The sequence below is a fragment of the Pristiophorus japonicus genome, chromosome 7, assembly GCF_044704955.1.
Source record: "Pristiophorus japonicus isolate sPriJap1 chromosome 7, sPriJap1.hap1, whole genome shotgun sequence".
Classification (NCBI taxonomy): Eukaryota; Metazoa; Chordata; class Chondrichthyes; family Pristiophoridae; genus Pristiophorus; species Pristiophorus japonicus.
Genome location: NC_091983.1, coordinates 102,303,199 through 102,525,661, shown reverse-complemented (window position 1 = coordinate 102,525,661; position 222,463 = coordinate 102,303,199). Strand labels below are relative to the sequence as shown.

The following is a 222,463-nucleotide window of genomic DNA, read 5'->3' as shown; positions in this document are numbered from 1 at the left end:
CGGTCCTAAATGGCTTACCCCTTATCCTTAGACTGTGACCCCTGGTTCTGGACTTCCCCAATATTGGGAACATTCTTCCTGCATCTAACCTGTCTAAACCCGTCAGAATTTTAAACGTTTCTATGAGGTCCCCTCTCATTCTTCTGAACTCCAGTGAATACAAGCCCAGTTGATCCAGTCTTTCTTGATAGGTCAGTCCCACCATCCCGGGAATCAGTCTGGTGAATCTTCGCTGCACTCCCTCAATAGCAAGCATGTCCTTCCTCAAGTTAAGAGACCAAAACTGTACACAATACTCCAGGTGTGGCCTCACCAAGGCCTTGTACAACTGTAGCAACACCTCCCTGCCCCTGTACTCAAATCCCCTCGCTATGAAGGCCAACATGCCATTTGCTTTCTTAACCGCCTGCTGTACCTGCATGCCAACCTTCAATGACTGATGTACCATGACACCCAGGTCTCGTTGCACCTTCCCTTTTCCTAATCTGTCACCATTCAGATAATAGTCTGTCTCTCTGTTTTTACCACCAAAGTGGATAACCTCACATTTATCCACATGATACTTCATCTGCCATGCATTTGCCCACTCACCTAACCTATCCAAGTCACTCTGCAGCCTCATAGCATCCTCCTCGCAGCTCACACTGCCACCCAACTTAGTGTCATCCACAAATTTGGAGATACTACATTTAATCCCCTCGTCTAAATCATTAATGTACAATGTAAACAGCTGGGGCCCCAGCATAGAAACTTGCGGTACCCCACTAGTCACTGACTGCCATTCTGAAAAGTACCCATTTACTCCTACTCTTTGCTTCCTGTCTGACAACCAGTTCTCAATCCACGTCAGCACACTACCCCCAATCCCATGTGCTTTAACTTTGCACATTAATCTCTTGTGTGGGACCTTGTCGAAAGCCTTCTGAAAGTCCAAATATACCACATCAACTGGTTCTCCTTTGTCTACTTTACTGGAAACATGCTCAAAAAATTCCAGAAGATTTGTCAAGCATGATTTCCCTTTCACAAATCCATGCTGATTTGGACCTATCATGTCACCATTTTCCAAATGCGCTGCTATGACATCCTTAATAATTGATTCCATCATTTTACCCACTACTGAGGTCAGGCTGACCGGTCTATAATTCCGTGTTTTCTCTCTCCCTCCTTTTTTAAAAAGTGGGGTTACATTGGCTACCCTCCACTCGATAGGAACGGATCCAGATTCAATGGAATGTTGGAAAATGACTGTCAATGCATCCGCTATTTCCAAGGCCACCTCCTTAAGTACTCTGGGATGCAGTCCATCAGGCCCTGGGGATTTATCGGCCTTCAATCCCATCAATTTCCCCAACACAATTTCCCGACTAATAAAGATTTCCCTCAGTTCCTCCTCCTTACTAGACCCGCTGACCCCTCTTATATCCGGAAGGTTGTTTGTGTCCTCCTTAGTGAATACCGAACCAAAGTACTTGTTCAATTGGTCTGCCATTTCCTTGTTCCCCGTTATGACTTCCCCTGATTCTGACTACAGGGGACCTACGTTTGTCTTTACTAACCTTTTTCTCTTTACATACCTATAGAAACTTTTGCAATCCGCCTTAATGTTCCCTGCAAGCTTCTTCTCGTACTCCATTTTCCCTGCCCTAATCAAACCCTTTGTCCTCCTCTGCTGAGTTCTAAATTTCTCCCAGTCCCCGGGTTCGCTGCTATTTCTGGCCAATTTGTATGCCACTTCCTTGGCTTTAATACTATCCCTGATTTCCCTAGATAGCCACGGTTGAGCCACCTTCCCTTTTTTATTTTTACGCCAGACAGGAATGTACAATTGTTGTAATTCATCCATGCGGTCTCTAAATGTCTGCCATTGCCCATCCACAGTCAACCCCTTAAGTATCATTCACCAATCTATCCTAGCCAATTCACACCTCATACCTTCAAAGTTACCCTTCTTTAAGTTCTGGACCATGGTCTCTGAATTAACTGTTTCATTCTCCATCCTAATGCAGAATTCCACCATATTATGGTCACTCTTCCCCAAGGGGCCTCGCACAATGAGATTGCTAATTAATCCTCTCTCATTACACAACACCCAGTCTAAGATGGCCTCCCCCCTAGTTGGTTCCTCAACATATTGGTCGAGAAAACCATCCTTATGCAATCCAGGAAATCCTCCTCCTCTGTATTGCTTCCAGTTTGGCTAGCCCAATCTATGTGCATATTAAAGTCACCCATTATAACTGCTGCACCTTTATTGCATGCACCCCTAATTTCCTGTTTGATGCCCTCCCCAACATCACTACTACTGTTTGGAGGTCTGTACACAACTCCCACTAACGTTTTTTGCTCTTTGGTGTCCTGCAGCTCTACCCATATAGATTCCACATCATCCAAGCAAATGTCTTTCCTAACTATTGCATTAATCTCCTCTTTAACCAGCAATGCTACCCCACCTCCTTTTCCTTTTATTCTATCCTTCCTGAATGTTGAATACCCCTGGATGTTGAGTTCCCAGCCCTGATCATCCTGGAGCCACGTCTCCGTAATCCCAATCACATCATATTTGTTAACATCTATTTGCACAGTTAATTCATCCACCTTATTGCGGATACTCCTTGCATTAAGACACAAAGCCTTCAGGCTTGTTTTTTTAACACCCTTTGTCCTTTTATAATTTTGCTGTACAGTGGCCCTTTTTGTTCTTTGCCTTGGATTTCTCTGCCCTCCACTTTTCCTCATCTCCTTTCGGTCTTTTGCTTTTGCCTCCTTTTTGTTTGCCTCTGTCTCCCTGCATTGGTTCCCATCCCCCTGCCATATTAGTTTAACTCCTCCCCAACAGCACTAGCAAACACTCCCCCTAGGACATTGGTTCCGGTCCTGCCCAGGTGCAGACGGTCCGGTTTGTACTGGTCCCACCTCCCCCAGAACCGGTTCCAATGCCCCAGGAATTTGAATCCCTCCCTGCTGCACCACTGCTCAAGCCACGTATTCATCTGCGCTCTCCTGCGATTCCTACTCTGACTAGCACGTCACCTCCACATTGATGAGGAGATTCAACACCGCCTCCAGTGCGCCAGCGCAGCCTTCGGCCGCCTGAGGAAAAGAGCTACCACCAACCCCATGGTCTACAGGTATGCAGTATGCAGGTAACCCTTAAGTCTCCAGCAGCAGCACCCTTTGGTGTACAGGTAAGGTGTGTACAGTATAAGGGTATATTCAGTGTGGCATAACAGTGTTACAGACATCACACAGTAAACAGGCATGCATACACAACACCCTTGTCCTCACCTTTCACCCCAACAGCCTCCACACTCAACGGCTCATTCTCCGTCATTTCCGTCACCTCCAAAGTGATGCCACCACCAAACATATCTTCCCTCCCCTCCCCTTTCAGCATTCCGAAGGGACCGTTCGCTATGTAACACCCTGGACCACTCCTCATCCACCCCAACACCCCCTCCCCTTCCCACGGCACCTTCCTGTGCAAACGCGGGAGATGCCCTTTTACCTCCTGCCATCCCACAGTCCAGGGCTCCAAACATGCCTTCCAGATGAAACAGCGATTTACTTGTACTTCTTTCAATTGAGTATACTGTATTCGCTGCTCACAATGTGGACTCCTCTACATTGGGAAGACCAAATGTAGATTGGATGATGGCTTTGCGCAAGCGTGACGCTGAGCTTCCGGCCACTTAAACTCTCTGCTCCATTCCCACTTTGACCTCTCTGTCCTCGGCCTCCTACACTGTTACAATTAAGCTTGAGGAACTGCACTTCATCTTTTGAATAGGCACTTTACAGCTTTGAATTTAACAATTTCAGATGGCAACCTTTGCCCCCATTTTTTCCAGACAGCAGCAGTTGATAATTCTGCTATTCCCATTTACACATTTTCCAGACCCATCTTTTGTTTCTTTACTTGTCCCATTACCACCCCTTTTGCCTTGCACCATCATCCTTTTGTCATTCAATCTCTCATGCCTTCCACCCTAGTACAGACATTCGCATTTTGTTCTTTCCTCCCATCCCCCCTTTCCCTGCTCTACTTGCTTAAAACTTGTAACCTCTCTAACATTTTCCAGGTCTGATGTGTTACGTTTAGAATAACTCCACAAGACTGTATATCTTAAGTTTAAACTGTTGTGACCTTGGTCTCTGTATTGTAACTCCAGAGTGAGGTGAAAGCATGGTCGACTGCCTTTTATACCTGCTTGCCCAGTGTGTACAGGTGATCATTGGTGCGCCCCCTGGTGGCAAGTCTTACACATTGGTGATGTTTACATACATAACATCTTCCCCCCCCCCCCCCCCCAAAGTCTTATGTACAAGTTATTTACAAGTTGAGGCGATCCGGGGCTCTGCATTCCCGGGTTGATCGCCTGAGTTGAAGCCCTGGCATGGGTGAGTCGGTTGGATCATTGCTGCACTGCGGTGCGGCTGGTCTGATCGGACTGTCGGGCATGATGGGTTCATCCTCGTGGTTGACTTCGAGGTCGATTGCTGGTTGGGTGTGTGTGGGTGGATCAATGATGGTAATGTCCTCTTAACACTGTTCTTAGTTCTCAGTGAACCACAGTTTGGTCTGATCCAAGTGCTTTCTGCACATTTGTCCGTTCAAAAGTTTGACCACAACACTGTATTCCCCTCCTTGGCTAACACAGTGCCAGCAACCCATTTGGGATCATGACTGTAATTAAGAACAAACACAGGGTCATTAACCTCAATGTCACGTGATACAGCCGCGCGATCATGGTACATGTTATGCCGGTGATGCCGGGTTTCTACATGATCATTGAGATCCGGGTGGATGAAGGAGAGCCTGGTTTTGAGTGCTCTCTTTATTAGCAATTCTGCAGGGGGAACCCCGGTGAGTGAGTGGGATCGCATGCGGTAGCTGAGCAGAATCCAAGACAGCCGGGTCTGCAGGAAACTGTCCGTCACGTGTTTCAAGCTCTGCTTGATGGTTTGGACTGCCCGTTCCGCTTGACCATTGGATGGGGGCATAAACGGCGCAGACCTGACATGCTTGATGCCACTGCGGGTCATGAACTCGTTGAATTCCGAGCCGGTGAAGCATGGTCCATGGTCACTAACAAGGACGTTGAGCAAACCATGGGTGGCAAACATAGCCCGGAAGCTTTCAATGGTTGCAGTGGACGTACATGATGACATTATTATACATTCAATCCATTTAGAGCAAGCGTCCACTGCTACTAGGAACATCTTTCCTCGAAAGGGGCCAGCGAAATCTACGTGGACCCTTGACCACGGTTTGGAGAGTCATCACCACAGACTCAGTGAGGCCTCCCTAGATGCATTGCTCAACTGTGAGCAATGGTTGCATTGATGTATGCATGACTTCAATTCCGAGTCAATGCTGGGCCACAAAATGTGCGACCTGGCGATAGCCTTCATCATGACTATGCCTGGGTGAGTACTGTGAAGGTCGCATATAAACGGCAAAATTACACAATTCCCCCATAGGAGGCAGTCCGAATGGATAGATATTTCGTCCTTGCGTTGGTGGAATGGCTTAATTTCGTCTTGCATTTCCCCTGGGACCGCCGACCAGCTCCCATTGAGGACACAGTTTTTTATTCGTGATAGCACCGGGTCCTGGCTAGTCCGGGTGACCCCTCGCTCTCAAAAGCATCCATTACGAGGAGCAAGTCTGCGGGTTGCGTCATTTCCACCCCGGTGGTGGACAATGGTAGCCGACTGAGGGCATCCGCACAGTTCTCCGTGCCTGTTCTGTGGCGGATTACATGGTCATACGCAGATAACGTTAGTGCCCATCTTTGGATGCGGGGCGAAGCATTGGTGTTGATGCCTTTGCTTTCTGAAAACAACAAAATGAGCGGCTTGTGGTCGGTTTCGAGCTCAAACCGAACCCCAAATAGGTATCGGTGCATTTTCTTAACCTCATATACGCATGCTAATGCTTCTTTTTTAACCATACTGTAGGCTCTTTCAGCCTTAGATAAGCTTCTGGACACATATGCAACTGGTTGCAGTTTGCCTGACACATTGGCTTGCTGTAGCACACAACCGACCCTGTACGAAGATGCATCACAAGCTAGTACTAAATGTTTACACGGGTCATACAATACAAGTAACTCCTTAGGATTTCTGGCCTTGTTAAAGGCTGTCTCTTGAGCTTTACCACAAACCCAGTCGTCATCCTTGCGTAGCAATAAATGCAATGGTTCCAGCAAAGTGCTCAACCCCGGTAGAAAGTTACCAAAATAGTTGAGGAGTCCCAGGAACGAACGCAGCTCTGTCACATTCTGTGGTCTGGGTGCATTCTTGATGGCCTCTGTCTTCGAGTCCGTGGGTCTGATGCCATCCGCCGCAATCTTTCTCCCCAGAAATTCGATCTCTGGCACCAGGAAAACACACTTGGAACGTTTCAACCTGGATCCCACTCTGTTCAGTTGTTTGAGAACCTCTTTCAGGTTGTGCAAGTGTTCAGTGGTGTTGCAGCCAGTGATCAAGGTGTCGTCTTGGAACACCACGGTACGCGGGACCGATTTCAGCAGACTCTCCATGTTCCTCTGGAAGATGGCCGCTACCGAACGAATCCCAAAGGGGTATCTGTGGTATATGAACAGTCCCCTGTGCGTGTTGATGCACGTCAATTTTTTCGAAGGTTCAGCCAGCTGCTGTGTCATGTAAGCAGAGGTTAGATCCAGCTTGGTGAACGACTTCCCCCCTGCTAGCATTGCAAACAGGTCATCCACTTTGCGTAGTGGGTACTGGTCCTGTAATGAAACTCAGTTGATCGTTACCTTGTAGTCCCCACAGATTCTGACCGTTCCATTGCTCTTCAACACCGGAACAATTGGACTGGCCCACTCGATGAACTCAACTGGCGATATGATCACCTCTAGTTGAAGCTTGTCCAGCTCGATCTTGACTTTCTCTCACATCATGTATGGAACCGCTCGGGCCTTGTGATGAACGGGTCGTGCATCAGGGACTCGATGGATCTGCATTTTGGTGCCTGTGAAGTTGCTGATGCCTGGCTCGAATAACGTTGGGAATTTGTTTAGCACTTGGACGCACGAGGTGTCATCCTCCGATGACAGTGCTTTGATATCGTTCCAGTTCCATCGGATCTTTCGCAGCCAGCTTCTGCTGACCAGCGTTGGGCCATCGCCTGGTACAATCCATAGTGGTAAATCATGCACGGCTCCATCGTATGATACCTTCACTGCTGCACTGCCAATGACTGATATGAGCTCTTTGGTGTAAGTGCGCAGCTTGGTGTGGATCGGACTTAGTTTTGGCCTTTGTGCCTTGTTGCCCCACAGTTTCTCAAATGTCTTTTGGCTCATAATTGACTGACTCACCCCCGAATTCCCTGGAAACTGGAATGCCGTTTAATTTGACTTTTAACATTATCGAAGGACTTTTGGTGGTGAAGGTGTGTACCCCATACACTTCCTCTTCAGTCTCGGGTTGAGTTGCCTCTCTTACTCGTTCAGCGTGATCCGCGCCAGATCGGTCATCTTCTGCCGACTCTGCCACGTGGTGATTTGCAGCAAGTCTGCACATTCGCTGGAGGTGCCCCATTGTTCCACAGCCCTTGCACTAGTAGTGCTTGAATCGACATTGATGGGCTCGATGATTAATACCGCAGCGCCAACATGGTGCTAATGGATTCGCATTCATGCCCCACGGCGGACTCTGAGTCATCCTAGGTCTGGCCACTGCGGGCGTGGAGCCCCTGCCATGTACAGTTCTGCCTGCTGAAGGCGTTATTTTATGCACAGTATTTGCCGATGAGTTCCGATGCTGCAATGATATTTGTTTAGCGTTATCATTTGTGGACATAAAAGCCTGGGCTATCGTGATGACCTTGCCCAGATCTAGGGATTCGGCAGACAGCAGTTTGCGAAGAATGACCTCGTGGCCGATTCAAAGCACGAAAAATTCCCACAACACTTCCCCCAAAAATCCAGCAGATATGCACGGTCCCGCAAGGTGTCTTAGGTCAGCAACATAGCTCGCCACGTCTTGGCCCTCGGAGCGGTGGTGCGTATAAAAGTGATAACTGGCCATCAAGATGCTCTCCTTTGGCTTGAGGTGTTCCCGATCCAGTGTGCACAACTCTTCAGATGTCTTGTCCATTGGTTTTGTTGGTGCCAGCAGATTTTTAATGAGGCCATATATCGTGGATCCACAAACGGTGAGATCGCGGTTTCTTCCTTTTCCAGCTCGTTGGCCACAAAGTATTGGCCAAGACGCTCAACGAAGGCTTCCCAATCATCACCCTCAACAAATCTCTCAAGAATACCAACGGCGGTCATAACTGCGTGAAAGTTCGTGATCTGTTACTCGTCGCCAATTGTTACGTTTAGAATAACTCCACAAGACTATATCTTAAGCTCAAACTGTTGTGACCTTGGTCTCTTTATTGTAACTCCAGAGTGAGGAGGCAGCATGGTAGACTGCCTTTTATATCTTCTTGCCCAGAGTGTGCAGGTGACCCTTGGGTCTCCCACAGGTGTGCCCCCTGGTGGCAAGTCTTACACATTGGTAATGTTTTCATACATAACATGATGAAAGGTCATTGACCTGAAACATTAACTCTGTTTCTCCCTCCATAGCTGTTGTCTAACCTGCAGAGTATTTCCAGCATGTCCAGAGAGTGGTGAACCTGTGTAATTCTCTACCACAGAAAGTTGTTGAGGCCAATTCACTAAATATATTCAAAAAGGAGTTAGATGTAGTCCTTACTACTAGGGGGATCAAGGGGTATGGCGAGAAAGCAGGAATGGGGTACTGAAGTTGCATTTTCAGCCATGAACTCATTGAATGGCGGTTCAGGCTCAAAGGGCCGAATGGCCTACTCCTGCACCTATTTTCTATGTTTCTATGTTTTTATTTCAGATTTCCAGCATCCGCAGTATTTTGCTTTTGAAGAAAAGAAAGAACTTGCTTTTATATAGTATCTTTCACATCCTCAGAAAATCCCAATGGGCTTCAAAGCCAATAAATTACTTTTGAAGTGTCGTCACCAACGTATCATGTAGCTTAAAGCAGTCGTAGACTCATCATTTATTTCAGGCAATGCCACGGAAGAAACATAGAAACAGAGAAAATAGATGCAGGAGTAGGTCATTCGGCCCTTCGAGCCTGCCCCACCATTCTATAAAATCATGGCTGATCATTCCCTCAGAACCCCTTTCCTGCTTTCTCTCCATAACCCTTGATCCCTTTAGCCGTAAGGGCCATATCTAACTCCCTCTTGAATATATCCAATGAACTGGCATCAACAACTCTCTGCGGCAGGGAATTCCACAGGTTAACAACTCTCTGACTGAAGAAGTTTCTCCTCATCTCAGTCCTAAATGGCTTACCCCTTATCCTAAGACTGTGTCCCCTGGTTCTGGACTTCCCCCACATCGGGAACATTCTTCCCGCATCTAACCTGTCCCATCCCGTCAGAATCTTATATGTTTCTATGAGATCCCCTCTCATCCTTCTAAACTCCAATGTATAAAGACCCAGTTGATCCAGTCTCTCCTCAAGATATGCGAATATAATTAAAAATTAATGCATTTTAAAAATCTACCAACAATGAATCCTCCTAATCCAATAGAAATCAAGCACAAGAATGAATACTGCTGACATGCTTTATTAATTCAAATCGTTCCACTGCTGTACTGATTCTGTACAGTTAAGGAAATCTCAGCAAAATATGCCAGACTAACTTTAAGTTTGCAGGATATAAGGCACATGCATTACTTAACACGAACAAGTAGATTAAATATTGTATGACATGTGTTTTCAGAACATAATTAAAGATACACCTTCCTTAATTTTGCAATGGATATTTTATTTATTACCATAAACATTTTGCAGTTATTGCTGAGTGTCTTGCAATATTTATTAGCATGCTATCATATTCACTTCTGAGTATCAGTAAGGACGATGGTGCCTCTGGGGAGTGCAGCCAGAGCCAATTCCAAGGCACCACGAGTGGCTCAGCTGCACAGGGGGGAGGGACAAAGAATAAAATAGCCCTAGCGATAGGGGATTCTATAGTTAGGGGAACAGACAGGCGTTTCTGCGGCTGTAGACGCGACTCCCGAATGGTTTCGTGCCTCCCTGGTGCCAGGGTCAAGGATATCACAGAGCGGACACAGGGCATTCAGGGGGCGGGGTGGGGGAGGGTAAACAGCTGGAGGTCATGGTCCATATCGGGACCAACGACATAGATAAAAACAGGGATGAGGTCCTACAGGAAGAAGTCAGGGAGCTAGGAAGAAAATTAAAGGGTAGGACCTCAAAGGTAGTAATCTCCGGGTTATTACCGGTGCCACGTGCTAATGAGTATAATGAGAAGGATAGAGAGGATGAACACGTGGCTGGAAAGTTGGTGTAGGAGGGAGGGCTTTAAATTCTTCAGGCATTGGGACCACTCCTGTACAAACCGGACGGATTGCACCTCAACAGCGCCGGGACTAATATCCTTGCGGGGAGTTTTGGTAGTGCTGTTGGGGAGAGTTTAAACTAGCTTGGCAGGGGGATGGGAACCTGAGAACAAATTCAATAGGGAAAGAAGTAAAGCAGAAAGTGGATAGCAAGAATTTAGAAAGCGAATCTGTAAGACAGAGGAAACAAGGTTAGTAAGTAGTAATCAAGGAGGTTTTCCTGTGCTAAATGATATATACTTTAATGCAAGGAGTATAGCGAATAAGGTGGATGAGCTAAGAGCACAGGTAGATACTTGGGAGTATGATATTATAGCTATTACAGAAACATGGCTGAAAGAGGGACAGGTTTGGCAGATCAATATTCCTGGTTACAAGATTTTTAGACAAGACAGAGAGGGGGGTAAAAAGGGTGTTGAGGTGGGGGCGGGTGACGGTACTGATTAAAGAAACTATTGCAGCGGTGAGGAGGGATGATATGTTAGAGGGATCAACAAATGAGGCCATATGGGTCGAATTGAAAAATAAAAAAGGGGCGATCACACTGCTGGGCGTATATTATAGACCCCCAAACAGTGGGAGGGAGATAGAGGAGCAAATATGTAGGCAAATTGCTGTGAAGTCCAAAAACCATAGGGTAGTAATAGTAGGGCATTTTAACTATCCAAATATTGATTGTGACAAATTTAGTGTGAAGGGTATAGAGGGTGCAGAATTTTTGAAATGCATTCAAGAGAAATTTTTAGTCAGTATGTGGCAAGCCCAACACAAGAGGGGGAGGTCTTGGATGTAGTTTTGTGGAATGAAGTTGGGCAGGTTGCAGGGGTATTTACAATATACATCAAGGATTTAGATGAAGGAATTGAATGTAATATCTCCAAGTTTGCAGATGACACTAAGCTGGGTGGTGGTGTGAGCTGTGAGGAGGATGCTAAGAGACTGCAGGATGACTTGGACAGGTTAGGTGAGGGGGCAAATGCATGGCAGATGCAGTATAATGTGGATAAATGTGAGGTTATCCACTTTGGTGGCAAAAACAGAAGACAGAATATTATCTGAATGGTGACAGATCAGTAAAAGGGGAGGTGCAACAAGACCTGGGTGTCCTGGTACATCAGTCATTTAAGTTTGGCATGCAGGTACAGCAGGCGGTGAAGAAGGTAAATGGCATGTTGGCCTTCATAGTTAGAGGATTTGAGTATAGGTGCAGGGAGGTCTTACTGCAGTTGTACAGAGCCTTGGTGAGGCCACACCTGGAATATTGTGTTCAGTTTTGGTCCCCTAATCTGAGGAAGGACATTCTTGCTATTGAGGGAGTACAGCGAAGGTTCACCAGATTGATTCTCGGGATGGCAGGACTGACATATGAGGAGAGACTGAATCAAATGGGCTTGTATCCACTGGAATTTAGAAGAATGAGAGGGAATCTCATAGAAACATATAAAATTCTGACGGGATTGTACAGGTTAGGTGCAGGAAGAATGTTCATGTTGCTGGGGAGTTCCAGAACCAGGGATCACAGTCTAAGAATAAGGGGAAAGCCATTTAGGATCGAGATGAGGAGAAACTTCTTCACTCAGAGAGTAGTTATCCTGTGGAATTCTCTACCGCAGAAAGTTGTTGAGGCCAGTTCGTTAGATATATTGAAAAGGGAGTTAGATATGGCCCTTATGGCCAAAGGGATCAAGGGGTATGGAGAGAAAGCAGGAAAGGGGTACTGAGGTTGAATGAGCAGCCATGATCTTATTGAATGGCGGTGCAGGCTCGAAGGGCCGAATGGCCTGCTCCTACACCTAATTTCTATGTTTCTATGTTTCTAGTGGGAGAGCACTTGGGTGCCAGTGACCATAATTCAGTCAGATTCAAGTTGGCTATGGATAAGGACAAGGATAGGCCTGGAATAAAAGTTCCGAATTGGGAACAAGCTAATTTTGTTAAGTTAAGGAGTGATTTGGCCACAGTGGACTGGAAACAGCTACTTGTGGGTAAATCAGTGTCGGAACAGTGGGAGGCATTTAAGGAGGAGATCCAGAAGGCTCAGGCCCTTAAAGAAAAAGGCTGGGAAAAATTATTCTAGAGCCCCCTAGATGTCTAGGGTCTTACAGGGGAAGATTAAGAAAAAAAGGGATGCTTATGTCATATACCAACGGCTAAATACTATAGAATCTTTAGAGGAATATAGTAAGTTAAGAGGCAAAATTAAAAAGGATATTAGGAATGCTAAGCGAGAGCACGAAAAATTCTTGGCCAATAAAATTAAGGAAAACCCTAAGATGTTCTATAAATATATTAAGAGTAAGAGGGTAACTAAAGAAAGGGTCGGACCTATTAGAGAACATGAGGGTAATCTTTGTGTGGAGGTGGAAGATGTTGGTAAGATTCTTAACGAATACTTTGCATCTGTTTTCACAAAGGAAAGGGGCAATGCAGATACTGCTATCGAGGAGGAGTATGATATAGTGAGAGAGGAAATATTAAGGGGTTTAGCAGCTTTGAAAGTAGATAAGTCCCCAGGCCCGGATGAAATACATCCCAGGCTGTTGAGCGAAGTAAAAGAGGAAATAGCAGAGGACTTGACCATCATTTTCCAGTCCTCTTTGGATCTGAGCATGGTGCCGGAGGATTGGAGGACTGCTAATGTAGTACCCTTGTTTAAGAAGGGAGAAAGGAATAGGCTGAGTAATTACAGGCCTGTCTGCCTAACTTCAGTGGTGGGAAAATTATTGGAAAAAGTCCTGAAAGACAGGATAAATCTACATTTGGAAAGGCAAGGTTTAATTAGGGACAGTCAGCACAGATTTGTTAAGGGAAGATCGTGTTTGACTAACCGGATTGAATTTTTTGAGGAGGTAACCAAGAGGGTCGATGAGGGTAGTGCGTACGATGTAGTATATATGGACTTCAGCAAGGCATTTGATAAGGTCCCACATGGTAGACTGATCATGAAGGTTAAAGCCCATGGGATCCAGGGCAAAGTGGCAAGTTGGATCCAAAATTGGCTTGGAGGTAGGAAGCAAAGGGTGGAGATTGATGGATGTTTTTCTGACTGGAAGGATGTTTCCAGTGGAGTTCTGCAGGCCTCAGTACTGGGTCCTTTGCTTTTTGTGGTATATATCAACGATTTAGATTTGAATATAGGGCATATGATTAAGAAGTTTGCAGACGACACTAAAATTGGCTGTGTGGTTGATAATGAAGAGGAAAGTCATGGGATGCAGGAGGATATCAATCTACTGGTCAGGTGGGCAGAGCAGTGGCAAATGGAATTTAATTCAGAGAAGTATGAGGTGATACACTTTGGGAGGGCTAATAAGGAAAGGGTATACACATTAAGTGAACAAAGGGACCTTGGAGTGCTCGTTCACAGATCCCTGAAAGTAGCAGGCCAGGAGGGTATGGAGGTTAAGAAGGCATATGGAATGCATGCCTTTATTGGCCGAGGTATAGAATATAAGAGCAGGGAGGTTATGCTTAAATTTTATAATACTTTGGTTAGGCCACAGCTGGAGTACTGCGTGCAGTTCTGGTTGCCGTATTATAGGAAGGACATGATTGCACTCGAGAGGGTGCAGAGGAGATTTACTAGGATGCAGCCTGGAATGGAGAATCTTAGTTATGAGGACAGATTGGATAGGCTGGGTTTGTTCTCATTGGAACAGAGGAGGTTGAGAGGATACTTCATTGAGGTGTACAAAATATTGAGGGGCCTGAACGTAATGGATAGTAAGGACCTATTTCCATTGGTGGAAGGGTCTATTACAAGGCGGCATCATTTTAAAGTGTTTGGTGGAAGGATTAGAGGGGATTTGAGCGGGTGGGGGCTTCTTTACGCAGAGGGTTGTGGGGATCTGGAACTCACTGCCTGGAAGAGTGGTAGATGTAGAAACCCTCACCACTTTTAAGAGATGGTTGGATGGGAACAAAGTGCCGTAACCTGCAGGATTACGGACCCAGAGCTGGTAATTGGGATTAGACAGAATGACTTTTTGTTGGACGCCGCAAATATAATGGTAAGTACTGCAGGGAATCGAATACGGCCAGGGTGATCTCCTGGACTAGTTTCAATTGCCTGAATGGGTCGGAGAGGAATTTTCCCAGATTTTTCCTCCGAAAATTGGCCTGGGTTTTTATCTGGTTTTTGCCTCTCCCAGGAGATCACATGGCTCCAGTTGGGGTGAAGTGTAGAATGTTTCAGTATAAGAGGTGTCACAGTTGAGTGAGGCAGACTGGTTGGGCTGGGTGCTCTTTGCCTTTCTGTAATTATTCATAGGTTTATATGTAACCTTTAGGGCTGCTGACCAAGGGCCGTGCGGCTCTTTGTCGGCCGGTGTGGACACGATGGGCCGAAATGGCCTCCTTCTGCGCTGTAAATTTCTATGTTTCTATCCTCCTTTATCATATCTTGGGCTCAGCCATTATTGAGAGGTTCCTAACCTTCAATCTGTTTTTGGGACCAAGAAATCAGCGAGGTCCTTTCAAAATGTGCTCTGAATCCAAACATCAGTGCATGGCAATTATCTATTTTTACAACAATGCAGATTCACCAGTATTATACCAGAGCTTAAAGGGTTAAATAATGAGGATAGGCTGTATAAACTGGATTTGCATTCCTTGAGTTTAGAACGTTGAGAGATGATCTAATCTAGATCTTTAAAATGATAAAAGGATTGGATGGAGCAGATACAGAGAACCTATTTCCTCTAGTGGGGAATCCAGAACAAGGGGCCATTGACAAATGAAATCAGGAAGCATCATTTCATGCAAAGGTGGAGTGGAAACCTAATACTGTCTCCCCAAAAGGCTGTGAATGCTAGGGCAAATGATATTTACAAGACTGAGAGCGACTGGTTTTTATTAGGTAAGGGTATCACTGGATCTGGATCAAAGGCGGGTAAATGGAGTTACGTTCCAGATCAGCCATGATCTAATTGAATGACGGAACAGGCCATGGGGCTGAATGGCCTATTCCAGCTCTTGATATTTCCTTATTTTCTCTTTCATTTTCCTCAGTGAGCAGTAGGCCTACCATTAATGGAGCTTTTGTTTTTAAAATTGTGGGGATTTTGAATGCATGACTTTTAATAACTTTGTAAACCCACTATCTATAATTTTGCTGGTTATTAGGCTTCATTGTACAAAATTCTAACGTGCCGAAAGGTGCCGGTGCCACTGTGGGCCGCAGTTAACAGCTATCAGAGTTAATGGTGTAGGTAGCACGGGTATTTTGGTGCTGCCTGCTGTTTAACATTAGCACAGTGCTAAACTTACTGTGTAAGACTGGTTTTCGGGTGCTACTTACAGCGGGAGACCCAATGTAGCATGGCTGTAGAGTCCCTGAAGCGAGGCAGCATTCTCAAAGCAAGGCTGTCATTTCAGGAATCAGTGTTGGTCCCTTAAATGGAAACTGCCTTCTAAAAAGAAAAAAAATTAAATAATTTCAAAATAGCCCCCGATGTCCTGGCTCCTATATCCAAAGAAGCTTCATGACCTCAGATTAGTGGTCAAGGTCAGTGAATGCATTTTCAAAAGCCGTCTCCTCCCAACTGTACCATCAGCCTCACACACTTCTCAATGCACGACTCCATCAGCTTCTCAAGGTCGACCAGCAAGGCCATTGCAGTGTCCCCCACTGAAAGCCAGCAGCCTTCCATCAGCCATGTTGCAGTCGCTGAGGTAACACTACATGACATCAGTAGGATATGAAAAGGTACACACAAGACAGTCACTAAGGGAATGCATATGGGTGATGAGTTGATTTCTTGATATAAAAACTGACTGCAAAAGCTTCTATAGATACGTGAAGAGAAAAAGATTAGCGAAGACAAATGTAGGTCCCTTGCAGTCAGAATCAGGTGAATTTATAATGGGGAACAAAGAAATGGCAGACCAATTGAACAAATACTTTGGTTCTGTTTTGACGAAGGAAGACACAAATAACCTTCCGGAAATACTAGCGAGAAGGAGGAACTGAAGGAAATCCTTATTAGTCAGGAAATTGTGTTCGGGAAATTGATGGGATTGAAGGCCGATAAATCCCCGGGACTCGATAGTCTGCATCTCAGAGTACTTAAGGAATTGGACCTAGAAATAGTAGATGTATTGGTGATCATTTTCCAACAGTCTATTGACCCTGGATCGGTTCCTATGGACTGGAGGGTAGCTAATGTAACACCACTTTTTAAAAAAGGAGGGAGAGAGAAAACAGGGAATTATAGACCGGTTCGCCTGACATCAGTAGTGGGGAAAATGTTGGAATCAATTATTAAAGATGAAATAGCAGCACATTTAGAAAGCAGTGACAGGATCGGTCCAAGTCAGCATGGATTTATGAAAGGGAAATCATGCTTGACAAATCTTTTGGATTTTTGGAAGCTGTAACTAGTAGAGTGGACAAGGGAGAACCAGTGAATGTGGTGTATTTGGACTTTCAAAAGGCTTTTGACAAGGTCTCACACAAGAGATTGGTGTGCAACATTAAAGCACATGGTATTGGAGATAATGTATTGACGTGGATAGAGAACTGGTTGGCAGACAGGAAGCAGAGAGTCGGGATAAACGGGTCCTTTACAGAATGGCAGGCAGTGACTAGTGTGATGCCACAGGGCTCAGTGCTGGGACCCCAGCTATTTATAATATACATCAATGATTTAAATGAAGGAATTGAGAGTAATATCGCCAAGTTTGCAGATGACACTAAGCTGAGTGGCGGTGTGAGCTGTGAGGAGGATGCTAAGAGACTGCAGGGTGACTTGGACAGGTTAGGTGAGTGGGCAAATGCATGGCGGATGCAGTATAATGTGGATAAGTGTGAGGTTATCCACTTTAGTGGCAAAAACATGAAGGCAGAATATTATCTAAATGGCGGCAGATTAGGAAAAGGGGAGGTGCAACAAGACCTGGGTGTCATGGTGCATCAGTCATTGAAGGTTGGCATGCAGGTGCAGCAGGTGGTGAAGGCGGCAAATGGCATGTTGGCCTTCATAGCTAGGGGATTTGAGTATAGGAGTAGGGAGGTCTTACTGCAGTTGTACAGGTCCTTGGTGAGGCCTCACCTGGAATATTGTGTTCAGTTTTGGTCTCCTAATCTGAGGAAGGACGTTCTTGCTATTGAGGGAGTGCAGCAAAGGTTCACCAGACTGATTCCCAGGATGGCAGGACTGACAAATGAGGAGAGACATGATCGACTGGGCCTGTATTCACTGGAGTTTAGAAGAATGAGAGGGGATCTCATAGAAACATATAAAATTCTGACGGGACTGGACAGGTTAGATGCAGGAAGAATGTTCCCGATGTTAGGGGAGTCCAGGACCAAGGGACACAGTGTAAGGATAAGGGGTAAGCCATTTAGGACTGAGATGAGGAGAAACTTCTTCACTCAGAGAATTGTTAACCTGTGGAATTCTCTACCGCAGGGAGTTGTTGATGCCAGTTCGTTAGGTATATTCAAGAGTGAGTTAGATATGGCCCTTACGGCTAAAGGGATCAAGGGGTATAGAGAGAAAGCAGGAAAGGGGTACTGAGGTGAATGATCAGCCATGATCTTATTGAATGGTGGTGCAGGCTCAAAGGGCTGAATGGCCTATTCCTGCACCTGTTTTCTATGTTTCTATGTTTGATGACATATTGGATGCATATATGGATAACGTTGGGTTGGAAAGTTTTCTTATATCAGCATCATGGCCAAGAGGACGCTGTGATGGTCAGTTACAGAGTGAAGGTAAGGTGTGGGACAAGTGTTGAAAGGGGAATTGGGGTTGTGGTCACTGGTACTGCAGACGGATGATTCCATCTGGATATCCCGGCCAGAAAGGGGCTGTCTGGGTTACATCCTTCGTTCTGCTTCCTCCTCTTCCACATCCTCTTCTGCACCTTCCTCTTCCCACTGTGAGCGGATGCTGGAAATCTGAAAATAAATGCAAAAAATGCTGGAAATACTCAGCAGATCAGATAGCGTCTCGATTCGAGGCGTGAACTCTGTTTCGCTCTCCATGGATGCTGCCTGATCTACTGAATATTTGCTGAATTTTCTGTCTTCTCAGAGGCATTCCTTTACAATCCAAGGCCTTGCAAGCATCCAGCTGCACTCCTTGCACACTGATTTTATTTTTTAACATCTATTGCACCGCCACTAATTCAATAAAATATTAAAAATCCTGTCCAAAAGCTTAAATGCAAACTTACCTGAAAGATGTGTGTGTTCTTTTCAGGAGCGCTAACAGTGCCTTTGCATGCTCGCTTTTTTGAGTGAGCTTAGGCCCAACAGTAAACTCAGCGTAAAGGTTCAAGTTCGCAGAGCGTGGTGTCAAGTCGGCATTGCACGATAACTGATGTCAAGCTCTGCAGATTTGCATGTCTAGGGTCAGCTATGGCCCTCACCAAAATGGTGGCCGCCGTGTCTCGCACCAGTTACGGGTAGAAGTGAGGCCGCCGCCATTTTTTTTTCATAAAACGAGCCTTACTGGGTGACGGCAAGCAGCCAAATATCTAGCCCATAGAATTCTAATAAATGCTGAATGCTGCCTCCCCACTTCTCTGCAGGAGTTAGAATCATATATATTTACAGCACAGCAGGAGGTATCTGTCCCGGCTGAAAAAGCTGTCCCAGCTGAAAAAGCTATCCAGCCTATTCCCACTTTCCAGCTCTTGGTCCGTAGCCTTGTAGGTTACAGTACATCAAGCAAATATCCAAGTACTTTTTAAATGTGACGAGTGTTTCTGCCTTTACCACCCTTTCAGGCAGTGAGTTCCTAACACCCCACTGCCTTCTGGGTGATAAAGCTTCTCCTCACCTCCCCTCTAAACCTTCTACCTATTACTTTAAATCTATGTCCCCTGGTTATTGAACTCTCTGCTAGGGAAAATAGGTCCTTCTTATCCACTCTATCTAGGCCCCTCATACTGTTACACACCTCAATCAAGTCTCCCCATCAGCCTCCTATGTTTCAAAGAAAACAACCCAGCCTATCCAATCTTTCCTCATAGCTAAAATTGTCCAGTCCTGGCAACATCCCGTAAATCTCCTCTGCACTCTCTCCAGTGTAATCATATCTTTCCTGCAATGTTGTGACCAGAACTGTACACAGTACTTTCGTGGTGGCCTAACTAGTTCTTTGTACAGTACAAGTATAACCTCCTTGCTCTTATATTCTATGCCTTGGCTAATAAAAGAAAGTATCCTGTATGCCTTCTTAACCACCTTATCTACCTGTCCTGCTACCTTCAAGGATCTGTGGACATGCATTCCAAAGTCCCTTTGTTCCTCTACACTTCTCAGTGTCCTACCATTTAATGTGTATTCCCTTGTCTTGTTAGCCCTCCCCAAATGCATTATTTCACACTTCTCTGGACTGAATTCCATTTGCCACTGTTCTGCCCACCTGACCAGCTCATTGATATCTTCCTGCAGTCTACAGCTTTCTTCCTCACTTTCAACCACACGGACAATTTTTGTATAAAAGTTTACACACTTCTTAATCATGCCCCTACATTGAAGTCTAAATCATTGATGTATACCACAAAAAGCAAGGTGTAAGAAATCATGAATTAGAAGAAATAACTTGAGACCAAAGTCTCTTCAGACTGGTGTTAGAATTGAAGGATTCATTCCATGGTACAATAGCTAAAGCGACTTGAACAGCATGAACATAAATAAAGACTTGGATTTATGTAACGCCTTTCACGACCACCAGATGTCTCATAGTGCTTTACAGTCAATGAAGTACTTTTGGAGCGTAGTCACTGTTGTAATTTGGGCAACAACTGATAACAGGCAACTCCAAACATCTGAAGGCCAAGAATGGCATGTCTAACTCCAAACTTGGGGCGATGTGAAGAGAGGGTTTCACCTGAGAGTTGATACAAAGAACTTGACATATCATGGTCCTGTCCGTATCCACCCAGGCCCACCCCTAATAAGAGAATAACAGAAAGACCTAGAAGGCATTTCAAGGCAGACGGTGAAGATAAGAATTGTTCATGCCACCAGCCGTCTGTCCGATCGTGACCAATAATAGCTACTTGTCACGGTCGTATATCTACTATGTCCATCCTGATTGTGTGTTGTTTGACTATATTTGAATTACCGCTCCCTTAATAAAATGTCATAACTCCTAAGACCCTTTGGGTATCTGTGTGTGACCTGTGATCCGAATCTTACAAAGGGACTTGGAACTGAGCCCTTAGGAACCACATTAGAAACAGCTTTCCAGTCACAAAAACATTACCCTTTGCTTCCTGCCACAGAGCCAATTTTGGATCCAACTTGTCATGTTCCCTTGGATGCCCTGGGCTTTTACTTGGTTGACCAAGCCTAGCTAAAATCCATGTAGACTGCATCAAATGCACTGCCCTCATCAATCCTCCTTATTACCTCCTCAAAAAATTCAATCAAGTTATTCAGGTCTCTACCTCCTTCCCAAGATCCACAAACATGACTGCCCAGTAGACCCATCGTTTCAGCCTGTTCTTGCCCCACAGAACTTATTTCTTCCTATCTCGACTCTATTTTTTCTCCTTGTCCACTCTCTTCCCACCGACATCCATGCCCACCGTCACTTTAACAGTTTCCAGTTTCCTGGCCCCAACCATCTCCTTTTCATCCTCGACATCCAATCACTCTACACTTCCATCCCCCAACAGGATGGTCTGAGGGCGCTCTGCTTCTTCCTCAAGCAGAGGCCCTACCAGTCCCCATCCACCACCACTCTCCGCCGCCTGGCTGAACTTGTTCTCACGTTGAACAACTTCTCCTTCAACTCCACTCACTTCCTCCAAATTAAAGATGTTGCTATGGGAACCCGCATGGATCCGAGCTATGCCTGCCTTCTCATGGGATATGTGGAACATTCTTTGTTCCAGTCCTACTCGGATCCTCTCCCTCACCTCTTTTTCTGGTACATTGATGACTGTATCAGTGCCATTTCCTGCTCTCACTCTGAACTTGAAACTTTCATTCACTTTGCATTGAATTTCCACCCTTCCCTCACCTTCACATGGTCCATCTCCGATTCTTCCCTTCCCTTCCTCGACTTCTCCATCTCCATCTCTGGGATAGACTTTCGACCAGTATCCACTATAAGCCCACTGACTCCCACAGCTACCTGGACTACACTTCCTCCCACCCCGCATCCTGTAAAGACTCCATTCCATTCTCCCAGTTTCTCCATCTCCGTTGCATCTGCTCTGACAATGCCACCTTTCACAGTAGAGCCTCTGACATGTCTTCCTTTTTCCTCAACAGAGGATTTCCCTCCGCCGTGGCTAATATGGCTCTCGACCGTGTCCGTTCTATTTCCCGCACCTCTGCTCCCACCCCTCCCCTCCCTTTCAGAACCATGACAGGATTCCTCTTGTCCTCACCTTTAACCCCACCAACCTCCACGTTCAACGGATCATCCTCCGCCATTTCCGCCACCTCCAGTGTGATCCCACGACCAATCACATCTTCCCCTCCCCTCCCCTCTCAGCATTCTGAAGGGACCGCTCCCTCCGTGACACCCTGGGCAATTTCGCAGTCACCTCCAGCACCCCCTCCCCTTTCCACAGCACCTTTCCATGCAAGGCCCTTTTACCTCCCCTTCCCACTATCCAGGTGAAACAGCGATTTACTTATACTTCTTTCAATTGAGTATACTGTATTCGCTGCTCACGATGTGGTCTCCTCTACTTTGGGGAGACCAAGCGTAGATTGGGTGACCGCATTGTGGAGCACCTCCGTTCAGTCTGCAAGTGTGATCCCGAGTTTGTGGTCGCCTGTCACTTTAATTCTCCACTCCATTCCCGCCCTGACCTATCCGTCTTCAGTCTCCTACACTGTTCCAACAAAGCTCAATGCAAGCTTTAGGAACAGCATCTCATCTTTCGTTTAGGCACTTTACAGCGGGACTCAACATGGAGTTCAACAATTTCAGAGCGTAGCCGCTGCCAATCTTTGGTGTCCTCCCCACCCAGAGCCTGTTTCTTTCTTTTTTTCTCCTTGTCTCTAATGGCAGTTGATCATTATCCCACCATTCACACCCTATCTTGACTAATGTTTTTCTAACTCCTGGCATTACCATTTGAATTTGGTCCATCATCCCTTTTGTCTCTCCAATCTCTCCTGTCTTCCACCCTATCACAGACCTTCCCTTTTGTGCTTTCTTCCCCTCCCCCTTTCAGTACTTGTTAAGAATCCATTCTTTCCGAACACTCTCTAGTTCTGACGAAGGGTTATCGACCCGAAACATTAACTCTGCTACCTCTCCACAGATGCTGCCCCTGACCTGCTGAGATTTCCAGCATTTTCTGTTTTTATTCCTGATTCCAGTATCCACAGTATTTTGCTTTTGTATTAGTCAGACGCGATCTTTTCTTATCAAATCCATGCTGACTGTTCTTGATTAATCCATGCCTTTCTAAATGATGATTAATACTGTTCCTCAGAATTTTTTCCAACAATCAACGAGGTTAGGCTAATGGGCCTGTAATTACTCGGTCTATTCCTGAAAAACTGGTCTGCAGGGCACTTTTCACAAGGTGTCTAACTGTGTAGAAAATTTAATAGTTGCAATGCCAACATCTGAGCTTATGGAGCTGAAATAATTGTATGTTGTAAGTCATTTCCCTTAGGTGTTTTTGACACACCCCCATGTTACAATAGTTCTAGACCTGGGAGTGATTACTGTACTGAACAGATGAATGAGTCATGGACAAATATCTTGGTCTCAACCAGCAATGCTTTATTACAGCTATCTCAACACAGCAAAACTACAAGTAAACACAGTGATGATGTAGTACAATCCAATACCCTGGCGAGTCTAAACCGCCCCGATCGCAAAATATCCAACGTCTAAACCCTCTGCTCGGATCCGCAGTGTACCCCCGAATCTGTACCGACCGGCTGGGTGTACTCCTATGGTCCTTGCAACAAAACCTCCCCACTAAAACCCTTTCTAAGGCTTGGTTGGGAGAACACACACCTTCTCACACAGTGGCTGTGATCTTAAAGATGCGTGGGCAGGGATGATGCTCACCAATTCGTTGGCTTACTCGCTGCTTCTCCTGGTGAAAACGTGTCTCTTCTGGTTCCGTACTGGTTTCTTTTCTCCATCCAGACAGGGTGCCCGGTTCTTGTACGGGTGAAGCGAGAGCAAGAGAGCGAGATGTGGCCACATGGTCCCCTTTTACATCCCCAAACTGTTTGCCATTTCAGGCCGAATAAAGTTTGTCCTTGTTTCGAGGCTTCCTGTTTGTGTGGCTTCTGGGTATTCCATTGATGGCTGGTTGATGGGGTTTTGCTTCCAACCGGTCTGGGGCTTCATGGCTTTCTATTGTTCTGGTTTCCTGTCTCTCGGGGTTATCTCATCCAGGTAATGGCTCGATCACTGATCAGTTCATCTGATCTAACTCTGACGAGTTCACATTGCTTAACAATGGACTCTCCATGCCCATTACCTGTGATGAGTTGCCTTATCCTGGCCATTGTAACTTCCCAGACCACCCTCGCCCATCAAGTGTGGATTTCAAGTACAACATGGAAAAGTACCTGGGCCCCTCCCACAAACAGGCTTCCAGTTTTTTTCTGCAGTGAGAAATATTAAAACGCAATGTCCAGATAATGTCCAACAATCCTTGGCGAGCCGATGCCTACAATGTCCATTTATTGAAGATCTGGGGCTGCCACGAGAGTTGCTGGTGTCACAGCGGCCTCGGGTTAAACGGCCACTTAAAATGGACAAAGCGGTACAAGAGAAAATTTCGCGCTGGGGGCTAAAGATTTTAGCCCAGCGCAATCTTACCATGTAACGCCCTCCTGGTGGCATTAGTGCAGGCATGGGAAGTGAACTTGCCATCCAGAAGTGCCATTCCATCTTCCAACAGCCTCTGGAAGCAAGACAACTTAGTTGACCTTCTAAACTAATAAAAAAATAAAAATGAAGTGAAAAATGCAATTTTCAGCCCTCGCTGCCTTTTATTAGTCCCAAATGAGAGTCTTCAGCTCTTTAAGCTGATTTCCTTTCCGCACGTAGAAACATGTTAAAAGTACTTCAGCACTAATGCTAACTCAGGGTTTCGAACGCAGCACTCCAGCTTTGTGCAGGGGGTCAACACTGCAAGATAGATCATCTACCCACAGAGGCCAGGAGGCCCTCCAGAAAGAACGATATAGGACCACATCACCGAGGCCGGCACTGCCAGCAGTGTCGCTCCCACCACCTGGCTTTAGTGCCCAAAGAAGTTTCATGACCTCAGACCAGTGGTCAAGGTCAGTGAATGCATCTTCAAAAGCCGTCTCCTACCAACTGCACCACAAGTCTCACACACTGCTCAATGCACAATTACTCACCTACCAACAATCTGTACCAAACGCAAGGCACACCTCCCATTCCTAGCTTCACCTCACCCACTTTTGAAGTGACGATGCTGGCCATTCTTGGCAGGGGCATGGCTGAGCCTTTGGCCAGCGGTGGGGCTGAAAGGATACAAGATGCTGTTATCCTCCTTCTGGCATGCACCTCTTGCTCTCCTGCCTGCCGCTCACCACAACTCCACTCTTGTGCCTTCCTCATTTCACACACCCAAGAAATACAGCCTGCCCAGCCAGTGGTTCACCAAGAAGAGGGAGAGGAGACTGAAGAAGAAGAAACACCATCACTCAATTTAACAGTCCCAGCTCCGCAAGGTCAACCACCAAGGCAATTTGCAGTGTTCCCAACTAAAAGTCAGCAGCCTCCCATCAGCCATGCTGCAGCCACTGGGGTTGCATTGTGTGGCATTAGGATAGGCAAAGGCTAGCAAAGACCTAGCTCTGTCAAGCCCGTTTGATGGCTGGTGGGCAACAGCCACCACACGTTAAAAAAATCCATGCACAGGCATCTTCCACTCTTCAAGATTTAGTTCGGGACCTGGAATATTAGGTCCTTCATTGAAACACCTGTGAACGTTTTGGCGTGGAAGCAAGTCACCCTCGATTTGAGGGACTGCCTATGATGACGATGAGGCAAAGGCACATACAAGACAATCACTAAGGGAATGCATAAAGGTGACGAGTTAATTTCTTTATGTCAAATTGAATGGATAGATTTATAAAGTTGGATTGGAAAGTTTGCTTTGTGGTGGCTTTTATTTCAGCATCACAGCCAAGAGGATGTTGTGATGGTCAGTAACATAGGGAAGGTAAGGCGTGAAACTAATATTAAAAGGGGAATTGGGATTGTGGTCTTCCTCTTCTGCGTCTTCCTCTTTCCTCTGTGAGTGGATGCTGTAAATCTGAAATGACTGCATAGAATGCTAGAAATACTCAGGTCAGGCAGCATCTTGACCCGAGATGTGAACTCTGTTTCTCTCTGCACAGACGTTGCCTGACCTGTTGAGTATTTGCAGCAGCTTGTCTTCTCAACGACCTTCCTTTACCATCCGAGGTCTTGCATGCGTCCAGCAGCAATCCCTACACACTTAAAGAACTTTTAGCATGTATTGCAGCAAGCCACTACTTCAATAAAATAATTTAAAAGTCCAAAACCTTAAATGCAAACTTAACTGAATGATGTCTGTGTCCCTTTAAGAGGTGCTGACAGCATCCCAGTCAGTTTGCTGCATGCTAGATTTGCATGGTGAGCTTAGGACCCAGCGCTGAACTCAGCACAAAGGTCCAAGGTCACCGAGGTGACGTTAATTCACGGTGCACACCAACTGACTTCATCTCTCCCTCATTTCAATCTGATGGAAATGATGGGCAACTGCATTAGACTTGTGGACTCAAGCATGATGAGCATCATGATGGGTGATGTCGCAGCTTCCATTACAGCACAAGCGGAATCAACCCAACAGCGGAGCGCTGCAGTGGAAGCTCAGACTGCTCTCATGCAGGCTCAGTTTGCTGCCACGCAAGCTTAGACTGTTGCCATCGTGGCTGGGTTTATGAATGTGGAAAGGGGCTTGCAGGGTGTCGCAGTACTCCAACAATCTGTGCTCCAACAGATGGCTAGGAATGCTGAGGCGCGGTGCCGAAGGAGTGGCAGTGGCTCCATGGAGCAAATACCTGCTGTCCTCTCACAGGATGACATCATTCCTATTCCCACCACTGCCACTCCACCAGTGCCTTTGCTGCTGCCCATCGGCCATCCAACGCAGACTGTTGCGGGCCATGCTGAGGTGGTGCAATCTACAGCCGGGCCTTCTAAGCCCAGAGCTGCCTGAGGTCATCCTGCAAGGCCATCTGCAGTCTCCCCCACAGAATGTCAGCAGCCTTCCTCCAGCCATACTGCAGCCCTGAGGTAGCAGTGCTTAGGAGCATTAGAGTAGACAAAGGAATATGAAAGACACACTAAGGGAATGCAAATAGGTGATTAGTTGATGTTGTTATGTAATATGTTTGGAATGTTTGTTTTCTGATGGCTCTTGTCATGTATTTAACTGTCATTGTAACCCATGTATAAACTGACTAGTTGTACACTGAGAGAACATTGACCACTAGGTGGTGAACTTGTGGGAGACACTCTTAACCTGGTATTTCAGGTATAAAAGGGGAAGTTCCACCCACCTTCATCACTTCAGTGCTGAAATAAAAGTTGCTGGTCACAGAGTGACCAACTCTCAAGCATGGGCCTCATGTGCATTTGTACTGTATAGTAAGGACATATCAGCTCTCATTTCAGCTTTATGCCCAAAAGGATGCTGTGATGTTCGATGACAGAGGGATGGTAAGGTGGGGAAGTCTTGAGTAATGGGGATCTGGGGTTTCATTCAGGGAAAACGGATTTGGATGAGGCACTCACGGACAGCCCACCTGGAATGGGGAGCTGCTGCCTGCCTCCTCCCTCCCTCTTCCTCAGGTGTTCGTGGAACTCGTGGTGGCAAGTGCCCTCATGATGGCCAAGTTGTGGAGGATGTAGTAGACCACCACAAAATGGGACAACTGCTCCGGCGTTTACTGGAGAACTCCTCCCAAGCAGTTAAGGCAGCAGAACCGTTGCTTTAGCACCCCGCTGGTCTGCTCGACAAGGTTCCTCGTGGCAGCATGGTACATCTTGGGGTTGATATGCGGTAGCCGCAAATTCACATGTGTGCAGTTGATGGCACCTGTGCGCTCCTCCTGCTTCTCTGTTTGGAGAGAAGATAATTAAGTCCCTTCTCCTGGAGTATAGAGCTGGTGACCTCCCAGATGCAGTGATTGACAGAAAACTGGGAGATGTTAGCTATGTCTCCTGCTTCAGACTGGAAGGATCCGGTGGTGAAAACCTTGAGGGCCACTGGCAATGCCCTTATCACCCTGCTCTGAGACTGTAGGTCTCGTTATAGAAGATGGCGGAATTCTGTGACCATCTCCTGCCTCTGCTCCATCTCCCTGTCACACTCAAGTGCGAGGGGGACTGCAAGTACAGTCCCCATGACTGGGAGAACATGGTCTAAGCAGAATCCTTTAAAATCATAAGCAAGCCAATCTCCACTTGCAGCATAACTCCCTGTCACCTCACCAACTTTAAATAACGGCAGAAATCTCCAATCAGTTGCACAAACTGGTGGTGGAGGTGGGGGGCAGTCCTTCGTGAAGCTGAACACTGTTCGTATTTTGGAGAGGATGTTGAATGGAACTGCGATGCCCAAATCAGCATTGCACAGATTGACATCACAATCTGCTTCATTACCATCTTTCTAGCGAGCGCAGGCAACGGCCGCGCTGCGACCTGCCCAAAATGGCAGCTGCTGCAGGATACTCTGGAAGTGGGTGTAAGCGAGGCAGCCTCCAATTTTTTGCCCAAACCGTCCTCAACAGCTGAAGCTAATGTGTCGAATTTCACATCCATGGTTTCTTAACCATGCAATGAGTACATATGCACACACAACTATGCATTGCCACTAGTGTAGCCAGCCAAGACATCATTGGTTGTAATTACTAGTAGAATGAGTGCTAGGTAGTACACCATAATGGTCTCTGCTGGGTATTATAGTGAAATGCATGCTTTTTGAACAGGGTGTGCTAGAGGGGCAAATTACCTATTATTTTCAAAAGATTGCAGGAATACTATACAGTATACAGCAATGTTGAAGACAGTGGAAATTCAATGTACAGTAGGTGGTGAAAAAATGCATCTGCAACAGATGGATTTATTATTCAAATGAACAATAAGTAAAATAAAGTTTGTTAAACAGCTAGAAACATTAGTGGACTATGAACAATTTTAGAGCAGTTATATAAAATCTGAAGAATTGAGATCATCTATGGTTTTACATTAGTTTCCAAATATAAATCCATATAAAGATTTAGTTGCCTTAATATGCCAAAGTAATTCAATTTCATTCAGTGCAGGGTAATGCAGCAGCTACAAACACAAAGCACTTTTCCAAATGAGTACTGCGATATTAATGTAAATAACACAAGGTACACCCAAAAATCTTAACCAAAGAGAGATATATATATTCATTAAAATAGAGGTGGCCCAATAAAGAGCTAATCGATTGATACTCAAAAGCAAAATGATAAAGGCAGAATCAAAAATAAGTGCTACTCTCTACTCTGGCAATGATATTAAAAGGTCCATTCTTTTTAATATAAACTGATTAGCTAATTTTGGCTTGACTTATGAGTTTAAGGATATTTGTCACTAATGTACTATTGAATTTTCGGACCTAGTGACCGTGAAACATTTTCCTTGCATGATGTCCATATGAGGAATTAAGATAATTAGGAGATTTACATTAAAACATCTGAATCAGAAAAGATTTCATTGAAATTAAAATAACATGCCAACATCTGTTATTAAATAATTAATTATTTTACATGTTTCTCATGAAATTGTGATCCTGTTAATCACTCCTTGAAGCACTTTGGTGCAATTTGCTATGTTAAAGGTGCTATATAAATGCAAGCTCTTGTTATTGTTGATAGTATTATGTACTTTTTTCTGATAAAGTACTCCGTTTTCTACTTTGCTCTGTCATGTTGAAAACAATCTGGCTGGAAATTAATTTGTCCTCAGCCTCCTTAAATTATCGAAATGAGGTCAAAGCTGACAGCAGAATCCACTGGCTTGCACTGCTGCAGGACAGACAGGAATAAACTCCTAATAAAAACACTTGCACTGTCTGTTCCATACTTTGTGACCTCAATCCATTTTGGAAAGACATATTTTCGGCTGTTTTCCTGCCGATGGGTAAAGGTAAAATTCAGCACATTAAGCACAAATCGCACTGATATTGTGCCTTTATGCAGATCTGCATTTTTCCTCCTTGTTCAATGCAAAGAAAATGCATATTTCAGAGTGCTATACATGTAGCACTGTCAACATTGGGACACATTATATGATCTGTAACAGTGGCACAGCTTCCAATCCAATTAAAAGATATTTAAGAGTGACATACATTGAAGTAGGTCATGTTTCTGAAGTAAAATGAGTGATTGTCACTGCTAGTTAATGATACTTGACAGTTCTGTTAAATATCCTGATTTCCTTTAAGTGGCTGTTTGTTCTATTGTACATAACAAGAATGGGTGAAAGCAGACAACCTTAAGGCAATACATTAGTTTCATAGATACTTGTTTTTAAAAGCTGCCAGCTTATAGGTATCTGTTATTATAGTTTATTTTCTTGTATGAGGGTTGTTCTGATCTAGGTGTAGGATATGCTGAGGACTGTTAAATCACATACTGTAGTGTATAGGCTTCTCCATTCTTCAAATGTGATGCTGTCTTCTCACAAAAGTAGGGAGAATTTACAATATTCAGAGAAAAATCTTCCCAAGAACAATTCTGCTTTGTTGCAGAGCAATTTCTGCAAAAATGAGGGCATAACTTTAGGGTCCTTACATGGCTCCACAGAGAAGTGTTTCGATACTGCTCCGTCCAAGAGGAGGTAGTCTCACATCACTTGGGTTTGACACCTCGTGCAAATCCAGTATGGTGTCAAATTTGGTTTTGAAAGTGTTCAGAAGGTGCCTTGGGTTAATCGTAACCCGAACAGAAGCAGAGCAGCTTTAAGTGTTTTGAGAATGTGATTGCTCTCACCTGTGCTCTTAATGCATTTTAAATTTAACAGCTGGGAGCACAGCTCTAAACATCCATATAAGCACAAGAGGTGGGCACCGGAGGGACTGGAGTGCATCATCACGCCCGGCAACCAAATTTTAATTTGATTTTACGTTTTAAAGTTAATTTGTTTTAATTGCCGGTGCTTTTAGTGTCCCCTTCCCTTTTATAGGGGGCACTGGGGAAAAATTGTGATTTTAGTGCCCAAAAAAAAAAACCAAAAAAAGAAAAACACAAAAAAAAAGGGGGGAAAAAAAAAAAAGGGCCTTGTAAATGTCTGGAGTGTCACCCAGGTCGGGTGGCACTCTTTAATGTTTTATGTTTTCGCAGATAAACTCAAAAGAGTTTCCATATAAGCACAAAAAAAAAGGGCCTTGTAAATGTCTGGAGTGTCACCCAGGTCGGGTGGCACCGTTTAATGTTTTTATGTTTTGCAGGTAAACTCAAAAGAGTTTCCATATAAGCACAGGCAGCATAAACAAAGTGCTGTCAGGTGAAACAGATTCTGTAGCTAGTGGCCTTAGACCATTACACCATAAATGCAGCCTTCAAGAATTCTTGAGAGTTAATATTTCAGGTGTAAATCCTTTCAGACTCAGAAGAAATTTAAGAACAGCATTTTAAAAGGAACAGCACAATGAAAAGAAGGAAAGAAATGCACACACATACTCACATACACGAGAGAAGCAACAGAATGAGCTTTAAAGTGCTCACAGTGCTGTCTCCTCGACATTGGGGAGACCAAACGTAGATCAGCTTACTGCTTTGCTGAACACGTCCTTTCTGTCTGCAAGTGCACCATCAATTTTCTTGTTTGGCACTTCTCACCCTGATCTCGATATCCTTGTCCTTCTACAATGTTCCAATGTATCTCAGTGAAAGCTCAAGGAACAGCATCTTTGTTGAGAATTTCCTCGAGGCTTTTCTTGCTCTGCCCTCGTAACAGAATCATAGAAATTTACAACACCGAAGGCGACCATTCGGCCAATCGTGTCCTTGCCAGCCGACAAAGAGCTATCCAGCCTAATCTCACTTTCCAGCTCTTGGTTCGTAGCCCTGTAGGTTACGGCACTTCAAGTGCACATCCAAGTAATTTTTAAATGCAATGAGGGTTTCTGCCTCTACCACCCTTTCAAACAGTGAGTTCCAGACCCCTACCACCCTCTGGATGAAAATAGTTCTCCTCATAAACCTCCTTTGTACCCTCTTTAGTGCAATATCACATCTTTCCTGTAATATGATGACTAGAACTTCACGCAGTACTTTAGCTGTGGCATAACTAGTGTTTTATACAGTTCAAGCATAACCCCTCCCCCCCTGCTCTTATATTCTATGCCTTGGTTAATAGAGGCACATATCCCAAATGCCTTTGTAACACTTTATCTACCTGTCCTGCTACTTTCAGGGATCTGTGGACATGCACTCCAAGGTCTCTCTGTTCCTCTACACTTCTCAGTGACCTACCATTTATTGTGTATTCCCTTGCCTTGTTAGCCCTCCCCAAACACATTACCTCTTCTTCATTATCAACCACACGGCCAATTTTTGTATCATCTGCAAACTTCAAGTCCAAGTCATTGATATATACCACAAAAAGTAAGGGACTGAGTACTGAGCCCTGTAGAACCCCATTGGAAACAGCCTTCCAGTCACAAACAGACCCATTAACCATTACCCCTTGCTTCCTGCCCCTGAGCCAATTTTGGATCCAGCTTGCCACTTTGTCTTGAATCCCATGGGCTTTTACTTTTGTGACCAAACTGCCATGTGGGACCTTATCAAAAGCCTTGCTAAAATCCATATACACTACATCAAATGCTCTCATCGATCCTCCTTGTCACCTCCTCAACAAATTAAATCAAGTTAAGTCAGACACAACCTTCCCTTAACAAATCCATGCTGACTGTCCTTGATTAATCCGTGTCTTTCTAAATGAAAATTATACTGTCCCTCAGAACCTTGCAGAAACCTCATTTATACCAAAGTTACTACAGCAGCAGAACATGAGAAACCCAAAGGAAATTCTTGGCATTTATCTTTCTATGAGGGACTTTGCAGCTCTCTGGCCTTAATAACTTCAGACTTTAACTAAAGCTCCCATATTCTCTTCAGCATGAGGTGAAGGTGGTGTGGAGAGGTGTGTTGGTATTTTGGAGCAATTGAGGGACAGGTTGGTGTATGGGTTTGCAACCCTCCATAAGAGCACTGCATTGGTGGGGCGATCTGCACCATTGGTGTCAATCTTCTAAGCTTTTGGGCCATTAGAACCTGCTCAATTGCACACATTTTTCCTGCTTCCATTGCTATGTGCTTTATCCGCCACCTTCTCATTGCTCAGTGTCTTGTAAATGTCTTCATTATGCTTCTGTTGAATCATGTTAATATCACTTCAGCCATTTAACCTTCTATTTTCATTGTAAGAACCACAGGTTATGTTATTGCTTCATAGAATCCACTCTTGTCCTTGCTGACCCCGATTGGCTCCTTGTTCTTCATCACATTAACTTGCAAATACTCATTTCATCTACAAATCACTTCATGGCCTTTCTCCTCTTTAGCTCTGCAACCTCCTCCTGTCCTGTGCCCCTGCTCGCAACCTATCCTCTTCCAATTCTGGTCTAGTTGTTTTCCCACTCCCTTCACTGCATCATTAATGGCAAAGCCTTCTGCCAACTTGACCCCATGTTCTGGACTCTCTCCTTGCTATGTCTCCCCTTACTTTCAAAAGCCTTCTTACCTCTTTGACTGCACCTGGAGCCACCTCCTCTAACCCCTTCCTACTCCTGCTCAGGTCTGGCTCCCAACTGTGAGATGCTTTGGGATGTTTTACTCGAATAGATAAATGTAAGTTCAGTTTTGTGCACAATATCTCAGGAAGGTTATATTGGAAGGGTACAGAGTAGATTCACCAAAATCATATCAGGGGTTAAAGGGTTAAATTATGAGGAGAAGTTGCATAAACTTGGCTTGTATTCCCTGGAGTTTAGAAGATTGAGTGGTGTTCTATTTGAAGTGTTTAAAATGATAAAAGATTCAGCCGGGTAGTCACAGAGAAGCTATTTCCTCTGGTGGAAGAATCCAGAACAATGGGGCACAATCTTAAAATTAGAGCTTGGCCATTTAGGAGTGAAACTGGGAAGAACTTTTTCACACAAAGGGTAGTGGAAATCTGGAATTCTTTCTCCCAAAAGGCTGTGGATGTTAGGTCAATTAAAATGTTCAGGGCTGAGATCCACAGGTTTTTATTAGGTAATGGTATCAAGGGGTAGGGATCAAAGGCAGGCAATGGAATTGAGGTACAGAGCAGCCATGAAATGACGGAACAGGCTCAAGGGGCTGAATGCCCTTCTCTGTTCCTAAGTTGTTACAGAAAAGTCCAAAATAATCAGAAAAGTTCCTGGGAATTTTTTCCAAAAGTAAAATCTTAAAGCTCTAGGAATAATCTACCAAGCAAAATAACAGCGGCAAAAAACATACAATATATAATTAGATGCAATGGCGGGAAAGACTGAAGGGAGGAGCTTTGATGGGATGAATGCCCTTTCCTTATTACTGGCTCTTAAATTAAAATACATTTTGAAAAGTATTCCAAACACTGCACCACCAATCATATTAAGTCACAGAATTGATTTACATTTTTAGCTGTTATTCATATATATTTGGATTATTAAAATATATTGTATTTGAACCAAAGTTAAAAGGAATCTACGATCTGTTTCATCTCTTATTCACTACCTTTACTTGACCTGCTGATTCCAGAAAGGAAATGTTCATCTTTGTGAGCAGCATTTTTAGTAAAGTCACAATGTCAAAACTAATTTATATTCACATTTTTACACTCAATTTTAATCCATCTCTGTGACAAGAAAGCAAACTTGGCAAAACAATTGTTTACTGTCTTCCCCTGACTTGAACCCAAAACCTTCTAACTCAGAGGCAAGATTACGGCCAACTGAGGAAAGCTGACATTTTAAATAAATCATCATCATCATAGGCAGTCCCTCGGAATCGAGGAGGACTTGCTTCCACTCCCTAAGTGAGTTCTTTGATGGCTGAACACTCCGATACGAGAGCCACAGACTCTGTCACAGGTGGGACAGACATTCGTCGAGGAAAGGGATCGGTGGGGCTGGTTTGCCGCGCGCTCCTTCCACTGCCTGCGCTTGGCCTCTTCACGCTCTTTGCGTAAATAAAAGAACACTGGAGAGTGCTTTAAGGATGCAAAACAAAGGGGTTTGAATTCTCCTCTTGTCCTTTAGGACAGGGTTATACAAACTATGGCCTATCGGCCATTTCCAACCCTTGAGCCCTGGCAATCTGGTCACAAAGATCAGGTGATAAACTAAAGTTTTGTTGGTTTAATACTCTATTTAAAACATCTGATAGTTAGCATCAGCAATTCTAGGTGTGCAATTGTAATGCTGACTGTAAGCTAAATTCTTAATCTCAAACTTGCTGTAAACTAAATAGTCAATGAAATTCTTGTTGTAGACGGTAGGCCTAACTAAATGCCTGTGGCAATATCAATTTATCATATGGCAAATAAGTATGTTAACTTAGATGTTTAGTTAAAAAGCACAGTTACATGTGTGTCTTGTTTTTGATGACTTTGGCAGGAGGGAATTAACTTGTTTTCATGCAGGTTGTATTGTAGTTCTACATTAATTGGCTTGAGTGCAACTATTAAATTATTCTGGACTTTATCATAAGGTAGTTCAGAACAAGCTTAAGTGGCAACTCATAAACCTTGGTAGAAATCTGATTTAGGCTACAAATATGTGGGAGGAAAGAGACAAAAAATTGGTGTAATACCTTTGACGTTCCATCAGATATTTGCATTTACATTACTACCTTATAATACATATTGGCTATGCTGTTGCTCTGTCATAGTAAACTCAACCCTAATATGACTGCATTACATAGAAACTTAGAAAATAGGTGCAGGAGTAGGCCATTTGGCTCTTTGAGCCTGCACCACCATTCAATGAGTTCATGGCTAAACATGTAACTTCAGTACCCCATTCCTGCTTTCTCGCCATATCCCTTGATCCCCCTAGTAGTAAGGACTACATCTAATTCCTTTTTGAAAATATTTAGTGAATTGTCCTCAACAACTTCCTGTGGTAGAGAATTCCATAGGTTCACCACTCTCTGGGTAAAGAAGTTTCTCCTCATCTCGGTCCTAAATGGCTTACCCCTTATCCTTAGACTGTGACCCCTGGTTCTGGACTTCCCCAACATTGGGAACATTCTTCCTGCATCTAACCTGTCTAAACCCGTCAGAATTTTAAACGTTTCTATGAGATCCCCTCTCATTCATCTGAACTCCAGTGAATACAAGCCCAGTTGATCCAGTCTTTCTTGATATGTCAGTCCCGCCATCCCAGGAATCAGTCTGGTGAACCTTCGCTGCACTTCCTCAATAGCAATAATGTCCTTCCTCAAGTCAGGAGACCAAAACTGTACACAATACTCCAGGTGTGGCCTCACCAAGGCCTTGTACAACTGTAGTAACACCTCTCTGGCCCTGTACTCAAATCCCCTCGCTAATGAAGGCCAACATGCCATTTGCTTTCTTAACCGCCTGCTGTACCTGCATGCCAACCTTCAATGACTGATGTACCATGACACCCAGGTCTCGTTGTACCTCCCCTTTTCCTAATTGTCACCTTTCAGATAATAGTCTATCTTTCTGTTTTTACCACCAAAGTGGATAACCTCACATTTATCCACATTATACTTCATCTGTCATGCATTTGCCCACTTTCCTAACCTATCCAAGTCACTCTGCAGCCTCATAGCATCCTCCTCGCAGCTCACACTGCCACCCAACTTAGTGTCATCCGCAAATTTGAGATACTACATTTAATCCCCTCATCTAAATCATTAATGTACAATGTAAACAGCTGGGGCCCCAGCACAGAACCTTGCGGTACCCCACTAGTCACTGCCTGCCATTCTGAAAAGTACCCATTTACTCCTACTCTTTGCTTCCTGTCTGCCAACCAGTTCTCAATCCACGTCAGCACACTACCCCCCAATCCCATGTGCTTTAACTTTGCAAATTACATGGTAGAGTAACACTGCCTGTCCACATGAAACCATTTGATTGCACATAAAATTACAAAACATGGAATAAAACTGCCTCCACTACCCCATCTAAACAGCACCTTTATATGTACGCTACACAATTCAGGCTGCAATATTTCAAGGGCTTAATGAGAGTAATATTCACAATCACTACTTGGACTCATTCATTCTTTTCTTAAGTTTAGCCATACTATTCCAATGCTCTCCTGGCCGGCCTCCCATCTTCTACCCTCCAAAACCCAAACCACTGCTGCCAGTATCCTAACTCACACCAAATCACTTCACTCCTGTGCTTGCTAACCTACGTTGGCTCCCAGCCATCCAATATCTTGATTTTAAAATTCTCATCTTTGTTTTCAAATCCCTCCATGACCTCATCTCTCTCTATCTCTGTAACCTTCTCCAGCCCTACAACTATTTTAGTTGCACCTGTAAAACAATAAATTAAATCAAGTGCCCCCTGAATAAAGTGGGGAGGGGTACCAAAACCAATAAACTTAAACAAATTAAACTTTAGACATTACGTGGTTCAAATTAAAATTTGGTTCCTCCAGCCCTACAACCCTCTTCCAACTCTAGTCTCTCCTGCATCTCCCACTTCCTTTGCTCCATCATTGGCATCCGTGCCTGTCTAGCCCCTCCTCCTAAATCTCTCCTCCTTAAAATCTATCTCTTTGACCAAACTTTTAATCATCTGTCCCAATATCACCTTCTTTGGCTCGGTGTCAAATTTTTATGCTCCTATGAAGTGCCCTGGGATGTTTTACTACATTAAAAGTGCAATATAAATGCAAGTTGTTATTGTTGGGCGGTAAACTGGTGGAGTGGATAACCTGCCCATAGAACCTGTCAAATTTAATTTCCTTTGATTACCAGATAATATTTTAATTTCCAGCATCTGAAATTCCTCAGATGAGAGTGATTGCCAATTAGCGCTAAATTATGCTGCGGATTTATGCTCAATAAGGATTGGCTTGAGATTGGTCAAACTCCATTCACATACAATCCTTATATCGAGCAGAGTGAAGAAACGTCAGTGTTGGTTAAGTCCAAACATGGACCAAGTGGTTAAATGTCAATTTGTTCTCTTGCAGGCCCCTATAAGCTACAGCTCTTCTGTTGTAGGACAACGTGCCTTAACTCCAGCTAAAAACACTGGCAGAGCATAAAGCAATGGGATTTAAAGGATATGAATTGAGCTTCTCAACAGAGACAATCATGATCGATTAAAACCCAGGCCAGGCGGCAGATCTAAAGGTAATCTCAAGCAAAAGTGTGACACCAAACTGATCCTTCGTGGTCACACCACGCCAAACCAGCGCAGCAGATCCCAGGATGGAAAACCAAAAGGAATTAAATGCGCAAAAAGGCTGTCCTGAGGCGAGTCGGGACGCGCCCTGCCAGTGTGAGCCGGGCCGGACCCTGCCGGTGTGAGCCGAACCGGGACGCGCCCTGCCGGTCTGAGCCGAACCGGGACGCGCCCTGCCGGTCTGAGCCGAGCCGGTGTGAGCCGAGCTCGGGTGCCGCGCCGCACTTGCTGTGATCCGAGAGAGGCTCCGATCCGTCGCTCGGTGGAGTGCGAGCCGCTGCCGGCTGTCCGTCAAACACCCACCCACTCACTCCCTCCCTTACTCACACTCCCTCCTTCCCTCTCTCACTCAGTCAGGGGAGCCGAGCCGCTCCACGCCCTCTGCACCCAAAACTACTTTGCACTTACCAACTATGGACGCTTTAAAATCGGCAGGACGGGCACTGATTCGGAGCCCGAGCATCAGCAGGCAGAGCTGGGGGATGGCCAGACATCAGAGTAAGTTTTTGTGGCTGTAATTACGGAACCATACAATGGCAATAAAAGTGTCAGGTGGCCGGCAGTTTTCTCGCTGGGAATCCTCTCCGGCTACCCGCTCCAAAAAAAACAGCTTCATTTGGAGACTTGGAGGTTTCACGCTACAATGTTAATTCATGCCTATAAAATGCAACATAAAGTCGCTGATGTGTATCATTCGGGCCTTTGTCCCATACCATTAAAGCAGAGCAGGTTACGCTGGGTCCTTGTGCCCGCCGCCTTCAGAGGCAGACTTCTACCTTTTTAATGATTGTGTTTGGTAGAAGTAATAATTTTAATATCGCAGTGGTCATCAATGTTGTGTCTTAACCCATTCATAAAATTATTTGTGTTTGGACACAACTCGTTGTTTGTTTTAATAAATGTAAACAGTAACAAGTGCAATCGAATACCCGTGGTTCAACTGGTTTTTATTGAATGATCTCGATTGTAATTCTAGATTGAAATGGGCTGGAGTTTTTTTTCCACGCAGTTGCATTTGTAGAAATGCCAGTTTCGTTTGGCCGTTGGTCTTTCTTGCATACAAGTTAGGGAGAATCTGTGACAACAAACTGCTCAGTTTGATGATTTTGTGTGATTTACATTTTTCAAACCGCTACCATCAATATTTAAATACAAATGTATAAAAGGACGGTTTGTACATGTGAATAGTAAATATAACAACTCTTGTTAAGATGACACATGTAGGAATTAAACATAACCCGATAGTGTAAAAAGAGCATGGGGTCGAAATTTCCCTTTTTTGCGCCCCGTTAGTGCCTCTGGGAGGTGCTAATGGGGCGCAATGGCCTTTTCGCCTGGAGTAGTGGGCGATAGCGCCTCAGGCAAAATTGCCCCATAGATTTTGGGGGTAATTTGCCGTGCGCGCTGACCCTTTTGCGCCTCACACCCACCCCTTTGCGGCCCGCAGGGGAAATTGCCCCACAGGCCATGAGGCTGGCGCGAGCCAATGTCTGCGCTAGCTTTGCAGGGAGCTGACATCCGCCTGGGGCGCCCCTTAAAGATGATGCCACGTGTGCCCTGGGCCACCATTTTATTTTGTTGGCTGACTGGTCAGCCCAACAGTGGTGCCCATCATGCAGCCTGGCACTCCCTTTTGGGTGCCGGGCCACTGGCCCGGTACAGCGCATCCCTGGTGACCCAGTGGGGGGCCACCAAAGGGCCTGCAGAGTGCGCAATGGCCCTCCCCTTTAACCGAAGGGGAGGGGTGTGTAGTGCATCCGCATAGCACTGACTTAAGCACAGTGCTGATGCCCCGGGAGCGCCCCTCCAACGAGGTGGAGTGCCTGAGACAGTATGCCGCCTCGTTTCAGCGGCGCAAAGCCCTATTCCACGCCAGGGGTGGGACTTTTGGCCCAGGTGATAAACGTCCAGGGCCCAGAAGGTTACCGTCCCCAAATGGGGCGCGGGGCAATTTTGGTCCCTATGTACTCCCTTGGTAGTCTGTCGTATCCAACAAAGACGTTGATGTGCTAATCATCAATGGCATGTGTCTTCAAGTGGCTGTATAGGCCAATTCTGGATGCACATAGTCTCTTGCACGTCGGACAAGGGAAGTTCGATGTGCCTGATGCTGACAGCACTGCCACCTGATGTCGTCTATCTCTAGTGTCCCGCAGGCGTTGACATTGGCTTTCTTCGAAGGTCTGGCAGGCAGTCCTCGTGAGGGTTCGCCACTGGATTTCATTAGCTGCTGTATTCTCGAGGTGCTTTGGTCGAATGCCACAGTACTGGAGGTTAACCTTGATGCAATCTTTGTAGCGCTTGTGGGGGCGCCCCTAGTGTCTTCGACCTTCACAGAGCTCGCTGTGAAGAAGCTGACTAGGGATCCTTGACTCATCCATGCGGATGACCTGTCCAGCCCACTGGAACTGGGCTCGCATGATCATCTTCTCGATGCTAGGTGATTGTGCTCTCTCCAGAACCTCAAAGTTTGACACCCGGTCTTGCCAGCATATGTGGAGTATAGATCTGAGACTGCGCATATGGAAAGCTTCCAACTTCCTGTGTATTTAGAGATCAAACATAACCAGATATTGTCAAAAACAAAACTGTGAAAAGCACAGTAACATTTTTATATCAAATGGAAAGTATAATTTATGCCTTTATTACAAAGTTTCTGTATTCTTTAGGTTCGATAATTTTCAAGAAATACATAACATGTAATGTTTTAAAAAAAAATTCGGAGCACTTCAAATACTAAGAGGGCTTTTAGATTCATGTTGATGTTTGGAGACCACCTGAAATAAATACCCAGGATGATTTATTTTAAATAAAATCTTCTAATCAACTTCAAAGCCACTCTTGGTCAATGTAGTGTTATGATTAACAGTGTGAATGTATGTTGTTTCCCTCACTATTTTACTGTTCTTGTTCACAAACACTGAAGGTGTGTTCATGTTTATCTGTGGGTTAAAATGCTTTCTTTGTGATATAGGGGAGTATTATCAGGGTGTATAGTAAAATTGCAATCCTAAAATAGGAGAATGAATTTAATTTTGATTTTCATAGATATAGAACTTGATTTATTTAATATCTTTACAAAACAAAGTACTTTTGTGTTAGTTTTGTCATTAAAAATTGTGCTTGCAGGCATTCTAAAATATTTCCAGTAAATGATGAGGTTTAGTACCTGGAAAAATGCCTCTTGGCATTATTTCATCATTCTGACAGATTCACAATGAATGTACATTTAATGCAGGATATTGTGATGTGTTTTTTCATTGATCTGCCTGATATGTTCTGAAATTTGTTTTAGAAACATTTTTGGGGAATACCCTCCTGGCTCAGCAGGTTTTTGCAATCTGAATTGAGCCAATACAAACCAGGAAGGTTCCAAGCTCAATCTCTAGTCTGTGCTGTTAAGCTATTTTCAATGAGGACAGCGGTAAAGGCCTCATTGGTCTCGGTGCCCTGGGTTAGAGAAGGGAAAATTGCCCAAGGTTTCTGTTCCTGATTGATAACTAGCAGCTCCTTTTGGAAGCGGATGCTAAATGAGGACAGGATCGGTGTCAGTTGTAATGCCCCCATGAATATCCATTTACACCCATGCTGTAAATATGCATCAGCTGTGTACTATACATCAGGTAGAGCTTGCTAAAGAAGGTAATGATTTATGGCTACTCATTTACAGTTCAAACCATAGTTTAAGCAACATTTAGGCAAGTGAAGAAAAAAGTTAATCGATGCTAGTTAATTTTAATCCAATTACATTGTTTTGTTAGGAAAAGAGTGCAATGCAAAATCATTCTTGATAAACGTAAAGGGAAGTAAATTTGTGAGTCGATCTGTTTCTATTCTATTGCACTTTATTTACATTTCATTGTCTGAAACTACTTTGCATGGCTTGGGCTTGTACTCTCATCAGTATCAATGTCAGCTGTGACTCAGTGGTAGCATTCTTGCCTCAGTCAGAAGGTTGTGGGTTCAAGTCCCACTTCAGCGACATGAACACACAATTTTGGCTGAGTGTTGCACTGTCGGAGGTGCCGGCTTTCGGATGAGACATTAAACCCCGCCTGCCCTCTCGGGTGGACGTAAAAGATTCCATGGGACTATTTCAAGCAAGAGCAGAGGAGTTCACCCGGTGTCCTGGCTAATATTTATCCCTCAACCAACATCACTGCACCTCCTGAGAGTATGTTCACAGGTTTGTTGAGTTGGGAGTGGCTTAGCCAGTCACATGATGTTCACAAGACTCAATAAAACCCCAGCCAGTTGGGTTTGTGGGATCCACGATGAGTCAGGTGGTTGTGAGCCTGCTGGATGAACATGTAGTGTGATTGTTAAACCCTTTGCTAATAAACCAATTAGTTCTTAATAGCAAAGAGCCCATGAAGCAAATACATTACACCTAAATTATCTGGTCATTTATCAGATGTTCGTGAAACCTTGCTGTGCACATTGGCTGCCATTTTTCCTACATTACAACGGTGACTACACTCAAAGTGCTTCATTAGCTGTGAAGCGATTTGAGACATCCTGAGGTCTTGGAAGGTGCTATATAAATGCAAGTCTTTGATTTACTGACAGTTTGTCTTCAAGATTTTTAGCTTTGGGCAAGTTATACAAATTTCCTTAGAAAATGCTGGAAATACGCAGCAGTTCCTTCAGCATCAGCAAAAAAAAAAAACAGGTAAATATTTTGGGTATGAACAAAGGCTTTTCATGGGAAATATTTTATACGAACAGTGACGGACAGGTAAAGATCCTCTGGTCCATCCAGCCGGTTCTACACAATTGTGATACTCTATACACGCTCCACCCCACCCGAAACCATGTGATCTTCTGGGAGAGACACAATCAGATGACAACCCAGTCCATATTTGGGGTTGAGGGGGAGAGAAATCGGGAAATTCCTCTCTGACTCATCTAGGTAATCAAAACTAGTCCAGGAAATTCCCTGCAGTACCTATCTTTTGTCAGAAATGATATTCACCCCAGCCAGACAGGGGTCCAGCTCTCGCTTGAAGCAAATTGGCATCCATGGCACAAGACGGCAACCTGTTTCAGAGGTCAACTGTTCGGTGGGAAAATAACTTTCTTATAACATCAATTTTCTTTACAGATGCTGATGGAACTGCTGTGCATTTCCAACCTTATCTGATTTTATTCCAGATTTCCAGGTTTTGTTTTTTAAAAAAAAAATTATCTCCCAATTTGGGTTGGTTAATTTTAAGATTTTTTTCAATATTAACTGCATCTGTGTAGCAGTTCATCACGAATGACGTGCTATATAAATGAAAATTGTTGAAGCCATGAAAGAACATTTATAGCATGTCATAAGTTTGCAGTAGCTTAAATGTGAAAGTGATAGGTGTTAACATAAAATAATAATTATTACTTGGTTTCTTCATGTAATGTGAGAATATTGGTTAATAAACAAAAAATGTTTTAAATTTAAGACTGGTACCATTGTCATAAAACTGGGACTGTTGTGGATCTCTTAACCTTCCCCGAGTTAGGTTCCAAAGGAATAAATGTAAACTTGTCATCAGTCTTAGAATACAAAGGAAATAGTGCAATATTTAGTTCATGTGTAATGTAACATGATAGTTTGATTCTTGCTCATCAAATCCTGGATTAATATCGGATACTGCCTGTCATGCTGTTGGGTTTAAGTTGTATTTGGATAAATGTAGATGTTTGAGTGCGAATAAACACATTTCAAAGCACAAATTAGGGGTTCTTTTGAAGATAAAACTAGAATCGGAGATGCCATTAAATATTTGAAAAATATTATTGATTCCATTTTAATGGGCGGTATTCTAAAAGTTTGAGTATTTTTAATGATTCCTCTGAAGTGGTAGCTTTCACCTCTTTTGTTTCTATATTGAGGATCTAGGCTAAAATTAAATTAGGTTGCTGTGTCCTCAAACAGAACAAATTTGATAGATGGTCACCAGATCCCTGTTTAAAAGGTTTAGCTTTGAAATTCAGTAGTAGCTTATTTTAATTGACTAGTACAAGTTTTGGAAAATGCTTCTTTAGTAACCCTTAATTACACTCTTCTGTCACACTTTCCATCATGTATACCTGTCTTGTATAAACTATCTATACTTTTGATTGTGTCTCCCCAGCTCCCAACTGGCGTCTTCAAAGAACTTGGCACAATAAAGTGATTAATTTTATCCATTGCATTGTCAGGTGTAGTTTTATGCCTTCGTTAAAGTTTTCACTTGAAGCTTTCAGCCTTTCCCAAAAGCCTGTGCTTAGAATTCACATGTTTGCCCAGAACTGTGATTGTGAGGTGAAGTTGGATTGTGCAGACTGAGGATGTGCAATGTAGCTAATTTCCCAGGACACATCAATACCGTTCAGTCTGCTAACGGTTCTATCCCTGATTAGTACCTGCTATGGGCCCAAGTTTCGGGCCACGCCTAGTATGGCGCAGCCCTGACCTGGACGCCTGTTTTTCGCGCCAGAAAGTGCGCCTAAAAAATACTTAGATTCTCCGGCTCCCTGCAGGTCCTCTGGAGCTGGGCGCGGCGCAGCACAAGCTGTGGGAGGTGGAGCCAGGTCCCTGCGCTGAAATCAGTGCTGGGACCTCTGCACAGGCGTGCTACAGTGGGCGCGCATGTGCAATAGCTCCAGGCGCCCAAAACTGTGTGGGAGCAGCCCGAGCACGCAGCCCCTAGCCCTGGCCGAATGGACTCACTGGGGTGGCGTGGCTCAGGCTGCACCTCCCTCGCCAGCTCCTGCTTCCTCCCTTAAGCTGGGTCTCTCAAACCTCCCCTCCCCTCTCCCCAGCTCATGCTCCAACTCGACCCCCCCTGCCCCGGATCCGACTTGACCGCTGCCCCCCCCCCCCCTCCTCTTTCCCCGACACTGACAGAGACACACTTGGGGGGGGGGGGGGGCTCCCGGTGCTGCAGTCGGTAGGTAGAAAATGTTTTATAGAACGTAGGACCTCAAAAGTAGTAATCTCAGGATTGCTACCAGTGCCACATGCTGGTCAGAGTAGGAATCGCAGGATAGCTCAGATGAATACGTGGCTTGAGTAGTGGTGCAGCAGGGAGGGATTCAAATTCCTGGGGCATTGGAACCGGTTCTGGGGGAGGTGGGACCAGTACAAACTGGACGGTCTGCACCTGGGCAGGACCGGAACCAATGTCCTAGGGGGAGCGTTTGCTAGTGCTGTAGGGGAGGAGTTAAACTAATATGGCAGGGGATGGGAACCAATGTAGGGAGACCGAGGGAAACAAAATGGAGACAAAAGCAAAAGCCAGAAAGGAGATGAGTAACCATGGAGGGCAGAGAAACCCAAGGCAAAAAACAAAAAGGGCCACTGTACAGCAAAATTCTGAAGGGTCGAAGTGTAATAAAAAGGCAAGCCTGACAGCTCGGTGCCTCAATGCAAGGAGTATTCGGAACCCAGGAGAGGGCTCTGAGAGCTCAGATGAACTGGACCCCAAGAAAGAAGGCAGGAGGCAATAGAGCAGAGTAGCACTGGGGTAAGTGTAAACCACAAGGTGATAGGAAGGGACAATATGTATGAATATAAAGGGGCTGCAGGAGGGGTAAAAACTAAAAATCATGGTTTTAAAAACTAGTATTAAAACACTCTACCTAAACGCACGCAGCATTCGAAATAAAGTAAATGAGTTGATGGCACAAATCATTACAAATGGGTATGATTTGGTGGCCATTACAGAAATGTGGTTGCAGGGTGGCCAAGACTGGGAAGTAAACATACAGGAATCTGACAATTCGGAAAGATAGACAAGAAGGGAAAGGAGGTGGGGTAGCTCTTTTAATAAAGGATGATATCAGGGCAGTTGTGCGAGATGATATTGGCTCTAATGAACAAAATGTTGAATCATTGTGGGTGGAGATTAGAGATAGTAATGGGGAAAAAGTCACTGGTTGGTGTAGTTTATAGGCCCCCAAATAATAACTACATGGTGGGGCGGGCAATAATCAAGGGAATAATGGAGGCATGTGAAAAAGCAATGGCAGTAATCATGTTGGATTTTAATCTACATATCGATTGGCCAAATCAAATCGCATGGGATAGCCTGGAGGAGGAATTAATAGAATGCATACGGGATTGTTTCTTAGAACAGTATGTTACAGAACCTACAAGGGAGCAAGCTATCTTGGATCTGGTCCTGTGTAATGAGACAGGAATAATAAATGATCTCCTTGTAAAAGATCCTCCTAGGAATGAGTGATCACAGTATGGTTGAATTTGTAATACAGATTGAGGGTGAGGAAGTAGTGTCTCAAACGAGCGTACTATGCTTAAACAAAGGGGACTACAGTGGGATGAGGGCAGAGTTGGCTAAAGTAGACTGGAAACACAGACTAAACGGTGGCACAATTGAGGAACAGTGAAGGACTTTTAAGGAGCTGTTTCATAGTGCTCAACAAAAATATATTCCAGTGAAAAAGAAGGGTGGTAAGAGAAGGGATAACCAGCTGTGGATAACCAAGGAAATAAGGGAGAGTATCAAATTAAAAACCAATGCATATAAGGTGGCCAAAGTTAGTGGGAAACTAGCAGATTGGGAAAATTTTAAACGACAGCAAAGAATGACGAAGAAAGCAATAAAGAAAGGAAAGATAGATTACGAAAGTAAACTTGCGCAAAACAGAAAAACAGATAGTAAAAGCTTTTACCGATATATAAAACGGAAAGGAGTGACTGATTCCCGGGATGGCGGGACTGACCTATCAAGAAAGACTGGATCAACTGGGCTTGTATTCACTGGAGTTCAGAAGAATGAGAGGGGACCTCATAGAAACATATAAAATTCTGACGGGGTTAGACAGGTTAGATGCAGGAAGAATGTTCCCAATGTTGGGGAAGTCCAGAACCAGGGGTCACAGTCCAAGGATAAGGGGTAAGCCATTTAGGACCGAGATGCGGAGGAACTTCTTCACCCAGAGAGTGGTGAACCTGTGGAATTCTCAACCACAGAAAGTTGTTGAGGCCAATTCACTAAATATATTCAAAAAGGAGTTAGATGAGGTCCTTACTGCTAGGGGGATCAAGGGGTATGGCGAGAAAGCAGGAATGGGGTACTGAAGTTGAATGTTCAGCCATGAACTCATTGAATGGCGGTGCAGGCTAGAAGGGCCGAATGGCCTACTCCTGCACCTATTTTCTATGTTTTCTATGTCTATGTAAAGTAAATGTTGGTCCCTTAGAAGATGAGAAGGGGGATTTAATAATGGGAAATGTGGAAATGGCTGAGACCTTAAACAATTATTTTGCTTCAGTCTTCACAGTGGAAGATACAAAAACCATGCCAAAAATTGCTGGTCACGGGAATGTGGGAAGGGAGGACCTTGAGATAATCACTATCACAAGGGGGGGGTAGTGCTGGACAGGCTAATGGGACTCAAGGTAGACAAGTCCACTGGTCCTGATGAAATGCATCCCAGGGTATTAAGAGATGGCAGAAGTTATAGCAGATGCATTTGTTATAATCTACCCAAATTCTCTGGACTCTGGGGAGGTACCAGCGGATTGGAAAGCAGCTAATGTAACGCCTCTGTTTTTTTTTTTAAAAAAAGGGGGCAGACAAAAGGCAGGTAACTATAGGCCGGTTAGTTTAACATCTGTAGTGGGGAAAATGCTTGAAGCTATCATTAAGGAAGAAATAGCGGGACATCTAGATAGGAATAGTGCAATCAAGCAGACGCAACATGGATTCATGAAGGGGAAATCATGTTTAACTAATTCACTGGAATTCTTTGAGGATATAACGAGCATGGTGGATAGAGGTGTACCGATGGATGTGGTGTATTTAGATTTCCAAAAGGCATTCAATAAAGTGCCACACAAAAGGTTACTGCAGAAGATAAAGGTACGCGTAGTCAGAGGAAATGTATTAGCCAGCCAATTCTCTATCCATGCTGACAGAAAGCAGAGCATCGGGATAAATGGGTCCTTTTCGGGTTGGAAATCGGTGGTTAGTGGTGTGCCACAGGGATCGGTGCTGGGACCACAACTGTTTACAATATACATAGATGACCTGGAAGAGGGGACAGAGTGTCGTGTAACAAAATTTGCAGATGACACAACGATTAGTGGGAAAGCGGGTTGTGTAGAGGACACAGAGAGGCTGCAAAGAGATTTAGATAGGTTAAGCGAATGGGCTAAGGTTTGGCAGATGGAATACAATGTCGGAAAGTGTGAGGTCATCCACCTTGGAGGGGGGGGAAAAAAAACAGTAAAAGGGAATATTATTTGAATGGGGAGAAATTACAACAAAATGCGGTGCAGAGGGACCTGGGGGTCTTTGTGCATGAAACTCTGTGCATGAATCCCAAAAAGTTAGTTTGCAGGTGCAGCAGGTAATCAGGAAGGCGAATGGAATGTTGACCTTCATTGCGAGAGGGATAGAGTACAAAAGCTGGGAGGTCCTGCTGCAACTGTACAGGGTATTGGTGAGGCCGCACCTGGAGTACCTTTCTTTAGGAAGGATATACTAGTTTTGGAGGGGGAACAGAGACGATTCACTAGGCTGATTCTGGAGATGAGGGGTTTACCTTATGATGATTGATTGAGTAGACTGGGTCTTTACTCTGAGTTCAGAAGGATGAGGGGTGATCTTATAGAAACATTTAAAATCATGAAAGGGATAGACAAGATCGAGGCAGAGAGGTTGATTCCACTGGTCGGGGAGACTAGAACTAGGGCACAGCCTCAAAATACGGGGAACCAATTTAAAACCGAGTTGAGAAGGAATTTCTTCTCCCAGAGGGTTGTGAATCTGGAATTCTCTGCCCAAGGAAGCAGTTGAGGCTAGCTCATTGAATGTATTCAAATCACAGATAGATTTTTAACCAATAAGGGAATTAAGGGTTATGGGGATCGGGCGGGTAAGTGGAGCTGAGTCCACGGCCAGATCAGCCATGATCTTGTTGAATAGCAGAGCAGGCTCGCGGGGCTAGATGGCCTACTCCTGTTCCTAATTCTTGTTATGTTCTTCTTGATTTAAAAAAAAAATTTAAATTTTTTTTTGATTTATTGATGTATTTATCATTTATTATTGATGATGGCTCTTTATTTGTAAAACTGAACTGTTTAATGTTTGTAAACGTCCCTTTAAACCCCCGATCCCAATCCCTACGCCTGATTTGTAACCTACGCCTGATTTTCTAAGTGTCGGCAAGGTTTTTCTGAGCGTTCAAAAATCTACACTTACTCCAAACTAACTGAGAATGGAGTAAGTTTTCACTGCCTAAACTTTCAAAATGGGTGTAAGTGGCTGGACACGACCCCTTTGGGGAAAAAAATATCTGTTCCAAACTGAAACTGTTCTAACTGACGAGAACTGAAGCAAACTAAATGCTGAGAATTGCAATTTCTAAGATGCTCCATTCTAAACTTGTTGCTCCAAAAAAAACAGGAGTAACTCAGGCCGAAACTGGGCCCTATATTTTCAGTTTAAAAATGCAAACCATTTTAATGAGTAAGAGCTGTCACCTTCCTGAGGGAAGGCAGGGGAGAGAAAGAGATCCACATAGATGGACCATAATCCTGATTTAACCACTAGCATTCGCCTTATAGTGCCCTCCAGTGCTTGCCCCATCGTATTTTGCGAGGTCAGTGGGAGGGCACTAATTTGCATGAGGCAGATGGATGCCTGTGCCACTGCTGCCTCATCTCTGGTGCCTCCCTGACTCTTTCCCCCACCCCTTTGCAGTTGTTGAATAGTAATTGGGAGCAGGAACCCTGACTAATTTGTTTTCTCACTCCTTAGCTTAGTGGTGCTAAGGCCAATTCTAATACTCCAACTGCTTCCCTGGCTGACATCAGCCAACTCAACACTGACCAGAAATTAAACTTGTAAACTTCTGGTCTGTATGGCTTTGTACTGCAACAAAAGAAAAGCACTCGCATTTAAATGTAGTGACATGCAGAAATGCCTCAATGTTTTATATAAAATAAATTAGGTTATTGGCATAGATATGTGCTTGAAGGAAAGTGAAATAAAGGTGTATTGAAAAGGCAGGCATGTGGGATTAGAACTGCTGTTTGTGTGGAGGATAAGCACCAAACTGGAATGGTGGGGCTGAATGGCCTGTTTCCATTTTGTAAGTTCAATCTAATTTTATGTAAATTACTTTAACACACTGCCTATTGTTATGCAGGCAAATGTGGCAGCCATTTTGTGCGTCGCAAACTTCCCTAAACAACAATGAGATGAATGTCTGTCTAATTAACCTGATTTTGGTGATATTTGCTGAAAGAGGGCCATTGGCAAATAGTGCCATGGGGTCTCTTACCATCTATCTGCACAGACAGATAGCACCTCAGTTTAATGTCTTCCCCCAGAGACAACACACCTGCCTCTCTGTACAACATTGGAGTGTCATCCCAACAGTCTGGATTGAAATTGAACCCACATCCCAGTTGTTAAGATTACATTCTAAATTAATTATTTTATGTACTTCCCTTATGAAGGAGATCTTTTATATCTCATTTCCCGATTGTTCCCATTTCCCTGTCTTAGCTTTGCTGTAAGTGCGGCGTAGTCCCTGTTTACACGTGTAAACCAGGTTTCCACCACACTTCTGGAAAACCTGTGTAAGAGGAAAATTCGGCATTATGGGTACCAGCGGGACAAAGGTTAAAGTGCTGGTTCCTGCACTGGCCCATAAGGAGGTAAAGACCTTTCTTCTCACGCCTTGTACATTCCAGCACCAAGGCTCCAAAAGGTACTGTTATGGGTTGGCATACCAGATAGTATTCCAACATGGAATGTCAATAGGAGAGAACCTAAACAGACCGCTGATAAGGACATGAGAAGAGACCCGAGATAGACTTCATGGCACCAAAGGAAATGTATAACAAATTCCACCCTAGAGATACCATTCTGGGAATGGTCTAAGATGTTCACGAGATCATGGCCTGTCAGTCAGAGCTCATGACCTGTCAATCCGGAGTAGTACTGATAAGGTAGTCCAATTGGAGATCTAGGAAGGTCTTACCAGGGAACGGAGGGGTTTTTGAAATGTATAGAAGTTGTATGATTGTGCTGTTCGGAGAGCATCTCCACTCACAGGCGGCTGTGATGAGGGATGTTCCCGGACGTTCGTAATAAAGATCATTCTACTTTGCCATCCGTCTCTGTCTGCTAACTTTGAGAATTGCTATGTGGGCTGGGGCGAGCGTCGACTTTCTATATCGTGGGAAAAGAAGCCTCCCCCCCCCCCCCCCACCCCCCCCCCCCCCTCTCCCCTCAACACTATGGCAGTGGAATGTGAGCAGCTCCACGGAAATTCCCAGCATATGCATTCCACGAGTGAAGGTGACTACGTTCTGGTAATTCAGGAGCAACAAAATAAGAAATGAAGATATACTTCACAAGTGAAGCGCATAAAATAATTTAATAGCCACTATTGTGTGCAAGTACAGAGTGTCAAGGTTGTCAAAATGTCATGAATAAGATTTTTAATTGAGAGTGATCCATTAACTTTTTTTTAAAAACTTTCAATTTGAGTGGCGTTTTGATCTAATTTTGCAATGTTGAATCTTCAGACTGCCTCGAGACAACCATGTTAACTGATAGAGTTGCCATGGTTACATCAATTGCTAGCTGAAGACCGGCCTCGACACTGCTATTTGATACAGATTATTTTAAACTGCCTGTGCTCCATTCTGCTTGTTGCTTCATGTAGATGGGATAAGCCTGGATTTCATGGGGCTACAACCATGTGTCTCGTGCTGTTCTCAGTCACATGAATTGTATAAATCACATTAAAGCACTGCTTGCTAGTCTCTAACCATGCGGATGGAGGAGGCCTCATGTAATCCAAATTCTTCATACAAGTCACTTGAAGTACCATCATTGCTGGGCTCAAAATAGCACTACTTTTAACCAGAAATGAGGACTACAAGTTGGAGAAAAGTACCACAAAGTCTGGAAAGTTGCACTTTCATATTTTTCTTTTCCTCCTGATTAGAACGTAACCCTTGTGAATTGAGCATTTTAATTTATAATCCATTGCATGACATGCAAGGACTGAATAGCCTACTTTTGCTCTTATTTCTTATGGTCTTATTTCTTATGCATGATTAACAGCACATGAGTTACACAATGGAGCCAAGAGCCAAGGCCTCTTGATCGGTATAATAGTTTAGTAAGAATAGATGTGCATCTAAATCCTAAAAGATTATATGAAAAGGAGTCTGTTTTTTACCTGATCTATAATAAGTTTTACGTGTAGCTCATATTTCTTGTCTACTTCACACTTTAGATCTATTGTCAATTTAGATCTATTGCCTCTATCTGTCACACACTTTGGTGTCATGTCTTGCTTTTACTTAAACATTTCCCTTGTACTTACCTTTTCCTGACAATAGGTAGCATTGTGACTTGTACAAATTCCATCTCCTAGCTTTGTTTTACCGAACACCTGGTTGTGTTGCTGCTCCTTTCTCAGGTCTTTGGATCACCTATCTGCATCTCCTCCCTACTTTATTTCCTGTGACAGACCTTGGACTGTTGCTTGCTCCTGCTCCGACTTCTGCTTCTGCACAGCTTTCTGCTCCTGCTCCCCGTGTCAGTGACTGGCATCTGGTTGCTTGTCAACACTCCTTAATGTCCCATTTCTAATACATCATGGGCTATCTCTTCACCACATTGCCCATGGCCCCTGAACATCAAACAGGTCTTGGAGTTCGACCCCATGATGGGCCTGGATTTTTGACCACGGTTCTGGCTTTTACCTCTGCTTCTTAAGTCAAAGTACTTTCTTAATCATGCTTCTTAATATAGATTTCTTCTGCAACTTGTTTCTGTAAGCTAAGGCTCTATTTCTGTGTTGATTTGTTTGTGCATATTCGGTACCACTTGAACCTTTCTGTCGATAGTCTCCTGTCTCCATTCTGTTCCATTTTCATCTTGTCCACCACTGTATGAATTCAAAATCCTTGTCCTTGTTTCACTTCTGTGAAGTGCCTTGGGAGTGTTGCTATATTAAATGAAAGTTGTTGAATATTGTTGCTTGTTTGGGACATTGAGAGAAGGAAAATAAGTTGAAGTTGAATTGCAGAAGCTCCAATTTGCTTGGTTGATCAACTGACATCTTTCTCCCTTCCAAAAAAGCTCAAGATTTTCAGATAAGTTAATTGTTCTAGTTGTCCTTGTATCAATAAATGTTTGTTATATATGTGGACTTGTATTTATGTGGACTAGAGGGCTCATCCCCTGGAGTCCCAAGGGATCCCATAATCCCTTGGGAGCACAGGTATTTAAGGAGGCTTCACAGGTTGGAGAAGCACTCTGGAGACCTGCAATAAAAGACTAAGGTTACACTTTACTTTGAGCTCAGTGTTCAGTCTGGCTCTTTCTCTATACACAGTTTTATAAACTGCTGTACTTCCGATTTGGTATCTTTTTATGTTTAGTGTGGCCTACTTTTTGAAGTGTAGTCACAGTTGTAGGAAATGCAGCAGCCAATTTGCGTACAGCAAGCTCCCACAAACAGCAAGAGATAATGGCCAAATCTTTTTAGATGTTGACTGAAGGATAAATATTGGCTAGGACACCACGGATAACTCCTGCTCTTCTTCAAAATAGTGCCATGGCATCTTTCACGTCCACCTGAGCTGATGAGGCCTCGGTTTAACATCTCATCCAAAAGGCGGCACCTCTGACAGTGCAGTGCTGCACTGGAGTGTCAGCCTAGATTTATGTGCTTGGATCTCTGGAATGGGACTTGAACCCATAACCTTCTGACTTGGAGGCGAGAGTGGTACAAACTGAGCTACAGCTGATACTTTTAAGTGTATTGACTGCTAAACAAAGGGTATGGGCCTGAAAAACGAATTTTAATTTTGTGCTGTTTCAAATTTATCCATTTTAATAAAAAATAAAATTAAGAAACTTTAAAAAAAAAATGTTCATTATTTATTTCAGATTTGCCGTTTTCCCATGAGAGCCCCAATCTTTGTTCTGCGCTCTCTCTCATTTTTAAAAAGTTAGAATTTTAAGAGCTTATCCACTTCCTTATTCACTGTCTGAGAGAATTCTGCGTTTTGATTGGCTGCATAGATGTTTGTTTCACCACTGACTGAAAATTCCGGGCTATGATTTATATTCAGTTATGTTGCTGCAGATCTACTAGTACCGAAGGAACAATATTCTGGTGGATACTATGGCCATATATTAATGAATATGGTTTTGTGTAATATCTCCAAGTTTGCAGATGACGCTAAGCTGGGTGGCGGTGAGCGCTGTGAGGAGGTCACTAAGAGGCTGCAGGGTGACTTGGACAGGTTAGGTGAGTGGGCAAACGAATGGCAGATGCAGTGTAATGTGGATAAATGTGAGGTTATCCACTTTGGCAAAAATACGAAGGCAGAATATTATCTGAATGGTGGTAGATTAAGAAAAGGGGAGGTGCAACGAGACCTGGGTGTCATGGTCCATCAATCATTGAAAGTTAGCATGCAGGTACAGCAGAGTATAGGAGCAGGGAAGTCTTACTGCAGTTGTACAGGGCCTTAGTGAGGCCTCACCTGGAATATTGTGTACAGTTTTGGTCTCCTAATCTGAGGAAGGATGTTCTTGCTATTGAGTGCAGTGAAGGTTCACCAGACTGATTTTCCAGGATGGCAGGACTGACATATGAGGAGAGACTGGATCGACTGGGTCTGTATTCACTGGAGTTCAGAAGGATGAGCGGGGATCTCATAGAAACATAAAATTCTGATGGGACTGGACAGGTGAGATGCAGGAAGAATGTTCCTGATGTTGGGCAAGTCCAGAACCAGGGGACATAGTTTAAGGATAAGGGGTAAGCCATTTAGAACTGAGATGTGAAGAAACTTCTTCACTGAGTTGTTAACCTGTGGAATTCTCTACCGCAGAGAGTTGTTGATGCCAGTTCATTGGATATATTCAAGAGGGAGTTAGATATGGCCCTTTACGGCTAAAGTGATCAAGGGGTATGGAGAGAAAGCAGGAAAAGGGGTACTGAGGTGAATGATCAGCCATGATCTTATTGAATGGTGGTGCAGGCTCGAAGGGCCGAATGGCCTACTCCTGCACCTATTTTCTATGTTTCTATGTTTACCGAACTTTGATCCATTTAGAGTACTGCATTCAGTTTTGGACACCCCACATCAGGAAGGATATATTATCCTTGGAGGGGGTACAGCGTAGATTTACCAGAATTATACCATGGGTTGCATAAATTTGACTGAGTTTAGAAGGTTGAGGGGTGATCTAATTGAGGTTCTTAAAACTATAAAAGGATTCAATAGAGGAGCTATTTTCTCTAGTGGGGGAATCTGGAACAAGGGGGCTCAAAATTAGAGATGGTCAATCAGGAGTGAAATCAGGAAGTACTTTTCCACACAAAGGGTAGTAGAAATTTGGAATTCTTTCCCCCAAAAGGCTGTGAATGTTGGATCAGTTGAAATTTTCTAGACTGAAATCCACAGATTTTTATTAAGGGTAACGAGGGATATTGATCTCGGGCAGGTAAATGGAGTTGAGGTGCAGATTAGTCATGATTTAATTGAATTGTGGATCAGGCTTGAGGGATTGAATGGCCAATTCCTGATACCAAGTTCCTATACTTAGTGTCTGCACTATTCAATGTCATAGCCTGAGAGTTTTTCACAGTCTGAGCAATAACATTATGAGCTGTAAACCACACAGAATTTTCTTTCAAGCATTTTAATGAAGATTGCAACCTTTAACCCCTCAAATATTTCTCCTGAAAAGAATAATTGATTTCCAACTTTGGATACTACCAAGTAGGTGGGTGGTTCATATCAGAAATCTCTGGCATGCATACTAAAATTCCTGACAACAATATAATGTTTGACTGCCTACAAAATGTGTTTGCAATGGCTTTTTAAACTTAAAGGGGGTTTTTTGTTGATAGTGAAAACAAGCGCATAATGGGTGCTGTGCTATTAAGACGTGTCTGTATGAAAGTCTGGTTTTAGCGCACAATTTTGGTCCTAATTGCTGATTACCATAATTTGAACTTGCCTGGCGGTGCTAAAACAGACACCTGCAGGTTTAGCGCTCAGGTGCTGATCAGATGCAATTTTTGTGAAGCAGTATATGTGGGCTCCATGCAGCTACTTCCATTGAAGGTGTGGAGCATGCTGGCTGACAGGGACCAAGGGACAGGGCGCACAGGTTCTCAGATGTGGGACTGGAGGTCCTGCTGGAGCAGGTCCCGGTGGAGGAGGGATGTCCTGTACCCGCGGGGGGGAGAAAGGAGTCCACTTTGCTCTCCTGTCGCTCACTCCTGCAGCTGGTGCTGCTCTGCCTGGCCTCATGGGCTCCTCCCATTCTTCCTGAAGACCAAGGAGAACCCCTAGCACACTGCTCATGACCAAGCACGCCTTTTCTCCTGGTGACTCCTATAAGGTAGAATAGCACAGCATTCACTTTTTTTTTAGGTGAAGTCCTTCGAGAATTTCCAGCGTAAATGTTGGAGTTTTGCTGACGTTTTGACTGAGTGTCCCAGAAAGTCACCTGATGTGTTTTAAACATCCTCTTCAAACCTCCAGTGGCAAGTGAACAGTAAAAGGTGCTATACCTTTTTAAGTAGCACTCAAAATCCTCCTTTATTCCCAATCAGCTGGTCGCTGTTCGGAGAGAGCATTAAGTCAGGGGCTAGCCACCAAAATGCCGTGCAGCCTCCATAATGAGCGCTAGCAGGCAATTTAAGTGGTAATCAGCTGCTTAATGATCCTCCGGGTGGCCATTCTGAGGCAATACGGCCACACTAGTCTGAAAATGCCCGATCTCCTCTGATCTCAGAAGCTAAGGAGAGTCAGGCCTGGTTAGTACTTGGATGGGAGACTGCCTGGGAATACCAGGTGCAGTAGGCTCCAAAAGAGTTTCAGCTCTGTAAACAAGATGGCATTGTGTGCTAAACACAGGCTAAACTGGCTTTTCAGCTTAAGACACCATCTTTGGCACCCGAAGGAGCCATCGACCCCCCCCCCACATATTATCCTCCTCCAACATTGCAGTTTATGTGCATCCAATCTTGTAACAGTTGTGATGTAAATACAAATTCAATCCTACTGCCTACTAGTTCCATCTTCCCACAGTAGTGCTCCTTTTTTTTTCCTGATTTATGATGGCCTACTTTGTGGTTTTCTTTTCATGATCATCCCCTTTCGGTGCTGGGTGTGTAGCACGCTCGCCTCTGAGTCAGAAGGTTGTGGGTTCGAGTCCAACTCAAGGGACTTGAGCACAAATCTAGCCTGACACTCCAGTGCAGTACTGAGGGAGTGCAGCACTGTTGGAGGTGCCGTCTTTCGAATGAGACGTTAAACCAAGGCCCCGTCTGCCCACTCAGGTGGATGATATTTATCCCTCAATCAACACTTAAACAGATTATCTGGTCATTATCACATTGCTGTTTGTGGCAGCTTGCTTTGTGCAAATTGGCTGCTGCATTTCCTATATTATAACAGTAACTACACTTCTTCAAAAAGTACTTAATTGGCTGTAAAGCGCTTTGGGATGTCGGTAGTCGTGAAAAGCGTTATATAAATACAAGTCTATCTCGTTTTTTTTACTTTCCTTTTTCTTTCTGATGCATTAAGTTTCAGCAACATACTATAATTGCAAAGTCACAATTATCAGTGGATTTATTTTAACAGTAAAGGTTTTGTATGAATTTAATTTTTTCTTGCAGTACCATGTAACAATTACATAATGCTGCAATGAAAAGCTTTGCTGCCTTTCTGCTGGATGTGTCTTTTCCCCCCTCCTTTTTTAATATTGTATACCCCACGAAGAAGTCTAAATTAAATTGGTTAGCTTGGAAAGTACTATGCTTAAAGCGTCATTCCAATGTCTGTAGTTCTTTGAGTTATTTAACTGATAACTTGCATTTATATAGCACTGTTAATCTATGGAAACTTCCCAAGCCATTTCATAAGAGCATAATCAGACAAAAATTGACAGTCAAAGAAGGAGATATTGGGAGTGATTAAAAGCCTGATCAAAGAGTTGGGTTTTAAGGAGGGTCTTAAAGGAAGAGGGAGGTGGAAATGCAGAGATTTAGAGGGGGAATTCCAGAGCTTTCAGGCTTGGACGACTGAAAGCACAGTTGATAAAATGGTGGGGTGAAGGGGGTAATGCTACATTTTAGTATTGCTGTCTCAGAATTCAAACTGAATGACACTACCTACCTTTGATTTCATTTCCTGGACTATCTGGATGAAGTGATTATAGCTGTTATACATAGGAATGTCTTGTCAGGTTTTCCTCAACTTTTGCTAAACTTTTGTATTTGCACAAACTTCAAAGATGACATTTTTATGGAAATCTCCTGGTTGTGGGAAATGGTTGACATTTAACCAGTGGGTCATAGTGCAGTTTTTTTTTTGTGAAAACTTTGAAATATTCTGTTGTGTTTTTTGTAGTGCTAACCTCTGCGATTGTGTTTCACAAAAGTGTCAGCATATAGGGCCCAAGTTTCCACATGATTTGCGCCTGATTTTTAGGAGCAACTGGTGGAGAACGGACTATCTTAGAAATCACAATTCTCCACTTTTTTTTTCTGCAGTTCTAGTCGGGTAGAACAGTTCTACTTTGGAACAGAATTTTTTCTTCAAAAGGGGGCATGTCCGGCCACTGACGCCTGATTTGAAAGTTTCCACAGTGAAAACGTACTCCAAACTAAAGTAGAATGGAGCAAGTGAAGATTTTTGTAGAACTGAAAAAAACCTGTTCTACACATTAAAAAATCAGGTGCAGGTTACAAATTAGGCGTCCGGAATGAGGTGGGGGGGGGGAGGGGAACTCATTAAATTCTATAATAAATCCTTATTTATACTTGTACAAATAAATCCAACCTGAATAAACATTTATAAGCAAAGAAAAGATTAAATAAACCATCTTCCTACCTGTGTGAAAGTGCTTCAGGCAGGCCTTTCGGGACCGAAGGCTGAACGGGCCGGCCCGAGACTTCGGGCAGGGCCCATCCCCAGCACCAGATTTACAGGTAGGTGGCATTGGAGAGGAGAGTCCCGGGGGGGGGGGGGGAGAACGGAGCAGGAACAGGAGGGGGGGCGGGAAGCGGGAACATGAGCGGGGGTCTGGTCGGGGGGGGGGGGGTGGGGAAGCGGGTGTCGGATCTGGTCCGGAGGCAGGGTGGGGAGGGGCGCTGGGAAGAGCGGGTGTCGGGTCTGGCCCGGAGGCGGGGGGGGGGAGCGGGTGTTGGGTCTGGTGCGGGGTGGGGGGGGGGGGGGAAGCAGGAGCTGGCCGTGGGAGGAGCCTTATTCACACAGCCCCAGTAAGGCCATTCAGCCAGGGCTAGGGGCTGCGTGCTTCGGGCCCCTCCCACACAGTTCGGCGCCTGGAGCTACTGCACTTGCGTGCCCACTGTAGCGCGCATGTGCAGAGGTCCCGGCACTGTTTTCAGTGCAGGGACCTGGCTCCGCCCCCCCACAGCTCGTGCTGGCTGCACCGAGGGCCAGAGGACCTGTAGGTAGGTGGAGAATACCGAGGATTTTTTTAGGCGCACTTTGTGGCGCGAAAAACGGGCGTCCAGGTCGGGACTGCGCCGTTCAAGGCGCGTGTGGAAACTTGGGTCCATACTGTGTAATTTGGCAGGTACAATGCATGTCTGCATGATTACTTCCAAACCACCAGGCAGACTGCTTTGGTACCTGGGGTGGGAAATACAAAAAATATCAAACCCTTAACTTGTTTTTGCAGAAGCTCCAATTTAAATTATCACTTGACAAGGCAATGCAAAATGGGCTAGATGGGCATAATGTCCCCTTTGTCTTACACAACCAAAGGGATTATAGTTTGTAGTTTACTTTATCCTGCAGATGTCCATGCTATACGTTTGACACCAGTAATTGTGATTAAGCTTACTTTTTGTCCCTGCTGTGTTTCTATTTTCTTGTTGGCATAGTATCTGTTGCTGCATGAAGCAAGGTTGTTATAGTTTTACAAAGCAGTTATGCACATTTTGTGTTGTAGCAAGCTGATTTCAGCTTCATCGAGTTGTAAAATATGCAGTGCAGCTGAACTGAATTGAGTTTGAGGGAACAACTGCAAATGATGGAATGTGAACTTTTTAGACTTCATAGAATCATAGAAGTTTACAGCACGGAAAGAGGCCATTTCAGCCCATTATGTCCATGCCGGGACTTTGGGGTCGAAATTCAGTATCTCCCTGTTTGGGGGCGGTAATCAAGGCGAGGCAGGCCTTCCTGCACCCGGTGTGGAAGTCCCACCCTGGTCGCGAAATTTGGGTGCTCCACTTCCCCTCGGGGGTGGGTCTGGGGCAGTAAGCGCGCAAAATTTTCAGCACTACGCGGCCTGTCCACGTTGCTCCTCTCCACCGGGGATGCAGGGTGCCATGGCCACGGCTGACATCGCCTGCGGTGGCCTTACTGGGTGCTACTCCATTTCCGCTGCGGGGCAAAAATGGGTCGCTGCGTACGTTGGCAACATTGCTGGCACAGCGGACCGGGGCGCTACTGGCGGGAGCGGGACGCTGCCAGTTTGTGCCTCCGCTAACTCCCGCGCAATTTCACGGGAGGTGGTAGCGCCGCCCCCTCCCGCCGGGCAAGTGATCATTTGCACCTCGTTAGCACCAGCGCCACCCAGAGGCACTAGCTGGAGGTGCAAACAATGCAAATTGCTCCCTCTTTATTTTTAAAATGTAGAAAGTTTGGACCAACTTTACATTTTTAATGTTTAATGAAGAGTTGATGGGAATTAGCTCTTTGCTAATTAAAAATATCACTAGCATTTGGAGGGAGGTTGGTAGAGCTCTGTGCACATTATTAAGTACACGTGCAGAACTCTGCTTTCTCCACAGTGCAGTCATTAGTAAAACCGATTGCTTTCCGCTCCCGCCTTTGGCATTAGATAATGCTCTCAAATAGCACTTTCAGTGCCACTAACATTAGACACCAAAAAACTTGAGCCCAAGTTTAACATCGTATTTTAGTTATGAGGACAGATTGGATAGGCTCGGTTTGTTCTCATTGGAACAGAGGAGGTTGAGAAGAGACCTCATTGAGGTGTACAAAATATTGAGGGGCCTGGACATAGTGGATAGTAAGGGTCTATTTCCATTAGTGGAGGGTCTATTACGAGGGGGCATAGTTTTAAGGTAGTTGGTGGAAGGTTTAGAGGGGATTTGAGGGGGGGGCTTCTTTACGCAGAGTTGTGGGGATCTGGAACTCGTTGCCTGGAAGAGTGGTGGATGCAGAAACCCTCACCACTTTTAAGAGATGGTTGGATGGGCACTTGAGGTGCAGTAACCTGCAGGGTTACGGACCTAGAGCTGGTAATTGGGATTAGACTGGATGACCTTTTTGTTGGACGGAGCAGATATAATAAGTACTGTAGGGAATCGAATATGGCCAGGGTGATCATCTGGACTAGTTTTGATCACCTGGATGGGTCAGAGAGGAATTTTCCCAGATTTTTTTCTCTCTAAATTGGCCTGGGTTTTTATCTGGTTTTTGCGCCTCTGGTTGGGGTGGAGTGTAGAATGTTTCAGGACAAGGGGTGTCACAGTTGCGGTAAGGCGGATTGGTTGGGCTGGGTGCCCTTTGCCTTTGTTGTTGTTCATAAGTTTATATGTAACCGTGCGGCTCTTTGTCGGCTGGCGCGGACACGATGGGCTGGAATGGCCTCCTTCTGTGCTGTAAATTTCTATGTTTCTTAATAGTGAGTGATGTGGGGAAAGAAATGGTTCAGTTGTTGAATCTAATTAATATTCCTGTAGATCACAACACTCATGAGAAAAGTGTGCTTGGCAATGTTTTGAAACAAAGGTAATGGAAATTTTTATCAGAGCTACACATGGTGGCGTTCAAAGGGAACTGAGTGGTTTAGAGAATTAAATTGTATGATTACCTGACATTTATCTAAAGAGAAATTAAAGGTTGCAGGTTACTAATAATAAAAGAATATTCCAGGATAAGGTTTTATAATTGAGACTAATCTCAAGTTTCCTTCTTGCTCCATAATAACAGTTTCTCCATTGGTGGTAGGCTTCCTGATCAAAGCCACAATTTTCTACTTGCAGAAGTGCACTGTGCCTAGCTGTGATATAGGATAAATACCCAATTACACTCAACCAGCCCCACTGCTCAAAACATATATACCTGTAATATGTAAAGTCTTGCATATGGCATGTGCTTCCTGGCTATATTAAACTTGCTCCCCGTGGGATAATTTTTGCATTATTTGTATGTCAACGTCTATAATAGTAAAACATTACATCAACAGAGAGTCAGTCAGTGGCTCCGTGGATAGCACCCTCGCCTCTTGAGTCACAAGGTTGTGGATTCAAGTCTCACTCCAGGAACTTGAGCACATAAATTTAGGCTGACACTCAGTGCAGCACTCCCTCAGCACTGCACTGGTCAGAGCTGCCATCTTTCAGATGAGATATTAAACCGAGGCCTGCCTGCTCTCTCGTGTGTGTTATGTATGGAGAAAGAGTCAGACTGAACACTGAGCTGTAAAATGTGATCTTTAGTCTTTTATTGCAGGTCTCCAGAGTGCCTCTCCAACCTGTGAGGCCTCCTTAAATATCTGTGCACCCAAGTGATTATGGGATCCCTTGGGACTCCAGGGGATGAGCCCTCTGGTGGCTGTACAGAGTAAATACAAGTTTACATATATAACAAGATGGACGTAAAAGATCTCATGGCACTATCTTGAAGAGCAAGGAAATTATCCCAGGTGTCTTGGGCATTATTTATCCCTCAAATCACCAAAAACAGATTATCTGGTCTTAGCACATTTTGTGGGAACTTGCTGTGTACAAATTGGCTGCTGCGTTTCCTACATTACAACAGTGACTACACTCCAAAAGTACTTCATTGGCTGTAAAGTGCTTTGAGACATCCGGTGGTCATGAAAGGTGCTATAAATCAAAGTCTTTCTTTCATTTTTCACACTAATTGTAGACCTTCTGGCGCTAGGTTGCTCGTGGTATTCGTCACCAAGTCTGCCCAACATTTTAGTTTTTCTTCTCTCCCTTATCTACATCTACAATTTAAAAAGTTTAGTTTTTACTGTTGTATTTTATTTCCTCACGCAGGTCCACTTACTGTCTGTCTCTGGTTCCTGTGCCTGTTTCTAGGTTTCCCACTTGTACTGGGTGCCAGGCTGTTGCCGAGCTGTGTATATTTGCAGGACTGCCTATGATGATTTGCAGGTATTCTGCTCCTGTACCAGGCTAGGCCACTTCCTTTTCTCTATCCTGTATTCTTTTGCCCCATCCCCCCCACCCCGTACAAGCATGCAGTAATTCTGGCCATTGCCCTTTTCCTGGTCTCTTACTTTGAACATCTCACCTTATTCCTCTCGCCTCTCATTTAAAGTTCTCGTTCTCTACCGCCCACTCAAGTACCATTAAAATGTTATAACTGATATTTCTTCACTGCTTTCCTCCCTCAGCCTCTGCACTGAGTGACTTCTCATCCTCTGTGATTTCAACTTCCATCTCAGTTCATCATGCTCTCTCTCCTGAGTTCACTACCCTTCTATCCTCCCTTAATCTCTCCCTCAATGTGAACGCCCCAACCCATATTCACGGCTACCTGCTTGACCTTGCCATCTCACGTGGCCTTGCTATTCCCTCTGTGCCAATTGCAGATAAGGCCATTGCTCTCCACCCACATCCCCTGTCCTCATCCCAATCCCGCTTCCTTCTGCATCTGCCTCTGGGAGGAAAAAAACTCTCTCCAAACTTTTTTTACAACTGCACTTATGAAATTTGAACTGTCCAGCCTTTGGCCTTCCATTCACCATGACATTTCTGCAGCCACCAATCTGCTCACCCCTATCTTTGATGCCCTAGTCCATATTAAAACCATTACTCGCTCTCGCCGTTCCACCTGGCACGGCCCTCATCTGCGCTCCCTCAAGTCCAAGGGCCGCAGACTTGAACGGATATGGTGAACAACTAGTTTAGCCATTCACTGCCAGATCTGGCTGGACCACAAAACATTATCAGATCCTACTCTTGTCTACCAAAACTGCTCCCTATATTCCATGATCATTCTGAATGCAATAATAAATCCCGGCTACTATTCTCTACTGCTAACCGTTTTCTTTAAACCCCTCTCCCCTGTCTCCACCACACTCGCCTCCAGCAACAAGTGCGAGGAGGTCATGGACTTCCCCATGCACACCAGGTCAAACCTGAGGTTCCCCCCCCTGGCCCTGAACTCTCATCTTTCTCCAGTTTCCCCCTGATCTCCCCTCTTGACCGCTCCACGCTCACTTTGTCCATGAGACCCACTTCCTGCTCCCTTGACCCTATTCCCACTAAATTGCAGACCACTTGACGTCCTTTTTCTGGCTCCCATGTTAGCTGACATTGTTAACGGTTCCCTCTTCTCTGTTACTGTCCTCCTCTCCTTCAAATCTGCCGTTATTTCTCAACAAACCAAACCTTGACCCCAATGTGCTTGCAAGCTACTGCCCCATCTCCAACATCCCTTTCCTCTCAAGTCCTTGAACATGTTGTCGCCCCCCCCCCCCCCCCCCCTCAAATCCGTGCTCACCTTTCCCGGAACTCCATGTTTGAATCCGGTTTCTGCCAAATTACCGAAACGGCTCTCATCAAAGTCACAAATGACATTTACTGTGACTGTGACAAAGGTAAACTATCCCTCCTCCTTCTCGACCTGTCTGCAGCCTTTGACACGGTTGACCACTGCTGCATCCTCCAATGCCTTTTCACCATCATTCAGCTGGGTGAGACTGCACTCGTCTAGTTCCATTCTTATCCATCTAATTGTAGTCAGAAGATCTCCTGCAATGGCTTCTCATCCTGACCTCTCATTGTTGCCTCTGGTGTCTCCCAAGGATCTATCCTTGACCCCCTCCTATTTCTAATCTATATGCTGCCCCTTGGCGACATCATCCGAAAACACGGCGGGGCCGAAATTGGCCCTTTTTTTTAAGGCCTCTAAGAGGTGGTAATCGGGTGGTAAGGCCTTTCTGACTGGGGGCAGGCGGATGGTGCGACCCATCCAGAATTACCCCCGGGCTAGGGGCGCCGCACCTTGTGTTTCCACCCCTCTCGGCGCACTGACCCGTGCACCTGACAGCTTCGAGTCGGGAAGCTGCCAGTGGCTGGACGGTGCATCTACCCTTAAAGGGGAGGGCGCACCATCACAGCCACCATTTTGTGTTAATTATCGTCTGACTCTGCAGTCGGCCAGACAATGGCAGTCGCTGGGTCACCGGCACGTCTGCGTTGGCTGACATCATCATCGCTGTGCAGACGTGGTGATGGACGCTGCCTCACTCCCGACGCACACCTGCACCTACACCGCCTCGAACAGTGCTTCAAAGTGCTGGGCGGTAGTGAAAAAGTTAGAGCCGAATTTTCCGTGTCCTCCTTTCGACTACCGTTGGGCGGTCATAATTTGAATTGTGCGTCCTAAACGGGCAGGAAGACAATTTAACCCCCTGCGTCAGTTTCCACATGTACCCTGATGACGCCCAGCTTTGCCTCATCACCACTTCTCTCGACCCCTCCACGGTCTCTAAATTGTCAGACAGCTTGTCCGACATCCAGTACTGGATGAGCAGAAATTATCTCCAATTAAATATTGGGAAGACTGAAGCCATTGTCTTTGGTCCCTGCCACAACTTGTGTTCCCGAGCCACTGACTCCACCCCTCTCATTAGCATCTATCAGGCTGAACCACACTGTTCGCAACCTTGGTGTCATATTTGACACTGAAATAAGCTTCCGACCACACATCCGCAGCAGAACTAATACCCCTATTTCTCACTCCACAACATTGCCCGTCTCTGTCCTTGCCTCAGCTCATCTGCTGCTGAAACCCTCATCCATGCCTTTGTTACTTCTAGACTTGACTACTTCAACGCACTCCTGGCTGGCCGCCCACATTCTACCCTACGTAAACTTGAGGTCATCCAAACTTGGCAGCCCGTGTCCTAACTCGCACAAAGTCCCATTCACCCATCACCCCTGTGCTTGCTGGCTCCCAGGTATGCAACACCTCAATTTCAAAATTCTCATCCTTGTTTACAAATCCCTCCATGGTCTTGCTTCTCCCATCTCTGTAATCTTCTTCAGCCTCACAACCCCACGAGATATCTGCACTCCTGAAATTCTGCCCTCTTGAGCATCCCTGATTGATTATAATCACTCAACCATCGGTGGCTGTGCCTTCAGCTGCCTGGGCCCCAAGCTCTGGAACTCCCTTCCTAAACCTCTCCGCTTCTCTAGCTCGCTTTCTTCCTTCAAGACGCTCCTTAAAACCTACCTCTTTGACCAAGCTGTTGATTATCTGCCAAAATTTCTTGTGTGGCTTGGTGTCAAATTTTTGCCTTTAACACACGTGTGAAGTGCCTTGGGACATTTAACTACGTTAAAGCCACTATATAAATACAAGTTGTTATCTCATGCCTCCTGTTCCTCCTGCTTCTCTCCCTCTCCTGGAGCTGCCGATACTAATTATAAATTGGTGGTTTCCCTGTAGCTCAAGGTAAACATGGTCAGTGTGGGCAGGCTCTGGGCAGGTGAAGGTGGTAGGCTGCCAGGAGCAGGATGAGAACTGGCAATAGGTAGACCAGCCAGCAAGACGATAGACCTGAGCAGGAGTGGGCCAGTGGTAGAGAGGGAGTGGGCAAACAGACATCAGGTCAGAGAGAGAGATTGGGCGATGAAGAGAAATTTGAAGGGGCTGGTGAAAGAGAATCGGGGGAATGAGAGAGAGATAGAGATAGAGAAAGATCTTCTATCACATTTTACCTTGCCATCCTGAACGTCTATCCTTCCCCACCACAGTACTGCCAAGTTCCAGTATTCCCAAACTCAGCAACACCTCCCAATGCTATTAAAACCAGCACCACCACCCTAGTTTTACCAACACGAGGGAAAAACCTACTTGACCTCGTCCTCACCAATCTACCCATCGCAAATGCATCTCTCCAGGACAGTGTTGGTAGGAGTGATTGTGGAGATGAAGTCCAGTCTTCACATTGAGGGGACACTCCATCCATGCGTGATGCGACCACCGTGCTAAATGGGATTGATTCAGATCAGATTTAGCAGCTCAAAACTGGGCATCCATGGGGCACTGTGGGCCATCAGCAGCAGTAGAATTGTATTGCACCATAATCTGTAACCTCATGATCCAGCATATCCCTCACTCTACCATTACCATCCAGCCAGGGGATCAAACCTGGTTCAATGAGGAATGCAGAAGAGCCATCATTATGTATGTATGTATGTATGTTGACCTTGCCCAAATGTAAGACTTGCCACTAGGGGCACACCTATGGGAGACTTGAGGGTCAGCTGTGCACCCTGGGGCAAGCCGATATAACAGGTTCCTCACTCTAGTCTGAATAAAGAGACCAAAGTCACAACAGTTTTAGCTTGTGATAGTCCTGTGAATTTATTCTGAACATAATCATCATAGAGGAGGACTTGGAATCGAGTAGGACTTGCTTCCACTCTTAACATGAGTTCTTAAGAGGCTGAACAGTCCAATACGAAAACCACAGACTCTGTCACAGGTGGGGCAGTTAGTCATTGAGGGAAGGGGTGGGTAGGACTAGTTTGCCGCACGCTCTATCCGCTGCCTGCGCTTGATTTCTGCATGCTCTTGGCGATGAGACTCTGTGCTCAGCGCCCTCCCAGATGCACTTCCTCCATTTCGGGTGGTCTCTGGCCAAGGACTCCCAGATTTCAGTGGGGATGTTGCACTTTATCAGGGAGGCTTTGAAGATATCCTTGTAATGTTTCCTCTGCCCATCTTTGGTTCGTTTGCCGTGAAGGAGTTCCGAGTGGAGTACTTGTTTTGGGAGTCTTGTCTTTCATGCGAACAATGTGACCTGCCCAGTGTGGTCAGTGCTTCAATGCTGGGGATGTTGGCCTGGCCGAGGACGCTGATGTTGGTGCGTCTGTCCTCCCAGGAGATTTGTAGGATCTGCAGAAGAGCATGCCAGGAACAGCGCCAGGCATACCCAAAAAATGAGGTTCCAACCTGGTGAAGCTACAATAGAAACAGCATGCTAAGTGATCCCACAACCAATGGATCAGATCAAAGCTCTGAAGTCCTGCCACATCCAGTCATAATTGGTGGCGGACAATTAAACAGCTAATGGGAGGTGAAAGCTCCCTGAATATCCTCATCCTCAATGATGCACACGAATGCAAAAGGCAAGGCCAAAGCGTTTTCTACTATCTTCAGCCAGAAGTGCTGAGTGAATGATCTCTCTTGGCCTCCTTCTGAGATCCCCACCATCACAGAAGCCAGTCTTCAGCCAATTCGACTCACACCACTTGATACCGAGAAGCAGCTGAGCGCACTGGATACAGCAAAGGCTATGGGCCCTGACAACATCCCGACTGCCGTGTTGAAGATTTGTGCTCCAGCACTAGCCACGCCTCTAGACAAGATGTTCCAGGACAGCTATGACACTGGCATCTATCCGACAATGTGGAAAACTGCTGTTGTGGTTTTAAAAAAAATAAACCACACTCAAATCTGCTGAGTCCAGCAAGTAAAGAATTTTATTCGAGTACATGCAAGGGAGTGATCCTCAGTTGCCGGAGATACCACACTCAACAAGAGAGTTTGTAGCATACTTTTATAATGCAGAAGTTACTGTACTTTGGGTTGTTTTGCGACGGTCAAATCAGTACACACTGTTTCAACACATCAGATGAGGTTCACAACCCAGTTAATCAATGGAGTTTATTCCAGTGCAGCAGGTGTCTCTCATCTTAACTCCTTCTCGCCTGGGCCTCCCATTCCCATCGCACCCTGCCTGGCCTTCATTTTCCTTAACTTCTTGTTTTGAACATAACGATGAGTAATTTTCTCAAGCTTCTGACTGGCACTTTATTTTCCCAAGCTTTTAAATTAAGCTAGCTGTTTGTGCTTAAGAAACCCAGCATGTCTTGGTTAAGAACCATTACTATCTACAGCGCTTATTTCAAAGATACACTTTACTAACAATTCAAGTATTGCTATTATAATAGTCTAGCTGTTGTAATGTTAGCCTAGCCCCACTTGTCCCACTTCACTGCCCAGGTAAGTCCTATCCACAAAAACTGGATTTGTCGGATTGGATTTGTCCCATCAGTCTACCCTCAATTATCAGCAAAGTGATGGGAGGTGTCGTCGACAGTGCTATCAAGCGGCACTTGCTCACCAATAACCTGCTCACCGATGGTTCCACTCGAACCACTCGACTGCAGAACTCATTACAGCCTTGGCCCAAACATGGACAAAAGAGCTGAATTCCAGAGGAAGTGAGTGACTTCCCTTGACATCAAGGCAGCATTTGACTGTGTGTGGCATCAAGGAGCCCGAGTAAAACTAAAGTCAATGGGAATCAGGGGGAAAACTCTCCACTGGATGGAGTCATACCTAACACAAAGGAAGATGGTTGTGGTTATTGGAGGTCAATCAACTCTGCCCTAGGATAGCGCTGCAGGAGTTCCTCAGGACAGTGTCCTAGCCCCAATCATCTCCAACTGCTTCATCAATGACCTTCCCACTAAGGTCAGAAGTGGGGACGATTACTGATGATTGCATAGTGTTTAGTGCCATTCGCAACTCCTCAGATAATGAAGCGGTCCATGACCACATACAATAAAACCTGGACATCATTCGGGCTTGGGGCAATAAGTGGCTAGTAACATTCGTGACTATCTTCAAGCGAGAGTCAAACCACCTCCCAGTGACGCGCTCTCGCTCCTCCTGCGCACCATGCACTGCGGCAACTTGCCAAGACTTATTTGATAGCACCTCACTAACCCACGATCTCTACCACCTAGAAGAACAAGGGCAGCAGGCACATGGGAACACCATCACCTCCAAGTTACACACCATCCTGACTTGGAAATATATCGCCGTTTCTTCGTCATCGCTGGGTCGATATTCTGGAACTCCCTCCGTAACAGCACTATTGGAGTACCTTCACCACACTGACTGCAGGGGGGTGTCTGCAGTGGGTCAAGAAGGCGGCTCGCCACCACCTTCTCGAGGGCAATTGGGGATAGAAATTGAATGCTGGCCTTGCCAGTGATGTCCACATCGCAGGAACTAATATTTTACAAATGGGCACGTAGCCAGATACTCCGCTCCTGCAATTTCTGTGCCAATATATGCCCTGACTTATTGTGAGAAATGCTATGGAGATCTACTAATGTAATATTCATTTGATGGTTACTCAAAATAGTTTTTAAATGGATGTAAGAGATTATTCCCATCTAGAAAACCCTTAAATATTATTGCGATTTTGTATTCATTTGTGTAAGTTGTTTCCCTTGGTGGTTTTCGATGCAGCCCCACATTACAATAGTTCTAGACCTGGGAGTGATTACTGTACTGAACAGATGACTGTCACAAACAAATACCTTGGTCTCAACCGTCAGTGCTTTATTAAAGCTACCTCAACACAGCAAAACTACAAGTAAACACAGTGACGATGTAGTACAATCCAATACCTTGGTGTGTCTAAACCGCCCCTATTGCGAAGTACCCAACATCTAAACCCTCTGCTCTGGTCCACAGTGTACCCCTGAATCTGTACCAACTGGCTGGGTGTACCCCTATGGTCCTCGCAGCAAAACCTCCCCACTAAAACCCTTCTAAGGCTTGGTTGGGAGAACACACGACACTTCACACACTGGCTGTGATCTTAAAGATGCGTGGACAGGGATGATGCTTACTCGCTGCTTCTGGTGAAAATGTGTCTTTTCTGGTTCTGTACTGTTTGGTTTCTTCTCTCGGTCCCAGACATAGTGCTCAGTCCTTGTAGAGGTGAAGCAAGTGAGAGAACCATGCCATGCGGCCACCTTTTTTATATCTAAAGTCTGTTTGCTTCTTCTGGCCCAATAAAGTTTTTTTGTTTCGAGGCTTCTGTCTGAGTGGCCCACATGTATTCCACTGATGGCTGGTTGATGGGGTTTTGTTTCCAACTGGTCTGGGGCCTAATGGTTTTCTATTCTGGCTTCTCTCCTCTCGGTTATCTCATTCCAGGTAATGGCTTGATCTTGGACAGTTCACATTGCTTCACAATGGACCCTCCATCTTTGCCCATTACCTGTGATGAGTTGCCTTCTCCTGGCCATTGTAACTTCCCAGACCACCCACGCCTGTCAGATGTGGATTTCGAGTACAACATGGAAAAGTACCTGGGCCCCTCCCACAGCAGGCTGCAGTGAGAAATATTAAAATGCAATGTCCAGATATCCAACAATCCTTGGAGTGCCAATGCTACATTTGCATGTGATTTCAATCTATCCATTGTTAAATTGATATAATGCATTTGAATAATTTCATTTTAACAAATCCTATTGGTCAGCTTTCAATGCTAACAGCATGGTTAGACACTGTAGGGGCAATTTTAACCCTACTTGCTCAGCAGAACCCTGGAAGATGGGCAATTAAAATCACCCTGGCTCTTACCTGTCCAAAATCCACCATGATCGCATCATCTGCAATTTTAAACTCTCCTGAGCAGGCAGCAAGGATGCGCGCCCGGAGCCAACAAGCTCCTTCTTTACGTATACATTTTGCGACCGGATGACATCATTGAGACCCAACACTAATTTAATTACAGGCCTGAGCGGGAAAGTCACCTGGAGTTAAAATCGGGGCCACTATCTCCAACCTTCACTCCAGCTACATTAAAGTACGTGAAAGTGATATGTATTTCTCAGTAATTTAGCACTGCAGGAAATTATTGCAATAGTATCCTGTACAGCAATCAATTCCTTTCCCCTGTTTTATATCTCTGGGTTATATATCAGAAAATCTCTTTGTTCCCCTTCTTCGCCCCTGGCTTACAGGACTGTACCTTTTTAACATGTTTCCCAGACCCAACAGATTGGTGGCATCAGATTTTAATTTGCTTAAAACCATGCTTTTGGATCAAAACAGAGGAACCATTATTACCTTAAGAATGATGCAATTTACTGGTAATATCATTTCAGCCTTCTCGTTACATTCGAACACCCAAAGAGAATAATGTTACAGTATAAGCAGGAAAGGAGTATGCATTTTTGTCTTGAGCCTGTTATAGATTTTACAGATCTGTTGTTTTAACTAAAAGAATATAAATTATGTACCAGATGTGAGGAACATTGTTTGCCATTTTTAACCATGTTTGTTCTAGAGATACAAATGTAGACTGAAAATGTCACTTTTTGGAGTTGTCTGATCTTGACAGCTCCTCGTAAAATCAGAGTTTAAGTTTTATTCTCTACCACAAGGAGTTTTGGGTGATGGATTTTCCTCTGTTTAGCTTGCACTGTCTTAAATCACTATCTTTGTCCCTTAAGGTTTGAAGAACACTCCTTACCTGTGCCAATATGAGATTTTAAATTGCTGTTGGTTATGATTTTGGCCTCTTGAATGTGGTTTTTAATTCGTTGTCTGCTAGGAACAGGATTGACATTGTCCAGCCTTATTAAGCTATCTTGGAGAAGAAAGCTTTCATCCTGTTCGTGTTGGCTGGTTTGTTTTGAATGTAAGTCGATGAAAGACCCTAATTAGGCTTTATTCTAGTCATGGTACCAGGAGATTGCTGGTGCAATGATTATTTCACATAGCCTCTATTGAATCCAAACGTTTAGGAATTTATATTATTTTCAGTGGGATTATGGCAGTTTTGTGTTGCTGTGTGGGAAGTTTTAGAAACAACTTTATTGTAAGCTATTTTAGTGTTTGCTTTTTAAGTGCTTTTTTAAAAAAAACCATAAACTTAGTTCCATGAGCAGAAACTGAGTTTATAAAATGTTTAAAATCTAGTGCTTTCCTGTATTTGGCTACGATTAATCTATTCATAACAAAATATAATTGCTTGCAGTGGAAACATATTTCACATTGAAAAAGGTTCAATGTCACAATTTATTTATCATGTGACTAAATAGAATAATGGTGTTTCAGCCAGGGCGGGCCAATGCAATGTGGTGGGAGGAATGCTGGGTGAAGTCTCTGCCGAAATTATGTGCTCAAGTTCTGGAGTGGAGCTTTCGTGGTACATGCATTGTATTGACAGCACAGAAACAGGTCATTTGATCCACCAGGTCTATGTCAATGTTTATGCTCCAAATGTGCCTCCTCCAATTTTTATTTTCCACCTAACCCCATCAACATATCCTTCTATTCCTTTCTCCTCACGTGTTTATTTAGTTTCCCCTTAAATGCATCTATGCTAGTCACATCAACTACTCCTTGTGGTAACGAGGTCTCCTGCAATAGTTTCTCTTGCTCCAGCATCGTTGCCTCTGGTGTCCACTAAAGATCTATCCTTGGCCCCCTCCTATTTCTCATCTGTAGGCTGCCCCTTGGCGACATCATCTGAAAACACGGAGTCAGTTTCCACATGTACACTGTTGACACTCGGCTCTACCTCTCCACCATTTCTCTCAACCCCTCCATGGTCTCTAAATTATCAGACTGTTTATCTGACATCCAGTACTGGATGAGCAGCAATTTTCTCCAATTAAATATTGGGACGACCAAAGCCGTTGTCTTTGGTCCCTGCCACAAACTGCGTTCCCTAACCACTGACTCCATCCCTCTCCCTAGCATCTATCTGAGGCTAAACCAGACTGTTTGCAAAGTAGGCGTCATATTTGACCCTGAAATGAGCTTCCGGGCACATATCCGCGGCATAACTAAAACGGTCTATTTCCACCTTCATAACATTGCCCGCCTCTGCTCTGCTGCTGCTGAAACCCTCATCCATGCCTTTGTTACCTCTAGACTTGACTACACCAATGCACTCCTGACTGGCCCCCAACATTCTACACTACGTAAACTTGAGATCATCCAAAACTCAGAAGTCCGTGTCCTAACTCGCACCAAGTCACGATCACCCATTACCCCTGTACTCACTGACCTACATTAGCTCCCAGTTAAGCAACGCTTCGATTTTCAAGATTCTCATTCCAGCCCTAGCAGGGTAAAGTGTACATTGGTCTGTCGAAAGGCTGGGATGTCTGCCAAATAGCTTTTACCCATTTCATGCTTTCTCCATGTTTATTGAAAATGTTAAAGCCACTGTGTCTTTAAAAAAAAAGAAAAAATAGTGAAGACAATTCAAAGGACAGACTACTGAAAGAGAAGAGACAACAAATAAGCACCTGCCTCCTAAACCAGCTGTTTATAGGTTACAGTAGGTGCTATTGAAGCTCTTCATTACAGTGGGGGCAAGAATCAAACCAAACACAGTTGACTCACCCCACTGTAAGCTCACATTCTATTGGCCCTTTACATATCCTACCCATCCATTATTCTGTTCATAACAAATACAGCTGGCTAATATCCCTGGATTCTCTCGGGTGAGGTGTTGGAAAGAATCGGATATTATAATTTATTGGAAGGAATTGAAGACGTGCACAGCCGAACAACAAATTATACCTTCTTTTGGCAATTTAAAAGCTTAAATCATTATTTCTACTTGTGTACCATTCATATTCCACAATAGACTGTTCTTTGATCTGAATTGTAACATTTTTACAATTGTAACAATTTATAACCATTATTGTCTCCTTTAGAGAAGATTATTATTGATTATCTTGTGGTTTCAATGTGTGTACTGGTGAAATACTGAACATTGTCTGCGAAATTTGGGGGTTTATCGCTGACCGCTCAGGCTGGTTTGGATAAAATGATGGCCGACTCGCTTCTGCTTTTGGTAGGTCCAGTGGCAGCTGCCATTTTAAGCAGGTTGGTAAGGCTGCCGTTGTCAGCCCTTGCTCCACATATTTAGATAAGGCAGATTGTGACGACAATGAGTGTGTAAACAGTTATTTGATGTGCGATCTGCCATTTTGGTCATCACACACCTTTTAACGCCATCTCCTAATCACGACCAGCTGACCAAGTATTCAGCAGCAAGAAGGAGCCCCCAGCAGTGCTATTTAAAGGTATCAATAACTTGCAGCTGACTTGATTTTTCAGTTCCACTGTCTAAAAATGTGCAACTCTTTGGAGCTTTCTAGTTATTTAAAGTCACTAAGGCCAATGCCTTTTATTATTGGTTTAAATTCATATGGAGTGTTTATATGTAAACCTGTAAATACCTTGTGTAACCACCAGAGGACTCATCCCCTGGAGTCCCAAGAGATCCCACAATCCCTTGGGCGCACCTGTACTTAAGGAGGCCTCACAGGCTGGAGAGGCACTCTGGAGACCTGTAATAAAAGATTAAGGTTATACTTTAATTTGAGCTCACAGTATCTGGTCAGACTCTTTATTCATAAGCGAGCACAAAACTGATAATTTTAAGAGAGAATTAGTAGAACTTGTGGAAAGACTATTTTCCCCTACAGCTTTGAAATTACAAGCACAATATATATCTAAGTTTTTAATTACATTGAGTTTTTTGCCACATTTGCTCACATCTGCCATAAGTCTCATGTGGAGCATAATCACCGGCATGGACCAGTTGGGCCAAATGACCTCTTCTGTGCTATATATTCTCTATACATTTCTGAAGGTGAGATTTTCAGATTCTAAGACTACTAATTTCAAAATTTTGAGGTCCCGTTCACCCATCACCCCTGTACTTGCTGACTTCCGTTGGCTCCTGGTTAAGCAACACCTAGATTTCAAAATTCACATCCTTGTTTTCAAATCCCTCCTTGGCATTGCCCCTCCCTATCTCTGTAACCTTCTGAGATATCTGTGCTCCTCTAATTCTGCCTCTTGAGCATTCCTTATTACAATCGCTCAACCATTTGTGGCCATGCCTTCAGCTGCCTTGGCCCTAAGCTTTAGAACTCCTATCCTATACCTCTCCATCTCTGCACCCCTCTTGCCCCCTTTAAGATGCTCCTTAAAACCTACCTCTCACCTAATTTCCCCTTATCTGGCTCGGTGTCAAATGTTTTCTTATAATATTCCTGTGACATTTTACTATGTTAAAGGCGCTATATAAATACAAGTTATTGTTGCATAGCACTGTCCAAAAATTAAATGGCTAAGTCGTCGGGCTGCGTAGTCCCCTTTTTACAGGTGCTACGTGGCTTGTTTATACATATTAATTACAACATTCATGCTAATAAACCAACTGCTCTCCTTCCCATGGTCTTTAAAGATAGCTTTCAAAACTTGAAGACTCAAGTATTAGCATTGGACAGTTGCAGATGATGCAAAGTTGGTTTTAAACTAAAAAAAATTAAATTGTCGCATCATTTGAGTTAAGCATTATAAATAACAAGGAATTTGGTTCTTTCTTCAAGTTATGCAATAATTATATATTTTTTAAAGCAACTTTGACTTAAGAGGAATAGATTGTACATACTAGGTAGGAGTACGTACATCTTAATTCTTCTTTTGGAAAAGTATTTGTAAATATTTTTCCATGTAATACTATTAGTTGAAGGATGGCATCAATAAAAATGCAGTGCAATTGTTTTGATCTTTATTTTTGTTGCGATCACCTTCTTTGTTGGCAGAGATGCTTTGAATTTTATTCAGTGCAAAGAAAAGTTCCACCGGGATAGCTAGCCTAGTTGCCAGCCACTTCCTCAGCAACAGCACAGAACTGGATGCCATGGCCATGGTAGGAGCTGGAACCTGCGTGCTGGATACACTTCCTTTGGTGTCTTGCTCACTCTCAGCCCCATCACCAACAGCACCCCATGCAATCAGTATGGTAAAGACATTTCAAAGCAACAATTTAAACCATATTGGTTAAGAAGCTAATGTTTGTTTGTATGACATCTGTCTAATTGTTAACCAATTTAAAAAAGGACTGAGGAATATTATACAAGCATGCTAAATGTTCATCCTGTGATATCCAAACGTAATTTCTGGATAGGAAATGATCCAGTGGGTGGTGATTATCACAGCCCATTCCAAAATTTACACACAAGATATGTGATGGAAAGACTTAGCTTGTCTGTCCTAAAATCGGGTAGTAATCATATCGCCCCTTTTTTTTAAAAAAAGGCCAGATTAAGGTGAGCGAGCATTGGCCACATATGAAATAGATTTGGACTTTAATCCTTTTTAATAACTCCAAGCTCTTTTACAAAGATATCGGATGATTCTTCCATTTGTTTGTGCTGGATTTGATCCAAGGTCACTGTTTCATTGGCAGATATCCAGAAAACCTAGCACTTGATCAGTCTCTCATTAAATGTTTCTTGAGTCTTTTTAAAAAAAAAAAAATGACCCCTAATTTTGTCTGTTGTTGTTGTCAACGTGCTAGGCTATGGTTTCTTGGGTGCTGGTTACCATTTGGTACACCACCTTAGGGCCCATTATTCATGTGTGTATCAGGAGGTTAGTTGATCATGTATTTGGGGTGGGGAGGGAAGAACATGCTCGCACATGCAATTCCAGCAAACCGAAGTGGGTACTCTAGCCAATATTTTTCAATGTCTTCCCATCGTTATTGCACCATGCTAACTTGGCATAAGCCAGGGCCTTTTCTGGTCTAACTGGCTCAGCTACTGACTTTTGAAACTTTCTTCTTGGAATTCAAGGTAGCATTTGTTTCCCATTCTTAGCTAACCATGGGTGTTAAGACCACCATACAATGTGGGACAGGAGTCACATATAGGCCAGACTGTATAAGGTTGGCATGCTCAGAAGCATTAGTGAACAAATTGGACTTCAACAATTGAGCAGCTTTTGTGGTCATTTTTTCTATTGCCAGCCCATGGATTACTAGATTTACTGAATTTAATTTCACAACTTGCCATGATGGGGTTTGAACTCAAAACCTCTAGCTTGCTCGACTGGGGCCATAACCACGAGTCTACTGTATCCATGTTCAGTGCTAAATGCCAGCAGGGAAGCCTTCTGGGAAGCTTTCAATATTTTCCTGTACACTGTCAAAATATCAGAAGGGGTAAGGGACAATGTTCCCTTTAATTCTTTTTTGACTGTGCGACCCATTCAAATTCCTGCGCATGCACGGCTTTTCCCTATTGTAAAGCCAGCAAGTGGCCTGCGTGGAAGCTCCAGATAGCTGTGCGAAGCTTAAAGGGATTATTGGTGAAGGGTGACCCTTCAATGAGGCCTTTTTGCCTTTTGATCTGCCCAGCCTTTCACAATCCCGAATTCACTAACTTGATTTAATCTAAAATTTCAATCCTGCTTTACTTTGGAGCAGCATTTCCTGAATTTTGAAATGTTCCTTGGACTAATAGCTTTTAAAACTTCTCCATAGTTTATTTTCCATCTTCCGCACCCTCTCTCAGCTCATCTTGTCCATGAGACCCACCTTCTGCTCTCGACCCCATTCCAACTAAACTGCTGGTAACCTAACTTCCCTCACTAGCCCCCATGCTAGCTGACATTGCATAGATTCCCACTCCTTGGGTGCTGTCCTTCACTCTCAAAATCACTGTCATCACCACACTCCTCAAATACCCACCCATGACCCCTCAGTTCATGTAAACTAATGCAATTTCCTCTCGTGTCTTTGAATGTGTTGTTTCCACATAGATCCCTGCCACTCTCTCCTACAGTTCCCTATTTGGATCCCTCCAATCAGGTTTCTGTCCCTGCCAAAATGATTCAAGCTAAAATCACATGACTATGACTTGTACCTGTAATATATTCTTTACGACATCACAAACACACTACACACAAGATGGCTCTGCAGGAACTTGTCATGTGACCTAGTCACATGATGCTTTTTATTATATACATTAGTTGCATTACGACAGTAGTCCACTAGGGGGAGCTCTATATTACACTTCTCCCTTCTTAATGAAGTAATCATAATACTCATTATACATAACTTGGTTATACACAACAAAAGATATGGACTTAACCACTGGTTTTCTATTTTGAAGAGGATACCTTCGCGCTTGAACAGAACTTTCCAAACTTGGTGTGGAACTTACTCATTCTAGGTTGAGCCTGAGAGTTTTTCCTCCAAGGGGTGACCCTTGATTTACATTTGGACTCTCTACAACTTCAGACTGTTTGTCTGCCTGACTCGAACTAAATTCTGACTTTCTCTTGGACTTATTTCCAGCACATCTGATGTAAGATTTGCTACGGGTACTCTACTTGTAACAAGACTATCTGACTCATCAGAAATAATCGAATCATTCCAACTTTCAACTCCTTCCACATCTGTAGGTAAAAGATGATCAATGGGAATAAACCTAACCTTCCCATAATCAAATATGTGTGAGGACCAAATATCTTCACTACTCTCCCTGGTAACCACTTTAACTATTTATGGTGATGGTTCTTCACTCACCTGATTCAATTTCACTCTTCTCTCCCTTACTCTACCTCTACAAAGATTCTGTTCCTGTCTTAATTGTTTCTCTTCCACCTACTGTGCCAGGTTTGGCTTTAACAATGAAGACCTGGTTCGTGGCTGTCGTTTGAGAAACAACTCTGCTGGTGTTCTACCAGTAGTTGAGGAGTATTACAATAAGAAATTAGAACATTTGTGGTCCAACGACAGCTGTCGTTTCTTTGAATTTGGATCCAGCATTTGCTTGATGAGAGCACATTTAACAATTTGTACTGTGGACTCTGCTGCACCATTTGAAGCAGCATGTTATGGTGGAACTTTGGTATGTTTCACACCATTCCTGCTCATGAACTGTACAAAATCTTCTGAACAAAATTGTGGCCCATTATCAGACACACTTTCTTCTGGGAGGTCATATGAAGAAAACAATCTTCGCAAATTGTCTAGTGTTTTATTTGTCATTTTCTGCATCGGAAACACCTCTATCCACTTCGACTGGCTATCAATCACAATGAATAATTGTCCTTCTAGCTCAGCAAAATCTACATGTAACATTTACCACACCCTGGGAGGATAGAAAATAGGTGCAGGAGTAGGCCATTCGGCCCTTCGAGCCTGCACCGCCATTCAATGAGTTCATGGCTGGACATGCAACTTCAGTACCCCATTTCTGCTTTCTTGCCATACCCCTTGATCCCCCTAGTAGTAAGGACTACATCTAACTCCTTTTTGAATATATTTAATGAATTGGCCTCAACAACCTTCTGTGGTAGAGAATTCCACAGGTTCACCACTCTCTGGATGAAGTTTCTCCTGATCTAGGTCCTAAATGGCTTACCCCTTATCCTTAGACTGTGACCCCTGGTTCTGGACTTCCCCAACATTGGGAACATTCTTCCTGCATCTAACCTGTCTAAACCCGTCAGAATTTTAAACATTTCTGAGATCTCCTCTCATTCTTCTGAACTCCAGTGATTACAAGCCCAGTTGATCCAGTATTTCTTGATATGTCAGTCCCCCCATCCCGGGTATCAGTCTGGTGAACCTTCGCTGCACTCCCTCAATAGCAAGAACGTCCTTCCTCAAGTTAGGAGACCAAAACTGTACACAATACTCCAGGTGTGGCCTCACCAAGGCCCTGTACAACTGTAGCAACACCTCCCTGGTCCTGTACTCAAATCCCCTCGCTATGAAGGCCAACATGCCATTTGCTTTCTTAACCGCCTGCTGTACCTGCATGCCAACCTTCAATGACTGATGTACCATGACACCCAGGTCTCGTTGCACCTCCCCTTTTCCTAATCTGTCACCATTCAGATAATAGTCTGTCTCTCTGTTTTTACCACCAGAGTGGATAACCTCACATTTATCCACATTATACTTCATCTGCCATGCATTTGCCCACTCACCTAACCTATCCAAGTCACTCTGCAGCCTCATAGCATCCTCCTCGCAGCTCACACTGCCACCCAACTTGGTGTCATCTGCAAATTTGGGGATACTACATTTAATCCTCTTGTCTGAATCATTAATGTACAATTTAAACAGCTGGGGCCCCAGCACAGAACATTGCAGCACCCAACTAGTCACTGCCTGCCATTCTGAAAAGTACCCATTTACTCCTACTCTGTGCTTCCTGTCTGCCAACCAGTTCTCAATCCACGTCAGCACACTACCCCCAATCCCATGTGCTTTAACTTTGTGCATTAATCTCTTGTGTGGGACCTTGTCGAAAGCCTTCTGAAAGTCCAAATATACCACATCAACTGGTTCTCCCTTGTCCACTCTACTGGAAACATCCTCACAAAATTCCAGAAGATTTGTCCAGCATGATTTCCCTTTCACAAATCCATGCTGACTTGGACCCATCATGTCTTCTCTTTCCAAATGCGCTGCTATGACATCCTTAATAATTGATTCCATCATTTTACCCACTACCGATGTCAGGCTGGACCGGTCTATAGTTCCCTGTTTTCTCCCTCCTTTTCTAAAAAGTGGGGTTACATTGGCTACCCTCCACTCCATAGGAACTGGTCCAGAGTCTATGGAATGTTGGAAAATGACTGTCAATGCATCTGCTATTTCCAAGGCCACCTCCTTAAGTACTCTGGGATGTAGACCATCAGGCCCTGGGGATTTATCGGCCTTCAATCCCATCAATTTCCCCAACACAATTTCCCGACTAATAAGGATTTCCCTCAGTTCCTCCTCCTTACTAGACCCTCTGACCCCTTTTATATCCAGAAGGTTGTTTGTGTCCTCCTTAGTGAAGACCAAACCAAAGTACTTGTTCAATTGGTCTGCCATTTCTTTGTTCCCCGTTATGACTTCCCCTGATTTTGACTGCAGGGGACCTACGTTTGTCTTTACTAACCTTTTTCTCTTTACATATCTATAGAAGCTTTTGCAGTCCATTTTAATGTTCTCTGCAAGCTTCCTCTTGTACTCTATTTTCCCTTCCCTAATCAAACCCTTTGTCCTCCTCTGCTGAGTTCTGAATTTCTCACAGTCCCCGGGTTCGCTGCTATTTCTGGCCAATTTGTATGCCACTTCCTTGGCTTTAATACTATCCCTGATTTCTCTTGATAGCCACGGTTGAGCCACCTTCCCTTTTTTATTTTTACGCCAGATAGGGATGTACAATTGTCTTGTACATCCTTGGCTGTAATGGTACTGATGGTGATTTTTTGCTTACCGATTGACATATTGTACACTGACTAATGATGCACTCTATATCTTTATCTTTATATCTTTATCTAGACCTGGCCACCATAAGTAACTGCATGCAAAACTCTTGGTCAAGCACCTTCCCAGGCACTGGTCGTGAAGATCTCCTAACAATTTGGACCTGAACTTACTTGGGATTACCACTCTTGCACCCCACATGATGCAATCTTTCTCCACTGACAGTTGATTCCTACAAATGAAGTATGGCTGAATATCTTTCTCTGACACCTGGTTTGGCCAGCCATTTGCAATGTAATTATACACCTTTGATATAACTGGGTCAAGTTTGGTTGCTCTGCCAATCTCTTCAGCTGTGACTGGCAGTTCATCAGTGTATGAAAAGTAGAACACTTCTTCCCTATTGGGTGTAACTTGTGATGGGGTTGGCAACCGGGACATAGCATCAGCATTACTGTGATCAGCTGATCATCTATACTCAATGTCATATGTATATGCTGACAAAATCAAAGCCCATCTTTGCATTTGGGCTGCAGCTAAGGTTGGAATTGGGGACTTTGGATGGAGGATTGCTGTGAGGGGCTTATCGTCAGTAACGATGGTAAACTTACGATCATACAAGTATTTGTGGAACTTCTTGACCCTATAATTTAATGCCAAAGCTTCTCTTTGGATCTGTGCATAATTACGCTCACTGGCACCAAGTGCGTGAAGCAAAAACAATTGGTCTTTCCTCCCCACTATGTAATACATGAGAGATCACTGCCTAACTGCATACGGAGAGGTGTCACATGCTAGCTTGATCTCCTTCGATACGTCATGGTGAACTAACATGGTGCTCTCTACCAACTGGCTTTTACACTCCTTGAATGCTGTGTTGCATTCTTCTGACCACTTCCAATGCACCTGTTTTTTTTCAAGAGCTCATTCAGTGGCTGTAACACTAACCAAATTTGGTAGGAACTTCCCATAATAGTTAAAAAGACCCAAAAATGATCGAACTTCAGTGACATTCTTGGGAGTGGGTGCATTTCTGATTGCATCCAGATTTCCTTTGGTTGGATGTAAACCATCTTTGTCTACTCTCTGCTGATTCGCTGCATCTCTGCCATGATCACTCGCCGAATCTCAGCCACGATCTCTCATTGCTCCTCTCGCAGGTTGGGGGGCCCGCCGCTCCAGCTCTTTTATTGCCCGACCTGCGGAGGTGTTCTCTCCCCATCAAAAGCCAGCTCGCAGTTTGGAGCGTGTGTAGTGTCTCTGCACCTCGTTACAAACTCACACGAGGCATGTATATATCAGACATGGTCATTCTGTGACCTTCACTTTATTCCCAGGACCAAGGAGTGCTGACCCTGGGTGGGACCTCCCCTTTTATACCTGGAAACCCAGGTGAGGAGTGTCTCCCGCAAGCTCACCCGCTGTGGTCAGGGTGTGCATTTCAAGGGTACAGGTACAATGTGCATGAGTTACAGTTACATAACTTGTCATTGCAAGATGGTGAAATACATGACAGCGTGGGCAGGAACATCGGCGGGACCCAGGTACAGCAGAGGAGCCATAAGGTCGGGGCGGATGAGTGGCGAGAGATTGTGGCGGAAGTGCAGCGAAGGATTGAGATGGAGGAGCGATGAGATCTGTTACTATAGTGACTGACACACAGCGAATGTTTGTGGTGGAGGAGCGGTGGGAGATGTGGCGAATGTTTGTGGCGGAGGGGCGGCGAGAGATCATGGCGGAGGTGTGGCAAATGAGGGTACACGGCCCAGAAGAGCCAAGTGCCCAGGGGCAGCTTGGACCAGCCTACACTGCGATACGTGTGCGCACTAGGTCCATGCAGCAGAGCAGGTCTCCAGTCATCCTGGTTAACCCTTGGCACTGGATAAAGGCCTAGCTCTGTCAAGCCCGTGTGGTGGCTGATGTGCAATGGCCACCATACGTTTTTTTTTAAATCCATGCACCGGCATCTTCCATTCCTTTCAATTGGAGTTTAGTACTAGAATATCTGGTCCTTCATTGAAACATCTGTGAACTCATCCCTTTTTCATGTGGAAGCAAGTCATCCTCGTTCGAGGGACCGCCAATGATGACTCTGCCCCAAGTATTCCACTGAGTTTTGAAATAACTTGCTTGTGAGCAGTCACTTGTACTCTGTGCTTCTCTAACCATTTGAGCATTTCATTCACTGTTTTATTATGGATTTGCATGTTTGATGCTGAAATGAGTATGTCATCTAAATAACATACTACCCATTCAAGGCCTTGCAAAATCTGGTTCATCACCTCTTGGAATATGGCAGGGGTGGAAGACACTCCAAATGGTAGCCTATTAAATTGATATAGGCCTAGATGAGTATTTCTAGTCAAGTATAACTTGGACTCCATCTAGTTCACGTTGTAAGTAGGCATTTGTCAGATCTAACTTTGTGAAGCTCTGATCATCTGTCAGCATTGTGAACAAATCTTCTACATTTGACAATGTATTGGGTAGATTATCCTTTAGAACCTGGTTTAGGGTTACTTTTTATAATCACCACACAATCTTGCCTTACCATCTGACTTGGGTACAACAACAATTGGTGTAGCCCAATTATTAGATTTATCTCTGAGATAATGTTCAGTCTCTAGTCTTTTGAGTTCTTGCTCAACTTTCTCCTTGGTATGGGACATGGCTTGCAGTAAACTGGTCTAGCGTCCTTCTGCACTCTGACACTGGCTTTGAAAACTTGGATTGGACTGCCTGTTTTGCGGAACACCTTCGGATATTGCTTGATGACATCATCATTTGATGCAAATTTCGTTTCCACACAATCTCATTCCAATCCAGCTTCAGTGATCCCAACCAATTTCTACCTAATCAAGGCAAGCTGGTCTCTTGCCACTACTAAGAGAGGCATGCTCTGAAATTGATCCTTGTATTTCACCGGTATGGTGATATGTCCTACCACAGGGATTTGCTCTCCTGAGTAGCCTCGCAGCTCTATCTTTGACTTCTCCAGTGGAAAATCATGCAAGTTGTTGACCTATAGTGATTCCGGTACTATGGTCACTGATGCACCAGTGTCAATTTCCATTGGTATCCTGGTTCCTGCATCGTCTACTTGGATGACGATACTTCACGAATCATTGTTGGGTACCCTTGTGGCTCCTGATGACTTGTATCTCCAGAACATCCTCGTCCTGTTGCTTCTCTTCAATGCTATGTAATCTCTGGCAATTTCTACTTGTAGCATTAAACATCGGTTTACATTTCAGTCGGTATTCCTTCACAAGATGCCCTGTTTTCTTGCAGAAAAAACAATTTGCCTTCACATAAGAACAGCTTTGAGCAATGTGTTGTCCCAGACACTGATAGCATGACTTCAATGCGCTGTTGCCTTGGCCAGTTGCTGATGCCTGGAGGCTCAAATGTCTTTTACTTCTAACCTGCAGGCAATTCACCTCGGTTGGCTGACGACTGGATATGGTGTGAAATTCAGTATTGGTTGGCCATATCCATTAACATAACTGTCTGACAAGCTAAATCAAAAGTCAAGTCAGGGGTTGTCAACAATTTTCTTATTACTTCATTTTTCATCCCACAAATAAAGCGGTCATGCAAAGCTCAGTCCTGAGAGTTTCCAAAATGACAGGTTGTTTTTTTTTTAATTGATCTCTTATTTCAAAACGATAACTTTCAGCAATTTCCAGGGGCTCAGGACTGTAGTGCTGGAATCTCTGTCAGTGGCGTGTCCTTTGGCTTGACGATAACGAGCACATTTTTCAGGGTTTCGTACACCTTGGGGCATGCTTCAGTCAAGAAAATAGCCCATTTTCTTCTCAAAACCACCCAGTTACGGTGTTCTTCGGGGACTTCGATACTATTTGTGGTGAAAAACATTTCTAGCCACTCCACCTGTGTTCCGGAAGAGTCTCGGTCATGATGGAACTCACCCATAGGCATGGCCGTCTGGACTCTTCAGTTCAGCCAAGTGTGCTTGTAATTTACCTTAGATTTTTAACTGCTGCAAAACAAAGAACCCCTCAAAGTCTCTGTTCCTTTGCTGGAACATCCACCAACAAAAATTTCAGTGAGGGAATCCAATTATCCTATTCTCGTTCGTCAATGTGATATTTTTAAACCAAAATCACAAACACACTACACTCAAGATGGCCCTACAGGAACTTGTCATGTGACCTTGTCACATGATGCTTTTTATTATATACATTAGTTGCATTACCACAGTAGACTACTAGATGGAGCAGTAAACTAGGGAGAGCTCTATAATTACAGTACCATGGTACATTATCCCTTCTTGACCTCTCTAACCTTTGACATAGTCGACCATACCAAATTCCTTCAATGTGTCTCCTCCGATGTCCAATTTGGCTGGACTGCACTTGCTTGGTTCCACTCTTACCCATCTGATTGTAGCCAGAGCATCTCTACCAATTGGTTTCTCTTCTCAACCTCGCAACGTCACCACCAGAATCCCTTAAGGATTCATCTTTGGCCCTGACCTTTCATCAATGAGCTCTACTTCAAGATTACCTCTTGACTACTTCACTCTCTGTTATTGGATTTCTTGTCTGACATTGTGGGGAAATTTCACTTTTTTAAAAAAAAAAAGTGGGCTTGGAGTGTGTGGGTAGTTAAATTGTTAAAAAAGGGATTCCAGACCTGAACCCACCTCCAATCAGCCCACTTCCAGTTTTAACACAGGCTGGGGGTGGGCAGCCAACCCACTCCCAAGGGGTGGAACGTCAATTTAAATATAACGAGGCTGGAAGCCACTTTTCTAATCTCCATTTTGTTTTTAACTGAATGTGGATGTGTTTCACACACTTTGTGAAATCTGGGAGTAAAAGCAAGACTGGGACTGCTGCATCCAGGAGGTAAGTGACTTTATCCTTGGCCCGTTCCTATTTCTCATCTATATGCTGCCCCTTGGTGACATCATCCAAAAATACAGCGTCAATTTCCACATGTACGCTGATGACATCCAGCTCTACCTCACCACCACTTCTCTCAACCCCTCCACTGTCTCTAAATTGTCAGACTGCTTGATCAACATCCAGTTCTGGATGAGCAGAAATTTTCTTCAATTAAATCTTGAAGAACACAGCCATTGTCTTTGGTCTCCGCCACAAACTGCGTTCCCTAGCCACCGACTCCATCCCTCTCCCTAACATCTGTCTGAGGCTGAACCAGACTGTTCGCAACCCAAGTGTCATATTTGACCCTGAAATGAAATACCGGCCACATCAGCAGCATAACTAAGACCACCTATTTCCACCTCCGTAACATTGCCCGTCTCTGCCATTGCCACAGCTCTTCTGCTGAAACCCTTATTCATGCCTTTTGTTCCCTCTACACTTGACCACTCCAATGCACTCCTGGCTAGCCTCCCACATTGTACACTACGTAAACTTGAGGTCATCCAAATTTTGGCAGCCTGTGTCCTAACTCGCACCAAGTCCCGTTCACCCATCACCTCTGCTCGTGTTAAGCAACATGTCGATTTCAAAATTCTCATCCTTGTTTACAAATTCCTCCATGGTCTCATCCCTCCCTATCTTTGTACTTTCCATCAGTCTCACAACCCCTGAGATATCTGCGCGCCTCAAATTCTGCCCTCCTTGAGCATCCCTGAGTATAACTGCTCATCCTTCGGTGGCCGTGCCTTCAGCTGCCTGGGCCCTAAGCTCTGGAACTCCCTCCCTAAACCTCTCCCCCTCTGTCTTTTTCCTCCTTTTTAAGACTCTCCTTAAAACCTACCTCTTTGACCAAGCTTTTGATCATTGTAATTTTTTCTTGTGTGAATTGATGTCAAATGTCTTTAATTTTTTGTCTTACACCACTCCTGTGACACGCCTTGGGATGTTTTACGATATTAAAGGATCTAATATAAATGCAAGTTGTTGTTGGTTCCAGGGTCGCTACCTAATCCGCCCCTGTAATCAGCGAGTTTTTCCCCAACCCTGGACATCATCATCATAGGTAGTCCCTTGGAATCGAGGAAGACTTGCTTCCAGTCTCAAAATGAGTTCTTGGGTGACTGAACAGTCCAATACGAGAATTACAGCCTCTGTCTGTCCCATCTGTGACAGCCATTGAGGGAAAGGTGGGTGGGATTGGTTTGCCAAACGCTCTTTCCGCTGTATGCGCTTTGTTTCTGCATGCTCTCGGCGATGAGACTCTAGGTGCTCAGCGCCCTCCCGGATGCACTTCCTCCACTTAGGACGGTCTTTGGCCAGGGACTCCCAGGTGTCGGTGGGGATGTTGCATTTTATCAAGGAGGCTTTGAGGGTGTCCTTGAAACGTTTGCTCTGCCCATCTTGGGCTCGTTTGCTGTGAAGGAGTTCCGAGTAGAGCGCTTGCTTTGGGAGTCTTGTGTCAGGCATGCGAACAATGTGGCCCGTCCAGCAGAGCTGATCGAGTGTGGTCAGTGCTTCAATGCTGGGGATGTTGGCCTGGTCGAGGATGCTAACAGTGCATCTGTCCTCCCAGGGGATTTGCAGGATCTTGCGGAGACATCGTTGGTGGTATTTCTCCAGCAATTTGAGGTGTCTACTGTATGTGGTCTCTGAGTCATACAAGAGGGTGGGTATCCCTACAGCCCTGTAGACCATGAGCTTGGCAGCAGATTTGAGGGTCTGATCTTCGAACGCTCTTTTCCTCAGGTGGCCGAAGGCTGCACTGACGCACTGGAGGCAGTGTTGAATCTCGTCGTCAATATCTGCCCTTGTTGATCAGAGGCTCCTGAGGTATGAGAAATGGCCCATATTGTTCAGGGCCACGCCGTGGATCTTGATGACTGGGGGACAGTGCTGTGCGGCAGAGACAGGCTGGTGGAGGACCTTTGTCTAACAGATGTATAATGTAAGGCCCATGCTTTCGTACGCCTCAGTGACGATGTTGACTATGACTTGAAGTTCAGCCTCTGTGCGCAGATGCAAGCGTCGTCCATGTACTGTAGCTCGACGACAGAAGTTGGGACGGTCTTGGATTTGCCCTGGAAACCAGAGGTTGAACAGGTTCCCACTGGTTCTGTAGTTTAGTTCCACTCCAGCGGGGAGCTTGTTGAGTGTGAGGTGGAGCAAGACGTTGAAGATTGAGAAGAGGGTTGGCGAGATGACGCAGCCTTGTTTGACCCCGGTCCAGACGTGGATTGGGTCTGTAATGGAACCGCTGGTAAGGATCACTGCCTACATGTCGTCGTGGAGCAGGCGGAAGATAGTGACAAACTTCTGGGGGTATCCAAAACGGAGGTGGATGCTCCATAGACCCTCACGGTTGACCGTGTCAAAGACCTTTGTAAGGTGAAAGAAGGCCATGTGCAAGGATTGGTGGTGGTCCCTGCATTTTTCTTGCAGCTGTAAAAATCATGTCCGTTGTACCCTGTAGGGGATGAAATCCGCACTGTGACTCCAGGTTGAGCTCCTCAGCCACAGGGAGAAGACGGTTGAGGAGGACTCTAGCGACGACTTTCCCAGTGGCTGATAACACGGAGATTCCTCTGTAGTTGCTGCAGTCGGATTTGTCTCCTTTTTTAAAGATGGTCACGATTACTGCAGCTCTGATCTCCAGGCATGCTTTCCTCCCTCCATATGAGAGAGATGAGGTCATGCATTCATGCCAATCGTACCTCTCCGCCATACTTCATTGCTTCAGCGGGGATTCCATCCGCTCCGATAACCTTGTTCTTAAGCTGAAGGATGTTGGCATATGTACCTCCTGGATCCAGGATCCCTACCTAATCCGCCGCCTGTAATCAACGACCGCGCCCCCCGCCTCCCACCCCCAATAGTGACGATGAGGCTGGTTACGATCCTCCGGTGGCCAGCCCTGATCTTCTTCTTCAACCCCCCACTCCATCCTTTTAATGGCATGGCCGCCCCTCCCGCTCCCCCAGTCTGATCCCTGACCACTTATTTCCTCCCCTCCGATCCTTTGCCCAAGTCGGGGGGGGGGGGGGAGTGCACTCGCACTCAAATTGGCTGGGCTGAACAGTTCCGAGCCCCTCCAGCCTTGCTCCCAACCTGCCTTTCTCAAAATTCCGGCACTAGTTTTGAATGAGCCACAATTTCCTCCAGTTAAACATTGGGAAGACCAAAGCCATCACCTTTTGGCCCCTGCAAACTCTGTGCTCTGGCCAACAACTTAATTCCCCTTTCCAGCCACTGCTTCTGACCGAAATACACTGTTCACACCATGGCTTCCTATTTAACCTGGGTTTCTGACTCCATATCGTTCCTGACACACAATCTGCATACTTTCTCTTCCATAATGTTGCCTACATCTGCCTCTACCTCAGCCCACCTACTACTGAAACACTCATCCATGCCTTTGTCACTTCAAGATTAGACTATTCCAATGCTCTCCTGGCCAACTTCCCATTCTCTGCCCTCCATAAACTTCACCTCATTCAACACTCTGCTGCCTGCATCCTTTCATGCACCAAGTTCAGGACATCCATAATCCTATCCTGACCTACATTGGCACCCTTTCCACCAAAAGCCTGTCGTAAAATTCTCATCTTTGTGTTTAAAACCTTCCATGCCCTCACCTCCTTCCTATCTCTATAACCTTCTCCAGCATTAAACTCTGCCACAAATTCTCCGTTGCTCTGACTCTGGCCTTGTTGGCAGCCATACTTTCAGCTGACCACATCCTGCACTGTGGAATTCCTCCTCTCTACCTCGGTCATCAAGACGGTTGTTAAAGATCACCGCTCCTCATATCTCCTCCTTTTGGCTTTGTATCAATTTTTTTCTTATTCATCTGTGAAACACTTTGGATGTTCAACATTAAAAGGGTTATATAAATGCAAGCTGTTGTATTTATTCTGTTTTGCGTTCTATGACTCCAATGCGCCAGTGCAGCAGCCTTCGGCCACTTGAAGAGTGTTTGAAGACCAGTCCTTCAAAACTGTCACCAAGCTCGTGGTCTTGTAGGGCCGTAGTAATGCCTTCCTGTATGGCTAAGAGACGTGGACCATATACAATAGACACCAAGTCGCTGGAGAAACACCACCAGCGATTTCTCCAAGATCCTGCAAATGTCCTGAGAGGACAGATGCACAAACATTAGAATGCTCGTCCAGGCCAACATCCCCAGCATTGACCACATTTGATCAGCTCCACTGGGCAGGCCACATAGTCCGCATGCCAGACACGAGACTCCCAAAGCAAGCGCTCTACTTGGAACTCGTCCACGGCAAACGAGCCAAAGGCGGGCAGAGGAAACGTTACAAGGACGCCCTCAAAGCCTCCCTGATAAAGTGCGACATCCCCACTGACACCTGGGAGTCACTGGCCATAGACTGCCCTTAGTGGAGGAAGTGCATTCGGGAGGGCGCTGAGCTCCTCGAGTATCGTCGCTGATAGCATGCAGAAACAAAGCGCAGGAAGCGGAAGGAGCGTACAGCAAACCAGGCTCCCTGCCCACCCTTTCCCTCAACAACTATCTGCCCCACCTGTGACCGAGACTGTGGTTCTCGTATTGGACTGTTCAGCCACCTAAGAACTCATGCTAAGAGTGGAAGCAAGTCTTCCTCAATCCTGAGGGACTGCCTCATGATATATGATATGAGATGAAAGAAATGTGTTTTGTGCTTAATTTGTTTTTCCACATTGCTCCGTGAGAATGATTTAAGACCTTGTTGCAGAATTGTCCAAGCTTTTTTCTTTATGGCCTACTTTGGGGCCACATATAAGGTTTAAATCAATGTTTCAGTGAATTTGCATAGATCTTTCGTTGATCTTTGCGTTCTGATTTAGCAAATATCCACCAATGAGGCAAAAATACTAAACAACCCTTTCTGAACCGTAAGGTCCACAAAATTGAAATGGGATAAACCAGAAAATAAGGAATATCAACAGACACAAGACTGAGCTACCTGGGCTTTGAGAGCTTGATTGCCAGTGCTCGGGTACTGAATGTGGCCTTGAGGCTAGAAGTTGGATACCCTGGCAACATTTATTTTGGTGTGCATAGTTTAAGCCTTGACCATGGAGTCAGAAGGTTGTGTGTTCACATCCCATTCCAGAGACTTGAGCACAAAAATCCAGGTTGCCACTCGTGCAGTGCTGAGGGAGTGCTGCACTGACAGAGGTGCTACGTTTCCTACATTACAACTGTGCCTACCCTTCAAAAGTACTTCATTGGCTTCAAAGCACTTTGGGACGTCCTAAGATTATGAAAGGCGCTTTATGAATGCAAATCTTTTTTTCCCTTTTGTCTTATTAAAATACACTAAGGTGTTGATCATCTGATTGAGGAATGTGGGGAATAAATAAATCACATATTTACAGAGAAAGTACATTGTAGACTAAAACTTCCTTTATTTGTGGGAGCAGTAACTTTGCATTATACTCATTGGGCCCAAATTTGCCCAGGAGTTGCTCTTTTTTTTTTTTGGACCAACTTGATTTTTCTGGAGTATCTAAAAAATCCCCATTCTCCACATTTAATTTGCGCCAGTGTAAGTTAGTTAGTTAGGATTTTTTAAAGTTTTGTTCAAAAGGGGGCGTTACCAGCCACCTGCGCCTGTTTTGGCCACTTAAGCAAGTTTGGACAGCTAATAGTTGCTCCAAACTAACTTAGGCCACTTATGGCCGCACAGAAAACCCTTGCGGAGAGTTAAGAAATCAGCGCAGGTAGCCAGAGGTAGTTGGGGGGGGGGGGGGAAGGGAAGCACAGAGGACCTTGCAAAGCACTAAACACCTTCGCACAACATTCATGAAGCATAAAAACCATCAATAATAAATGTTTAAAAATAAATTTAAAAAAAAACTTGAGTCCTACTTTCATACTCGGCCTGGGAGGTCAGTGGGCCGGCCGGTGCGAAAGGTCACTCTGCCGGGGATAAGTGCGGTGGGTGGGAAGCCCGGGCGGGAGAGCAGCGAACTGGCCACACACGCAAGAAGCAGCAGGCTGGGCTCGCAGATGGAGGCTGCAGGAGGAGAGAACTTAGAGAGGCTGGGAACACACAGGCTGCAGGAGCTAGCTAGCCGGCCGGCCGGTGCGAAAAGCCACTCAGCCGGGGATAGGTGCAGTGGGTGGGACGCCTGGGCGCATGCGCGAACGCTCCAATGCGCATGCGCCCCTCCCCCGCTGACACTCTTTCAGCCGCATGGCCCTAGCTCCACCCCCCACTGATTGCCATGCCAAGCACTCGGACGGTCCGCAGAGCGGGGAGAATACGGCAGTATAGTTTCGGCGCTGTTTTGAGAGCAGAAAGTTGGCGCACCTCAAGTAAGTGCGCTGAAAAAAAACGGAGGGCCAAATTTGGGCCCAATAGTAGCAACCAAACAATACATTCGAGTTCATGAATCCTGCTTATAAATTAGTAAGTTGTGAATTTTACTATTGTGACTCTTTTCTTGCTTTAGGATTTTCTGCTAAATGGTCTGTTTATAGTGTTTCAAAGATTAGCCGGGGGGGGGCGGGGGGGAGAAATTTACCTGGTTTGTGCTTCCAGTTAGCGCCTGCGGAGGGCGGTAACCGTGCTAAGGGGTTATCGACTGGGCGTGCGAATTCACCAATGCCCGCGAACTTCCCTGGTGGTTTTGCACTGGTGTAAACACTGCCTCCCTTCCTTGCGCCCCATAGATCCTGATGTCATCTGGTGCACAGCACCCCGGATGTGATACTCACTCCCGCCCCCTGCTGCATCGCCGGGTGTCAACAACGGCATCTGCAGGAGGTGTTGTCGCTTCGCCTGGCCGTTTGGGGAGCGATATTTAAAGGCAGTGGTGGTCGGGTAGGGCAAAAAAAATGTTCTCTCCCCAGTCTGGTGCCTCCTGTTTTATGTTGACGCCATGATTCCTCAGCCCTCCACTCTCAGAATGCTTGGGGCTGCAATGCACATAGCACAGATCACGTGGCCCAACAGAAAGCATGAGTGATTGAATCCACCATTGGCAAGGGAAGGAGCCTCTAAAAATAGCAGCGCTGCACTGAACATTATTCAGCACTTTGCCACTGCTGCCCCTCTTGCTCACTTTAGCGCTCTAAGGGAAGTGATCACACTTGATTTAGCGCTCCATTTCCCTCTTGGAGCGCTAAAGCGGAAGTTCCCAGGAACAAAAATCTTTTTCGCATGGCGATGCACTTGCGCTCCTTCAAAAGTTATTGCCCCAAATGGGGTAATACGCAATTTCTAGCCCTAGATGTATCACATGAGAACTGTTAGATCTCTTAATTTTCAATGAAATGCGAACTCCGGTTGTAGTTTTAATGTAACTTTATTCTGGCAGCAGCAACAAGCTTCTGGCTTTAAGCCAGGCCTTTGTCCTTCTGAGACCACATGGCCAAAATGGCTGTACTTATACCTGGTTCAATTTACAGAAAAGAACTCTCCTCCTTTGACCTTATTGGCTCAATTGCTAGTCTTTTAACCTTTAATTGTCTCACTACCCAAGGTCCTAAAATGTCAAGTTGATTGATGACTTAATGCAATGTGGTCTGTGTTTTTTCAAAACTGCAGCCAGGCTGCAGAGCTTGAATTCTCTATCAGAACTAATAATCTTATGTGAAACTATGGTTTTATGCTCATTAAAAATTAACCTGTTCTCTTGTTAAATTTTTTTACTAGAATGTAAATTGAAACCATGCCAACCTTGTAAATTGTGAATGTTGGGGTTTCCTGCTGGGACCGTGACTGCACATTATTTCATGAATATATCTACTTTAGGTCTGAAGCACAATGAAAGTTTTATATTCAAAATTGTTTCAGTGGAATGGATTATCCTTGGCTTTCAGCTACAGTGCATAACTACTTTAGGGGAATTAGGGGATGCACATTGGATCAAAAGCATATATAGTCATTTGGCTAAATTAGGCCCCTCGATGAATTTAAAATAGTTGAAGTTTGCCAAATTCAAATATTTAGTACTGCATGATTTGCGACCCATTCAGATCAGTGCTTAACCTGAACGTGTTTTAAACACATGCTGCACACATTAAAATAATCTTATCTACGTTCTTTAGTGTAGATCAACCACTTTGATCTTTATCATTTTGCTAGTGCTAAGCACATGAGTAATAAATATTGCCATTCAGACTTGGTATCAAGGGGGTCATTTTAACCCCTAAAAACGGTTGGGTTTGAGTCGGGCATGAAGATAAAATAAAAAAAAATGTCAAACCCGACTCCAAACTGCCTCGAACCTGCTCACTTCCAGTTTTAACTGAAGCAGAACTAGGGGTGGATGATCAATCAGGAGGCGGATCAAACAAACCTTTTCAGGAGGCTGTGTGACTCCATTCTAACAACCTTATTATTTTTAATTCATATTGGCCAGTTTTCCCTGGCCCCGGGAAACGCGGCAGGTAACGAGGCGAGAAGGGCTGGCTCCATAAGGTAAGTGCCTTTACAGCACTGCCTGTGGGCCAGGAGGAGCAGAGTGTTTCCTCCAGGCCCAACAAGCTAACTATAAACCGTCCACCTCCACGATCTCATCCTGTGATCTTCCCTGAACACCATCTCCATCCCTCTGCAATCTCTCTCACCTGCCCCACTAGAGCCCCCGACAACAATGTCTCCCTACCTACTCCTCCTCTGTGTTCTTCTGCTGCTGGCTTTCCTGCCCGACATACAGCCAGCTGGATAATCAGGCTGGCTGTTGGGTGGGAATCTTGAAGAAAAAAATGTAAAAGGTGTCCTCCAGTTTAAAAACTGCAGGATGGTCAAGAAACTCATATTTTTGGGTTTCCTTTCTCCTCTCCTCTCCTCTCCTCTCCTCTCCTCTCCTCTCCTCTCCTCTCCTCTCTCCTCTCCTCTCTTTCTCCCAACCCCAACTCTGAACATGCAGCCCTGTACATATCGGGGCCCAAGACCAAATTTGCATGAATTTTCCTACAATAGCTATTCTCCATCCCATATGCAATGATCCTGTTTGCCATCAAAATATAAATGATTACTGAGAATATTCTGGATTAAGAATTCTTCTTCACAGTTCAGTTTGTGATGTTCAGTGTAGGAAGTTTGCAAAAATCATTCAGTACTCAGCTTTGCAAATCCTAGAGAGCCACTGTTGATGAATGTTAGATCTTGGATTTAATTGGGTCTGAAGTTAGACTCAGAACTAGAAAATAGCAAGCTCATAACATATACAGCAGATTTTATACCATAACTCCTGAATCCAGAGAGGGCAAACCTTGATATGGTTATTGGCTGCATTGCTCTGTTTATGTGATGCATATATCTCCTGTTTGATTTCCATTCCTTCAATGGCCATCCTACACTATATTATACAAAAAAAATCTTGCCCGTTTTCTCCATTCTGCTTCTCCTGAAGCCCTTGCTCCTTTCAAGTGTTTGCTTCCATGGGTGGCAGGTGTCTGGTATGTCGCCCAAGTGGCTTTTTGGCAACTTTCTCCATGCCAACTTCTTTAGCCACACCCTATACAAACTTTAACTCATACAGAATTCTGTAGTCCATATCCTATTTTAGACACAGTGGTGCATGCCCATCACCACTGCTGGCCTTCACTGGCTCTCTGTACCCCTAGATTTCCTCGTGCTTATTTCAAATCCCTCTATGTGCCACTCCTCTTCAACCTCCTGCAGTCTTCTCCAGCAGTACATCCCACCTTGCAAACTCTGATCTTTCACTGTGTGTTTCTTCCACCTCCCCACTCCCCCATCTGCTCCACCATTGGTGGCACAGCCATCAGTTGCCATATCCCTGCCATCTAGAATTCTTGTCCTAAATTTTTTTTTGCTTTTCTGCTATTCTCCACACTTTTTCAAAAACTTCCTCAAAACCCAAGTCTGTGACCAGCTACCTGCCCTAACTTTTTTTCTTTCCTTGCTCGGTGACCAATGTTTGCATATAAAACTGCTGTGTAAATATAATATAAAGATGCTGTCATTATCAACTTGATTGAATAAATATCATGTCTAGCAGTTTCCCAGTGGTTATTCTTTATAACAATGGACTTTATAACAGTAAACTAGCAAATTTAAACCTAAGTTAGGGAAATGACTGAGACTGGCAAGCCCCTAGATTCAAATTACAACCTAATCGGAAGTCAAACACTTAAAAGCTTGAACTACAGTGCTCACCTCTTTTGATTACAGCAGGCCACACAAATATATTATGGAATGTGCAGTGCTATATTTCTTTTGAGAACTAAATGCTCCTCACAATCCAATTATTGTTCATATTTTTTATGATGTAATTTACAAGAATGCTTTTAATGCTGAACATAAGCGGGGTGGTGGGCGGAAGGAGTTTCTCTGCTTGCTGCTCTACTGCGTGCATCTTTTTTTAAGCAGGATCCCTGCCCGGAAGCCAGTCTAATTGACAGGGTTGGCTCCCTGCTGGGTGGAGAACACTCTGGAGGATGTGGCAGGAGCAGGTAGGGAGCCTGCTGCATTAGTAGGGGGGAGGATGGGGGATGTCCAATCCTGGGGGGGCGGGTGGGTCTGATGCAGGGAAGAAGGTAAGCTGGGAGGAAGCATTCCTACTCCTCCTGGACTGCAAGCAGTGTTGTGAAGGCTTGTTTACAAAGCATTCCTCGGTCCTTGCCTCCCTTTATCTGCTGGACGACAGGTTGAATCTGAGGCATGGAACCTTATTATACTATTTAAATGGCCAACCTACCCTCTTCAGTTAAATCCGCAAGTGGGTGGGTTGGGTTGGGTTTGAGATTGCAATTTTTTTTTTTTTTACATCTAATCTAACCTGACCCCAACCCACCCATTTTTTTTAAGGGGGGGGGGTAAAATTACCCCCATAGAGTATGACATTGCAAAACATTTCTAGAAATTAAATAATCTCTGAATAAATGAGAACCATTTTCAGCCAAAAATGCCCCAGAAGCTAAAACTTTTATCAAAGTTAAAAAAGGATGTTATTAACATGTTTTCTCCATTTACCTTTTGGGGATATTCTATTCCAGTCCAATGTGAATGCCACCATGATTTGTTCTGTATCAACAGTGCCAGAAATAATAAGTAGGCTTTTTCCCATTTTTTCCTCAATGTTTAGTAATGCAGATAGAGCTTCAAGCAAAATGTCGAAGTTGCTTTTTCTTTCATAATGGAAGGCTAAGTGCTTGCAACTTTAAGTTGACTGATTTAAGCAGATTTCCATTAATTTTGATTTGCTGGCCTAGATTTTCTAATTTGGATGTAAGCCCATTCAGAATGGAGGCAGTACAAGAATGGCACCCATCTGACTTGAGGTGTGCTGACCCTTCGTGTACTTCTGGGATCTGTTTCATTGACATAATATAAATAGGCAATTGGCATTGGAAACACCTGAGTATAAACTCACCTGTTGCTACATTGGAAATTGTGCTGTGCTGCAGGATTTAAAGGCCTGCAGCAACTTCTAGTGATATGCATAATGTAGTTGGAGGAAGGTGTAATGTACTCACAAGTTTGTAGAGCTGTTGCATTGTGAGTGGCTTAGCTAGCCATGTGTTCTTCACAAGACTCAATAAAACCCCAGTCAGTTGGGTCGAGGTCATCCACTATGAGGCAGGTGGTTGTGAGTCAAGTGGATGAACTGGAAATGTGTAGTGTGAATGTTGAACTTTTGTTAATAAACCAACTAGTTCTTAATAGCATTGTGTTGCTATGGTTTCTTAACAAAGAACCCTTGAAGCAAATACATTACAGAAGGGGGGTCCCTCCTGAGGTAGAGCATTGCTGGACCCCCGGGTAAGCTGCCTAACAAGAATGGCAGGAAGTGACCACCAGTATCCATGATATAAGCAATATACTGTGTGCTTGGAGGTAAAACAGGAAGAAGTTTAATATCAGGTTAACCATCTAATTACCTTTCATTAATTCAGTATACTCTGAGCCTATGACACAGCTGATTCCCACATTCAGTGTTGGTCATTATACCCATTATATTATAGTATTAAGCAGTCCCTTGTATCGAGGATGACTCGCTTCCATACCAAAAAGGATGAGTTCACAGGTGTTTCAATGAGAGACCTGACATTCTAGGTCCCGAACTACATATTGAAGGGTGGAAGGTGCCCATGCGTGGATTCTTTTAATGTGGGGTGGCCGTTGCACACCAGCCACCACACTGGCTTGACGGAGCTAGGGTTAACCAAGACAACTGGAGACCAAGCTCTACTGCACGGACCTAGTGCACACACATGCTCCTACTATCCATAGGTCGCAGTGTGGGCTGCCCCCGAGATCAGGGCCCAGGAGTGTCGTGATCGGGGCCCAGGTGAGGTCTGGGCCCCGATCAAGACACTCTTGGGCCCTGATCTCTCTCCGCTCCTCTGCCCCGATCAAAAATGGAGCAGTCAATTAATGTCCTGTTCCCCATTATATACAGGATACATTAAGCACCACCAAACTTCTAGAAATGTTTTTCACTCGCATCCTTGCATGCATTCATTATGAAAGCAATCGTCCCATCTAATGTAGTTAAGTAACATGTTAATGTCGTCACACCCACTATGGGCTATATACTAACACTTGGCTATCAAATCATGGACTTGCAACAAGACTCACTTGGCAGAAGTTCTTGTGCGCAGACAGCCATCTCACACAATCCTGCTACTTGGGTAGTACCTAGATAAATTGCAAGAGTAGGTTTAAGAGCATAAAAATTACACACCATCACTGGAAGAAAACATAGGACTCACATAATCCAGTACTGATTGTAAAAGAATGGACTATTTAGAAATTGGAATAATTTCTGATTCATGTAAGTTGTGGCATTGTATAATGGAGCACGTAAAATTACATAGCTAAAGCCACGTGCCATTATCATTGTTGTTAGAAAATGGCTGTGCCACATTAGTTTCTGATTATCTAAGTGAGTGCAGCAATTTAAAAAAAAAAAAAAAAAAATTCAACAGGAGAGGTTCAGAAATGGCCTGAAAATATTAACATTCTTCAAGTAGGACTCTTGAAATCCAGTCGTATTGAGGTCTGCTAGCAACCAAGATGCCCATTTGTTCTGGGCATGAAAGTGAATCACTGCTCTGTAGGCAGAAACATTGGTATATACCATGGATGTCCAAATGATATAAGGATCTTCGTTTTAATATGCTATCTGCTTCAGCTTCATGCACCCATCATAGGCATTCCCTCGGAATTGAGGAAGACTTGCTTCCACTCCCTAAGTGAGTTCTTTGATGGCTGAACAGTCCGATACGAGAGCCACAGACCCTGTCACAGGTGGGACAGACATTAGTCAAGGGAAGGGGTCGGTGGGGCTGGTTTGCTGCGCGCTCCTTCCGCTGCCTGCGCTTGGCCTCTTCAAGCTCTTTGCGTTGAGACTCAGAGCTCAACGCCCTCCTGGATGTACTTTCTCCACCTTGGGCGGTCTTCGGCCAGGGTCTCCCAGGTGTCTGTGGTGGTGGTGCACTTTACCAGGGAGGCTTTGAGGGTGTCCTTATAACGTTTTCGCTATCCTCCTTTGGCTCGTTTACCACGAAGGAGCACCGCATAAAGCATTTGCTTAGGGAGTCTCATATCTGGTATGCAAACTATGTGGCCTGCCCAATGAAGCTGATCGAGTGTGGTCAGTGCTTCAATACTGGGGATGTTAGCCTGGTCGAGGACACTGATATTGGTGCGCCTGTCCTCCCAGGGGATTTGCAGGATCTTGCGGAGACATCGTTGGTGATATATCTCCAGCGACTTGAGGTGCCTTCTATACATCATCCATGCCTCAGATCCATACAGGAGGGCGAGTATTACTACAGTTCTATAGACCATGAGCTTGGTGGTAGATTTGAGGGCCTGGTCTTCAAACACACTTTTCCTCAGACGGCCGAAGGCTGCACTGGCACACTGGAGGCGATGTTGAATCTCCGCATCAATGTCTGCCTTTGTTGATAAGAGGCTCCCAAGATATGGGAAATGATCCACATTGTCGAGGGCCGCGCCGTGAATCTTGATGATTGGAGGGCAGTGCTGTGCGGCGGTGACAGGCTGGTGGACCTTTGTCTTACAGATGTTAAGGCACCTATCATGCGGTAACTGAGGTTAATGTGGTGTGCATGGATTTCCAAAAGGCATTTGATAAAGTGCAACATAATAGGCTTGCCAGCAAAGTCCATGGAATAAAAGGGGCAGTATGGATACGAAATTGACTAAGTGACAGGAAAGAGAGAGTAGTGTTCCCCAGGGGTCGGTATTAAGACCACTGCTTTTCTTGATCGATAATGAATTGGACTTGGGCATATAGGGCACAATGTTAAAATTTGCAGATGACACAAAACTTGAAAGTTTAGTGAACAGTGAGCAGGATAGTGATGGACTTCAAGAGGACATAGTCAGACTGGTGGAATGGGCGGACATGTCAGATTAAATTTAATGCTGAAAAGTGCAGAGAGATGCATTTTGGTAGGAAGAGTGAGGAGAGATGATATAAACTAAAGGGTACAATTCTAAAGCGGGTGCATGAACAGAAACATCTGGGGGTATATGTGCACAAATCGTTGGAGGTGGTAGGGCAGATTGAGAAAGTGGTTACAAAAGTTTACGGAATCCTGGGCTTCATAAATAGAGAAGCAAAAGCAAAATACTGCGGATGAATAAAAACATGCTGGAAATCTCAGCAAAGGCCTGAGTTTCATCCCCTTACACCCACACCTCCAATGAATTCCGAGCTTGGCACGATGCTGAGTTCTTTTTCCGCCTCCGTGCCCACTTCTTCAGCCAGGGGTCTTCCCCCTGCACAGCTGACCCTTTCTCCTGTTTTCAGAATTCTCGCTCTACCTGGACCCCTCCCTCTGGCCTCTTACCCCCTCTAGACCTTTTCATTGCAAACTGCCGACAGGACATCGGCCATCTCGATTTCTTTGCTCCCCTCACTCGCTCCAACCTACCTCCCTCTGAATTTGCAGCACTCCACTCGCTCCGATCCAACCCCAACCTTGTCATCAAACCTGCTGACAAGGGTGGCACTGTTGTTTGGCGAACTGACCTCTACCTTGCAGAGGCTGATTGCTAACTCTCTGACACCTCCTCCTACCTCCCCCTGGACCATGACCTCACTACTGAACATCAAGCCATAATTTCCCAGACCATCACTGACCTCATCTCCTCCGTTCAGTCCGCAAGTGTGACCCTGAGCTTCCAGTCGTCTGTCACTTTAATTCTCCTCTCCATTCTCACTCTGACCTGTCCGTCCTCCGTCTCCTACACTGTTCCAACAAAGCTCAACGCAAGCTTGAGGAACAGCACATCATCTTTCGTTTAGGCACTTTAAAGCCTTCTGGACTCAACATAGAGTTCACCAATATCAGAGCGAAACCGCTGCCAATTTTTGGCTCCCCCTCCCCCCCCCCCCCCCCCCCCCCCTCCTCTGCCAAGGCACAACCCTTGATTTACAATTGGACTCTCTACAACTTCAGATTGTTTGTCTGCCTGACTCGGACTTAAATTCTGACTTTCTCTTGGACTCGTTTCTAGTACATCTGATGTAGGATTTGCTGCTGGTACTCTACTTGTAACAAGACTGTCTGACTCATCAGAAATAATCGAATCATTCCAACTTTCAACTCCTTCCACATCTGTAGGTAAAATATGATCAGTGTGAACAAACCTAACCTTTCCATGATCAAACATGCTGACCAAATATGTGCGAGGCCCACATATCTTCTCTACTCCTGGTATTACCAATTCAATTTGGCCCATTATCCCTTTTTGTGTCACTAATCTCTCCTGCCTTCCACCCTATCGGAGACCTTCCCTTCTGTTCTTTCTTCCCCTCCCCCTTTCAGTGCTTGTTAAGAATCTATTTTCTCCGAACACACTCCAGTTCTGATGAAGGATCATCGACGCGAAACATTAAGTCTGCTTTCTCTTCACAGATGATGCCTGACCCGCTGAGTTTTCCAGCATTTTCTGTCTTTAGTCATCAATAGAGGTACAGGTGCAATGTCCTGAAACCAGAATTCCAAGATCTATAATTGTCCAAAAACCGGACATTTCAGCGAGCAGCTAGGAGTGAAATATCGGCGAGCTGCAATGTCCAAAACCCGGCACGGATTCTGTTTGCTCCGAGGTCCGAAATCCGGTACGGATTTTGTCCTGAGGATTCTGGGTTTCGGACTATTGATTTTCTTGTCTGAAATCCGAAAACCGTCACGGACTCGGTCCCGAGGATTCCGGCTTTCAGACGTTGTGCCTGTATGGAGTACAAAAGCAAAGAAGTTATGATGAACTGATTCGGCCTTAACTGGAGTATTGTGTCCAATTCTGGGCACTGCACATTAGGAAGGATGTGAAGGCCTTCGAGAGGGAGCAGAAAAGATTTACAAGAATGATTCCAGGGATGAGGGACTTCAGTTATGTGGATAGACTGGAGAAGCTGGGGTTACTCTCCTTCGAGCAAAGATTTGATAAAGGTGTTCAAAATCATGAGGGGTCTAGCCAGAGTAAATAGAAACTGTTCCCATTGACGGAAGGGTGAAGAACCAGAGGCCACAGATTTAAGGTGATTGGGAGAAGAACCAAAGGCGACACGAGGAAAAACTTGTTTTCGCAGCGAGTGGTTAGGACCTGGAATATACTGCCTGAAAGGGTGGTGGAGGCAGATTCAATCACTGCTTTCAAAAGGGAGTTGGAAAAGTACTTATTTGCAGGTCTACGAGGAAAGGGTGGGACTTGCTGAGGTGCTCTTGCAGAGAGCCAGCACAGGCTCAACAGGCCGAATGGCCTCCTTCTGTGCTGTAACTGTTCTATGATTCTATTGAATCCAGAACTAGAAATGAGCCCTAGAAATGGGTAGCGATCTAGTGTTTTGAATCTCCAGCTCTTTTTCTGATCAATTACACCCACTTGCAATCAGAAAACCTAGACTACTGTTTTCAGAGTTTCTTCTGATAAATTGTACTGAAAATGAAGGCTTTAAAAAGGGTACAGCACAGATTTGTAGGGATGCTGCCTGCCATGAAGAAATACAAATCTGAAGAAAGACTTGGAAAAATATTTTTTTATTTGTTGGAACAATGCAGATTGTAAGGGGAATGATTGAAGTTTAAAATTATGAAAGAATAAGGCATGATAGATAGAAGCAGATTGTTCCCAGTGCCGATACAGATTGTTGCTGGCACTGCAGTATTTTGTCTAACATTTTAATTTTCTGTCATTTTTAAAATTCTGTCTTCACAAAGATCCATATAAAAATGACCACCAATGATTTCCATTACAGTAATCTGTTTACTAGTGTTGATGCAGTCTCATTATGCAAAGTGTCAGCTAAACTCCATCTTGCCTCTGAGACAGTGCATTGTGGGTTCAAGTTCCACTGCTGAGAGTACTGATGGAGTGTCACATTATCAGAGGTGCTGGTCTTCAGATGAGATGTTAAATCGAGGCCCCATGTGCCTGCTCAAATGGATATAACAAAAAAATCTTAGGGCATTATTTAAAGACAAACGGAGTTTGCTCTGTACTGCACAACATTCCTCCGTCAGCCAACACCATTAAAAACAAACGATCTGGTCATTCATTCATTTGCTGTTTGTCGAGGCCAGCTTTCAATATCCAAGGGAGAATAGAAGTAGGGGGATCAGAGATTATAGAAGCGAGTATAGAGAATACAGTGGGAAAACTGAATGAAAATGAGAGCCCACTAAAAATAAGGTACTGAAGTGCATTATGGTGATGTGTGACTGATATGAATCTTGAAGGAAGGGAAAGTGATTTGTGGTTGAATTTTAGGTGGGATTAAAGGTACAAGATGGAGGACAATGAAGAATTCAGACCTCAGAGTTTAGAGTGGTACTTAAATAGAGAGAACAGGATTACACTGATGCATGCAATATATATATTGAAATGAACATGTGGACAATACAAATTTTATTCAAAGAATGAAGCTTAAAAGTACAAAACCTAACATTGCAGAAGTTAACAATTGACCAAACTAATTTACTGCAGCATGGACAGGTTACAATGTTGATACCATAACAGAGGCAATAAATAGGAGCTCTGTTTTGCCCATCCTCCTATTCATTTCGATCTGTATCTAGTGCAGTGTTGGCTAATGAAGAGTATGGATTTGTGGTTGATAAGGAAAAAAAGCTGAAAACTGCAGGAAGATATCAATGGACTGGTCAGGTGGCCAAAAAAATGGCAAATGGAATTCAAACCGTAGAAGCGTGAGGTAATGCATTTGGGGAGTGCTAACAAGGGAGAGGGTACAGAGGAGATTTTCGAGGATGTTGCCAGGACTGGAGAATTTTATCTGAGGAAAGATTGGATGGCCGGGGATGTTTTCTTTGGAACCGAGGAGGCTGAGGAGACACTTAATTGAGGTGTATAAAATTCTGAAGAGCCTAGATAGAGTGGATAGGAAGGACCTACTTCCCTTAGCAGAGGGGTCAATAACCAGGCAGCATAGATATAAAGTTATTGGTAGAAGAAATAGAGGGGCGTTGAGGAGAACTTTTTTCACCAGTGGATCGTAGGGATCTGGAACTCATTGCCTAAAGGATGGTAGAGGCAGATTGCATTTAAAAAGTACTTGGATGTGCACTTGAAGTGCCTTAACTTACAGGGCTACGGACCTAGAGCTGGAAAGTGGGATTAAGGTGGATAGCTTTTTCGGCTGGCACACACGTTGGGTTGAATGGCCGCTCCCTGAGTTGGAATTTTCAATGATTCTATTCTATTTATTCCCATGTTGACAGTAAATTATGTGTAACTGCAAATGCCTCTTCTGTAAAATGTACGTTATTACTGCACTATTGCAAGTTACTACAGTTACACAAGTAATTTCTGCATCACCATAAATTATTTCTACAAGGCTGAAGACCATCTCTTCCTCCAAGGTATAATTTTCCCATCATATTAGCTTGGTCTATTTCATAACAGTTAATGAAATAGTTAACCCACAGTATTATACAGATCTAAGTGATTGACCATGAGAAAAGTTGACAAGCAAAATGACAGCAGACATGAGTTGATTGAGAGAAATATTAGGGGGCTGAAATTGATGGTCCTACCACACTCGGTTTTTTCGATGCTCTCCCCTCCGTGGAAGATTGGTGAGGCCCTCACGCCGGCAGTTTGGAAGGACTGCTGGGGAGCATCTGCTGGCATGTGCCGGCGTGCAATGCCAAAAAAAAGTCCTCCTGCCCACTCCCATCCAAGCGGTCCTCCGCCCCAGCAGGACAAAAGACTGCCACGTGGGAGCAGGTCTTAGCTGGACGGTAGGTATGAAGACCTGCAAGAAAAGGTAAGTGAGATTTTTTAAACTTTTGCAGCGATTTTGTGTTAAAAGGCCCTCTGAAGGTTTTGTGATTTTTAAAAAATGTATTTTTTGAACATTTTGTTTTGTGCATTCCCCCCCTCCCTAGGCCCGACTCCAACCTCGGCGTAACTTTCTCCAGGATTCCATTTGCCGCCCAGAATCTCTCCTCCTGCCCTCTACCATCCAGAATCGGCATGTAATGCCCATTTTTGCCACCAGGCGCTTTTTTCCTCCTTTTTGGACCAAAGATACAGTCAGGATCTTAGTGGTCTGTTCGGCGGTAAATGGGCAGAACTGGCCTTTGATCAATTTCGACCCCTAGGAGTATTCTGGATGCAAAAAAATCAAGAATGATATTATAAGAACATGCATTGGAGAAGAAACAGCACTTGCACAGAAGATCCAAGAATGGTTTAGGCATGTTTCAAGCATGGAAACAGTTAAACATAGAAAATAGGTGCAGGAGTAGGCCATTCGGCCCTTCTAGCCTGCACCGAAAATTCGACATTTTGAAACAACTGCCTCCCCGTCGGGGAATTGAACCCCGGTCTCCCGCGTGACAGGCAGGGATACTCACCACTATACTAACGAGGAATACCTTTAATGGCCCTGCATACAAAGGTACATGAAACAAAAGGACGTGCTGGGTAGACAGTGTCACCAAAGGGGATACAGATGACTGACGTGGCCAGGCTAGTTTAGAACCGACAGCAATAGAGTGAATTTATCGTCCTCATCGTCGCTGCCGAGCTTACGGACGGGAATTTAGTACTAGTAGTAGCAGTAGGTCAGTTTCGTAGCACTCTTTTCTGTGAGTTAGATGATCATGAAGCCTTGCTCCAGAACTTATGCACATTATCTAGGCTCATTATTCAGTGCAGTACGAAGTGAGTGCTGTCCTTCAAATGAGAGATTAAACAGAGATCCCATCTTCTTTTTCAAGTGAACAATAAATTAATCAAAGAACAAAGAGGTCTCTTAATCTCTTGAACAACATTCTTCCCTTAACCAAAGGACCAGGGCAGTAGATAAATGGAAACACCATCACCTTCAAGCTCCCCTCCAAGTCGTACACCATCCCGGCTTAGACATCTTTTGCCATTCCTTCATTGTCGCTGAATCAAAATACTGGAACTCCTGACGTAACAGCATTGCAGGAGTACCTTCACCACAAAGACTGCAGCGGTTCAAGAAGGCCCATCACCACCTTCTGTAGGGCAACTAGGGATGGGCAATAAATGCTGGTTTAGCAAATTATGCTCCTGAGAATGAACTAAAAAAAAAAATTGCCCAATTGCTATTGTCGGGATCTTGTGTGTAGATTAGCTGCTACACGTGCCTATTTACTTCAGAGTAATTTATTATATATGAAGTATGTTGGGACATTTGAGAGATGTGACGAGAAGTCTTAATGCAACTCTTGCTTTCATAAAATAACTTTTTCTTTCTTTCTTTCTCTTACCTTCCAGAGCTGCCAGAAAACTGGACTGACACAAAAGAAACCTTACAGGAAGGGATGGTCTTTCATCTTAAATATCTTGGTGTGACTGTAGTGGACCAGCCAAAAGGAGAAGGACTGGCAGCTGCAGCAATTCGACGGATAATTACCGTGGTAACAGTTTTAATAAGTTTTGGTTAATGCTATATGCCTGCAACCTGGTAGAAATAACAGTGCTGTTATATTAGGCTCAATTTTGGCCCAGTCCATTTTTTGGCGCACTTACCGGAGATGCGCCGCTCTTCTCCGTTCAGAAGTGCGTCGAAAAATCTCCTTCCCACTTTGGCCGCTGTCCAGCCTCCTCCCTGTGGTCACGCAGCATAGCCAGTTGAGTCGGGGGTGGGGCCAGCTTCCTGCGCTGAAAACAGTGCTGGGACGTCTGCACATGCACAATAGCTCCTTGCCCCCAGCCTCTCCATGTCTTGCTGTAGCCGCTGTGTGGGACCCGATGCCGACCAAATGTTGAGTAGGGGTATGGAGTGGCAATTGCATGGACTGCTTAGTTCCATTTTGTTGGAAAATGCCTGTTTATGGACAAATTGGAAAATATATTGCTTATTAGGGAGCTGTGTGTGCATGAACAGTTTAAGTAGCATGTTTATTTCAATACCCACATTGAAAAGCTTTAACCCTACTTTGGTAAATGCATCGATTTGAAGCTTTAATCACTTTAATCTTAGAAATTGCATCAGGAAGCCACTCGGCCAGGGATGGGGGGGGCAGGCAGGCAGCAGAACTGATAGTGCTCCTGCCTGGATGATTTCTATCAGTTCTGCCCGCCCGCCCCTATTCCTGGCCGAGTGGCCTCCCGCACTGGCCGGCCCACTGCCTTCCCGGACAGAGTTTGAAGATGAAGGTAGGACTTACTTCAATTTTTTATTTCTTACTGAATTTTTATTACTTTTTGTTTGCAAGGTTTGGTGGTTTGTAAGGCTTGGTAGTTTAGGTGCAGGCAGGTCCTCTCCGCATCCCACCCCTCTCCCAGGCCGAATGGCCTCCGATGTACCTATCTGCGCCGATTTCTTTAACTGTCCACAAGGGTTTTCTGAAGTGGCCACATACACTGGCCTAAGTAGATTTGGAGTAACTATTAGCTGGCCAAAGTTGCCTAAATGGGCAGAACTGGCGTAGGTGGCTGGTAATGCCCCCTTTTATATATTCAAGAGGGAGTTAGATATGGCCCTTATGGTTAAGGGGATCAAGGGATATGGAGAGAAAGCAGGAAAGGGGTACTGAGGAAAGGATCAGCCATGATCTTATTGAATGGCGGTGCAGGCTCGAAGGGCCGAATGGCCTACTCCTGCACCTATTTTCTATGTGTCTATGTTTTGAGAAAAAAAAACTAAACTAAAAAAAATCATAACTAACTCACTTACACTGGTGCAAATTGATTGTGGAAAATGGGAATTTTTAAGTTACGCCAGAAAAATCAAGTTACTCCCCAAAAAAATGGAGCAACTCCTGGCCAAAATTGAGCTCTATAATTCTTGCGTCATTGAAGCAATTTAATAATTATAAAAATGTTGGGTGACATTGTAAAAGCAGCAGATAAATAATAACTTTTATTTATATAGCGCCTTTAACGTAGTATAACATCCCTAGGCGCTTCACAAGTGTTACAGACAAATAGATAAATTTGACACTGAGCCACAGAAGAAATTAAGACAGATGGCCAAAAGCTTGTTTAAAGAGGTAGGTTTTAAGGAACGTCTTAAAGGAGGAAAGAGAGGCATAGAGGTTTAGGAAGTTCCAGAGCTTAGAACCCAGACAGATGAAGGCACGTCCACCGACGGTTGAGCAGTTATATTGAGGGATGCTCAAGAGGCCAAAATTTGAGGATTGCAGACATCTTGTGGGGTTGTGAGGCTGAAAAAGAGTACAAAGATAGGGAGAGACAAGTCCATGGAGTAATTTGTAAACAAGGCTAAGAATTTTGAAATCGAGGCATTGTTTAATTGGGAGCCAATGTAGATCAGAAAGCACAGGGGTGATGGATGATCTTGACTTGGTGCGGGTTAGTACCCGGGCTGCTGAGTTTTGGATGACTTCAAGTTTACGTAGTGTGGAATGTGGAAGGCCGGCCAGGAGTGAGTTGAAGTAGTCAAGTCTAGAGGTAATAAAGGCATGAATGAGGGTTTCAGCAGCAGAAGAGCTGAGGCAGGGGCAGAGGCGGGCAATGTTACGGAGATGGAAAAAGACGGTTTTAGTTATGCCGCGGATATGTGGCTGGAAACTCATTTCAGGGTCAAATATGACACCTACTTTGCCAGCAGTCTTTTTCACCCTCAGATTGATGCTGGGGAGAGGGTTGGAGTCAGTGGTTAGGGAACGCAGTTTGTGGCAGGGACCAAAGATAATGGCTTCAGTCTTCCCAATATTTAATTGGAGAAAATTTCTGCTCATCCAGTACTGGATGTCGGACAAGCAATCTGACAATTTAGGTACCAAGCAAGAATCGACATAAGTGGTGGAGAGTTAGAGCTGGATGTCGTCTGCGTATATGTGGAAACTGACTCAGTGTTTAATAATTTTATTAATATTTAATAATACCACATAATAGACTAATGAATAAGGCCAGAGAATGCAGAGTCAGGGGACAAGTAACAGAATGGATAGCTAGCTGGCTTCAAGACAAGATAAAATATAATAAAGGATCAATCCTACTAATAGGGTTAGTTCACAGACCACCTAATGGTGGAAGGGAGGTGGAGGAAAAAATATGCAAACTAATTATGGAAATGATAGACTAATAATCATGGGGGATTTCAACTACACCAATATTTATTGGCCAGAAGAGGTGGGTAAAGGAGATGAGGGAAAGGAGTTCTACAATTTGTACAAGACTCCTTTCTAACCTAATATCTAAGAAACCCAACAAAGGAGGATTCGTTACTGGATCTAATAATGGTGAATGAACCAGAGCAGATAAGAGAAGTAAAAGTAGGGGAACATTTAGGCAATAGTGACTATAATATAATATGCTTTAAGGTAATAATTGAGAAGGACACAAGTATGACGAAGACCAGGGTAATAAATTGGAGGAAAGCTGATTTTGAGGGCTGCGAACTTGGGAAAATAAAATGGACAACAATATTGGCAAACAATGATGTAGAACAGCAATGGGAAACATTTAAAATGGTGTTTAACAGAGTCCAGGAAAAATATATTCCTCTTTTTAAAAAAAAAAAAAATAAGAACAAGCTAAAATCTAATGAGACACCATGGATGAATAAAGACAAAAGGGAAACATTGAGGGTAAGGAAAGAGGCAAACACTAAGTACATGGACAGCAGGGGAGAATATGAAGAGATTAGGAGAAGTGAAAAAAACAATTAGAAAGGCAAAGAGGAACTCTGAAATTAAATTATCAAGGAACATAAAACAAAATAGTAAAATATTCTACAGGCACATAAATGAAAAAAGGAAAGTCAGGATGGGAATTGAGCCATTAGGAGATGGTCAGGATGACATCACAGGCAACGACAGAGAAATGGCAGAAATATTAAATAACTACTTTGCTTCAGTATTTACCAGGGAGACAGGTCAGATGGACATGACAACGGAAGATAAGATTAGAAATGATATAACTGCATTTAAAATAGAGAAGAAATATTAAATAAGCTGATCCAACTTGGAGGATAAAACCCCTGGTCCAGATGGATTACCTCACGTGGATTTTAAAAGAATCTTGGGAAGAGATAGCCGAGACACTATTACACATATTTAATAATTTGTTAGAAAAAGGTGTAGAGCCAGAGGACTGGCAGATAGCTAAGGTAATACCTATGTTTAAGAAGGGAGATAGAACATGTCCAGGGAGCTATTGGTCAGTCAGCTTAACATCGATGGTACGAAAAATAATGGAACCCCTATTAAAGGCAAAAATAGAAGAACATCTAGAATCCAAAAATATAATAATGAATAGTCAGCACGGATTTCAAAAGGGGAAATCTTGCTTGACCAACCTCATTGAATACTTTGAAGAGGTAACTGAGAGAGATTACTGCCGTAGATGTAATTTATCTAGATTTCCAAAAGGCCTTCGATAAAGTACCACATAATACACTAATGAATAAGGTCAGAGAATGCAGTCAGGGGACAAGTAACAGAATGGAGCTGGCTTCAAGACCGAAGCAGAGAGTAGGGGTAAAGGGTAGCTATTCAGAGTGCAGAAGGTAGAAAGTGGGGTCCAACAAGGATCAGTGCTGGAATCACTGTTCACAATTTATATTAATGATTTAGACTTTGGAATCAAAAACATAATTTCTAAATTTGCGGATGACACCAATTTTTTTTTTTTTGGCGGGGTGGGGGATAGTCAATACTGAGGAGGACTGCAACAAATTACAAGACGACATTAATAAGCTTGCATAATGGGCATATAATTGACACATGAATTTCAACACAGATAAATGTAAGGTATTACATTTTGGTGAGAAAAATAGTGAGCTCTTTTTTTTTTGGAACAACTTGATTTCTCGAGTATCTTAAAAATCCCCATTTTGCACATTCAATTTGCGGCAGTGTAAGTGAGTTAGTTGGGATGTTTTTAGTTTAGTTTAGTATTTTTTCCAAAAGGGGGCGTTACCAGCTATCTACGCCCATTTTGGCCATTTAGGCCACTTTAGACAGCTAATAGTTACTCCAAACTAACTTAGGTCAGTGTATGTGGCCACTTGTGGCCGCACAGAAAACATTTGTGGAGAGTTAAGAAATCAGCGCAGGTAGGTACTAATGACGACTAAAGAATGTGAATGGGATCAAACAGCTATACAGGACATCATATGACAAACTTTGCAGTTAATTTACTATAAAACAGAAGCATTCATGGAAGCTTAAACTACAAAAATTAAAGAAGTAAAGAGACAAAACATATTTACATTTTTCAAAATATCTCAATAAAAAATAGAAGTACCTCTTGCTCGTAGTTCTTATGTAGGAAAGTATTTTCATCAACAGGGTAAAGGAAAGTCTTAAGTAAGCTCATTAAAGTTACCCTCCTCCCCCCCCCCCCCCCCCCCCCCCCGGATCAAAACTCTCCTCTTCTTCCTCCGATCAAAACTCTCTCCCACAACAACCTGTTTGTTGTCGCCTTAGCCTGGGAAGGCAGCAGGCCGGCCTGTGCGGCAGCTACTCGGCCTGGGATAGGGGCGGGACGCATTAGGTCCACGCTGCATCATCATCACCATCGTCGACGGGAGCTACTGCGCCTGCGCGAACACTCCAGTGCAAATGCGGAGAGCTGCCGGCACTGTTTTTCGCGCAGGGCCTTAGCTCTGCCCCCTAATCAACAGACCACGCTGCGCCAAGCCATGGGAGAGGCCACAGAGTGGCCAGAATCCGGAGAAATCATTTTGGTGCCGTTTTCAACCCACAAAGTTGCCGCATCTCTGGTGAGTGCGCCGAAAAAATGAGTGGACCAATTTTGAGCCCATTACTTGGAAAATCTGAATCTAAATGGGGTAGAACAGCAAAAGGATCTCTGAGTACAAAGACACAAATCACTAAAAGTAGCGACAGAGGTAAATAAGGCCATTTAAAAAAAAAAAAAAAAATAGCAAACCAAGCACTTGAGTTTATTTCTAGAGGGATAGAATTGAAAAGTAGAGTGATTATGCTAAACTTGTATCGAACTTTGATTAGACAGCACTTTGAGTACTGTGTATAATTCTGGTCGCCATATTCTAAAAAGGATATAGTGGCACTGGAGAGGGTGGAAAGATGATTTTACATGGATGATACCAGAAATGCGAGGTTATACATATCAGGACAGGATGAACAAGCTTGAAAAGAGAAGGACGAGGGATAACCTATTAGAGGTCTTTAAAATTATGAAAGGTTTTGATAAGGTAGATACCGAGACAATGTTTCCACTTGTGGGGAAGGGCAGAAATCGAGGCCATCATTACAAGATAGTCACTAAGGAATCCAATAGGGAATTCAGAAGACACTTCTTTACCCAAAGAGTGGTGAGAATGTGGAACTCGCTATCACAGGGAGTGGTTAAAGTGAATAGTTTAGATGCATTTAAAAGGGAAACTAGATAAGCATATGAGGGAGAAAAGAATAGAGGGTTATGGTGACACAGTTAGATGAGGAAAGACAGGAGGAGGCTTAAGTGCAGCATAAACGCCAGCATGGGCTGGTTGGGCTGAATGCCCTGTTTCTGTGCTGTATATCCTATGTAATTCTATATAAAAAAAAAAAGAATTTTATTCAGCGTCAGAAGCTGGCGAGCAGAGCTCAGCCCTTCTGTTGAAGTGTGATTGCTTGAGTACTGAGCAATGCAGGGATACAATATAACATAGAGCTGACCATTCAAACAGCTCTTAAATGGTATTTGTGACAAACCAGAAGCTGCAATGCAACTGTATTCTGTATAATTTTAGTACTGGCATGAGTCTAATGTGATGGCAATGAGAGACTTTAAGGCAAGTGGTCATATTATTCAGGGACCTTTTGGAATATTGGTATGCTAAAACTGTACTGACTCGAATTATTCTATTGAGTACATGGCTAACCATCAGATTTTCACGCTGACATCAGCATTTCCCACTTCTGTTTGCTGACAAAAAAACCACGCAGGATTTAAACTTGTAAAGCTGCTCCAAGGATGCCTTTGACTTTACCTAGATAAAGCTTTCCTGCAGTCATGTTCAAAGGTTAAATGTATACAGTTTGCTTTTTGTGGCCATTGGCTAATTCCCCATAGTTTAGTCAAAGCCAAATATGACAGCTCAGTACAGTACCACCTTTTGTTCTTTCACCATTATTTTTTCACTACTACTTCTTTCGTTTCTTTGCAAAAAATGTTTTTTAAAGGAAGTGTCATCCAGAAGTGACATGAATGGAACCAAGAACCACAAAGTATGCAGCCACTCCAAATGTGTGGCGCAGTTGCAGAATATTGGGAAGACCGATTCCATTGTCTTCGGTCCCCACCACAAACTTCATTCCCTAACTACCGACTCCAAACCTCTCCCTGGCCACTGTCTGAGGCTGACCCAGACCATTCACAACCTTGACATCCTATTTGACCCTGAGATGAGCTTCCAACTCTATATCCGCTCGCTCCATCATTAAGACTGCCTACTTTCACCTCCGTAACATTGCCCGTTTCCACACCTGCTGCTGAAAGCCTCATCCATGCCTTTTGTACCTCTATATTTGATACAAGACTCTCCTGGCCGGCCTTCCATCTTCCACCCTCCATGAAGTTGAGCTCATCCAAAACTCTGCTGCCGCTATCCTAACTCACACCAAGTCCCATTCACCCATCACCCCTGTGTTTGCTGACTTACATTTGCTCCTGTCTGACAACAACTCAATTTTAAAATTCTCATCCTTGTTTTCAGTTCTCTCCATGGCCACTCCCCTCCCTATCTCTGTAACCTCCTCCAGCCCTACAACCCTCGGAAATCTCTGCGCTCTTCCAATTCTGTGCTCTTCCAATTCTGGCCTCTTGTGCATCCCTGATTTTAATCGCTCCACCATTGGGGGCCATGCCTTCAGCTGCCCAGGCCCTAAGCTCTGAAATTCCCTCCCTAAACCTCTCTGCTTCTCTAAATCTCTCATCTTATTTAAGACCCTTCTTAAAACCTACTACTTTGAACAAGCTTTTGGTCACCTGTCCTAATATCGCATCTTGTTAATGCTCCTATGGAAGCGCCTTGGGATATTTTACTATGTTAAAGGCACACAGGTATATAAATGAAAGTTGTTGTTGACGCTTACTAGGCAATAAATCCATAGGTATTCAGCTTTTATTTGCTATGTCACCTAAATGGCTAATATTTATGTATGACCCTCAACAATGATTAAAACGACAGGTGAACATGGATCATTTGGGGTAAGTGGGCAGATATGTGACAAATACAATTTAATATAAATAAATGTTAAGTAGTACATTTAAGGAAGAATAAAAGAGAATGGAAATATATTAAATGTTAATGTTCTTAATGAAGTGGAGAAACAGGGAAGTCTATGGATACAGATACACAAATCTTTGGGATTGAAGATGGAAAATGTTATACAAACGGCAAATGGGATTTTAAACTTTATGTATAAGGATGTTGAATGCCAAAAGCAAGGAGGGCATGTTGAATCTGTAAAATACATTGGTTAGGACACAGTTGGAGTATTGTGTGCAGTTTGGAGCACTTGAAAGGATATTATAGCCATGGAAATTGTGCAATTTAGATTATTAGGAAATCAAATTGAAAAGGTTTGAGTTGTGACGAGTCTAAAATCTGGTGGAGTCACAAAGTACCCTTGACGTATGTTCCAAACATTCTTTAATATGCTGGCAAGAGCTCTTTTTAAAGAGGGAATCTTGTAATGAAGTACTCTTTTTCATAAAGATTTCTAAATACTACACATTTTTCTTGTGTTTTTAAACTTTGATTATTTTTTGATTGTGTACATTGACGACCCTGTGTTAGATTTAAAGCAGTGGCGCGCCGTATGTATAACTTCATTACTGTCTTTGTTACTGCTCACTTTTTAATCTCACTTCTACCAAACTTTCCCATGACTTGATGGGCTAGACTTTCGCCTTCATTTTCGGCGTTTTTCTCGGCGGTACAGCTGTTTTTTGATAAAAACCGCACGGCGAAAGTTTCCTCTTTATTTTTTAAAGAGTTCTGCCCACATTTTGAGAAGACCGCCGGGTAGCAAACCACCCATGTGCACCGCTGAGAAAACCGCCAGGATCTAAGTTTTGCCTCAGTGGAGGACCCGTACAAACTGCCGAGGAAATCTCCCACGAAAAGCTGCTGGAACAGGGCGTTAGGTGAGTACCCTGCAAAGAAAGGCAAGTTAAAGGGTTTTTAAAAATTATTTTTAAAAGTCTAAAACGGCCATTACGTTAAGTGTCTTGAGAATGTTTTGTAACTTTTTATTTTTTTGTTTAATTGAAAAAATATTTTGAGTTTTCCCCCCACCCTAGGCCCAACCGCAGCCTCGGACTAAATTTTAGTACTTACTGTCCATTCCGGTAAGCACCACCCATTTCACCTAGTTTCGCATTCAGTCGCCGAGAATATTTTCTCGCGTTATTTTTTTAACCTTAATTATGGAAATTTTCACCAGCGTTTAGTTGCAGAACATTAGCGTTTTTTTTCTGGGCGGCAATCTGGCGTTGAGGGGCTTTAGGGAAAGTCTAGCCCTATGTCATTCCTCTCATTGTTACTCTGTAAAGCACCTTGGGACATTTTGTATATTAAAGGAACTACATGAATGCAAGTTATTATACTGTTGTTGTAATATGCTCTAAGACTTTATTTCACTTTGGCTTGAGACCTGGGGACCGAAATTGCCCCTTCTGATAAGGCCTCTAACCGCCTGAAAACGGTTGCCATGGGTTGGCTACTCCGCCTGCCTCCACTTCCGCCCCATGAGTGACGGCCACTCCGCATCACCCCCATGATGAGACTACTTCCGCCCCGCTTCAAAGAAATCCTCAGTTTTGGAGCGGTATCCGGGATCGCTCCACCCGTTTTCCTGCCACGGCGTGCACGCGCCTGCCCCTTACCGACTGGCAGGGCCCCTTTCCCGAAATTGCCCCTTTCCTGGAATTGCCCCGCGGTTAAAAGGGAGGTGCCCCCGGGTTCGGCGGGGCCACCAACAGGCAGCCTGGCACCCCTCTTGTGTGCCAGGCCGCTGGCCCAGCTGAAACCCCGTGGCCCAGTGTTTGCCACTAAAGTGGCTGCAGAGTTTGCAATGGCCCTCCCCTTTAACTGAAGGGAAGAGACGTTGTGACGCGCCAGCGCGGCGCTGATGACTGACAGCCTCGGTTACTCTGCCCGCCCCCATTTCTGCCCCCGTGATGAGGCCACTTCCACCCCGCTCCAAAAAAATCCCATAAGTGCTGAATTTCGATAGTTAGGCTGCCCCATGCATTAGGGCGGCTAGAACACATCGAAAAAGGTAGGTGCACCTTATTTCGGGCAGCAGGCAATTTTGGCCCCCTGGAATTTTAGATTTGGGTGATTCCAACTGTTCCTGGAAATAGATTTGAGACTGCACCTGTCGGGTGGATTTCTATGTCTGATTTATACTCCTTCAGTTTAATAGCAGGTGTTTATTGTACCTCTTGAATTTGAGATAGATGGCACACCTGCTGACCTGTGCTAGTGGTGTAGGGCTTTAATCCATATGTTCTACTCATGCCCTAAAATCTCAAAATCTTATAGAAGGTATTTCTGGGACAGAGACTCATATTCATGCAGGCCCCCCGTTGTCCTCCTAATTGTATAAGCTCCACTATAGGATCCAATTTGTTCTGGTGCCCAAATATTTTCTTGTAAGACCATTACGTAGTACATACATAGTAGTATTTACAGCACAGAAACAGGCCATTTGGCCCAACAGATCTGTGCCAGTGTTTATGCTCTACACAAGTCTCCTCCCACCCAACTTCATCCAACTCCATCAACATATCCTTCTATTCCGTTCTTAATCATGTGTTTATCTAGCTTCCCCTTAAGTGCATCCACGCTAGTGGCCTCAATTACCCTTTGTTGTAGGGAGTTCTGCATTCTAACCACTCTCTGGATAAAGAAGTTGCTCCTGAATTCCGTATTGGATTTATTCGCGACTGGTGTAAGTGAAAAGATCTTCTCTACATCTTACCCTTTCATAATCTTAAAGACCTTTATCAGATCACCCCTCACTCCTCTCTTTACTAGAGAAAAGAGCCCCAACTTGTTAAGTCTTTCTTGCTTGGGTATAACCTCTCAGTTCTGGTATCATATTAGTAAATCTTTTTTGCACCTTCTCTAATACCTCTATATCCTTTTTATAATATGGAGAACAGAATGGTGCACAGTACTCCAAGTGTGGTCTCAGTAACATTTCTATACAAGTTTATGTGCCCAATTTAAGACGTGCCAGAATGAGGAGGAGGTCACAGACCCCACACATACAGGGAGAAGAGGTCTTACTTCGACGTGTCCGAGCACACCTGCCTTCGGAGATTACACTTCCACAAGGTGGTGATCAATGAAATATGTGAGCTCTTCAGGCCAGATATGCAGCCTGCCATCAGGACATCAGTGTCGGTCAAAGTCAAGGTCACCGCGGCACTGTCTTTCTACGCGTCCCGTTCCTTTTGCAGTCGAGATTTCCCCTCTGTCTCACCATGCCACACATCGCTGCATTAGACAGGTCACTGAGGCCCTGTACGTGCAGAGGATGAACTTTATCAGCTTCCCCATGACCACGGAGGCTCAGACTGACGGGGCTGGAGCATTCTACCGCATTTGTAAGTTCCCCAGGGTGCAGGGAGCAATACAGTGCATTCACATCGCCATGTGGGGACCTTCTCAGAACCCAGAGCTTTTTCGTAACAGAACAGGATTTCACTCCCTGAAGGTCCAACTTAGTTGTCGACCACAACCAGATCATAATGGCAGTGAATGCCAAATGTCCAGGCAGCTTCAATGAGGCTCACATCCTGCGTGGGAGCGCTGTCTCTGACATGTTTAAGAGTCCGCCACAAGGACAATGCTGGATGCTTGGTGACAACTGATATGGCCTAGCCACCTGGCTGATGACCCTCCCCCCCACTGCGTGACACCCACACCGAGGCCGAGAAGCGATACAACCAGAGCCACAGAGACACACGCAATGTGGTCCAGAAAACAATTACTGTGCTTAAGCAGCGCTTCAGATTCTGGACCACTCAGGAGGGGAGCTACAATACAACCCTGAGCAAGTAGCTAAATTCGTGGTTGTGTTCCATGCTGCACAACCTGGCTATCAGGAGGGGCCTAGAATTGCCAGAAGGGCCTGATGGTCCACCTCAGGAGAGAGTGGAAGAGGATGAGGGGCTGGACGTTGAGCTAGGGCCAGACAATCAGGCTGACTATGCAACCATGGACACGACCCCCTCCAGACCGCAGGAAAGGGCCCGTGGTGGCTACATAGCTGCAAGACTCTTGCGTGAGGAGCTGATATCTGAACGATTAGCCTGAAAGAACGTTGCTGTGAGTGACAACGCTGACACACTGCTGTGTGTGTGCAGCTCAGACATCAATGGTGGGCATCACCTTGGTGCCAGTTAAAGTTTAAATTGATTGAAGTTAAGTTTTATTTAACCCTTTTCATGTTAAGGAATAACCAGTGTGCAACGGTCCAGCTATCTGAGAGAATGCGCAACAAGATTATGTTGAATAAAAAAACATTTAATACGACCATTGATCGGAAATCATAAGTATCACGGGCAAAAACACCCCACCCCCGCCCACACTCCACTTTTTCGACCATTGACATCAATCAAATCGTCAACATGTCCAGCAACACCGAATACAAAGGCAAAGCAGGAGGGTGGCCCCCATCCCCCCATATATTACAACAAATTGCATACACCCAGATGGAGATAAAACACAGCCATCACCTGCGGACATGCACCTCACTATCCTTCCCCCCCCCTCTACCTCTTCTCCCCACCTCTACCCCTTCCCCTCCTCGCTCCACGCCGCCTGCCGAAGAGCTCCTCAGGTGGTGCCTCATTGGTGGGGATGAAGGCAGAGGCAGTGGTTGGACAGATACAGGAGCAGGGGGTGCCGAGGTGGGAACATTCTTGGATCCAGAAACAGGATCTTGGTCCTGCCTCTCATCTGTCGTTGGCAGTGGTGGTGCGGAACCTAGGGGTGGAGTGCTGCGCTCCGGGACCACTGGGAGGCCTGTGCCAGCAGTGTTCCTGGCTATCGCCTCCGCTATCCGCAAAACATACTCCGTCATGGTGGCCAGCTGTCAGGATATTCCCCCCAATGCAACGAGGAGCTGGTCACCAATGTCTATACAGTACTCCTGGACAACTGTACCATCTCTTCGCTCTCGTGGCACTCGTGGAACAGATCTGCTGCGTCCACGAAACCTGCGCGGGGTCGGCGCCGTCCTGGGGACAAATGGCGTGCCCTGTGGCGAGGTGCTTGGGCCCTGTACCTCCAGAGTGGAGGTGGGAATGGCCGGAGGAGCACCAGATCGCCTTGGGATAGAATGGCTTCTGGAGCGTGGCGATGCAGGTTCCTCGAAGTCCGCACACTCATCCGTAGAGAACAGACCCAGCGGATTGATGGGCGAGAATCGGAACTTCTCAGCACCAGATGTTGGATCATCCGGTGAGTCCGGCCCCGCGCCCCCACCTTCTGGCCTCTGGTCTTGCCTGGGGCCGCACTGCTGGCTGAGCTGCAAAACACAAATGAGGTTATTAGAGGAGAAGGGGGTGCTAGGGTCACAAGGTGATTCCAGTGCTACACACAGCATATGCACGACAAAAGCACCACCGCTCTCAAAATCATCACCGACATCATATTTCATGATCATCAACACATTCTGTATTGCAATGATTTTCATTAGGCCAGCATTATTGATAGGACAATTTTAGAAATCATCTATCATATATGATTGTTCGCATATGAGTGGGTCTGGCATCTATTGACTTTACTCCCATCACATCACTTCAAGGTCTGCAGATGCTTGCATGGCCATCCGGGGGTGCTTCCCCACAAGCTCCTCCATCTCAGTGATATCGCTAGGGACTGGTGACCCCCACACCCGTTCGCTTCTGCACAGACCTCATCGTCGATAGCTTCTTCTGTAAAAGGTAACAGGATGAAATGGCATGAGATCATTGTGTGATATCGTTGCTAGGTACTGTCACAGAGACTGATACCAACACATAACTGACAGATGTAATCATGATTATTATGATAATTATCATTCTTTATCTAAAGACGTACACCGTGACTGGTAAAAGTGAAAGACCTCACATCTGATAGTCACTCATGACTCTTACAAATCAAATTATATAAATACATAAGTACATGTAAATCAATGTAATACTTACTCTTGTGGATCCGACAAGGTCATTCCATCGTTTGCGGCATTGGTTGCCCTCACGCACCTCGTTGGTCGCCGACGAGACCACCTCAGCTATCTCGGTCCATATCTTCTGGTAGGCCTTTGGGATGGGCTTCCCACGCCCTCCTTGTGTAAAATTACACCAGCATAACTCGACCTCCTGCAGGAGGGAGTCATTTGCCTCGTCGGCGAACCTCCTTGCTCTTTTGCGCCCTCCAATGTGCTCCTCTCCCAGCTCACTGCTCTCACCAGCATCAGTCTCCATAGTGTGCTGTGTCGCCTCCTCCTCTCCCTCTGTTATAGGCAGCAAATTCGGGCAAATATCTGGCTGGTAACAACTCTTTTTTTTTTTCCCAATTTGCTTAAAGCTCAAAACTCTCCCTCCTTCCTCGGAATCGAGGAAGACTTGTTTCCACTCTTAAAATGAGTCTTTAGGTGGCTGAACAGTCCAATATGAGAGCCACAGTCCATGTCACAGGTGAGGCAGATCGTCGTTGAGGGTAAGGGAGGGTGGGGCAGATTTGCCGCATGCTCTTTCCACTCCCTGCGCTTGATTTCTGCATGCTCTCGGCGATGAGACGCGAGGTGCTCAGCGCCCTCCTGGATGCACTTCCACCACTTAGGGCGGTCTTTGGCCAGGGGCTCCCAGGTGGTGGGGATGTTGCACTTTATCAGGGAGGCTTTGAGGGTGTCCTTGTAACGTTTCCTCTGCCCACCTTTGGCTCGTTTGCCATGAAGGAGTTCCGAGTAGAACGATTGCTTTGGGAGTCTCGTGTCTGGTATGCGGACGATATGGCCTGCCCAGCGGAGCTGATCAAGTGTGCTCAGTGCTTCAATGCTGGGGATGTTGGCCTGGTTGAGGACGCCAATGTTGGTGCGTCTGTCCTCCCAGGGGATTTGTAGGATTTTGCGGAGACATAGTTGGTGGTATTTCTCTAGTGACTTGAGATGTCTACTGTACATGGTCCACGTCTGAGCCTTACAGGAAGGCGGGCATTACTACAGCCCTGTAGACTATGAGCTTGGTGGCAGATTTGAGGGCCTGGTCTTCAAACACTCTTTTCCTCAGGTGGCCGAAGGCTGCACTGGCGCACTGGAGGCGGTGTTGAATCTCGTCATCAATGTCTGCTCTTGTTGATAAGATGCTCCCGAGGTATGGGAAATGGTCCACGTTGTCCAGGGCTGCACCGTGGAACTTGATGACTGGGGGGCAGTGCTGTGCAACGAGGACAGGCTGGTGGAGGACCTTTGTCTTATGGATGTTTAGCATAAGGCCCATGCTTTCGTATGCCTCAGTAAATACGTCGACTGTGTCCTGGAGTTCAGCCTCTGTGCACAGACGCAGACGGCATCTGCATATTGTAGCTCGACGACAGAGGTTGGGTTGGTCTTGGACCTGGCCTGGAGACGGCGAAGGTTGAACAGTTTCCCACTGGTTCTGTAGTTTAGTTCCACTCCAGCGGCGAGCTTGTTGACTGAGGTGGAGCATGGCAGCGAGGAAGATTGATGAGGGTTGGGGCGATGACGCAGCCCTGTTTGACCCCGGTCCGGACGTGGATTGGGTCTGTGATCAGTTGGTAAGGATCACGGCCTGCATGTCGTCGAGAAGCAGGCAGAGGATGGTGACAAACTTTTGGGGGCATCCAAAACGGAGGAAGACGCTCCATAGACCCTCGTGGTTGACGGTGTCAAAGGCCTTTGTAAGGTCGAAGAAGGCAATGTATAAGGGCTGGCATTGTTCCCTGCATTTTTCCTGCAGCTGTCGCGCTGCAAAAATCATGTCCATTGTGCCCTGTACGAGACGAAATCTGCACTGACTCCGGGAGGAACTCCTCAGCCACAGGGAGAAGATGGTTGAGGAGGACTCTAGCGACAACTTTCCCAGTGGCTGATAGCAGGGAGATTCCTCTGTAGTTGCTGCAGTCGGACTTGTCCCCTTTTTTAAAGATGGTCACGATCACACCATCTCTGAGATCTCCCGGCATGCTCTCCTCCCTCCAGATCAGAGAGATGAGGTCATCTATTCATGACAACAGTGCCTCTCCACCATACTTTAGTGCCTCAGCGGGGATTCCATCCGCTCCCGTAGCCTTATTGTTCTTGAGTTGTCTTACGGCTTTTTCTACCTCGTGCAGTGCTGGGGTCTTACTGAGGTGGTGGCAGGTAGCATGCTGCGAGATGGAGTCGAGAACACTCGAGTCAAAGGCAGAGTCTCAATTTGAGGAGATCTCTTAAGTGCTCCTTCCAGCCGGCCCTGACTGCCTCGGTGTCCTTGATGAGTGTTTCCCCGTTCTTGGCCAGCAGTGGGGTGGGGCCTTGGGTGTTTGGCCCATAGGTGGCCTTGACTGCGATGAGGAATCCTCGTACATCATGGCTGTCGGCCAGCTGCTGTATCTCCTGTGCTTTCTCCATCCACCACCTGTTCTTTAGGTCCCGGGTTTTTTGTTGGACCTCAGCCTTTAGCCGTCTGTAATGTTGCTTTGCTGCTCCCGAGTTGGGTTGTTGCTTTAGGCTCAGAAATGCTCTGTGCTTGTAATCTATTAGCTCTTGGATCTCCTGATCATTCTCATCAAACCAGTCCTGGTGTTTCTTGGTTGAGTGACTTTGGGGTGGGCTTCCCACGCCCTCCCTGGGTAAAATCACCCCTGCGTAACTCGACGACCTGCAGAAGGGAGGCATTTGCCTCATCCTTGCTCTTTTGCGCCCTCCAATGTGCTCCTCTCCCAGCTCACTGCTCTCGCCAGCGTCAGTCTCCACAGCGTGCTGTGTCGCCTCCTCCCCTCCCTCCATTTATAAGCACAAAATTCAGGCAAATATATGGCTGGTAACAGTTAATTTTTATTTCCTAATTTGCTTAAAGCTCGAATCTCTCCCTCCTTCCTCCCAAAGCAGCCACACCACACCCACACACTCCTTCACTCCCTCTCAGCTCCCTCTTTTTCTGTCTCCTCTTCTGCGCATGTCATGATGACCCTTGACCTCCTGAATCGCGGGAATCTAGCGTTGCCATGCCGTTGCTAAGGATGGCGACACTTTACGGCAGGAGGTCAGAAATTTAACGCTACCGCCCATTTCATATCACTCGCGGTAACGCCCAATTTCAAAAAATGGAGACTAGGGACTTTGAGAATGGGCAACAAGCAGGCGATCTGCACCACCCACGCCGGAAATACCGCCCATTTTTGGCCGATCTGCACAAAGGTGTAAAATCTAGCACCAGGTCCTTTACCCATTTCACACATTTTCTTACATATTTCTTCCTCTACCTAATTTTCACACAAGGTGGTCTGTAATATACCCCTACGTGACTGCTTCCTATCTTTTATTTCAATCCATATGGATTCTGTTTCTAGCCTTGTTATCGACTGCCATTATGTTATCTCTAATTAGTACAGCTACTCCACTCCCTTCTTCCTTCTCTATCCTTTCTGATTCTATTATAACCTGCAATATTTAGTTGCCAGTCCTGTTCTTTATGTAGCCATGTTTCAATTATTCCTACTACATCTGGTTCCTCACTACGGAGGATTGCCTGCAGTTTCCCCGTTGCATTTTGGATGCTGTGTACAGGCAGTTTAATTTGTCTGTAATTTTTGTTCTTAACAGTCCAGTTATGCTTTTGTATTATAACTTTATTTGTCCCCTGACCGTTTGTTACTTTGTTCCTTGCCTTGGTTTGAGCTTTACTTTCATCTCCCGATTGGTTTTATCGTTGCACTTGTGTTATTTTGACCAGATCCCTTCCCCTGTCTTACTAGTTTAAAGTCCTATCAACAGCCTAATTACTTCTTTCCACTCAGACATTGGTCTCACTCTGGTTCAGGTAGAGCCCGTCCCAGTGGTACAGATCCTTCCTGTCCCAGTATTGGTGCTAGTGTCTGATGAAATGGAACCCCCTCCTTCCCTTACCAGTCTTTCAACCACGCTGTCACTTTCCTGATCTGCCTAATCCTATTCCAATTAGCATGTGGCTCGGGTAGTAATCCTGAGATTACCACCCGTTAACGTCCTGTTTTTTTAGTTTGGTTACTAACTTCTGATAATGCTTGAGCAGGACCTCCTGGCTTCTCTTCCCTTTGTCATTGGTCCTAACATGGACCATGACAACTAGATCTTTCCCCTTCCTTTCCAAGTTCCTCTACAGTTGCTCAGAGATATCCTTTACCATTGCACCAAGTAGGCAACACACTCTCTACTGGACTCTTGGTTGGGATTACAGAGGACACTGTCTATTCTTTTAATTGTTGAATCCCCAATGACTATAACTTTTCCTATTGTGCTCCTCCTCCCCCTCCCCCACCCCACCCCCCCAGCCCTACTTCCCTGCCTGCTGTTCCACGGTGCCTTGGTTAGCATTCTGGTTATCTATCACGCAGCCTGCATCCTTATCCTCACAGTTAGCAAGTACGTTGTATCTATTGGACAGGACCGGTGTCTGTAGGACCTCCACCTCTATCTCCTCTTGGTTCCCATTACCCTGCTGACTTCCAGTCACATTCTCCCCTTCCTGTACCTGTGCTTTCCTCTGAGGTGTGACTGTATTCTGGAGAAAGCTATCCAAAAATTCCTCCCCCCTCACTTGTGTCAGAGTATCTCTAACTTGCATTCCAGCTCAAAGACTTTGAGCTGGAGTCTCAAGCCAGAGATATTAACTGCAGATGTAACAATTTGGGACATTCTCATTGTCCATAATCTTTGCATATTACAGTTCCAACACAACCTGCACTGCCCGCTCTAATCTTTATTAATTTGTTAATTAGCAGTAATCTATATCTAGACCTAATAGAATCACTTGAGGTCAGCTATTAATTAGTTGATGCAATAGTTTGATTTGAAATTAATTAGTAATGAATTACTGATTATTATGTATAGCAGATACTTATTTAATGCAAATTAGATCAGTTTACTGTGCGTTTCCTCCACTTAGTTTATTTTGCTATTTAGCTTCTTGGGTCTATTTATTTACTAAAAGGCTACTATGCTCTTAATACTTAGACAAATGATAAATTAAACACGTAGCTTCGATTCCTCAACTCCATCGCTCCTCACTCTCTGCTGACTATGACCATCTTACAACATTGGAAAAGCCAGCCTAACCTGGACATTTTGGTTTAGTGGTAATTGCTTTGTGAAAGAAAAAAAAGACTTGTCCCAAAGCGTTTCACAGCCAATTGAAGCATTTTGAAGTGTAGTCACTGTTGTGATGTAGGATTGTAGATTATCATTTGTGAAAAAAATTGTGGGGCCGAAATTGCCCTCAGCAGGAAATTGGTGAGGGCACTTTGAATTAACTGGATATTTACCGCCCGGCGTGAGTCAAAGGGAAGGGACGTTGAGAGGCCAAAGTAGAGCCCACTGGGCTACCAGGGAGGGGTTCAGCCGGGCCAGCAGCCTAGCATCCAAGAGAGGGTGCTGGGTTGCCTGTTGACGGCCCGGCCAAACCAGCGGCCATTATTGTCGGGCCGACTCCGGAGTCGGCCAACAATTAAAACAAAATGGCGGCTGTGGTAGTGCGCCCTCCCCCTTTAAGAGCAGCCACATCGCCCAGCCGCTGGCAGCTTCCCGCCTCCTGAAGCTGTCAGGTACACTGACTGGCGGCAGCCGTGCTCCCGCGGGGCGGTGTCGAGATTTCGACACCATTTTACACTTTTTTAGGTGGTCAATTGAAGACTGACCACAATTCTGGAGCATAAAATAGGCTGGTGTGCCCTTTGGTGGTGGTTTACTTGCTCCGGCACCCATTCTGGATGATTAAGATTTTTCACAGTTTCTGATCTCTCAATCCTTTCGGTCAACCGAGTTCTCTACGCCCACTTCTCCTGGCCATCACGTGGCCTGAAAAGGCTCTTAATTCGGTCTCAGTCTGGGTGTGTGAGATATGTTGACACGAACCAACTGTAGTTGATCAATCAGTCACTGTTTCTTTCCTCAATCAATCCTTGGTTTTTTTTTTCGAATCACAGTTTTCCCTAGTGACTCTTCCCGTTTCTCTAATTGCAATGTCGCACAAAAGTATTGAACACAACAGTATAACAAAGACAGCTAGGAGAATCAACATTCACGCGGGTATACAAATCATAGCCTTAAACTCTATCTAAACAAATAATCAATTCTCAGTCTGTGTTGTATGCCACTACAGACAGAGTCCATAACTTATCTTAATAAAATTTATGGTCCTATCGCACAAGGACCCTTCCCTTCTAAGGCAGTCCTATCGCACAAGGAATTTTCCTTTTGGGGACTTGTATCATCCTATCAAACAAGGATAATTCCCTTTGGTCCTATCGCATAAGGACCCTGATCCTATCACACAAGGATCATCGATCGATAGCGCTCTTTTTTTACCTTTTCCTAATGAAAATGTCCCTGGGCTGATTCCAGATCGAATATTTTCAGGATCAGATCCCTTCTGCCTACAAGCTGAGAAGGAAATGATTACAAAAATAACTTTAGCTCTTAAATGTCGAGTCTTGTAGATCGCCGTACCTCTACTGTGGACAACAGATTACATATGCGATTCAACAGTAAAGAGACCTCTTGTGAGCAAAAGGCTCACCTTATTCTGGTCGGTGAAGCCTTTCACTGAAGAGGCACTATGCTGGCATCTGTTTACTCACAGGGTAGAGAGTAAGCGATCTTGGTGGAACCTCCAAGAAGTAACTGTCGAAATCACAACTCTCAATACACGACTGTAACACAATCAGCTCTGGTAGATAGATGTTCCTTTAATTTTTACTTGCTGCAAGGAAGAGTCTCACTCAGTCAAAGGCTAAGTGACAACTCCCAAAATGATACTGTTTCACAAAGTATTTATACAGTAAAAAAACAAGTTATGGTTCCATCCTGTGTATTGGATCTGCCTTTGCAGCCAGTGAAAACAGATAGAGTTAATGATTACCACATCCTTGTCTTTACATTTTTCTCAAATGTCTCTTGAGTGATTTTGGTGGGCCAGACAGCAATGACTCGATTAGGGTGTGATAATGTGCTATTACTGACTTTTCATTGTTTTAGGATTGTCCAGTTTCCTGGCCTGTTATTTGGGCCCATGGTTTTCATAATGGTTGATTGGGTACTTGGCTTCTTGCATATTATGGATGAGTTCTGTACAAGAGATAATGGCTGGTAATTTGAGTATCTCTCAGGAGGTGAATTGGTGTTGCATCTTTACAAACTTTATCCAGTCCTTCTAAGGTCTGGTATAGCGACAGACTATACCAGGGAGCACAATGGGTGGTACTTATCTCAGCAAGACAGTTTTAATGTTTGGTGGCTATTAATCAGCTATCAGCAGTTCCAGTCAGGGTTAGCATGTTTATGCAAACAGACTGTCTGTTGCAGAAGTTTCTAGCAAGTCCTGGACTCCAGTTTTTTTTTTATGGCAAAAAGGATACAAAAAACAGTGCAATGCAACTTAAAAAAAATACATTTCCACATTACCCCCCTTTTGTCCTTCACAACGACAACTTAATCCATTCTAATCTTGCACAATCTTTCTATTTCCATTTCCACACGAGAACCTTCAGTAGTTGTTGCTACCATAACCCTAGCAGTGGTCTCGGTTGGTAACACTGTTTTTCCCAACCTGGCACAGCAACACTTAACCAAGACAAACAAAAGATATATGGCGAAGACTATCAGCAAGAATATGATCAAGCCCTGTACCAAAGATCTCCCGAGGGATCCCAACCATCCCGATACCCAATCCCACAAGGTGGGACCGTCCTGGCCAATCGTTTGTTTGTACTCTATTACCTTTTTTCTAATATATTCAGCTAGACTGCTGATCTCTTCTGACTTATATCTGGGATATACGTACAGCATTCTTCACCAATTAACGCACATGTCCCTCCTTCTTCGGCTAGGAGATAATCTAAGGCCATACGATTTTAGAGAGCCACTGTTCGAATGGCTACCATTTTGTCATTCACCCCTACGAAGGCTTGGGAAGTTGCGTTGGCTACTGATTCTATTAAATTAGCCAGTTCCCGTAATTGCCATTCGATTGATGCTATTCCATAGGGTGGTATCATTACCTTGAATATTCCATTTAACCATGTCAAATCCCGTTTAAGTCTCACTTCCATAGGCATTCCTTCGAGTCTTTGTTGCCCTAATAAAGGGTACCACATATCCTAGGTAACAGGACCCTGTCCAATTGGCTGGTAACCATGGGTAGGCTTTATGGCCACAAATAAAGTACGTGCAATTATAAGAAGTCAGCCTTTGGTCCTTTCGTGCCATCCATACTCAAGTGGTCTCCCCGTCCCACCCTTCACCTGAGGCCTTATTATGGACCATCATCCATTTAATGGTTGCTATCTTTCTCCCGTCAGGGAGATTTGTTATGGCTTGCCATTTAGTCATTTGGAAACACTTGCTGTGTCCCATTTCTGGTCCTTTAGTCTCATTACTCACTAGGCATATTATGCCTTCAGGATTTCCTATTCCGGGAGTAATACTTAGGAAGGGTGGCTGACGGTTATTATTATAATTTGGCTGGTACCAACCCTGGGAGGTTGTAAGTTTATACCCTGCTGACCTCCATTCTGTTAGATCCTTCGGTTCTGACACCTTGGTTAGTTTTATCTTATTTTGCACTATCAACCATTCTACCATTTCTGATTCATTAAAGGGGACGGATCTTAGGGGAATACCCCCTTCGGAGTGGACAGGTACATTGGAACATATCCAACAACTAGACAAGTTTCTTTCTTGAGTATACTTATGACTCAGCGCCATAAATACATTTACCTGCAGTTCCCTTCGTTTGCGTTTCTGTACCCCTGGTATTATCAATAACGCAAAGCAAAACCCTGTCAAGCATAGCACTATCAGTCCCCATAGTCTGTACAGCTCCTTATTCAGTCGTCTTTTTTCTGTTCCTCTGGTTCCTTCTTCCCTTCCTCCTGGTCGGGTGTCCTTTTGCAATGGGACGCATGGATCCATGTTGGTCTTTCCTTTACCTTGATTGCAGTATTGGTCGCCAGCAAGACCTGGTATGGTCCTTCAAATCTTGGTTGTAGACTGCTTTTTCTTTTAAAGATTTTGATGTAAACGAATTCCTCAGGCTCCAGATTATGACACTTCCCTTCCGCTGGCTTGACGTGAGCTTTTACCTGCGAATGAAAGCTGGAAATACATTTGGTTAGTGCAATACAATAATTCAACATATTTTCTTCCATTTTGTGGATGTCCATTTGTTTTGCAGTAAACGGTGCTGTAAAAGGTAGTCATTGAGGACGTCCCATAACTATCTCATGTGGTTCTGTTGGTTGCAGATCGCATTACCATCAAGGCTAAGGGCAGCAGTTCTACCCATTTTAATCCAGTGTTATTACATAATTTCGCCAGCTTATTTTTAAGCATTCCATTATATCTTTCAACAAGTCCAGCTGATTGTGGATGATAACTGCAATGAAAACGTTGATTAATCTGTAAAGCTTTACACATTTCTTTTATAACAGTTCCAGTGAAATGTAACCCATTATCACTAGAAAGCTGAGCAGGGATTCCAAAGCACGGTACGATTTCTTTTAACAATTTAGCAACAGTAGTGGCATCGGCCTTTTTACATGTAAAGGCTTCAATCCATCTAGAGAACACATCTACAATAACTAATACGTACTTGAATCCCATACACATAGGTAATTCAATAAAATCCATTTGTAAATGTACAAAAGGCCCCATTGGATTTGGGTGGGAGGCAGATTCTACTTTTTCCGTCTTACCCGGATTCATTGTCTGACAGATAACACAATTTTCACAGATTTGTTTTGCAATTGCTGAAATACCTGGCGCATACCAAGTTGCCAAAATATAATCTGCCATCTCCTCTTTGCCTGCATGTGTGAATGTATGAACACATCGGGCAATCCATGGAAGTAAGGGTTTGGGCGCCACCACGCAACCGTCATGGTGAACCCATATTCCTTCTGGATTTTTATAACATTGATCCTTCGTCCAGGTCAACACCACCTCCGTGCTGGTCTGTGTCTGAAAGGCCAGCACATCATTAATAGTGGGTGGCGGATCTGAGCAATTATTTTTCCTTAGTGGAAACAATGACACCTGCATTTCTAACTTAAAATGTAATTCAATTCTAGGTTCACGCTTTCTTAAAACTTTCCACATAAAGAACAACACTACAAAGGGTTTTTTTAAAAAAAAAACCTTCACTCTGTCCAAAAAAGTGGGTGGAGCTAAAACAGCAGACAACTCCACCACTTTCTCAAACAGGCTTTCAGGCACATGAAAAATTCCTTAATTCCCACCTCAAATATTCCGCAGTCAAAAATCACACAAGCACTCTCATTCAAAGACAGACATTCACAAAAGTCTCTCTTCTTTCAACAAAGCTTATTGTTTGGCCAGTTCTTTTTTGGATCCATACGTCACTATCAGGTTTTTTTTTTCTTTTCTTACATTCTTATATATTGATTTACTTTCTCTGTTAATTTCACGTGGGCTCGAAGAATCGCAACCCAGGCCTTTTCTATTATTTTCTTTTTACCTCTTCTACCTGGGTCTCTGTCTATAAGACACTCCTAGACATGTTATTCTTTCTAAATTAAATGAACCATTGGGTGGGAATGGCCTGTTTTCACCCTTACGTTAAGGAATCAGATTGAGCGTATTGGGGTATCCTAATCTGCCCTTCAGCAGATGCTGGGTTCCATGTCTCATTGCTCTAATTGGAGACCTCCCTCATGCCCAAGAGCTGACAATTCATACTACTTCAGATATTTGCTTATCCATTTCTTTAGTTTGCAGAAGTTTTAGTTTCTGATATTTTTATTGTTTCGTGGACAGCTTTGTTGTTGCTTTGTAATTTAATCTAATATTTTCTATTCATACTGTTGTTTGCATGCGTTTTTTAAAAAAAAGTTATTCTGAATACGTAAAATTTTATAAAACACTGATGGCATGACTCATTTGAACTTGAATGGCGATTCCTACATGGTAACACCTATGAACATCAATATCCCATACGCTACAGCTTAGACGATTTGTGGCTTAGTGGGTAGCACACTCACCTCTGAGTCAGAAGGTTGTGGGTTCAAGTCCCACTCCAGGAACTTGCGCACATAAATCTAGGCTGACACTGAGGGAGCGCTGCACTGTTGGAGGTGCCATCTTTCAGATGAGAAGTTTAACTGAGGCCCTGTCTGCCCTTTCAGGCGGGCATAAAAGATCCGTGGCACTATTTTGAAGAAGAGCAGGGGAGTTATCCCCGGTATCCTAGCCAATATTTATCCCTCAATTAACATAACAAAAACAGTTTATCTGGTCATTATCACATTGCTGTTTGTGGGAGTTTGCTGTGTGCAAATTGGCTGCCACGTTTCCCACATTACCACAGTGACTACACTTCAAAAAAGTACTTAATTGGCTGTAAAGCGCTTTGAGACTTCCGGTGGTCGTGAAATGTGCTATATAAATCCAAGTCTTTCTTTCTTTATGTAAAGATTACATTTGTTTGTGTATTTTCCTGTAGGATAGAGAGCTCCAATTATACCATTAGAAAATATATTGTGGAAATTTAATAGAATGTTTGTTCCACTACTTGTATAATAAGCTGTTTACTGCTGACATTTTCTCATTATAAATACTGTGCACCTCTCAACATGGCGGGCTGTACACTGAGGATGCTGGCAATGAAAACACTCCGGGCCCGAAATCGGTCAATGCTAAGGTCCGCCCGTTTCTTGGTAACCGACCAGGACAAAATTGATCTATTTTTTTCGGCGGTATGTCAGCGGTCAGCGGGCGGTATGTAACCTAGTAGTCGATCCAGATCGACTTTCTCTTCGATGGACGGCGTGGCACTGAACTGCGCATGCGCGATTTCTTTTTCCCGTGTTTTTTTTTAACAGAAGCATTTCTGGGGTCGGGGTCACCCGTGCATGCGCAGTGAGTTGAAGAGGAGGGAGAGAGAGTGAGAAGGAGCAGCAGGGCAGTTACTTTTTAAAAACACATTGCAGAGTTAAAAAATATTCATAACTAATAATTCTATAGTTTAAGTATATAAGAACATAAGAAATAGGAGCAGGAGTAGGCCATTTTGCTCCTCGAGCCTGCACCGCCATTCAATAAGATCATGGCTGATCTGATCATTGACTCCGCTCCACTTCCCTGCCCACTTCCCATAATCCTTTACTCCCTTATCGCTCAAAAATCTGTCTGTCTCCACCGTAAATATATTCAGTAGTTTGAAGAATAAGAAGACATATTTTGCAAAGCAAAAATCATAACAGAAATATTGTGCAAATGTTTAAAAAAAAATCCAAGCACAGGAACCTCAAAGGACAGGAGGTTGAGGGCGCCCGCCTTCGACGAGATGGAGTTACCCGCCCTTCGAGAATATCAGAGGTACTCCAAGCTAACGAAGGGTGATTGTGGAAAGCCCCCCCCCCCCGCCAAAGGTGTACAACAGGATATGGGACGAGATCGGGGAGGCTGTGTCCTCCACAAATACCATGGTGCGCAATGGGGAATGGTGCTGTAAGAGATGCAAGACCTGGTGAGGGTCGCAAGAATAAGTAATGATTTAATTTATGCCCCCCCCCCCCCCCCCATGTGCCTTGTATATGTAGGTTCACTGTCACACGGATGATTTTATTTATCTTAAGGTTACGGTGATATATTCGTGCTTTCAGGCAATGACAAGAGAATCAACGCAGTGTTTTAATGCGAGTGCGTGCATGCAGTCTGTATTCCGGGGGTTCCCCCATGGCTTCTCTGATTCTGCGGGACCAAGTGGCACGCAGCAAGGCACCCCCAGTGATACAGCCCCTTTGCTGCAGCGACGGAGGTTGGTGCAGAAAAGGTCGGTTGCTATAGGCATGTAGCAGGACATAGTGCATCTGTCACAGGCCAGCATCCACAAAGGTCGAGAGCTGCTCAAGGCCATGACTACGATAGCCGCAAACATCGCGGCACTATCAGAGCGACAGTCGGAGGATATGTCGCGTATGATCACCGCGATGGAGCTGGTTGTCGAAGCCATGCGGCAATCGACGGGATCGGGACATGGCGCGGAATCTCCCCATGCCATAGTAGTCAGGTCGACAGCACCTGAGGGTGGGGAGCTGACATCATCTTCGAGCCCTGAAGCTGTGCCTTTCACATCACGAGCTTCTCCTGATGCCCCATTTATTGTGCCTGAAATGTCTGATCCCCAACAACACCGACCGTACTCTGGGTGCAGTGCTGCACGCTGGCTTAGTACCACCACGGGTGGTGTAGCACGGGGTCGAGGTCGTGGTCGAGGACAGTAAAGGCTCTTTTGTTGTACTTGTTCATTGAATAATTGAAATTTCATTTGTAAGAGTTTTGTTAAAGTTGTTACAGTTCTTTTATAGTTACAAGTTTTACAAAGGTTTAAAATTGTATATTTTTGACATTTTTACATAAATGTTTGAATTGAATTTAAGCACTCTTGTACAGTGTCAAACTTTTGGGGTAACAGTCATCAGGGTCCCAAAACACAGCTCTGCACATTCAAGCTAAGTGTTCATTTATAAACCTTCTCACATCTGGTCCCTCCATTAGATAGGTAATCAGCAATACAGGCTGAGATAGTACAGGCCCCATTCTTTTTAAATCTCCACAATATTTTTCAATGAAAAAAATATAACTAAAATGCCTTCTATCTTAAGTTACTCAGTACCAATAAAAATACCTTTTCCACTCTAAATCGCACTGTAAAGTCACTGTTCACCTCGGAAATGCAGAGGTGCTACTTTAGCTGACAGTTCCCGGTTTCCAAAACGGCAGCTCCGTACACTCCGCCCATTCCCGCCCACTTAACATCGCGTAAAACCACCTTTTCCAGGACGGTATGCAGCTCCGGTGGTATGCAATGAAAATCGGACTTTTTGGGCGGTCCTGCACGGTGGACGGTGTGCATACTACTCCACAGTATATCAGTGATGAATATTCCGTCGGCGGTATACAGGTGTTTTTTGACCAAAAATTGCATTTTTGGGCGGTACGTCCACCATTTTTGGGCCCTCAAACTTTTGAGTGAGTGCAAAAAAGGAAATATGTTTTCTTTTTATACAACCACATTATGTGTATAGATCTGTCTAAAAATTCAACAAAATCTTCATGTCAGCATTGTGTGTACTTGGGCAACAAAGTCCGGTTTTTTGCTATTAAATTAACTTTTACACAAAATATCTGTTGCCAAATGTAATGGCACAGTCCTGATTTCATTAGAAAAGGGAGTAATTGTAATACATTTACAGTAGCTTGACATTAAATTAAATAATGCTAGATATAGCACCAGTTCAGCTCATCAGTTACACATGAAAGATGTTATTTAACTATGTTCTGCCAAAGCAGCTTCATGGACTGTGATGAAGCACTGCAGCAACTTTCTCAATTACATTTGATAAATTATGATCTGCGCAGAACGATAGCCTACTTAAAAGGACATTGCCATCCCCCCTTATCATTGAGATTAATTTGTGAACAAAATATTTATATTACATATGCAGTGTAAATTATAATAAAATCTGGCTGATTGAGCTGACATAACAACTGAGAATATACACGGTGGATGTTCAGCTACAATAATGGTTTTACTAACTTGAAATTACTGCATATCCAACATTGAGTCAAAAGTTGTCTGAATAGAAGATTGTGCTGTTTTCTTTGCTGTTTCAGCCTATCTGAAGTTGCCTGTGTACTTTGCAAAATGTGATCTTGAGACTGTTCCCTGTAGCTAAATTGGAACGAACACATTTCAAAAAAAAAAAATTACGAACTGATTTAGGCAGTCTATAAGTGCTTTGTGGTTAAATACCTTAAATCTTTATATTTAAGGAACATTTCACTGCGCGTAATTGAATAAACTGTTGAATGCTGCCCAATATTCATTATCAACAGCAAGTAATTTCAGGATAACAGGAGTATTATTCTATTCAGTTACATGGAAATTGGCAAAATCTGAGTCCACAATAAGCACATTTACTAGAGAGTTACCTATTTCGGTCTTTGCATATGTAAGGTTACTAATCTTCAGAAAAGCACAGGAGACGACCATGAACTAAAAATGGATTAATCTAAGCTTTTGGAATTTGATACAAGCTTTTGGAATTAAGCTGGATAATTAAGGACATTCTGTGGTCAGGAACCAAAACTGACGCCATGCATAACAATGGAGTTGTTACGTGAGGCCTCAAACTTGATTGACCGGGTGGGGAAAAACAAACCGACTGGAGACACCAAGTCTGTAAAAAGACCAGACAACAAAGGAACCACACCAGGTGCACATTTTTGGGGAATGAGGTGTTAAGATGGGAAATGAACTTGAGCCTTGCAGACTGTGTGTGAATGGGAAAACAAACCAGTCCATTATTGCAGTCAATCAACCAAGGGGACCACAAAATAACGTTTCGATGCAAACACTATCAGAAACCGCAGTGGTGGGGGATCGGTCAAAACCTGGATATAAATAAGCGAGCTAGAAGCAGCACAGCAGAAGAGCGAAGAAGGACAGGAACAGATGGAAGAAGAAGCACACAGAAGTAGAAGGACACGTGTACAGATGAACACAGGTCGAAAGAACGAACAGATGGAAGGACATGTATGAAAAGTACACAAAAGGAACAACACTGCAGAGAACCAACTGGCCACAGAACCAATGACCACGAACCTACAATAGCTACAGTCAGGAAGGGTGATTGTATGTTTTCAGTCGATTTCTCTCAAGTCTAGTCCTGTAGTTTTAGTCAGTAATAAAACCGACACTGGGTTAAGCCTAAATTTTGTGCCACGTATTGTCCTTTCCCACTCTTGAGTTGCAAGGTCTAAGAATCAGAATAGAATGAAAAACAAACACCCTACACATACAATCATTCTATTGTAGATCCATCTTAATCTTCAGGAAAGCATACTTGATGTCTCATACATAATTTGCAAGTTTATTCTATCACTAGTTGATCTCTTGTGGCATTGCTTGTGAGAAAAATAATGCAAATATTGGTTTGGAATGCTTTGTCCAATTTTGACCAGCAGAGATGGATTAATGCCTTTGTTAAAATAGCAGAGAGGAATTTGATATGAACACTGTAAACTGCCCCTTGTTTGGCAATGTCGTTCAGACCATCCTAAGGATGATTGGTGTGGAAAATAGAAAAAAATTATGTTCTTCTAAAGTTGGAGCAGGGTAGAGGGGACTTTACTTGGCATTATACTATGCTATGCCTCACATATGAGTGATTGATGATAAAATGGAAAGTATTCCATTCCCTAGCACTAACAACAACCATATGCGCCCTTAATGTTGTAAAACATCTCGATGCTCCTGTGGAGCACCTTATCAGACAAAATTTGACACTGAGGCACGAAAGGAGATACTTGGTCGAAGAGGTAGGTTTTCAGGCATGCCTTAAAGGAGGAGAGAGAGGTGGGGAGGTTTAGGGAGGGAATTCCAGAGCTTGGGGGCCAGGCAGCTGAAGGCACGACTGCAATGTAGAGTGATGAAAATCAGGGATGTGCAAGAGGCCAGAATTGGAGGGTTTTGGGGCTGGAGGAGGTTAGAGATGGGGAATGGCAGGGTCATGGAGAGATTTGAGCACAAGGATGAGAATTTTAAAATTGTGGTGTTGCTGGACTGGGAGCACATCTCACCTGGATGAGCATGAAAAGTGAAATTCCTAATGCAATCTCTTGGCAGCGGCAACATACAACTGATCTCATATTGACCAGAAAACCCTATGCTTAATAGTAGGGCAGCAGCTGGTATGTCACACTAGCCCTCAGTGCACCCCCATTAAGGAGGAAGAAAACAGGGTTTCCATTACTGAGTGCTACACTTATTCCTACTGGAAAATGCACATGTGATGCCACCTATGGTCAATAGCGAGCCTGCACTCGTGTGTGAAAAATGGGCACTTGGAACAAAGCACCAGAGGGCAACTGTATATGGTGCTGATGGAATCATCCTTAGTAGGTTAATGCCTCATTAATTGCCTCATTTTTAAAAAAAGTGCACTTTAAGCAATTAATGTACTATTTGAGAACAATGGGCTCAATTTTCCCCAATGATTTGCGCTGTTTTTATGGCACACGCCACTTTTTTTGACCTAAGTTTACAAATACAAGTTTCCCCAATCAATGTGTGCCAGTGTAACTCAGTTATGATTTTTTTAGGTTCATTATTTTTGTGTCGTAGGGGGCATAACCTGCCACCCGCACCAATTCTGGCCATTTAAGCAAGAATAGGCCAGCTCCGATTTACTCCAATTCTTCTTAGGATGGCGTATGTGGCCTCTGTGGGAAAACCTTCTGGTGAGTTAAGAAAATCGGTACAGATAACTAAATCAATGCAGCAGAAACAGTTCCAGGGCCCGGACAGCAGCAGCAGAGAGGTGGGAGAGAGTGGAGAGGAGGGAAGCCTTTCAGGCACAGTTAGGAGTGGGGACCGGAGGGATGAGGCTGTTCGGCCAGGCATAGGTGCGGGGACCGGGAGGCCATTCGGCCTGGGATAGATGTGGGGGCGGGAAGGAGAGGCCATTCGGCCTGGGATAGAAGCGGGGACTGGCATCGGGAGCCGGGGGGGGGGGCAGGGGCGGGGGCGGCGGAGTGATAGACTTTTGTCATTACACTTAAATAATTTAATGGAGGCAAGTTACTGCAATGTGTAATGTGCTTGCGCAGGTTGCTGTGAGCTGGCTTTTGTATGTTTCCTTTTCCAGCCTCAGCCCACATTGTGTTCCTGGTTACCGTGGCAACCCAATCTTTTTGGTGCAGATCTTGGGCTCCACCCCCAAAACTCAACGACAAGCTAGGTGGTGCCAAAATGAAGAATTCAAATGGGGGAACTTGGATGATTTTCTTTGCCATATTGGGCCCCCAAAAAATGGACGTAACTCTTCAAGTATGCCAAAAAACAGCTTTGGGGAAAATTGAGCCCTATAGGTTTGAAACTATCGTGCGTTTCTGAATAAACTACAGTAATTATGCATACTGTAATATATTTGGCTTCCATTTGGAAATGATATGTATTACCTGCATTTATATAATCTTTCCCAATGTAGATCATTGTTGCTATCAATATAAATCATCATGGGCAGTTCCTTTTGAAATCAAGGAAGACTTGCTTCCACTCCAAAAGTGAGTTCTTAGGTGACTGAACAGCCCAATACGGGAATTACAGTCTCTGTCACAGGTGGGACTGATCGTCGTTGAAGGAAAGGGTGGGTGGGACTGGTTTGCTGCATGCTCCTTCTGCCGCCTGCGTTTGTTTTCTGCATGCTCTCGGCAACGAGATTTGAGGTGCTTAGCGCCCTCCCGGATGCTCTTCCTCCACTTAGGGCGGTCTTTCGCCAGGGACTGCCAGGTGTCAGTGGGGATGTTGCATTTTATCAAGGAGGCTTTGAGGGTGTCCTTGAAACGCTTCCTCTGCCCACCTTGGGCTCGCTTGCTGTGTAGGAGTTCCAAGTAGAGCGCTTGCTTTGGAAGTCTTGTCAGGCATGCGAACAAAGTGTTCCGCCCAATGGAGCTGGTCGAGTATGGTCAGTGCTTCGATGCTGGGCATGTTGGCCTGATCGAGAACGCTAACGTTGGTGCGTCTATCCTCCCAGAGGATTTGCAGAATCTTGCGGAGACATTGTTGGTGGTATTTCTCCAGTGATTGGACTTTCAGAAGGCGTTCGACAAGGTCCCACACAAGAGATTGATGTGCAAAGTTAGAGCACATGGGATTGGGGGTAGTGTACTGACATGGATTGAGAACTGGTTGTCAGACAGGAAGCAAAGAGTAGGAGTAAATGGGTACTTTTCAGAATGGCAGGCAGTGACTAGTGGGGTACCGCAAGGTTCTGTGCTGGGGCCCCAGCTGTTTACACTGTACATTAATGATTTAGATGAGGGGATTAAATGTAGTATCTCCAAATTTGCGGATGACACTAAGTTGGGTGGCAGTGTGAGCTGCGAGGAGGATGCTGTGAGGCTGCAGAGCGACTTGGATAGGTTAGGTGAGTGGGCAAATGCATGGCAGATGAAGTATAATGTGGATAAATGTGAGGTTATCCACTTTGGTGGTAAAAACAGAGAGACAGACTATTATCTGAATGGTGACAGATTAGGAAAAGGGGAGGTGCAAAGAGACCTGGGTGTCATGGTACATCAGTCATTGAAGGTTGGCATGCAGGTGCAGCAGGCGGTTAAGAAAGCAAATGGCATGTTGGCCTTCATAGCAAGGGGATTTGAGTACAGGGGCAGGGAGGTGTTGCTACAGTTGTACAGGGCATTGGTGAGGCCACACCTGGAGTATTGTGTACAGTTTTGGTCTCCTAACCTGAGGAAGGACATTCTTGCTATTGAGGGAGTGCAGCGAAGGTTCACCAGACTGATTCCCGGGATGGCGGGACTGACCTATCAAGAAAGACTGGATCAACTGGGCTTGTATTCACTGGAGTTCAGAAGAATGAGAGGGGACCTCATAGAAACATATAAAATTCTGACGGGTTTAGACAGGTTAGATGCAGGAAGAATGTTCCCAATGTTGGGGAAGTCCAGAACCAGGGGTCACAGTCCAAGGATAAGGGGTAAGCCATTTAGGACCGAGATGCGGAGGAACTTCTTCACCCAGAGAGTGGTGAACCTGTGGAATTCTCTACCACAGAAAGTTGTTGAGGCCAATTCACTAAATATATTCAAAAAGGAGTTAGATGAGGTCCTTACTGCTAGGGGGATCAAGGGGTATGGCGAGAAAGCAGGAATGGGGTACTGAAGTTGAATGTTCAGCCATGAACTCATTGAATGGCGGTGCAGGCTAGAAGGGCCGAATGGCCTACTCCTGCACCTATTTTCTATGTTTCTATGTTTCTATGATTTGAGGTGTATACTGTACATGGTCCACGTCTCTGAGCCATACAGGAGGGCGGGTATCACGACAGCCCAATATATAATGCTGTACTTGACAACTGCATTATGATAGCTAATAAAAGTCGGGGTCCATCTAACACTGCCAGTTTTAGTTGTCAAGTCGTGATTGTTTAAAACTCATAGCATTATATTCTATTGCAGTACATCACTACATAAAAGCCAGCAATTTCTCATACCTTGCACAAAAATAGAGATTCCACATAATATGTAAAATTTTAACTGGGTATGTGTATATAATGGAGCATGTTAATTAGAATGCCTAATTACCTGTCCTTTCAGTAGCCTATTACTGTAATAAAGTAATTGCCATTTTTAATTTGATTGTCTTTAGGCCAAAGCAAGTGGAAAGAAATTCCTCAAAGTTACGCTAACTGTTTCACCTCGGGGGATAATGTTACAAGACACGATAACCAATGAACTCGTAGAAAATGTCTCCATCTACAGGTAATATCCTTAATCTCGCAGGACACACTGCATCATTTGATGATTTTATAATTTACTTATTTTTCTACATTACATTTTACCTTATTCTTAATTTGCGTAATATTAGGATGAACCAATTGTTCTTATTTATTGAGCTGATTTCCCCTGACATTGCTCACAGACTTGGGGGAAGGAACCAGTTCATGTTTGGGATGGGAATTCCCTGTTGGTGCACCCCTAGGGCCCAAAATTCATTGACATACCGCCCGCTTACTGCCGAAAAATACAAGTTTTGTCAAAAAACAGGTACATGCCACATGGTTGAAGATTCATTAGTGACATAACGCCGGGCAGTCTGCACATCGTCCGCCCACGTAGAACCGTCCAAAAAGTACAAGTTTCATGACATACCATTGACATACTGCCGGAACTGCATACTGTCCTGGAGAAGGTGCTTTTAAGTGGATCTTAAGTGGGAGGTATGGACACAGAGCTGACAGGTTTGTTTGACATTACACAGATATTTATAGTTCTCCACAGTTTGATGTATTTTTAAATGGATTGGTTTTCTATTATTTTCTAGTGTTAGCCAATAATGCAGTTTGAATAGCAATATAACCACTGAGTCTGGAAATTGTGTGTTTGTTCACTAGAGTGATCTTATTTTATAAATGGTCTAATCAAGCCTTATTTACTCCTTTATTAATGAACTATAATAAAAATATAAGTCTCGCTCGCGCTCTCTCTCTCTCTCTCTCTCTCTCTCAGACCCCATCCTCTTCTCTTCCTTCCCCCCCCCCCAGCAATCTCTCTCTCTCTCCTCCCAGTTTCTCTTCTCTTTCTCCCTTTCCCCCCCCCCCCCCCCCCCAAGCGATCTCAGGCCGGCAATCTCTGACCTCTGATCGGTGCTTCTCAGGGGGCGGAACTTGACAGCCATGCGCACAACTCGGGAGCCGATGATTCCCGAGTCGGAAGGCCTCCTCCGCCCGCTGCATTCCGCTCCCGCGGAGAAAAGCAGAATGAATCTCCCGCCCACTCGGCCCCAGCAGTACCGGGTGGTAAAAAAGCAGGTACCACCGAAAAACGGGCGGAACTTAGCTTTCATCAATTACGGCCCCAAAGTGTTCATTTGCCTTTTCCTCCCACCCGTCTCCTGGGCCACGGGAGCCTTATCCGCTTTTCCAGGTTTACAAAAAGAGTTAATTTTAAGGAAGAACCCATTATTGCTAGAAGTGCAAGTTAGTAGAAATAATGCTGTTGGTCATCTGAGAATCAAATACAAGGGTTAAACAACCGTGAACTGCATCAAAGCAGTGTAGCAATTGCTGACAATACTATCATTGTTTTGTGATTACTAAATTTTAAAATATCAACAGCAGCATAGTATTGATTTAAGAACATTTTAGACCTAATAAAAGCTAACTTTTACTCTAATGTCAAAACATGGTTATAATTTCCTAGGTGCATGGGTCTATGAATCAAAAATCTATGTCAGTCAATGGAAATAGAAGTTTATAAGCTGTTTGCAACATTTTTGCTTAACTACCCAGAATAAGGTAGACATTTTCCAACCATACAAATTGATCTGTTAAAAATATAGTTCTAGTTTCTATTTATGTTAACCAAAAGTTTGATTGGCTCTTGAAAAAACTGGGGGAGAAATTGGCTAACCCCCGAAAATAGACATTATGCGATTAACCCACACCTATTCATAGAGACATAGACATAGAAACATAGAAAATAGGTGCAGGAGTAGGCCATTCGTCCCTTTGAGCCTGCACCGCCATTCAATGAGTTCATGGCTGAACATGCAACTTCAGTACCCCAATCCTGCTTTCTTGCCATACCCCTTGAATCCCGCTAGTAGTAAGGACTACATCTAACTCCTTTTTGATTTATATTTAGTGAATTGGCCTCAGCAACTTTCTGTGGTAGAGAATTCCACAGGTTCACCACTCTGGGTGAAGAAGTTTCTCCTGATCTCGGTCCTAAATGGCTTACCCCTTATCCTTAGACTGTGACCCCTGGTTCTGGACTTCCCCAACATTGGGACATTCTTCCTGCATCTAACCTGTCTAAACCCGTCAGAATTTTAAATGTTTCTATGAGATCCCCTCTCATTCTTCTGACTTCCAGTGAATACAAGCCCAGTTGATCCAGTCTTTCTTGATATATCAGTCCCGCCATCCTGGGAATCAGTCTGGTGAACCTTCGCTGCACTCCCTCAATAGCAAGAATGTCCTTCCTCAAGTTAGGAGACCAAAAGTGTACACAATACTCCAGGTGTGGCCTCACCAAGGCCCTGTACAACTGTAGTAACACCTCCCTGCCCCTGTACTCAAACCCCCTCGCTATGAAGGTCAACATGTCATTTGCTTTCTTAACCGCCTGCTGTACCTGCATGCCAACCTTCAATGACTGATATACCATGACACCCAGGTCTCGTTGCACCTCCCCTTTTCCTAATCTGTCACCATTCAGATAATAGTCTGTCTCTCTGTTTTTACCACCAAAGTGGATAACCTCACATTTATCCACATTATACTTCATCTGCCATGCATTTGCCCACTCACCTAACCTGTACAAGTCACTCTGCAGCCTCATAGCATCCTCCTCGCAGCTCACACTGCCACCCAACTTAGTGTCATCCGCAAATTTGGAGATACTACATTTAATCCCCTCGTCTAAATCATTAATGTACAATATACACAGCTGGGGCCCCAGCACTGAACCTTGCGGTACCCCACTAGTCACTGCCTGCCATTCTGAAAAGTACCCATTTACTCCTACTCTGTGCTTCCTGTCTGCCAACCAGTTCTCAATCCACGTCAGCACACTACTCCCAATCCCATGTGCTTTAACTTTGCAAATTAATCTTTTTTGTGAGATCTTGTCGAAAGCCTTCTAAAAGTCCAAATACACCACATCAGCTGGTTCCCCCTTGTCCACTCTACTGGAAACATTCATTAGCATTGTAGGCAGCATATTAAATTGGTGCTGCCTGCTCTTTTAAACGATTGCCGTGTGCAGCCAGTGCTACTCATGCTGTTCATTGACTACATGCATCAGCCAGGGGCCCAATATTGTGAATGGTTAGCGCTACTTAAAGGCAGCCTGCACCTCTTAAAGGAGAGGTGCATTGTGGTTGCAAGAAGTGGGAGCGGCTTATAGACGTGATGAGGACCGATGAAGAGCATGTTGGTGGCTAGAATGAGTCTGTAGCCAATCCAATGTGGCAACTGAGACTGGGTCTATGGCTGAGGACGATGGCGGGAGCAGTGCGCCGGGAGGGAGGGGGCTTCTGAATTTTTCTTTTAATAACTGACAGCAAAAAATAGAATAAAAACCAAACATGTAAAATTTCAAACAAAATTACCTGACAGTAGAAATAAATTTCAGAACAGCTAAGATTGTACCCGAACTGCTTGGAGTAGCTGTAACCTAAAATAGCCAAATAGTGTAAGTATAGCCTAATGAGTTTACAGAGGCAAAACCTATTTTAAATGTAGTCATGGGAATTTATAATGAGGAAAAGATGTGACACAAATATGAAGTCAAATAGTGCAAAGGGGAAGTGTACAGAAAGATTTTTAATATTTTTTATATACATATATATATATATATATATATATATATATGTATATAAAAAATTTTTAAAGCAGAGAATATTCCAGCGGAAGCTAGGAGAAACAAGGGACCTGATTTAAGTAAGCCTCAGGCACCACTTAGCTTGAAAACCCCACTCATGAGCTAGGAACACTCAATCAGAGGCAAGTGTAGATAGATTTGACATGACAAGCAGACATGATCTTAACAGTGTGACAGATGGAGTAATTAAGGATAACCGAGTAGGAAGTGCATGCGCAAGACTTTCAAAATAAATATGTTAAAATTGAAAGATGGAGTTCAGTGAAGAATTTTTATATTTCTGTATAATGTTAGCAAATGAAAATCTTAAACTACAAAGAGGCAGTTACAGCAGTAAGAAAGAGGCTGATTGTAAAAGAAAAGTAATGTGCTTATCCCATGTCTCTGATAGTGGATGTAAGTTGATGTACTAAGTTGTCAGATGTCTAATACACAAATTGAGGCATTGTAGAAGATGACAAGGTGAGGAATTCTATTTTGTCATTTTACACATTCAGGTGGAGAACTATGCTAACGCTAATAAATCCACAGCGCAATGTTGACAATTAAAAGGCGAAGCTTGAGCCTTTTCACCAGGAAAAAGATAGTATTTTTCATTGTGAAGGATGGCTTTTGGTGAACTGTATTGTTTCACTGATGCCTGATTTTTGTGCTGACTTCATGTTGTTTCAGATATATCTTGTTGATGTATATTTAATTTGACTGAAGTAACCACCAGTGTTGGATTTGTGAAATTGGAAAGTGCTGATTATGGAATGTAGATACTAGAATGTAAATACAAAGCTTACATCATAAGCCCAGTTAATAACTGTTATAAATTCAGGTCTACCATACATCTACCTTGGATCCAGTGTCCTCCGATGCTCTCCTAAGCAGTCTGAGCATATTACTTTTCTGGACATTGACATAGTTTTATGAAAGGGAAATCATGTTTGACAAATTTGCTGGAGTTTTTTGAGGATGTAACAAGCAGGGTGGATAAGGGGGAACCAGTGGATGTGGTGTATTTGGATTTCCAGAAGGCATTCAATAATGCACCACATAAAAGTTCACAGGGTTAGGGGTAATATATTGGCATGGATAGAGGATTGGCTAACTAACAGAGAATTGGAATAAATGGGTCATTTTCTGGTTGGCAAACAGTGACTAGTGGGATGCCACAGGGATTGGTGCTGGGGTCTCAACTATTTACAATCAATATTAATGACTTGGATGAAGGGACTGAGTGTAATGTAGCAAAATTTGCTGATGCAAAGATGGGTGGGAAAGCAAATTGTGAGGAGGACACAAAAAATCTGCAAAGGGATATAGACAGGCTAAGTGAGTGGGCAAAAATTTGGCAGATGGAGTACATTGAGGTTATCCACTTTGGCAGAAAAAAATAGAAAAGCAAATTATAATTTAAATGGAGAAAAATTGCAAAGTGCTGCAGTACAGCGGTACCTGGGGGTCCCTGTGCATGCAACACAAAAAGTTAGTATGCAGGTACAGCAAGTAATCAGGAAGGCAAATGGAATGTTGGCCTTCATTGCAAGGGGGATAGAGTATAAAAGCAGAGAAGTCCTGCTACAACTGTACAGGGTATTGGTGAGGCCACACCGAGACTACTGCGTACAGTTTTGGTCTCCGTATTTAAGGAAGGATATACTTGCATTGGAGGTTGTTCAGAGAAGGTTCAATAGGTTGATTTCAGAGATGGGGGGTTGACTTAAGATTGGTTGGGTCTATATTCATTGGAGTTCAGAAGAACGAGAGGTGATCTTATCGAAACATATAAGATAATGAGGGGGCTCGAGAAGGTGGATGCAGAGAGGATATTTACACTCATAGGGGACATAGTTTCAGAATAAGGGACCACCCATTTAAAACTGAGATGAGGAGGAATTTCTTCTGAGGGTTGGAAATCTGGAATTCTCTGCCCCAAAGAGCTCTGGAGGCTGGGTCATTGAATATATTTATATTTAAGGTGGAGATACAGATTTTTGAGTGATAAGGGAGTAAAGGGTTATGGGGAATGGGTGGGGAAGTGGAGCTGAGTCCATGATCAGAACAGCCATGATCTTATTGAATGGCGAAGCAGGCTCAAGGAGCCAAATGGCCTAGCTCCTATTTATTGTGTTCTTATGACCCTCACTGACCTATATCTACTTGTGCAATAGCATAACCCAGCAATGCAGACATAATATCCTCTTGTGATCTGGACCGGATATTTGTGCCTTTCACATGCACACATTCTTAAGATTGAGTGAGCACTTGGATATTTGACAAATTTAGCAATGTTTAGGTTTTAAAAAAAAAATGAACTTACCTTTTCACTTGCAGCCAGCAGCGGTTCCTTTAAAGAGCGGTTAAGCTGCAGTAGACAAGTGTTAAACTGAGTGGCACATGCTCTAATAGATACTCAGTCCTTGATTAGTATATTCAAGGGGCCCTGGACAATCTGAAGTCACTGACCAGCTTGGCAGCTGGTGCATTTCTGGGGGGAGAGGGGAGGGGTCGAGCATGGGATACTGTCACCTGAAAATCATCCCCCCCCCCCCAACATTCATTTGATGCCCAGCAATAGGGCGTGACGCGGGCTAGGTTCTCCCCCAAGGGTATTTTGCAGCAAATTATGAAAGGTTGGGGGAAGGAAAATGGTTGAGATTCAATATTGTAAATCAAAGCCCAGCACTGCAGTTCACTGGGACCCCAGCTATTTACAATATACATTAATGATTTAGATGAAAGAATTGAATGTAATATCTCCAAGTTTGCAGATGACATTAAGCTGGGTGGCAGTGTGAGCTGCGAGGAGGATGCTAAGAGGTTGCAGGGTGACTTGGACAGGTTAGGTGAGTGGGCAAATGCATGGCAGATGCAGTATAATGTGGATAAATGTGAGGTAATTCACTTTGGTAGCAAAAACAGGAAGGTAGATTATTATCTGAATGGTGACAGATTAGTAAAAGGGGAGGTGCAACGAGACCTGGGTGTCATGGACATCAGTCACTAAAGGTAGGCATGCAGGTACAGCAGGCAGTAAAGAAAGCAAATGGCATGCTGGCCTTCATAGTGAGGGGATTTGAGTATAGGAGCAGGGAAGTCTTGCTGTATTTTTTCAGGGCCTTGGTGAGACCTCATCTTGAGTATTGTGTGCAGTTTTGGTCTCCTAATCTGGTTCCCGGGAAGGCAGGAATGAGGAAAGACTGGATCAGCTAGGCTTATACTCACTGGAATTTAGAAGAGTGAGAGGGGGTCTCATAGAAACTTTTAAAATTCTGACGGGCTGGATAGGTTAGATGCAGGAAGAATATTTCCGATGTTGGGGAAGTCCAAAACCAGGGGACGCAGTCTAAGGATAAGTGGTAAGCCATATAGGACCGAGATGAGGAGAAACTTTTTCACCCAGAGAGTGGTGAACCTGTGGAATTCTCTGCCACAGAAAGTTGTTGAGTCCAGTTCGTTGGACATTTTCAAAAGGGAGTTAGATGTGGCCCTTACGGCTAAAGGGATCAGGGGGTATGGAGAGAAGGCAGGAGTGGGGTACTGAGGTTGAATAATCAGCCATGATCATATTGAATGGCGGTGCAGGCTCGAAAGGCCGAATGGCCTGCTCTTGCACCTATTTTCTATGTTTCTATGTTTCACAGCACAGATGCATTGCATACTATAAATCATTGTGTCTAGGAGTATTTGAGGATGTCATTCAAAAAAAAAATCAATGTCCATTCCCCCTTAAAAAAAAAAAATATCTACATTTCTGGTCACCCACAAGTCATTACTTTTTATGTCTCCCAAGCAGCATTTTTGTTTAAATTCAACTGCTGCCAGCTAACTGTTTGTTTGTTGAACCATTGTTCTCTGGACTGAAAATGGACTCTTCACCTTGGCTTGCAGATTAAATGTGTGCAGCAGGTGTTCTACTTTGAAATGCAAGGACATTTTACATCTACATTAAAAACATTTTAAAAACTTGCATTTACATCAGTACTCCTCCATGTTGAATACCACGTGGAAGAATCACTGAGGGTAGCAAGGGCTACCCTGGGTGCGGACTTCAGTGTCCATCACCAAGAGTATCACCACGACTGATACTGACTGAGCTGGCTGAGTCCTGAAGGACATAGCTGCCAGACCGGACTTGTGGTGAGAGAACCAACATGAGGGAAAAACCTACTTTACCTCTCCTCATCAATCCACCTGTCACATATGCGTCTGTCCATGACAGTATTGGTAAGAGTGACCACCGCATAGTCCTTGTGGAGACGAAGTCCTATTTTCTCACTGAGGACCCCCCCCCCCCACCCTCCCATCAAGTTTTGTGGCCCTACCACTGTGCTAAATAGGAAAGATTCAGAACAGAACTAGCAGCTCAAAAGTGGGCATCCATAAGGTGCTGTGGGCCATCAGCAGCAGCAGAATTGTATGCCATCACAATCTGTAACCTCATGGCCCGGCATATCCCTCACTCTACCATTAGCATTAAGCCAGGCGACCAACCATGAGTGTAGAAGAGCATGCCAGGAGCAGCACCAGGCATATCTGAAAATGAGGTGCCGACCTGAGGAAGCTATAACACAGGACTATGTGCATGCTAAATAGTAGAAGCAGCATGCTATAGACAAAGCTAAGCAATCTCACAACCAACAAATCAGATCAAAGTTCTACAGACCTACCACATCCAGTCGTGAATGGTGGTGGACAATTAAACACCTAATGGAAGGAGGAGGCTCCATGAACATCCTTGTCCTCAACGATGTCAGAGCCCAGCACATGAGTGCAAAAGAGAAAGCTGAAACGTTCGCAGCCATTTTCAGCCAGAAGTGCCGAATGGATGATCCATCTCGGCCTCCTTCTGAGGTGCACAGCTGTCCATCTTCAGCCAATTTGATTAATTCTACATGGTATCAAGAAAAGGCTGAGCACACTGGATACAGAAAAGGCTATGGGCCCCAACAATATCCTGGCTGCAGTGCTGAAGTCTTGTGCTACAAAACTTAACACGCCTCTAGCCAAGCCGAACTAGTCCAGCTACAACACTGGCATCTACCCGACAATGTGGAAAATTGCCGAGATATGCCCTGTCCATAAAAAGCAGAACAAATCCACTCCGTCCAATTACCACCCATCACTCTACTCTTACCTTTGCTGATGATTGTCGTCGACAGTGCTATCATGCGGCACTTACTCACCAATAACCTGCTCATTGATGTTCATTTGGATTCTGCCAGGACCACTTGGCTCCAGACCTCATTACAGCCTTGGTCCAAACATGAACAAAAGAGTGGAATTCCAGAGGCGAGGTGAGAGTGACTGCCCTTGACATCAAGATACCATTTGACAGAGTGTGGCATCAAGGAGCCTTAGTAAAATTGAAGTAATTGGTGATCATGGTGAAAGGTCACCACTGGCTGTAGTCATACTTAGCACAAAGGAAGATGGCTGTCGTTGTTAGAGGCCAATCATCTCAGCCCCAGGACATCGCTGCAGGAGTTCCTCAGGGTAGTGTCCTTGGCTCAACCATCTTCAGCTGCTTCATCAATGCTTCCCTCCATCATGAGGTCAGAAGTAGGGATGTTCACTTATGATTGCACAGTGTTCAGTTTCATTCGCAATTCCTCAGATAATGAAGCAGTCCATGTCTCATGCAGCAAGATCTGGATGACATTCAGGCTTGGACTGATAAGTAGTAAGTAGTATTCGCACAACACAAATGCCAGGCAATGACCATCTCCCCATGACATTCAATGGCATTACTATCGTCAAATCCCCCATTATCAACATCTTGGGAGGTCACCATTGACCAGAAGCTTAATTGGACCAGCCACATAAATACTGAGCCCACAAGAGCAGGTCAGCAGCTGGGTATTCTGCAGCGAGTGACTCACGTCCTGACTTCCCAAAGCCTTTCCACCATCTACAAGGCACAAGTCAGGAGTGTGTTGGAATATTCTGCACTTGCCTGGATGAGTGCAGTTCAAACAACACCCAAGAAGCTTGACACCATTCAGGACAAAGCAGCCCACTTGATCGGCACCCCACTCACCACCTTAAGCATTCACTCCCTCCACCATCGTGGCTGCAGTGTGTACATCTACAAGATGCACTGCAGCAACTCGCCAAGGCTTCTTAGACAGCGCTTCCCAAACCCGCGATCTCTACCACCTAGAAGGACAAGAGCAGCAGGTGCATGTGAACACCACATTTAGATTTCCCTTCAAGTTACATACCATCCTGACCTGAAAATATATCGCCTTTGTTTTCCCCATCATTTTTAATCTTCCTGCCTGTGGATTGGTTTCACACAATTCGGGAAACCCGGCAGTTAAACCAAGGTGGGGACCAGGAGGTAAGTGGCTTCATAATAGCTTCTGGATCAAGGGACCTGACCATAAACCCCCCCCCCCCCCCCCCCCCCCCCCCAACAAGGCCTCCGATCACATTCCCAGGCCCCCCTGCCGATCCTACACTCCCCCCATCTCCCTGAACCCTCCCTTGCTTGACGATTCCCAACCTTGACGATCCCCTGTCGATCCTGCAACAACCACCTTCCTGCCCCTCACCTCCACCCCACGATCCTAAAAGCCCCCTTTCTGATTCCCCACTCTCCCCGCCCACCAATTGCCTATCCCCGCGATCCCTCCCCTGGACTAACCACTTGCAACTGAAGCCTGCCATCTGCAGTCAGCCAGCCTCCCAAGCTAGCTGGCTACGGGTGGGAAACCAAGGCCTTGCCATCAAATTAAGCCCGCCAATAAAGTCAGCAGGGCCTGTGGACAACCCGGCCTCCCAGGTTTTCAGCCTGCCTCAGATCTCTCCCTCCCCCCCCCCCACCCCCCCCCCACCCCCCCCACCCCCCCACAACCAACCTGTCTCCCCGAAGAAAATTCCGTCCATAGAATCCTACAGCACAGAAGGAGGCCATTCAGCCGCCACATCTATGCCAGCTCATTGAAAGATCTGTCCAATTTAGTCCCACACCCTAACATTTTACCCATAAACATAGAAACATAGAAATTTACAGCGCAGAAGGAGGCCATTTCAGCCCATCGTGTCCACGCTGGCCAACAAAGAGCCGCACGGCCCTTGGTCAGCAGCCCAGAAGATTACATATAAACCAATGAATAATGGCGGAAAGGCAAAGAGCACCCAACCCAACCATTCCGCTTCACACAACTGCGACACCCTTTGTACTGAAAATATATACACTCCACCCCAACCAGAGCCATGTGATCTCCTGGGAGAGGCAAAAGCCAGATAAAAACCCAGGCCAATTTAGGGAGAAAAAAATCTGGGAAAATTTCTCTCCGACCCACCCAGGCGATCGAATCTAGTCCAGGAAATCACCCTGGCTGTATTCGATTTCCTGCAGTACAGTACTTACCATTATATCTGCGCCAGCCAACAAAAGGTCATCCAGTCTAATCCCAATTACCAGCTCTAGGTCCGTAACCCTGCAGGTTACTGCACTTTAAGTGCCCATCCAACTATCTCTCAAAAGTGGTGAGGGTTTCTGCATCCACCACTCTTCCTGGCAGAGAGTTCCAGATCCCCACAACCCTCTGCATAAAGAAGCCCCCCCTCAAGTCCCCTCTAAACCTTCCACCAACCACCTTAAAACTATGCTCCCTCGTAATAGACCCCTCGACCAATGGAAATAGGCCCTTACTATCCACTATGTCCAGGCCCCTCAATATTTTGTACACCTCAATGAGATCTCCTCTCAACCTGCAAATTAGTCCTACACAAATACATGTGCAATGACCTTTTGAAAGTTCCAATGGAATCTGATTCCATCACCCTTTCAGGTAGTGTGTTCCAGATCTTTATAACCCTCTGTGAAATAACTTCTCCTCATTTCGCTTCTAGTTCTTTTGCCAATTATTTTATATATGTATGACCTCTGGTTACTGACCCTGTTGCCAGAGAAAATAGTTTCTCCCTACTTGCTCTATCAAAGTCCCTCATAATTTTGAATTGGTCTCCCCTTAACCTTCTCTGCTCTAAGGAGAATAATCCTAGCTTCTTCAATCTCTCCACTGAACTGAACTCCCTCATTCCTGGTAAACACCCTCTGTACCCTCTCCAAGTCCTTAACATATTTCCTAAAGTGTGGTGCCCAGAATTGTATACAGTACTCCAGCTGAGGCCTAACCAGAAATTTGTAAAGGTTTAGCATGACTTCCTTGTTTTTGTATTCAATGCCCCTATTTACAAAGCCAAGTATCCCACACACTTTCTTAACCGCCTTCTCAACTTGCCCTGCCACCTTCAAAGAATTGTGAATATGCACCCCCAGGTCCCTCTGTTCTTGCACCCCTTCAAAATATTGCTATTTAGATTATACTGCCTCTCCATATTTCTCCCAGAGTGCATCACTTCACACTGCCTGTGAAAGCGCAACCAGCACTGGTAGCTCATGCAAATTATTCAGATGATTAACCCTCGGACTAATTTCCACCAATCCTAGTGTCTCTTGCATCGAGTGTGCATTGACTTTACAGTGCCGAGTCTGCACCCAAAAGCAGGCCAAGAATAATTTCCACCCCATTGTGTTTTTCAAGCTAGCCCACCTGCACAGTTCTATGGTGATTTACTATTCTGCATAATTGAAGTACTGAGGTGATTAATGAATGGGCACATCTGTCAGAAATAGTTGATCTACATGATCACTTTATTGTCTAATGGCAGCTGACTGTAATCCAATATTTAAAGTGCTACTTATCGTATCTCTTAAATAGATTACATTTAGGTCAGTCCAGTGGCCTAATACAATAATATCAATGTGCTCTATCACAATGTGCTAGGATTTGGGTTAACTTAACAGTTTTCATTTGGCAAGTTGCCAATCTCACTTAGGCTGTCAGGAGAAAAAAAACTGTGTTGCATTTAGATAATTCCCAACAGGAAGAACAAACCAACTTGAATCATGCCGGTAGATACCCTCGTGTAAGGTTAAAGAGTATGATTGTCAAATCTAGGAAGTAGCTGTCCCTCTTAGCAAAGGACTATAAGAGGATTAATCAACAGAGCAGAACAGTATCTAGGCTGACACTTCAGTGCAGTACTGGCAGGTGCTGGACTGTCGGAGGTACCTTCTTTTGGATGAGACGTTACACCAAGGCCCTATCTACCCCCTCGGGTGAATGCTTAAGATCCCACAGCACTATTTTAGAGAGAAGCATGGGAGTTCTCCCATGTTCTGCAAACAATTAACCTTCAATCAACGCTTAAAATAGATGATCTGGTCATTTATTTCATCGTCTTTCGTACTATTTACAAATTGGCTGCCACATTTCCTACATTACAAAAGTGACTACACTTCAATACTATTTAATTGGCTGTATAGCACTTTGGGATATCCTGAGTTCATAAAAACCACTGTATAAATGCTTGCTTTTAAATACGTGGGTGCAAAGCTTTTTTGTTTTATATTGGATTATGCACAAAATAATTATTGATTTTCAGAATACTTTGTTCAGGGAATTCAAGATAAGTTATAGTTTTAGATCATTAAAAGGTATACTGGCAAGCTGACAATCTCATGTAGAAAATTGTGAAACATTCAAGTGAACAGAAAAATGCTGATGTACAGAACAAAGGCTGAAAATCAAGATGTAGGAATGTAGAAGGACCTTTCTCATTGCTTATGATGATCAGTATGATAAACCATCTAACAATTTTAGTATCACAGGTGGAAGTTAGAACAACCCATGAGAGTTATTGACCACTCCTTTCCCAATCAGATGTTATTGGGAAAGGAGTGGTCAACTATTTTAGTTGATCTGTAAATCAAATGCCCCATTATTAAAGGGGCACTAAAACCGACAAACCAATTTGACCATAAACTTAATCAAATTTAAATTTGGTTGCCGGGGTGATGATACACAGCAGTCCCTCAGGCGCAGAAGGCCACGAGCGTACCTGTGGACACTGCATGCTCCATATCCAGGGACACCCTGGCTCGAACATAACCGCAGAAGAGAGGCAGGCAGTCGGGCTGAACGACCCCCTCGACCGCCCGCTGCCTGGACCTGTTAATGGCTACCTTGGCCAGGCCCAGGAACAGTGAAAGGAGTGGTCAATCAGGTGTTCAGTATTAAGTGTGACACAATTAGTGTTGATATATCATCTGAGCTGTATCTCTCTTCCTGTCAAGTTGTGAATAAAATGGAAAGAAAATACTCTTCTTCATAAAGAATGGCATTATCATTACAAATATCTGATTTGGAAATGAGATTTGTAGATATGACGCTCAAATGCCTTTCCTATAGTCCACTTTATTTGAATACAATCTTGCATTCATAATTCTGAACATCTGTAGAAAAAAAGTAGGGCTCAGATCTTTCTGTTTTGGTCACAAAATTTCTGATTAATTTTATCACAGCTGTTATTACTGAAATGTTGTGAAGAGCAAAATCTTGCATTGAAAATAATGTCCCATTTAAGAGTCCTTTTAAATTGGATTATGTAATACTTTTGTGCAAAAGAAAAATCTGCCAACTTTCTGTAGGATGAAAGATGTAACTCAAACATGGCATTGACCTTAGAACATGTTCAGGTCAATTTGAATAATGTAGGTGCTTAATGCTATTTTCTTCCAACAGAATATCATACTGCACTGCAGACAAGACTCAGGACAAAGTCTTTGCATATATTGCTCAGAGCCAGCTAAATGAGACTCTGGAATGCCATGCATTTCTTTGTCCGAAGAAAAAAATTGTAAGTTTCAAAATCTAATGTTGAAATATTATTTCAGGGTAATCAGCTCATTGTTTCTTTCTCACAATTAATTAAAATATTTGAAGTAAATCCTATTTTAAAGTAATGGAAAATGATTTCTTGGTCAAGCAAAGTGACATTACAGTGACAGTCAGCTGCAGTGTAAAGCTGTCAATATGCAAAGTAAATTGAGCAAGAAATTGAATGATACCGGATTTGTTTCATTACATTAAGCAGTCATTTGCAGCAAAACACATTTGTATTGTAATTTTGCACAATTCATTCATTCATATTTTGGTAATCTTCTACTTTCCTTCCAATCGCTGTCTCTCTTTTCATTGCTAAATGGATTCTCAGTTTAATGACTGATGTAAATGGCACTGTGATAAACTGACGAGCTGAAATGAAAAGGGCCAATATTTTGCCAAACCTAAGTAGTGCAAATATAGAATTGGAGATTTTGACATTGAGAGAGAATCTGGGACTAATTCAGTTGCAGATTACTACCAGAAAATTAGTTTGTATTGGAGATGAAAAGTATTTACTAAATGACCAATCGATTACCAGATCTGAAAGAGGATCGTACAAAGATTCAAAAATTATGGTTAACATAACCGGTGTAATTTTGTGAATTTGAAGGAAATAGATATATCATCAAAAAGGCAGATTAACAAGTGTAGCTACTGTTCCTAGCTGCTTACAGAAGCCAGCCAAGGACTGTGAAAATCACTACATGAACAGATGATCAGGGAGAATGCTTTGCTGTCTTTATTCATGCTACCTAACAATTTGTATAAGATCTGGCAAAATTAATTTCAGATTCAATGGACAGAATTGAACAAAACCCAGTCCTAGGCATCAAGCTTAAGGTTGAGGAATTCACACAGTTGCCAATAGGTTACTAAATCACCAGAATTGAATTTTAGAAAAGAATGGGGATACATTTTCTTGGGGCTTCTCCCACTCCACGGAAGAAAAGTTGGTGGATCCCCATTGATGCGTGTAAAGGGACATCCGCCGAACCTCCGCCAAGTTATGATGGTACATTGGGAGATGTTCCAAGGAAGTTCACCCCCATTGTACTTAAACTTTGAAGAAAAGTCTTTGTCCCCATTTTCTCCTCTGGTTGCATAGCAGAATCACTGGAGAAAGATCGAATTGAGCGACAGCCTGTCCTAGGTATTTATCTAAAGATTGAGGTATCTCTAGTTGCCAATAGGCTATTGAACCACCAAATTTAGATTTTATAAAACAATAGGTAAATTTTCTCAGCTTATTCCACTCCATCACCGTAACTTCAGTGGTAATTTGACTGAAGCTCCATTTAAGGGCTCTAATTTCAAAAGGATATTGAAACATCAAGAGAGTTCAGAGAAAAGCAGTAAGGGTCATTTTAGACTGGTGCTAAGGGCTCTAAAGTATGAAGGGAGACTTTCCAAGCGGATCATGTTTCCTTTGGATCAAGGAAGATAGAGGGAGATAAGACATGATCCAGGTCTATTAACAAATTTGAAGGTATCGATAATGCTGATATAAGCAGACCATTTAACTATTTAGGGACATTGGGATAAACTTAACCTGCCTCACATGAGACTAGCAATTGCACCCCCACCCACAGGGCAGTGGATAGGTGGAACAGGTTACCAGTACACTCCTCTACTGTATATTTGCACCCTTACATTATTCAAATGTGGTCAGCATATGGATTAAATTCCCATGGGTTCAGCATCACATGATTGTATTCCAATGAAGTCCTCTCAATTTACCGCTATAACCTTTAGTCGTCTTCCTGGAGAAGAATACATATTAATAGCGTTAACAAGAATCATAAGCGTTAACAAGAATTTAATTTAGATTGACTGACTAAAGGGTCTTTAGTCTTTAGTCCTTTATCTTAAATGAGCAAGAACAGAACTACAGCATCTTTTTCATTCTCCATTTCTTTACTATATCATCATCATAGGCAGTCCCTCGAAATTGAGGAAGACTTGCTTCCACTAGTGAGTTCTCAGGTGACTGTACAGTCCAATATGGGAATTACAGTCTCTAACAGGTGGGCCAGACAGTGGTTGAAGGGAAGGGTGGGTGAGGAGTCTGGTTTGCCACGCGCTCCTTCCACTGTCTGCACTTGATTTCTGCATGCTCTCGGCGACGAGACTCCCGAATGCGTCCTCCCGAATGCTCTTCCTCCACTTTGGGTGGTCTTGGGCCAGGGATTCCCAGGTGCCGGTGGGGATGTTGCACTTTATCCAGGAGGCTTTGAGGGTAGGACTATAAATGACAAGTAAAGCAGGACAATCTTGTTAGCAGCATAATATTTACAGTACGTGATAAAACATGACTTTAGTTTTACTACTGGAACAGACCAACTTGTTTGTCAGTGGCACTTGAACTAATTATTATATTGTATAGTTTCTAATTTATATCAGTCCTTTTAACATAAAAGCATTGTATGGCACACAACTCTCACTTTAGCTCATTATTGTTCATAATATTTTATGAGAGCTTTAGAAAATTTGATTTGTTTGGTCATTTACAAATATTGATATCTTCATGGAAGTCAGAATTATTAAAACACCAATTAAAAAGTTGAGCTGCTGCAGTCCTTTGCTGCCGTTGCTGCGCTGTTGCTTAATTAATGAATACTAGTTTTTTTCTACCGCAGGCACAAGCTGTGACCTTAACAGTTGCTCAGGCCTTCAGAGTCGCATTTGACCTTTGGGAAGTAGCACAAGAGGGTAAGAACAAAACTAATTGAACCAATCTTTTAAAAGACATTGTATTATTTATTAATGTGGTAGTTTTGAAAGGATGCATTGTACAAAATTACCACCCACCCATTCAAGGAGATGTACAAATTAATTTGGCAGAATATCTAATATTGGAAATTCCACCACTAACACTGAGTACCATTGCTTTTTGTACCTGAATGGCCTAAGTCTGCATAGTCCCACCCACGTGTTGTCTGATTCTTTCTCTGGCAATGTGTGGTCCAGTGAAAGACACAACTTCCATCTCACCACTATACCTGTCACTACAGCTGATGTGAAGAGAGTCAAGGCAATGTGGATTAGGGAATCAATTATCTAGTGTTCAGAATACTCAACATACAACGGCTATCCTGCTAAAGAATGAGGTTTTAATTTTTTTTAAACTTGCACATGCAGCGAAGAACATGATTAACAATTTTTTTTGAATAATAGATAAATGCAATTATACCAATACTCTCAAGTGAAGAAGAAACTCCTGAAAAGAAACATAAGATGTGCACAATGCATTTTTAAAACTGTCAATCGGTAGCAGCTTGTATCATAAGAACCAAGAAATAGGTGCAGGAGTAGGCATTTGACCCCTCAAGCCTGCTCCGCCATTCAATAAGATCATGGCTGATCTGATCATGGACTCAGTTGCACTTCCCTGCCCACTTCCCATAACCCTTTACTCCCTTATCGCCTCTCTCTTTCTCTCCCCCCCCCCCCCCCCCCCCCAACCCCCAGACTCACTCTCGCCTGAAGGCTCTGCCTCAATGCGAGGAGTATTCGAAATAAGGTGGACGAATTAACTGCGCAGGCAGCTGTTAACGAATATGATACAATTGGGATTACGGAGACATGGCTCTGTGGTGACCGAGGCTGGGAACTCAACATCCAGAGGTATTCAACATTCAGGAAGGAAAAGGAGGTGGGGTAACGTTGCTGGTTAAAGAGGAAATTAACGCAATAGTAAGGAAAGACATTAGCTTGGATGATGTGGAATCTGTATGGGTGGAGCTGCGGAATACCAAAGGACAGAAAACGTTAGTGGGAGTTGTGTACAGACCACCAAACAGTAGTAGTGAAGTTGGGGACAGCATTAAACAACAAATTAGGGATGCGTGCAATAAAGGTACAGCAGTTATCATGGGCGACTTTAAGCTACGTATAGATTGGGCTAACCAAACTGGTAGCAATACGGTGGACGAGGATTTCCTGGAGTTTATTAGGGATGGTTTTCTAGACCAATATGTCGAGGAACCAACTAGAGAGCTGGCCATCCGAGACTGGGTGATGTGTAATGAGATAGGACTAATTAGCAATCTTGTTGTGCGAGGCCCCTTGGGGAAGAGTGACCATAATATGGTAGAATTCTTTATTAAGATGGAGAGTGACAGTGTTAATTCAGAGACTAGGGTCGTGAACTTAAGGAAAGGTAACTTCGATGGTATGAGGCGTGAATTGGCTAGAATAGACTGGCGAATGATACTTAAAGGGTTGACAGTGGATAGGCAATGGCAAACATTTAAAGATCACATGGATGAACTTCAGCAATTGTACATCCCTGTCTGGAGTAAAAATAAAACTGGGAAGGTGGCTCAACTGTGGCTAACAAGGGAAATTAAAGACAGTGTTAAATCCAAGAAAGAGGCATATAAATTGGCAAGAAAAAAACAGCAAACCTGAAGACTGGGAGAAATTTAGAATTGAGCAGAAGAGGCCAAAGAGTTTAATTAGGAGGGGGAAAACAGAGTACAGGAGGAAGCTTGCCGGGAATATAAAAACTGATTGCAAAAGCTTCTACAGATATGTGAAGAGAAAAAGATTAGTAAAGACAAACGTAGGTCCCTTGCAGTGAGATTCAGGTGAATTAATAATGGGGAACAAAGAAATGGCAGACCAGTTGAACAAATACTTTGATTCTGTCTTCACGAAGGAAGACACAAATAACCTTCCGGAAATACTAGGGGACCGAGGATCTAGTGAGAAGGAGGAACTGACGGAAATCCTTATTAGGCGGGAAATTGTGTTAGGGAAATTGATGGGATTGAAGGCCGATAAATCCCCAGGGCCTGATAGTCTGCATCACAGAGTACTTAAGGAAGTGGCTCTAGAAATAGTGGATGCATTGGTGATCATTTTCCAACAGTCTATCGACACTGGATCAGTTCCTATGGACTGCAGGGTAGCTAATGTAACACAACTTTTTAAAAAAGGAGGGAGAGAGAAAACGGGTAATTATAGACCGGTTAGCCTGACATCGGCATTGTTGAAAATGTTGGAATCAATTATTAAAGCTGAAATAGCGCATTTGGAAAGCAGTGACAGGATCGGTCCAAGTCAGCATGGATTTATGAAGGGGAAATCCTGCTTGACAAATCTTCTGGAATTTTTTGAGGATATAACTAGTAGAGTAGACAAGGGAGAACCAGTGGACGTGGTGTATTTGGACTTTCAAATGGCTTTTGACAAGGTCCCACACAAGAGATTAGTGTGCAAAATTCAAGCACATGGTATTGGGGGTAATGTATTGACGTGGATAGAGAACTGATTGGCAGACAGGAAGCAGAGAGTCAGGATAAACGGGTCCTTTTCAGAATGGCAGGCAGTGACTAGTGAGGTGCCGCAGGGTTCGGTGCTGGGACCCCAGCTATTTACAATATACATCAATGATTTCGATGAAGGAATTGAGTGTAATATCTCCAAGTTTGCAGATGACACTAAGCTGGGTGGTGGTGTGAGCTGTGAGGAGGATGCTAAAAGACTACAGGGTGACTTGGACAGGTTAGGTGCGTGGGCAAATGCATGCCAGATGCAGTATAATGTGGATAAATGTGAGGTTATCCACTTTGGTGGCAAAAACAGGAAGGCAGAATATTATCTGAATTGCAGCAGATTAGGAAAAGAGGAGGTGCAATAAGACCTGGGTGTCATGGTACATCAGTCATTAAAAGTTGGCATGCAGGTACAGCAGGCTGTGAAGAAGGCAAATGGCATGTTGGCCTTCATAGCTAGGGATTTTGAGTATAGGAGCAGGGAGGTCTTACTGCAGTTGTACAGGGCCTTGGTGAGGCCTCACCTGGAATATTGTGTTCAGTTTTGGTCGTCTAATCTGAGGAAGGACGTTCTTGCTATTGAGGGAGTGCAATAAAGGTTCACAAGACTGATTCCCGGGATAGTAGGACTGACATATGAGGACCTGGATCGACTGGGCCTGTATTCACTGGAGTTTAGAAGAATGAGAGGGGATCTCATAGAAACATAGAACATTCTGACGGGACTGGATAGGTTAGATGCAGGAAGAATGTACCTAATGTTAGGGAAGTCCAGAACCAGGGGTCACAGTCTAAGGATAAGGAGTAAGCCATTTAGGCCCGAGGTGAGGAGAGACTTCTTCACTCAGAGTTGTTAATCTGTGGAATTCTCTTCCGCAGAGAGTTGTTGATGCCAATTTGTTAGATATATTCAAGAGGGAGTTAGATATGGCTCTTGCGGCTAAAAGGATCAAGGGGTATGGAGAGAAAGCAGGAAAAGGGTACTGAGGTGAATGATCAGCCATGATCTTATTGAATGGTGGTGAAGGGTCGAATTTTCTTATTTTCTATTTTGCTATGTTTCTATGTTTCTCTCTCTCTCTCTCGCCCTTGACCCCCCTCCCCCCCCCCCCAACCACAGGTCGGTCGGTCTCTCTCTCTCTCTCTCTCTCTCTCTCTCCCCTCTCTCTCTCTCTCCCCTCTCTCTCTCTCTCTCCTTTTTCCCCTCTTCCTCTCTCTCTCTCTCTCTCTCTCTCTCTCTCTCTCTCTCTCTCTCTCTCTCTCTCTCTCTCTCTCTCTCTCTCTCTCTCTCTCTCTCTCTCTCTCTCTCTCTCCCCAGCCTCTCGTTTGTTGACGATAGTCATTGCCTGGCACGTGTGGTGTGAATGTTACTTGCCACTTATCAGCCCAAACCTGAATGTCGCCCAGGTCTTGCTGCATGTGGGCATGGACTGCTCCATTATCTGAGGAGTTGCGAATGGCACTGTGCAGTCATCAGCGAACATCCCCACTTCTGACCTTATGACGGAGAGAAGGTCATTGATAAAGCAGCTGAAGATGTTTGGGCCGAGGACACTGCCCTGAGGAACTCCTGCAGCGATGACCTGTGGCTGGAATGATTGACCTCCAACAACCGCAACCACCTTCCTTTGTGTTATGTATGACTCCAGCCAGTGGAGAGTTTTCCCGATTCCCATTGACTTCAGTTTTGTTCGGACTCCTTGATGCCACACTCGGTCAATTGCTGCCTTGATGTCAAGGGCAATCACTCTCGCCTCACCTGGAATTCAGCTTTTTTGACCATTTTTGGACCAAGGCTGTAATCAAGTCTGGAGCCAAGTGGTCCTGGCAAAACCCAAACTGAGCATCAGTGAGCAGGTTATTGATGAGTAAGTGCCGCTTGATAGCACTGCTGATGACCCCTTCCATCACTTTGCTGATGATTTGAGATTGGCCAGATTGGATTTGTCAAGCTTTTTGTGGACAGGATATACCTGGGCAGTTTTCCCACATTGTCTGTCTGATAGATGCCCGTGTTGTAGCTGTACTGGAACAGCTGGCTAGAGGCATGGCTAGTTCTGGAGCACAAGTCTTCAACATGACAGCCGGGATGTTGTCGGGGCCCTTAGCCTTTGCTGTATCCAGTGCACTCAGTGGTTTCTTGGTATCAAGTGGAGTGAATCAGATTGATAATGCCGGTTGCATTGCTGGATTGGCAGAGGCCTGGGAGTGTTACTTGCCTGTTGTTTGGGGCTGAGGGCGGTGGGGGTGAGGTAGTGGAGCAGAGATATCTAAAGGGAGCATTCAATCCCTGAGTATAAAGTTAAGCAATTAATAGATCTGTTTCTTGGCAGGATATTCTGAATATCATCTCTGGGGCATCGCTCATCTGCATGCATTGTCACTGGCTCCATTTCATCTAATATTATTTGCTGAAGCCTTCCACTTCCTGGCACACACACTCTGCTCATGCTGAAAATATATCACATGCTAAAAAAGTTCATCAGCAATGTTTTTGAAGGGTTTCTTTATGTAGTCAGCTCATGGTACATTAGATCAGAATATGTTTCACACATCTGTGGTCAAATAATGGGCAACATTGTGGATGTCCAATATTAATCAATCGCAGTGTAATGTCACAAGTTATAAGCTATTCATCTGTTGTAGGTTTGAAACATTTCTGGTACTATTTTTTTTTACTATTGACTTAAATTAAAAGTGCTGTAATGGCTGGCAGTCTAATCTGGTAATGTATCCAATTCCTAAACAGTGTGTTTTATTCGTTAGAGAGGATTGCAGCTATAGATTTAGTTGTGATAGCAGCACTTTGTCAAATCTTTTGCTGGTTGAGTAGAGGAATAATGGGAAGCATTGTGTCAATGGTGCAGCTGTGATCTCTGGTAGTCAGTATTGTGGTAGTCATCCATCTGTCTGCTCCCTTGTTCTGTCGAGGGAGGTAGCATGAAACCTCATAGTCGTGCTCTCGTAGGGAGGATGAATAGCAGGTTCATGGTGATACTGCACCCATGGTAGTCTTGCAGGGAGGATGCAGGCAGCCATATAGTTGGTTCTTATCCATCATCATCATCATCATATCATCATCATCATTATCATCATAGGCAGTCCCTTGGAATTGAGGAAGACTTGCTTCCACTCTTAAAATGAGTTATTAGGTGGCTGAACAATACGAGAACCACAGACTCTCATAGGTGAGACAGATAGTCATTGAGGGAAAGGGTGGGTGGGACAGGTTTGTCGCATGCTCTTTCCGCTGCCTGCGCTTGATTTCTGCATGCACCCGACGATGAGACTCGAGGTGTTCAGCGCCCTCCCGGATGCACTTCCTCCACTTAGGGCAGTCTTTGGCCAGGGACTCCCAGGTGTCAGTGGGGATGTTGCACTTTATCAGGGAGGCTTTGAGGGTGTTTTGTAATGTTTCTGCTGCCCACTTTTGGTTCTTTTGCCATGAAGGAGTTCCGAGTAGAGCACTTGCTTTGGAAGTCTCGTGTCATGCATGCGAAAAATGTGGCCTGATCAAATGTTGTCAGTGCTTCAATACTGGGGATGTTGGCCTGGTCAAGGACGCTAACGTTAGAGCGTCTGTTCTCCCAGGGGATTTGTAGAATCTTGCGGAGACATCGTCGGTGGTATTTCATCCATATTCCATGCTCCATGCTCCTCAACATTGGTGAGGCACTGATTCTATTTCCAAGTTGAGATACAAAGCTCCTTTAAAATTTGCAACATTTAATTAAAAGTCAATGGGGAAAAAAATCAGACGATGTGTGCAGTGGGCAGCTGATCTGCTACCGCCAGTTTTCTGTACAGCAGTGAAAGATAACATTTACCCCGAGATTCTGAAACATATTGACCAGGATTTTGCCGTCAGTGACAAACTAACATTGCCAGCCACTCATTAAACTTGCACTTGCTAACAGACTTTTTATGTGCTTTTGCACTGGAACTGGCGGTGATTAAAAATCTATTTCAGTGCGGCACCCTCCATAGGGAATCTGAGATCTGTGCGAACAGGGAAAGCAACTGTATATCTCTTTAACCAATTAGATTGAAGAATTCTTAATGAGGCTTGCAGTCTGAACCCAGAAGTGCAAGTTAGAATAGTTAATTCCATGTTAAATCAAGTACAGAAAGTGAAATCATGGACTCAATTTTCCACTGCAGATTTTTGGCGTAGTTGAAGAGTAACGACCAATTTTTTTTGCGCCCAACTACGGCAAAAAAAAAGTTGCAAGTTTCCCTGTTTTAACTTGTGAATGTGGCCCAGCGCACACTGTCCTTAAGCTCTGTGGGTGGAGCCTTAGATCTGCGCCAAAAAGATCAAGTTGCCAGGGTAACAAGGAACACACTGAGGCTGGAAAGTGAAACATACAAGACATTCTGGCCAGCTCACAGCAACCTGCACAAGCACCTTGCACATTGCAGCTATTTAAGGCAGCAGCTTACCAACATGAAACTATTAGTCTTTGTGCCAAAAGACAATTCTGTAAACTGTAAGAATTGGAAAGGCCCCCCCCCCAGCCGTGCCAGATGCCGCTCCTAGCCCTGATCGAAGTAGGCTGGTGCTGCTACAAGTGAGTGACTCAATCTGTCCAAACGAAGGTCATGAGTGTCATTGTTTCAAGTACAAATAACATAGGTGGAACAAGACAGTTTCAAAGCTAAGACGCACTTCCCTCCAATCTCCTGGATTAATTTACTTGTACTGTGTATGAAAGGTAGCTAAAATGTGTCTGATGACTTCTGAAGTAAGTTAAATGGAGCTGCTGCAAGCAATAGTATAAAAAAGGCTTGCATCAAATCTCTCTCATTCCCTCCTCCTCCCCGGAGCTGGTGCCGCTTCTAGCCAGGGCCAAAAGGCCTCCCCTCCCCCGGACCAGGTGCCACTCCCAGCCAAGGCAGCATGCCCCAACCCCCGCCGCTGCTGCTGTCTGAGCCGTGGAACTGGATCTTCTCCCTAGGAGGACAGGTGCTCATTGTCCTCATCCAGGCTAACATCCCCAGCATTGAAGCACTGACCACACTTGATCAGCTTCGCTAGGCAGGCCACATAGTTCGTATGTCAGACATGAGACTCCCTAAGCAAATACTCTATGCCCAGCTCCTTCATGGCAAATGAGCCAAAGGTGGGCAGCGCAAACGTTACAAGGACACCCTCAAAGCTTCCCTGATAAAGTGCGACATCACCACTGACACCTGGGAGTCCCTGGCCGAAGACCGTCCTAGGCGGAGAAAGTGCATCGGTGAGGGCGTTGAGCTCTTCGAATCTCAACGTCGAGAGCATGAAGAGGTCAAGTGCAGGCAGTGGAAAGAGCGTGCGGCAAACCAGTCCCATCCACCCCTTCCCTTGACGAATGTCTGTCCCACCTGTGACAGGGTCTGTGGTTCTTGTATTGGACAGTTCAGCCACCAAAAAACTCACTTCAGGAGTGGAAGCAAGTCTTCCTCGATTCCAAGGGACTGCCTAATGATGATGATGATGACCTGCGCTGATTTTGTTAACTGCTCAGAAGGTTTTTCAAAGAGGTCACATATACCGTCTTTTTTTAAAAAAAAATGGTTATTGGCCAAACTTGCTTAAATGGCCAGAATTGGCACGGGTGACAGGTTATGCCCCCAATGAATTTTTTTTAAATCGTAGTCTAAAAAAATCGCACCCAGAGTAAATTACGCTGGCACAGAAACTTTGGGGAAACTTGGAAATTTTAATTTACTCCAAAAAAAAGAGTGCAAGCCAAAAAAACTGCAGATAATTGGGGAAAATTGAGCCCAAAGAGAGGATAAGAAAGATGGCATTAAGAGAGAGATATAAAAGAGACAAAGAAAAAGTTTTCTAAAAATCCAATTTTTTACTTTTATAAATCCCCAACAATAATTAAAATCTGGAAGAATGAGGCTCCACACCTGTAAGTTAATTTTCAGAGCCAGAGAGTTGTTTGGGAGTAATTAAGACTTATCACTTGCATTGGAATGGGCCACCGCTAACTTTTTCTGCCATGTTTATTGGGTATTTAGTGGGTAAGTACCACAACTTCAAACCATTCCATATGTTTTGATGCTGGGTCTCTCGGCAAAATACCACTGTACCAAAGCTTGTTGTTGAAGGGTGATGGAAACCTTTTGTATTTCTTATTGAATATAATTCTCATCGAATTGATCCCTGCTAAGTGTGTGACTGATACCAAATAGATAGCATAACCAATGGGAAAGTAGGTTAGAATGCTACCTTCAGATTTTCAGTGTATACTAAACAATTTAATATACAAAGATTTTGTACCCTTCCTAGTTAACTACTAAACTAAGCATTTCATCCTGATACAGATATAGCACTATGTGCTTTATGGTTCAAACATCAAGCTAGGTTAATCAAATATTGTATGTACTTAGTTACAATTTTCTAATTGCAAATCATGTAGGTCCCAAGCCAAACATTTACAATCAAAGCTAAAAGGAAAATGCTATGTGAATGTAGGGCATCAGCTGGTTCTTGATCTCGGCTCCTTATTTAGCATTAGGTCAAGTGTATCTTGTTAACTAATGACATTGTGGAGATCAGCCAACAAAAAAGGCAGTGAGCAAACCAATGTATTCCTGATGGAGACAAAGGCAAAACTGGCCATCAAAGGCAAAATACCCCATCAATTCTGTCTACTCTTGAGCACCCACCTAATGGTATCAGGCTTAAGACCGACAACAATTGATAAGTAGCAAAATTTGAAATTGGTCCCTTGAATGGGAAGTACACTTTTCAGTCCAGAAGTGGGGCCATGGCCAGGGCCTCCGTGTCCGAATAAGAGAGAATTACATGGCTGAATACCAAAAAACACCAAGAAGTGTGAATGAGAGATACATAGCAAAACATCGTCAGCATATAGTATTTCTGGACAGTCACTTTAGCGTCTCTGCAAAATTATTGCCTTTCCTATTTTGGGAAGGTTTTGCTTTTGGGGTGGGGGAGAGAATGATTGTGGAATGCAAAGATAACCCCTGTCTACTATTCTTTACTGCTAATCATCTTCTTAAGCCCCTCTCCCTTGTGTCCTCCATACTCGCCTCCAACAACAAGTGCAAGGAGCTCATGAACTTCTTTGTCTCTAAGATTGAGACCATCCGATTAGCTGCTTCTGCTACTTCCCTTCCTTCCCCAGCCCACTGAGCCAAACTTCCTCTAAGGTTCCCCGCCTTAGTGCAGAACTCACATCTGTCTCCACTTACTCTCCAATCTCTCCTATTGACCGCTCTGTACTCATCTTGTCCAAGAGAGACCCACTTACTGCTCCTTCGGCCCTATTTCCACTAAACTGCTGACCACCCAATTTCCTTTTCTGGCTCCCATGTTAGCTGACATTGTTAATGGTGCTCTCTGCTCGGATACTGTCCCCCCCCCCTCCTTCAAATCTGCCGTCATCACCTCTCTCAAAAAAAAAACAACCCTTGACCCCTCCGTCCTTACAAACAACCGCTCCATCTCCAACCTCCCTTTCCTCTCCAAAGTCCTTAAACGTGTTGTCACCTCCCAAATCCGTGCCCATCTTTCCCGGAACTCCATGTTTGAATCACTTCAATCCGGTTTCCACCCCTGCCACAGTACCGAAATGGCTCTTGTCAAAGTCACAAATTACATCCTTTATGATTGTGACAAAAGCAAACTATTCCTCTTCATCCTCCTTGACCTGTCTGCAGCCTTTGACATGGTTGATGACTCCATTTTCCTCCAACGCCTCTCCATCGTCGACCAGCTGGGTGGGACTGCACTCGCCTGGTTCCATTCTTATCCATCTAATCGTAGTCAGAAAATCACCTGCAATGGCTTATCTTCCTGCTCCCGCATCGTTACCTCTCGTGTCCCCCCAAGGGTCTATCCTTGCCCCCCTCCTATTTCTTATCTACATGTTACCTCTTGGCGACATCATCCGAAAATACAATGTCAGTTTCCACATTTATGTTAGCGACGTCCAGCTCTACCTCACCACCACTTCTCTCAACCCCTCCACAGCCTCTAACGTGTCAGACTGCTTGTCTGATACCAGTACTGGATGAGCAGAAATTTTCTCCAATTAAATATTGGGAAGACCGAAGCCATTGTTTCCAGGCCTGCCACAAACTCCATCCCTCTCCCCAACTTCTGTCTGAGGCTGAACCACACTGCTCGCAACCTTGGTATCATACTTGACCCTGAAACGAGCTTCTGACCTCATAGCCACGGCATAACTACGACTGTCTATTTCGACCTCCATAACATTGCCCGTCTCCGCCCCTGCTTCAGCTCATCTGCTACTAAAACCCCCATCAATGTCTTTGTTACCTCTAGACATGACTATTCCAACACACTCCCAGCTAGCCTCCCATATTCTACCCTATGTAATCTTGAGGTCATCCAAAACTCGGTTGCCCGTGTCCTAACTCGCACCAAGACCCGTTCACCCATTGTGTTTGCTGATCCACATTGGCTCCCGGTTAAGCAAGTCTCAATTTCAAAATTCTCATCCTTGTTTTCAAATCGCTCCATGGCCTCGCCCGTCCTTATCTTTATAATCTCCTTCAGCCCCACAATCCCCCCCCCCCCCCCCCCCCAAGACATCTGTGCTCCTCAAATTCTGTCCTCTTGAGCATCCCTGATTATAATCGCTCAACCATCGCTGGCCATGCCTTCAGCTGCCTAGGCCCTAAGCTCTGGAATTCCCTCCCTAAACCTCTGCCTCTCAACTTCTCCTTCCTCCTTTTAAGACATTCCTTAAAACCTACCTCTTTGACCAAGCTTTTGATCACCTGCCCTAATTTCTTATGTGTTTGGTGTCAATGTTTTGTCTTATAACCCTCCTGTGAAGTGCCTTGGGGCATTTTACTATGTTAAAGGCGCCATGTAAATACAATTTGTTGTTGTAATCAGCAATTGGTAATTATGGTAAAATATGGTAACATCTATCATAGAACATTGATTACTATTCATACTCTTCTTTGTATTTCCAGAAAAATATAAAAAGACTCGTGAACCCTGTAACAGTCCTGAAACTGCAGCTTTTAATGGAGCAACAGGACATGTAGAGCAAGGTAAAGAGTAAGACATCCTTTATTTAAAATAATCACAGTTCATCTCATCTATGTTAATGGTTACATTGTTGTAATGCAAACTGACTTTTGTTGTTGAACTTTAAATTAAAAAAATTGTTTTTTGCACTGTTATTTTTTAGATGCAGCCACAGCAAAGGATCACACAGTAAACCAAGTCCGGAATCCATTTATTTCACCAACCGATATCCATCTAGGCATCACAAGGCAAAACAGTCCATCTTGTGGGTCCCCTTTGCATGCACTCTCTTGGGTATGTTGTATAATGGTCCTTTTGAAAGTTTTATTTAATAATGGTTATTTATGTTTGCACCACATGAACATTGATAATTGGGCCAGAAATTGCGGTCGGGGGCTCCGACCGAATTTTTTTTAACAAATGTACTGCTGGTTGTGGAGGAACGAACACTTTGGCCTAGATGCACAGCCCAGTGCAGAGGCCCCGCTTCCCAGGCGTGTAAGCTTCGGAACTTGTGGGGTCTCTTCGGGCGCATGCACGCATCATGCTCTTCTGGAGAGACTGCAATTTACGGCCCAATATGTTTTTCCATTCCTAAATATTTGAGGCTAAAATGCTGCATATTAGATAAAAATAGACACTATTAATGGCCCTCCGGGTTACTTAAACCAATGTGGGATTGGATTACAGTCTGCGCTGAGGGATAGTGTACCTGATGTAGGTACATCTTTGTAGTCATCTGTACATGTTTATGTAAACGGCATAGGGCGGCTTATAATCTGTTCTCACTGTTGACTTTACTGGCTTAGTTACGAGAATAGAAACCGCATTGTGTGATGCCTTTTTTGACAATGCTGGAAAACAGTCTATTTAGCATGCAAGTTTGCCTTGTATTAGAAATGCCTCATGTAATCTGACTGCAAAAGGATTACCAGGCATTCAAGATTTTGCTCACACTGGCCTCATACAGCCAAATGGTCATCTGGATAAGCTGAAGTAGGATTAGGCCTCATCAGATCAGAATCACACTGTGGTGATGTCAACTTTGAAAGAAGTAAGAGTAGAAGATACTGTAACTTCCAGTTTAGCCTTGAGGAAACATAGAAATTAGGTGCAGGAGTAGGCCATTCGGCCCTTCGAGCCTGCACCGCCATTCAATAAGATCATGGCTGATCATTCAACCTCAGTACCCCTTTCCTGCTTTCTCTCCATACCCCTTGATCCCTTTGGCCGTAAGGGCCATATCTAACTCCCTCTTGAATATATTTAATGAACTGCCTCAACAACTTTCTGCGGTAGAGAATTCCACAGGTTAACCACTCTAAGTGAAGAAGTTTCTCCTCATCTTGGTCCTAAATGGATTATCCCTTATCCTTAGACTGTGACCCCTAGGAACAATCTACCCAGCTGTATTTCACACTCTCTTAGAATCATAGAAATTTGCAGCACGGAAGGAGGCCATTTCAGCCCATCATGTCTGCGCTGGCCGACCAAGAGCTATCCAACCTAATCCAGCTGCGGCCTAACTAGTATTTTATACAGTTAAAGCATAACCTCTTTGCTCTTGTATTCCATGCCTCAACTTATAAAGGCAAGTATTCCATCTGCCGCCTTCACCACCTTATCTATCTGGCCTGCTACCTTCAGGGATCTGTGGACCTGCACTCCAAGGTCCCTTTGTTTCCTCTACACTTTTCAGTGTCGTACCATTTAATGTGTATTCCCTTGCCTTGTTAGACCTCCCCAAATGCACTACTTCTAATTATCCGGAATGAATTCAATTTGCCACTGTTCTGCCCACCTAACCAGTGCGTTGATATCTTCCTGCAGTCTGCAGCTTTCTTCTTCATTATCAACTACACAGCTTATTTTAGTACCATCTGCAAACTGCTTAATCATTTCCCCAACATTCAAGTCCAATTCATTGATCTATAGGGACCCAGCCAATACTGAGCCTGCGGAACCCCACTGGATACAGCCTTCCAGTCATAAAAACACCCATCAACTATTACAGATCAGCTATGATCTTATTGAATGGCGGAGCAGGCTCGAGGGGCCATATGGCCTACTCCTGTTCCTATTTCTTATGTTCTTATTCTCTTTGCTTCCTACCTCCTGAGCTAATTTTGGATTCAAATTGTCACTTTGCCCTGGATCCCATGGGCTATTACTTTCGTGACTAGTCTGCCATGTGGGACCTTATCAAAAGCTTTGCTAAAATCCATATACACTACATCATACGCACTGCCCTCATCGACCCTCCGGGTTACCTTCTCGAAAAATTCAATCAAGTTAGTCAGACACAACCTTCCCTTGACACATCCATGCTGACTGTCCTTGATTAATCCATGTCTTTCCAAATGAAGATTTATCCTGTCCCTCAGGATTTTTTTTCAATAATTTACCCACCACCGAGGCTAGACTGATTGGCCTGTAATTACATGGTTTATCCCTTTCTCCCTTTTTAAACAAAGGTACAACATTAGCAGTCTTCCAGTGCTCTGGCACCACACCTGTAACCAGAGAGGATTGGAAAATGATGGTCCGAGCCTCTGCTATTTCCTCTTTTGCTTCTCTTAACAGCTTGGGATACATTTCATCCAGGCCTGGGGATTTATCCAATTTCAAAGTTGCTGGACCACTTAATACTTCCTCTCTCATTGTCTATCTCGCCTAATATTTCACAACCCTCCCTCATTGCAAAGTCTGCATCGCCCCTCTCTCGTGAAAACGGATGCAAAGTATTCATTAAGAACCATACCCATGTCTTCCGCCTCCACACACACATTTCCTCTATGTTCTCTAATAGGCCCCACTCTTTCTCTAGTTGTCCTCTTGCTCTTAATGTATTTATAAAACATCTTTGTGTTTTCCCTGATTTTACTTACCAACATTCTTTCATGCTCTCTTTGCTTTTCTGATTTTTTTTTTTAATTGCACCCCTGCGCTTCTTATACTCCTGTAGAGTCTCTGCAGTATTGAGTTCCCAGTATCTGTCATAAGCTTCCCTTTTTTCTTTATCTTACCCTCTATGTCCCTTGACATCCAGGGGGCTCTTGATTTATTACCACACCCTTTTTTTAAGGGAACATACTTGCTCTGTACCCTCAGGATCTCCTCTTTGAATGCCTCCCAATGCTCTGACATTGATTTACCATCAAGTAGCTATTTCCAGTCCACTTTGGCCAAATCTCATCTCAGCTCAGCAAAATTGGCTTTACCCCAATTGAGAACTGGTCCCCCTTGTCCTTTTCCATAGCTACCCTAAATCTTACTGAATTATGATCACTAGCACCAAAATGCTCTCCCACTGATGCCCCTTCCACCTGTCCCTCTTCATTTCCAAAAGCCAAGTCCAGAACCACCCCCTCCCTTGTTGGGCTTGTTACATACTGGCTAAAGAAGTTCTCCTGGATGCATTTTAGGAATTCTGCACCCTCTACCATTCACACTACTTTTTTCCCGGAAAATATTTGGGTAGTTGAAATCCCCCACTATTACAGCTCTTGCACTTACAGTTTTTGCACTTCGCAGCAATTTGCCCACATATTTGTTCTTCTATCTCCCTCTGACTGCTTGGGGGGTCTATAGTACACTTCCAGTAGTGTGTCGCTTCTTTTTTGTTAATTCAACCCATATGGTCTTGTTTGATGACCCCTCTAACATATCATCTCTTCTCACAGCTGTAATTGTTTCTTTAATCAATACTGTGACACCGCCCCCCCCCCCCCCCCCCCAAATCCCGTCTGAAAACCCTGTACCCAGGAATATTGAGCTGTCATACCTGCCCTTCTTTCAGCCATGTCTCAATAATAGCTATAATATTATACTCCCAAGTGTCAATCTGTGCTCTCAGCACATCTGCCTTATTTCCTATACTCCTTGCATTGAAGTATATACTATTTAGTATTGCCAAACTCCCCTGTTGTCTTTTTTCCAGCCCTTGTTTCCTCTGTCTTCCAAATTCACTTTCTGTTTCTACTTCTCTGTTGCCCAATTCCAGCTTTGCTTCTCTCCCCACTGAATCTATTCTCAAGTTCCCATCCCCCTGCCAAGCTAGTTTAAACCCTCCCCAACAGTACTAGCAAAACCTCCCGTGAGGATATTGGTCCGGTTCTGTTGAGGTGCAACCCGTCTGGATTATACAGGTCCCACCTCACCCAGAAACTATCCCAATGCCTCAGGAACCTAAAGCCCTCCTGCCTGCACCATCTCTCCAGCCACGTATTCATCTCTCCTCCTATTTTTGTAATCACTGGGACGTGGCACTGGCAGTAATCCGGAGATTACTACCTTTTGGGTCCTGCTTTTTAATCTCTCTCCTAGCTTGCTAAACTCTGCCTGCAGGACGTCATCCCTCTTTCTGCCTGTCATTTGTACTGATATGGACCACGACCTCTGGCTATTTTCCCTCTTGCAGCCACTCGGTGACATCCCTGGCACTTGGGAGGCAACGTATCATCCTGGAGTCACATTTGCGGCCATCGAAACGCTTGTCTGCTCCCCCGACTATTGAATCCCCTACCACTGTTGCCCTTCCATTCTTCTCTTCCCCGCCACCCCCCCCTCCCCAATCCTCCTGTGCAGCTGAGCCACCCATGGTGCAATGGACTTGGCTCTGGCTGAACTCCCCAGAGGCACCATCGCACTCACCAGTACTCAGAACAGAATACTGGTTGGAGAGCAAGAGCGAGATGGATTCAGGGGACTCCTACATTACCTGCCTAGTACTCCTCTTCCGTCTGGTGGTCACCTACTTCCTCTCTGCCTGTGCATTCGTAAGCTGCGGGATGACCACCTCCTGAAACGTGCTATCCACGAAATTCTCAGTCTTGTGGATGCACCGCAGTGACTCCAGCCGACGCTCGAGTTGCTGCAGCTGGAGACACCTCCTGCACACGTGGTCGTCCAGGCTGCGCGAAGCGTCCACGACTTCCCACATGCCACAGGATGTGCAATCCAAGGGACTGAGCTACCCTGCTATGCCTCTAGTTAATAGACTCGCAACTATCGAGCAGAAATAAACTCTCAAACTTAGCAAAACACACTCAGCAGCTACTCAGCAATCAGTTGATTTAATTCATGAGATTTTTTAGATTAGAAATATCACTTTTCTGTGTTAACTTTTTAAATTTATTTTAATCTTCCCTGGGGGATTTAAGCATGTGTGTGCTCTCTAACATTGTTCTTATTGGTAACACACAAACGGTCATAAACTAAACTAGTTGAGAAGAAATTGAGGGGTACACAGATCTTAGAGTAAACATAGTAAATTAAATTATTTGGACTTCGCACAAACATTTCTATGAAATAAACATTATTGTACTCCAAATAAGTGGTAATTACACGTGTATTTGAATCAGTGTACATACAATATGCTACCTCCCTACATCTGGGTTGTCTATGAGCAAACTGTGTAGATGCCATTCATCCCCTTTATTACTTACTCTGGTTATTAATATAGCTGTTAATATGCATGTCAGTCTGAACATTGGAAAAAGTGAAGTGATCATTTTTGCCTCCAACCAAAAGCTCCACACCCTTATCACTGACTCCACCCACCTTATCACTGACTCCACCCATCTCCAAGGCTGCTAACTTGAGCTGAGCCACACTTCATTTGGGTTAAGCCAAAGTTGAGCTTCAAACACCCCACCCGCCCCCCTGCCCCCCTCCTATCCATCACCAAGACAGCTTATTTATATTTGTGTATCTATGTCTGCTTCTGACCCTACATTGCTCCCACTGTTGCTGAAGCCCTTAGCATTCAATTTTACCATTGTCTTCTAAAGTCTGTGGGATCAGTGAGAGGCCACCTCATTTGCTTAGGCTGGTGAATGGAGCACTTATTTGGTGCTCGCCTGCCCTATGTTATCAGAAATTCTTTAAAATGAACCTGTTAAAAATGTTAAAACAATCAAATATTTGAAATGCGCAGGTCATTAATACTTTTGCAGGAATTTTAAACATTTTGGGCAACAAAGTGGTCACCTTTTGGTTTTTGAAATAGTTTTTTTATGATTACTCTTGGGATTTTGTGTTTTAAACACACCAGGCAGTTTCTGTGCTGTTATTGTAATAAATGATGGGAACAGATATATCAACATCTAAATATTGAAATCAGCGAGAAATCATCTCCCATGCTTGCTAATAAGGACCCTAGCAGTGTCCAGGAGCAGAGCCCCAATCAGGGTTCAGGGGATTCATGCTTTGGCTGCTCTTGGATTTTAAGCATTTATGAAGGCAGAAGAATGTATTTTCTTATAAAACAACGCTGTTTATTTGCACATGCTTCCCTGAATTGTTTTTGGAAGATGTATTTTGGAAGAAATTAGGATGCTTTTTACCAATTTTTTAATTGAAAATTTAGGTAAACATTTTGGAAATTAACTAAAGCATATTTTTGTCAAATTGGTTCTGACATTCACAATGATTAAACCACCAGAAATAGCAAAGGATGACCTTTTAATTATTCACAAGGATGATATCCCCCCAAATGTATATTTTTTTATTACTGGCTCATGATACCTGCTTTTTCTGATTTGAATCAGAGTCACTGCCAATGTTGGTGTGATGTTTTTATACCATGCTTGATTAAACAAAACCCCAGAAAGAGGAGCTCTGATTGATTGGTTGACTGCCCAATATGTGAATTCAATTTCACTACAAGCCAAAATGTATTTTGGTAAATGCCTATATGTGTGATTTTCAATCTAGTTTCAATTACCCAGACCCTCACTCACTCTCTGGCTCTAGTATCGCTATGCATTTTCCGTAAGTTGAGAGCACATTTAAGTGAGGTTGCTAGATGGACATAAGATCTGTGAGTTAACATGTCTGCAGGAGATCAGTCGACAAAGCTAGCTTTGAATCCAGTATGCAGAATAAATTCAGTTAACGATCTTAAGTAAAATGCAGATATGGGTTGTTGCCACAAAAGTACTTTCAGATTTAGCATAGTTGATACTAATTTGCAGTCGCATTCAAAAAAAAGCTATGAAGATAGTTAGGATGGAAATTGAAACTGCTGGCTGATGTAGTTTTGGTGATGAGGTTATTTAGAGTGTCAGGAGTGCTTAATGTTGTCATTTGGCATAAAATAGAAGAAAGGTTTGTTAAAGCTCACCTTGACTAGGAGAAAAATATACCTGTGGAAAAGTTAATGTAATAAATTAGATAACTACATGAGACACTAGTTACTGGTTAACAAGATTTCTTGATGTTCTTTGTAGGAAGAGGACGATGGCCTTGATGATGCCTTTTCAAGGTAAGGTGTCCTTCAGTCGTTTTAATATCTCACTAGCCAAAAATAATCCTGTTCAAAATATATTTCTTGATTAAATATTTTTACTACTGGTAACTTATCTTCACTCTCGCTTAAATATAAAGTGGTCTGATCTTGCACATTCTTGTATCATGAAACTTTTCGTCTCATTTCTGTATAAATGGCTGCCTGCTCAAACAGATATTTTTTCCACACCTGATGAATCTTTGCTTAACACAAGTTTAATTGCATGTAATGTCGTCTATATAATGCCTTGTGCATTTGCCAAAAACATTTTGTAATTTATTTATAGTATGCGCTGCATCATTCAGCCAGTGTGATAACACCTATGATCCATGGTTTTTATAGGGCTACTTCTGTTCCATTAACAGAAAGTGCTCAATGCTTAAGCTCGCACAACTGTCTTCTCAGTAAAGAAAATCTTGAACTAAACAGCAACCATTTCCCTAGCAACCGCACTGCCTAAATAATTAAAATGGTTTTGAGTCTTGAAGAGCAGATCAGTCTTGATTTTTTTTCATTTCTGTGAGAAGAAATCATGTTTTCTGTGATGTCACAGAATGTGTGCAAGTGCCTTTAGTAAGTCCACTTTATTTACATTTCACTTTTAGGACCTCTTCTATAAATATATCAAATCCAGTGGGCTCTGTAGGAAAAAGAATAGGAACTCAGCTACATTTTATGTGTAATGTTTTTTTATTTTTATAATATTCATGCATTCACAAGATTTCAGATTTTTAAAAAATCTGTACAGTATTGGTAAAATAGTATGACTAAATAGACACATGGAGTAATTTTATAAATTTGCATTCTCAACATTGAGCTTTGCTTGCTGGGAATGCAGATATGCAAAATAACCCCTAAAGTGCAAATCTGATCTGGATATGTGCTGGGTTCTGTGACCAAGGTGAATATTAAAGGTTGGAACCATGTGGTAAATTTAAGTATTTAATAACAATGACCTTAAGCATGTAACAAAGTAATTACCTCTGAGGAGTAACTGTGATTGTTTATAATGTAGTAGTGATTCTGAGAAATATAATACATTTGTATTCTGTTTAAATGTTTTTTTAATGCTGGCCCCTTTTTTTTTAGTACTCTTGCTCTTAGTGGTATGTACTTGACACGCAATTATTTCTGTTACAAAGTACTCACTGTAATCTAAAAAACGTAATTCTATTTTGAATGCTGTGAGGAAATGACAATTAACACATGCTATTCACTGTTGGAGCACTCGCTGCTATAGAACTGCACAAGAAAAATTTCAATTAGAAAAAAATAAGTTGTTGGAACATTGGTTTGCTGTTTAAAATATTTGGGTTGTAAAGTAAACCTTCCACACCCCAATTTGAAAATGAATCCTTTGTTTGCTGAACGAAGATTTCATTCTAAAATAAATATCTAAAAACCCCCAGCTAGATATTTATTTTTGAATCTATAATATGTTGCACCCTCTGTTGCATTATAAGGAATCCCACCTGGCCAAAATCCAGCCCTGGCATCCAGTAGCAGACGCTGCTAGTTATCTCTTTTCAGCGCAGAATTTGGTCAGCTCCAAATAGTTACACACAGAGAAAACTCACATAGGGGGACCTGCTGGTAACTTGAAACAGTAGTTTAAATGTTGATATTGGAATTTGTTTTTTATACATAATAGCATTTTAATAATTTATATAAATGATTACTGCTGGTTGAAAGAGACTACAGGTATTCTAATCATCTCTAATAGATTTTACATTAATCAGCATTCCAGCATTCCAGATATGCACAAGAACATTCCTGCAGATGTTGTATAAATGAATTAAACATTGTGTAAGGCATGACTTTTATTTTCTAATTTTACAAGCAGCATTATGGATGGAGTTGAGCCAATCACAGGTACTAATAAATATATTTACATGTGTGTATATATAGGTTTATATATTTTAAACTCATTTTCATTATCAATGAATAATTTGAACTATGATTAGATCTTTAGAAACAAAACTAACAAGGACTTGTGCAAAGTCGAATGGGGTGAAATTGCCCTTTTCTAGCGCTGTTAGCAGATTTTTCCTGGGGGAGGGGGTTGCTACCGCCTTCTGGGAAATTGCCCGGGAGGTTATGGACATGATGCTTTGACAATGCCGCAGTTAGTGTCCCGGAATGCCGCGCAAGCTGCGATGACGTCATCGCTGTGTGCGACGACCCCTTAATGCCCCGCAGAAGAAATTGTCCCGCGGGCTGCAAGGCTGCCAGGGGCGGATGTCAACGACAGCTTTGCAGGTCACAAAGCTGGCAGACATCAGCTCTCGGGGGCGGTGATTAAAGAGGAGGACGCCAGCGCCCCGGGCAGCCACCTTTTTTTGTCGGACGACTCTGGGGACAGCTCGATGGTGGTGGTCCTTGCGTGGTCTGGGCCACCATCGTGCAGCCCGGCACTCTGTCTTGGGTGCCTGGCTTCTGGCCCAGTCCCACGCAGTCCTGGTGATCTGGTGGTGGCCATTAGAGGGTGTGCAGAGTGCGCAACGGCCCTCCCCTTTAAATGAAGGGGTGGGGTATTGAAGCACATCAACGCTACGCAGAACATTCGCGTAGCACGTGACTCCCCGCCCCGAAAGGAAGTGGAACGCGGGAGATTGCGCTTCATTTCCTTTCGGGGGCGGTAAGGGAAATGCCGCATCATGGGTGGGACATCTGTGCCGGACACACAGTCCTGGCCCCTGAAGTTTACCACTCCCAATCAGGGTGTGGGGCAATTTCACCCCCAAAGAATTAAAATCAAAATGCTTATTGTTTCATGATCTCGTACATAAATGGCGTTTTAAGTCTTGTCGTCATTCTAATCCAGGAACGTTGCCCGGTGTAATGTTTTTGCTTCATGGGTTCTTTGCTTACAAATTCATAGTAACACATTGCTATTAAGAACTAGTTGGTTTATTAGCAAAAGGTTTAAGAATCACACGACACATTACCAGTTCATCCACCAGGTTCACAATCACCTGCCTCATCGGGGATCCCCTGAACCCAACTGGCTGGGGTTTTATTGAGTCTTGTGAACATCACGTGACTGGCTAAGCTACTCCCAACTCAACAGCTCAACAAACCTGTGAGCATACATTACATTGCTTCCCCTTTTGTTTGGAAACACGGTATTTATACAATATTTCAAAAGATTACTTAGCATGATTACAATTTTGTAAATTCTACTGCTGAGCCGGAGTGTCTTGTTGTAAGCTTTTAGCTGACCTCCATTTCTTTGCAGTTGGCTGGCTAGGCCCATTTTCTATATTCTTATTTTACTTCGGAGACCGTCTTGGGGAATTTCTGTTTTCAGGGCATGTAGCCCAGGATTCCTGACCTCTATCTTCCTGTGGCCTCCTGAGTTTCCTTGGAACCCTTACATCTGTTCTCGTGTTAGCTTTCTTCCTAAGATCTTGATATTCCCAGTTATCAATATCCTGTCTAGTTGGTTTGTGATTCCTCATTGATATTCTCAACTGGACCCCAACCACCCCACACCCCGGAAGATAGAGTCTCTGCGAGATTGTCCCATACACTCAGAATCACCTGCAGTCAGCTGCATCTGAGTTGGTGGAGACATGGACGTTGTGACCATTGTGTCTATTGAAGTACTTGGACCTGCCAACTGACTCTGATCATCGTCCAAGTCAGGCTCATAATTATCTACTCATGGTACTGAAGGTGCATCACTCGCTAGCACATGAACCTTCCTGATATAGTCACCAAATTTGACTAAATATGGCTTGGTGCCATATACCAGAATAATTGTACGATTGTCCCATTTCCGTGGATTTGCCCTTTTCGATGGATTGAGAACTCTAACCTGATCACTGTCCTGAAAGCACCGCTCTTCAGTACCAGACTGATAATGCAGTTTCTGCAGCGATTGTGACGTCTCTACCTTATCAGACAAGTTTGGTTGCAATAAACTGAGATGTGTCCTCAGCCTACGCTTCATCAATAATTCAACAGGTGTGTACCCTGTTGTAGAATGAGGCATGGTCCTGTATTTGGAAAGAAAATTTTCTAACTTGTGCTTTGTGCTCACCGATGATCCAGTCTGTAGTACTTGTTTCCACAAAGCCTCCTTGACAATCCTGACCCACCTTTCAAAGCAGGATGATATGGTGTTACCAACATGTATTTGATACTGTTGTGTCTGGCAAAATTCGCAAATTGCATGGACCGAAATTGCGGCCCATAATATGACACATTTCTCCGGGCAGGCCATGGCATACAAAAATGTCCTGTAATTCATCCAATGTATGTTCTGTAATTGTAGATGACCCCATATGCTGTACCTCTGGCCATTTCGAATGGCTATCGATTCGAACCACAAAATGATCACAGCCCCTCTCGCAAAAATCAATATGTATTCTTTGGAATGGTCTCGTTGGCCAAATCCATGTTTGCAGCGGCATTTTAGTTGGCACGATCCTGCAGTCTTGACAGTACACTTACTTCCTAATACTTCTAAGCCTTTAGCCAACCCAGGCCAATAAACAAAATTTCACGCCACCGCTTTCATGCCTACGATGCTAGTATGCTCACCGTGAGGTTCCGTCAAGACTTTGGCCCGTAGTGCACTGGGAATGACTACTCTTGGGACCCATTTTAGATATCCCTGCTCACATGATAATTCATGCCAACGATGATAAAAGGGCTTTATCCCCTCATCTAAATATGTCTAATCTTCAGACCACCCTCGCAGGGTGTGCTCATAGGCCCACTGTAATGTGGCATCTTTCTGGGTGTGCTCTGCCATAACACAGGCGATGACTGGAAAATCCTCAACAACGACATCTGGAGTGATGATTGACTGTTCGCGGCCAATTTCAGAATCTTCATGAGACAACCTTGAAAGGGCATCTGTCACTGCATTCTGCTTCGACGTGATACTCCATTTTGCAATCCTACTGAGACAGTAAAATAGCCCATCTTTGCATTCTGGAAGCCGCCATCGATGGAATTGCCGCCTTTGGGCCTAGCATAGCTAGTAACGGTTTGTGATCGGTTACTAGTGTGAATTGGCATCCCAAAAGAAACTGGTGAAACTTTGTAATACCAAATATAATTGTCAAAGCCTCTTTCTCAATCTAGGCATAATTTTGTTTGCTTTTGTTGAGCGTACGCAATGCAAAGGCAACCGTTTTTTCCTGTACAACATTCATAACATTCAAAACACGGCTGATCACTGCTCTCACACCATAACCAGAGGCATCACATGCTAGTCTTCATTCACGAGTCAGATTATAATGGACGAGAAGAGCATTACAGCTTAAGCGTCGCTTGCATGTACCATATGCATTCTTTGTCCCATATCTAACGCACCCCTTTCTTTAATAAATAATGGAGAGGTGTGAGCACCGTTGCTAGTCCAGGCCGAAAATGTGCATAATATTTGACCATGCTTAAAAAGGATCGTAATTCAGTAACGTTTTTCAGTTCCAGAGCCATCATGTTGGCTTGCACTTTCTCCTTAACTGATTGGAGACCATTTTCATCAACCCGCAATCCTAGATAAGCCACCTCACGCTGTATGAATGCACATTTACTCCTCTTCAGCTTCAGATTATGGTCATTGAACCGTCTGAATACTTCTAAGATTTCCATGTTTTCCCTCTCTGTGCCGGTGACTATCAACACACAATCTTGATTGCACAAACAGTGATTCATTCCCTGTAAGGTCTGATCCATGGTAGCCTGAAATATCTTTGGTGAGGACTTAATACCACAGGGCAACTTAGTGTATGAATATAAACCTTTGTGTGTGTGTTGACTGTCGGATACTGCTGACTATCCTTGTCAACGTTGAGTTGAGCATAGGCGTGGAAGAGATCCAGTTTTGTAAAGACTTGGCTCCCGCCAGTTCTGCATTCAGGTCCTGTGAAGTCGGAAGGGTACTTACTGTTCATCATCAACTGCTCGATTCAGGGTAATTTTATAATCCCCACAGAGCTATACTGTTTTGTCTGCCTTCGAAACTACAACGAACTGGGTGGCCCAGTCACTCCTATTAGGCTTTACTAAAAGTCAGTTTTTCTCCAACTTATCAAACTCTTGCTCAACCTGTGATTTTAATGCATATGGTACCGGCCTTGATCTACAAAAAATAGGTTTGACATCCGACCTGATTCAAATATGTGCATTGTATCCCTTGATGCCCTCATGAGTCCTCAAACATATTAGAATATTTCTCCAGCAGAGTATCTAGCCGAGGCTTAACCATTTCTGTACTACAGGTGCTGTACCAATCCAAACAAAGCACTCTTTGCCAATCTTTGCCAATAAGTGTCAGCCAATTGATGTATTTCGCTATAATAATAGGTAATCTTGCCTTGTTGCCACTGGTATTGTACTATACACCCCATATATCGAAACGTCTGCAGTTTTTCCCCTGAATATGTTTTCAGCTCTGCTGAGCTCGCTTTTAGTGGTATGCCCCTGAAATTCTTGTAAAACACATCCTGATTCATTATTGAGCAATCAGCCACTGTATCTATTGTCATATTAATCAATCGATTATTAATCAGTACTAACGTTCTGAAATCCTGACATCATGGGCTCAATTTTGGCCAAGAGTTGCTGTTTTTTTTTTTGGAGTAACTTGGTTTTTCTGGCGTAATTTAAAAATCCCCATTTTTCACAATCAATTTGCACCAGTGTAAGTGAGTTAGTTACGATTTTTTTTAGTTTTTTTTTCTCAAAAGGGGGCATTACCAGCCACCTACACCAGTTCTGCCCATTTAAGCAACTTTGGCCAGCTAATAGTTACTCCAAGTCTACTTAGGCCAGCGTATGTGGCCACTTAAGAAAACCCTTGTGGAGAGTTAAGAAATCGGCGCAGGTAGGTACATCGGAGGCCATTCGACCTGGGATAGGGATGGGAAGGGAAGTGGAGAGGACCTGCACCTAAAGCACCAAGCCTTACAAACCACCAAACCTTGGAAGCAAAAAGTTATAAGAATTAAATAACAAATAAAAATTGAAGTCAGTCCTACCTTCATTTTAAAACTCGGCCCGGGAAGGCAGCGGGCCGGCCGGTGCGGGAGGCCACTCGGCCAGGGATAGGGGCGGGCGGGCAGCAGAACTGATAGTGCTCGTGCCTGGATGATTTCTATCAGTTCTGCTGCCCGCCCGCCCCTATCCCTGGCCGAGTGGTCTCCCGATGAGATTGCTGATTAAAGTGATTAAAGCTTCAAATCGATGCATTTACCAAAGTAGGGTTAAAGCTTTTCAACGTGGGTATCCAAAGAAACATGCTACTTAAACTGATTGCATCACCTGTTAATGCACACAGAGCTCCCCAATAAGCAACGTATTTTCCAATTTAAGTCCATAAATAGGCATTTTCCAACAAAAGAGCAGTCCATGCAATTGCCACTCCATACCCCTACTCACAACATTTGGCTGGCATCAGGTCCCACACAGCGGCTGCAGCAAGACACGGAGAGGCTGGGGATGAGGAGCTACTGCACATGTGCAGACATCCCGGCACTGTTTTCGGCGCAGGACGTTCGCTCCACCCCCGGCTCAACTGGCCATGCTGCACGACCACAGGGAGGAGGCCGGACAGTGACCAAAGTGGGAAGGAAATTTTTCTGTGCACTTCTGAATGGAGAAAAGCGGCCCATCTCTGATAAGTGCACCGAAAAACGGGCTGGGCCAAAATTGAGCCCAAGGAATGCACTGCCTTGCCCTTCACTGCATATACACCAAAACCTATACTGTTCTGATCAGTTTCCACCCAGTGAAGTATTTGATTATCGTTGGGCCTGTCCTTGGATTTACATGCGGCTACAATGTGTCCCCTTACTGGGCACCGGTAGCATCTTGCCCACTTTAACCTATACCGTTGTGTGGTATGGTTACCATTACACCTACAACATCTATTCTCCTTGGTTTCATAATTCTTCCTCCGACTAGCGCTCACCCTCTTCTGCATTTCTACAGCCCAGTCACTGAACTGCTGGAAATGGGTGAAATTCCTTAATATTTTTCTCTGCCATCTCCATGGAGGTAGCTATCTTGCGAGTTTTCTTGAGAGATCATCCATACCTAACAATTTTGAATGGGTGCGTTCATCCGTTAGTCACATACAAATTTATCTCGAAGAGCCCTATCTAGGAATCCTCCAAAATTGCAGTGTAGAGATAATTTTCTTATGGCAACAATATATGCATTGATGGTTTCATCAGCTCTTTGGTTTCTCATTGCGAACTTATAGATTCAGCTATTTCTAAAAGCTGCAGATCAAAATGATTATATCTATAGTATGTCTGAGAATGAAGCATCCTTAACGTTTCTCGGGGTTAACAAATTCACTTAAGATACCATAATTCTTTGCATCAATTATGACTGACCAAATAGCTTTCTTCATCTTGTGCACTGTTTGATTCCTTATTTGTGAATTGTCCACACCTGCTGGGACGACATTGACATCCATTAGTTCTTTAAAAAAAACTTTTGCAATCTTTCATTGTAGAATTTAGAAACATAGAAAATAGGTGCAAGAGTAGGCCATTCGGCCCATCGAGCCTGCACCACCATTCAATAAGATCATGGCTGATCATCACCTCAGCACCCCTTTCCTGCTTTCTCACCATACCCCTAGATTCCTTTAGCCATAAGGGCCATATCTAATTCCCTCTTGAATATATCCAATGAACTGGCATCAACAACTCTCTGCGGGAGAGAATTCCACAGGTTAACAAGTCTTGAGTGAAGAAGTTTCTCCTCATCTCGGTCCTAAATGGCTTACCCCTTATCCTTAGACTGTGTCCCCTGGTTCTGGACTTTCCCCAACATCGGGAGCATTCATCCTGCAGCTAACCTGTCCAATACCGTCAGAATTTTATATGGTTCTATCAGATCCCCTCTCATCCTTCTAAACTCCAGTGAATACAGGCCCAGTCGATCCAGTCTCTCCTCGTATGTCAATCCTGCCATCCCGGTGATCAGTCTGGTGAACTTTCGCTGCACTCCCTCAATAGCAAGAACGTCCTTCCTCAGATTAGGAGACCAAAACTGGACACACTATTCCAGGTGAGGCCTCACCAAGGCCCGGTATAACTGCAGTAAGACCTCCCCACTCCTATACTCCAATCCCCTAGCTATGAAGGCCAACATGCCATTTGCTGCCTTCACCACCTGCTGTAACTGCATGCCAACTTTCAACGACTGATGTACCATGACACCCAGGTCTCGTTGCACCTCCCCTTTTCCTAATCTGTCACCAGTCAGATAATCCACCTCCCTGTTTTTGCCACCAAAGTGGATAACCTCACATTTATCTACATTATACTGCATCTGCCATGCATTTGCCCACTCACCTAACCTGTCCAAGTCACCCTGCAGCTTCTTAACATCCTCCTCACAGCTTACACTGCCATCCAGCTTAGTGTCATCTGCAAACTTGGAGATATTACATTCAATTCCTTCGTCCAAATCATTAATGTATATTTTAAATAGCTGGAGTCCCAGCACTGAACCTTGCGGTACCCCATGAGTCACTGCCTGCCATTCTGAAAAGGACCCGTTTATTTCTACTCTTTGCTTCCTGTCTGCTAACCAGTTCTCTATCCACGTCAATACATTACCCCCAATACCATGTACTTTAATTTTGCACACTAATCTCTTGTGTGGGACCTTGTCAAAAGCCTTTTGAAAGTCCAAATACACCACATTCACTGGTTCTCCCTGTCCACTCTACTAGTTACATCCTCAAAATAATTCTAGAAGATTTGTCAAGTATGATTTCCCTTTCATAAATCCAATCTGACTTGGACCGATCCTGTCAATACTTTCCAAATGTGCTGCTATTACGAGTTTAATAATTGATTCCAACATTTTCCCCACTACCGATGTCAGGCTAACTGGTCTATAATTCCCTGTTTTCTCTCTCCTGCTTTTTTTTAAAAAAAGTGGGCTTACATTAGCTACACTCCAATCCATGGGAACTGATCCAGAGTCCATAGAATGTTGGAAAATGACCACCAATGCGTCCACTCTTTCTAGGGCCATTTCCTTAAATACTCTGGGATGCAGACTATCAGGCCCTGGGGATTTATCGGCCTTCAATCCCATCAATTTCCCTAACACAATTTCCTGACTAATAAGGATTTCCTTCAGTTCCTCCTCACTAGACACTGTCCCCTAGTATTTCCGGAAGGTTATTTGTATCTTCCTTAGTGAAGACAGAATCAAAGTATTTGTTCAATTGGTCTGCCATTTCTTCACCTGATTCTGACTGCAAGGGACCTACATTTGTCTTCACTAATCGTTTTCTCTTCACATATCTATAGAAGCTTTTGCAGTCAGTTTTTATGTTCCCTGCAAGCTTACACTCGTACTCTATTTTCCCCCTCCTAATTAAACCCTTATTCCTCCTCTGCTGAATTCTAAATTTCTCACAATCTTCAGGTTTGCTGCTTTTTCTGGCCAATTTATATGCCTCTTTCTTGGATTTGACACTATCCCTAATTTCCCTTGTTAGCCACGGTTGAGCCACCTTCCCTTTTTTATTTTTACGCCAGACAGGGATAGTTGAAATTGTGCTCTTCTACTTAATATACCATTGATAGTAAACTACAGTGAAACAAAATAGATGATGCCATGCTCAGAGATTACAACATAACTGAGCCCTATTAGCATATTTAATGACAAAAATGACTTGCTGCCCCAACATAGGATAATTAGCTCTTTTTAATATTTGATGTTGATTTTATTAATTTTTTAGATTCTGTCTGTATGCAGATGAAAATTAGTAGGCTTCATATTTGGCATTGACAATCTAAAAATGTTTTAGATTCTGTCAACACCAAATATGAAGCCTACTAATTTTCTTTCATTTGGTTATAGCCTTGGGTGTAAGGGCCTAGATTTTACGTCGGCCCCCTCTCTGCTTGCCTCTGATGCATCTGTTTTTTCCCACTGGACTCAGTCCATTGACCCAGACATGAATGAGTGAGTATTATAATAGGCAAATAATGAGATGATGTCATAGGATGTATTCTGTGTCATTTGTGGTGTCATTAATTAAACTCTTTGGATACATTTTCAAAGACTGCCCTGAAGGCTATACACACTGCGGCAAGTCTCCAAGACTTGCACTCGCCCTAGCAGGTCTCCAAGACTTGCACACACTGTGGCAGGTCACCAAGACTTGCACACCTTAGCAGGTCGCCTAGAAACATAGAAAAATAGGTGCAGGAGTAGGCATTCAGCCCTTCGAGCCTGCATCACCATTCAATAAGATCATGGCCTCAGTACCCCTTTCCTGCTTTCTCTCCATACCCCTTAATCCCCTTAGCCTTAAGGGCCTCTTGAATATAGCCAATGAACTGGCATCAACAACTCTCTGCGGCAGTGAATTCCACAGGTTAACAACTCTGAGTGAAGAAGTTTCTCCTCATCTCAGTCCCAAATGGCCTACCCCTTATCTTAAGACTGTGTCCCCGGTTCTGGACTTCCCCAACATCAGGAACATTCTTCCCTCATCTAACCTGTCGAGTCCCGTCAGAATCTTATATGTTTCTGAGATCCCCTCTCATCCTTCTAAACTCCAGTGTATAAAGGCCCAGTTGATCCAGTCTCTCCTCATAGGTCAGTCCAGCCATCCCAGGAATCAGTCTGGTGAACCTTCGCTGCACTCCCTCAATAGCAAGAATGTCCTTCCTCAGATTAGGAGACCAAAATTGAACACAATATTCTAGCTGAGGCCTCACCAAGACCCTGTACAACTGCAGTAAGACCTCCCTGCTCCTATACTCAAATCCTCTCGCGATGAAGGCCAACATACCATTTGCCTCCTTCACCACCTGCTGTACCTGCTTGGCAACTTTCAATGACTGATGAACCATGACACCCAGGTCTCGTTGCACCTCACCTTTTCCTAATCTCTCACCATTCAGATAATATTCTGCCTTCGTGTTTCTGCCCCCAAAGTGGATAACCTCACATTTATCCACATTATACTGCATCTGCCATGCATTTGCCCACTCAGCTAACCTGTCCAACTCACCCTGCAGCCTCTTGGTGTCCTCCTCACAGCTCACACCCCCATCCAGTTTAGTCTCATCTGCACTCACTGCGGCAGGTCGCCAAGACTTGCACTCACTGCGGCAGGTCGCCAAGACTTGCACTCACTGCGGTAGGTTGCCAAGACCTGCCACAGCCATTCTCTGATCGCTTCCAAGCTGAGGTCATATAGTCTTCCAAAATGATTTAAATGCCTCTGTCTGCAGAAACTTGGCCTGGATCAGTTTTGCATTCTTGAAGCAGGTGGACGTCTGTCCCACCTGCACGACTGCCAGCATTAAGACCAACCAGAAGATCGAGACTAAGATTACAATCTCATGCCCTCAACTGATTATGGTTTTATATCTTTGGTATTCCAACAATTCCTTATCCAGGTGCTGAGGTCTAGGACACTCCATAGTGATGTCTCGAATGACAGAATGTGAAAGAAAACTACAAAGTGGCACTGAGGAATGTGGGACAGCACACGTGCAAGAAGCCCTGTTCGCCAGCCTCCCACTAAAGTTCCACGATAACTAACATGCTAGTTAGCTCCTTTCAGTTGTTAACTCAGACAGCCTGCTGTGTCATCATTTGTTTTAACTTTTTAAAAACTTACAATTGTTTGGCAGGAAGTCCTGGTTTTCACTTAATGACTGGATCAATGGATATTCGCAACAGAGTGACACTAAACCCAGGGTTCGCGACAGGGCGAGATGGGTTTACTGGAAAATTGTTTGCTGTATTACAGAATTTCAGTCCCCCTTATTTTTCTATTACAGTTGCTATCTCAGTTGGCACAGAGAGGGGGAACCATCATGATCAAACAGATTGATCATTTTACAAAGAATTGAAATGGGGAAATGGGCTGAGTTGGATAGCTCTAACAAAGAACTGGCATGGCATGGATGGGCTGACTGGCCTCCTTTGTGATATGATTCTCTGAAATGAAAAATTGTAGCTACAAATTTACCACATCTAAAAAAACAAAACCTCAGTGATAGTGATATGTTGATGTTTGCATTCCCCTAGTGGATTGCATTGCTGCACATCCTCACAAATCTTACATTTCTGGGGCACAATTTTACCCAATGCCATTTTCTGGCGTACTTGAAGAGTTGCACCTGTTTTTTGGGGGCCCTACTACGCCAAGAAAAAAATCCAACTTTCCCCGTTTGAATTGTTCATTTTGGCACTGCCTAGCCCATCCTTTAGCTTTGGGGGTGGAGCGCAAGATCTGCACCAAAAAGATCGGGTTGCCAAGGTAACGAGGGACACACTGAGGGTTGAGACTGGAAAGTGAAACATACAACACATTTTGGCCAGCTCACAGCAACCTGCACAAGCACCTTGCACATTGCACCAGCTTACCAGCATTAAATTATTAAAGAATTTATGCCAAAAGTTTACGGCCACCCCTCCCCTTGCCGGCGCCGGGTGCTGCTGCTAACCCTGGCCAAAAGGCCTCCCCCCCCCCCCCCCCCCCCCCATTCCTTTCCCCCACACTCTCCTCTCCCGCCTCTCAGCTGCTGCTATCCCGGCCATGGAACTGGATATTCTGTGCTGATTCTCTTACCTGCACTGATTTTGTTTTTCCAGAGTGGTCTTAAGAAAAATTGGAGTAAATCGGAGTTGGTCAGACTTGCTTAACAGGCCAGAATTGGCGCGGGTGGCAGGTTACGCCCCCAATGAGGTTTAAAAAAAAATTGTAGCCTAAAAAAAATCCTACCTAAGTGAATTACGCTGGCGCAGAAACTTTGGGAAACTTGGAGATTTTAATTTACTCCAAAAAAAACAGTGCATACCAAAAGAACGGCGCAGATAATTGGGGAAAATTGAGCCCCTAGTCTTATGCTGAAAACTCTTAACTTTTTTCCTGCAGCATAATGATGGTGAGTGACCCTTGTCAGTTTAGTGTCAGCTGTTCCTCATATATTGAGTTTGAACTCAGTACAACGAACCAAATTGCTTTTGTTGCGTCTGTGAAGGCACGTCGAACCTGTTGTGTATCTGTAAAGCATGCACTCCCATGTTCCGCCACCAGGGAGTGCATCCCATCCCCTGAAGTCCCAAGGGATCCCAGCATCCCTTGGGAGCACTGTATATAAGCTGGGCCCTAAGGCCTGTTCCTCACTCGAGTGTCTTAATAAAGACTCAGGTCACTGTTACTTTAACCTCCCTGTGTGCAGTCTCGGCTATGTTTGGAACACAATAACTGGCGACGAGAATACGAATCCAACGCAACGATGCAGCAAACTGTGGGCATCCTGGAGAAGGTCTCGGAGGGTGAGGACTGCGAAGCCTATGTCGAATGGCTAGACCAGTACTTTGTAGCCAACGAGCTGGACGGAGTAGGAAGCGCTGCAAAAAGGAGAGCGGTCCTCCTCACAGTCTGCGGGGCACCGACCTACAGCCTCATGAAGAATCTTCTGGCTCCGGTGAAACCCACAGATAAGTCGTATGAGGAGTTGTTTACACTGGTTCGGGAGCATTTTAACCCGAGGGAGAGCGAGGTATCGGTTCTACACATGCCAGCGATCTGAAGGTCAGGAAATGGTGAGCTACGTCGCCGAGTTGAGGTGACTTGCAGGACAATGTGAGTTTGATGTCTACCTGGAGCAAATGCTCAGACTTTTTTGTACTGGGCATTGGCCACGAGACCATCCTACGAAAACTTTTGACTGTAGAGACACCGACCCTCAGTAAGGCCATTGCGATAGCACAGGCGTTTATGTTCACCAGTGATAACACCAACAAATCTCTCAGCACACAAGTGCTAGCAATGTTCATAAATTAACTGGAACTGTGTTTGCGAGCAGAAATGTACAGGGCAGAAACCACGAGTCTGCAACTGCCAGCAGGCCTCGGGTAACCCAGATGAAAGAGTCCGCAACAAAGGATGAATGCAAGGCAATTCACACCTTGGCATTGTGGAGGCTTCCATTCAGCCTATTCATGTCTCTTCAAAGGGTATGTTTGCAAGAGCTATGGAACAATGGGGCACCTCCAACGAGCTTGCAGATGAGCTGCACGCTCTGCAAAACCTGCTAACCACCATGTGGCAGAGGAAGATCGGCCCATGGTGAATCAAAGCAATTTCGAACATCAGAGAGGAGGCAGATGCTGAAGTACACGGGGTACACACATTTTTGACGTAATGTCCACCTATAATGCTAAATGCAAAATTGAATGGCTTACCGGTGGTAGCCATGGAACTGAACACTGCGCTAGCCAATCCATCATGAGTAAAAAGATGTTTCAAAGACTATGGTGCAACAAGGCACTCAGACCAGCCCTGAGCCCCATCTACACGAAACTGAGAACATACACCAAAGAGCTTATCACTGTCCTGGGCAGCGCCATGGTCAAGGTCACCTACGAGGGCACGGTGCACGAACTGTCTCTCTGGATTGTCCTGGGCAATGGCCCCCCACTGCTTGGAAGGAGCTGGTTGGGCAAAATACGCTGGAACTGGGATGACATCCGAGCGCTATCACATGTCGATGAGGCCTCATGTACCCAGGTTCTAAATAAATGTCCTTCCCTTTTTGAGCCAGGCATTGGAAAATTTTACCGGGGCGAAGGTGCGGATCCACTTGGTCCCAGAGGCATGACCCATTCACCACAAGGCGCGAGCGGTACCTCACATAATGAGGGAGAGAGTGGAAATCAAGCTGGACAGGCTGAAACGCGAGGGCATCATCTCCGCAGTGGAATTCAGTGAGTGGGCCAGCCCGATTGTTCCAGTACTCAAAAGTGATGGCACAGTCAGGATTTGCGGCGATTATAAAGTAACTATTAATCGTTTCTCGCTACAGGACCAATACCCACGACCTAAGGCAGATGACCTATTTATGATGCTAGTAGGAGGCAAGATGTTCACCAAGCTCGACCTGACTTCGGCCTACATGACACAGGAGCTGGAGGAGTCTTCAAAGAGCCTCACCTGCATCAGCACGCATAAGGGACTGTTCATCTACAACAGATGCCCGTTTGGAATTCGGTCAGCTGCAGCGATCTTCCAGAGAAACATGGAGAGCCTACTCAAGTCGGTACCATGCACGGTGGTTTTTCCAGACGACATATTGGTCATGGTTCGGGACACCGTCGAGCATCTACAAAACCTGGAGGAGGTCCTCCAGCAACTGGATCGCGTAGGGCTACGGCTGAAGAGGTCAAAATGAGTCTTCTTGGCAACAGAAGTGGAGTTTTTGGGGAAAAAGATCGCGACGGACGGCATTCGGCCCACAGACGCCAAGACTGAGGCTATCAGGAACGCGCCCAGGCCACAGAACGTCACGGAGCTGTGGTCGTTCCTGGGACTCCTCAACTATTTTGGTAACTTCCTACCAGGGTTAAGCACCCTCTTAGAGCCCCTACATGTGTTATTGCGTAAAGGTGAGAACTGGGTATGGGGAAAAAAACAAGTAATTGCTTTTGAGAAAGCCAGAAACATTTTATGCTCCAACAAGCTGCTTGTATTGTATAACCCGTGTAAAAGACTTGTGCTAGCATGTGATGCATCATCGTATGGAGTCGGGTGTGTATTACAACAAGCTAACATTGTGGGGAAGTTGCAACCTGTCGCCTATGCCTCCAGGAGCTTGTCTAAGGCCGAGAGGGCCTACAGCATGATTGAGAAAGAGGCATTAGCGTGTGTATAAAGAAAATGCATCAGTACCTGTTTGACCTCAAATTTGAGCTGGAAACCGATCACAAGCCCCTCATATCCCTGTTCGCTGAAAACAAGGGGATAAATACAAATGCCTCAGCCCGCATACAAAGGTGGACACTCGCACTATCAGCGTATAACTATACCATCCGCCACTGGCCAGGCACCGAGAACTCTGTGGATGCTCTGTCGGCTACCATTGCGCACCAGCCTGCAAACTTGTTGATGGTGGCGCAGTCCTCAGACTTGTTGATGGTGATGGAAGCGTTTGAAAATGATAAATCACCTGTCATGGCCCACCAGATTAGGACTTGGACCAGCCAAGACCCTCTGCTGTCCCTAGTTTAAAAATAAAACTGTGTGCTGCATGGGAGCTGGGCCAGCATCCTTGTTGAAATGCAAGAGCTAATCAAGCCGTTCCAGCGGTGAAAGGACAAGCTGTCCATTCGAGCAGAGACTGCCTGTTGTGGGGTAACCGCGTAGTGCTACCCAAAAAGGGCAGGGAGACTTTCATCTTCAATATCCACAGCACACACCCGGGTATAGTAATGATGAAAGCGATAGCCAGATCCCACATGTGGTGGCCTGGTATCAACTCTGACCTAAAGTCCTGTGTACGGCAATGCAACATGCCCAGAGAGGCACCACTAAGTTTGTGGTCCTGGCCCTCCAGACCATGGGCAAGGATCCATGTTGACTCTGCGGGTCCATTTCTCGGTAAAATGTTCCTGGTGATGGTGGATGCTTTTCAAAATGGATTGAATTTTAAATAATGTTGGGAAGCACTGCCACCGCCACCATTGAAAGCCTGAGGGCCATGTTTGCCACCCACGGCCTGCCTGACATACTGGTCAGTGACAACGGGCCATGTTTTACCAGTGCTGAATTTAAAGAATTCATGACCCGCAATGGAATCAAACATGTCAGCTCGGTCCCGTTTAAACTAGCCTCCAATGGGTAGGCAGAACAGGCAGTCCAAACAATCAAACAGAGCCTTAAACGAGTCGCACTCCAAACCTGCCTGTCCTGGGTACTGCTCAGCTACTGCACGAGTCCCCACTCGCTCACAGGGGTGCCCCCGGCTGAGCTACTCATGAAAAGAACACTTAAAACCAGACTCTCTCTAGTTCACCCCAACCTGCATGATCAGGTAGAGAGCAGGCGGCAGCAACAAAATGTAAACGATGGTCACGCCACTATGTCATGGGAAACTGATCTGAATGACCCTGTGTATGTGCTAAACTATGGACATGGTCCCAAGTGGATCGCGGGCACGGTGATGGCTAAAGAAGGGAATAGGGTGTTTGTAGTCAAGCTAGACAATGGACAAATTTGCAAAAAGCACCTGGACCAAACGAGGCTGCGGTTTACAGACTGCCCTGAACAACCCACAGCAGACACCACCTTTTTCGAGCCCACAACACACACCCAAAGGATCAACGACGCCACCCCGGACCAGGAAATCAAACCCATCACGCCCAACAGCCCAGCAAGGCTAGGCTCAACCAGCAGCCCTGCAGGGCCAACAACACGCCAGCCCAGCGAGGGCACAGCCAACACACCAGAACAGACATTTGTACCGAGGCGGTCCACCAGGGAAAGAAAGGCTCCCGACCGCCTCACCTTGTAAATAGTTTTCACTTTGACTTTTGGGGGGGGGGGGGGGGGAAGTGATGTTGTTGTGTATCTGTAAAGCATGCACTCTCATGTTCCGCCACCAGGGTGTGCATCCCCTGAAGTCCCAAGGGATCCCAGCATCCCTTGGGAGCACTGTATATAAGCCGGTTCCTAAGGCCTGTTCCTCACTCTGGAGTGTCTTAATAAAGACTGAGGTCACTGTTACTTTAACCTCCCTGTGTGTAGTCTCATCTGTGTTAGGAACACAACAGAACCACTATGTTCTCAGTTATAAACATGTTGTTTCGCTCCAACACTACAAAAGAATCTGAAGTGCTTTAGAAATTGTGATAAATAAGGAAAGTTGATACAAGTCTGTTCTGTGCATTAAAATACACAATATTCAGAGAACATAATCCAGTTTTCTTGGTTTGCATAACGTTTCACTCAAATAGATGTGTTTTTCTATTGCTAGGTAAAATTTCTCGATTTACAAAATTGTCTCAATTCTATTTCTTTCCAGTTTTGTCTGGTCCTTTGTTCAGCGTGCTGTCTAATGCTGTTCTATGGTTACAAAGGTGCCAGAAACTCACCGGTGCCTCACTGAAGTGATCAATCTTCATGTATGAACATAGAAAGTGAGTGTCAGCAGGTTGTTTGACTCCAGATGCATCACAGCTGAGGTTGATCCTGCTTTAATCCAATTTCCACAAATTTCCAGCAGGGCTCACTGAATAATGATCGGGAGTGAGACCTTCTCATCCTCAGCCCAGAGATGCAGAGGACAACTGTTATGTATGAATAGAGTCTGACTGGATACTGTGAGCTCCCCCCAAAAGCTTACAAGGTGAGTCGATCTGGGGGCCTTCTTTCCCTGGTTGATCGTCTCGGTGCAAATGCTGGTATTGGTGAATCGTCTGTTGGGTCCTCGCTGGGCTGCCTGGTGTGGTGAGTCCTGCTGGACTGCTGCGGATGATGGGTTCTGCTTCATGACCAACCGCGGTGTCGGTTGCCACGGGTGTGGATGTTGGGGGTTCCAAGAAGGTAGGGTCCAAAGTGGGTTGCTCAGGATAGTCCATGAATCTGAGTTTGATTTGGTCCAAGTGTTTCAGGTGAATGAGTCCATTTGAAAGTTTGACACGAAACACCCTGCTCCCCTCTTTGACCACAACCGTGCTGGGATGCCACTTGGAACCTTGTCCATAATTCAATACAAATACAGGATCATTGATTTCAATTTCGCGTGACACATTTGCGCTGTCATGATATGTATTTTGTTGAAGCCGCCTGCTCTTTACCTGTTTATGTAGATCAGCGTAAACTCGATCAGCGAGAACCAACAAGAGCCTTGTTTTGAGTGACCTTTTCATGAGCAGTTCAGCAGGTGGAATCCCAGTGAGCGAATGGGGTCTCGTGCAGTAACTGAGCAGGACATAGAAACATAGAAAATAGATGCAGGAGCAGGCCATTCAGCCCTTCTAGCCTGCACCGCCATTCAATGAGTTCATGGCTGAACATGCAACTTCAGTACCCCCTTCCTACTTTCACGCCATACCCCTTGATCCCCCGAGTAGTAAGGACTTCATCTAACTCCCTTTTGAATATATTTAGTGAATTGGCCTCAACTACTTTCTGTGGTAGAGAATTCCACAGGTTCACCACTCTCTGGGTGAAGAAGTTTCTCCTCATCTCGGTCCTAAATGGCTTACCCCTTAGCCTTAGACTGTGACCTCTGGTTCTGGACTTCCCCAACATTGGGAACATTCTTCCTGCATCCAACCTGTCCAAACCCGTCAGAATTTTAAACGTTTCTATGAGGTCCCCTCTCACTCCTCTTCTGAACTCCAGTGAATACAAGCCCAGTTGATCCAGTCTTTCTTGATAGGTCAGTCCCACCATCCCGGGAATCAGTCTGGTGAATCTTCGCTGCACTCCCTCAATAGCAAGAATGTCCTTCCTCAAGTTAGGAGACCAAAACTGTACACAATACTCCAGGTGTGGCCTCACCAAGGCCCTGTACAACTGTAGCAACACCTCCTTGCCCCTGTATTCAAATCCCCTCGCTATGAAGGCCAACATGCCATTTGCTTTCTTAACCGCCTGCTGTACCTGCATGCCAACCTTCAATGACTGATGTACCATGACACCCAGGTCTCGTTGCACCTTCCCTTTTCCTAATCTGTCACCATTCAGATAATAGTCTGTCTCTCTGTTTTTACCACCAAAGTGGATAACCTCACATTTATCCACATTATACTTCATCTGCCACGCATTTGCCCACTCACCTAACCTATCCAAGTCACTCTGCAGCCTCATAGCATCCTCCTCGCAGCTCACACTGCCACCCAACTTAGTGTCATCCGCAAATTTGGAGATACTACATTTAATCCCCTCGTCTAAATCATTAATGTACAATGTAAACAACTGGGGCCCCAGCACAGAACCCTGCGGTACCCCACTAGTCACTGCCTGCCATTCCGAAAAGTACCCATTTACTCCTACTCTTTGCTTCCTGTCTGACAACCAGTTCTCAATCCACGTCAGCACACTACCCCCAATCCCATGTGCTTTAACTTTGCACATTAATCTCCTGTGTGGGACCTTGTCGAAAGCCTTCTGAAAGTCCAAATATACCACATCAACTGGTACTCCTTTGTCCACTTTATTGGAAACATCCTCAAAAAATCCCAGAAGATTTGTCAAGCATGATCTCCCTTTCACAAATCCATGCTGACTTGGACCTATCATGTCACCATTTTCCAAATGCGCTGCTATGACATCCTTAATAATTGATTCCATCATTTTACCCACTACTGAGGTCAGGCTGACCGGTCTATAATTCCCTGCTTTCTCTCTCCCTCCTTTTTTTAAAAAGTGGGGTTACATTGGCTACCCTCCACTCGATAGGAACTGATCCAGAGTCAATGGAATGTTGGAAAATTACTGTCAATGCATCCGCTATTTCCAAGGCCACCTCCTTAAGTACTCTGGGATGCAGTCCATCAGGACCTGGGGATTTATCGGCCTTCAATCCCATCAATTTCCCCAACACAATTTCCCGACTAATAAAGATTTCCCTCAGTTCCTCCTCCTCCTTACTAGACCCTCTGACCACTTTTATATCCAGAAGGTTGTTTGTGTCCTCCTTAGTGAATACTGAACCAAAGTACTTGTTCAGTTGGTCTGCCATTTCTTTGTTCCCCGTTATGACTTCCCCTGATTCTGACTGCAGGGGATCTACGTTTGTCTTTACTAACCTTTTTCTCTTTACATACCTATAGAAACTTTTGCAATCCGCCTTAATGTTCCCTGCAAGTTTCTTCTCGTACTCCATTTTCCCTGCCCTAATCAAACCCTTTGTCCTCCTCTGCTGAGTTCTAAATTTCTCCCAGTCCCCAGGTTCGCTGCTATTTCTGGCCAATTTGTATGCCATTTCCTTGGCTTTAATACTATCCCTGATTTCCCTAGATAGCCACGGTTGAGCCACCTTCCCTTTTTTATTTTTACGCCAGACAGGAATGTACAATTGTTGTAATTCATCCATGCGGTCTCTAAATGTCTGCCATTGCCCATCCACAGTCAACCCCTTAAGTATCATTAGCCAATCTATCTTAGCCAATTCATGCCTCATACCTTCAAAGTTACCCTTCTTTAAGTTCTGGACCATGGTCTCTGAATTAACTGTTTCATTCTCCATCCTAATGCAGAATTCCACCATATTATGGTCACTCTTCCCCAAGGGGCCTCGCACAATGAGATTGCTAATTAATCCTCTCTCATTACACAACACCCAGTCTAAGATGGCCTCCCCCCTAGTTGTTTCCTCGACATATTGGTCTAGAAAACCATCCCTTATGCACTCCAGGAAATCCTCCTCCATCGTATTGCTTCCAGTTTGGCTGGCCCAACCTATGTGCATATTAAAGTCACCCAATATAACTGCTGCACCTTTATTGCATGCACTCCTAATTTCCTGTTTGATGCCCTCCCCAACATCACTACTATTGTTTGGAGGTCTGTACACAACTCCCACTAATGATTTTTGCCCTTTAGTGTTCTGCAGCTCTACCCATATAGATTCCACATCATCCAAGCTAATGTCTTTCCTAACTATTGCATTAATCTCCTCTTTAACCAGCAATGCTACCCCACCTCCTTTTCCTTTTATTCTATCCTTCCTGAATTGAATACCCCTGGATGTTGAGTTCCCAGCCCTGATCATCCTGGAGCCACGTCTCCGTAATCCCAATCACATCATATTTGTTAACATCTATTTGCACAGTTAATTCATCCACCTTATTGCGGATACTCCTTGCATTAAGACACAAAGCCTTCAGGCTTGTTTTTTTAACACCCTTTGTCCTTTTATAATTTTGCTGTACAGTGGCCCTTTTTGTTCTTTGCCTTGGGTTTCTCTGCCCTCCACTTTTCCTCATCTCCTTTCTGTCTTTTGCTTTTGCCTCATTTTTGTCTTCCTCTGTCTCCCTGCATAGGTTCCCATCCCCCTGCAATATTAGTTTAACTCCTCCCCAAAAGCACTAGCAAACACTCCCCCTAGGACATTGGTTCCGGTCCTGCCCAGGTGCAGACCGTCCGGTTTGTACTGGTCCCACCTCCCCCAGAACCGGTTCCAATGCCCCAAGAATTTGAATCCCTCCCTGCTGCACCACTGCTCAAGCCATGTATTCATCTGCGCTATCCTGCGATTCCTACTCTGACTAGCACGTGGCACTGGTAGCAATCCCGAGATTACTACTTTTGAGGTCCTACATTTTAATTTAGCTCCTAGCTCCTTAAATTCTTTTCGTAGAACCTCATCCCTTTTTTTACCTATGTCGTTGGTACCAATGTGCACCACAACAACTGGCTGTTCTCCCTCCCATTTCAGAATGTCCTGCACCCGCTCCGAGACATCCTTGACCCTTGCACCAGGGAGGCAACATACCATCCTGGAGTCTCGGTTGCGTCCGCAGAAACGCCTATCTATTCCCCTCATCATCGAATCCCCTATCACTATCGCTCTCCCACTCTTTTTCCTGCCCTCCTGTGCAGCAGAGCCACCTACGGTGCCATGAACTTGGCTGCTGCTGCCCTCCCCTGATGAGTCATCCTTCCCAACAGTACCCAAAGCGGTGTATCTGTTTTGCAGGGGGATGACCACAGGGGACCCCTGCACTATCTTTCTTGCACTGCTCTTCCTGCTGGTCTTCCATTCCCTATCTGGCTGTGGACCCTTCTCCTGCGGTAAGACCAACTCACTACACGTGATACTCACGTCATTCTCAGCATCGTGGATGCTCCAGAGTGAATCCACCCTCAGCTCCAATTCCGCAACGCGGACCGCCAAGAGCTCGAGGCGGATACACTTCCCACACACGTAGCGCCCAGGGACACCGGAAGTGTCCCCGAGTTACCATATGGTACAGGAGGAGCATATCACATGGCCGAGCTCTCCTGCCATGTCTTAACCTTAGATACCCTTAAATTGGTAATAACAATGTTACAGTTCACTTACTGATATAAAAAATAAAAGAAAAGCTACTCACCAAACACCAGCCAATCACTTACCCCATTGGCTGTGACGTCACTTTTTGATTACTTTCTACTTCTATTTTGCTTTCTCTCCCGCTGTAGCTGCCTTTTGATAGGCTGCTCCCGCGTCTCACCAACTGCCGCTGGCTCTCGATCTCCCGCTGGCCTTTTATAGGCTGCTCCCCTCTCACCAACTGCTGCTGGCTCTCGATCTCCCGCTGGGCCTTTTATCGGTCGCTCCCGCGTCTCACCAACTGCCGCTGGCTCTCGATCTCCTGCTGGGCTTTTATAGGCTGCTCCCCTCTCACCAACTGCCGCTGGCTCTCGATCTCCCGCTGGGCCTTTTATAGGCTGCTCCCCTCTCACCAACTGCCGCTGGCTCTCGATCTCCCGCTGGCCTTTTATAGGTCGCTCCCCTCTCACCAACTGCTGCTGGCTCTCGATCTCCCGCTGGGCTTTTATAGGCCGCTCCCCTCTCACCAACTGCCGCTGGCTCTCGATCTCCCGCTGGGCCTTTTATAGGTCGTTCCCCTCTCTCCAACTGCTGCTGGCTCTCGATCTCCCGCTGGGCCTTTTATAGGACTCAGGATAGGCGAGTCTGCAGTGAGCCTTCAGTCACCCTCTTCAAGCCCTGCTTGATAGTTTGCACTGCTCTCTCTGCCTGACCATTGGATGCTGGTTTGAACGGGGCAGCTGTGACATGTTTGATCCCGTTGCGGGTCATGAATTCTTTGAACTCAGCACTGGTAAAACATGGCCCGTTGTCGCTCACAAGGACATCGGGTAGTCCGTGCATGGCATGCAGGCTTTCAGTGGTGGCAGTGGACGTGCTTGCCAACATTATCGCACATTCAATCCATTTGGATATGCATCGACAACTACAAGGAACATTTTACCCAAGAACGGGCCTGCATAGTCGACATGGACCCGAGACCATGGTTTGGAGGGCAAAGACCATAAACTTAGTGGCACCTCCCTGGGTGCGTTGCTTAACTGCGAGCATGTGTTACATCTGTGCACGCAGGATTCTTAAGTCCGCATCGATACCGGACCACCACACGTGGGATCTGGCTATCGCTTTCATCATTACGATGCCTGGGTCGGTACTGTGGAGGTCACTGATGAAGGTGTCTCTGCCCTTCTTGGGGACCACTACTCGATTGCCCCACAGAAGGCAGTCTGCCTGTATAGACAGTTCACCTTCGCGCCGCTGGAACGGCTTTATCTCTTCCTGCATTTCCACTGGGACACTGGACCAGCTCCCGTGAAACACACTTTTTAACTCGGGACAGTAAGGGTTCCTAGCTCTTCCAGGTTCTAATCTGTCAGGTTGTGACGGGTGATTGCTCAGTCTCAAACTAAATCTGCGGGCTGCGCCATTTCCACCCCCGCGGTGGGCAATGGCAGTCTACTGAGAGCATTGGCAGTTTTCTGTGCCTGGCCTGTGGTGGATGGCGTAGTTGTATGTGGACAACGTGAGCGCCCATCTCTGGATGCGGGCCGGTGCATTAGTATTTATCCCCTTACTCTCGGAAAACAGGGATATCAGTGGCTTATGGTCAGTTTCCAATTCGAATTTTAGCCCAAACAGGTATTGATGCATTTTCTTTACCCCATAGACTCACGCTAACGCTTCTTTTTCAATCATGCTGTAGTATCTCTCCACCTTAGACAGACTCCTGGATGCATAAGCTACCGGTTGCAATTTCCCAAAATCATTAGCTTGTTGCAATACACATCCAACGCCATACAATGACGCATCACATGCTAGTACCAAACGCTTACATGGATCATACAGCACAAGCAATTTGTTTGAGCATAACAATTTTCTAGCTTTTACAAAGACATTTTCTTGGCTTTTGCCTCATACCCATTCGTCTCCTTTTAAGCACTAAGGCATGCAGTGGTTCTAACAGTGTGCTGAGACCCGATAAGTTACCAAAATAGTTCAGGAGTCCTAGAAACGACCGCAGCTCTGTCATGTTCTGTGGCCTCCATGTGTTCTCGATTGCCTCAGTCTTCGAATTGGTGGGCCTGATGCCGTCCGCCGCGATTCTTCTCCCCAGGAACTCCACTACAGGCACCAGGAAAATGCACTTCGAGTATTTTAACCTGAGCCCCACATGGTTGAGTCGACTAAGAACCTCCTCCGGGTTCTGCAGATACTCGCTTGTGTCCCGACCTGTAACAAAGATGTCGTCCTGGAAGACCACCATGCGCGGGACCGACTTCAGTAAGCTTTTCATGTTTCTCTGGAATATCGCCGCCGCTGATCGAATTCTAAACGGGCATCTGTTATAAATGAAGGGACCTTTGTGCGTGTTGATGCAGGTGAGGGCCTTCGATGATTCCTCCAGCTCCTGCATCATGTAGGCAGAGGTCAAGTCCAGCTTCGTGAACGTCTTTCCTCCCGCCAGTGTAGCAAAAAGGTCGTCGGTCTTTGGTAGTGGGTATTGGTCCTGCAGGGAGAAATGATTAATAGTTACTTTCGAATCACCACAGATTCTGGCAGTGCCGTCTCCCTTGAGGACAGAAACGATCGGACTGGCCCACTCGTTGAATTCGATGGGTGAAATGTGCCCTCTCTTTGCAGCCAGTCTAGCTCGATTTCTACCCTTTCTCTCATCATGTACGGTACTACTCTCATCTTGTGATGGATGGGTCGCGCCCCAGGATTTAGGTGGATCTGCACTTTTGCTACTTGGAACTTCCCGATGCCTGGTTCGAACAGCAAAGGAAATGTGTTTAAGACCTGGACACACGAAGTGTCATCAGCGGGCAACAGCTCTCAGACGGCGTCCCAGTTCCAGTGTATCTTTCCCAGCCAGCTCCTGCCGAGCAGCGTGGGACCATCACCTGGTACCACCCAGAGTGGTAGCTTGTGCACCGCTCCATCGTAGGAGACTTTTACAGTAGCACTACCGATTATGGGAATCAGTTCTTTTGTGTAAGTTCTCAGTTTTATGCGAATTGGAGTCAAGACTGGCCTTGAGGCCTTGCTGTACCACAGTTTTTCAAAAGTCTTTTTGCTCATAATGGACTGGCTCGCACCAGTGTCCAGCTCCATTGACACCGGGAGTCCATTTAGTTCAACCTGTAGCATTATCGGAGGACACTTTGTGGTGAATGTGTGCACCCCATATACCTCTGCCTCCCCGGTCTGAGGCTCTAGTTCGTCGTGATCCGCCGTGGACCTGTCCTCCTCTGCAACATAGTGATTTGCAGGATTTGCAGCTCGCCTGCACATACGTTGGAGGTGTCCCATTGTTCTACAGCCCTTGCAAACGCACCCTTTGAAGCGGCATGAATGGAAACAATGATCACCCCTGCAGCGCCAACAAGGTGTTAATGGCCTTGCATTCATCACCCTTGATGGTGGACTCTGAGACATCTGCGGACGTGCAGCTGCAGGTATGTGGGGCCTGCCCTGTGTGTTGCGATTTGAAAACATCACTTTGTTCACCGTGCTTGTAGCAGCTCTCGTGTGCTGATAGATTTGCTTAGTATTGTCACTGGTGGCAATGAATGCCTGGGCTATCGCTATGGCCTTGCTCAAGGTTGGGGTCTCTACAGTCAAAAGTTTGCGAAGTATCATTTCATGGCCAAAGCCAAGTACGAAAAAGTCTCAGCCTGTGCTCCAAATGTCCTTCAAATTCACAATGTCCTGCAAAGGCGTCTTAGTTCGGCGACATAACTCGCCACTTCCTGGCCTTCAGACCTCTTGTAGGTGTAGAACCGGTATCTCGCCATCAGAACACTTTCCTTCGGGTTCAGATGCTCCCAGACCAGTGTGCACAAATCATCGTATGATTTCTTTGAGGGTTTCACTGGAGCAAGCAAGTTTTTCATGAGGCCATACGTTGGTGCCCCGCAGATGGTGAGGAGAATCGCCCTTCGTTTGGCAGCGTTCGCTTCTCCTTCCAGCTCATTGGCCAAGAAGTATTGGTTGAGTCGCTCCACGAAGGTTTCCCAATCATTCGCTCCGAGAATTTCTCCAGGTTGCCCACTGTTCGCTGCATCATTGGGTTCGTCATTTGTATCTCATTGCCTGTTGTTATGTATGAATAAAGAGTCTGACTGGATACTGAGAACTCAAAGTATAGTGTGACCTTAGTCTTTTATTGCAGGTCTCCAGAGTACCTCTCCAGCCTGTGAGGCCTCCTTAAGTACCTGTGCTCCCAAGGGATTATGGGATCCCTTGGGACTCCAGGGGATGAGTCCTCTGGTGGCTGTCTAAGGTATATACAAGTTTACATATATAACAACTAACACTTCTGTTGCTACCATGCCTGAGATTGCCTGACTCTGCACAGACCAGTTCTACACTGAACAGTGGATTAAACTCATAGGGCTAGAAATTTATTATAGCCAAGAAATGGGCAGTGCTTAGACTAAAAATGGTTAAGTAGTATCTCCTGAAAATTGTCCTGGTTGCGCTCAAAATTTGTCCTCACTCATTAAAATGATTGCAGTCATCATTCTCGTTTAAAAACCCAAGCTCATTGGTCCATCTGTTCAGTGTAATGCCAATGTCTGAGCAGTTTATACGCAAGTAATGATTGCCACAGACTTTTTTCACTACATAAAGGAGAGGTTCATTGATGCTGCAGCACCTCATTCTCAGCATTGTTGGGTGTGCAGCTGCCTCAACAACCATTAGAAGAAGGACAAGGTGAAGTAGCACTTAATTACATTTCCTGATGGCAGATCGCCGCCCCAGGGAGAGAGCCCGGAGGTTTTCTAATGAAGCTTTGGAGGCATTGGTTTTAGCAGTGGAGAGAAGGCGGGCGGTCCTGTACCCGGTAACTGGCAGGAGGCCCTCGCCACAAGTTTGCCGGACTCTCTGGAGGGAGGTAGCACACCACATCACGGACAGCACTGTGCTCGCCAGGACCCACACTCAGTGCAGAAAGAAATTTAATGACCTCACACGGGTGGTCAGCGTGAGTGAAGGCTATAACAAATGCTATATACCATTTGTACCACAAGCTTCACACACAGCTCAATGCATCACGCCGCCAGCACTTGCCCACTAACAATTTCTACCGAACAACATTTGCACCTTGCACACAGTGACAGCTATTCAACTGTGACAGGCACAAGGGTCATTCGTTATTAGAATTCATGTGATATGTGTGATATGTTTATAGGTAAATTTATTAATTGTTTTTGGAATATTTTGTGGTCTCTCTCACTTCACCTTTGCACCCAGGAGGACACTGTGATATCGTGTGGGACAGGAATTGTATGATGGGGTTGTGGTGAGCTACTGGGATCTGGGGTTTCATTCATGCAAATCGGAGTCCGATTAGCCAGTTACGGACATCCCGTCTAGAAGACCGATTGTCTTGCTACGTTCGCTCCCTCCGCCATAGATCCTGGAGGGAGAGGTCCACTGCCAGTACAGGCCCCATAACTTTTAGCAAGTATTGTAGGTTGATGCTTTTCAGAAATAATTAGTTTCGTACTTGCCACAACACTTTCTGATACCAAAGAACCTTGAAATGAATAAAGAAAACTCCAGTAGCAGGAAGTAGCACACAGCCATTTAAACTTCAAAAACCTGTTGAGTCTGAGTGATTGGTGATGGTCCCTTTAACTAGCGTCACTGGAGCAGGCTTCCTGCTGCTGCACACTACCTGAAGCTGTCGTTGTTTTCTCCGGCCGGTAAGTTCATTGGCTATAACGAAGTTGGGAGATCGGGCATCAAGTGAGCATTGCACATTCATTGACTTCCCGATCTCCGGGATGGTGAGATCCCCAGCGATCTCGTTCAGTGGCAGCGCTACCGGAAACACCAATATGGCCTGTGGCGCTAGAACCAGTATCAGTTGGGATTCAAGCCCTCCATAGCATTTTAGCGCCATCTCGTGGCGCAAACCACACAAATTTAGAATCTTGGAATGGTTACAGCATAAAAGAAAGCCATTTGGCCCGTTGAGCCGATGCCGGCTCTCTGCAAAAGCATCTCGGCTAGTCCCACTGCCCCACCCTTTCCCCGTATCCAACTCCCTTTTGAAAGCCGTGATTGAGTCTGCCTCCACCACCCTTTCGGGCAGTGCATTCCAGATTGTAACCACACGCTGTGTAAACATTTTTTTTTTCTTAGGCAAAAGAACCAAAGATGACATATCACCTTAAATCAGTGTCCTCTGGTTTTCAACCCTTTTGAACACCTCTATCAAATCTCCTATCAATCTTCTCTGCTCTAAAGCGAACAACTCCAGCTTCTCCAGTCTATCAACGTAACTGAAGGCCCTTATCCCTGGAATCATTCTCGTAAATCTTTTCTGCACCCTCTCTAAGGCCTATGCTACATGCTTCCTAAAGCGAGATGCCCAGAATTGGACACACTACACCAGTTGAGGCTGAACCAGTGTTGTATACAGGTACATCATAATTTCCATGTTTTTGAACTCTATACCTCTATCATGAAGCCTAGGATTCCGTCAGCTTTTTTTAACTGCTTTCTCAACCTGCCCTGCCACCTTCAACGATTTGTGCACATATACTCTGTTCATGCACCCACTTCAGGATTGTAAAGGGATGAGCAGAAATATTCTCCAATTAAATATTGGGAAAACCGAAGCCATTATTTTTGGTCCCTGCCACAAACTCCGTTCCCTAGCCACTGACTCCATCCCTCTCCCTAACATCTGTCTGAGGCTGAACCAAACTGTTTGCAATCTTGGTATATTTGACCCTGAAATGAGCTTCCAACCACATATCCACAGCATAACTAAGGCTGCCTATTTCCACCTCCGTAATATTGCCCATCTCCGCCCTTGCCTCAGCTCATCTGCAACTGAAACCCTCATCCATGCCTTTGCAATCTCTAGACTTGACTATTCCAATGCACTCCTGGCTGGCCTCCCACATTCAACCCTATGTAAACAAGAGGTGATCCAAAACTCAGCAGCTCATGTCCTAACTTGCACCAAGTCCCGTTCACCCATCAACTCTTGTGCTTGCTGACCTACATTGGCTTCTGGTTAAACAATGCCTCGATTACAAAATTCTCACCCTTGTTTACAAATCCCTTCATGGCCTCGCCCCTCCCTAACTCTCTAATCTCCTCCAGCCCTAAAATCCCCCCGAGATGTCTGCGATTCTCTAATTCTGCCCTCCTGAGCATCCCTGATTATAATCGCTCAACCATTGGTGGCCGTGCCTTCTGTTGCCTCGGCCCTAAGCTCTGAAATTCCCTGGCTAAACCTCTCTGCCTCTCTAGCTCTCTACCTCTTTCTCCTCCTTTAAGAGGCTTCTTAAAACCTATCTCTTTCCTGCCCTAATTTCTCCTTATGTGGCTCGGTGTCAAATATTTTGTCTTGTAATAATCCTGTTGTGCAGTGCCTTGGGATGTTTTACTACGGTAAAGGCACTATATAAATACAAGTTGTTGTTCCTCTGCGCCGCCCGCTCTGAGCTGCTTTAGATCATGACCAGCTGTGAAGGGGCTGCGCTACGCATTGTTACTCAGCTTGACTCACGGTGCTGCCTGGCACTGCCCTTGGTCACCCAGCCAGCTGGTTGTAGTTTAATCACCTCCCATCCCCACACCATTCATCACATCACACGGTTTCCCTGGGGCTCAGCCAGGTTTGTAGCTCCTCTCCACTGAGGTCTTCACAGACACTCATACCGTCACATAGACAGACACATGCACGCGCATGTAGTACAGACACATGTGCATACATAGACGTTCAAACATGCTCACACACACTCTCTCAGACACACGCCCACACATACAATTCTTCCGGCAGGAGCCACTGGACAGTGATCAGGAACCAGAACACTGGCTGATTTTCACCCATCCTTCACCTGAAGCAATTTTAGCTCCTAACCCAATGGAGATGGAGCCTGGGCGTTTCCTGTTCTGTGTGGGGCGGGGTTCAGTCCCACACCGGGTGAGATCAAGCTAACTCAGCACAGACCGGGCTTTTCTTTGCGTGTGTGTGTGTGCACACGTACGCCATTCACCCACTGATCGAGGACAGCAACTGCTATAAAGTGGTCACGGGAGATGTGAAACAATTTTGATCACCAAGGAACAGTGCTCAGCTCACATGACCTCCTGCCCCAACTGGCCAAACAGCCTCTCTTCCCATCTCCAAAATTATTATAAATGAAACATTCACTGTCAATGGAGAGAAAAAAAACATTTAAAATGCCCCTCTGATTTTTCTCCCTGGGTTAACGAGTCAGACTCCTTCAATCCCGGCAACCCCCTGGCCACCCCATAATCTATCACGGGACTTCTATCACCATTACCAAGTCTTCCATCAAAATATGTGAATGGAGAGTGTTACCTGTATTAACAGGTACTGATTAAAGCAGCCATTTGTAGCTTGTAAGAACATAAGAAATAGGAGCAGGAGTAGGCCATTTGGCCCCTTGGGCCTGCTTAGCCATTCAATAAGATGCCGTGGCTAACTAAAGAAATGAAGGATGGTAACCAATTAAAAACAAGGGCATACAAAGTGGGAGGACAGAAGATTGAGACGCTTTTAAAGCCAGCAAAAAATTACCCAAAACATGATTAAGAAAGGGAAGATAGACTATGAAAGTAAACTAGCACAAAATATAAAAACAGATAGCAAGAGTTTCTATAGGTATATAAAAAAGAAAAGAGTGGCTAAAGTAAATGTTGGTCCCTTAGAGGACGAGACCGGGGAATTAGTGATGGGAAACATGGAGATGGCAGAAACTCTGAGCAAATATTTTGTATCAGTCTTTACGATAGAGGACACTAAAAATATCCCAACAGTGGATAGTCAAGGGGCTATAGGGGGGATGGAACTTAACACAATCACAATCACTAAGGAGGTGGTACTTAGTAAGATAATGGGACTAAAGGGGGATAAATCCCCTGGACCGGATGGCTTGCATCCTCGGGTCTTAAGAGAAGTAGCGGCAGGGATAGTGGATGCATTGGTTGTAATTTACCATAATTCCCTGGATTCTGGGGAAGTCCCAGCAGATTGGAAAACTGCCCCTATTTAAAAAAAGGAGGCAGACAAAAAGCAGGAATCTATAGACCAGTTAGCCTAACATTTGTGGTTGGGAAAATGTTGGAGTCCATTATTAAAGAAACAGTAGTAGGACATTTGGAAAAACATAATTCAGTCAGGCAGAGTCAGCATGGATTTATGAAGGGGAAGTCATCTTTGACAAACTTGCTAGAATTCTTTGAGGATGTAACGAACAGGGTGGATAAAGGGGAACCAGTGGATGTGGTGTATTTGGACTTCCAGAAGGCATTTGACAAGGTGCCACATTAAAGGTTACTGCTCAAGATAAGAGGTAATGGGTTTGGGGGTAATATATTAGCATGGATAGAAGATTGGCTAACTGACAGAAAACAGAGTCGGGATAAATGGTTCATTCTTGGGTTGACAATTAGTAACTAGTGGGGTGCCGCAGGGATCAGTGCTGGGTCCCCAACTATTTACAATCTATATTAATGACTTGGAAGAAGGGATTGAGTGTAACATAGCCAAGTTTGCTGACGATACAAAGATGGGAGGAAAAGCAATGTGGGAGGAGGACACAAAAAACCTGCTAAAGGACATAGACAGGCTAAGTGAATGGGCAAAAATTTGGCAGTTGGAGTATAATGTTGGAAAGTGTGAGATCATGCACTTTGGCAGAAAAAAAATCAAAGAGCAAGTTATTATTTAAATGGAGAAAAATTGCAAAATGCTGCAGTAAGCGGGACCTGCGGGTCCTGGTGCATAAAACACAAAATGTTAGTATGCAGGTACAGCAAGTGATCAGGAAGGCCAACGGAATCTTGGCCTTTATTGCAAAGGGGATGGAGTATAAAAGCAGGGAAGTCTTGCTACAGTTGTACAGGGTATTGATGAGGCCACACCTGGAATACTGCGTACAGTATTTTGGTTTCCATATTTACGAAAGGATATACTTGCTTTGAAGGCAGTTCAGAGAAGGTTCACTAGGTTGCTTCCGGAGATGAGGGGGGGTTGACATGAGGAAAGGTTGAGTAGGTTGGGCCTCTACTCATTGGAATTCAGAAGAATGAGAGCTGATCTTATCGAAACTTATAAGATTATGAGGGAGCATGACTGGGTGGATGCAGAGAGGATGTTTCCATTGATAGGGGAGACTAGAACGAGGGGACATAGTCTCAGAATAAGTGGCCACCCATTTCAAACTCACGAGGAGGAATTTCTTCTGAGGGTTGTAAATCTGTGGAATTCGCTGCCTCAGAGAGCTGTGGAAGCTGGGTCATTGAATAAGTTTAAGACAGAGATAGACAGTTTCATAACTGATGAGGGGTTATGGGGAGTGGGCAGGGAAGTGGACCTGAGTCCATGATCGGATCAGCCATGATCATATTAAATAGTGGAGCAGGCTCGAGGGGCCGTATGGCCTACTCCTGGTCCTATTTCTTATGTTCTTATAAGATCATGGCTGATCTGATCATGGACTCAGCTCCACTTCCCTGCCCGCTCCCCATAACCCTTTCCTCCTTTATCGCTCATAAAATCTGTCTATCTCTGCCTTTGAATATATTCAATGACCCAGCCTCCACAGCTCTCTGGGCAGAGAATTCCATAGATTTACAACCCTCAGAGAGAAGAAATTTCTCCTCATCTCAGTTTTAAATGGGCGGCCCCTTATTCTGAGACTATGCCCCCTAGTTTTAGTTTCCCCTATGACAGGAAATATCCCCTCTGCATCCACCTTGTCGAGCCCCCTCATTATCTTAGATTGAGTAGGTGGTCTTATTGAAACATATCTTCAGTCAACTCCCTCATTTCCGGAATTAACCAAGTGAAGTTTCTCTGAACAGCCTCCAATGCAAGTATATCCTTCCTTAAATACAGAGACCAAAACTGCAAGCAGTACTCCAGGTGTGGCCTCACCAATGCTCTGTACACTTATAGCAGGACTTCTCTGCTTTTATACTCTATCCCCCTTGCAATAAAGGCCAACATTCCATTTGCCTTCCTGATCACTTGCTGCACCTGCGTACTAACTTTTTGTGTTTCATGCACAAGGACCCCCAGGTCCCTCTGTACTGCAGCACTTTGCAATCTTTCTCCATTATAATTTGCTTTTCTATTATTTCTGCCAAAGTGGATAACCTCACATTTTTGCACATTATACTCCATCTGCCAAATTTTTGCCCACTCACTTAACCTGTCTATATCCCTTTGCAGATGTCCTCCTCACAATTTGCTTTCCCACCCATTTTTGTATCATCAACAAACTTGGCTACATTACACTCGGTCCCTTCATCCAAATCATTAATATAGATTGTAAGTAGTTGAGGACCCAACACCGATCCTTGCAGCACCCCACGTGTCACTGTTTGCCAACCGGAAAATGACTCAATTATCCCAAATCTCTGTTTTCTGTTAGTTCGCCAACCCTCTATCCATGCTAAAATAATGCCCCCAACCCCGAGCTTTTATCTTGTGCAATAACCTTTTATGTGGCACCTTATCGAATGCCTTCTGGAAATCCAAATACACCACATCCACTGGTTCCCCCTATCCACCCTGCTCATTACATCCTCAATGAACTCCAGCAAATTTGTCAAATATGATTTCCCTTTCATAAAACCATGCTGACTCTGCTTGATTGAATTATGCTTTTCCAAATGTCCCGCTACTGCTTCCTTAATAATGGACTCCAGCATTTTCCCAACAACAGATGTTAGGCTAACTGGTCTATAGTTTCCTGCTTTTTGTCTGCCTATATTTTTTTAAATAGGGGTGTTACATTTGCGGTATTCCAGTCCGCTGGGACCGCCCCAGAATCCAGGGAATTTTGGTAAATTACAAACAATGCATCCACTATCTCTGCAGCCACTTCTCAAGACTCTAGAATGTAAGCCATCAGGTCCAGAAAACTTGACCTCCTTTAGTCCCATTATTTTTCAGTATACTACTTCTTTAGTTAAGTAATTGTATTAAGTTCCTCCCTCCCTATGGTCCCTTGATTATCCAGTATTGGGATCTTTTTGGTGTTTTCTACCGTGAAGACCGATACAAAATATTTGTTCAACGTGTCTGCCATTTCCCTGTTCTCCATTGTTACTTGCCCAGTCTCATCCTCCAGGGGATCATCATTTACTTTAGCCACTCTTTTTTCCTTTTTATGCACCTGTAGAAACTCTTACTATCTTTTTACATTTCATGCTAGTTTGCTTTCATAATCTATCTTCCCCCTTTTTTTTTTTTAGTCATTCTCTGCTGGCTTTTAAAAATTTCCCAATCTTCTGGCCTCTCACTTGTCTTGGTCACATTGTATATCCTTGTTTTCAATTTGATACCGTCCCTTATTTCATTAGTTAGCCACGGATGGTTATCCCTTCTCTTAGTCTTTCCTTCTCATTGGGACATAGAAACATAGAAAATAGGTGCAGGAGTAGGCCATTCGGCCCTTCTAGCCTGCACCGCCATTCAATGAGTTCATGGCTGAACATGCAACTTCAGTACCCCATTCCTGCTTTCTCGCCATACCTCTTGATCCCCCAAGTAGTAAGCACTTCATCTAACTCCCTTTTGAATATATTTAGTGAATTGGTCTCAACAACTTTCTGTGGTAGAGAATTCCACAGGTTTACCACTCTCTGGGTGAAGAAGTTTCTCCTCATCTCGGTCCTAAATGGCTTACCCCTTATCCTTAGACTGTGACCCCTGGTTCTGGACTTCCCCAACATTGGGAACATTCTTCCTGCATCTAACCTGTCTAAACCCGTCAGAATTTTAAACATTTCGATGAGGTCCCCTCTCATTCTTCTGAACTCCAGTGAATACAAGCCCAATTGATCCAGTCTTTCTTGATCGGTCAGTCCCACCATCCCAGGAACCAGTCTGGTGAACCTTCGCTGCACTCCCTCAATAGCAAGAATGTCATTCCTCAAGTTAGGAGACCAAAACTGTACACAATACTCCAGGTGTGGCCTCACCAAGGCCCTATACAACTGTAGCAACACCTCCCTGCCCCTGTACTCAAATCCCCTCGCTATGAAGGCCAACATGCCATTTGCTTTCTTAACTGCCTGCATGCCAACATTCAATGACTGATGTACCATGACACCCAGGTCTCGTTGCACCTCCCCTTTTCCTAATCTGTCACCATTCAGATAATAGTCTGTCTCTCTGTTTTTACCACCAAAGTGGATAACCTCACATTTATCCACATTATACTTCATCTGCCATACGATTTGCCCACTCACCTAACCTATCCAAGTCACTCTGCAGCCTCATAGCATCCTCCTCGCAGCTCTCCCTGCCACCCAGCTTAGTGTCATCCGCAAATTTGGAGATACTACATTTAATCCCCTCGTCTAAATCATTAATGTACAGTGTAAACAGCTGGGGCCCCAGCACAGAACCTTGCGGTACCCCACTTGTCACTGCCTGCCATTCTGAAAAGTACCCATTTACTCCTACTCTTTGCTTCCTGTCTGACAACCAGTTCTCAATCCATGTCAGCACACTACCCCCAATCCCATGTGCTTTAACTTTGCACATTAATCTCTTGTGTGGGACCTTGTCGAAAGCCTTCTGAAAGTCCAAATATACCACATCAACTGGTTCTCCCTTGTCCACTCTACTGGAAACATCCTCAAAAAATTCCAGAAGATTTGTCAAGCATGATTTCCCTTTCACAAATCCATGCTGACTTGGACCTATCATATTACCTCTTTCCAAATGCGCTGCTATGACATCCTTAATAATTGATTCCATCATTTTACCCACTACTGAGGTCAGGCTGACCGGTCTATAATTCCCTGTTTTCTCTCCCTCCTTTTTTAAAAAGTGGGGTTACATTGGCTACCCTCCACTCAATAGGAACTGATCCAGAGTCAATGGAATGTTGGAAAATTACTGTCAATGCATCCGCTATTTCCAAGGCCACTTCCTTAAGTACTCTGGGATGCAGTCCATCAGGCCCTGGGGATTTATCGGCCTTCAATCCCATCAATTTCCCCAACACAATTTCCCGACTAATAAGGATTTCCCTCAGTTCCTCCTCCTTACTAGACCCTCTGACCCCTTTTATATCCGGAAGGTTGTTTGTGTCCTCCGTAGTGAATACCGAACCAAAGTACTTGTTCAATTGGTCTGCCATTTCCTTGTTCCCCGTTATGACTTCCCCTGATTCTGACTGCAGGGGACCTACGTTTGTCTTTACTAACCTTTTTCTCTTTACATATCTATAGAAACTTTTGCAATCCGTCTTAATGTTCCCTGCAAGCTTCTTCTCGTACTCCATTTTTCCTGCCCTAATCAAACCCTTTGTCCTTCTCTGCTGAGTTCTAAATTTCTCCCAGTCCCTGGGTTCGCTGCTATTTCTGGCCAATTTGTATGCCACTCCCTTGGCTTTAATGCTATCCCTGATTTCCCTTGATAGCCACGGTTGAGCCACCTTCTCTTTTTTATTTTTACGCCAGACAGGAATGTACAATTGTTGTTCATCCATGCGGTCTCTAAATGTCTGCCATTGCCCATCCACAGTCAACCCCTTAAGTATCATTCGCCAATCTATCCTAGCCAATTCACGTCTCAAACCTTAAAAGTTACCCTTCTTTAAGTTCTGGACCATGGTCTCTGAATTAACTGTTTCATTCTCCATCCTAATGCAGAATTCCACCATATCATGGTCAAGCTTCCCCAAGGGGCCTAGCACAACGAGATTGCTAATTAATCCTCTCTCATTACACAACACCCAGTCTAAGATGGCCTCCCCCCTAGTTGGTTCCTTGACATATTGGTCTAGAAAACCATCCCTTATGCACTCCAGGAAATCCCCCTCCACCGTATTGCTTCCAGTTTGGCTAGCCCAATCTATGTGCATATTAAAGTCACCCATTATAACTGCTGCACCTTTATTGCATGCACCCCTAATTTCCTGTTTGATGCCCTCCCCAACATCACTACTACTGTTTGGAGGTCTGTACACAACTCCCACTAACGTTTTTTGCTCTTTGGTGTCCTGCAGCTCTACCCATATAGATTCCACATCATCCAAGCTAATGTCCTTCCTAACTATTGCATTAATCTCCTCTTTAACCAGCAATGCTACCCCACCTCCTTTTCCTTTTATTCTATCCTTCCTGAATTTTGAATACCCCTGGATGTTGAGTTCCCAGCCCTGATCATCCTGGAGCCACGTCTCCGTAATCCCAATCACATCATATTTGTTAACATCTATTTGCACAGTTAATTCATCCACCTTATTATGGATACTCCTTGCATTAAGACACAAAGCCTTCAGGCTTGTTTTTTTAACACCCTTTGTCCTTTTATAATTTTGCTGTACAGTGGCCCTTTTTGTTCTTTGCCTTGGGTTTCTCTGCCCTCCACTTTTCCTCATCTCCTTTCTGTCTTTTGCTTTTGTCTCCTTTTTGTTTCCCTCTGTCTCCCTGCATTGGTTCCCATCCCCCTGCCATATTAGTTTAACTCCTCCCCAACAGCACTAGCAAACACTCCCCCTAGAACATTGGTTCCGGTCCTGCCCAGGTGCAGACCGTCCGGTTTATACTGGTCCCACCTCCCCCAGAACCGGTTCCAATGCCCCAGGAATTTGAATCCCTCCCTGTTTTTGTTGCGAGTTATGAAATATCTCCTTAAATGTCTGCCATTGCTCATCAACCGTCCCATACTTCAGTCTATTTTCCCAGTCCACTTTAGCCAACTCTGCCCTCATATCTTTGTAGTCACTTTTATTTAAGCTTAGTATGCTGGTTTGAGAACCAACTTTCTCACCCTCCAGCTGAATTTGAAATTTAACCATATTATGGTCACTTATTCCTTGAGGATCTTTTACTACAAGATCGTTACACAGTACTAGATCTAAGATAGCCTGCTCCCTAGTTAGTTCCACAATGTACTGTTCAATGAAACTATCCCGGATACACACTATGAACTCCTCCTCAAGGCTACCCTGGCCAATTTGCTTTGTCCAATCAATATGAAGGTTAAAAACTCCTCTCTAACCACATTCAGTTGCAATTAATTATCCAGTAGTGAATCAGACTAAGAGTAGAGCGTAAATTTTCTGGGTCCTTACCTGCCACCAGTGTTCATCTGTAAATCAAGGGCTACATGCTTTTGGCGAGTGAGGTCTTGGAAAATCGACTCTTAAGATTTTCATGTGTATCAAGAGATTAAAAATACATTACCTGAGTTCTAGCAATACTTGGGCAGTGGGCTGTTGAAGCTTCATTGGTGGCATATGGCATATCCCATTCACCCTGTGGACAAAGTAAAACCCTGTTGAGCATTTAAAATGGAGAAAATGGCTGTTTGATGATGGTTTTTGATTCCCGGGATGGCTGGACTGACATATGAGGAGAGACTGGATCAACTGGGCCTTTATACATTGGAGTTTAGAAGGATGAGAGGATCTCATAGAAACATACAAGATTCTGATGGGACGGGACAAGTTAGATGCGGGTAGATTGTTCCCGATGTTGGGGAAGTCCAGAACCAGGGGACACAGTCTTTGGATAAGGGGTAAGCCATTTAGGACTGAGATGAGGAGAAACTTCTTCACTCAGTTGTTAACCTGTGGAATTCTCTACCACAGAGAGTTGTTGATGCTAGTTCATTGGATATATTCAAGAGGGAGTTAGATATGGCCCTTATGGCTAAGGGGGTCAAGGGGTATGGAGAGAAAGCAGGAAAGGGGTCCTGAGGGAATGATCAGCCATGATCTCATTGAATGGTGGTGCAGGTTCGAAGGGCCGAATGGCCTCCTCCTGCACCGGCACCTATTTTCGATGTTTCTGTTTACTGCAGGTGAATTCCTTGGATTGTGCACTCAGACTGGCTTATGTCCCATAAGAGTTTTTGATTGAAGTTTCAGACTGAAGGGAATGGTAAGGTGAATGTGAAGAGGTTCTTTGTGCTGAATTGCGAGATTAATAACTGGAAGATGTATAAACTATTGTGTAAAATGATGCGCCCAGAGAGGAGCTCTGCCCAAAGGCTGGAGATGGTTGTGAACTGTAGCACTGATTCTCTGAGCCACGCTACCTTGGAGCATGGCTCCATGCTGGGAGTGTGGATTTGTTGATTTTATCCATATGAAGCTAAAAGAAACCCAACTAAAACCTAAAGAATAAGAATTCAAATTTGGTTCAAGTATCTAATAAAAGATAACTAGGCCAAATGACCATTTTTTGTTATGTTCTTGTAAAGATTTGACAGTAGTTAGGTATAATCCGTTTTTTTTTAAATCATCGGATGCACAACTATAACCAACTGTGGTGAGTATAGAGAGCGTTTCCATTGATTTGGCAGGACAATTTTTTTGAACAGGTTAAGGCAAACAATGATGATTTCTGCTTGCTGCGCAGTGACAGCACTCTCGCCACTGAATCAGAAGGTTGTGGGCTCAAATCCCATTCCACACACTTGAGCACAAAATATAGGCTGACATTCCAGTGCAGTACTGAGGGAATGCTGCACTGTCTTTCAGATGAGATATTTAAACGAGGCCCTGTCTGTCCAACAGGTGGATATAAAAAGATCCCATGACACTATTCAAAAATCAATGCAGCCCTTGCCAATATTTATCCCTCAACCAGTGTCACTAAAACAGATTATCTGGTCATGTTTGTGGGTCCTTGCTGTGCGCAAATTGGTTACTGCATTTCCTACATTACAACAGTGGCTACCCTGCAAAAGTACTTCATTGGATGTAAAGTGCTTTGGAACAACCTGAGGTCATGAAAAGCGCTATATAAACACACGTTCTTTTTGCTTGAATTGTCAAATGCATATTTGATTTCAGTGTTAGAAATTACTTTAACAATTTGTTTTATGCTACAGGATACAATCTATAATAAAGGGTGACAGAAAAGGGTTAATTAATTTAAATGCTTGGAAAATTGTGGCCATTGCACTCTCACATTTCCAACATGCACTGGCAGTAGGCAAGGTGTCCGGATGGCGTGTGGATATGTACATTGACCCCTATATATGCTCTTAGTAAGTAGAAATGACTTGCATTATTCTTTGTTTTCACTTCAGATTTGCTGAGTCTCGAACAAACATACAGTGCAAGAATGTCTCAGTAGATCTTCAGGACTCTCGGGTAGAAGAGACCCGTCTACCACCCACAGATTTGAGCAAAGTGTGCCCGTCACCTACAGACTCAAACAAAGGAGACTTGGTTCAGGCAGAGCTGTCACTCACTCGTTGATTGAGATGTCATTCTAACCACAGTAACTTTGGCTTGGTTTTGGAATATGTCGAGAGGAGAGAGCTGGAGGGAAACATATTGCTTCTGTTTGGCTAAAACATGCTTGAAAATCAAACTTTTTAATTAGTTATTGCTAAAGCATCAAAATGAATAATCAGATTTTTTTTAAAGTGTATTTAGTTTTGAACCAGCACTTTTACGGAACAATTGGTTTTATTCCTTTTTCTTAACGACCTTATCTGCGATTGAATGATTGATGCAACAGTATCTTATAGATTGAAACCTGCTGAGAAACGATAGGAGAATGGGAGCAGTGATTTCAAATATATTTTAGATTTGGCATATTGCACAGGAGCACACAAGGAGCTGCATTGCATAGTACTCAAATGTCAAGCGGAAGTCTCCAAATGGGACACAGTTTTCCCACTTATTGTCACCAGTCAGTACTTCTGCAGCTGGTAGTGGAAAAAAAACCTGCTTGCCAGTTTCACCTCTGGTGGCTGTGGTAGAAATCCAGATGTACCACTTAATTTTCCCTTTTGATGTGCTGTTGCTGTTTGGGATGAGAATAAACCCGTTAAAACAAAAGCTTGATAAAATTCAGCATCATATTGTGTCCTGGTCATGAGCACTATCCCAAACGGCACAGAAATTCAGATATACTGATTGACTTCATTCAAATACAAATTGGATAGATCTCTTTCAAAAATAACATTTTGGGACACAGTACATGAGTAATTTGAGTCACGATGTGTGGTCAGTGAAGCGTGCTTGGCAGGAAGAAGGTGACTTGAGACCCATGATTCCCAAAGCTCTCCACCGCTGGGGTTTTTCTCGTGTCATTTCAGGGTCTGTTGTAGACTAATTGATAATGATTAATTGCTATGATTAGTGAACAATTCCATTATTGTTTTGTGCGGCTACTAGAATGGTAGAAAGCAAACGAGATAGACTTTGGGTTTTTTTGTCTAGCAATTTCTATGTTCCTATGATAAATTTATTAGGGGAAATTTACCAAAGAAATGGGAACCTGTCACACATTGACAGTGGTGAATAGCACAATTCCTGCAAAGCTTAAAGTCTACTGGGATGATAGTTGTTACACACTTAATGGCACCACTGCAAGCGGCAATGGCAACTTTGCTGGTAAGATGTTTACTGTTGATATCATTGACGATTAATCTGCCACCTCCTACCATACTGAAAACAAATATTACAGTAATCCACCTATAACATTCAGCTACTAAAGGGTGACTATATATCAAGGTCTGCTGCACAGAATTCCCACCTACATCTCTACAAATTCAATTTCTAATCTACAAGTTTCAAAATGATTATGGTTGCAGATTATTGATACATTTAATGCTCTGGAATGTTTGAGATAATTTTGTGGAAATTTAATTTATTAAAGGTGAATGCAGTATTCTGTAAACAAATAAAGTGTATTCTTGAATTGATTCTATATTGAAAAATGCAGACTTGTTTTTCAGAAAGAATATGTATATTTCTCCATGCTCATGCCTTCATATCAAGTGGAGTAGAATTCATATTTTTAGACAAAGAATAATTACAGAAAATTGTATTTTGTTTGTGTCTGTTGAATTTTATCGTTGGAGAATATGATGTATACATTTTGCTCCATGCTGGGTGTTCTCGATAAAGGTGAATTATGACAAATATTCTGGTGCAAAGCAGGTCTGTTTTGGAGACCATATGCTTTAAATACCTAATGAGAAAATCTTTTTTAAACCTTCTATTTAAAACAAAATAAAAAGTGCGTGAGCAACTTTTGAAGCAGAATTTTAACACATTTTGACTATTTTCCCCTATGGTATATGGTGGCATCTAACAATTGTGAAACAGTTTGACCACTTATCCACAATGACGCAATAATTTATTACTAATATATTATGGGTGGCCGATAGATTACAAAATAAGTAACGAGAGAGAATATTCCTTTGTACATGTTGTTATTCAGAACTCTTATGCAACCCTCGTATCTGTCTGAACTGTAGTATCTTGAAATTGTGAATTTTCAAGGTAGCACGACTTTTTTTACAGAATTGAAAGTGAATTTAGGTTTTAAAAAAAAAGTGTCGTCTTTGTATTCATGTTGAGATTTAAAATTATGAAGAAAATTATCTTTTCATTTGAAGGATAACACAATGACAAAATGAGCTTTAACTGGAACTATTATATGTAATACATCCATACTAGGTAACAGCACTAGTTATTAGTGGTTTTCTCTTTGAATTATGACACTAAATTTTAAGCATTTTAAAAATGTAATTAAACTGGAAATGCTGCAGATTTTTAACCAGCAACAACTTTGCTCTAAGATAAAAATGTTACTTTATAAAAATGTTGCTTTACAAACCAATGCTGCTGGAATTAGCAAATTCAGAGCTCCTTAAATAAGCTAAGAAATGACACTGGACTAATGTTTTTTTAATTTTTATTTTGTTGTACTATAATTTTGAAAAAACTGTATATTAGTATGAAATATATTTTGACCAGCCCCTTCATTGTATTTAAATAAACAAGGTTGTGTTGTGGACTCCTCATGGTCTTGGTGATGCACTGTGGGTTTTGGTATTTTATATTAGTACAATGAAAATGTTGGCAGCAGTGACTTTTATTTGAACACTGAATGTGGTTATGCAGAACACTGAATATATTTAAATGAAATGTAATAACTAATGTATTCCATTGTTAAGCTTCTTATTGACCATTAGTAATATAATTTATATTGCCATCTAGTGGCACTTGCCATAATAGAATGATCTCGAGACTTCTAGATTAATTAGTAAACTTCACAAATATTATTTGGGCTTT

The 222,463-nt window shown here is 44.3% G+C and overlaps 1 protein-coding gene, 1 non-coding gene and 1 pseudogene across 2 annotated transcripts; 2 read left to right on the top strand and 1 right to left on the bottom strand.

Annotated features, from left to right (window-relative positions):
* Window positions 1–38,153: 38,153 nt before the first annotated feature.
* On the top strand, window positions 38,154–221,741 carry LOC139266820 (low density lipoprotein receptor adapter protein 1-B-like). Its single transcript, XM_070884425.1, has 9 exons — window positions 38,154–38,341; window positions 107,405–107,547; window positions 141,533–141,645; window positions 155,862–155,976; window positions 158,642–158,714; window positions 170,252–170,332; window positions 170,473–170,603; window positions 177,542–177,576; window positions 219,457–221,741. The coding sequence occupies exons 1-9, from the start codon at window positions 38,257–38,259 to the stop codon at window positions 219,626–219,628; spliced, it is 948 nt and encodes a 315-aa protein (XP_070740526.1). The 5' UTR covers window positions 38,154–38,256; the 3' UTR covers window positions 219,629–221,741.
* On the top strand, window positions 56,584–56,702 carry LOC139267544 (5S ribosomal RNA; annotated as a pseudogene).
* Window positions 106,458–106,529, bottom strand: trnad-guc (transfer RNA aspartic acid (anticodon GUC)). Its single transcript has one exon. It is a non-coding gene; the product is annotated as a tRNA-Asp (tRNA).
* Window positions 221,742–222,463: the final 722 nt, after the last annotated feature.

Bases quoted from the DNA above. Each gene is read 5' to 3' on its own strand.
- LOC139266820 (XM_070884425.1), top strand. From the start codon at position 38,257: ATGGACGCTTTAAAATCGGCAGGACGGGCACTGATTCGGAGCCCGAGC. The intron at 38,342-107,404 runs GTAAGTTTTTGT...CTTACCTTCCAG, and splicing joins GGGGATGGCCAGACATCAGA to AGCTGCCAGAAAACTGGACT. The intron at 177,577-219,456 runs GTAAGGTGTCCT...TTTTCACTTCAG, and splicing joins CTTGATGATGCCTTTTCAAG to ATTTGCTGAGTCTCGAACAA.